The sequence below is a fragment of the Clavelina lepadiformis genome, chromosome 2 (genome assembly GCF_947623445.1).
Source record: "Clavelina lepadiformis chromosome 2, kaClaLepa1.1, whole genome shotgun sequence".
Classification (NCBI taxonomy): Eukaryota; Metazoa; Chordata; class Ascidiacea; order Aplousobranchia; family Clavelinidae; genus Clavelina; species Clavelina lepadiformis.
In genome coordinates this window covers 16,400,568-16,680,709 of record NC_135241.1, presented here as the reverse complement: position 1 = coordinate 16,680,709, position 280,142 = coordinate 16,400,568, and the positions used below count along the sequence as shown (strand labels likewise).

Sequence of the window (280,142 nt, the reverse complement as noted above, 5' to 3'; positions counted from 1 at the left end):
TTTTATTGTTTGTCTTCCAGTTTTAACTTTTTTGGATTTAGTGTTCCAATTTACCTTCATCGTTTCTGGATGATGTCAATGGCATTATTAGTCTGCACTCCTACGCCAGAACACCATAACATAACATAAAGGGGTATTTCACAGAAAGGATGTTAACAGGATTCAAAATTTATCTGTAAATACAGCTGATTCTTCATCTCACTAGTTTCTGTTCGTTTGCATTGTGCCAAAATAGATTTCGCAAAGCATCTTTGTAACCTCATGTTAACTTGAACTGTGTTATTCCAGCACAACACTTAAATATCGCAAAGATTCACCCTCAGTAATACAAAAGCAATTTTGGTGTGAGAAAATAAACCTTTTAATAAGTAAGTATAACTATATTTTCTGCATTGTGCTTACCTGGCATGGCATGTAGATATTCATAAGTTCAGGATCATTGTTACAGAAACAGAGCACCAACTTGTGCCTGGGATGTATTTCATACATTTTTCTATTTGTGTCTTGTGTGCCTAATCACTTTTTAATATATGCTTTTTTGACTACTGTCTATAGTAAACCCAATGCTGGATTTTTCTGCGCATAGCAACTGATTACACAAATGTAATTAATTTCCAAAGTAACACAAGTCTTAAAAGAACTTAAAGAGGCAAAGTACATGAAATTCAGCAGCTTTAGCCAACTGATTCCATGTTAGAATCAATTAACAAACCGTGTTAAAAGAAAATTGAATTGAAGGAACTTTGACCAATGGTGTAATACTGTGGAAAAAAGAACAGCAGTGCAACAAAAGCAGACTGAAAGGGAAGTTATTAAGGCGGGGGGGTCACAAACAAGAATTTTTCAAATCAGTCGGGTACAAGTACTTTCAAGTAAAATATGATAAATTTAATGCAATGTGACTGATAGGATAATGAAATGCATTATCGATACAAATTTTGTAAACAATTCATTCAACCAATTCGACAACGAGAAACTAGTCATACAGGAACTATTTTCGGAAAGACATAAATGTAGTGTAACAGTGGCAATCATTTTCATTTGGATTGACACTTCCGGAATCAAAGCAGGAATAAAAATGAAATATAGCTTTCTTGGAAGTATTTATAATCCATTACATCAGTTTATGCATAACAGGCAAGTTATACACAAACGATTTTGTAGTTATTGCATTTTTACACATATTACAGAGCACGCAATGTCAAGTTTAGTACAAGCAGTTACTAAATGTTGGTAGGTCTAGCAGTATAACAGCAAAACACAGTTAATGGAGTGCTTGTAACACAGCTTGTTTCTTGTAAAACAGAACAAAGCCTTAATAATTAGCACCACAAAACTGGGAGAAGCACAAAGCAATTTACTAGGGCATAAAATACAATGAAACTTGGCAACTACTCAAGTGTGATTACTTGGAAGTTTTACATGATTTTGTAAGTTGGTATCTCACACCTACCCACAAGTGCCAACAGTTAATGCTATGAAATCAATTATGGTACAACATAACCAGTGTGGCAGTATATCTGCTCTACAGTAACAAGATAGCAAACAAAAAACATAGAATAACATTAAAAATGCAAATTCTGGTTAGAAACGAGCAATCATATTTCTTCATTATCACCACCATGTCTGTCCAAACTGCTCAGGGTAAAGGTAGTACATAATCAAAAATACAGTACATACCAAAAAACATCAATGGGCCTTCACAAAATCTGCAAGGCTCTTTGGCAATAAGTCATAGTAGTTAATGGCACGTTGCTTAAGCACAGTTGCAGCAAGGCACTGCAGTGACATACGGTGTACCGGATTGATTTTTGTGGATAGTTTACTTCCAAGAAAATCCAAAACAGTACGTCCACTTTTGTCAGTGAAGTCAGGATGTGCTCCGCCATCTAACAACTGGTTTAGCACGTCAATGGCTAAAGGAGATTTACAATCTCGACTAGTTTCCGCAGCTAAATGTGCTGGAGTCTTTCCATCACAGTCTCTCGCGTTTGGGTCGTATCCACAGGTAAGCAAGACCTTGATCACGTTAGCATTTGGAAACCTCGTAACTGGATAGCGTCCCAAAGGACACGCCCTTGCGCAGGAGGCTAAGTGCAGTAAAGTATGGTCGCAGTGGTCAGTGATTGATTTTAGTCGATAAAGAAGAGTATTTCGCTTTCGGACAGCGGTTTTTGTTGCTGTTTCTGACATGGTGGTCTTGTCATGAAGAACAATTTCTGACAAAGCACTTAGATGTAAAGTGATAACCATTGCTCTATACACACGCTGGTTACTAGCTTCACAAATCGAGCAACAAGTGGATGAACTGTGGTGGTTAGACTGCGGTCTACGTGGCATGCCGCTGCCAAGCGATCGGCTGCTTGATACTGAGGGAGATGAACGAGAATATGAGGCGATATTCCTGTAAGTCATGTCTGGTCGAATGCTCCTAATTCGGGAGGATTTCTTGGTGGTACAACTTCTGTCTTCTAATAAACAAAAATCAAATAAAGGAATTCATGAGGACAAAATGAGTTAAAATGTATTCTGGATCAATATTTTTGGGCTTAAAACCAACCTTTATCATTTGGAGAAGATTTCTGAACCATTTTACAACCTCTGTCGATTTCATCAACTGCTCTTTGCAACACACTTAAGACTTGATCAGCATTTGCTTTAGGTACGGTTGAGCTCATATGAGAGCGATTCTGTATGAAAGAGACATTATATTATAATTCTTTTCATGTTATCATGCAAGGTGCCTATAACACAAATCTATTTACATGTTTACTTTGTTTAATTGTAAAGACTTTAGAGACACAATGTAATGTTAATGATGCTCTGCATTAAATGAGTAACACAAAAATTTAAATCTCCAGATGGTGTTCTCATAAACAAGCTGGTAAGATAAGCACAAATATATATATTTTGTTTAAAAGGGCCAACTCGTGGAACTCAAGTGGGTGTGATGCTGCACAAAATTACACGTTACATTAGATTATTTGTCAGTTTATAGTTTTACCAATGCGCTACATTTAAGGTATAAAAAACGCAAGCTTAAATGTTGATGATGCTCGAAAACCAGCCAGTGAGAAGAGCAGAGATATTTTCGTTTGAAGACAATTTCAACCACAAAAAAGGACATCACCATGGCATTTGGCCATGAAATACATCACGTTATTTTAAGTCATTCACCAGATCATAATATGGAACAAATGCTTAAGTAAAATCTGCCAACGCAAATTCATCACTTAATTATGACGAAAACGGTGGTTCTTACTATGTCACAATAAAACAAACAATAGGGATGACTTAGGTATTTGGATCAAGCAAGAATAGAATGTTTTCTGAGAGCTGTGACAGACAAGTAAAGAGTAATATGTATAAGTATAACTATAGCGAACTTAGTGTATAACAGGAGCATTTTGCATTGAATAAGACTAAACTAGCTTTCCGTTGGTATATTTGTACTGGTTAATGTAAATGCTAACCTACAGTATACAGTTCAGTCTTGGCTGTTGGTTCTAGCCTAGTCTGGTACCAGTAACTGCGGTAAAAAAAGAATGCTTTACAAGTTTATGTACTGTCAACTTGTGAAAATAAACATTACCTGCTACAAATCAACTACCTATGGTGACCTATTCCATCCAAAACACTTTAGCTAGCTTACCATATCTAATACAAACCCCGGTCATCAGGAATACTGTTGCTACATTGTGACATCATAATAGGTGGCCAAATTTGTGATACAACTTTGACAATAACTGCTCACTCACTACATATTTTATCAAAAATCCTTTCACCGGTATGTTTACTGATAACTACTCTTTGATTTAAGGCCAACTTGTTTTTGGGATTGCCCCTCACTTTAAACATTGAGTACAGTAGTGTTTTGAAAAAATGAAAGTTTTTCACCAAAGGCATTACAAAATGGATGTACTACCTTTGACAGGAATAATGTAAGTCATGTTTACAATTGAATAAATTTTTTACAATTTCAAAATAATTGATGGTGAAAATTACTTCTACACTTGACAAAACAACATTGACTGACCATTAATTTCTAATACAAAACAATAACATGGTTGAAAACCAGTGAGCTGAAACTGAACTAGTATATATATATATATAATATGGCAAAAGTTTCGAAAAGCGATATAAACAATAGCAAAAAAATATAGTCATCAGCTAAGTTTTCTCTGACCATAAAACTTCATACCCGACCTCATCAACATAAGTAAAGTGCAACGCAAACATGCTTAAGTCTAGTCAAACTAATGCCAAAACAATTTCAGTGAGACACAAATGTATATGATAAATGAACAAGAATTCAATCTCTCCCAAAAAGATTTATGACAATCAAAACTTGCGACAAAGCAAGATATAGGAAGCAATAAAAGTATATAGTCCTGCACCTGAGTTACTTAAAACATATAATTCTCAAAGTAGGGTATATAAATTATATGTTATATATACTGTATATCCTTTTTAAATCAAAAATCTTACAAAGTGTTGGTGTGATAGAAAAGTGATTATCTTTTACTTGTCATGTCAAAAAAATTGTTTGTTCCTTTGTGGCTTTTACAAAGTTTATCTATCAACCCATCGTTGCATGAGTCATCAAATGTCAAATACAGTTAAAACTTAAAAGAATACAAAATAGGTCATAGCAGACATGGCTTACTTTACAGTCTGAGTGACTCATGCTCTATGTTTTGCATAATAGTAGAATTCTTAAAAGGGTCTTTACTAAGTGCTCACTCTGACATGTAAGAAAACCAAGTAATAACTATGCTACCGTATTGTAAACATTTTGAAATGACGTTGGGATAAAAGACATCGACATGCAAGAAACGTTAAATTTTTGGCAGGAGAATGTCCACAAGTTATACAACGGAAGTGCTAATTACGTGACAGTCACTTGTTCATTGAGCTGTCATGCATTCATGACATCACATGTCGTAATAAGGTTAAGCAAAGCACAGACAGTCGTATGTCAGACTTAAGTACTATAAATAGCTTTAAACTAGTACAGGAGTATTCGATGCCATTTTTGGCATTAATTTCAGTGGTTTATTGTAACTTGCAGACTGTCAGTGACTATTACTGACCGACTTAACCCCTGAGTAAGTTGCAACATTTTCCTACAATTAATTTACACTGAGCCATCATACCATGAAGTCATTTGTATTATTTTTACATCCACATATGAATGGCATATTGTTTCATCAACCATTACGAAAATTTAGTCCAATCAAGTGCTATTGTATATCATATCAATAACAGGAAACATATAAACATATTTGGTAGTAATTATTCCAAAACGGTTCCATTCCTGACCAAGCCTAGCATTTCATATGACCTCAAACAACCAATTGTTATGGGCCAAAGCAGCAACGTTGTACACTTGTGCAGTTATGCAACACTAATTTTTGACGAACTTGCAGAGGTACTGAGGAATTCATGTACATTATTCGTGTACATAATAATTATTTATCATATGATATAAAACTGTATTGCCAAGAAAACATTAAAAATTATTTGTTAACTCTCACTATAAGTATGCACAATTTCAATTTTTATTTAGAGTGTTAATCAGTTATTAGCATTAAAGTAAAAACTTTACCTGTTCCATGAAGCTAAACAGCTCTGCAAATGAGAGTAAACTGCTTAATGTCATGGGATAAAGAGGCTCAAGGTTTTTCCTTTGCATATCGAGAGCATGCATCCACAATGCAACACATTTTTCAAAGTTGCCAGAGTCAGCAAAGACAGCCCCACGATACCTAAAAAGATAATAAAGGTGATTACTTGTAAGCACATTATCCATGACCAACAAAAAACAATAACACCACAACAAGTTTGCATACATACCTAATGAAGTATGATGTGTCAGGATGTTTAGGTCCTAAAACTCTTTCCCTAATTAAAAGAGCAACCATCCTTGCTTTCTCTGGGCTCGATCGAATTTCTTGTAGTTTGGATTGTGTATTTGGTTCAGCTACATAACCATATGCTGGAATAGGCTCTCGTTTAGGTATCTCAGCTTCTGGTGCTGCTTGACTGTAAAACACACTTGTTTGAAAATTGTCTTATCATCTTTTGAAAAGACAATCTAAGAAGCAGAATTACTTTCTACGCTCAACTAACCGTAGTGTTAATGCCTTTTCCCAAAACTTGAATGCATTTGACAAATCATGCCGTTTATCTAAATAAGTGGCACCAAGAAGCTCATAAGCATGAATTTGTTCAATTTTGGGTATGTCATCAAGTGACGAAAAAAATTGAGAAAGCTGTTCATGGCCAGCCACTGCTGCAGTCATAAGTGGTGTCATACCATGACTATCCTTTTGCATTCTGAAAAAAGAAAACAAAGTATGTACATAAATATGTTGAAAAATCAAGTTTTTCATACCTAACAACAAATTACCACTGAAAGCTAAAGAAAATAAAGGCAAAGTGAATACCTTGCATGGTGTAATAATAACATTTTGGCAATCGAAACACAACCATTTTCAGCACAATCATGTAATGCTGTGTTATGCTTGATGCTACATCGGTTCACGTCTGCTCCTGCTTCAAGAAGTGTTTTTACAATCTCAGTATGTCCCTTATAACAGGCGATCATCAGACAGGTATGTCCATGCCTGCGTAAGAACATGAAGTAACAGAAATATAGTGAATGAACACGGAACTTAAGAGAATAACGATGATAGACTAATGCAAACCTGTTTGCAATTTCAAAGTCTGCTTTGTGTTCAAGCAAATACTTCACTATTCCAATGTGACCATCAAAGCACGCTGCTCGGAGTGGGGTAGAATTTGTTTGAGTAGTACAATTCGGATCAGCTTTGTGTTGAATTAAGCACTTTACAATGTTAAAGTGGCCAGCTGCGGCCGCACACCACAGTGGAGGAGCATCTACAAAGTAATCAAGAGATATTTCAAAATCAGACTTATAAAACAAGATACATATCAATCCTTCATCATATTTCTCTGTCTGCAAGGCTATTTGGTTTTAAATAATGAAATAATTGCTTGCATCAGGTCAAAAGTTAAACAGGGCTACATGAGCATAGATTAAAACCTACAGCTCATCTACATCTAAACCTACCTACATCTAAACTAAATCTCTGAGAAATTGTATGATGGATTTACATACTGTAAAGCCAATCAAAAAAACAATATATAACTATATTTCAGACCTTCAATGGTTTCACCATCAAAAACAACAGAACCACGCTGTTGCAAATCAGTATGGCATTTGGTAATCAAAAACTGCACAACTTCTAAATGGCCTTCCCTTGAAGCTGTTATCAGTGGTGTTGAACCTTCTACTTTAGTAGATGTCAATGCTTTCACTTGTGAAGACGTTTTACTGGCCAAACAGCTCTGAAACACGTTATTAGAGCAACATTTAGTTAAACATGCCAGTAGTTAAGAATGTAATGTAATTACATTAGTGATGTATTTTTTAAAGCAAGTAATTATGATCACAAATAAAATGCAGAATTTTTACATTCAGTAAGAACCTACTTTTAGCTGCTTGAGCTTCCCTTCCTTTGCTGCTGTAAAAATTGTTTGCTGTAAAATCTCTAAATCTGAAGAACTCATCTCCTTCAAAGATACATACAAAGCTAATATCCTATCACAATTTATAAATCTACAGAAGTAAAATAAATCTAACATATTATGCAAGCATTCTAATTAATATTTAACAATATATACTTCCAATACTACAAAGTAAATTCTTTTTAGACTGGTTAGCATTCAAAAAAAATATCAATACAAATATAGCAAAATCATAATAATGAGGTTATATAAACAGGTTTCTAACAGTTTTAAGAAACTAAATTAGGTTTGACATCCACAGCATCATAACAATGTCATAAATTAAAAGCAGCTAATAAGCCTTCTTTAACAATTGTATTAACATTCACCAAGCCTACTTACTTAACCCAACACAAACAAACTCCAACTCATAAACCAAATCCTTGGCTAGTACTTTTTGTAAATAAAAAATAACTTAAATAAAAAATAAGAAAGGTTAGATGGCATTTGAATGGCTTATATTGAAAAATTTGGAAGAAATTACAAGTATGTTGTTACCTAATTGATAATTTTTGGAGTCTAGTGTAAGAGGTGCACGACCACATCCAGAGGTGGGTGGTAATGTGGTACTATAGTAACGAATTGCTGTATTGTGGTACTTTTCCAGTACCGAATTCCTGTATCAATTTATTTCTTTCAACAAATTTTAGTCAGCTTCAGTACCTGCTACTTCTAAAGTGATTATTTCCAAGTTCTGAAAATTTTCAAATGTTCATAAAAATTTGCTGAACAAAGTGGCAAGACATGAGGTCGCATATGTTTTGGCCTAGAGTCACCTGTAGTGGGACCATAATGAAAAGGACAAAAATTGAGCTCGCAACAGGTTCGCTATACAAAAAGCATTAGTACTTTGTACCTATAAAGTACCAACTATATACTTTTTGAAATAGTATATATATACCGAATATTAATACCGTCGTTCATCGGTTCATTTTTTGCTAAGCATAGGTACTTCCGAAGTACAGCTGCCAATCTCAAAGTGACTCCCAGCAAGTGGGCGCCCATATTAATTTCTAAGTAGTAAAATAAACAAAAAATGTTAAAAATAATGAAATAAGATCATCACCGAATTGAATAAGACCAACAGCATAATTAATTAAGATTTAGAATAAAATAGTGTTACAACAATGGCAGGTTAACTTGGCCATCTTACCCATTTCAAAGATAAATGAAATCCTGGAGTGAAAATAATGTCTAAACAATTTTAATTCATCAACCAAGTTTTAAAAATTGAGCCAGCAGAGCATAAAATTTTGGTCAAGTGCATATAACCACATTTATAATGATGTACTTTTCTTGGGGTCACCTTTACTTATTACCCTCCTATATCAGGTTGGAGTATTGAGGAACTATTACATGATAATTTCGTTTCTATTATCTCACAACTCCTTGCAAAAAATACAAGAAGCCCACTGTCTTGTTTATAATATACTCAACATTTATATTTCATCATTTACGCAGCGGGGATGAAATCATAATTAATGCCTCTTGCTAATTAGCATTACACTAATACATGAAATATCATAAAGGTGACAAAGCCAAAACAATCTTAACGCATCCATGAAAATAATAATGGCAATAACTTGCTGATAATAACTAGCACAACCACTAAAACCATTTTTTCAAATACAGGTACCATCATTTCTTAATTACAAATCATTTTTCATTTTTTCAATTAATTTTCATTTCAACTATAATTCATTTAATTTTTCAGTTACACATAAAAAATCATTTTTCAATGAACCAAAACATTTAGACATTCCAAGTGACTATTTCACCGGCGTCCGCTTATTGAAAGTCAAAAAATCGCAATATGGTAATTGGCAGATTTCTACTGATAGGTTTGTCACTCTCATTTTTACACGAAAAAAAGAGGTAATTTCATTGTGTTCCATAGTGATTTGCTCTCAGGGCTAGTTTGCTGAAGATTTAGGATTCCAATCTTGCCAATGTTTATGATTTGAGCATTTAAGCTTTAAAATTTATACGCATAATCAATCTATCAAGTGAAATATTTCTTTCAGAATATCTGGCATCTTTGATGAGCTGGTATAGCGCCAAAACCTGTCCCTCCATTTTGACGTCATAGATTTAAATCTGATCATGGTTTTGGCTCAGAAGAAAAGGATCAGGAGCCTGACCAGCAGCAGCTGTTGACCGAGTGAACTGAACATGCTGAACGCTTAGTCCTTCATTTCTTCTAAGGGCTGAGTTCTTGGCAGCTTCTAATAATACAGGCTGCAAGAGTTGTGCTGGGTACAAATATGGTTGACTGCTGAGTATAGTATAGTTGTTTGTTTGATAATGAAATAAATCAGCAAAAAAACAAGTGCTAGCGCAGTTAGAATATTATGGGGTCTAGTATACAAAGGCATCCTTTGGTTGTGCACTTGTACGTATACTAGATCCCATAATATTCTAACTGCGCTAGCACTTGTTTCTTTGCTGATTTAAATTAATAATCAGAATGAAATTAAAGACGTCACAATGAGGGTACAGGTCAGGGGGATAGGATTTGGCATAACATCGGCCCAGGCTACGTATACCACGTCCAGGTCTAAGTTAAACGATGAACACAAAACTTATAGAACATACAGACACAGCTTATACCCTGTAGCCTATACCTTTCCAAAATAAACCATAAAGTTAAAGGCTTGCAAACATCCATTTTGTCCCATTCCCGTTAGCTTAAGACAAGAGGCTTAGCAACTTACCAGTGTCAACTTCATAAAATAGCCAGCTAAAACTGGGTCTTTCAACTCATCAAAAAAGAAAGACGTCAGCTGATGAACAACAAGAATCACTCCTCAACTCAACTAATGACGTCATAAAGACCTATTACGTATAAAGACATCCACCGTGTGACGCCATTGGGCTTTCATTCACATTGTTGTGGTTCGTCAGTTGTTCAAATAAAGTGTGCGGGCAGTTGGACATGTGACACGTTTCAACGGCGTCATTTGCAATTCTACAACTCAAACTCATGCTTGAATCGTGAAACGACTTTTTTGGCAGATTTTATATTTACGGTTTTAAATGATGACTTCTCTTATCAATGTCACATAATCAATTAAGACGGTTAAATAAATGTTTTTTTTGAAAGAATTGAACTTTACAGTTAAATGTTAGGCACAGTTGAAGTTGCATCTATAGTATCTGTGATAATTATATCAATTAATATAATATAAAATTGTGTACGACATAGAATTCTCGTCTAGCGAATCAGCGAAGCATAACACTGCGTGACGTAGTCGATTGCTTCGTACTTACTGTGTGTGCATTTTGATTTATTCAGTCTTTTGGCTATTACGTTCAACGCCGCAACATGTCTTTATGCTGTTGCTGTCACAATGTTCTATCTTGATTTATTCGTTCAATGAAGCTTCAATATAATCAGATTATACAGTTGTCATTCCTGTGTTATTATTGCTGAAGTCTATCAAAGTTCACTGTTGAGATATACACAAGTAAACAGACTTTGTAAGGAAGTGGGCAAACCTTACAGGTTAAGGTACCATACACCACTTTTCATTACATATCTATCAAACTTAATGTTAGTAGTCTCGGTTTCAGCGTCGGTTTTATTCGTGTTTTTATTATTACAAAAGGATTAGTTCAAAGGTTCTCGATTTTATTGTCAATGAGCCACTATTTTGCGCGCCATCATCGTTCCATCAAAAAATATAAGTTACTAGATTGACTTGTGATAATATTGTGATTATAACCAAAACTAATATACAGATTATGTGAGATTTCAATTCTAGTACTTGTGTGTCGTTTTAGCTAAGAGTAACACGAGCCACAATCACTTCCTGTACCATTGTTGTGACGTAATATTTTCGCCTTTTTCGCATGCGTTCAGTTTGTCGAAAATAAGTTTTGTTAGCGTATGGCAGTACGAAGTAACAAGTCTGGGTATAATCAGCAATCAACAATTTAATGCAGTTGAATATAGCTAAGCCAAAATGCTATTACATTGACTGTTGAATGAAGTGCTGTTGATGTGCCAATGTTCTGTCAATTTGTAATCGTATAACGAAGAATCAATATAACCAGTTTATACAATCAACAAATTTGTGCAAACTACTGAACAGTACAATCTAAGATAAGCTCAGTGTTAAGTCAGACAACTCTGCTTGTCGGCTTCACAAGACAATCAGCTTTTAGCTGAACAATCGAGTCTAGGATTGAATAAGCAAACAACGACCTTGAGGCTCATTATATCGAGGACAATAAACATTCAGACAATCAAAGATTGTATTGGAGTGACTGGTAAAGTCAAGTTTAACAACAATAACCAATCATTCCATTACAGACTAGAAGACCTGGGCAGTTTCAGCCACTCTTTTAAAAAGATTTTGTAAAAAACACGTGTTTTTATTACTTGTTACCTTGATTTCAATTATCTTATTGGTTTTTACGTTGAATATGTATACATGCTCGTTACTTAATTGTAGATTCTTGGCGATACCTAACATATTGTTCGTTGTTTGGTTGCTTTTCTGTCGTCACATGCTTTTGATTTGATTATATTTTTGTATTGCACAAACTTTACATTGTTAGCACTCCCTGTATCACTTGGTTTAGTTTAGTTGTTTTGCTTGTGATAATATTGTAATAATAGCCAAAGGTAATATACAGATTGTGTAAGATTTACAATTCTCGTACTTTATGTGTCGTTTTAGCAAAGAGTAACACGAGTCACAATAACTTCCTGTACTATGGTTGTGACGTAATATTTGTGCCTTTCTCGCATGCGTTCAGTTTGCCAGTGTGTCAGCGTATATTCTTTCAATCAGTTTTGTTGTCTCCAGCAACCAGTAATTTAATACAGTTGAATATAGCTAAGCCAAAATGCTAAAACATTAACTGTTGGATGAAATGCTGTTGATGTGCCAATAATCTGTCAATTTGTAATCGTATAAACAAGAAACAATATAATCAGTTTATGCAATCAACATATTTGTGCAAACTACTGAACAGTACAATTTAAGAGAAGCTCAGTGTTAAGTCAGACAACTTTGCTTGTCGGCTTCACAAGACAATCAGCTTTTAGCTGAACAGTCGAGTCTAGGATTGACAAAGCTAAACAACGACCTTGAGGCTCATTATATCGAAGACAATAAACATTCAGACAATCAAAGATTGTTTTGGAGTGACTGGTACAGTCAAGTTCAACAACAATAACCAGTCATTCCATTACATGCTTTTGACCACATAGCGTAATCCTTATTGCAGTAGGAATTCTGCACCGTTTTGTTTCCGCCACTACTTTTCTTTGGCACTTTCCTTTGCCCCAAATATCGTGACACCCGACAGTTCGGTTGTGACTTCACTGACTTTTGTGTGTTCGCCAAGCAACAGCCTTAATTTGTCTAGTTGTTTTCCTCTGTGAGATTCTTTTATCAGATCTTTGTATTCGATTATATTAAAGTTGGGATGCCGCAGTGATTTCTTGTATTTTCTAACTTAAGATTTGTGACTTATTTAATCAAGTATCGTGTATTTTCTTGCTTTTATATCTTTCAATATACGTCACCGTAAGAGAGGCTAAGGACGCGGCATAATGACGGTTCACCGTAAGAGAGGCTAAGGACGCCTGCGTTTACACAACAATTTTGCAATTACAGTATTTACTATCATTTGCTTAGGAAACAAGTTACTTTGTCGGATAAAAACATACTAATTAGTACTTAGATAATAAACTTTATAGAAATTTCAGAACATCACTTTGGAGCCACACGATGATTTAATGCCTATTTCTTTAAATTCTTCAATCCAAAAATTCATCAAAACTTATGCTAATCAATAGGGCCAAGTTGCTCCATTGACGACGAGGTCTGTGACGTTAAACATCCATTGTGAGTCATCATGCAAGTCCTCTATAATGGAATTAATTATTAATGGCAGTCAAACAAAAATCATAGTTGTTTATCAATGTTCTTTAAGTCCATATATGAGTTCATGAGCCAATGACGAGTAACGTCTCTTTAAGCGCAGATAATGGATTGTTACTAATGATTGCTTTTAATTACAGTAGGCCTACAATCTATTTTTGGGTTTGGTGACACTTAATCACGCGACACTTAATCACGCGACGCTTAATCACCGACACATAATCACTAGGACATTTAATCACGCGACACTTAATCACGTGACACATAATCACTAGGACATTTAATCACGCGACACATAATCACTAGGACATTTAATCACGCGACATTTAATCACACATTTACAATGTTTATTTACATTTACAATTTACAGCAATGTTATGCATGGGAAATGTAAGCAACTGCACGAAGATAGACTAAAATCTCGCTTGACAGATAACGGTCAACAGTGTTTTGCACGCGCAGTTTCAGTGCCTTGTACCGCATTGGAATAGAAGGTTGAGTACCAGCAATTCCTTGCAGAAACGTTGCACGTTGCATTTGAATGTCTTTTTCAATTCCCTCCAAAACCGACGCTCTGACACAGTTTCAAGTAGCATTGTATTTTACGGTGTAACGTTTTGATGGTACTTTGGTCAAGAGCTTCGGTGACAATAGAATAATGTTAGATATTACATAGGTAATACGTAGCAATGCAAAATGACATGTTATTTCCTGATTGGCTAATGTGTTTGTATAAAAACTAAGGTTTGGTTAAAATCTCCCCTTCTTGTCTTTACACATAATATCAGTTTTACCTTCTGGACTGTTCATTACTGAATTGGAGTTATAGTTTAGTTTAAATGTGAAAAGATGATGAAAATGTTTCTAATGTGATACAACTTATTTCGGACAATATAACAATTAGACTTTATGAAGCCGGTGTTGATTTAAAGAAACATTATAGAGAAAGCCGGCGCAACGGAGTCAAAGACAATTGTCGGGGAGTTCTAAAAGAAAGACTAATAGCCTTTGGCTTTAGGCCAACCTTATAAGCAATCCACATCGCCATCCCCACAGAGAGATGCACACGAGCTTGAATTACTGAATTTTCCTCACGCTTTTCCGACATCCAAGTGATTATGTGTCGCGTGATTAAATGTCGCGTGATTAAGTATCCAAGTCGCGTGATTAAATGTCCTAGTGATTATGTGTCGCGTGATTAAATGTCCTAGTGTTTATGTGTCGCGTGATTAAATGTCCTAGTGATTATGTGTCGGTGATTAAGCGTCGCGTGATTAAGTGTCGGTACACCCTATTTTTGCCTGTTGAACAGCACTTGGTCTCGGTCAGCCTTCCTTACTGATTGGAATAACCTAAAGCAGAGCTAGGGTTATAGCCAGGGTTGCCATACCGTCCTTATTTCTAAGATTTGTCCTTATTTTAACGGTCTGTGTCTTAGAAAATATGTTTGTCCTTATTTTTAAGACATGTCCTTATTTTCACTTGCGTCCTTATTTTTAGGGCAGAGGTTCGTATTTTGGGCATTTTGCAACCTTTAGTACCAAAGAGATACCAAAATTAAAAACATGCAAATAGTGTCTTGTTTTTTTTTTTTTTTTTTTAGGAACATTGGTTGCTTTTTCCTGTTGTACACTGTTTAAGGTGGTATTCGTCTTTCCATTCCTAGTCGTCCTTATTTTTGAGTTGAGACCGATGGCAACCCTGGTTATAGCTTTATCTACTGGCATACAGACTGACAAATAGCAGACTCCACAAATAAAATTTCACACAAGTTCGCTTGTCAAACATTATAAAACAAGAACCTGCAGCGTGTGTATTAAGGATATGCGTGACGTCATACAACTGACGCGTTTGCTCCATAGATATCTTATATATAACAACAGTTGTTATATATACAACAACAGCATATTTATACAGTATATATATATATACAACAACAGTTGTTATATATAAGATATCTATAGTGCAAACAATCACGCACCAAGTGGCAAGTGGGTATGTTGTATAACTTAGTATAAGGTGCGTAAAGCAGTGATGCACTGACGACAGGACCAAATACAACTTTCTTCAACCCGGTCTCCCTGTTGCTTTTTGCATTTAAAGAAACGTAATTATAGCAACTGCATTGTATGAGGTGCTGGTGCTGAACGTGTTTTTGATAACCACAGCAGGAAACTAGTAATATGCTACGGTCATTGGGACGCAGTTGGACTTCATCTCAGGTAACTGAGAAGTAAATTAGTGCATTTATGTTTTTGTGTGCCAAAGGAAGAAACATCTGAAGCAATGTATTTCAATGAGAATAAGAAATATTTGTAATATAAGTTCTGGTGTAAAATCTCTGCTGAGTTTTGAGAGGAAATTAATTGCAAGTTTTAATTTCTATAACAACAACATTCTGTAATTCAATTAGGAATTCTGTAAACTAGGAATTTGGCACCATCAAGATTTCACTGGCAACAAACCTATGACTTATTAGGCTACTTCAGCATGATTGAAAATCATAACATTGCCAAATATTATGAAATGTTTGTTGAATACCGGTAATGGTAATCTGAACTGACTTGATTATTTGCTATTTATCAGCTGCTTAGAACCTGCAAAAGATTGCAAAGCACACTGGTGATTGCAGAGCAGTCAGACGATGCCTTAACTCCTATAACACTTAATGCTGTTACAGCTGCCAGTCAACTTGGAGGGGAAGTGTCATGCCTTCTAGCTGGGGCTAGTTGTTCAAAGGTAAGCTAAATAACCTGTTTTGAATGTTTTGAAATGGGTTTTCACTTGTTGAATATTTATATGTTACATAGCCTTAGCTTAACGAAAAATAAGTTAAATTTTTATGGGAGATGAGAACACCATTTTATATATATTATACTATAGTGCTGCTTTCAAATTTGTGTTCATTTTTTTTGTAGTACTTCAGATTTTCGATTTGTGCAGTTAAGAACTCTTTTTGGGGGTTCCGCACATTAAAACAACTTAAGTGGTCTTAAACTTTGTTGGTAAGGCAAAACTAGCAATCCTGGTAATAGTCTAGGTTCACACCAAGTCATTGGAATGGTAAATGGCATAGGATCGTTTGTTAGTTAGTTAACTGTTATGAAATCAATGGGTTAATTTCATGCAAATTTTATGTGGTGTCCAAGTTCTTATCTTGGTTACTTAAGAGGCAACCAAAATATCCAAAATACATCATTTTGATATCACCAGTGATACTTTTTGTTGCACTTACGAACTTTTGAAATATGTAACAATACATATGTTTTGATTGTTTACATCCTTTGTTGATAGTATGAATGCGAGCCTATTTAGAAGACTTGGACTGCCAGGCATTGCAACTTGTCTGCTTTTAAAAGTCTGCCAGATAGGAGGTATGAAGTAGCATAGAAAGGAAAAGGGCATGGCTGATAAGGACTTCACAGCAACGCTGAATAGAACCAAACGTTATAGAATGGGAACAAAACATAAACACATACTATACAGAAATGGTTGCTTTATGCCGGAAAAATTTAAAGTTTATATAAATAAATTTAATCGAATATTTTAGCATAATGTTTCGAATGGACTGCTTTATGCTAAGCTATGTCTAAACGTTTCTTTAACTAGTTAGAAATTGCTTTTGTCTTTGTTTTATGAGAAACAATTGAGAAACAATGTATTTTACTTGGAATCAGAAAAATGTAAATATCTCAAAAACCTGACGTGCTAGCAAAAACACGAAAGCGTATATCTAAAAACCTTTAGGTGTAAATAATGTTATCTATGTATAAATTTTGTTGTTGGCCGGTATTATGTCTATATATACCACTGCACTACCAGCATTGTATTCGGCAGAGTCAGCATTACTTTGCTGTTCTCATCAGCAGGAACACATCACTTGGTCGTCGTCAAAATTTTGTAGGGGATATGCTTTTGCACACACTCATCCATTTTAAATGGAAGCCAAAGTGGTGGGTGTCTTGAAACTGCCGGTATAAGACATAACTTCAGCAATCATTTGGAAACAAAAATGTCTTGCATTAAGTCTGTCTGTCTATTATCATCATTGCAGCTGATATTATCACTACAGTTTCTAGTAGTGGTTCTGTGCTGAAACACATCAAAAATGGCTCTACTGACTTTTTTCGTGTTACTTGAAAGAGATTGTCCGAATGAACAATAAATCAAAATACACTAGATATGATATCATTTTCATGACTTCAATGTTGACATTGTGCGTCATGTATAACTCGTATTTTTTCATAAAGGCTGGTTTTATTATTGGCCATTTCACTTTGCAACAGACCTCATCACCTAGCAATAGCTTTGCGCATTTTGTACAGCAGCAGTCATTTATTGTTTCAGGCCACTGAAGAACTTCAAAAAGTAAAAGGAGTATCGAAAGTTATCGTTGCAGAGGGTCCAGGTTATCAAGGTTTGATGCCAGAAGCATTGGCGCCACTGATAACTGGTCTGCAAGAACAGTCTAAGTTTAGTCACATTCTTACTGGTGCTAGCGCTTTTGGAAAGAGTCTGCTACCGAGGGTTGCTGCAAAGTTTGATATAGAACCCATCAGTGACATCATCGGCATTAAATCTGCTGATACCTTTGTTAGAACTATTTACGCAGGTAGATTAAGAAGCACTTTTTGTTATTTTAATTTGTACAGTAATAAATTTGTGTTTTAATGTGATTTAATTGTCATCAGATCGTTTGTTTAAATATTTGTTGCATTTTATTGGAGAAAAGTGTTTGTTAGGTATGGTACATATTCACTTGTATGAATATTTTTTAATACTATGTGTATTACATTCTTGCTAGGAAATGCTATTCAAACAGTGAAATCGAATGCCAATGTTAAGTTGGTAACTGTGCGTGAAACAGCATTTGAAGCTGCTGAAACAACAGGAGGAAGTGCAACTGTTGAGAAAGGTAAATCTGAAGTGAAAATGCTTCAAAGAAGGCTGACCTTTGAAACCTAGCTTTGCAGTTTGTAAGTGTTTCATGTTAATTGCAAAAACCTATATTTTATAGAGCAAAAATTCCATGTTTTTAATCACCAATAGTTGAAAATCTAATTATTCAATGAACAGAATGAGAAAATTTTGTCTACTTGTGTTGTATAATTTGTAGCTCCTGACTGTGAAGGAAGTACTTCGTCAACATGGGTGAGTCAGGAACTCAGCAAAAGTGATCGTCCAGAACTGACGGCTGCAAGAGTGGTGATATCTGGAGGTGAGGAACACTTTATCTTAGTGCAGTTAAATTCTGCTAAACAATGGTTTTAACTTTTAGGATTGTATGTACCAGTCAAGCTCGAAGCTATGTGTAGCGTGTATGTGTGCTTTCAACTTAATAAGCGTATGTAGTCAACTTAGCTTGGAAAATATGAGTTTTGATAGGGTAATGTTTTTTGTATACATCATAGAAATAAAACACAGCTAATATAACTTTATTTTAAAATGTAGGCCGGGGGATGAAGAATGGAGAAAACTTCTCTTTGCTGTATGAACTGGCAGATAAACTAAATGCTGCTGTGGGTGCTTCAAGAGCTGCGGTTGATGCAGGATTTGTACCAAATGATATGCAAGTTGGTCAAACTGGAAAGATTGTTGCCCCGGTAATTTTGCGAATTGCAGTTATAAATGCATGTTTATTTTTTATTTTTGTTTACCATAAAGTGTAAATTATAATTGTGATGTATTTTTTTGGCCCATCGTATATATTTAAAAAAAAGTGATGTCCCATTCACTCCATTTTTAGGTGATTTTCCAATAATATTGATAGATTAATACTCCATGGGGACTTCACTGTTTTTAAAAGTATTTTCAACTGCAATGCTACCAATTTATTGATTGCTAGGTATTTGACAGGCTTCCAGAACAGTTTACGTTATAGGTTTATGGTATTCCATCCAAGCTTTTCTTTTATTGAAATATTCTTGAAATTCCGTTTTAAAACATCTGCTTGTGATTACTTGATGTTTTAATAATAATAACAATTGCTAAACATTTCTATAGCACTCAATACCCTATAAAAAAAACGCTCAAAGGCGCTTCACGGAAAACATATAAAAACGACAAGTTACATACAAAATATAAAAGATAACAGTAAAATGTTACGCTAAAATCAACATTTAAAATTTCAAAAACACAAAAGCACAGCGGAAAATGTGTTTTTAACAAATTTTTAGAAGAGTTCAGATTGTCAGCATCGCGTACGTCTTGTGGTGAATCATTCCAGGCCCTGCTACAAAGAACATTTTGTTACCATATGTTTCCATCCGACGTGATGTAACTTGAAATACGTTCTCAGATTGTTTTGACAATTTTTTCAAATTTAATTCTGTATTTCTATCTCACTGCGTCCGTAGCAAATTTTCTTTAAACGGTTTCAAAAAAAGGTTCAATTTCTTTATGTAGTAAAATTATTATAAATGCAATTACTCGAAAATCGCTCAATGCAGATCCCAGAAATTTTGGATGTGAACTAGGCTTGCCTGATACTATCTCATACTGGAATACAGGAAAAATCACTTATCTCTATATCCCGTTTCATAAGCCAAAGTAAAAAGTGGATATTAGGGCCTAAAAAGACACATTTCCCACTTTCTCATGCCAAGATTTCTGCGCAGCCTGGAACTTGCCAACTGCTAAGGAAATTCCCAGGCTAGAAAACAACACCAACCATGCTGCCTTCTGATTGGTCTAAACAGGTTATCAAAGCTCTACGTAAGAGTCTAACGGAATCAGAGAAATCTTATTTTTTGACCCATTCGCCTCCTCAAAGGTTTTGCTGAAATAGTTTATTACCTAAGCAATACTTAACAATTTGCTTTAATGTCTGTATCCCTCTGATTTTGCTGTACCAAATCTGTCTGATACGTATCTATAAGTAAGACCGAACTAATACAAATAAGTACTCATTTTTATACCTATTCCTTGTTGTTTAAATACGATACATCATAATTCATATTTGATTCAAATGTCAGCACTGTTCATGTCGTATCATCATAATTACCACCACGAATGTCATTACATGATTCGTTTACTTTTCTCCCTTATGTGTCAAAGGGCAGAAATTTTTTCCCTTTTGAATTAGTGCAAAATTTTCATTTTTTGCTTCACATTTTTGGCATTAATGTCTTAACTGCTAAATTCCACAGCATACTTACTAGGGATGTGCTGCAACGAAGATTTATTATTTGAGTTTGAACGAACACAAATATCAAGTAGGTCAACGCAAACAAATCCCAAATCTATTTGTATTTGAACTAAACAATAAAATTTCATCCAAAAGTTGTCAAGTCATGCTTGTAATATGACATAATTGCAAAACAAATCACTTTGATTTAAAAAATAATGTTAAAAGTGATTGAAAAAGCAAAATGACCGTTATTTGTTAGGAAAATGACCTTCATTGTAAGTACTGCTGATGCTATTTTAGCTTTGCCGGGAAACTAGATTATCATTTTTTTACCAAAGTCAGTAAATTTATAAGTAATATTGTATTTGGGTTCGCCTATATCTTCCATAAAGATGATATTCAGTAAATCAATTTGGTTCATATCGGCCCATCCCTAATACTAACTGACAATTATCCTTGTTTAATACAATGAAATTGATTTTCTTAGGAGTTGTATGTTGCGGTTGGAATATCAGGTGCCATTCAACACTTGGCTGGAATGAAGGATAGCAAGACTATTGTTGCAATCAACAAGGACCCAGAAGCTCCCATCTTTCAAGTATCAGATTTTGGTCTGGTAGAAGATTTGTTTAAAGCTGTTCCAGAAATGACAAAAGCGCTAAGTTAAGAGTGAATATGCGTAGTTGGTCAAGTCTTCAAATGACCATTTACTTGTTGTATGTATTAGCTCATTGCAATTAAACACGTTTTCAAAAATTATAATACAATTCAAGCCATTTTGTTTGTTGAGCCTGATTTTAGCAATGATAAACAAGGTCAGTCAGTTGCTGGAGTCTAATTTGAAAAATTTCAGTCTTGAAAACAAGCATGTTTTATTGAACAATCATGTATTGCACAGCGATAATAGAAACAGTGATGCTGGTAATATATACATTTTCAACTTAAGGAATCCAATTGGTCTTGCAAGATTTCCAGCTAGAAATAGTAGAAATGAATGTGGATTCATTCTAACGTAGAAATTACACAGTATTTTCATACCTTGTTATAAAAATGTAGAAGTTCTTTGTGGGTAAGCTCTAGAGAGAGCTTTTCAGCTTTTCCTATTTCACTTTTCTTGAGGTTTAAGTGGAATATGGCATTACTTTCCTTCACTTGTGTCTTGTTATCTTGAGCAAGCTGTAAATTCAAATGCCAGCCGACACTTTCAAGCTGCAAAATCATACCAGATTTGACAGTAAGTCATTTAAAATTGCAACACTGTGAATTTAGGACTGTTCACGTTGTATCGTCATAATTACAACCATGAATGTCATTGCATGATTTGTTTACTTTTCTCCCTCATGCGTCAGAGGGCAGTAATTTTTTTCCATTTCAAATTACTGCCCAAAGTGCATTTTTTGTTACCGAATGTAATTTAATTGCTTATATTTATAACCACAGGGCTTCTGTTACCTGGCTATGGGTAAATGAGTGTTTTTTCATTTTTTCAACTGTAGCCTTGCCATACGATGCCCAAGTTTGTGAGATAATTTCAGATTTTTCAACGGATAGATTGACAGACAGCAAATGCTGGTGTAATGTGGCAGGTTTTAAACCATAATAAGCTGCCTAAAAATGTTTACAAATTAGGAACAATGAGGAATATACACCGATAAACCATGTTTTTTTAGTAAGCTGTTAGTTATTGACAGAACAACTTGTTGTAATACTACCTGCAGTAATATGAACTCAATAGTTTCCAATAAAAGGCTTCTGTCTTCGCTACCAATGCCTAATGCCAATTGTAATTTTATCTGTTCTTCTTCGGAAAAAGCATGTTCCTCTCGAAGATGGAGCTTTTCTGCGATCCGTGACAGTAACTTTGGAAACCTGTTTGACTCGAGTTCGTTGATAAGCTTTACGGCCGTTTTAAACCTTTGTGTAAAGAAGTTACATTTTTACATAACAGCATCATAATGCCAAATGATATAGTATCACACACAAAAAGTTTGAATCCAAATTTGAGAACATGTTTGTTGAGTACAAGTCGGTCAGTAGTAAACATATAATACCAATTGTTAAACAATGGTTAACAAATACCAGACAAACAATAATTTACCTTGCTGTTTCTGTAAATATCTGTTCAGCCATTTTATTAAAAATACAACACCATCACCAACCTAAATATATGGGATTAAGTTAGTACAACAGTGTATTGATCCTTAATTACATTTAACACATTAAGAAAATGGTGCACACAAGTAAATTTTCATACATTGTAAAGGATTTTTAGTTCTTTATGTCCCTTTCCATGAACCCAGTGGAAGACAAATCTTGATAAGAAAAACTGAACTATATTATAGTACACATTTATTTAGATTCCTGCTTAAAGTTAACAAGCATACCTAACATTTTGTACTGACGTTTAGAATTACGTGAATAACTAAAAGTTTCCTGTCTAAAAGAACGAGTGATATATTTGAAACATATAGATAAAAAAATAACAATAAATTCATACAAACTTTAAACAAATAATCCACAGCTGAGTAAACAATGATGAAATCACTCTAATTCACGAAATAGCAGATATTAATAGGATTTACGTCAGTACAAAAGTAATTGTAGTGAACTAATATGATTGGCTACATGCTTAATTCTTATAATACTGATATATTTCCACAAAAGCAAAGCAGCAAAAGAAAACTATTGGTACGGGTATTTAAAATCGAGAGGTATCTCTCCCAAAAAGGAAGGTCTTCATCCAGTCAATTGGAACTTGAAGTCGCAACTTCCAGTTACCAAGTCTGGTGAGATAGGCAGATCTCCACACAATCCATGAATGGAAACCTTTCATTTTAAGAGCTTGTGGCTGAAGGTCGCTGAGTGCTGTATAACCACCAACATACGCTAGCATTCCCATACTTGTAAACTGAAATACTTTATCTTCATCGCCGTTGAGGTAGTTGGCAAGCCATCTTCCCTGACGCTCAGCCACTTGGGCTGTTGCTGGAAGAGGTAGTGTTTCAATATCAGCACAGTCACCGATAGCAAATATTGTGTCTTCTGGTACACCTTTAACCTGCAGCTTTTCATTTGTAAGAATGTGCCCATATTCGTCTTTTGGGAATTGTGATTGCTTTGTAAAACTTCTCGGAAAAAGCCCTGTTGACCATACCACAAGGCCACACGGAATTACCCTGCCATCCTTTAATTTTACTGAATTTTCAGTAACTTCTGCAACTGCTGCTTGTAAAAGCTCAAATTCCTTTCTTTTTCTTATTTTCTTTTCTGCATATTCACGCAGACTTTTATCAAATGACCCCAAAATTTTATTTGCTTCAACCAATGTCACCTTGACCATGCCCTGTAGATCTTGGTATAGTCTTGAAACATCCTCACGCAAGAAATCATATAACTCTGCACCAAATTCAACACCAGTTGGCCCACCTCCAACAATAACAATATGAAGAAGTCTTCGTTGCTCATCCACAGACGAACCAGGTTGCGTTGCTCTTTCAAAATTTGATATAATTCGATCCCTAATCCTTCGAGCATCAGCCAGTTCCTTCAAGAAAAACGCGTGATTTTTCACCCCTGGAATGCCAAATGTGTTACTGAGGGCACCGACAGCGATTACTAACTTATCATATGGAATGTCATAGATATGGTCTGGAGTAACCTCACTTTTGCAGGTCAAAACCTTTCGTATGTCATCAACCTTAACTGCAGAAGACATATGAAAATCTCGAGCATGGCGAAAATACATACTTCTCACTGGTTCAATTATACTACGAAATTCTAGTGTTCCAACGGTTGTAGAGCACAGTAATGGAGTAAATAGAAAATGATTTCTTGGGCTTACAACAATTACATCATATATGTGTTTGTTAACATCTTTCAATACACTGTAACCTGCCCACCCAGTTCCAAGTATTACAAGCTTCTTTCTCTCTGTTATTTCTTGTTGCCAAACATCGTTTTCTGTGCTTTGATGCCGACTTGCAGATGTAATATTATAATACCTTTTTAATAATGCAGTTATTGATTTAATCACTCGATTTCCTGCCAGCATTATGCACTAGTTTGTCTGGAGATTCAGAATAAAACCAAACATAAGATTTTTCAATTAACATCATACATACCACCAGATAAAACAATTAGGTTTTGTAACTAATTATGGCAATTTACTATGTAACAAATGATCCTTTAAATTCTGAAGTATATTTTTAATACGTAACCACAATAACCAGCACAACCTTTTATTAAATATCAGAAATGTGCATGAAGATAACCGATTGATGTTACTAAAGGCGATAAAGTTGTATGTTCACTGAATTTGTATATCAAATTACTGAAGAAGTATCACAGCAAATACTTCACTTTTCCAAGTATAAACTTAAGCATTTTTTAAAGCAAGTACAAAGAAGTAACTAATCAACACAAATGCATTTGCAAATAATCACTCATACTAAGTTTCATACCAAACTCCATACCAAAGCATATGACATTTATAGAGCAAACAGGATAAGAAATGCCACCATAAGGCAAAAAAGTCCCATGGCTTCCGACAAAGCAAATCCAAGAATTGCATAAGAGAACAGTTGTTGTTTGAGCGATGGATTTCTGGCGTAGCCAATGATGAGACTCCCAAACACTGTTCCAATGCCAGCTCCAGAACCTGCAACACCGACTGTTGCAGCTCCAGCTCCTATGAACTTAGCAGCAGTGTCAATATCATTTTGTACTGCAGTGGTTTGAATGGAACGGATCATTGGAGATTGGTAGTTTGCTACCGTCACTGCAGGTCGAAAAGCAGAAAGACTGTTGCGAAGCAACATCTGCGATGCTGGAACTATTCTTGTCAAATACATTTTTAAATACCTTTGCTGACAAAAACTAAACTTCTGTGAAATCTTGATTGCTAAAAAACAAAATCACATCAGTTTTAATGAACATGCAATCAATAAAGAGTACAGTTCCTATACATCGCAAAGTTTCATTTGCATCATTTATTCATGTACAGTATATATATATTGATTACTTCACCAAAGTGAAGAAAACTGACCACAGTTTTGAACTAAAGTACATTTTTCTTGTTTTATTATCATGCAAGTTTAAATTTAACACCATACTTAACACTGCTGACATTGTTACAGTCAACGAGAAATATCGGTATAAACGTCTAGTACTGTATACAAAAGCATCCTGTGGTTGTGCACTTTTGCGTTAGACTCGCCTAGGCCTACGAAAGGAAAACTTCACCATAGCCATAACAGCACTTTACCTTTGCCACGATTCGATAAAAAGGATTATTTGAAAAATAGGTAAAACCGAATGCAAACTTGCAAGCATAATAGGTGCATACATTAAGCTACTGTCTATAATAATAATATTTACGATTTTGACGTTATATACTATCTAGCCTATCATATGGTCTTGACTCTTGCAGACGTATGCAAATGTCTGACATGATTGTCGATCTAGTAAATCTACGAAACCAACCCTCAACTCGTTTAATCGCTGACCTTTGGCGCATTCTATGAAAGAGAGGTCGGTTATAAAATTACACCACATTGACATCATGCTTTGACGTAACAATGATGTCATTATGACGTAACCCGTTCATTTTCTTGGAAACGCCTTCAACTGTCATTCAGCAAACCATGTTATGTAAGTTTTGCGTCACAAATTAATGGAATTTGTATAAAATCAAATAATACAATAATTATTGTAAAATATTGGCAACAAATGTAGATTTGTAGATGTCGAACTTAGCCACGGTGACCTAATTGACTTGAATGTCTAAAACAAATAACTTAATTTGATTCCTGATAATGCGGGGAAATTTACTTCAAATCTCCATTTTAGTTGTGGTTTTTAATTTAGTTAATCATCTCAAACTCTACTAAAGACCGTCTTTCCAGGAATAGCATGTAGTGTCCACCACACTGTCGGCTAGCTAGCGGCAGAACACCATTCTGTTCACATTTCGATTAAGTAGTCTTTAAGACAAGAAGGCACACGGACGCGCTTTTTGTGACGTCTCTCCGCATCAAGTTATGCCTGTGCTTCGGCACATGTTATTATCCAATAAAATAATATCAAATTAGCCGTAGTTGTGGATAAGGAACAGCCCAACCACAACATATAATCTAATATGTTCCGGATTTCACTAAAAGGCTGAAACGAAGAATATAGGCTTATAATTGGAAAACATTGTTTTCAAATTCAGCCTTTTAGTGAGACCCTGTCTTTCTTGCGCTATAACCACTCGTCCTTAAAAGCCCACTTGATGCATCATCCTTGGTAATGACGCAAAAAGGCCGGTAATAGATCGTCTATGTTATCTGACCTGCAGTGTTTTGTGTGGCAAAGTAGTAGATTGTAGAAATTTTCTGACAAGTGATGGCATTGTAACTTTTTGATATTGCTATCCCTTACTGAATGCAAATTTGCTGTTTTTGCACAAATTACGTTATTATATAACCTACTGAAGCACTCCATCCATGGCATCATATGACATGACGTAATAACCAACATGTCATAAAAACTAGCCCTCGTTTGAATAGACCTGGTTTGTTTACAATGATATGACATCATTTGGCCAGTTTAAGAAGTTAAAATTATGGCATGGTCACACTCACAACCACTTATAACTTCCTTGCCACAGTAAATTTTTCAATCACATATCGAGTATGGAAAGTATAGCGATAACATTTTTAAAGTGATGTCAAACTGTCCGAAGCCCATGTGGAATAATGTTGTTGATGTTTGTGCAAAAGTTGGTCACGCATTACCTTGTTGATAATACACATTGCAATTAAATTCGGGAAAATGCCTGTGAATAAGATCTGATTAATTATTTACAGTTACCTAGTTTACCTAAAAGAAAAACTGTTTTAATACAAAAGTTCTTTATTAGTGTAAAACATTTTTCTTGTGAAATTTGAGAGACTGCCGCTGAAAAAATTCTTTGTTTTGTGATACTCAATGTTAAGTAATTTACTTATGACATAAACCTACTTTCCCGCGAAACAACAACAATGAACCACAGTATATTACAGGATGATACAGGAGTTATAGTAACAAAAAATATGTATTTTTACGTTGGTGAGGTATGTAAATGACATAATTAAATTGCAAAACTACGGTAGCTTTATCCAAGACTCTGTTTCACATTCAGATTACCAATTCTGGTACATGTATGTGATCTGATAAGGACTAATGTACATTTGAAACAAAAGGAAGGAATGAAGTGTGGAAAAAGGACAATCATTTAGAGTTACTAGCTTTTTATATTATGGTAGTAACAATAATTCAGTACCTATATACTTTAAATTTACAAAGCTTTTGCACGACAACAGTTCATCGCTATCTAAGGATATTGAGATTGTGTTTGTCATATATACACTGAAGTAGCTGTGCACTGTTTAAGTAATTGCCTATTGTTGGAGTCATAGTTATGGATGAGGATAATGAAAAGGCATATCGATGGGAAGGAGACTACGAAAAAACATGGGAAGCACTGAGAGAGGATGACAGCGGATCCCTTCAAGCAAGTATCGATGCAGAAATCAATAAGGCAAAAAAGCGTCGCCTTTTGAAAAAGCAACGTAAAGTTCGTTTAGGAATGATGCGTCATATTTTCATAGTACTTGATATGTCACAGGCCATGACTGATCAAGATTTGAAACCTAATCGAGCACTGGTTGTTTTAAAAGTGTTACAAAAGTTTGTGGAGAACTTTTTTGATCAAAACCCAATTGGACAGTTGGGTTTTATAATTACTAGAGCTAAGCGAGCAGAAAGTCTAAGCGAGATGTCTGGAACATCTCAAAGTCACATTAAATCGTTGATGAAGCTTTCTTCTGAAATTACTGCAACAAACGCAAAGAGCTGTACCGGTGAGCCTTCCCTTCAAAATTCACTTGAGTTGGCTGAAAAAACACTGAAAAATATGCCAAGCCATACAAGCCGTGAAGTAGTAGTTATCATGGGAAGTCTTACATCTTGCGACCCAAGTCCAATATATGACACAATAGAGCACATAAAAATGCAGAAAATTCGCTGCAGTGTTATTGGATTGTCAGCAGAGGTGCACATATGCAGACATCTGGCCAATGAAACTGGTGGAACTTTTGGTGTGATTCTAGATCAAACTCATTTTGTTGATTTGCTTAATGATCATATTGATCCACCTTCTGGCATGGCAACAGAGTCATCACTAATTAAAATGGGATTCCCTCAACATATACCACCTCATGAAAATGGAAAAGTATCCATGTGCATGTCAACAAAACAATTCAGTGTTGGTGGTTACTACTGCCCCCAGTGTCAGTCAAAATATTCAGAGCTTCCAGTGCAATGTGAAGTATGTTCTCTTACACTTGTTTCTGCCCCACATTTAGCTCGTTCTTATCATCATTTATTTCCCTTGCCACAGTTTTCAGAAATACAATATGCTCGTTATGTGCATCAAGGTGGTCGGGAACAAAATTGCTTTTCATGTCTTAAAAATTTGCAAAAAGGCTCTGAATCATCTGTACACCAATGTAATAAGTGTAAAACCATATTTTGCCTTGACTGTAATGTGTTTATGCATGTAACTCTGCACTGCTGTCCTGGGTGCATCAATTCTAGGTGTGAAATATGAAATGTTTTGGTGTATTTCGAATATATGTATTGTGGTGCTTTCAGTAAATAATCTTCTTAACCATGCAACAATTACTGTAAGAGTAAAACATAGTCATTTTGACCGCGATTTTCATTTTCCATATTATTCCTTCTCAGATTGCTATCAAGTCTTTTATCATTACGCTTTTGAATGACTAAAAGTGAGGTATGACTTATGAAAACTTTTGTGATGAACTGAAGGCCAAATCAAGTGCTATTCATGAAAAATCTGATCGTCTGGTTCAACTGAAATTAGCCGTGGTTCTTACAGATACAAAGTTGTACAGCAAGGTGCTTGGTGATTTCTTTTGTATTTTCAAAGCGATTGAAGATGGAGTGCAGAATAATATTGATCACAAATATTTGACTGATTTATGGATTCCAGCATTGTTGAGAGCTGATAAGTTTGTACAAGATTTAGACTACTATAATGGTCTGGGCTGGAGAGACATGCTGAAGCCATCAGCTGCTGCACTGAAATATGTTTCTAGGATAGAAACACTTGCCAATGAAGAACCTGCATTGTTAGTTGCATATGTGCACACAATGTATCTTGGTAAGTAATGGGCTCTAAGTTTACAAAACTTACGTTCAAATATACAATTTAACTTCACCTTTATATTCATTTTTGGGTATGGCTTGTATCATGCTTAGTTTGGCTCAACACAACTGGAAATAGTTGTTGTTATATGTAAATTGTAATAAAGGCAGACTGTGTGGTGGGTATTTAAAATGAACTGAATATAATCTGTTACTGCCATTATCGTTTCAGCTATTTTCAGTGGAGGCTTTATACTGCGCCGGCTGATCAAAAACACTTTGGGCATACCTGGCCCTGATGGCTTAAATATATTTGACCTTGCTGAGGGACAAACTAGGTTTAAAATTAAAAACCATATCAAGGACACTATCAATGGCATGGATTTTGACAGGGAGCTCAAAGATCGAATAATACAAGAAAAAATTTGTATTTTTCAAAGAAATAATGAACTGGTTGCAGCTGTTCAACCCTCACTAAGCTCATATAAACGCATTTTAAAACTTGTGATTATTTTTCTTTTTGCTATTTTGTTTGCTGTTCTTTTAATTCGAATTTGGTTTTGAGTTCATTGTTGAAAAATGCTTGCCTGTTATGTTTCCATTGTAAAAATTTTTTTTTTTCTATTACTAGCAAGATATCACATAAGTGTGTTCTTTATTCGATAACCTATTTGTTGCTTGTGGTGCATACTTCTTTGTCCTCTGTAGGACATGGATAAGAGTGCTAGCCCCTTTTTTCTGCCGACTGATCAGAACTTGATGAAGAAATCAGTCCAGAATAACAGCTGGCACAATATAGTTAGTGCAATGAACTGTAGCAGTGACAATTATCAACATCAAAGTGTTTCATCAAACTCACTTAAGTCACGCTTTCATCACTCCTCACCTTACAGTGTGACAAATTTCCATTCAGCCAGACAAAGACAAGTTAAAAGACGTGGTGTTAGTCCCAAGTAAGTGTTGTGGATGTTTATGAGTGTAGTTATATTTGACTATCTCAAAGATTCTGCCAAAAAATCATTTTGTTTTGTACAAATATCAAGACAAAAGATTTATGTGCTTTCATATTACCATTTATTGCCCGGGTGCTTTAATGTAAAAACATTTTATTAAAGGATATTTCCACGTAAAATCCATGTGACAGAAGAAAAGGTAGCCACTGACATTGGAAATCTCTTTATATCCAACCGAAAACATTATCAGCCATCTTTAAAGTCATGCTCAAGGAGAAGAACTTTTTCTGAAATAGAAAACAGGTATTACTTTTATGATTATGTTTTGTTTTCTATCTGCTAATTGTTTTTTGTGTGTATATTTCAAAAAATGTTACGCGTTTATCTGTGCAGTACCAGATTGTTTAATTATATTATTGCTGATTGATTTTAGCATTCAGTTGGATTCTGACAGCGATACTGAAGACCATATTGAAATACAAGTTTCCAGTGAATTTCAAATAGAAATAGACAAGTTCAAAAGGGGCTTTTTCTGCAGTACATCTAACTCTTTGTCAATGTATGCCAGAGCTTTTCAATTCATTAAAAACGAAGTTTGTGAATTCTATTAGTCTATTGAATTTTTCCAGACCCAGTTCGTCTACAGCTTTGGTATTGTGGAAACCACCAAGTGGAGCAGTAGATGAGCTGTGGAGAACACTACACAAGACCACTGAAACTCCTTCTTCCAATAATCCCCAAAATGAAAATGGAGTTACTGCTCATGAAGTTGCCTCGAGAACAATAAATTCTGCTCTTGAAACTAACTGCTGGACTAACAAAACGGCATCAAATTCCAATATTTTGTGTGATGACGTTTTCTTTCATAATAATAATAATACTGATTATGTAGATCTTATGGAATTATGACATATTTCTGTTTTGACTGTAGTATGAAACCCAAATTTTCCTCCTGTAACTTTCCTGTTATTGCAATTTTACTTTGACTATGCGAAAGTTCTTTTCTCATTTCTCCAAAAAAAAAAATGATTGCTACAAACGTACTTTGTGCTGAGATGAATATTTTTATATATTGGTTAATATCCAATCTAGGATGCTATAAAATTGTAGTAAAATCAACAGAGATTTATACACCTGGTTAGAGCGTATGCATGTCTTCTATGCTGAAACAACATTTTTGTATCCCTATCCCTAAAAAATAAAATTATTTTGTATCCCTAAATAATTCCACCTCTAATCAACTTTCCAGGATTTGCAGTAAACTAATAACTTGCCTGCATATTTCTTTAATAAGAATATACCCTCTCAACATACCTGTTGAGTTCGCAAGATCCTCTCCTATGCATGGAGAATATGCGCAAATGAATGGTTACATTACCGTTAACTGGCGGGAGGAATGAATAATTCGGTTTGTGACAAATTAAAAGGTTCAGTTTTAATGCATGTACACGAGCCAACATGTTCCATTGTTTCAGTTGCTCAGGCGCCATAAAAATGTGAACAACTGCGTATGATACAATTGAACATTGCTTTGTTGCTTTTCCAACTACCCATGTGTGACGTAGTTGCTTTGATCATGCAGAAGCCGTGTAAATACAGTACAATACAATTTTTATGCTAAAATTGGAGCAAGTTATGACAACAGTATTATTTGTCAGTATACTAGCTAATCAAAAAACTGCCTCGGGAGTCAGGAGACTACCATCAATTTCCTGGAAAATTAGATTTATATGAAGGTCGCAGTCACAATAGATTACAGTATTTGCTTATGATCTACACAACCCTGCTAGAAACGAAACGTAACATGTCCATGACATAGATCAAATACCCCAGTTTTGCACATTCACACTCGTGGATCATGATCAGCAGCATACAACGGATGGGAGGGAATCACAAGATTACACATGAATACAGCTTTCATGTTCAAACAGAATGTATTTATATGAGCACGATCAGTTTCATCATTATGCATAAAATGGATGAAATGCTGAATCACAGCGTTTCCTTGCAAGTAAGTTTGCATGATTGACCACAATGGAGAACTAATACTAGCTTAGCAGAACAAAATTGACATGACAAGTTTTTGGGTCTGTATGAAGAAAAACTAGAAAAATTAACACTGCAATAACACATTTGGCAGTAATATACAGATATCACAAAGGCACAGTTTAAACAAAAATTTAGTCCTGAATGCAATTTTATGTAAAAAGGTCGTGTAACATTTCATTAGGCAAGTGGCAGTATTACGGTACCAAAACAATTCGTGTATACATTGCAATAGATAGTACTAAAAAGAATACTACATGAGATACAAAATATCGTCAAAGTTAACATTTAATTGATTGCATAATTACAGGTACTAATAAACTGCATTGTTTTGGCAAACATTCCAGATCACTTTATTTTCATTTTCACTGAGCACTGCTTTTTGTTTTGCAACCATCTCCAAAGCAGTAGGGTAAGTTTTGTGCTCAATCAATTTTACACGCTCTTCAAGGCTCTCAACTGTATCCCAGGGATGAACAGCAGTCGATTCTTGTGCAATGATTGCTCCTCCATCCAACTCTTTCTATGACATTATTAAAGATTTGTAAAAGACTGTGTAACAAAAAAAATTTTCTTGTTTCTCAGAAATAAAACTTCAGTTTCTGATTTACAATATTTAAAACATTGAAAAACAACTATGATTTTTTTGAAACTTTGGGTTTGTGAAATATACATCATTTTATTGATTTTTGAAATTTTAATCTCTGTTCATCTAATAATTAATCAATCTACTATTTGCATTACCTAGCTAGGTATTATACAGCTAATAAAGTCTTATTTTTAGAGTTTCAATTTAATGCAGGATGACTGCCTGTGATTGCAAATATTCAGCCGATTCCTTTTGCAATGTTTGTAGTGAACTTTTGCAAAAAAAGCCAAAAAACACTGTTTGAAGAACCGCGTTTGTGCAGAAGCCTATCTTGTTTATTTCGGAATATCAGTGGGAGACCTTGGGCAATATCAGATAAACCTTGGGCACCACATGTCATCTGTGACTACTGTCATCACACTCAAGGTTAGGTAAGGAGATAGAAAAGAACTATAGGTTTTGCTATCCCACATATCTGGAATGAACCTTCAGATCACCATACAGATTGCTACTTCTGCATGTTGGGACCAAAAAAATGAAGAAAGGCGAAAAATGCACCTCCCACCAAGTCTCCTGTCATTCCGTCATCTATTGCTTCTGTTTCATAACACTACTAACTTTCCTGTGCCACAACCACCCATAACAAACCAATCCTGTCAAGGAGAGGAAAGTTGTGATGATTCCGAAAAAGAGGAAGGTGCACCATCATCATTTCTGTGGTTGACGATTTTGTTGGAAATCACAAGGCAGATAGCTTCAGAGAAATTGTGGAGGAAATTGTGGATGCGTATAAGAAGATAGGCTGCAGGATGTCGCTAACTCACATTGATGAGTTCAAGAATAACATGAGCGATTATTTGGAAGAGCAAGGTGCAAGGTTTCGCTAAGATGTCAAATCACTTGAGGAACGTTATAAGAACGCCAACATAATTAAAGTATGATGGGGATACTATATTCAGAGCCTTGTGCTTGAAAGCGAACTGACGTACAATTGGCAGTCACGTTTTTTTAATCGAATTCTGATGTATGATGATTAAATCCAGTAAACTAATTTTGTAACTATTCAAACGTTTTGTCTAGTTTTTTTCACAATTAGGATTGGAGAATTACCATAAAATAGGCAACCGCATTTAGCAATTTTAACCCTTTCACTCTCTCAATCATTTCCTGTTAAGTTGTGTTTTTATAGACAAATTGTGAAATATGTTAACACTGTTGCTTTAAAACTTTCAAAACTGAAACAGCGTAGAATAATTGCAAACTTGCCAATCACTATTTCCAGGTATTGGGAAAAACGCTTTTAAACTGTTCAAAACATTTAGTAAAATGATATAATGAGCTCAGAACCGAAGTCTGAACTTTGTGAATGTTCATTTTTATTTATTCATGCCATAAGGTAACAGAAAAATAAGGTTTTAACTCATGGACAAATTCTGTGTTATATGGTGACAATTAATGAAACCTGTATTTGATGCGATATATTGCTTAGTTAGTTCAAAAACTGTAATATTCATTCATTCATTCATTCATTCATTAGTATTCAGCGTTTTTGTCACTATGGCACTCCTGCATTTTCAGCTCTGTAGCAAATGCAACAACCCAAATTTTTCAAGTGCAGCTATTTTTTTATATCAGCCACAGAGGTGCTGCTTCTACTTGTATGTTGTTCAGTTCTTCTAAGATAATGCAAACTTACTATGACAAAATGAATGCTACAACCAGTAACACGAACACCAGCTTGTAGTACTTGCTGGTGTGCATCCATTCCTCTGAATGACGGTAACAAGCTTGGATGAATGTTAACGATATGTCCTCTCCACTTCCTAACAAACTCACCTGAAGATAAAATTAATTGTAAAACATAAACTGCAGTAACGTCCCATTAATGCAAACGTTGTTTCAGCTTATAGCAAATCCTAAAAATCATAAAAGATCTCTATAAACCTGACAAAATCCGCATGAAGCCAGCAAGACAAATAATGTCAATTTCATTATTCTCCAGAGTCTCATCCAGAACTTTGTCAAACAACACGCGGCTTTTAAACTGCCTATGATCAATAACCTGAAACAGTTATACAGGTGGTAAAAACACATTCAATGCAAGCATCTTTCACCAAAATGAAATTTAGTTAACTTTGCACTATACCAACAGAATATACCTTTGTAACTATACCAGACTTCTGCGCTCTTTTCAAACCGAAAGCATTAACTTTGTTGGATATGACAAGACTGATTTCATAACAACAAAGTTTTTCCGCAGCAGCATGGTTAATCAAAGCTTGCAAATTTGTACCTTAAGGATATAACGAACACCTTCAATGTAATTATTCCTCTAACAATATAATAGTTCCACTAATTTGTGCTCAATAGGCTGCATAGATGAATATGATGTGATAGCAATGCATGGTGTATTAATTCTCCACAACAGATGTCACAATTACGGTCAGGATTCATGACATTTATATATTGTACCTGATCCAGAAATTAATACTGCAACTCTTGCCGTTTTAAGAGTATCCGTTGACAGTTTATTCTTTTCTGGCTTACTTTCAGTTTGTTTTTGCACAGTAGTTATTTCAGTTCCATTTGTCTTTGAATGTGTTATACCATTACCATTTATTGGAAGTGAAGGTACCTTAAACAAGTGAATGCTTTTGTTACAAATCTATTGTCATTATACATTTTCAATAATGCAACTTCAGCAGGAACTTAGTAACCTATTCATTAGAAAAGTGTTCAGTGTAAAATCCTTTTTTCACTCTCAAAGGCCAGAAAATGAAATGATAAAAATCCTTAATTAGAAATGGTACAGTAACTAGCACCCATATTCAGCAATCAGCAGTCATATATATACCTGGTATTTAACCGAGTGTAAGCCGTTATTCATATTCAGCACAGTAACTTGTTCAGTAGATGGGCCATCAGGTAAGGGAAAAATTTCCCCCACAATTGCTGCTTTAAGTTCATCATTTGAAAGTACTTCATTGCAGCTTTCTACCACTTCTCTTGCACAGGTTTTACTCACAACAAGGCACATGCCCAAACCACAATTAAATGTTCTTAGCATTTCCGCTGAAACAAAAACACAATAACATTTGCCTATAATTCATTCGACATACATTCGACAATAAACATAAACCTTAAAACCTTATGATTACAAAATTAGACTAAATGAAATGAAAGATTTAAACATATGCAAAGAGAAATTACACTTAAACAGTACTTTAAAGAAATCAATCAACAAACCTGTTTTAACATTCCCACATTGAGCAATCCAACCAAATACTGGATGCACTTGCCAATTGTCGGCATTCAGCTGAGCTGTGCAATTTTTAGGCAGAATACGAGGCAAATTTTCAACAATACCACCACCAGTAACGTGTGCAATTCCTCGTATTCCAGAATACTTGCGAAGAATGGGCATCAGTTGCTTACAGTAGATAGCAGTTGGTGTGAGAAGCGCCTCACCTGAACAAAAGTTTAGTTATTTACCCAAAGCTTGTAGCAAATTAAAGTACCAGCTACGTGTAACAAACAAAATAACACAAAAATGAAAACCCAAACCAAGAGAGAATCAATGTATTTTTATGTAGTGCTTTAGGGAGGACCATGATATTGTAACAATGCGCCAATTAAATAACCAAGTTTGCTAACCAAGGCTCTTTTCTTTCTGAAATGGAGCCAGATCATTCAAGTTGAAACCACATCGTGCAATTAATTTGCGAACTAGGCTGAATCCATTGCTGTGTAGTCCAGATGAGGAAATTCCAATAATGATATCTCCTACACAGACTTCACTGGGGCAAGGCAGTGGTCTATCTCTTCCTTTCTCATATGCACCAACAGCAAACCCACCAAGGTCATATATATCTTCCCTATACACACCTGGCATTTCTGCAGTTTCACCACCTACAAGCATATTGTTGTTTGAGGTATCTGATGTAGCAAGAATATTTTTACAAAAACGCTTAAGATTTTTCCTACAATTGGCAAAATGTCTCAGGAAAAGGTATAAAACACATGTTTAGATTTATCATTACCAATTAAAGCGCATCCCGCTGCAATACAGCCCTGACCAACACCCGCAATTACGTCCCTCGCTGTTTCAGGAGTAAGTTTGCCACAGGCATAGTAATCAAGGAAAAATAAAGGCTCTGCATTGTGTGTAAGAATGTCATTAACACACATAGCCACCAAGTCCACGCCAACGGTTATGTGATTTTTGCATGCCTGTGCAAGCTGAGAAACAAGACAAATGCAAGATTTCAATACAACAAGGATAGCCAGAACAGAACAGAAAGTTACCTTAGCATCTAACCAAACAAACGTATATTTGAAATGCAACACTTGAACACAGATTGCAAGCAACTAAAATACCAGCAACTTTGTTCCAACGCCATCAGTTCCAGACACCAAAATAGGCTGGGAGTAACCAGCTGATGAAAGATCAAAAATGCCACCAAAGCCACCAAGATCAGGATTACAACCAGATCTAACTGTTCTTTTCGCAATCGGAGCAATAGCTTTGATGAGGTCATTCCCACTATCGATGCTGACACCACTTCCTGCATACGTCAAATTTGGCCTAGAAAATAATAATTAGTGCAAAATTAAAAAAGAAACAGTGGTAGGAGTGTGTTATAGCACAAATTAGTACTACTGCATTGCCTAAAACTACCATTTCAATGTTGCCAAACAGACCTTCTTAAGAAATTTATACCACGATGAGCAATGTCTTTTCTGTAATGGCATCCTTGAAAATCAATCAAGCCAACTCCTTTCAGAGCAAGTGCCAAACTATTTTCAAGGTCACTTTCCACACCCACAACGGTTAACACACGACCACCAGAAGTAACCAATTGATCACTTGTTGATAAACAAGTTCCTGCCTGAAACACACTTATTCCTTCCATGTTGCCAACCTTCATGACACCTAAACACATTGATGAACAAATTTGCCACTTACAAGCTTGCAACATATTGTAATGAAAAATACTTATAACATTCCATAATGTTATACGTTATTCCATAATGTTATACGTAATATGTTATTCCATTCCATAATGTCTTACCTGTCATTGATTTCCCTTTCTCATATAACCCAGGATAGCCAGAACTTGCCATCACCACAGCAACGGCAGTCACATTTGACTTCCACTTAACCGCAATATCTCTCAAGGTTTGCGTAACACAGGCATGCATAATAGCATATAGGTTACTTTCCAATATTGGCAGTACAGCCTACATGACAATAAGATATTTTTATGGCTGATTAATGCCTAAAATAATTTACAATAAACTTATGTGATGCAAAATCAATACCTGGCACTCTGGATCACCAAATCTGCAATTAAATTCAAGAACCTTTGGCCCTGCTTTCGTCAGCATGAGTCCAGCATATAATACTCCTTGATACAACTTCCCTTCATCACGTAAACCATTTACAACTTTTGTTAAAATGTGTTCTTTTATATAGCGCAATGTTTCCTGAGAAACCTGTTACAAATACAGTCAGGTAGATGATTTTTTTGGTTTCAAAGATTTTAAGTCTTTATACTTCGACATTAGTATTCTTGAGGCTAAACCATTGCCAGTAGAAAACAACTCATAGTGAAGTAAGATATAATATTGACTAAAACTAGAATATCTAGCAGCATTACCTACTTAAGTTACAGTTTAACATGGCAAGCATTAACATGACAACAAACCTGTGGGCAAGGGCAATATGCTCCCATTCCACCAGTATTTGGACCAATATCTCCATCTAAAAGTCGTTTGTGATCTTGAACAGGTGGCATTACATCAACAGTGTAACCATCAGTAAAGCACAAAAGAGATATTTCTTCACCTTCCAAACATTCCTCTACTATAATTTCACTCCCAGCTTCACCAAATTTCTTCTCCTGCAGTAATATTTTTGCAGTTATTAGCTTTGATGGAATTCTCTGTGCGAACTTTTAGGTATTCCTGGATTTTTACCTTACATTTATACAAGTTCTGCAAAATAACTTTTCATTTTAATAATGAGTTTCCACAGTCTACAGGACTTACACACAACATTTCCTTCACAGCAGTACATGCTTCTTTGATAGTTTTTGCAACAGTAACACCCTTCCCAGCGGCAAGACCACTCGCTTTAATGACTAAAGCTGGGTATGAAGAACTGGCTATATGCTGGCAAGCATCATCGTAACTGGTAAATGCCTAAAACAAATTGAAAGTAAAAAAGTGTTCTCCACTGTAAAAAAAACTACAGTTCCCATTAAATTCTTGCAATACCTTATATTTAGAAGTTGGAATCTCATATTTCATCATAAATTCTTTGGCGAATTTCTTACTTGATTCAATTTGTGCAGCAGCCAAAGAAGGTCCAAAACATTGAACACCTAAAAGCTAATTTCTTATATTGGGAATAAGTAACGGGATCCAACATGCTTTGCGCAGATAATCTTACCTTGTCCCTGCAATGCATCTACAATTCCATCTGCCAAATATGCCTCAGGTCCAATAACTACCAAATCAATACAGTTCTTTTTACACCAATCTCCCAATAAATTGTAGTCAGTTAAGCTTGGAAGGACATCTGGAATTGTGATTTTACCACAACCTAAATCAACATGTAACAACCTTCAGGAAAACTAACAAACACTGCTATAGTAATACTTTAAAACCCAATTATGATCACACCATTGAATGACCTTTGTAAATGTTTAATGAACCAAGTTAGGTACAGTATTATAAGTCAAAATGTGCTGGTAAATTTCCTAGCAACATTGAACTTACGAGGCATCAGAATTTTTTATAACTTTTTGGATATCTTGCCGATAATAATCTGAGACATACCACATTCTAATGATAAAGAAAGCTTCTAGGACCGACTACTATAAAATTATTACTAAAATGCTAAGTTGCATTTAAAAAAAGCTGACCAAAATATTACTGTGCAGCCTTATATGCACCTTAGACACTTATTGTGTAATATTTTAATATATGCAACAAATCACAGATTAAGAAATATATATAACATGTAAATTTTTTATATTTGTTGCAAGAACTTGTAAGGATTTTAGAAGAGATAACAAGCTAAGAACCAAACACAATTTAAATGAATTAAAAATCAATGTATAAAGCTTATTCAATTCATTACAGTCTATATTTTGTAACATGTTGCACCAGTGCAAACGGGAGGTGTTAAGGGGTACATAACAACAGTGGTAAATGTTTTCAACCCATCTTACTTGATGTTGATATTCCAGCATTCCCTGGAACCACAAAGATGTGACCAACATCATCAGACTGAGACAGTTTCCAAGCCAAACAATGTTCTCTGGCACCTGACCCTATAAGGAAAACTTTTGCCAATTTTCTTCCCATTTGGTTGAGACAATCAGCATGGACTTTCGATCAACTGAGATAGCTTGGTGTGATTCAATGAAAAAATTACCAGTGTTACACGTTTTAACAGCAGATGAAAATAGATCTGATTTGTCTTCACTGAAAATAATTATTCAGTAGTGTCTTACAAACCTTTTGGCAGAAAACAAGAAAAAAATCACTATGCAACAAACTATGCTTGTTTCATATTCAAATCGCACCGGTTGAAATATTACTAATGAATTATTGTGACTCATCATGATAAAATACAGTTTTCAACACAGAAATTATTAAATTGATGTAAATGAGTGCATCATATACAAACTATACAGTAAACACTTATAACCAAGCAAAAAAACCACTATAGAAAGAGTTTTTAAAAACCATTTAGGATATAAGCATTATTCGAACTAATCTCACCAATGATGAAAAAAAGAGTACAATGTATGACTGAGCAACCCAAAACCTATATGAAGGCAAGTCTCTCATAAAGCTATCCATACATTTTAATGAAACATTATCACATGCTACAACAATCACAGATAAATAAAATGTTACATGCTGCAGATTTAGTATTACCTAAACCAAGGAAGTAAAAGTTATATTATGTTTAGTTTGCTTTAGTACAATAGCCTCTTCGACGCAAAGGGATTTTGCAATCATTACCAGCAATATTTGACAGTAACTGAAATGAAAAGTTTCAAGAAAACGCAGTTACAATAGTCCAGAGGTATACCATAATTTCGGATAGTTACTTTCGCCTCTGGCGATCATTAATAAACTTTTTCTTTTTACCTGCTGCTGCCCCTTTCCTAGCAGCTTTAATAAGTCCATCAAACTGTCCAGACAATTTTTTTCTCTTTCTTTTATTCAGGACTCCAGTATTAAAAGGTAAAAACGCATATGGTTCATGAGTTCCCTTTCTTTTAGCATCACCACCAGCTTTCGATTTAAATTTTTCTCCTGCTTCTTCACTGTTAAGGTTTCTATGGATACCTTTGCCTCCAGGTTGATAGGATGGCCGTTTACCTCCAAGTTCTTCATCTTTATCTTCTTCGCTGGCTGAGTTTCTTCGTTTTTTACCTTTAACACTCACAACCTTCTGACCGAAGGACTTTTGCTTTCCAACACCAAGTTCAATTAAAATCTTCTTAGTTTCTGCATCATCATCATCATCTTCGATGTCAGATTCATCACCTCCAATTATAAATCGACCATCTGGGGCAGTTTTAAATGGGGCATCCTTTTTCTCTGTTAAACATTTTGGATTTGTGCTCATAACTTTTTGCGACACAGAAGGGTCCAAAAGATTCATCGGCTCTTCTTGTTCATCCTGCAGCCAAGCACTCTTAACTTTAGGTTTCTTGTTTGTTTTGGCAATGTGTTTATCAGCGTCTTCGTCACTATCTGATGAATCAGCTAAAATTTCTTCAATGGACTCTTTCTTCTTCTTTTTGCTAAAGGTATCATCATCATCATAAACATCATTGGGCAGTTCTTTTTGTTTCTCAGAAGCACGTTTCTTTCTTTCATCAACCTTACGGATATTTTGAAGCTGTTTTCTATGTTCTTCTGGAGTCATGGAATAAATAGTGTCAAATCCAAACTTACGAACTAATCTTTGCAAGATTTTCTTCACCCGGAAACGAAAATGTCGGCGAGTTTCTGGTTTCCAATTAAGCAAGGCATCCAGTATCTGTTTTGTATACTGTGCTAAGGTAGCTCGTGGCAGTATAGTAAATAAAACCATAACAAATCCTAAAGCAGCTTTGCACACTTCACGCGTGTTGCAACCAAGTAATAAACAGATATTAGAAATGGTTGAATCCATTAAATCCGAAGAAAGCTGATCTTTAAATTCATAAATTAGCCTTGACAATGCCACTATAGTTGCCTGAATCATCATAGGGAATCCAGCAAGTCCTGTGGAAACTATTTCAAAATAATCCTTTAGAACTGCTTGCATTGATTCATTCGGATTTTGTTCGTTGAAAGCATTTATGAATTCCTGGCCAACATCTACCAAAAACCCAAAAGCAGCCAGCCGACTCTTTTTTGAACTCTTGGTGCACAGAATCACCTCGGGCACAGAAACCGTTAAAAACTCCAAACTTTCTTGAACAGTGTCAGGATTAGAGTGAAGTTGTTTGAACACCTGTAATATACATTTGATTCTTGGGCCTTTGCTGGATGCTGAAGCTGATGTGAGACCACTTAGAAGCAGCAGTTTTAGTTCAGATAGATGTGACGCTACAAACTCTTTGCAAGCACCCTCTTGAAATCCACAGATCTCTTCGAGAAGTCTGTAAGCTTTCTTCTGCATGCTGTGGTTAGGACTATTGAGCATAGGAATCATTGCTTTGTACAAGTCATTGATTTGATCTTTTTTAACATATGTCACCATCGAAATCATCAAATCAAGTAATGCTAGGCGAGTTGCATCATTTTCATTGTCTCCTTCAAAAACTCTCTGCTTGGCTTTCAGAAAGTACGTGCTTATTAGCTCACAATCTGTAACCCTTAAATAAATTTTTATAGTTTCAAGGGCTGCTAGCCTTTCAAGGGACTTGTTCTTGTTGGCATCAACAATCGTTTGTTTTACATCATCTGCATTGTTACTCAATTCAACGTTTGCGTACAAATTAAATAGGATGGGGATATAATTTTTGGCAAATCGGGCCACCACTTGACAATCCTTCTCAGATTCCCTGCATGAAATAACAATATTTCGTAAAGCTTGCATGACTATAAGGCGCAAATCCATGTGCTCATTTAAGGCGCGACCAAGAATTCGAGCAACAGCTGGAAATGCAACAGAAATATCTCTTGCATCTTTGCAGAAAACTGGACATAGATCCCAACACTGAAACTGTAAAGTCTCGTAAGTTTTTGTTTCAACTTGGTGTCCACTTGCTTTCAGTTCTTGTGCTTTAAGACGCAATTTAACAGCCAATGGAAGAAAATATTCTGAGAAAAAGCTGAGATTAGCGTGAGATATAGAATTCTTCATAACTGGCAACAACCAGCTACGACAGAAACTGTAATCATTTTCGGTTCCATCTATCTGCAGAGGAGCTGCTTCTAAAACTGATTTAGGACCCAATTTTCCAATAGCAGCACCAACAGCATTGTCCAATTCAGTTTTGTACTGAAATTGTGGAGCATTTCTTAGATCCACTATGTTAATCAATATTGGTTTTACAATGTTTGCGTGAGCTGGTTTTACAATACACTTAAAAGCAATTTCCACAATCTCAAATACCAAGTTCCAAATTGAATGAAATTTATACTTTAAACCATCATCGAATATCTGAAAAATAATAGAAACAAACTTCTTTTCTTCCGTGCAGCTTTCTTGATCAACAGCCCAAAACGTTGATGCACAATCTCTCAACAAAACTTTGACTGTATTTGATGCTACATTTGCAACTTTCATGCTTTGTGAAAGCATGAGTTTGAAACAGGTGTTCATTAGCTTTGGTATATGAGCTACTGCCAAGGTCTTTGCTTCTTTTTCACCAGCTGAACCCAAATAACTAACCGAAAGATTCTGCAGTGCTTTTTCCATGACAGAAAGCCACGCTGAACATGCTTGCGCATCAGAAGAACTTGGGTGATAATCATACAATGCGCCAATAATTTGTGCATTTAGTCCTGGTGGCAAGACAGTAAGATCAGGTTTGCTGACAAACATACTGTACAACGTTTGCAAACAAACTGATTTTACAACTGGGTCACTCAGAGTCATTAAACGTAAAACAGTTTCACATGATCGTTTTAAAGCCACTTGTGGAAAACAATGAAGAATTCGCCCCAAAAGTGATAATATATGACAAACTGCAGCATCAGCAGATATTCCACCAAACTTTTCTAACTGGGCAATACAAAATTTTGCTGTTGTTGCTGAAGCAGGGTGCACGACCAAATTGTCCTCTGAATTTATCACAAATCCACTTGCACATATTACACTACAAACAGCATTTTGTGCTGCCTTCCGAATTTTGGGTTTAGAATGAATGACAAATGAAAGCATTGTGTGAAATATGTTAGTTGCAGATGAATCTTGCCAAATGGAAATATTTTGCTGGCGTAGTATTGTGCCAAGACATGACATTACTGACCGTACCAAGGCAGTTGGAACAGATGCAGCACTTCCAGAATTTTCTTTCAGAATATCACATAACAACTTTGAAACTTCAGAAAATTTGGCACGCAATACAGGCACAGGGACATTTTTGCAGGTCATGGATAACAAATATGCAACAGCCGCAGCAGATTCAACTTGCTCAACTGATGAGAGAGCAGTCACTAAAGCAGCAAAATATGCAGTATCAGATTCTGTCCCACCTTCTCCTCTGATTACCTCTGTGATTGCCGCTAACACAGCACAAACTTCTTTGTGCTTTGCAGAGTTATTCAGCCAGTACCGCTGTATTTTGCCAAATGTGGCATTCGTACAGTCTGATAACCCACTTAAAAAGGTGCCAAATGTTCCAACACTTTCATTATCTGTACCATCCATTATTGTGGATACAGTTTTATCATTTGCCATTTCATTGTGAATTTTCAAAGCTTCGGTTGTTAAACCTTTGTTGGATTTCAATGTGGGTTGCATGTGGAAAAACCTCGTTTGTGCTTTATCACGATGAGTATGTAGCTCAGGATTGGAGGCACTTGACCCGCCTTTGGCCCACTTTTTTGTTTTAGTGTGCAGACCACTTCTTAATTTTCCTGGTTTACCCATTTTTAAGCTTCTATAGCTAAAGTTGAAAAAACTACAATTTAAAAGAAAAAGTTAATTTCTCTTTTTTGAGTAGGATGATCAAGCATTCCCTGGGGTATGCTTTTTGGCTGGATGGTCATACTCATATTCAAAAAATATTGTTGTACTAATTTTCTGAACAAAAACGAGTACAACTCACATATACTCAAAATTCTCTAAGTTTTGTTTGAAGCGTTTACACCAGGGGTGTGCAACCTTTTGTACAAGAGGGCCAGATCCCAACAACTGGTTGAAACCGCGGGCCACACCTTTAATTAACATACACGTAGTTAAAAGCACAAAATCAATAACAATTTCTTTCGTTATTGGTCTTGTGACTTTATTAGGGGTTATCTCCTTGCAGAAATATAAGTTAAGACGCAGGAATTTCTAAAGAAAACTGCAATTTAAATTTATTGTTTAGCCGTTAGGCCCTAATCGTCTGTGTGTGACGCAACAATACCCTAACGGTTAGGGTATTGTTGCGTCACAGACATTCAGCCAAGGTTTGATTCAGCACTGCAAGGGGATTGGAATTGATTGCACATAGCAGACTAAACTAAATTAAAACTCGTTTCGAGGGCCGCACACCGTTCAAAATTGTCACTTCTCCGCGGGCCGCATATTTTTCCTTTACGGGCCGCATTTGGCCCGCGGGCCGCGGGTTACACACCCCTGGTTTACACCATTCATTTATCAAATCTAAGCAAACTGTAACACTCTTACGGCTACCTTTTTCCATCATTGACTGTAACATTAGGACAAATTTGGGTAATTACTAAACTGCAAAACTTGACATGCTCTGCTTTGAGCATGTGGTAAGTTACTTTAGTGACATCACACTGGAACATGATGACATAACGTGACGTCATGCCCGAATATTTTCCTAAGATGGTGCCAATGCTTTGAGCACCACAACTGTTTCACTAATGCTGATCAAATTTTGTGAAAAATTTTATTTACACTAAAACACCGCAATATCTATAAACCATCATAGCGTGAAGACCGCATGATTAAAAATGAATTTTTGATACGAAAAAACGCATACGAGACAAAGGCACGCATTAGCAAACCGGAGCAATAGAGTGCTTTGCAATTTTAATTACATTCACACTCGTGTGTAAGTCATAGCAATAGTTTTTTACTTAAACACGACATAAAATGGTACTACTATATCTCTTAGTTGGTTACCCACCCCTTTGATTATTTCTGGTTGCGCCGCTGTATATTATATAGAGTACTTAACAATGGGAAATTTTGACTCACTTTAATTCTTTTTTATATTACAAGCGTTTCATCGCATCGGATTTTTGAGATTTCACTTACGTAAGTAGAACATGAATATCTTCACGGAATAAAGAAAATACTTCTTGTCTTTTACTGTACCGTGTTTTGACACATAAGCATTTGATTTGTTTGATATGACATCACGGCACGCGGTCAACTTAGTATGCGGTGTAAAATGCGTAACAATTTGCATGGAATAGCCTAAGGTGTGTATGACATTACATTTTGTCTTTGCAGTAACAGCAAAGTTAAAAACAACAGACCAGTGTTATGTGAACTTAAACACTATATTTATACGTGCAGCCAAAGCCACACAAACTCATACGCATTTTACGCCGCATGCTTTCACCTTAGTTAAGTCTTTACAATATAATCCCGTAATATAAGGATCGATGTGGGTTGATGTTTTTAACAAAGTGACTATTTCATCGTATGTAGGTCACAGTGCCGGTTGTATACTGTTCTGCCAGAAACTGTAAAATTAACTTTTAAGTTCAAACACACGATAGTTTCCGGTAAAGTAGTGGCAGCCTACTTTTGAAGGTTAAGTGTAGTCTACGCAATTGTAAAAGTCTTGCCATCAAAGTAAACGGCTGCCGTAACTTTGAAAGGGTCTATTTTTATTAGAACTTTAATTTCTGTGGTTTAAGCTAAGTTATGTAATCCTTGGTTTAGTCGTTGGGTTAGTTGCGTTCGCTGTTAAGCAAGTCAATGCGATCACTATTTTCATTAACGTTTTAAGTCTTTTTTACCTTTTCCTGTCCTTTAGCGCATGTGATAACTAGGGCGATTATTTTTTGACCTAAAAAACGAAAGTTTTTGACATAAAAAATTGAAAATTTTGACATTAAAAAACTTTTTTTTGACAAATTTTGACGTATGAAGAAATCTAGTAGTTAAATTACGCATTATTGTACAAAAAGTTAAAAGTTTTTTGTAGTAAAGAAGGGCAAAAATGTGAACACAGACCTAGCCTATTCTGAAAAGGGAAATGAGCTAGTTACAAATCACTGCCAAAAAAAACTGAAACTAAAACACAACAAAAACTGTTCAATACATTTGTCTAAACTAAAGATACATGAAGTATCTAAAGCAGGGGTTCTTAAAGTATGGGTCGCGACCCAAACATGGGTCGCGGAGGGTCAGAAAATGGGTCGCGACATAGTGACATAGGTGGGTCGCGACATAGGTTAATATAATATAATATAGGTCTATAGGACATTAAAATGGGTCGCGACATAGGTTTGGGTCGTGAGGTGATCATGAAACTCAGATTTGGGTCGCGCTCAAAAAAGTTTAAGAACCGCTGATCTAAAGCAAAACCGAAGCAAGAGCCGATTCACAATAAGTAGACAATGGGCCATTTACAACAGCATAAAGTAGGCTACAAGGTGTACAATGTAAAATGACAAGTTCACCTACAGTGCAACCTCTATGACACCACGACAATGCAGTTTGTAAACAATTTTGACTTGGTAAAAATTTTTGACTTTGTAAACAATTTTGACAATTTTTGACCTCACGCTGTAAATTTGACAAATTTTTGACTTTTTTTGACAAGTCAAAAAATAATCGCCCTAGTCATAACATATTCCACTGTTTTTACATCTAAACCGTGTACATGATGAATACAAAATAAAAAAGAGTGACTATTTAACTGAAAGCAGCTCATGTAGCCCACAGATAAAGAGTAAATGAATAAATTAGTATGCGTGATTTTAAGCTAGTTATTCAGGGTTTAATTGGAATTATATTTAGAAAGGAAGTGTTAGATTAGGTTTAGTTTACTATAAGATTAACATTAGGTAAACAAAAAGTTGTAAAAACGAGTTTTGAATGAATTCCGGTGAATTAGTGGCAGCCAACATAAAATCCGAATGACTAATCTATTTCACCGGTCTTCGTTTACTGAAGTTGCTGAATCACAATACAGTGACAGGTAGACTTTCGAGGATGGGTTCATCACTTTCGTTTTGGACGAGGGGAAGAAAGCAATGCGATGGCAAAGTGGATAATGATAACGGGCTTGTATGCTGGAGGTTTCGGGTTCAAATCTTGCTATTGTTTGACTTCTTTTTTGTCCAAACTTATTTTTGATGTAATTTAGTCCTGAGAGGTAAAAGTTTGGGTCGGCGGGGATTAGTTTTAGGTTAATTTGCACTTTGAAAAAATCAGTAATTTGAAAATTAGCATCCCTTTCAATTGACAGACTGCCGTTTACCTATTTTCCTACTTCGGCTGGTAAAATAAGTGTCTATTTCCCAATTGCCATTTCAAAACCGGCTTGCCGTTTACCAAAGTACCGGTAACTATTTCCAAATCCGTTAAACCGGCAGCCAACAAAATAGACGCTGCCAAATAAAATGAATTAAATTAAAATAAAATTACCCCACCAACAGGCGACCCGTAAGCATTTCAGCTTAGACTAACTTCAGTTTTCAAAGAAAACCTTTTTATTGTTAACCTTTTAATGTGGCGTACAAGGTAACAACCAAACAACTGCGTTGGTAGCACACTAGCACTGAATAACTTGCGCACACATAGCGAACTCCGCCTTTCCGTCTTTCATTCTGAGCTCCAACTGTTATACCGTTATCATCCAGCCGATTCGTCAAGGATTAGCTCATAGGAAAGGCAAAAAGAAACGCACGAATTAGCCATTTCTATGAGCTAACGCTAATAATTCCATCTTGTTTTATCCACTCAACATTTCGATGACGAAGTAATCATTGTGAGAAACCTATCATCACACCAGTACACCACACACGTGTGCCTTGTGCAAAAAAACGACATAGAAATCTTACTACAGGGCGTTTGTGAATTATGAAACCTTATCAATTAAATTATTATCATTGATGAAACCAACATCGTAAATATTGAGACATCTCCAGTATCCAAAACGAAATTAAAATTATTGAAAACTGCACTGCAGCTGCCGCGCAAGGCTCGCTGCTTTTTATTTGAATTATCTATGTTCTAGGATGGTTTACTTTGATGACTGCAAAGTCTTTTGCCGATCAAGGCTGTGAAATAATTTTTTATTTTGGTGTGCAGCCCAAATTTTCAGAAAATGTGTGTGCCTATCCATCCATGGATAATGATGTATCGGAACTTGCGAAAAGGAAGTTCGGTGACCGGTGTCATACGAAATTTTTTTCGGGGTAGTGCCAAAACCTGTTCCCCATAGTGACGTCATAAATTTCACTCTAATTATGGATTTGCATCGGCGGAAAATAAGTGCTATCCTAGTTTAGGGTTGCCATACGTCCGGATTTCCCCGGACATGTCCGGAATTTTAGTGTTCAAAGTGCGTCCGGGGGGAAATGCTAAAATATGCTTAAATGTCCGGAATTTCACCCCATTCGTCTACTTTCCGCCCATTAAAATGGTCCAGAGTACGGGAATTTCTTCCCATGGTAATGGTTGAAAGTATGCCTTTCTAACCCTAGAGTAAGATATATGCCTTTGGAATGGGGAGAAATTTACTTCGGCACAAGTATGGTTTGTGAACGCCATTAGTCTATTTTTCCGCCCATTAAAATGGACCTGCTTTCAGCAACGGGGTTTCCCACAAACGATATTTCTGCCGAAGTAAACATCTCCCCATTCCAAATGCACATTTCTTACTCTAAAGTAAGAAAGGCATACTTCCTGCCATTCGAATGGGAGAATATTACCGCATTTCCACCAATTTTAATGGGCGGAGAGCAGACGAATCGGGTGGGAATTTTTTTAAATTGTTTGTTGCGTTACGGGTAATAATTTCATTGTTACGCCATAAAGGACAATACAGCGCTCTATTTGGGATACAATCATACATGGATGAGTGGAGCTGGGCTAGTAGCTGAAGGCCTTATATCTTGGTCGATATTGCAAAATTTAGAACATGTCTGAAACGATAAGTGCGTATATTCGCTGAAGAAAATTATAAAGCAGTGAAAGCAGTAGAAAAATAGCTCAACAAGAAGTCTGTTGCAGACCAAATTAGAATACCAAGGAAATTGTCGTTTGTTTAATTCTTAATGATTTCGAAGTGGGCCGCGGGTTTTGTTCGCACCGTCAAGGTGGGGCATTGCTAGTGTGACGTCATATTGACAGACAATGTGTTCGTAACTCATTTTAAAAACCGCTAGTGGACACCAAAGAGTGTCCGGATTTTAGACCCCGAAAATATGGTAACCCTGACCTAGTTAGCATATTGCATATTCAACACTGGCATATTAAATATTTAGAATTAAAATTTAAAAGTTGGTTAACGTCTTCATTATAACCGCGTAAACGGTCAATCTACATTCAGCAGTCAAAACAAATTAACAATGAGTATAAATAAGTTACCAAACAACTCTATTTTACTCAACAATCAGCCGTATTTAAATCCATCACAACTCTTGTGTTGTTAGATAGAACTGGTGAGAATTCATCAAAACCATAATTGGATTTCAATTGATGATGTCACCATGGGGGACAAGTTTTGGGCGGAGAACAGGTAGCCTATATATTATATTGTATTATATTTTTTTCGCTATTAACTGTGCGGAACGAAAGTTAGGATGCTAACCGTTCCCAGATAGCACGTCGCTCGAGGGCCGACGTCGAGCCGTTAGCTTGCTTTTGGCGGCCCACAAACGATAATCGCTGAAGGGCCAACTTCTTTTTGTCCAGCGGGCCTAGGTTGGGTAGGGAGCAACAAAATCTTTGTCGGACCTCGGTCGGCGCGTTAGCTACGATCTCCTACGAGCCGACTTTGGGCCTACCAACAATCACTAACACACAGGGTTTTTATGCAGTTCAGCAAAAAGTTTATTTTTTCAAATTTGAAAGTTCCCTTACCAGCAAACACAATATTTTATTATAATTACTATCATCATCCGCTATCATCACTTGTAGAAGATGAGTCGAAATTCATGAAATACAATTGTCTGCTCGTGGCTTCATCTTTCCGCTCTTTATCTAAAACATTTTTGTAATGAAATATATTGCATAATGTTTGTTTACTATCTACAAAATTAAAAATGCAAAGTAAAACGTTCTGCAATACATGATATGAACATCACACACGCATGCCACACAGCTTACCCAATTTGTTCTTCATTCTTTTTAGCCGTCCCCCTTCCCTTTCACTAGCATTTTTTAACCATTTCTTGATCTCGCAGATACTCTCTGCTTCCTTAATACCCGATTTCTTGGCAGCATCTAAAGTATAATGACATAAAAACAAAATACTGGAGTAAACATCATCGACAGATAATAGTAAATAACACTCACAATACATCTTAAAACAATTAAGAAGCGGTAAGCAACCTAAAAAATCAAAACATGACTAAGCAAAACCATCAACACTCAATTTCGACTTATTCACCTATAACAGCTTTTGCGAGTTGTGATGAATGCATTCCTGTCTTATGAGTATGACCCTTTCCCATCCAATTACAATTGGTTGCCAGTTCACAGGTCAACAATTTGCTCAACATCATGCTGATAACATCTTTTGCTGTTATGCCACCTATTGTTTCTAGATAGGAAATCTAAAAAAAATCCTGATAAGAATCATTTGTTTGGCGGCATTATGTTACTGGTTACATGTCATGCTTTTACATGGAAGCATTATCAAAGTTGAAAAAATGTCAACGTAGTCCCCCATAGCAATTAGATAAAAGAGATGAAAATACTCAATATTCGTATTATTATCAGTAACTTGCATATTAACCTACATGTTGCACTTACAAAAACACGCGCTTGTGATTTCTCTGCTAGCAGTGATTCCACCCTATCAAAATCCTCAAATTAATCTATCGGCAAGTTGAAGTGTTCCACCGAAGAAGTGGACGGTATCTGCCCTTCCACAAATTGGCGATGAAGAGACTGGAGCATTACACTGTTTTGTTTTACTTGTCCCCAAATTCTTTCAAGTAAGAGAATAGTAGATGGTCTCTCACTGTTCAAATATTTGCGCAACATCACCAAGAGCTTGTGACACATGATAATTGGTAGCCCACCAAAGAGTTTTACAAAACCACTTTTACTTTACTCCTTTTTACATGCAATTATTCCGGGAAAATTTATTTAGTTCTGTACAACTTAAACTTACCGTTCTGTGGGCAATTGATGTGACGCACTTGCCTGTACATCAGTTTCTTGAGAAGTCACAGAACTGCAAAAAACATGAAGTGTGTATTGTTAGTATTAAATGCGACATTTAGTGAAATACGCATATTATAATGGTCTGATACGGGCACGACAAATAAAGATTGCAGTTAGTACAGTACTGGAAATATTGCATGTCAAATTTGTTTACCTTGCAACTAAAATGGGTGTTGTAAAAGAAGTATTTGCACTGCCAAAACAAAGAAATTGGTAGCATAGCTTATCACTTCTAAATTTTGAAGATAAAATACTTTCATTTTTTTACCTTAAACATTAATGTAAAGATTGGTAACTTTTATATGTAGCCCATAACTATTTTAAAAAATTACATATTATTTATAATAACAGCAATATCGAGAATAATGTATACCTTCTTTCCTGGGTGTTAGGCATTTCTGGAACAACAGGTGGTGGTGTTGAATGTTTCAAAAACAATTTTTTCCTTTTGGGTTTGGATTGGTCTGATTCCCAGTGGTTACTGCAGTAAATATGTTCACTAATGTGCAAATCACTACTTTAGACAGTCATAACATGTATAATAATAATTAATCAGGTAATTTATCAAGCATTTGCACTTTGTTTATTTCATCATCCAAGGTCAATTCTGTTTACTTTACCTGGCATCATTGTCAGAATTTGATTCTTCAAGTCGAGATGGAGGTCGAATTCTGATAAAAAATATGTATATGTTTTTGTTTCAACAAAATAATTGAAAAATGTGCGAGTTTGAAAACTGTAGACTTCATTACAAATAAATTATGTAATGTATTTAGTCACATATTTTTAGTTGTCAAATGCTACTCACAGAAAACCTATCTTCATTGCTTAAATTGCTAAGTGTCCAACCGCATAATTGGTTTTTTATCTGAGTTACTTCCTTTTACTTTCAACGTCGGTAGTGTCTAAATCTTCTGAGCAGATATGAGTTGCATTTACTGCTTTTTCACACTTTTTTCTAGCACTCTTATAATTATCTGGGAATAATTAAAAAACATGTTTAATTTAACACAGGCGATTGATCCATTGAAACAAAGCAAGTAGGCTTTGCTTTACAACAAATTTAAATATAACTACCCGTTTCCTTCAAGATTTTAGCAGCAAATTGATTCCAATCTCCACATGGTGGAATTCCTTTTTCTACTGCCCTGCAAACAGCTGTTCCCTTGATTGCACCTTTAGGGGGCCAGAAGCAAGTTATTCCATCCTTTGTAGCCTTTATCCATGACTTATGAACGACGGCGACACTGTCTTCTTCATAGAAGTGCACAATTGCAAACTTTTTATCACTCATTGTTAATAAATATTCCTAATTTCCTATGTTATAAAGAATCAACTTTGGTGAAAAACATGAAACATGACAAACTTGATTTGACAAGCACTTTTTTAATTCACCCACAAAAATTAAGAATGGTTAATATACATCATTTAAGTTTTACGCAGAAATCAATCTTTCAGCTGACACCATAAGCTATATTTTTGGTCGTACATGCAAAATAGTTTTAAATACTTAAACTATTATATCATCACGTGTCAAATACAAACCTAAATAGCTAATGAATATATATATAAGTTAATGAAAACATGCAAATAACATTACAAAAGCGGTATAGAAACAAATTGACTTTTGTTGGGTAGCAATACACATTTTGAACAAACTTCTTTTAGATTTATCACACACAGACGATTATTTAGATCTCGTACAGACCAGATGTTCAGTCTGCTTGAATGAACTGGATAGGAAAAAAAGTTATCCTTTACATAAAATGTTTGGCAAACAAGCTGGGTTGAGTTATTATAGAACAAAATATTTTGAATTAGATAAATGCTTTCCTGTACTTGTACACAGTTATCTGGACTTTTAGTACGTAAAACATAATCAGATACGTACAGTTCATGGTATTGCATACAATCATTAACATCTATGTCTGCAGGCAGAGGTCCTGTACAGTGTCTTTTTTTGTAATGTGTGCCCTTAGTTTTGTTTGCTTTAGTGAAAGGCCTATGCATTTTCTCTGATAACCGCCGAATGGCCTGAGGTAGTGGTGCATGGGGCTTCCTTAAAAGCCTTTTCAGTGACTGCAAATAATTTTCAAATGGAAAGCTGCAAAATGAATGAAGTGGTCCAAACTGCTCAGCATGCTTAGCTAGATGTGTAAGTGCGTGAACATTATATATTATTTGATCTGATCCATATAAATTACTCATGTGCTCAATAAATACAAGAAGAAGTTCACCAGCATAATTACAAAAATTAAAGCAAAGAGTGGGACTGCATAAAATGGTTATGCTTACATGTAACAGCATGAAATTGTCATATAACGAGCTAGGCAGCTTGTCACGAAAAACAACTGGGCCTGAATACAAAAGAATTGTACGAAACTCAGTTGCTTTCCAACGATCTAACTCTGAAAGCGATCTAACTTTTCGAAGAAATTCTCTGGGTAAAAACTGTTTTAGCATTTTTAAACTGTCAGAAATGGACGAGAGAATATTGCCGCCAAGTCTTGTTTTCAATGGACCACTTGTCCATAAACACAACAATTTTCTCATAACTCCAAGGCATACAAGATGCATATAATCAAGTGGAAATTGTGACACCATTCCTATGTTTAATAGCGTCAAACATGATTCTCCGTGTTGGTGATCTTCATATGCCATTTCTTTAAACTTTACGTCAGTTCTTGGAGCAGCGTCACAGCTTGGAAATGTCATTCGATGATTATACCAAACACCTCTCTGTTCACAGTAGTCACAACCATAATATCCCGTGTGTCCCTTTGTCTTTTTTACAAAAGCCCGTGCTGGAGTGTCACAAATCACATTTGACAATTTTATTTCATACACTTTTCCATCATCATAGATCACACCAACATCATCAATTTCATGCATTTCTTTAACAAATTTTTCAAGAAAAGCATTAGCATCTTTGGGTTTAGAAGTCCCTACCCAAAGACCAATAACAAAAGGTTCAGCATTTTTCTCTTGAGTTGTAAGACCTAATATAGGCCAAAATGATTCAGTACTGCTTTTAAATAATGGTAAACCATCGATGTTGATCTGATCGCACAGACACAGGTTCTGGTGTCTCCGTAGCCTAGATTTGATCCCTTTGGCTATGCCGAAGTGGTGATAATGTCCACCAGCAATTTCATTAACGTCATACGTGCGACAAGTGTGAAGAAGTGTACGACTGTCTTTTGGCAAGTAAGGAAAATGAGGTCTTAAAAGAGTCAGTAAAGAGTTTGTATGAGACAAAGGTGTCTGACTTTCAATTACCCAGTGTTTCAGAGTAGTAACAAAATCATTCTCATCATCACTAGGCCCATCACTTTCAGAATTACTGTCATCATAGTTACTCCAACCCTCATTTTGACTTTGAATTAAATGACCATTCCAAGATTCTACATTACTGTTTACCATATAAGTACGTTGGTCTGAATTATCATTAACATCAAAGTCAATGTTCTGCGAAACAGAACGATTACCGGTACATGTAGATATTGCAGATATACTTTCTGTAGTACTATTTGATTATAATACAGCAACCGGATCCGATCTTTCTTCATCGCTTTGCTGGAAAAATATGTTATGCCGTTCAGCTCGTGCTGCAGCATGCCGACGCAGTGTTCTATCAGAAACTATACTGGTATGCATGTTTTGTGCTGAAGCCATGGTTAACCTAAAAACATGACACTTTTATTAGTCAAACTAGAAACTATTATACATTACAAGTGCAAAATTACACACCTTAATTCTATTTTACACAAGTGCCAGAGAGACTCAAAATACACATGAGGGGGCTTTTTTATCCCCCGTCTAAAATACATGTTTCGCTCATGATAAAGTTACAAAACTTGGCAGTCTTGGACACCTAGCCTAGGTTTATTATTGGACCTCTTCAGATATTGACTTTGCTTGCATGACTTTGTACGTATTTCTTTCTTATAGGGCACATTTTATTTCGAGATTTTGCCTCATTCGAAATTTAGTGGATGTCTTTTATATGCCAAATGGTTTGAAATATAGGCTATACTTTTGTTGAATATTGATTTATAATCCTGAAATGGAAAACAACCTGCCTTAAGCAAATGACGCAGCAGTAGGCCTAGTCGAAAAACACACGTAGGCTACGTGACTAAGGCCATTAGCCTATACCAAACTCTTTACGTAGCCTAGCGTGCAGACAGAGATGCACATCAACCGATCAACGAGTCTCGTGCATGTGTATGTTTCATGATAAGATCTAATCGAACTGCAATTGGTGCATATAACATTTGGATTTGTATCAAATCTCTAACCACTTATCAGCAGCAATACTATATAATAAACCGAACTATAGTTTAAAATCCACCAAAAAACAATTTTTGCCTGCCTTCATATCTTTTAAATGTTACATCCTCAATCCAAACTATTGTATCGTATTGTATCGTAGGCCTATGTAAAAACTGTTAACTATAACCAACTATATCCTATCGCATTGTTCAAACTAGACGGCGTACTGGCTGGCGACGATCAATAGATAGCCTCAAAGCAGAAAAAAACATTAAAATGATATCGATTTGATAACTTAGAAATAAATGCAGTGTTTATTTAAGTGTTAAACAAAAACTCAGAATAAACAAAGAAGTATAATACGTGTTATATTCAAAATATCTGAATAAAAAAGCCAGGGGTGTTATTACTATAGGAATTACTATAATTATTATAATTGTTACCAACATTTAGTGATAAAACCTTTCCGACTGTTACGAACCTCATTAAATAATAACATTTATATTTTAAAAATATTAAATAAAACTAACTTATGTATGTTTAATCATTATTTTGTTCTAAACGGTTTTACGGCATCATCTAACATCACTAATGGACCTCCGTCGGCCCGACAAAGATCTTTTGGACAGCATAAAAACACCGTGTCTAGCTTGCTACCCATTAGCGGCAGAGGAGCTACAATCGCTATAGCGAGAATAGCTCGTTGTAGCTGTCGGGACGACAACTACGTGCTATCTGGGTTGTAGTTATAACACAATAAAACAAATGTTCACAAACAACTAACGAGCAGGAAAAATTGGCAAAGCCCAAGAGCTTAAAACATGCAAGATAGCAATAATAGAATTATGCTATATGATCGTAGTTTAGCATGGCCACCAAACCCGCAAAGTAATTCCTAAGTTTAACAAATTTAAAACCAAAATAACACAAACAACGAAACAACTACACTATTGGAAGATGTAGAGGACATGTTCCTTAACATTGAAAACACGGATACTAACAGTCGAAATAAATATATGAAGTGACATAATTTGATTAAAATAACAATGAATATTTTAAGTGCACAACAAACGGATGGTTAAAGAAAATCGCACAATAGAAACTATACCCTAGGGACTAGAATCCCAATTCTGTGACCAAGAGAGGGCACAATGTTGAAGACCACAAGTGCACTAAAAGATAAATAGTAGGCTACGAACCAAATAAAAACCATAATATTGACATTAGGAAATCATACCTCCATATTTCCTTCAGCACCGATATTATGTGATGAATAGTGTACTGCGATACATAATAACAGAAAAAAAGCAATGTCTCCAGTAAATTTTGCCCAAGGGATCGTTGATTCAGAATAACCACAACCAGAATGAGAAACACCCGATCATGTTACATTTTACTGATGATAGTGAAAATACTCTGCCAGATTGCGAATACAAATGATTTCATCCGAATTGAATTCTGTGCAGCCCCAACGAAGGAAATTTGACAAAAGAAAGCAAAGAAAAACTCGGCAGTCTAAGTTCAAAAGCAGTGTGATAACTTGTATATATTTGCTATATTATTTTATACAAACAGCATGAAATAGGTTAAAGAAATCAAAACAGTTTACGATTTTGTTGGTGACGTTTTAAAGCACAAACAAAATTTTGATGATCTTTTATCTCTTTCATTGGTTCAGGTAAAACATTCCAAAATTTAACAGCAAAAAAGTTTATTGTGTGCTATGTAGTGGTTTGACTGCAGTATGGTAAAAGCAGTTTATTTCAGCTTCTTGTTTTGGTTTTAGCACTACACCGGTTACCAAATTTGTTTCGGGCATTGTGACGTAGAGTTTTGGTATGATTCAACATTAGTTTTCCGTTCCAAAACCTCAAATATCCGTTTTCATTCCCAAGAAAAACTTGCAAGGTTACAGAAAAGAAAACGTACAAATTTAATTGGAATGCAAGGATTTTGATCGAAAAACCTATGTTGAGTCATGCCACATATTCTTACGTCCCAATGTCCGGAATAAAATTGGTACGACCGGGCTTAAGCGATGAGGAGTCATCAAAAACTTTCTTCAGTCCGAGATCGATGCCGAAAAATAAACGATACTTATAGACACTGTTTTGCGTCTACCATAAAATTGACGATGGTGGTTGAATCGTGTTAACCCGGCATAATCAGTAGGCTATATAGTAAAATAAAAAAGCTAGATAGCCTGCCCTATAGCATGGCACTCCAGGGTTAACTGTTTTTTCTCTACACAAGCTTGCTTCATCAGGTGTACTAAGAGATGTGTAGACTATTCTTTATCGCCTAAAAACCGTTCCTTTTCGCTTCCTTCTCAAATGTTTCAATTCAATTCCTCAAATTTTTTTGTAACTTGTAAAACCATTTCATTCTAAATTTGCTCTGATGACGGATACATGTCAACTCCGAAACTAGTCAGTAGCCTACGTCAATAATAAAAGTTCTGCTATGAACCTGTCTGCTCTTATAACGATTGCAAAAAATATATTTTCGTTTACTGCTGTCCCACGGTAGGTACTCAACGCACACAAAGACAAACAAATAGAATCCGTAGATCAGCTCTGCTCCTAGTAGTGGTCCTTTCACTGTGGCGACCAACTCCAACTGCGCCTTCGCGCTTTGTGTGCTGTCATAATTAGTCATGGAATTGCCCAGATTGCAAAGTGGCCTGACGCCAACAGCTACTACTATATAGGAATCTGCAATCAACACTGTGCAGCTTGTATTGACTTCATATGAAAATATTTGTATAAAAGATCCTTTCCGTTCCAGAATTGAAATCCTTCTTTTCATTCAACATGTCTGGAACGGATGAGTAGCGAAAACCAAGAAAAATTTGTTTCGAGCTCGAGGAACGGTAGTTTTTCTTCACCAACATTTACAAACGTTACTACATCACCGCTGAACTCAACGTCCTATTTTGAAAGTTAATTTCAGTAAGATAATTCCTAACTTTTCCAATTCCAATATTGTACACACAGTGACAATCGTGAGTAACATAGATATTTTATAATTAGTTAGTAAAGGACTTTATCGTGCAGACGTCTTGCACTCGGCTTTTTACGCTTAAAAACCCAAATTAATAACAAGACTTAAATGGTGTTGAAATAAACAGCATTCCAGGGTCATGACTACACATTTATTAGAGAGTTCAATATAAAATATTATCGTCGGTTCCTTTTTTTGCCCTCGTTGTTTTTCGCCTTGACCACCCTTTCCGGAGTTTGGCCTCCAGCTACCGGTTGCGGAGTGCTCGACTTCAAACGTGTTTGATTAACCGGTGCAGCAGAGTTCGTATCCCCTCCTGAACTGCCGGATTCAAAGGACGATGAGTTATTACCAGTCGGTGGGCGCGCTCCATTGCCGTTGACTAGTTTCGGAAATTTCGCAGCAAAACTTGTTTGTTGTGGTGTCACGACCAAACTATTATGGCGTAGCATCTTCAACAACAAAAATTTGTGAAATTGTTTTCCTTATTTAAACGTGCGTAAAAACGCCATTTAGCAATTTAACTAATAGTTCTACATTTCTCCTGCTTAAGGAGCTTATTGATGCTTTTCTATGACCTTGCATCACAGGATCAAGTACTATTATTTTTCATTGGTAAGGCGGGGTATTAACGTAAGGGGACTAGGCGGATCCTCTACCTACGTTGTTTAGCTTTCATAACCAAAAAGAACAAAGCAAGATCTACTAAATGTTTAACTCTCACCAGCAACGCCGTCACCAAACCATTTCCTCCGCCTTGAAGATTGAGATAAACGGCGAGCAGAAGTGCTTGGGGCGGTGCTTGTCTAGCTGAGACCAAAGAACTCGCTTGTCGTAACAGTCGTTGCGCCTTTTCATGTTCGCTTCTTAGACAATGGGCGTTGGCTAAGTTCAAGATCATGTAGCCGTGAGCGCAGTTGATGTTCGAAGGAAAATGCCACGGCGAGACAAATTCGGTTGCTTTCTGAGACACTACACAAGTATAATGTTCACTAAACGATCAGTTTTTTAGGCGAATTTGGCGTCCGGTTTATCTGTAAGCATTTTACCGTGGTTGTGGTTATGGGCTTTATTGTTCTGGCCAGATTTGACACTTCCGTCGTCTAAAAGTATAAAATTTATATGAATCAGTCTATAAGATTCTCGAACAAAAATATCAAAGAAATGTTGTGGTAATCATTGAGCCTATTTCATGTACCTGAACCTGGCGACTTCATTCCATTGTTATCAATTTCAAGGCTGACAGTGCTGATTTTCTCCACAGAAAGATGTTGTATTGCCTCTGAAATTCGATCTAAAGATACCAAAGCCTCAGCGGCGTACATGTTCCCCAAGTACCTGGTGAACATCAAAATATATCTCTGTTGTGTTTATGATACAAAAACTGAGCGGGTTTATGAACTGTCATGGTGATTGTGGATTTTTTTTTTGCAGCATAGTATATAATGAATTGAACTATTGTAACTTTTGAGTAAAAACTAAAACGAAAACTTATAAAATTTACTTAAAATTAAAAACCCACCTATTGCAACCAGACAGGCGAGGTAAGGAAAGAAGCTGCTGAGAATATTCAAGCGCAAGAAGTCCATTGCCCAAAGTTAGAGTCACAAAAGCATTGTTTGCCAGAACAGAGGCATACAAGTGAATGATATCGTTTCCAGACAAAGGGGCACCTGGCAGACAGGCGATAATCAGTTCTGGCGCTTGATCTTCATCCGACTTTGAACCATTGTTTTTCTTAATGTCAATCTGTTATGTATGAGCAAAAGTTTGGTCATTATGAACCTATTACATAGTCAACAAGTTAAATATTTAGTTAAACATAAAGCAAGAAGTTTAGCTGTCAGTTTGAGTGAAAACATATTTGTCCGTGAAATACTTTTTTATGTTCCATTCCCATCAGATTTCCAACAAAACTACTGCATTAACACACAATACAATACAATCTATCATGAAAGGTGTTTAATTTCCAGGTATAATCTAATCATTCCAATGTATGCACAACTGCACATACAGTTGTGCTCGAATTATAAACATTCGTTCAATATAACATAGTATTTGAAGTGCAGAGTTTCTAAATGATATTAGATATCACATCACGTGATGGAAAAACATAAAACTTTTACAAAATTGTTCAGCTTCAATGTTTTATTATATCTCAGTATGTTTAAAATACTGTCCCTAAAACATTGGGCGAATCCTATGTCTACTGTTCCATCCCGCTCCAATGGATAAGCCTGGGTTAACATTATGGTTTACAAAAGCAAAAAAACATACCACTGTGTCCCAGCTGATGCCATTCATTGCTTCCTTTAATAGAAACAATGCATTGTTCAAACAGACTGATGCAAACTCCAATGTAGGTAAAGGTGTTGTTAAATTATTACTCTTTGTCCCTGAACACAAATCTACACAGTTAAATACTGGAAACTAAAGAAAAGGATGAAATAACTAGAAAGTGGAAATAAATAGTTCACATTGAACGCAATTGCAGCACAATACTGATGGAGCAGTCAAAAATAGTACTAAGATAAGATATACTGCTAATAACGTTGCGCATAAACATCATGACTACTTGGAGTTGGAGCTTACCTAACGGCGGTAATGAAGTGTTGATGACTACTTTCCTGTTAGTGCCTGAACCGATCATTGCGAATGCAGAGTTGGATTTTTTAGTATGACTTCCACCTTTCATTTTGCCCTCTGCTACAACATCATCAGTAAGCATATAAGCATTTTGACTTAACTTGCAATTTAAAGAATGTCCTACCTGATGCACAGGTTGTACACTTATGAATACAACATTCAGCAAGTCTCAGCCACAAACGAGGGTTGGCATGAAAAGCATGAACTGCGAGTAGCAAGCTATCAAATGCTGCCGCTGGGTTTCCACTATAAAGCAGCTGCAAGCCATAATTATATGCCAGTTCAAACCTTTCATGAAAAAAAATGTTAGGTCATTACTAACAATGAAGCTGCCTTATTCATCATTACAAGTTACGCATATATATATATATAAAGTATATACATTTCATAAGTCATTTTTATAAGCCAAAATCCAACCTCCTATTTAAATTTAAGACACAAAGTGGTTTGGCCGTTGACAGTTGTTGGTGACGACTATTTCCACTGGAGTTATTTAAATGATGTTGCTTTGTAGCACTGCTCACAGCTGCATCATTTTCTTGAAGCGCCTTTTGCATGTAGAAGGACCCTATGTTGTGCTTGCCCATGCCAAAATGCAGGACCGCTTAAGTTAATGCAGAAACATGCAGTCAGAACAATGTCATTTTAATACAATGTAAATACAGGCAAACCAATCTGCCATAGCATGACAGTACTTCATTTTTCTGCATTTATTGCTTCATTACTGCTTTTAGTATAAGTTAGAACAAGACACCCAGAGGTGGCAAGAATTGTCCTCGGTTTAATCGTACGTTGGTTGAATTGACCAATCACTGGCAATTTCTACCACAAATGCAGATAAAATACTAGATTTGTTGAGATCGACCCTTGTGGGCAGTTAATTAATTATCTGTGTCATAAATTATTATTTTTCAAAATACATTTTTGACTAGTGCTAATGCACAAAAAAGTTTATCTCATATCATATTAACCAGATGAACGGGCGAAAGAGTTTCGAAAAGGTTTTCAATGGTGTGGTATTTATCCCCAAAAATATATCTTAATTTGAGAGTCATTATTGTGACACGTTCAGCAGATTTGGTGATGTCATCGATAAAAACCACCATGTGTGACTGCTGCTACAACTACTCTTTGAGTTAAGGCCAACCTGAGTTTGGATTTGCTCCTCACTCAAAGATGGTAAAATGTTTGCAAGTGTTGTGATAGTTTTATATTTGTAATAATTAGGTTAATTTCTATCTTTTATTAATGTCGCAACAACTTGAAGCATGATTACCTTGCTTGTCAAGTAATATAATAACGGTCAAAAGGAAAAAATATTTGATTCAAATAGGCAGGAATACCAAAATCAATCATTTGTATTCACACGAATCTGAATCTTTTATTTTGATCAATTACAAGTTCAGCTCACCTAAATTATTGTAATACATTGTTGAAATGCCTTCTTGCAGAGCTCCGTTGGCTACATTGGTAGCAACTGGTGGAGGGGAAGCCCCCAATAACTTATATGCTTTGTGGTAATTTGACCTCTGCAAAATCAATTAAAGCAAAATCTTGATCTAACATGGAAAACAAAGAAACAAGAATTTATATAAAAGAAATCAGCATAAACATTCGAAGGTGATTTATTGCTTTAATGTATGACTAGACTGATAAAAATAAAAATATACAAAAATATTACACTTACCACACATTCAAAGTTACTTTTCAAAAATACTGATGCAACTTGTACAATATTGGTCTGCTGACCACCACCACCACTGTTAGAGTAAACATTAGTCAAGCTTTTTATTTCCCTTTTACTTGATTTGATTGATTTTGTTTGTAGACAACATAGTGTTTTCAGATAACGGAGATGAACTTTTAAAGATTCAGCTTCAGCCATACCTAGAGTTGGTGTGCTTTTGGCTGTTAATTTACAAATTCAACACAATGGTTACTTTGTTCAGAAAAGAAACTTATCTAATATCTTATCTAATAAAGATTCACCTTTTTCATCATTGTTTCCACTTCTTTTAGTAGCATCCTCATTGGTTAAAAAGTTTTTTTCAAGAACAGAAATAAGATTTCCTGAGTAAAAAGTTCAAATAATCTAAGCTAAGTCCATAGATGGAAAGACTTGACATGTGTTTTAGTGCTTAAAATACTCGACTTGACTCGTGTTAACGTTGAAAAGTCGGTTGACTTGACTCGAGTCCCAAAGCAAATATTTCAAATCATTGTAAAATCATTTATTATATTTGTGAAAACTTCATTCAAAAATAACTTCACAATACATGCTATTGAATATGCGAAAGCCTCAGAAATGGATAAAACCAGATTTTATGCTTATATTAAAGTTACGAGTATTCAGGAAGACATTTATTATCGACCTAAAACAAAAAATAAGTCGTAAATGGTGACTTGGCATGTGTTAAGATTTGGACTTGATAAACATTACTGACTCAACTTGGAAATGTAATTAAACGACTCGACTTGTGCTGTTAGTGACTTGACTTGTGTCAGGACCATTAAGACTAGTTTCCGTCACTGGCTAACTTAAAACCTGATGCATCTTACTTAACATATTGATTTTACCTACGCTACAGTTACCTGCTTTTTCTGGATTGTAGGTAAATAGATAGGTATCAATAAGCAAAAGGCCAATTTTTAGTAGATATGTTTCTTCTGAGCCATCGAGATTCTCATAAAGATGCCCCAATATAACTTCTGTCTCACTAAAAGTAATGGGATTAACAGGATTATAATTTTTACTGTATATAAGGTATCTTATTACCTGTACTGATGAAGGTTATAAAAGAGCAATGCTTGATTATAATACAATGAGATGTAATTATTCTTTTCAGTATTCAAAACAATATCTTCTTCTTCTTTATTGGACTGTTGCAAAAGTTTCTGAATCTGCATGGAATGTAGTTGTTTGAATTCATATTCCACAATAGCATGGCATCAAATATACAAAAAAACGACAGGAACATTATTTGCGGTCGTTACCTTAACTAAGCTCTTTTTAAAGTCCAATACTTTGGTTTTGCCAGATTTACAAAATTCTGTTAAAGCTCTATTATGCATTAAGCGAGCATCATTGGAGTGAGATTTCTGAAGTTTTTTCAGTATCCCGAGAGTTGCATCAAACTGGCCAGCTCTAAAACAATTGTGGGCATTTCCAGCCACATGTTGTTCATCTTCTGTGAATGAAGTCGATGGTTTTACAGTATTTGTGTCAGTTGACATTTTGTAAATTTTATCCCAATTATTCTAGAAAGCTTTAGGACTAATTTTATTTAACACAAAAAAGAAAACAATTTTAAATATAATAATATCTTCATTCCATAAACCAAAAGTTGTATAATTTCTCATACTATTTCTACATATTGAAGCGCTTGAAAATGTAAAAAATTCTGCAGTAACCTAATTACCGACAAATCCTGTAATTTTGTCAGTCAAGGTAAACATCAGAAAATGACACTTCCATAATAATGGAAGTTTTTTAAAATACCTCTACAATAAGCACACATACATTTGTCACATGCCTTGGCAACAAATCGTTGAAATATGACAGAAATGGTGAAAGACTATGTTAGAAGCACTAAGAGCTGAAAAAGAAATTCGGGGGTATTTACATTTTCCATCCATGAAAAGCTTAATTCAAGCAATATGTTGTTTAATAGATAAATAACCATTTTTTTACAACGAACACCAGGCAAGGTACCAAGTCTATTAGAGTAAATATTTTTAAACAATGAAATTTAAAGTTTTTTTATAAAGCTTGCTGCTTTTTCATTTGATATTGTTCCATGCGCTCTTCAAGAACAGGTCTCATGTGTCGAATAAGGCCCTGAGCAGGCCAAGCAGCTCCATCTCCCAGTGCACAAATAGTGTGGCCTTCAACCTGCTTGGAAATTTCCCAAAGGGAGTCGATCTCATCAGGATCTGCATCACCTCGAGTAAATCTTGCAAGGGTGTCATTCATCCAGCTAACACCTTCCCGGCAAGGAGTGCATTGACCACATGATTCATGTTTGTAGAATTCCATTAGGCGAGCAATGGCACGAATTACATCAGTGCTCTTATCCATCACAATCAAGGCAGCTGTTCCGAGACCAGTTTGGGCTTCTACCAAGGCGTCGAAGTCCATCAAAACATCATCACAAACGCTCTTTGGAATAAGAGGTGTAGAAGATCCGCCAGGAATTACACACAGCAGATTATCCCAACCACCCCTCACACCTCCACAATGCTTCTCAATCAAGACCTTCATAGGAATGCTCATGGTTTCCTCCACAGTACATGGGTTGTTTACATGACCAGATATATTGAAGAGCTTGGTGCCGGTGTTCCGTTCACGTCCAAAGTTAGCGAACCATTGCGGAGTTCTCCTGCAAATGGTTGGTGCCACAGCGACAGTTTCTACATTAGCTACAGTTGTGGGACAACCAAAAACACCAACCTCAGCCGGAAACGGTGGCTTTAAACGTGGCTTGCCTTGTTTTCCTTCTAAGCTTTCAATCAAAGACGTCTCCTCACCACATATATATGCACCTGCTCCCCTATGTACAAATACATCAAAATCATAACCAGATCCACAAGCATCTTTGCCAAGTAATCCAGCCGCGTATGCTTCTCGGATGGCAACGTTAAGGTTGGAAGCTTCATTGTAAAATTCTCCTCTGATGTATATGTATGCTGCACGAGCACCCATTGAGCGGCCAGCTACAAGGCAACCTTCAACAAGCTTGTGGGGATCATGACGCATTATCTCTCGGTCCTTGCAGGTTCCTGGTTCACCTTCATCTGCATTCACTACTAGGTACTTTGGTCGGCCATCTGGCGGCCTGTTCATGAAGCTCCATTTCATGCCTGTAGGAAATCCTGCACCACCTCTGCCACGGAGACCAGAATCCTTGATCTGCTGCAAGATCCAGTCAGATCCTTTTAGAATAATCTCCTTCGTTTTGTACCAGTCCCCACGTTGTACAGCACCTTTAAGTTTCCAATCATGACGGCCATACAGATTTGTAAAAATGCGATCTTCATCTTTCAAAGGAAGGTTAGTATAATGGCATAACTGATTATGTGCACAAGACGCCACCCGCGCCAGTTTTGAAGTTAGTCCATGCTGAACTGACTGAACTAAAAACATCTGAGCAGACAAACCAGACCAGTTCTTCCCCACAAAATTTACACTATTATAACTTAGCAAAATCTGTTCGTATCAGTAAAAGATAAGTTTATGGTAGGCCAGTTATAATCAATTCATAACATGGCTAATGTTAAAAATATATACCGAACTCTACAAAGATACAGGTACCAACATCAATATAAAATTGCTAAAGTTGTGTACGAGTACTATGCGCTGCTACATAAATGCTATGGTAAGTACCGTAAAGGTTTTTCACAAACGAAATACAAAGTAGTTTTGAATATATATACTTTTTCATATTAATTTACTTGCGTTATGTGTCATTTCATAACCAAAGTATTTGTCGTTTTCACTTTGGTCTTGAGCACATGCTGGTGATTATTTTGTGATTAACTACTTGTATAAGATTTTTAAATTCGTTTTACATGTACACTTGTTTGTTTATCACATTAGACTAGGGTTAGTTCGGATATCGATAATATTTACTATCCGGATAATAGATATTTCTGTTTTAATTGCTTTCTTTATAAAACCGCCTAGAACTCACCTTGCAATGCATCTACTAGAGTGTTAGCCTAATGCTACTTGATGCTACATTTCAATCGATTTGTGTTCTGTTTAACATAATAGAACAAACCTTCAGCATTTAACATCTTTGTAGAGAATAAAGGACAAAGAGCTGTGAATTAAAAGAACTAAACTTTTAATTAAGTTCAACATGGAGTCAAACACCAGTTTTGTTCTGTCAGACTGCCCGTTTCTAGAGAGGAGTTCAAAATTTACTGAAAAGGCATAAAAATCAAAAAACGCACAAATAATGTCGTGCATTTGTTATCTAAGATAGCCTAAATATGCCTCGGTTAATCGTTAACTGATTTCTGGATAAACCTAACCCTACACTAGACTGGAAAACATATTAAGTTTGCTAGCATTGTATTCCATTTCAAATCCAAACTAATTAGTATTCGTTCTTGACAGCTTGCTAACAGTCATTGCTTATATCATTACCATAGGCATCGATTTTTCTAAAGAAAATGAAAAAATGGGGGGGGGGCAAATTGAAGGTGGGGATTTCCCCATTGTGAGAGCATAAGATCGGCACAACAACATTGTTATTGTGTAGTTATATAATGCATTATCACAATGTGTTTTACCAAGTGTTTTTCCAACTTGTCCCAAGAAAAATGTGATGCCTACTTTTATTTAAACTGTAAAACGAATTTCTTAGCATAGTTAAAGCAAGTACTCTTTGATAGTGTCTAAGTTAGAACTCTGCAAGCGTACTAAAGACGCTATCAGGGACGATTTGCCGACGTATTGAGAACATGACAATCGCCAAGATTCTGTGCGAAAAGCTTAAAAGCAAATTATTCTTTCGTTTCATTTTCATTGAATTAATTAGGCCTATACATAATTTTAATTATGTATGGGAAAAATTATTTGAATTTATCAAATAATTCATATCTTTAGAGCAAATTTTAAGAGCAGCTTTTTTGCATTGGTCTCATGCTAAACAGATTGCCAATTGTTAACAACAGATTGATTGAAATTACATTGGTGAAATACGACACGTCCTACCCATTTCAAGTGATACGTGGAACGAGTACCAAGAAAGAAAACAGTGGAAAACATTTTATTAATCAAAAGTTGATACTGTACTACAACCATACAAAAATTTTTATTGATGTTGTATAAAAGCTGTTGAAGAAGTTTAAAATATCGCCAAAACTATTTTCGTAATATTTTTAACATCACCAGTTATTGCGACGCTTCAGTTCTCAAAGGGTGAATGAATTTGTAGATATACGCATCGTTATTCATCGCAAATTTCAATTGGTTAAACTAGATAGTTTGAAGTTTATTTACAGAAGTAGAGGTTGCTTATATTGTAGCACGCGAGAGTTGAATCCATTCTAAGGACACACTTAAATACTTTTGCAGTTTAATACATGTAATAACTGGCTGGACACATCACTAGTGACCACATTAAATAGGAATAATGCATTATTATGTCATGCTTGAGGTGTTTTCAAAAATCCACCTCGTGTTACGCTTTCTAGTTTCTTTTATTATCTCGTTTCACACTTTGGGCTTCTTGTCTCACTTCTGGTTGTCTGTCCCATGTTGCGCTCCTTGCTTTCACAACTGTTATCTTTTTATTATGGTGCATTATCCCTTCTCTCTTGAGTGTTATCAAGATAAGCAAGTGTTACTGTCTCTCCTTTTCTTCCTCGTTTCGTTTTGCACTTTTCCTCCTTCTCTTATCATCGAGTTGCCTTTCTTTATGAGACATTACAGTTTTTGCATCGGACATCAAAATTTCATTTTAAATTTGAAAACCAAGTTTTTGTGAGGTAGCGAGGTGGGTGAGTTTGACGCGATGGAACTTGAAAAGTATTTTGCATGAATAAAGACATGAAATTTGGTAGCTTATACAGTTACAAGAATCGTGCTTACTATCTGCGAAAACTCCATGGAATTAGATCAAAAATTAATATCAAAATTAGCAATTTTGGGGTAAAAGCTAGATACTAGGCCAGACCGCAGAGTTTGGCATTGGCACACTCAATATCACTTTGTGTATAGTTCTAGTAGTGCACTTCAAGTGCGTTATTCAGGACAAACTGATGTCTCCAATAAAAAGGGAGACACTAATTTTTGCTTTCATCTGTACTGAAAAATTAGTAATTAAATGCAATATCCCTAAAACAATGAGCAACACTGATTTTTTCCCTAGGTTATGGGTCATCAGTTAAAATTTTTAATGTAAATTTACAGAAAAACACATTTCAAATGTGTTTGAGCATTTTTGCACACCGCAACTACCGTTTTTGGTTGCTTTTAGCACATCCAAGATCTTGTCGAAAACAACCCTACTCTATACAGCTTCGATGCTGGGTACTTCCGGATACTGGCTACCGGTACCCGACCCTAAGGGATGTAATCGAGCGACCTGTCGTATTGGAAAGTATGGCACTTGCATGCAAGAGACTCATTAACATCTATACCAAACTTTATATCTTTACGCCGAATTATAATTAAACAAACAAAGAAAAGCGGTTTGTTTGAACCCCAATTTATAATATCCAAACAAAAAACTGAGGCTTCAGGGCACGCCATCACGACAAAATCTGCGTCTTTGTACGCACAATTTCTCGTCGAAAACGGCTCTACTTTCCAGCCGGGGTCGACCGTGAACCGATCTCTCTGATGTCTTACACTTACAGTTTTAACCTTTTGCGTTTCGACCTGAAGGGCTAAAGGCTAAATGAGAAGGATTTATGGAGTAAAACAAAAGAAATTATAACATAAGAATTCCTCAATACTCCAGACATGGGAGTGCAAAAATAAAGGAGATCTCTGCAGGCTGCAGCATTCTTACAAGATAGGTAGGCTGTTGTACCAGACTACTTAGCCGACTGGCTGTCGAGTGTCGACTAAGCTAACCAGAAACCATCACTAAAAAAGCGAATAAGCATGTCAAATGGCTAGAGCGAAAAGATAATTCGTTATATAACTTCATATAACTTGCTGTATTAACCATATTGCATGGTGTATATCATATAATTCGGTCTACTTGACCCCATTTTTTTATAGTAAAGAAGTAGATTTAATTACTATCAAACTTTTTTAATTCGAACCCCCAGCAACCAAAATCCCCGTTATCTGACAGAAAACTGCAAAAAACGGATTTCTTCCCACATCTTTCCCCCCTTTAATCGGCAAATCCCACTGTCCGACTGCGATGTAGAAGTTTCCTTGCCGTGTCAGAAATGTTTTAGTTGTTAAAATTGACCCATCATACGTTGAGTAATTGTAAAAAGTTGACTAAATGTCAGGCTAATTTTTGTGCTGGTTTTGCAAGCATACACGTGCCCTTTTCCCGCTTCTCAAATGGATAATAACTTTTTTGTTGTATGGGCGTTTGATAGTTAGTGAGTTGTCCAGGGCAGCGCTATCAAAAAAAACCCGGGGAAACGCTGGTTTAAACAATGCAAGCACTGACCATTAGCCTGTAAGCCTTACATACAGTTTTAGCTCAAAAACCTTTGCATCCTAAAGCAGTATAAGCCTAGAATAATTAACCTATCAGGATACGTTATGGTATGGTATGGTATCATTATCATCGTAATATTTTCCCTCACACTAAGGAAAGTCTTTGCACGCATTGCTGACTCCTCATCGTTTTCAAGAGCCTCAATTACCAAGCTAGCCTTTGTGCAAGTTCTGATAGACACGCATATATTTTTTATTTGCTTTTTCGTTTTTAATATTGTATTGCCCGAATGTGGAACTGCTCATCAAGACCACTGAACAGTAGCCTATAGAAGGCCTGCTAATGCTTGTGATGCCTTTCCCATTGGCATTACAATGTTAGCACCACTGAGTATCGAACACGGGCCGCGTTATTGTAAACCCAGCACTTTAACCTCTTCGCTACCGAGCGGATTAAAGTTCAGAAATTATGTACAGAGCTATTCTGGCTATACATCGTACATCTGCTGTCAGTCTCTGTATGTTTTGGTTGACTATTACAGCATATTAATTACTTTATGAGAAGGCTGAGGCTATAAGTAATAGGATAGCTAGGCCTAGCCTAGATTCAGATACAAGGTTAGTGATTTGTTTCCGGGAGAAGTTGGTTTTCTAGTCTCGATCATGAAGAAGCTTCTACTTTTGCTATGCTGCAATATAGCCTAGTGCATCAACTAAGTAACACAGTACTGGTACTGTGTTTCTAAGAAAACATCTAAAAATCTTGTTTGCTGTTATATAGTAGCTTATCTATCTGAAATTATGGAGGCTACTAAATTGGATTTGCTTGAGCGGAGTGATGAAAACAAGTTTAACAGGTAAAAGCAAAGCAGTACATGAGGTACAGTATATTACAAGATACAATATATGAAATTACTGACTTAAGTCTGACATTTATGCTCATTACACTCACTTTTGAAATCTCCTTGCAGTCAAATTTTTTTTGGCATTAGTGTATTACCAAATAATTTAGGCTTGCAGGCCATGATTTATAAATAAGAGATAGGCTCTACATGCAGTTAGTTGATTGAATTGTTTAAATTAACGTGCAATGCATATTGCCAACAACATATCTACTATCCAGTCCTCCATGTGATTGATTGTGTGCTCATCTCTGTTTTCTTTGAGTTCTAACATAATGTTTATTCAATTGCCCCAGTAAGCATGTAAACACATTAGTTCCTAATAGAATGTTTGGAAATGCTATGCCATGTGTTATACGGTGTTTTTTTAAATTGTGTTAACTTCATTATAATTATATATGAATGTCATTTACTCACTGTGTTTGAGTTGCTTTGTTTTGAAATTTCAAGCCTTTTTCGGAGTATTTGGCAGTGTATTTTCTCTATCAGATATATAATGTGCTTTGCATTATTTTTGTTAGTAGACTTTACTGTATTTACTATCACAATGTGATGGAAGTCCTATATCCTGGTGTTTTCTATTTATCCCAATGTGTTTGTTTCCTTTGTTTGTTGTTGAAAGTAAACCTCTCTTACTGTATGGTCAAATGTCCTAATTAGGCGCACTCCGTACTTTTCATGTGATAATTTCAATTCAATTAATCTTTAGTAGGCCTACTAATTTTAGCATCTGTAAATATTTTTTAATCTAAAAATGTCAAGTAAAATTGCAGGCGATTAATGTCACAAATGTTTTGACCTGGAGTAACCTTTAGCGAGGGCATAATATCGGCAAACATTGCTGTTGCAGCAGCATCTTTTACACAAAAAGTACTGAACTGCTTTTTTTAAAATAGTACCGAATGCCGGAACCATTGAGGTACATTTTTTGCCAAGTACCGTTACGACCGGGTACTTTCGAACTACCGACTGCCCACCTCTGTTCGTAGGCCTAATGCTGTTAAGTTGCAATGCCTCTTATAGTTCAATTTAAGAATCACTACTTTTTGTTAATAATATGTATTATGTTTGGTGAAGGTCAAATGTAAATATCGCAATTAGTATTGTATGCCAACACTAGTATGGCATGCTGTTAATATCAAAGTCAATTATTGGCCTCTTTGAATTTCTTGGTGTGTGGCCTTTTTGAACTTATTCTGTATCGAATGACCTTATTCATGAGCCCAAACCATATCACATTGCATTGCCTAACCTAATTAAATGGATGAGTACAGCAATAGACTAAGACAATGTTTTTTTGACAGCAAAAACACGTGAGCCACAACACGTTTCGAGAAAATAGTAAAATCGTCAATATTAAATAGCATTAAGAATAGTCGATTGTTGCAAAATGTTGCAAAGAAAACATATAAACAACAACACAAGAGCAATAGGAGTAATTCTCGTTGAAACCTACGTTGCCAACTCTCATCTGTTTATAGACTCGATGTCACTGAACACATATTTCATTGTAGCGAACTTTGGAATGCGCCACTTGCCCCCTTTCACCAATTCTACTCACCAATACAAAAGACCACTCATAATGTTGTAGATAGGAAAGAAATAAATATCTTTTGACATATGGTTAGGGACACATTCTAAAACGTTTACTTGTCCAATGTGTGTCATTCTGTTTCCTTGTTTAGTTAGTCCACTTTATTAGGTTTATGCACTGGACATGGGTGCGAATAAACTGCTTTATGAAACATATTTTTACATATAAAACGAAGGTTTACATCTTAAGACACCAAAGAAAAAAATACTTTAGTCAAGTGAAGAACTGAAATTCAAGTGCAAAAAGTTGTCTCAAGACCACTCCTCTGACCTATGTTTTTTTTAGTACAAACTGCAGCTCAGGTTATTGCTTCTAACTTTGCTGAAGATTTAAAAATGTTTTACATGTGGCCGAAGACTAAATTTTTCCATTATTAAATGACATAAAAACTTGATCGAGTTTACCTGCGTGGAACGTGCCACAACAAAGTTCAGACAGCCAATGCGAAAAATGTTATTGGACTAAAATCAATAGCCTGACAAATACATTCAGATAAGAATTTCAAACCACATGCAATGAGCTTATCTTTAGCGTGTGATTAGATGAAAGATGGGTCAACAAAAGAACATGAAAAGCAATAAATTTTTTTTGTTAGTTTTTATAAGGGCCGGTGCGCATTTTTTTGGGGACAAATCTGTGTGTACCCAATTTGGGATGTTTGACCATATATAGAAAGTCTCCTAGTCCTACCTTCTATTTGGAAATAGGTTTTCCTCATAGGCAATTGGACTTATGATTTTATAGCAAGACTCAGGACTAATCTGTGCCTATGCAGTTTCTTTTTCTCAGGATATAAGGTTTAAATGTAAAGTTGACTTGCAAAATGTCATCTTACAATCGGAATAAGTTGGATGAACTTAACCAACAGTCAACTTTGCTGGCTAAAAAGATGAAAGAAATTGAGAAGAAGCAAACTAAAACGGTCCCATCCAAAGCTGAACAAGATGAGCCGACTCATCATGAAGAAACCAAGGTGGCATTGATAAATAATGATGGAAGCTTTATGGAAAACTTTCTAAAATTTGAAAACAAGACCGACAATGAAACAGTTGGTAAAGGCAAGCCTAAGCCAACCACAGGCCCACTTGCTAAGAAATCAAGGTTTTCGAGTATGTTTCAGCAAATGAAAAAAACAAAACAACCTGTCAATCAAAGTACTGCAGATGCCGCTATTACTCATACTACAGCCACTTGTTTTCATGCAGAGGATAGTAGTAGCAGCAGCAGTGACGATGAGAAACCAGTTAAAAAGGCTTCAAAATCAATATCCAAGTCTGTGGCCACTGTACAGCAAAAATTCACCCAAAGTGCTCTCCAGAGGGCACAGACTCACGCTGCATTGATCAGTAAAGTTGCTGCTTCAATTCCTGCCACTCCAGTCCCTGTAGCTTCATCCAGTTTGTCAAATACAAAAACAATCCCAAAGCAATCGAGACAAAGAAAGAATAGGTGGGGTGATAAAGTGGATTTAAATGACATTGCTCCTCCTGGGTTAGCTGACATGCCAGGTGTTGCCGCACCTCCTCTTATTCAAGTTGCACAACCTGCAAGCCTTGGATTGCCACAAAACTACAGGCCTGTTGGTCTTGTTGGTGTAACTGAGCTGAGCAGTGCACAAAAGAAACAGCTCGAAGAACAACAAGAAATGCAGGCAATGTACAATTTAATAATGGCCAGCCGTAATGCTGCACAAGCTCAAGCACCTCCTGTGGTTGCGAAAAAACCTAAATATGAATATGATAGTGATGAAGACATAAGTGAACAGCATGGCACGTGGGAACATCAGAAACGTAGAGCAGAAATGGAGAAGACTCAAGCATTAGCTGAAAAATTAACAGATGAAGCTGATGGAAAGCATTTTATTGGTGATTTTTTGCCACCAGCAGAATTAGAAAAATTTATGGAAACTTTCAAAGCATTAAAAGAAGGACGTACTCCTGATTATTCGGATTACAAGGAGTTTAAAATTCAATGTGACAATATTGGTTTTAAAATGTTAGAAAGAATGGGCTGGTCTGAAGGGGAAGGCTTGGGCAGTGAAAGTCAGGGTATCAAGCTACCAGTTAATCAAGGTAACAAGTCAATCGACGGGCGAGGTCTTGGTGTTGAGCGTCCTGATAATTTATCAAAGGATGATGATGACTATTCAGCATACAGAAAACGCATGATGCTTGCCTATAGATTTCGTCCCAATCCCCTAAATAATCCAAGACGACCATATTACTGAATGTATTGCAAAACAAGGTTTGCACTTGCAGTACTCGTAAAGTTGATTGTATTTCCCCAGAGACATAAAAGAAGAGTAACGTTGAGACAATGAGACATGCTAACAAAAGAATTTAGTTTTGCTCTTTTTGTTTGAAGTTGGAAGATTTGTAATATTTAGTATACATACACGTATTACAATATTTAATTAGCACATACAAATTATTACTGAAGATTGCTATTTATGATCAGTGACACGTGTCATGATAACTAGCAAACAGTCTTTTTAATTATAAAAATGTTTTGCTGCTTGTCTTCGGCTTTTTACTCAGCTTCCTCTTCTAATTTGCTAAAGAGTTGTGAAAAGTATTCTTATCACAATCTGGTTCATAATACTTTGCAATTTTATAGGGCTATTATTCGTTAAAAACACAAATGTTATATTACCAATTCGAATTCATGTCAAACGAAATCAGTGCTAATGGGAAGCTTTGATGATAATTATTATAATCTTTATTTACAAATTAGAGTGCTGTTAAAAAGAAAAAAAAATTTTGTAGGCTACAATATTTTGAAAGTGACATTTTATACAGCAAATCTTTGATGACTCCATGTCACATAATGCAAACACATTCAACTAAATTATAAAAAGTTAGTAAAACAAATCTTCCATGCGGTGAATGTTGTTGTCTTTATGAAATGAGGGTTTATCCTTCATGCTAACATTTCAGAATCATCCTAAACCACAACATACCGGTTGGTCCCCAAACTTTTTCATAGCATAGCATGGTTTTGTGCAGGATAATTCAAATTGTTTCACGGACATGCAGGGATGATTCATGTGAATAGCCTAACTAACCTTATTGAATACTGTTATCTATACACGTTGTTTCATCTCGCTATTAAATGTTTAAATTGTATGGTGATGCAGCTGCTTATTACTGTGCTGTATTCAATGCAAAAGTACCATGAAGTAGAAAGCGAGATGAATGTGTAGAAATAAAAATGGTTTACTGTGTTACATGCTTTAATTTAATTTACCAAGTTTGCTTATGACTGGGTAATCACAAAAATGCAATGAGAGTTTTGGGCAACTCTCGGATATTTTTCTATGCCCTTGTAGAGAAAAGATGAAAAGGTCTGAATCAGCACAAAATTTTTGCTCCTAACGCAACCTCCAGGATTTCCAAAATTAATTAGTTATAACAAAATCAACACAATTTAATTAGTTCTTCTTTGAGTGAGTATCAGTGCTGAGCTACCAGAAAATTTAATCAACTTAATGGTAGGTGTGTCCGCAAGCTACTTATGAATGGATATAAATAAAATTTTTATCAAAACTTGGAAAAGGCATCACTAATTATATTGTTGATTAACCATTAGGGCAGCCATAGGGATGAAAATATTGGTTTCATCTCCTTAACCTTCTCTAAGCACACGCAAGCGTTTGTTTCTATTGATTTGTCTTTGCATTAAACGCAGCAATAAGTGAAAAATACAAGGTTTGTTAGCATTTTTTAACTATAATTCCCCTTTTTTTCTAATTTTTGAAATCTTCAACAATACTTTAGTAAACCACTTACAGCCTGGCAGTGAATTGCCCAGTGGTTGGAGACCAGGACTGTGAACTCGACAGAACTCGGTTATTTTTCAGAACTCGCGAGATAAAATTTTCTGAGTTCAAACTCGAAAAAAAAATCAATCGAGTCCGAGTTCATTATCTGACTATTATCACTACTATCTTTTAATCAATTTTGATGAAATGTGACTTCATAGGCGAAACGATATTATAAGTGAATATATTCAAAGTCGTTCTAAATCAGTGCTTCTCAAACCGGGCCACTTGGCTCACTAAAGGAGGAATTTTTAGTTCCAGGGAGGAATTGGGGAGGAAAAACTGAAGATGAAAAAAACCTTAATTTTTTAACTCACATGTTTTTCTCCTCGATTTTCTTTATTAACTTCTAAACATGAGGCTCACGGTTCTCACTAACAATGAACAACGATTTGTTTGGTTAGGCCTATTTTGTAAGAGCGTTCTTTTGCAGTTTTTAATTTTATTCCTGAGATAAATCCTCAAAAGACATCATCCAGGGACAATATTCAGGTAGTGTAACATTTTTGGCAATCATGTTTTGTGTTTTTTGTGGGGGGAGGAAATGACGGTGTTTGGGTTGGTAAAGGAGGAATGGGAAAAAAACTTTGAGAACCACTGTTCTAAATAAAATCTATTTATCTTGATTTTTTAGATAACAACGCCATTTAGTTTGTGAATAATCCCCAACTTAACTGTATTGAGTATGATTTTATTTCTACTTTTAAGTTTAATATGGCATGCATCCATGCTTTGGTGGTTTGTTATACACATTACAATAAAAACTTCATTAAGTTTTGCAGCTTGAAATTATAATAAATTCCTAAAATCGATCAGATAAACTTGAAGTCGAACTTAATAATACTACTGAACTCGAATAATTGAAATGCAGAACTCAAACTCGAACTTTAAAAACCTATCAAAACCTTTCAAAACTCAAACTTGAATCCACTTGGAAATTGATCGAGTTCGCAGCCCTGTTGGGGACTCCTGTTGTTTACTATTTATGTTATTTTAGAAATACTTGAGGTTTTCTTGCTTCTACTCCCTATCTGTTCTTGCTAAACATCAACTCTTGATTTTTAAACATACTCAGCTTTGTAGCATTATCAACAGAAGCATGGTGCTACAGCAGTTTTTGTATATGTTGGGTTTGTTGCTTTTGTAATGTTTATGTATAACCACTTATGTAATGCTTCTGTTAAGTCATGGAATAATAGTTGCACAATGAGTGTATGAATGGAATATTACACGCTCTATTTTGAATGTGATTGGAAATGCCATTAATTTTTACATTTCAGTAGATGATCAGTAATTTGTTGTAATTGACAAGACAGATCAGCTGTTCATTCGATTTTTGTGTCATTAAATGTCTCCATTTACAAAATATTAATTAAACATATACTTAAAAAATGTTACAATTGATACATTGCATATAGTGCTGGGTAGTAGGGCAGCCATCATTAAAGCTTACATCTGACTTTGCAAGCAGACATAGGAAATAAAATACACAACAAAATGGATGAAACCTGATTTTATCACAAACTGTTTATTCTGTTGTTTTTTTCATTTCTTCAATATGTAATTTAAACTCATGTGATTTTCTTATAGATTGAAGAATCTGGCCATAAAATTCCAAGAAAAGTATGGCAAGAGTGCCGACTTCATCTGTCGAGCTCCAGGCAGAGTAGGTTATGCTGTCCTCAGTCCTTTTTGTAATTGTGTTATCAATGAGTAGTTGGGATTTTTATTAAGTACATTTAAACATGTTTTTTGCTTTATAGGTTAACTTAATTGGAGAGCACATTGATTACTGTGGCTATTCTGTTCTACCAATGGCTGTAGATCAAGATGTAAGCATGGCTGTGGCAGTGAATAAAGATGGATGTATATGTTTTTCAAATGTGGAAAAGTCCTTCAGGTTTTGCTATTAGCCTAGTGTTTCCAAAACCGTATGTTGCAGCAAGGGGCCAAGAGAGCCACAAAGCTTGTTTTTTAGCTACATTTTCTTCTGTAAAAAACCTAAATTAGTGGCAGGCTTTGATGAAATCAATTTCCACCATTGTTTTATCACACAATGCAATCTAGGGATGTGCCGCGAGGAAGATTATTCGGGTTCGTGCAAACCCGAATATCATGAAGGTCAACACGAACAAATCCCGAATCTATTCGTATTAGAACCAAACAATAAAATTTCCTCCAAAAGTTGTCCAGTCTTGCTTCTAAAATGATGTAATCGATAAACGAATCACTTTCTTTCGAAAAGTAGTGTTTAAAAGACAATCGAAAAAGCAAAATCGTTAAGAAAACGACCTTCATTGTAAATACTGCATACTCTAGTTTAGCATTGTCGGGAAACTAGATCATCATTTTTTACGAAAGTCAGTAAATTTATAAGTAATATTGTATTCGGGTTCGCCATTGTGGGTATTTTTGTTCGCCCGAATCTTCCATAAAGGCGATATTCGGCGAATCTATTCGTGTTTGGGTTCGTATCGGCCCATCCCTAATGCAATTGTATATTACTGAGTGATTGTTGTGCATAGAGGTGAAATGGCAACCACATTCACTGTAAAACAAAGTTTCTCCTTAATTCCTTTTCGTTGTGATGTTACTTTTGGGGTGCAATATATATGTGTCCGTCACACTTTGCTGTATGCCGTGATGCGAGACCTTACAATTGATTAAACACCACATAAAAACAATAGGAAGCTCTTTGTTACACTAGCTAGTAGATTTTGTTAGAAAGCTAGCTATTGTAGCTCTAGAAGGCTGACTATAGTTTGTCAAATGGAATGAAATGATACGGTTCATTGGTCAATAAATACTATATATATAGTATCAACCAACCAATATAGGTTAGTTATGGTTAGAGTGAAAAATTTTTTAACTGCTTCTCATAATAGGTTAAATATGCCATTAACGTGTTTCAGTTTTGGTGTGGTGGTCACTAGCAAGTTAATTTAAGCCTTCTAGGCTTGTAACTTTTTCCGCTCTTGATATTGTCAAACAGCATTCTTTTTTGTTGTCCACATTACACTAATGATGAAAAATGATGGATGATATCTAACAGAAATATATCAGAAAAACAATTGCAGAAAATTTCAACTTGCCCAGCCATTTTATAGATGATTGTCAGGTTATGTTCAGGCTACAAGACTGGCCTAGCTTCAGTCAACCACAACAAGCGACAAGCAAACAATAAATTATCACCAATGCCTGTTGTGATAACAGATTTCTGACTTCACACTCACTTCTGACTTTCAGATTTCACACTGTAAGCTTTATATAACTTGATGATTAGACATATCAGATATTAGTCATGTCTTTGATTATTTTACCATGTCAGCACCTTATCGTTTTTCCACATAGCTATTTCAGCTCTAGGCGTACCTTTCTGTTTCACCATTTATTGCTTTATATTCGGTATGATTTTATTCTATCTGATGAAGTAGACGACTTCTATAGCTAGAAAAGCACATGCTATAATAAACTGTACCAGCTAGTCTAAGAAGGCACTTCCTATAGTTATAGATGCTTGCGAACTGGCTCGCACGGTGGCACCGCAGTTTTGATTAACACTCATTATTTTTTACCAAAAGGGTTTGTATAGTGACTAGTGAGGGAGATTGGAACCAATGTTCCCTCTAAGCTGCGAAAATGCGCACTGCTGACACGGTCTCCGCGCACAAGAAAAAAATCCAACCTGAATTTAAAATAGAATAAACGCATAATAATGACCACAGTGCGCACGTCTGATGTTGCTCACAGTGGTCCAAGAGACCGCTCAGTTTTGTTTGTCAGTGTTTGCTCAGACTCGTGAAAAATTAGAGGGAACATTGATTGGAACTGTTTTTTGTTTGTTTTTAGAGATTACCAAGGCACAGTGTTTGATTATGTGATAGACAGCTCTAACCCAGAATGGCATCAGTACATACTGTGTGGATTGAAAGGTGTTACCGAGTATCAAAAACTGGAAAAACCATGTGGTAATGTCCAAATATTTTTTATTTTGTCCATGAAATCTGATAGAAAATCATTTTGCTGAATTTTCTTTAAAAGGAATGGATATCTTGGTGCATGGGACAGTCCCAAAAGCAGCTGGCATGTCCAGTTCAAGTGCTTTGGTATGCACAGCGGGCCTTGCTACAGCATATGCCAATGAATGCAAGATTGATGCAGTAAGTTGTTTTCCATTTGTTCCATTTTATTGTAACTGCTGCCCTAACCTGTTATTCACTTCTTTCATTTTTTACAGCATGGTCTTGCTGATGAATGTGCAAAGTGTGAAAGATATATCGGGACACAAGGAGGTGGAATGGACCAGTCAATTTCATTTTTAGCAGAGAGAGGGATGGTATGTATCAAAGCTATACTTCACTGAAAATCTGCATTTTGCTAAAACATTATTCAAACCTTTTATGTTGCAATTTTGATGCTATATGTCATGACAATACACTTTAGTTCTGAAAGTTTCATATAGTTTGCAAAAAGATATAAGGCCTTCCTTTTTTGAAGGCCAAGTTTATATCATTCAATCCACTGACTGCTGTAAATGTTCAAATACCATGTGGAGCTGTATTCGTGATCAGTAATAGCTGTGTTAAGATGCAAAAGGCTGCCACAGCCCACTTTAATGTGCGGGTTGCTGAATGCAAGATTGCTGCACGGGTTGGTTAACAGTAAGATTATTTATTTATGTTGAGATATGTAAAGAATATTTGATTAGAACGACAATCTACAAGACAGTTTGGTTTACTTTTAGTTAAGCTTAAATTGTTGTGTTTACCATGTAATCAAAACTGTATGCTTTGATGTTACTAGATCTTAGCAAAACATGAAGGATTAAGTTCACCTGAACTCAAAAAGTTTGTGGATCTACAAAACGCCATGGGAGCGAGCTTTGGGGAAATGTTAAATCTAGTTGACAAAGTCCTGCATGAGCAGCCATATCACAGAGAGGAAATCTGCAAACTTCTCGAAATAACTGATGAAAAGTTGATAGAAACTCTGTTAAGCAAAAACACCAAACATGGTATTTGAATTTTGACAATGTGCCTTTTCTAGCTAATAACATCTCAAGTTTTATAATAGGTTGTGTGGACTTGATGATCATAATTTTCTTTCAGTTACCACTTTCAAGTTGTATCAGCGAGCAAAACACGTATTCAGTGAAGCTCAAAGAGTACATCAGTTTAAAGCTATTTGCGAGGAAGGTTCTGACGATGAAGCTATGAAAAAGCTTGGTAAACTCATGAATGAGAGCCATGAAAGCTGCAGCAAATTATATGAGTGTAGCTGCCCTGAACTGGATAAACTGACAGCACTATGCAGGTATGAAAAATGATATTTTTTTCCCAGCCTTCACTTTGAAATCAATACTTAAGCAGTCAGGTTTGCATGGATAACTTTTAAAATGCTAATGCAATACTGTATCTGGAATATATGCTAAACATTTATCTAATCTAACATTATGAGGGATTATAGTTTTATAATTCCAATGCAATGTATGTTGTAGAAAAGCAGGGGCCCTTGGATCAAGATTAACAGGAGCTGGTTGGGCCGGATGTGCTGTGTCCTTGGTGCCAGTCAACAATATGGATTCGTTCATGGTACTTGTCAAAAAAGGTTTTTATAGCGATATGGATGAAAATACTCTGCAGAATGTCTTGTTTCCAACTGAACCAGGAAGTGGTGCTGCTGTATATTCCCTGTAAAACTGATTGATATGTGTGGCATAAATACGGATAATGATAATACTGTGTAATGTTATTTTTATCATTCGTTTTGTTCATAATCATAATATCATTGATTGTAGTAAACAATTTGAACTTGTCACCGCAGTACCGATCTAATGTTCACTTAAAGAAAAATGCATTTAGTTTTTGTGTGATTTTCCCACAACCTATTTGCAAAGCCTAATGCAAATTTTTTTGATATGACTGAACGGCTGTACAACATGCAAAATTATTGATTTGTTTAGTAAATTCTAGATGCATTGAATTTGGTAAACACTGTTCCTCATTTCATATCATTGCGTGGTTTCTTTTGATTAGATGTTTATTTATCGTTTGCAAAAGCATGTGCCATTTTATAACTGCTATGTGCAATAATGAAGTCTAAATTTATATTTTTGTGATTTTTACGAATTAATCTTACGTAACACGACATAAACCAATGATATATAAAGTTTTGCAATAGCGTTTGTGAAAGCAAGCAATGTTTGTGGCGTATTTCTGAAAGAATGGCTTGTAGTTGACCAGTTTGATGATAATGATTGATTAGTTAAAAACGAATTCGTGGCCTTAGTTTTTTGCCACAGTGCAGCAAATGATCTTTAAATTTTGTAGCACTTTTTATTTGGTATGCCTTGAGGCCATTTCTTATATGAAATCAGGATGTAGTATCGTGCACATCCAAAATCGACACAAGTTTTTGTTTATGCATAACACATGTGCACATGAGAATATAAATTTTAAAGTTATTTAATGCTATAACATAACTAGGTGAAGGTTTGAATTGTTTAAGGGAAAAAATGTTTTAAACATATGAAGTAAGAGTTAACAATCGGACTACGCAAGAAGACCAAAGCATGCCAGTTTTCGGAAAGTTGACATGAATGCATCCGTTCTTTTTATGATATTTGCAGCAAGTATATTTTTATATAAGCTCCATCTTATCGTGCAACCTGTCTGTTAACATTAAGCTGCATTTACCCTGATTTGGTTCATCACCGTCAGTTGAATTTTTGAGTGTTGAACTTTAATTGTAAACGGTGTTGGGTTTGCACTGCTTACCACTACAACTCTAATTTGGGCCACGAACCTAAGGGCTACGCAATCCAACCATAAACAGCAACATTCAGAGCACCAGTTACACACAACTCTTTGGAGTTGTGTATTACTAGCGAATAGCAAACGAGCTTGTGATAAATATATCAATTAATGTAATATAAAATTGTGTACGACATAGAATTCTCGTCTATCGAATCAGCGAAGCATAACACTTTGTGACGTAATCGATGCTTCCCCTGTGCGTGCATTTTGATTTATTCAGTCCTTTTGGTTTCTACGTTCAACGCCGCAACATGTCTTTGTGCTGTTGCTGTCACAATGTTCTATCTTGATTTATTCGTTCAATGAAACTTCAATATAACCAGTTTATACAGTTGTCGAGGTGTACAATTAATTCTAAGATTAAGAGAAGCGAAACAACGACCTGAGACTCATTTATCATCGAGGACAGACAACAATTCTACAGACAAACTTTGTAATTGAAGTGGTCGTCCTTACAGGCTAAGGAACGATAAACCATCATTTCATTACAAGCTCAATTAATTAACCAGATTGCAATGGCTGTCAGACTATTAAGCCCACGGACGATTTAACCCCAGTACAATTGCAATCCAACCTGTGGACGATTCACGAAGCGAACAATTCAATCAATAAACGATTCAACCCACATGTGTGCCTAGGGTTCTACATGTAGGACACCTAATTAAACGCATTCATATTTTTATTTTCGTAAGAAATATTGACATAAAACCAATTAGTGAAAGACGATAAATATGTTTCAGTCGATCGAGTTTGAAATAGTTTTATTGACATTAACTTTTTTGTTGTGGAATTAAGCCTATACTATTCTCAAAATGTCCGATTTCATGCTCTAAACCAAAACAATTTTTTTTTCTGTTAGCAGGAACAGATATGAAATGACGCCGGTTTCAAATTTACTGTTCGATTCCGGTTTTAAACTGCTTCGGAGGATAGCCTACCTGTTTCAAAACCTCAAGCTTGTTTAATGTTTTTGTAATTCGTGTCACGCACAAATTGAGAGTCAATAATTCCGCTCACTCAACAAGAAAAAGTGAGACCTACGATTATTGTGCATTAGAGTTAGGTCTCACTTTTCCTTCTTGAATCGAAAATTTACTTGCAGAAGTAAAATTTTCGATTGTAAACTTGTATAGTTTAATAATACAGTATAATAAAATTTCCATGAATTTGCTCGGAATTCGTCACATTACGGTATTTTGTTTTAATATGTCCACAGAGAGTTTCTTAGCATTCCTTTCAAGAGGAATTTGTTCAAATTGTATTTAAATACACATTCTTTAAAATAATTATCTACAGCACAGTTTGCTATGCAACTTTTTTGTGGCCCACAAGCAAACTTGCAAAAATTAAGTCACGTGACAAAATCTACACGTCGTGATTGGCCTTTGATGGAGCCTCAAGTTAGGTTTAGGCTGAAGAAGTGTTAAGAAAGACCGACTCAATACATTCGCGGCTTTGAGTTTGGCGAAGGGATAATTAAACATAATAAAGCTAGGCAAACGCTGCAGTTATTGCACCGTGAAGACCTGACATGGCGAATCCACGAAAATTTTCCGAAAAAATAGCGCTACACAATCAGAAGCAAGCCGAAGAAACTGCAGCTTTTGAAAGAATAATGCAAGAAGTTTCCGTTACACGGGTCATCGTAAGTATTTTGATAATTAGCCTAACTTTTAAATCGTCCGCAATACTTTTACATATGTGCTAGGTAACCTTAATATGATGCAATTTTTGAACGATAATCAAGTTACTTCACACTGTTTGGTTGCCCTAATTCAATGTGTAGGACAACCAATGTGTAGGATACAGTAGTGCACAACCACATGACGTCACAATTTGAGAAAATGGGGTCTAGTATACAAATGCATAATGTGGTTGCGCACTTTTGCACTAGACCCGGAATATCTGCATATGTACACAGAAAGTATGCAATGGTCCAGAACATTGAACAGATTCTAATTCAAGGATTTAGGTAAGTATCAACAGAAAGAAATAGAAAATGTGTACCCGTAAAATTAAAACTTGCACATAGACAAACTTTTTAACTGGGCTAGAGTGATTCCCAGAGTGGAATTGGGAAACTTTGTCCGCCGAAGATTTACGCCAACAAGAATATTACATCAAAAGAGTTTTTTTTCAAATCTGTCCGCTTTAAAATATGTGTATACGTCAAAAACTTACATACACGAAAATCTACCGGCGTAAAAATTGCACTTGGTTATCCACCGTACATGAACCTAGATTCCAGTCTGAAGCGATTTTCATTGCCAAGTTTAAGTCCTGCAAATACTATCTGCTGCAAAAGAGGCACAATTTCAAGAAAAATTGCTCAATCCACGTCCACTTGCACATTTTGGAGACTAAAAGTTATTTAGGTGATGCTACAGTAAAATGTACAAAAACACTAAAATTCCAAGTTTACATAAATAGGCTACTGTTGAAAAAAGTGATAGGCTACACGATTTGTGTAGTCCAAGACATTTGGAAAACCATAGTAATTGACCAATTTAATCATGTTTTTAACTGATATTTTTGGCACTTGCTAAAAAACCCACAGATTACTATTAACTAATTTTCGCAAAAAAGTCACTCAGAAAAGTTATTCAAAAATAACCAAAGTAAGACAATCAAATTGTATATCAGATTTCAGTGCAGGCCCAACTGGTGCTTTAAAAGTTACTTTGGAAAACTTATCTTATTCTCATTGTTTAAGTACATGTAAGTTAGTCAGTTTATTGAACAACTAGGTTAAGAGCAAAGATTGTCCTAAAAAAGAATTCGAACCGCTCAAAACAACATATTAGTAAAGCAACTTTGTTTGGATTTGTATGCCGCTCTGTGCTTTGGCTCCCGCGACTCAGAGCCAACGAGCTCATTTAGGAAAACTTAATGTGAATAAATAATGGTGTTTATTAGTGTCACAATGTAATAAATTAATGCCTTTGTCTGATTATAATTCGGAATGTTTTATTCGGACGTGGAAAATCTTATATAAATACTACCCAATGATTTTCACGGGCATAGTACGCATGACTGCTTGCCACTCACGTGATGTTAAGTTTGGTTTTGTTCGAGGTTGCTTGTCTTGGATATTGGTCTTTGTTTGGTGACTATGCGGATTGTCATCGTTTTAGTGAGAATTTTGTGAGGGTAACTACTAAAGTTTTTATGTGTAACTGTAAAGCATTAGTTCGAATTATAGGCTATATGTAATGTTAGGTTTTTTGTTTTAAGTATTCAGTTAGGTGTTGTAGCTCAGAGTAGGTTTTAGTTTGGCAGAAACGAGAACAAATGACTCTTTCAATGCTTAAAGTTGCCAACCCGTGGCCTTGTAGAGTGATATATGCAATTTTTGGTGTATGCCCTAAATTTTTCGTTAACTTAACATTTTTTATTTATACCAGAATTCATTTAACTGTACACACTTCAGATACATGAAAAAATGAAATTGACTACATTCACTTTTTATAAGAAATATTAGAGGCCTCTTTCCAACAAGCTAAGAAACTTTAGTACCAGTCCAACTAATCATTAGAAAAGTTTTTCCTTTGTTTTTTACACAAATGGTTGTTTGCTTTGCATGCTTTGAATGGAAGCAGGTAACATAATACATAAATTTGCAAGACTAAGTTCAAAAGTTTGCAGTGAACGCCAATCTGTATGTTATTTTTAACTGAGAACGTCAAAGCAGTCTTTGCTCAATTAACTAAATTGTTTAGTCTAAAACACGGCATTTTGTCATTTATGAAGTGCTATAGAATGAATTATATTGTGACTGGTTATTCTTTGGTATTATTCATAAAAACTACCACTTTTGCTTGATTTCATTACCTTCCTTGTATAAGATAACTGTGTTATAGAGTATAGACAATTCGTCTATGAGAATGTGAAAAAGTGTTTTTCCATTTAGTGTTAAAATGAGTTTAGCATGTATAGATAAGTGATCACATTATTGATATACGTCTAACTTGTTGAAGCTTAGTTTTGAGTTAAACATATTTCTTGCATATATGCGTTTGTTATGGAATTTGTTGTGTTTTGATGTTTTGCCCAACTCGTTTTGTTGCAAGAATTTTTACAAATTGCAGTTAGGATTGGCGACAAAAATCTTTCACAACTTTTGTTTATTCAGGCTGAAACATAAGTGATTTTGGTAGCCTATGGCAGGGCTTCCCAAACTGGGGGTCGCGACCCCGCAAGGGGTCGCGTAACGAACTTCAGGGGTCGCAGAGCGTATACCAATTTTACACGAAGTACAAAATACAATCAAAACAAAATATCGTTCCAGCCTAATCAACATTGAAACCGCCTTGAGACCAGCATTAACATATATTGAGCCACGGCTGGACTTGCTTTGTAGCAGAAAGCAGTCGCACCAATCACACAGAATAAATGTGTGTGCTTTTTTGTTTCCAGTAGCCTACATATGTGTAAAGTAGTAAGTATATAGGCTTTGAGTACTGGTTGCTTGAATTCAGTCTTTGCATCTCAATAAATGTCACTAATGACTAATGTATATTTCGCGCTGCTAATCAAATTAAACGTGAAGGGTCGCGGAAAACTTCAGAAGTTTGAAAGGGGTCGCGAGCAAAAAAGTTTGGGAAGCCCTGGCCTATGGTATCGGTAAATAAGAGTTTATCCCTGCATTCCAAAAGAATTTTTTGATGCATTTGTGAAATTACAATTTTTCTTATAAAGCACAGATAGTCTTGTTTGTCTTCAGTATTATTTTTGTACATGAGGAGTTGATAAAAGGTTTTTGTAAGTTTGCTGTATACTGTCTATTATATTGATCCATGACAATACTAGGAACATTTTTATACTTGATATGCTTTGGTTATTTGTAGCTATGTAACCTATATATTGGTATATACATATTTATGTAATTATGTTGGGTTGTATTGTGTCATACTCATATCAGTTGTTGTGGAAAAAAGACATTAAACCTGTTCCTTTGCCATGGAGTTGAAATAATAAGCAGTAATCTGTAGATTACAATGATTTTTTTCTTCAGCAGGGTATGCAACCACCTCGTTCCGCAGTTCATTTAACACCACATCCTCAAGCTTACCCGAGGCCATATCTTGGTGGTTCTTTACCAAATGTAAACCAAATTGCTGCTAATCCTCAGATGGAGCTGCATGTGAGTTAAGAAGTTATTAGTCAATAAGTAGTTTTTTTGTAGGCTATAAAATTGCTTTTGTCAGTGTGTTGGCGTGATCTATATATTCACGATTCATCTGTTGTATTTTTCAGCATCAGACTGGATTTGATGAAAGCAAACATCCAATGCGTCATCCTGCACGGTTTGACTCACGAATGAGGCCGTATGGCTATGTGCACAGAAGAGCAGTTGAGCTTACCAACAGGAACAGAATGGGACATTTTGATGGACCTCCTGGACAGTATTCAGGCCATTATTTATCTCCCCCTTCTGAGTCAAGTTGGCGAAGGTAACTGTTGCTAATTTATCAATTGCATGCTTAAATAATTCTTGCTGGAGAAAAATGCCATTGTAATAGTAACATGCAAGTGACCAGTCTTTCTTAGATACCAATGTTTTTTCACCAACCTATTATTTAAAGATTTTAAAGGTTTTTATGCCTTTTTTTGTTTCTTGCAATTAATAGAAGCGAAATGTTGAATACGCTAAACAGTATATATAGATTTCAGAAGTTTACACATCAAACATATAGACCTATATATCATAATTTATTTGTTAATAAGACAGACTCAATTGAAAAAAGAACTAGATATTTCTGAACTGATTTCACTCATTGATGACTGATTAGCAGCAGAGATATGAAGTCCAAAAACGTCTATATACTCCTGTTAAACTTTGATACATTTTACAGTTAATTAAAGACTTCTATTTCAAACTTTTAAATCCAAATTTTAAGCTTTAGGCAAAGATTCAGTGAATTTTAGCAAAAAATAGGAAAGACAGTGGTTTAAAAAAATTACTATTATTTTCATATTTATTTAAAATTTGCCCTGGAAATAAAGCAAGTTTTTAGCTTGAAAAGTTGCACAAATTGTCCATTTTTAGTTCCAAAAATCCCCTGACTAAGTAGTATGCTATAGACTACATTGTAATGTGCTGCGCCGCAGAAATCCCTACAAAATCTTGCAAATATAATGCAATATAGGTTCACTTCTCCATTCATAATTTATTGAGTATAAGCATAAACAGTTTTTGTTATGCTTCATTGACTCTTGGGCTCAAATAAATTGCTTAAGTGTTTACTTTTTCTCTATGTATTTGTTTTATGATAATAACTTGGGTTGAAGAAAGTAAAACATTTGTAAAGCAAAAGTTGAATTTTTCGTTAAGCTAGAATCTATTCACATACATGTGTGTGTGCTTACTAGTTTTAAAATATTAAATTCGTTAAAAAATTGTAAGTTCTTGCATCATTATTGAAAATGTAGTACTGTCTGTTAAATGTCACCTTTTTCTTGTAAGGTTATATGCAGAACAGTGTGCAATATTAACAGTACAGTGTTCCAACACCCGGTTACTTATTTTAACATGACTACTTTAGAACCTAAAATAAACTTTCTATTTTAAACCTATGCATGCACACTGCATTAGATAGTATTCTAGATGTCTTGTATAATAAAATCAATACGAACATCAACTATTGTAATTTTTGTGTGACTTAAGCAACAAATACGACAGTTAAGACAAGGTAGCTATATAAACTGCTATATTCAACTGTTTTAAACCATTAATAACGTCTGCTAAAAATTAATAAGGTATAATTACTTTGGTATGGTGTACGAAAACATTTACCTAGCTGCAGTCCTGCAATAGCACTACATATTGGTGATTCATCAAAAATGATACTGTCATTTGTTTAATTGATTACATCACCAGTTTCCGCACATGACCACATGTTGTACTTCTTGTAGTACTTGTTAGTGTGTCCTCTCTTGTAGCTGCGCAACAGTTCACACGATTTTCAAGCATATTTCCCATGCTGTTTCCAGTCATTAGTAGATAAATAAAAAGAATATCAATGTTCCAAGTACATAATATATAACTGTTTCAATATTCTTAAATAAAGTTCTTCACTGTTTCATTTACATCACTTTTTGAAGTTGTTACAATTTATCATACAAAGAATTTGTTGCTGTTATGTTGTTGTCTCAAACACATATTTGTTCCGGGCATTAGCATTATGGCCAATTGGTTATTGGCAATTTATTAAGTGACTTTTCCTAATCTAACTAATACTAAACTAATAATTTGTATCCTCCCTAGGCATAGGCATTAGTCAAGATCAATAAAAGAAGGCATGCAGTTTTTATAGACAAAAAGTGTTTTAACTTTTTAGATTTTTGTATGAATACTATTATTAAAATATGTTTTGTTAGTGGCAATATTCTAATGCCAAAAAGTTATGAAAAAGCAAATATGATTGGCAGTTTTTAAAACTGTATTAGTTCATGAATAACAATCGATATAAATTTGGAAATTCTAAATATTATATGACTCTAAAATGTATAACGTAGCATAATTACCATATGTATGCAAATCTACCAAATCATTAATATTTTGAGGTGAATTGAAAAATTAATTTCTTTTACATCTTGTTGCATGTTAGTGTGCTTCACTGTTACAAGCTTGCATTTCTTGTTGGACAAGAAGCATTTAGATTAGAGTTTATGTAGTCTATAAGATATCATACCATATTAGTTAACTACATATTGCTGTGGCTTGTTCGTAGAATATATTTGTGTTTTGCTAAATACTTTTGGTGGATGCAAATGTATAGTTTGTTTTTTCAGTGCTTCATGAAAAAACTTTAGTAATATGTGAGCTGGATTAGTGGGTCCGATGTTAAAGCAATGTAATGCTCACCTGTAAATGCTTGTACTTAGGCTAACAGTGTTTTATTATTTGAAGCCATGGATCAGTGAATCACATGTAAAACTGGAATAAGTGATTGACTATTTTCTTTTAACATTTTATCTGATATGACTGCATTGTCATAGTAGATTTCATGAAAAGCCTATTCTGGTTGTCAGTACTTGTCACCTATAAATTAAGGATTGATATAACTCTTGTATCAATCCGGGAAGTATCAATCCATTCATAAGCTGTGTTTGTTTGCATCCACCTGTGATTAAAATGCTGTAGTTTATTGTTGATCCTTTCTGAATGAAATCATTTGTTATGTTTTTGCTTGCTGTGTTTGCTTGCGGTGATTGTGGCCTGCTGCCTGCCTGCTACTGACATCCGATGGATCTTGAATCACATTAGCAGTTTTGCTCTGTCCAGGACCAATTCCGATTCAGCTTTACACCAGAGCGTGATGAACCCAAATCCACAAGATCCTTTCAATCCACAAAACAATCAAATGCATCATCAAGTCAGAAGAGGTAATTTTGCCATATTTACACACTTACCTATCTTTTCTGTTCATGATATTAAGAGCAATTGCTCATAATCTGCTAGAATCTTTTATAACATGTGCATCAAGCCTCCTTTTTCTATAGGGGCATTTATTTTTAAATTGTTTAAAGCGTTTTACTAAATTTTGATTTTGTTGCCCATTTGTGCTGTATTGATATCATAAATTATACTTGTACTGTTTTGTTTCCGACTTTGATATCTTTTATAATAATAAGTCATACACATTGTTATGGGTAGTCAAATTTATAACTTGCTTTTGTTAAAGTCTCTTAAATGTTATAACTACTTCGTGTAAGGACATACCTTTTATTTCTGTTATTTTTCACTTATAGCAAGTTGTCAAAAGTCAGAAAGTCTGTGGTAAATGAACTTCTTTTGATTTTTAAACTATGTCTGCAGTTAGAATAGATAAGAAATTCATCCAATGTGTTTAGTGTCATTTTTGTACAGTATTACAAAAGGTTTGTAGATTTAGCTAAATGTATGCATACTTCAACAAATATTCTAGAAGACTGGATGTAAATTTTTAAGCAGCACATTTGTTTCAGTTATTTGGTTTAGGTCTCTTGTTAGAATTCTGAAACGTAGTATTTATCCGATTAAATACCAACCTAAAGTAATTCTATTTGCAAATAAGTGGATCTAGTTTTGCACTTTTTTGCTAGAAGTTTTCCAAAGCAAACTGTTGTTAATTGCTCGGATTGGTGTTTTGCACAGTTTTTGTCTTTAAATCATATCAGTTTTTGTTGCAAGTATTGAACGAGTTTATATCATTCATATGAAAGTTAATGCATGTAGAAATTAATGTTGTTTAGCTGTTCATGTTGAATGTGGTTGGGATCAGTTTTAAATACAGGTTTATACCTGTCAGTGAAGCTCTATAAACTGCACAGTAATTTTTATCACTGTGATAGTATGACTGATATTATACAGTAGGGTTCTGTAAAGAATTTAAACGGTTAAGGCAGTCTGCTGAGTTTTTTACTGAGTATATATATAATTGTAATAAAAAATACCTGTACATAATGGCTATGTATATCATGTATATATTATATATATAGAAGTATATATTATACTACATGCTTTATACATTATTGTTGATTAGTTTGTATGCTTAGCCTTGTCAGATTGATGTTTTGTCAATTTATGTATTAGCACACAAAAAATATTGTTACTAGTTTATTATATTTTGTCTTTTCCATGTTGCAGATGAGAACAATTTTAACAATATGCCACCCTCTTACAAAGCAATGTTAGAGAGTAAAAAGTTTGACCAAAACCTTGCAAACCGACCTAAGTCTTGTGAGGCACCAAACATAAGGTATATCATGGTTGCAAAGCTCCTATAGGTACTTTAAATTCAGTTGAAAACAGGAATTAATCAAAATAGAGAGAGAGATACCATCCTTGATTTTTTTTAAATTGCATGATCAAGTAAAAGTTTGAAATGTTTAATTGGGAGTTTTTCTACTTCTAGTCTCCTTCCGTCTGGTGGTGAGCCACCATCAGTTCTCAGAACCGGTCCTGATGGGTCTCCGTTGTCCGTGAGCAGCAATGGAACTTTGCCACCAGGCATACCAGTTTCAGTTAGTCCCAGTCTGTCACATGTTGCCCAGATTGGAAACAATACTGGCTCATTGCCAGGTAAGATTTCATAAACTCACAATGTAAATGTATATCTTCTGTTTACCACTAAAGTCCTATATTATCTTGTTTTTAAAGATTTAACCAACCTCCATATTCCACCTCCGTTATCAAATCCAATAATTGATTACGATGAGTCCCAAACACCATCCCGTCAGCAACCTGGTCAGAATACCTCATTGTATAATCGCAGTGCAGGAAACATTCCCACTGCATCTGCAATCTCACATTTAGGAGGTAATGTATTAATGAGCTATTAATTTTGATAACTTATGGTGAAAGGTTTTAGTTCTGCTAGGTCTTCCACCTGTGCAGCCCAATCGAGTTAAACAATGATTTTGAGGTGAAGGATGTGCTGTAAGGGTGAAATGCTGTTAGACTGCTAACATTACTGTACAAAAAGGTTTTAAAGGATTCCAAGAGGCAACATTTTTCTTTGAGTTATAACATTCAATGATTTTTTGGGATTATTGCTTCGTAATTATATGAATTGTATTTTGTAAAATCATTTTGTACAGGCAGAAAATGCATGAGCAGTGAACCAGAATCAGGACGCAATCGTCAATTGAAACCCACAAATTCTGGGCTTGAATTAAGCAAACTTCTCCATGAGTTGTATGAGATCATACTGATGATTAAATTCAGACAATTAGAAACATTGTATTCTGCTCAGAACAAGAATGTACAAGCATTATTAACCAGACGCTTGCGCTTTACCCAAAACGAGATGAGTAACACACATAGCCAGGAGGACATTAATGGAATAGCTTTAAGCTTTTTGGATAAAAGTTTGAAACAGGAATTTTATAAAATGCATGAGAGCATGGCGAGTGTTAGCAAGAATATTTTCAGCTCTAAGAATGTACTCACTGAGATACTACAAAGTTTCCAGAAGAAAATTAGCTTAAAAGAAGGCAAGTATTGCCACCACTTTTCGAAAAAAATAAAAGCTAGTTTGAAATAGTAAAAATAAAGGGTTTTAGTTTGTTTGTGTTTGACATTTCTTGCTAGTCAATAAACATTTGTGACTTAAAACTGTTAGTGGTTCTTGGTCGATTTGATAATCCTGGTTAACAAGTTCGGGATAACATGCGTGAAGCGGAATTACATTGTGTATGAAACAAGATTTATTACATAGGACTCCCACGTGGTCCAGCCAGCCCAAATCGTTCACGAAGACACACCCATAATGGACCAAGTCCTTTAAGCCTGAGCTCTCCAGAACATGCAAGAAGGATGAAGTATCCAAATGTCACCTCACCAAATGTTGCAGGTGGCAAATCTGAGTTAAAAAGTCCTTCACTAGGTGGAACATACTCCTACCCTTATCCCCCACCTCCGCCTGGTCCGCAAGCTGGAGTAAGTGATTTCATTCATTGAAGTATTTTGATTACCATAGCACCATTTTTGAAGCTATGCCAAGCAGTGTAGCTTAGCAATATTGTAAATCATCAGTCCTAATTTTGTACTTTGAAACTTAGCTTTTTGAAAGTCTTTTGTAGTTGTGATAAGTTCAGTCTATGCCATTCGGAAATTTGTGCCCTTTTTACCTGAGTAAATACGGTAAACTTCAACAAAATTAAGAATTTTATAACAAGTCATAAAATATAGCTGAATGAGTATTTATGGGTAATGTTGCAAACACAGGGTTGGTCTGATCATCCTGGGAGTCCATCACATGGTGCACAAAGGGGGATTCCCAACCAGGTACTACTGTGAATAATATCTCAAATTTTTTTGCTACCTTATACAATTGTAAATAAAGATAGTAAACAATGAGCAAAGTGTTTGTAATGCCAAACACTATTATGTTGCTTTGTAGTTGTAAGTGTTATATTAATGCAATATGTGTTGTTTTAACTTTCCGTTTCAATCACTCAGGGCCCAGGTGTCCACCCACATCATATGTCATCACAACATCACACCGCAGGTTGGCAAACATTTGTTTATCTGTTAAATGTCAATTGCATCTTTGTAGAAATGTGCTAAATGAAAAATGTGTGGGTTCCTAACAATAGCTTTAGTATTAAGATTGGATGCAAATCGATTGGCAATGTAGGGGTTCGGTTATATGCTCCCTCTCCTAACTTAGGTGCAAGAATATCCTTAACTTGTTAAAATTATTTTTTGGGATAATGGAAATTAAACCATGCCATGCATAATTACAAAATTACTAGTTTTTTTTTGGTCAAGTCAATTCCATGTACTGATAACAACATTTTTCGTCTGTTTTGTCAAATTTTCTGAATCTGTTTGCAAGATGGGTCATTGTGAGAATAACACTAATTAATTATTAATTAAATTATCACTGTTCATATGCAATACGTTGATTGAATACATACTTTTCTGTCTTGTCAATTGTAGTAGATTGTTATTAACAATCATGTGAAAAAGTTTGGTTAGTGTAAACCATGTTAAATCTGTAACTAATGCAACAACTTGGCCTTTGTTGTGGCACTTGAGCACTAACTCCCTCAATTGCACATACAAGCTTTTGAACATAGAGTACTGCATTCATTTCTCCTTGGTTCTAGTTGTTGCTGGTTAGTTTTTGCTTAGATGTCAATTAAAGTTCGATAAAACAGGCTGTGGTTGTAGATTTATAGAAAAGTCTCATTCAAATTATCTGGTGTTTGGTTAATAATGTACAGTACATTGTACTGTGTATTAACAATGTATATGAGTTAATTTTACATTCTTTTTTGCATTGTGCTGTAGATCTATGTCTTTCGGTCAGGTTTTGGATTTTTGCTAACATCTATCTCTAGTTGTAAATGAATGATCAATGCCAATAAATTATTATTTTGTTTATTTTATCATTTTACATTCTGCTTTGTGTGTTGGCTGTGTCAAACTGCTATTTGCGTGCTGTATATTCACTTAGCGTTTTGATAAACTAAAGATGACAGCTTCACAGCATAGGAAACTGTTAAAGCGGGTAATTATTCTTTCATGCTCACAAACTAATTACCTACCGTTTATTTAATTACCTTGCAATAACATTTTTTGTAACACTATGTTCTTGAGTATGTATATATAAATATGTACTTAAAATATTCTCGCATATTTATAGAAAAAAACAGCGATCTTGAACTGACTAACAAATACAATATTTGAGCATATTTGTGTTACTTAATTGGCCTGTCAGTAATCTGCAGTATACATTGTTGTGAGTGATTAAAATTTTAATTACATTAGTTTAATGGCGTTGTCAGAGTTGATTCTTGTGTAATTTTCTGATAAAAATTAAACTTTTGTAATTTTCTTTTGGTTGCAGGTTCACACCCACTTCATGTGGATGTGAGTGCAGCATCGAAGATCCAGCAGTCTCCATTTTGTAGAGGAGGCCAGGGTGCATCAATGACCAGTCCTCTGACTTCACCAACCTCCCCTACTTCCCAGTGCAGTCAACCTAATTTTTCACCAGTCACATCACCCCACGTGAGTATCATACCTTATAAAGGGAGCATACATAGTAATGGGTTATGTTAATGGATTTACTATACTTTTTCTGATACCTTCCATATGTAGACATATTTGTATTTTTCCTTTTAAAGAATCTTCATGTTTTATTAGCATGAGTTTACCACTGGAGGGAATCCGATTCTTTCGGAGTCTTATTACACCCATGAAGCGCAATCGCTACAGCCTCTGCAACATCAGGTCTTTCAGTCAACTATTGTTTTTTAAATATAAAAGTTTTTAAAGCAACATGGATTAAACATTAAAACGATATTTTAAGAATAAGATTCTAATGTTCAATCAATTTTATAGTTTGAACAAATTCGTTTCGCCAATGAAGATGTGAGCTCCCATCGATCATCTGGTGCACCCCCGATGTACAGCACACTGGCAGCTCTTGCTGAACATTCGAATGATGAATGCAATGAAGTCATGCATGGTAGGACATTGCATTTGGCCGCTGTTATCAATAAAGTACTATTTGGATTCTAACAATTTTATCCTTAATGCTTTTATCTCAAATCGTTCAAAGTGTTACTTTTGCTTCAGGCAACACTGGAACTATACCTCACATAATGCATGGTATCCACAACATGCAAGGAAAACATGGACATTTTCCTAACAACTTGAGCAGGATACCCGACATTGTATTTACGGGTAATTTACATTGACATTCTATATCTTGTATTAAGCATATAGCTCATGTTATTGTCCTGTGCTGCCTTATACACTGTCAGTTTATTTTAAGGTGCAGATGACCCACACATGTCCAAGGGAAGCACAGATATTAACATATTGGGACATGATCTCGGAGCTGAGTATTTTCCTGGTGATGAATTGAAAGCAAATTTAGGCCTGGAAGAGTTGCAGATGTTGGAAGATTCCAACATCATTACTGATCCAGACATGGAAGATTCACTGCGTCTTGACTCCTTGTGATTAAATGGACTAAAGAAGAAAGAAGCAATGGCAGATGCTGCATTTTCCTCACTTCAGCCGTGCTGAAGGCGATCAGTGTTCCATGAAGCTGACAAACTATGACCTCAAAGATCATCTTCCAAACAAAGTGAAGTGGTATCTGTTGACATTAACTTGCTTGCTCCAACATGGTTGTTTGCTGCTAACGTTCCAAACCTTGGCAAGTTTTTTTTACAACAATGGCCATTTGCTCTTTGTCTTTTCATTCTTTGTTTGTTGGAGGCAGCATAATAAACTTTTATCTATTATTATTTTCTCTTGTTGAGATGGTTATATATAGTGTTTGTTATATTGTTGCGTTATTTACTTTTTGCTTTAATGCCCGCTGAGCCTTACTGGTCAGAAGTTTTTATTTTGTAAGATGTATGCTCGTTTTTCTGAACACTACCATTTCTTAGATTTGATTGGTAAGTTTTTTCTATAAATTGACGCTTTTTAACGCAGCGTTTTGTGCACTATCTAAATCCATTGTCTTGTTACTAATCGTTGCCTTTGCTTGCTCTCCGTTGATTTGGTGGCTTGTTGGTTCAGTTCGATATTTTTGTCTGCAAACGGGTGTCGTTACTTTTAATTTGTAGATAACTTTTGTTTGCAATTTTGATTCCCGGTTTAGGTTCAAACCCAATTAATACAACCTGATAAAATTCTATAGTACAATCCCTGTCAGTAGCATTGAATGGGTCATAGGTGTCTTATTTGTGACGGTGTCCTTACTTTGTAGAGCTGAATACTTTTCTGTGCCATTTTGAGCGTTTTCAGTGCAAGTCTTTTAATTCTCAGTTCGACTAGCTACGCTAGGACTCGCCCAACACATGACATAAACTTGCGTTAATGTAGCCGGTTCACTGTAACTGTGATAGATTTGTGTACACCAGTTTTGGGAAATAGAAGTATTTGTTTGTAGTCAATTACACCATCTTAATAGAACTTCCAGGAAAAGTTAAAGCTGTAAAATTAAACTAAATGGACGCCTTAAACTTACCGCTTACAGTTTGTTAATTTGTGTTTAAAATGGCTTTTCTACTGATGCATTTCATATTGGCGATTTAGTTTTTTTATGCTTAATTTTTTCAGGTTTTTTTATGGACTAACGTTTATAATTGGTTTGGAAAGTCTTTAACATTGTCTCCTGGTAGATGGTTACGACAATTACAACGTTTCTTTTTGGCGGTTAAGAGTGGGTTGATTTCAGTTAACAGTTATTTGCACCCTTCAGCCTGCCCGGTTACTTTCCTGCCTTTAACCTCCAGCAAACTCGATTTGATGATTCTGCTTTATATTATCACGTCACTGCCATGTCAGTTATGTAGAAAATCGCGTGTAAATATGTTTTTACGTCATCGACGGATTTTCGTCTTTGTTGTCTTCTGTTAACAGCGTAAAGTTGCAATCGCTTCACAGTCTTGTCTTGTCACACTTTGAGTCGTTGTTAAGAAAGTTTCTGTCTTTGTTTCATATGTATCACGCGAACTATTTCGTATGAGATGTTTGTGGAGGCACATTGGTGTCGTTTTGTTTTTAATAGTTTGCCCTTGCAGTAGATTTGATTTAATTTGGAAAATTATTACATCTCGTAATTACTTTTCAGTGCTTGCACAACATCAGTTTTTGAGATTACAACCTTACCACAAATACCAACAGTATTGATGTGCATTGAGGCAATCTTTCGCATAGAAAAGTCGAAATTAAAACATTGTTACGTTGTTTCTTAAGAGTGATATAACAGCTAAATCTTTATACTATTCTCTATCCTAACATTTTTTTTCCGATTCTGAACGCTTTTTTAGCGTGAGTCGTGCGACATTGCACTGAAACGGTGCAAACTGCATCGTACAGGGAGAAACCAAAACAGCTGGTAGTTCCATTGTCCAGTTAGTTCAACTTCCCGTTAATTTAACCATAACCACATTTCATTAATGCTTTTATTGTGTGTTCCATACGTGTTCTAAGTCGCACTGAAATGTGAAGCAACGCTGTATATTTGTGTTTTTGCTTCAGCCGTCGTTTTATCTTTTGTCATAATAAAAATACTGTGTAACATAGCACCGTATTTCATCTAAGTAACTGCACGTAACGTCTCTCAGAAAGTGCTGTCTTTTTGCAATAATAATATGGCAGCGTTGTGTACTTCCATCGTTCACACATCTGTGCAATTCGGTTGTTTGAGCTACTAGGATTCAGGTCAAGACTACTCCTTGGCGCCTCTTAGTTTTAGCAAGATATGTCTTGCCGGTGGTGAAAATTCAAAAGTACGTTATCAGATTGACAGACAGCAATATTGCGGGATAATTTTGCAAATTACAGTACTATGCAGTTCGAGTAATTGCATAGTTAATAACACTTTAACGTTGCTGCATGGGATTATTCAATAAGTATTAACCTTGCAAAAACGAATCAGAAAAGTCCAAAAATAAATTCATTATTCTTATTGATTTGTATTTTTTACTGGCTTAGTAAACTACTTAAAAAATAAAAAATAATAGCCTATTATAATTTAGTCTTTTACCTTTATCGTAAAAGGCTTGGTAGCCGATTGGTAACAGGGCGCTGGACTCGCGATAACGCGGCCCTGTTCGATACCCAATGGCGCTACCGTTGTGGTGCCATTGGGCAAAGCATTAAGGACACTGGCTCTTTTACAGTGGATTGGCGAACAATTATAAATTTGGGCAAAACGAATAAAAAATTGTGACAAACGAAACTTGCTGGGGTGTCACGTGGCGTATGGTGCCACCTTTGATTTGTTATCACTAACAGTGTTTGCGGTACACGTGTCTGTCGCGTTCGTGGATCAAGTCTCGCATCGCCAAATAAACAATGAATGGCTTTTAGTTTACCGGCATGTGATGCTGGGGACAGAGCCTCTTCTGAGGAGTCAGATAACCACGGAGCTCTACAGCTCAACTGAGCTCTATCAACGGCAGTTGTTGTTTGTGTTTTATAGGATATCTATGGTCAACACACACGGATATGTTTCCTGGTGATACAAGCAAACCCACGCGAGTCAGCATAAATGACCTGCCATGATCTGATTGTGCCGGCATGACAAGCGAAGCAATGCGATCTTCAATTCTGAACCTCACCGGCACCGGCTCTTCAGTCATTCAAGTTTTGCAGGAGTTAGTCCCATAGCTGCAGGTGTATATGGAACCCAACGCTGCATTTGCTCGGAGCACGAAGCGTCGCGCAATCAACGCCTTGCCAATCAGGGATGCCGCAGGATACGCAAACAACGTCGTAGTCAGCCGTCTATGATAAACTCGTCTCATTCCTTTGTACAGCCAAGGGGTCAGAGGAATGAAGGAGCATGTGAAATTAACGTGATTTCACAATACAACTCTCCTACCATCTACAAGCATCAACGTCTCTCGAATCTATGCTATTGACAACGAACGTTTGGAAAGCCGGCTAGGAAATGCAGCAAGTACTACAAACCAACACGCAATCGTCAATCAACATGATCTCATCAGCATCAGCCCGACGTGAAACCCTTGCAAAAGGTCAACCTCATCAGTAACCAACGTCAACACCGACACGAACATGCACTACAAACGACGACAACGTTCACGCAGACGCTTTCCAGCCATGCAGTACATACGAGATCTACGCATATTGAAGACGCGCCTGTGCCACCAGCGATATAAAAAAGACGCGGGAGAAACAAAACTCTCTCTTCTCATAAAAAAGAAACAAACGAGGAGGAGGTAGTTTCCCATCATGTTCTTGATATTGTTGGTGCCACCAACACCGATCAGAGCTTGTGACTTTTATGTTACCACTTGTTTTGGCACAGCGCGTAATTTTTTTTGATAGGGATAAAGGCCCTACGCAAATTGGTCATTCGCTAGTATAACTTTTTTATGCTTGAAATGCTTCGGTCATGCTTTTTTGCAGGGTTTAATGTTGGTTATTTTAACGATTTCAGGCTTCGCTTCGGTTGCTCTTCTCAGCTTTCATTTGGCCGGGTAGTCACGTGGTGTACGGACTACGGTGCCACCTTTGATTTGTTATCAATAACTTAACAGTATTTGCGGTACACGCGTCTGTCGTGTTCGCGGTCTCGCGGATCAAGTCTCGCATCGCCAAATAAACAACGAATGGCTTTTAGTTTGTAATGAAATGATTGTTTATCGTTCCTTAGCCTGTAAGGACGACCACTTCAATTACAATGTTTGTCTGTTGAATTGTAGTCCTCGATAATAAATGAGTCTCAGGTCGTTGTTTCGCTTTTCTTAATCTTAGAATTGATTGTACACCTCGACAACTGTATAATCTGATTATATTGAAGTTTCATTGAACGAATAAATCAAGATAGAACATTGTGACAGCAACAGCACAAAGACATGTTGCGGCGTTGAACGTAAAAGCCAAAAAAGACTGAATAAATCAAAATGCACGCACAGGGGAAGCAGTCGATTACGTCACGCAGTGTTATGCTTCGCTGATTCGATAGACGAGAATTCTATGTCGTACACAATTTTATATTACATTAATTGATATATTTATCACAAGTTTACCGGCATGTGATGCTGGGGAACAGCCTCTTCTGAGGAGTCAGATAACCACGGAGCTCTACCGCTCAACCAAGCTCTATCAACGGCAGTTTATCACGTAGGCTATCAACCTTCACGGATACGTTACAAAGTAAACCTTATTTTTAACATTGATACCACCGTATATAGGAAAAGGGCTCAGTGTATATAGAAAAAGTGCAGAAGTGCACAGGATGCCTTTGCATACTAGACTCCAGCTACTCAAATTGTGACTTCGTCTGGCTGTGCACTCCTTCACTGGACCCAGAAAGTTTGTTTTCAGTGCACCGGATAAGTGAGCCAAGAAATTTGCTGTCATAATTTGCCCTACGTCAACATAATAAACCTACTTACAACATAGAGCAAAATGGCATTTTTGCACCATAAAATAGGTGCAGAAGCCAACTTTCTGCGCCGGGTTTTTCAGTGCATCATACAAACTTTTCAAGTAGGTTTTGTTTGTCGTTTTCATTATTTTTTTCAACTTGTTTAGTGTATATTGCATTCAGTGGCCGGGTCTAGTATACAACTGCACAACCACAGGATGCCTTTGTATACTAGACCCCGGTGGCCGTGCTAGCCATTATTTGTGCTAACATTTACTTCCAACATTGCAGTCTATATATGAATTATTCAAGTCATTTTGACGATTGCAGTAATAAAGTAAGGTACTTCATAGTACCTCACTTTTCCTCATTCAATAAATTAGTGTTGCCAAAGTCATACCAAGTATAGTGTAGCTTCGCTGAGTATCATATACTGAAATATGAATTGTATAAATGTTTATGTGAGTTACCAACCAGATGCTTCGTTACTAAAATAGGCTATGTGATTAGGTTAATAGACCCTTTTCAAGTTACTCTCTGGGTTGCAAGGTTTTTTCGATCGCCTATACTTAACAATGGAAAATGTCGACCAACTTTGACACATCCCACATTTCTCAGTTAGTCTGAGGATAGACATTATCATAACGTACCAGTGTGTGATTTATAGGCAGAATTCCAGACATTGCACGCTCTCGTCGCACTGCCTGCACTTTAGTCAATGATGCCTCGGGTAGGCTAGCCCAGGGATCGGCAAACCCTGGCACGCGAGATGATTTGACGGGCACGTTATATCACATTAAGAAAATGTAAAAAAGGCCTTACAAAAATGTTTGGCACGCGAGTTGTTGATATTTTGACATACTGCATATACACACTGCATACGAAAGGTTGCCGAGTGCCGACCCCTGGGCTAGTCTATTTGTAAAAAACTTCATATAACGCAAAGTAAAGCGTAAATAAAATAGGTTCTACTGATCACACAGCCATGGTTTTTACATCATTAGAAGCGTAATTTTATTCTCTATATTATTCTCTATATTATTATATATTATTCTCTATATTACCGTAAATTTTTAATCAACATCTTTCAGGTGGTAGCAAAAGTTGCACAACAATTTTTGCGCCAATGTGCGAATGCAAAAAATTTCACACTTATTCGAGCTAGTTTTTCTGTTTTATGATTGGGTAATTTTACTTAAATAGACATCAAATATTCATAAGCCCTGCCGAACTTTTGTCATAAAAAAGGCATTTTTCGAAAATAAGCAAACGTATAGTACGTTATACGTCTCGAATAGAAACCATAACCTTAATTCTTTTGTAAGTATTTTATACTCATTTTAAGCAAAAGCGCCTTCTAATCGTATCGTTAATTTTTGCCATTGACTGTAGGGAGCGAAAAGTAAAATGCTATTCTTGTTAAGAGCGTTCTCAAACATGATACGATAAATACTTTTTCTAGTCATAATACATATATTTGACATATAGGCCTATACCGTATACCGCATTCACCAAAATATTAAGACCAGGTTAAAAGAAAACGAGCCAAATACCAAGAAATCGGAGAAATCAGAAGTAGCAAATCTTTTTATTTACTGCTAAAGAACATCGGAAACTTATGATAAAAGAACATCCAAATCCACAACCGTCAATCAATGTTCAACATCGACGTGCAATCAGAGGCATTGTACTTATATAAATTGAAACAGTCGACACTTTTCCGTTGCTACAACCTTATCACACGGCTCTATCTTTTATTGTTTCAAATTAGTTTTACTTGCGCATTGTTATCATGTCCCTTTATTAGTAGCAAATAATCGCACTGTCTAAGATTAATTTAAATAGAACTAAGAAGGAGTAAAGATTGAATCTCAGTCTACTTTTTGGCTTCAAATTGCAATTATTTTCTATAACGCATATTTGCGTTTCGTGATACACTTCGTCAAATTTTTAGACAATAAACTTCTGTATATTTTCTGTTTTCTTTTTTGAAGAACTCAACGAAAATAGCAAAATCGTTCGCAACAAACGTGTTAAATATCACGCCTGACAGCAATTACAATACGGAACGCAAACAACTTGAAAATAACAACAGAAAGAATGGTAACTAGCGCAAAAATTCAAATTGCCATCGGTAAAGTAGCTTTCAGATATGCGTTCACTCACAATAATGACAGAGGTAAGTAAGCTTTTCGACTTCATGTTGGGTGAGACTGGGATCCAAGTAGGTGTATTTAACGTGATACCAGCGGTCGCAATCATCGCATTCTACCCACAACGTGTGACTCAAAGGATTTTACAGTACAGTACTGTGAAACTATTACGACAAACATTAATTCGCTTGTGTATTACTTGTGTTAAGTATTACACAACAAACATATTCGCCATAAAGACCGCGTACACTGGCGGCTATTGTTAAAATATGAGCAAGGACGATTGATGATTGATAACTTGTTTTACTTCTGCTTCGATGGTATGAGTTCTCATGGCGTGACAATGCTGTTACAATGGCGTGACAATGACAAACGGCGTGACAATGCTGTTAGTTGCTTAATTCTGTCTATATGTATTACTAAATGATAACGTTCCCATTTTTATTTATTATCGGACACAAAGGCTTCCACCTTCGGGCAAAGCTTACTGAATGCTATATTGCGCAGTAGTAAACAGTGAAATCAATCACGTAAAAAGGAAGGATTGCAAACATTACAACGATATATATGGCACATCAGTTCAAGCGAGGTAATTTATCTGAACCTCATTATGGAGAATTCAAGTCCAGTCAAGAACTGAATTGCAAGATCCCAAAATAAAATTTCATCATTTCCAAACAACTCATGAGTCATGACTCGTGACGTAACCGTCACACTATCTTCGCATATTGGCTACCTCACCAAAGTTGGACCGTTGTAGAAAAAGTAATTAAAAAAGAAACTTAAAGATGAAAGAGCTCCACGAAAATTTAAAGATACTTAGAGAAGGAACTGTTGTGATGGTGTGCAAAAAAAGAGCTCTCTAGCTCCTATTATTCGCGAAAAATTAAAAGATTTGTACAGGGACCAATTTCTCGCCTCAGTAAGAAATTTAGCTTTTTTTGAGTACGGTGTGTTTGTCTTGATGAAAAAGAAGGATAATTTGTTGGTAGAAACTTCAAAATTGAAATGTTAACAGAGAAGGGCTTTAAAATGTTGCACACGAAATTTCATTTAAAAATATACAAAACTAAAAATTTGATTAGCGATTTTTGACAAAATTTCGCTTACTGGTTATTTTTACATATTGCCTAGCCTACCCTATGTTCGCTACCAACCTGTGAGATGACATTATGTTCCATTTTCTGTTTTCATTTCAGATATTGTTGGCAATAAAATTGTTTAGATTGATTTATTTTTTAGTAAAACTTTGGACATGCCATTATAGTCACACCTTTTTTGTCAGCTCATTTATACCAAACCAAACGGTTTAAAGAAGGTTTAATTAGTGACTTAGACTAGAAGTCTGGTAGGAATACATGACCCAACAGATTTCACTATCATTTGTTGTTTGTAGCTATGGACATACTGCCATTCTTTAAAAAAATAGTGAAAGGTATGGTTATTTTTTCATCGTGAATTAATTTATCCAATTAAGCCGTTTTTTTATTAACTGGCTGGTATTTGTTGTAGAACATCAACGGGATTTGGTCGCCAATGATTCTGTTTACAATGCGAAGTTTAACTATGCTGTAAGTGGATTTGATAAGCTTATTATTTTATTTGAGCCAAACATGATATCAAATTAGTTTGCTTTATTGTGAAATCTCAGATAATCTTATTGTCATGCCAATAACTGAAATAATATTGGAACTTAAAAGTGATTACTGTTTTTGAACTTTTCATAGGCTAGAGTACAGTGTTGTTTATAAATGATTAGCATACAATGAAAACTTGTTAATTTAACTTCACTTAATATAGAATTTTAGGCAATTCAAGGTATATAATATAATTGCTTGTGGCAAAATGTTTGCATTGCATATTAGTTATAAATAGGTATATACATCAGACAACCTGGGATAAATGGAAACAATTTAATGAAGTTGTTTAGCTTAAACTTAACAAGTTTTCACTGTATATTACTTACAAGAATAATGCAATGGATATGATAGTTAAAGCTGCTTAATGTGACAACCTTTGGGCCATTGGTCACAATATCTGAATGGTTGTGATAACCAAAGTGGCCATAACCAGGCCTGGATCATGTAATTAACCACAAATTACCTAAAACTCACCTTTTTGTTACTTACCACTCATTGGCATGTTTATGCCAAAAAGCTAAACATGATCAAGAATTATCCCAAAAGAAAAGTAACAACTGACTTAATAGTCACATGTCACACTTGCAGAAAACAGGCATCATGCAGGTAGAAAGCATGTATGGAAAGTAAGATTAGACAGGTGACATACGTATGAAAATAAGCTATAATATCCAAATATAACAACCTGGTGGGTAGCGAAAAGAAACAAATGTGAGGAAGGAGGTAAAAATTCATCAAAATGTCCGAAGTTGGGTTATTCGTGGTTGCATTAAGCAGTTTTTCATGTATGATGTATAATGAACTTTTCTTTGAAATGAGACTTAACGTATGATAAAAGTGAGACATAAACCTAACAGCAGTATGATTTTAATCAAAACTTATTAATATTTTTCACAACAGATCAACGAAATTAAAACATCAAGATACACTTGGTACAACTTCATCGTGCTTAATCTTTTCGAGCAATTTCATCGAGTTGTGAATATTTATTTTGTTGTACTACTTATTTTACAGGTATTACATGTTAGGAACAAGAAATACAATAGTCTGTATTTCCTATTTCTTGTTAGTGTTATGAATACATCAGTCATTTATTTTTGCTGGCTTGCAATAACAATACTCAATAAATACTAGTGTTTGTATTTATTTGTTTGCATTTTCGACTGTAAACAAATACTTTTCATTTTTTTAATTTTATTTCTAAAGTTTATTTTTTGTTTACTTCTATGTTCTTTTGTGCTAAAGTATATTAATTTTGTAAGGGTTTGATGTGTTTGTTTTCTCTGTTATTTGTTGTGTGGTAACCAAAATACCAAATAAATTTGACCTTTTTTGATAGTTAAGTTAATATAGTAATTTCGATGGTATAGAATGATTAATAAAAGCTTGGTGTGTTTAAGTGTTTGTTAGTGTGTACATGTTGTTCAAGCATACATAGTTCATTTAGCTGAAATTTTTATAGGCATTAATTACTTACATATCATACACATATACTGAATATTTTTGGTGAATGAAACAAATTACAAAGGATAGGAAATAAAAAGCACTACTAAAACTTTCAAGTTAGACTGAAATAATTACACTTGGTTTAATATATATATGCTGTATTTTTATATTCATTGGATGATGAGATATATATAACATTTGTGCTTAACTACTTATACATACTTCATATGTTGAAAAATTGTCTTGCTGTAAATTTTAGAGAACTGAAATCGCTGTTGGCAAACTAATCCCATATAAATTCATATAATAGTGACTGAGTGTGGCTGAAGTCAAAGAATGTTATCTGAGCCTAATCTTCAAAAATACCTATATTGTTGTCTTACCATGATAAGATTTTGTAGTACTGCATTTCTATGTTATGTTTGCATATCCAATTCATCACATACAATCATAGTATATATCTTTTTAGTACATACCTCAAATTTCATCGTTGAATCCAACCACCACTCTTATTCCAATTGTTTTCGTGTTGGCTATCACAGCAATCAAGGACGCGGTTGATGACTTTGCAAGTTGTTGTTATTTTGCATTACATTATAAAAAACTGAAATTTTCAAATTTTTATGTTAATGACAATAGTTAGTGGTGCTGTACATCTTATTTTATGCTTTGTTTTTAGAGAAGACACAGAAGTGATCACTCAGTTAACAACAGAATATCTCACATATTAAGAAATGGCCAGTAAGCTACTCATGCGTTGCTAACCCACCCTGCTCTGATAATATAGGATACAAGTTTTCCTTGAAGTTTTCAGTCTTTTCACAGTATCCTGTTGTTAGCCAATTTGTGTACCTTTATCTTGTAACTTCATTTGTGTACCTTTAGGCTAGTTGAAGAAAAATGGATGAACATAAAAGTGGGAGATATAATCAAATTAGAAAATAACAACCATGTAACTGTAAGTTTTTCAATTGCAACATCTTGTCACAGTTTTATGATAATGCTTTAGTGCAATCACTTAATTAGTGGTAAAATATACAATTTATCCATAGCATATACCAAATTTGTTTAATATTCATAATCTTTCAATGCTGTAGGTTAATTGCAAAACTATTTAATATCATAATAAGAGTGCAGTGTTTGACATCAAAACGGGGTACGACTGACTGTGTTAACATTGGCCACATTCCTTTTAAAATGAGTTAATGTGTTGATTTGCCGCAATGCACTGGAACATGTTAAAAACATTTGCAATTTTTATATTGATGTTATTTTTGTCCACGTTTTACATTTGCAATTTCCTTTCACTGTGCAACCAAATACCTCTCAAGGCGCACCAGTGCAGCACAGTGCATAATTTGTTTTCTAATCATAACTTTACTGCTGATTTTGTAAGTACATATTTTGATCTAATTTTAATATTATTGTAGGCTGATATACTACTTTTGTCAAGTAGTGAGGAGCACAACCTGGTCTACATAGAAACGGCAGAATTGGATGGGTTAGTATGGTTGAACTATCAGCAATATCTGCTACCATTCTTTTATGCAACTACCAGCTCTGTTGGTGAATGCATAAAGATGCTTAAATTACTTTTTGCATATTTATTTGTTGAAACTTGTAATTTGCCAAATCAAGACGAACACGAAACTTCTCCAAATTGCATTCTCACACACTTAGTCGTAGAACAAATTGTTGTGAGTAGTCAGTAAGACAGTAATATTTTACGCATGGGGTATTGTCATGCGATTAAGCATGCTGAGGTTCAGATTATTGGCGTGGCCATAATTCTAATCTCTGGGCCAGTCAGTAGGTTTGCTAACTTATAAAATTAAAAAGATTTTTTACATTGAAAAGTTGCAAAAAAAAACAGTGATTATTCAGACAAACACAAGTAAGATATTTATACAGTATATTTAATTAGAAAATATTTATACTGATTGATAGATTATTTTGAATTGAAATTTAACTTGTAAATGAGTTTTCACATTTACGGTATTCATTAATCTTGTTGTGTGCAGCGAAACCAATCTCAAAGTTAGACAGGCCCTCCCAAATACAGGAGATATGAATGATGATTTACGAAAATTGTCAAATTTCAAGGGTAATTTTTTTGTGATAGTGCTTTGATGCTTTTTGTAATTGTTTTTGATGTTGGTTGATTATGATTATTGTAATATATTCTGACTACAATGGTTTGTGCTTTACCTATTCTAGCCAATACCTGTTCTTAATATGCTTGAAAAATTGCTTTTGTTTTGGGTTAGTGTTTTATATTATAATTTCCTTCTGTATGATTAGATGCTGCAAATGACTTAGTGCATTGTATTCAATGCTCATGCACTTATAATTTGTATCCTGTTAGCTAATTAAGCATTTGAACTGTGCAACAGAAAACTCTTGAATTGTTTATTGTAAAACTGTGATAATCTTAACATGTACAATTGATGCAATTAAAGCCCACCCTTTACTTCTTTGGCTAGTAGCCATGATGTCTTTTTTCTGGAAAATTAAATCAAGATAATTATAACACAACAACATAGATATTAATGTCGAATAAATGTGTTAGTTTTAGTGGAAATAATTAATTTTGATGGAGCAAATATTCTTCTAGAATTATTGGTTAAACTGTGTTTATCTTGATATTTTAGCTTGTTGCCAACTCCAAGAAACTAAATTGCATCGGTGTGAAATGATAATGCTTTTTTGTGCAATAGGAGCTGTGAAATGTGAGACTCCTAATAACCATCTTCACAAATTTACTGGTAATTTGTATTGGGGAGAAGAAGCTTTTCCACTTGACAATGAAAAAATTTTATTACGAGGCTGCACACTGCGCAATACGGAATGGTGTTTTGGTTTAGTTTTATTCGCTGGACCCGACACCAAATTAATGCAAAATACTGGTAAACAATTTTTGTGATAAGTATTGCTTTGTGAAGAAAGATTTACTGTAATACCAGTACAGCAGTTTTTTCCTTCCGTAATGCGTATGACTTTCATTTATTATGACATGCTTATCATATTGCATTTTTGAAGGAAAGTCTATTATGAAAAAGACAAGCATGGAAAAACTGATGAATAAGCTAGTGTGGCTGGTAAGAATTATAATATGCTGCTAACTGATGTTGTTAATTAATTATTCAAACACATGATATTTTTTGTTGCTATATTGTGAAACTTTTCATAAAACAGTAGTCTATTATACCATATTATAACTAGTCTTCACATATATATATATATCTATTAATTGCTGCTGCTAATTTGTCTATGGCTTTAAAACTAACTAACTTCAAGCACATCTTGACATTGTGCTACATTGTGAACGTTAATATAATAAATCAGTGGTTACTACAATTTGCATGACAGACAGACAAAGTTAGTTATATCATGGTTCAGCAAATATTTTTTTGGCTCAACCCCCAAAAAATAGTTCTAGAGCCCTGTGCATCAACATTTTGTGAGGGTGATTAGTATGGTTAACTGAATTGAAACTAATGCTAGATTTAAATAGTGTAAAATTGCTAACTAATTGGATTATAAAGAAAGCTTGTGATGAACAGAACAGGGCTTTATTACTTCTGAAGGGCTGTAGATGAATGGGCAAAAAAATTGTAATGCTATGATAGTAGATTAAGGTTTGCAATGTGATAATTGATAACGCTGTATAAATTATAAACTTTATGATGACCTAAAGCAGAAGGTCCTGTGACTTATGTTTAGTCGTGGCTATTTGCAGACCATTGACTTTTTCTTAAGCAAAAATGACTTCTTTGGGTAAATGTTTGAATGTTGTCAACAGATTTTTGCTTTTCTACTTTTATTGGCGATTATTACAGCCATTGGCAACAGCATATGGGAATCAAGCACAGGAGAGGTAAAAAACCATCTAATATGTCAAAACGGTTCTGCTTTGAAAGATATATTAGTGTATTTACATGTGTATTTCTTATCTATACTCATCTGTCATCAACTCCAAGCACATTTAGTTAATAGGTACATGTATAATACCACTCCCCTCTACACAGAACCACTCCAGACTTAACCAAATTCAAATATGTATTATATAATGCGAATTACATAATGTATAATATGCACACAGTTATTATTTACTATTAGAGAAGTGTTATGTATATCTTACATGTAGCCTAATGTATATCTATATATACATAAACTTGCAATCTTTAAGTCTAACCAAAGTCAAAATCTAACTGTATCACCATTACACAGTAGTAATAAAATTAAAGCTTTTGTTACTGGTATGAAACGAATATTTAAAAGATATTAACAGTTATTCAATGAATTTACATGTATTGACAGAGCTTTCAAGTATATTTACCATGGGAAGGTTTTGCCAGCAGTGCTGCCATGTCAGGCTTTCTTAGTTTTTGGTCATATATTATAATTTTGAACACTGTTGTGCCTATTTCTCTTTATGTCAGGTAAATGGTTTAATGCTTATGTATTATGAAAATCAAAATTTCTTGTTGTCAGGATTTTGTTTATTCACACTTTGCCTGGTGATGCTTCACTAAGGCTAAAGTGTATGTTGAATGGGTAGAATGTTTGTTTAGTTGTTTGGTCTAATTTGCTTTGTTCAAATTTTACACTAGGCTACTGAAAAAGGAGTTATTATACTCATGATTCAGCTGTTATGCTGTTAATCATCTTTGTGAAATTTCCTGACTGTAGTTGTGTAAGGAAAGTAGAATATTTTTGGAAATACATTAATTATCTTAATGTTTAGCAAAATATCATAAAACTATATAAGTGTTACTGGAAATGTTGTTAATAATTTTGATACTGTAATATTTTTTCTTGCAATTACATTTGGTAAACTTCATCATGAAAGTTTTTATTATCTTTTTCATTAATGCTTATTGCATTCAGCTCCATATCATATTTGTCATATTTTAGTGTGGAGTTTATTCGCCTTGGTCAGAGCCTCTTTATCAATTGGGATCAGAAGATGTACTATGAGAAAAAGGATCTCCCAGCAGTTTACCGAACAACTGCTTTAAACGAAGTAAATACCTGTTGCATATTTTGATTACTGAATTGTTTTGCTATTCGAAACAAAATATGTTTCTTGTGCTTAATGAAAATTTTATGTTCTTAGGAACTAGGTCAGATTGAGTATGTGTTCTCGGACAAAACTGGAACACTTACACAAAATGTTATGGAATTTAATAAGTGTACAGTTGCTGGGAAGCGATATGGTGATGTGTTTGATGAAGACGGCAATGCGGTATATCCTGATGAGGTGCATGGTTTTGTTGCCCTTTTATTTTTTTCCCCATGTAGTATTTACTCTTTATAGCTAATTTCATAAAAATATTAGCTTAATTTTTCTTCACTTATATAGAGAAAGCGAATGTTAAAATAAGCTACCAGCCTCATTGTCAAAGTTTTAAATTCAATTTATTAGCATGTTGACTGAAGAACAAAGTTTCTAGAACTAGTAAATGTTTTATAAGTTACTACAATTTCAATATCCTGATGTTGAAATTCTCATGTTACATTTAAAAATTAAATTTTCATTTTTTCATAGATTTTTACATTTCATTTAATTTCAATATTTATGACATTTGTTAAACTGTTAATTTACATCTTATCCAATTGTTTATTTCTGAGGAAAGTATATTGATGTCCTGTACTTATAAGAGGAAGTTACACATTATGTTTTGTTGGAAATATTCTGTCAGGATTTTATTTCTTTATCTCCGCTTGCGATAATTTTCTTCTATGAGCTTCTATGTTGTCTTAAGCTGAATGTATTGGACTTGTATGAGAACATATATCTACGTTATGTTAATTCATGTTATTTTATGTTTGGTGTATCAGGTTCTAGTTTTATATTTTGTTGTTGTATCAAATTGTTTGAATAATGCCAAATACTTTGCTTTTTGTAGTACACCTCAAAAGTTGATTTGTCATACAATATGTATGCACAAGAAGGCTTTCAATTTTACGACTCTCGCTTAGTGAATGCTATAAAAAATCATGATGAAAATTGTGAAGAATTTTTTCGATTGATCTCAATTTGCCATACAGTGATGCCCGATGAAACATCAGATGGTATAAAAAGCTATGTTTTTAATATTTGCAATGAAGTTTAAATTGTAAATTCTATCATTTGTGTCTGTTTAAAAACATTTTTCTTTCGCTTTCAATACATTTTATCATGCAAGATGCAACTCAAAAGTTGAAAGTAATGATTTTTGTATGGCATGCATTGTTAGTAGGTCAAAATGAAGAATTCTCGAAATGTACATTTATTTTATCTCAATTCTGATGGCATTACAATCATACACAATATTTGCTGACCTTTTCAGTTTTTGATTGTGCTATAAATTTAGTCTTTAATTAAATTGAATTTTCTTGTTGTGAACCAGGAAATTTGGTTTACCAAGCACAGTCCCCGGATGAAGGTGCGTTAGTTGCCGCGGCACGAAACTTCGGTTTTGTCTTTAAATCCAGAACTTTTGACACAATCACCATAGTAGAGATGGGTGAGCTGAAAATGAGAAATAAAGTTTAAATTGTAACACCTAACATCACATTTGATCAGTTTGTCGACAGCTATTTGCGTAAACTGATAGAAACAGTGAAAGCCTTCAATATTACCTTATCTTCAATTATTCATGACTTATCTTCATTCAGGAGAGGCAGTTGAATACAAAGTACTGGCTATTCTTGACTTTGACAACGTTCGTAAAAGAATGTCAGTGATTGTCCAGGATCCTAAAGGTGCTTTTTAAATATTGCATCTTGGAGAGACTGTTCATTACATGTTTTGTGTTAAGACGGAGGTGCTAATATCATAAGGCTGCAATTTCTTTACGAAGAAATTACACTTTAGTTTGAATTTACATCTCATTCTGTATGAATTGTTCATGACTTACAAGGAAACTAACTGTGGACTGCTGTGTTAATGGTGTTGTGTATGTTTGCAGGGAAAATTACACTTTACTGTAAGGGAGCCGATACTGTTATTTATGAGCGGTTAGATGCTCATTCAGATGAAGACATGAAGAAAATCACAGAAGAACATTTAGAGGTAACATAATTTCATACAAAACATTTTACCGTCATCACCTATTTCTTTAACTCAAAATACATCTATCTCTCAAATCATCCTAATCCTAATTGAATTTGCAATAGTCTCATGCATAGTTTAGTAATAATTTTGTTCTACTCAAACATGTTAGTGGTGATATTATAATTGAACTCAATTATTCAAAAAGGCTTTTGCATGTGATGGCCTGAGAACACTTTGCTTGGCAAAAAAACATTTGGATGAAGATGCATATAACGGTTAGTACTATGTTTTGTGGTTGCTGATAGATTTAGGTTGCAGAAAGTGTCTGTCATCTTTTTCATCCTATTGTCAAATGTTAATCAGTCTGGAAAGAAGCTCATGATGAAGCAAACACAGCATTAGAAGATCGCGATGATCGGCTCTCAGCTGTGTATGAAGAAATTGAGAGAGATATGATTTTGCTTGGAGCGACCGCTGTTGAAGACAAACTTCAAGTACAGTGAATACCTTAGCCAAGTTTATTTTTGTGTTCTGATTAATTTTTATTATTAAATAACTGTATTCTGCGTTAACTTGTATTCTATTTGCCCAATTACATGGAATATTGTATTTAACGATGAAAGGAAATTATGTTTGATGTACGTTCTTAAGTGCATCCTATCTGTGTTGATTTTCAGGACGGCGTGCCTGAAACCATAGCTAACTTGGCAAAGGCAAACATCAAAATTTGGGTTTTAACGGGCGATAAACAAGAAACTGCAGTAAACATTGGTTATTCATGTAATATGCTTACTGATGAAATGAAAAACGTTTTTATTATCTCTGGATTCAGTTCAGAAGAGGTAAGAAATCTTATCAATGTTTTTTTTAATTTTTATTATTGTGAATAATCAATTAATCATATTTCATAACCCTGATCAGTTATATCTTTTCAAATAGCACTTAATTGAAAATTTTCAACATTAAGTTACGGCTTAGATTGCTGGTATCTGTTATACTATCAATTGTTGTTAAATTATTATATTGTCATCAATGCAGGTTGAAGCCAAGATATCAGCAGCCATGCATGAAATCCATGCAAGTGAGCGATCTAACTTTTCAACCAATTTGCACGATGATGATGTACAGGTTTGAAAAACAGCTGCTATAACTTCCTTCCATCAGTGGAGTTCTAGCATTACACTGATTGTAATACATCGACAACATTTTTGCCTGAATGTTACACTATGGCACTTGTGGTTTGAAGCTGTTGACGTATGTATTAATCACCAAAAAATGAGGATTTTTATTCTTCTTTGTTTAGTTTATAAATCACACGTCTTCTGAGGAAAATGGCCAATCTGTTTCGATCTTGTCTGGCAGCACTGATCAATATGGGCTGGTTATTAATGGCCAGAGTTTGGTAAGCTGTTTCTAATGCTTTCATGATTGTTTAGTAACCAATTTTTTAATTTTTCTAGTTTCTAGTTTCCATTTTTCCTTGATAATAAACAATTCAAAATACCTTAAATATTGACTTCATACGCCCATAAATGAAACTACCAAAGCAATGTATTTTATTTAAAATTTATTACACATGACCTTTATGACTGTATTCCGGAAGCATTTTCTTTAACGAGATGACTGCAGAGTAAAGTTTAGCTAAAATTTAACAATTAGGCATTTTTTGTGTCACTCATAATGTGAGTTCATGTGATAAATCTGATACTTGTAATATCTCCATAGATATATATTCGACCAGTGTTTAACTGATCGGAATTTTTTGTTTTCAGAAGGAAACTCAAATCAACAATACCATTTTGTCCCTATAGTTGCACTATAATCAATAGGCCTATAGATTTTTAATAAGGTATTTTTTCAGGTGTACGCTTTAGCCAATGACTTAGAGCTGAAATTTCTTGAACTTGCATCACTGTGCAAGGCAGTGATATGCTGCCGTGTCACGCCATTGCAAAAAGCCAAAGTTGTACAATTGGTGAAATGCAACAAAAAGGCCGTCACTCTCGCCATTGGTGATGGAGCAAATGATGTGAGCATGATCAAAGGTGGGTTTTATTTTGTAGTTTAATTTGGTATCTTTAAAAGAAATTGCTGCTTACACTGCAACAACTTTCTTCTCAAGTACCAGATGATTACTGCTTATTGTTTTAGCTGCACACATTGGAGTTGGCATAAGCGGAGAGGAAGGCACGCAAGCTGTTCTTTCATCTGATTTTGCTCTTGGCCAATTTAGGTAAAGTATGATAGCTTTTTAGGTATATTTCGATATGTTTAGCATTGTCAAACATATATTTTTAGAAATTGCATAACTATGGCTGTCTTTTATAGATTTTTAGAGCGCTTGCTGTTAGTCCATGGCCGCTGGTCATATGTCAGAATGAGCAAGTTTTTTGGATATTTTTTTTACAAGAATTTTGCATTTACACTTGTCCATTTTTGGTATGGATTTTTCAATGGCCTTACTGCTCAGGTAAAGCTCAGAGTATTGTAGTTGCAATTTTTATTGCTAAAATAAAAAATGTACGTTGTCAATATGAGTTATTCATACCTTTATACTGTTTTAGAAAAGTTTGTCAGCATTTGTCATCCACAGGCTTCCTGAGTGTATTAGGCTTTTAAAAATTCTAACAACAATATTTTTCGTACAACAGGGCATATACGAACCCTGGTTTGTTGCTTTATACAACGTTGCGTATTCATCATTTCATGTTTTATGCTTAGCTGTGTTCGATCAGGTAGAATCCATTTTGTGTGAACTATAAATAACCAATCTTGTCACAACACATTACATCTGCACTTCCATTGTCATGTGTGTTTTTATCACGGCAATGAAAATAGTTGTTTGGCCTATGTACCATTTATCTGTGGTAAAACCAACATGGCTCTGTTCATCGTAATAACTTTAACATGCCATGGCAAATGGTTGGAGTGTTCATAGAAGTGTTAAATTTCAGAAAAAATTTAGATGTAGTAAATCTTACTATCTTGTCGCATGAATTGCACCAGTGAAAGATGAGGAAGTCTATTGTGGCTACTAAGCCACGCATTTTCATCTTTGTTAGATCTGTTCTAATTTTCCGTATTCTGTTTTTTCCGTTGTAACAGTCAGCATACGACGATTGGTTTGTTACGCTGTACAACATCGCTTATACGTCCACACCTATCTTTGTTCTAGCCATTCTGGATCAGGTAATTGGCTACAGGCCTGGCTTGGTGGTAGCTTGGGTAAATTTGGTGATAGAGAATGGAATGTAACTCGGGATTTTTACATAAATGTTTGCTGATGGTTTTCTTGTCTGAATCTTTTCTTTTAATTTTAGAGTTAATATGCATCGCTGATTATAATTATTATTTAATTTTAACTCACTGTGAAACGTTATGTTTCTTGAGCTGTGGCCACTTGAAAGATTAGTTTGGCTGGTCAAATGTATAACTGCAGGTGCATGCTTTTGAGAAGTATCAATTACTGTGCTGAATCTGAATTAATTTTAAGCATAACAAATTATCTGGTTATGATGGCTTATCTTTGTTGATTTTTCTTGCCATATTAAAATTTGCCTATTTCTTTTTGAGCATGTCTTGTAGGTTTTGACCAGGAATGTGCTGAATTAAATACAATTCCAACTATTACGCACTAATGCTGTCTAATTTTCTAATTCTCACAAATTCCAATTGAACAGCAGATTCTGGACGAAGCCTTGATTATGCAAAAATAAGAAAAATTGGAAAGTTTCTACTTGTTTGGTTAACATTAATGATGGTGAAATATTTAGTATTTTTTTAATTTCAAATCAAATACGCAAGAAACAATTTGATTTCTATTTTGCCTCAACGAAATGAAAACTTTGAGCATGATTTCTTTGCTCGTCAGAAATTTTGCAATGATCAAAGTTGGCAGATTCGGGTTCATACAAATATAAAAGTTTGTTATTCGTATTTTCTCGAACCAGATCTCCTATGATTTGGCACATTCCTTGTTCAGGCAGATTCTTGTGCAGTTTTACTGCACTTTCATACCTCAGCATGCATTGATACTTGCATGTCCCAAATAACAATTACTAGTATGGTTAATTTGTATTGTGTGCATACTGCCAGTACTACTACTACATTTTGTTATGTTTTTTCACTCATTTAATAAAGACAATTTTGAAACAATAGTACAAATCAATATGTTCTTGTAACTAATGAAACGATATTAACAGCTGTACGCCCCAAAAAAGAAAGCAACTGAACCAAAATGCTATTTTTTCTAATGTAAACAGGACTTGGATGATGATTTCAGTGTACGTTTTCCAAAATTGTATCTCCCAGGGCAGAAGAATGAATTGTTTAATGTTAAAATATTTTTTGTGAGGTTTGTGCTTTAAATACAAAAATAACAATGAAATGATGATGTGCTTTACTCTTTGTTATACATATCAGTTGTAGTTCCTAACCAGTGCTTTGTACTTTTAAATTATTGCAGTTTTTTAAACATCAGACTCGTATACACCTATTTACAATCTACAAAGCTTCTTTGCAGTGGCATATAACCATGATGTTTTCATCTATTGTTATTTGTGGTTTAGCCTTTTTAGAGGCATTCTTACAAGTTTGGTCTTGTTCTTCATACCGTATGGTGCCTTCAGTACCGGAATGGCCAGCAATGGAATGGACATGACTGACTACCATACTGTCTCCATGGTGATATCGACGTGCCTTATCATTGTTGTTTCACTTCAGGTATCAACCACACCACGTAATGTAAGGTTGAAGCAAACTACAGTTTGTAACTGACAACCATATTTATGATGCGTGCCAAATTTTAAGAAAGCTGAAATCAATTATTCTTCTTTATCTTCTTATATTTTAGGCTGCACTAGACACATCTTTTTGGACACCAATAAATCACTTTTTTATCTGGGGTAGTATTGGTATTTACTTTGTTTTTACATTTGCTATGCACAGCGATGGCCTTTTCCAATTAGTGCCTTCACAGTTTCCATTTGTTGGTCAGTATATAACACTTGTTTTACACTGTATTTTTGCTTGGTACTAGAAATTAGTACTGTTTATTGAATGAATAATTTATTCGGTTGTTGGTTATTTATTATAATCCAATGTGTATTTTACAGGTGTTTCAAGAAATGCATTTACACATGCTGCTTTGTGGCTTACCCTTCTCTTAGTAGTGATGATATGCATTTTACCTGTTGTTGCTATAAGATTTGCATACGCTGTATGCTGGCCGACGTATGCTCAGAAGGTATATGATTTTCTACAAAACTGTTTAAAAAAAGAATTTTATCAGAAACAATAGGTTATGAGCGTTAATTAGCATCCTATATGCTAATTATAACAGTTTTAAATATGATAAGCTATTTACAGCAGCAGTTTAATGCAGATGCCATCTAAGGGCTTACGAAGGAAAATAAGAGGAGTTAAAGCATGTATAAGATTAAAACAAAAAATGAAATTGGCACAAGTAGTCACCAGAAAACCAAGGTTGCAATAAACTGAATGTAGAAATTATACCGGGTCAATCAAGAAGTGAACAAACTGTCAAATAGTTTCACCCTAGCATAGAAGTTTGAGCCTTATAGGGCATTGATATGCTGCTTTCACTATGGTGTACACTTTTATTTTGATAAAAATCTTATATTGTATTTACTTAATAGTAAGTCGCATATGGTGGTACAGTAAACGGCACTGAAACATAGTATGCACATTGCACAAACACTGTATGCATCTGCAATATATTCTGTATTTTCTATGACAGTATCACAAACAGATAAAGTTTCAGATTGGTAAGAGAATTTAAACTGCCCTCGATTGCAAGCTGCTCGTAAATGTAAACCCCAAAAATGATGATAAAAAACTTTATTAAGCCGCAGCTTACAATCGAATAAACCTGGTATATGCTCCTGCTTCTTTTTATGATGACGTCTTTCAAGACATACCTAAGTGCGTTTTTATATAGATATTACAGATTCAGCTGAGGGAGAGAAAGAAAGAAAAGAAAATGAGAATCAAATCTCCCGATAACTTTGCCAATAATCTGAAGCAACGTTTTCAAACTAAATTTAAAATCAAGAGAAGAACATCTCGTCCAAAGTCCGGTTATGCGTTTTCACATCAGCATGGATTTGGCGACCTAATCACCTCTGGTCGTATGAGCATGAGAAGGAAAAATCAACCGCCAGGGTCCGATAACAGAACTTCTGAAATTGCCACAGTTTCCGGATCACCAGCTATTGAATCAACCGACCAACCTGTGATGACTGAAACATACAAAAAAATAAATATTGACTAAAATGGCAGTCTGTTATGGACTTATTCCTTTCCATACATTTTCACTCTTGCCTTTTTGTGCTGATCCTTGGTGGGTAAATGTTAGTTGAAATGTATTTTTTGAATAATTAAAGTCTTCTAAGTTTGGCGGGTTTGTTGGATTTGTTGGAGAAAAATGTAATTCAATACAATAAAAGAAACCGGGTTTCTTGGGAGAACCATGATGTAATTTCTTCAGTGATATACCTCGGTGCTCCAAAGCTTGGTGTCTGAGCTTGTGTTCCCTTAATTTGTGTTCAATCAATTTTTATTTGATTAATTATTATTAGTATTATTTATTATGTTTCTCGTCACTACTAGAGCTTGGGCATTGTAATTATTCAGGTACAAGTCAGATTTGAATATTGTGGTTTGTCATTCTAGAGTTGAATAACCAAATTATGTGTTGAAACTTTTTGGACCATTTAAAGCTTGATCATTTCGACATTTTACCAACTACTGACAAGTTGTTTGTTTTCTATAAATAGCATACTAGTTCGTCATGTCATCTGATTAGTTAATCATTAATTTTTTCAGCGATGTTGAGATAAAGCATCAGTATATTGAAAGGTTTTAAGACCAAGACAGTGAATATTATGTTGTGGTATTCAGTATTGCTTAAAATTTAAAAAAGCTTTTAACTTTTGTACTTAGACAACACTGTAAAGTGGTAGAGATTTTATGTTAAACGATCCACTTAGTCAATTTATAGCACTACACAAAAGGTTGAATTATTGTTGTAGTATTTCATCAGTTTCAGTAATATATTTTTTAAATGTATGCTTGTTGTTTATATTTGTTCTGATGTATTCTTGCAATCAGTAACTGCACATGCTTTGCTACTTTGCACTTGCTAGATTTTAACCTATTGTTATACTTTCGCAATTGTGAATAAACGCTAATTCTGTTATAGTAGCTGGTATGTATATGGCATATAGATTTGCTGAATCCTTAGTATGGGCTTCATTAAAAGAATAATAAACAATTGACTGTTTTGACTTTCACACCAAATGGCATCTACTTCAGATTTTAGTGTTTATGTAAGGTTTCCATTCTAAACACCTGTCAAAGACATAAAACCCTTTATTAGTTTGTAAACCTCTAGTTAAAGGCATTGAAAGCTTAAATTAAAAAAAGTTTGTGATTATGTTAATATTGTGCATATAAACATACTTCAGGAAGTGAACAGGCAAACATATATATTTTATGCAATGGGAATATTTTCTTGTTTTAGGAACACTACATCAGGTATGTGGCTACTTTTGTAAACAACTTTGATCAAAATTGCTTCTTTTTCTACCATTTTTATGTTTCTTGTTTGTTTTTAACAACATTTTGTCACTTGCTGAATAATTTATATTTACTTAAATATTATGCATTTTTTCTGCTTTACGTGAATTGGTGAAATTTTGTAAAATCATAACAATTTCAAAACATTAGAGTGTAAAGTTTATTTTCATGTAATAATGGTAACTTCGTAAATGCAAAAAAAGTTTTAATAAACACTCTATGTGTTACGTTAAGATACTGATGCTACCATTACTTTTCAGAGGAGCAAAGGGACCTTACTGCCAATAACTTCCAATACAACGAAGAATTTAAATATTGTGTAAGTTGCTGTTATATGTAATACATTGGAAATCCATACAGTGGTTTTAGCAAATTGAGATCAAGACTTTGACTTGGTGGTTGTGCCAGTTGTCATCAGGGAGTTAATACCACCACCATTTTCATGCACATTTTAAGTCTTCTTGGCTTTGCCACTTTGTTCGTGCTTGCTCTTATCAACTAGCACTATTTCATTTGTCCCCACTGAACCTATGATGAAAAGTCAAATAAATGAGAAGAATATTACTACCTAATAGACCCAACAGTTTTTATAAATAATATTTTCGATAAATATTCCATAGACAGCTACTATATTTAGGCTTATGAAATTACAATACAGTATATGCTAATTCTGATGGAACTATAAATGAATTTCTCTCAAAACTAAAAAGTTTACTTTTTCAGAACAATGAAATAAAAACGTCCCATTATACCTGGTACAACTTCATATTCCTCAATCTTTTTGAACAGTTCCATCGTGTGGTTAATATATATTTTATATTTCTGTTAGCTTTGCAGGTAAGGTATGTAAATATCCATTTGAATTAACACATGAAGTTAATTTACCCAAGAAGTTTTCAATAGCTTAGGCGTGTTTTAAATGATGACTTGCTATTTTTTTGTGGTTTCACTTACCATGCCAGTGGCATTGCCAAATAAAAGTGTGTCCTACGTTATGAAATCCTTTTTTTCACAGTTTATTCCTGAGATCTCTTCACTGAATCCTATAACCACCTTGTTTCCCATAATAATTGTTTTGGCAATTACAGCAATAAAGGATGCTGTTGATGATGTTGTGAGTGCTTAAGATGTGCAAAATAATTTTGATGTTATTGTTTTCGTCATGTTCATTTTTCGCAACGGCGTATTGCAGTATATGAGAAAGTTTGTATGCATGGTAATGTATTGCTGAGTGTTAATTGTGTTTTTAGTACAGACACAAAAGTGATCAAGCATTAAATACCAGGAAAGTGGATTTACTGAGAAATGAAAGGTGATTATTATACTAATAACAGTGGAACCTTGGTTAATGACCATTCCAATGCAACCACTCCGGTATCCAGCATGGTATACGCCTCCATGCATGGCATACGCCTACTGCAAATGAATCTGCAGCGACATTTCAATGTTTTTTAACACTTTCTAAATGGTTTTAGAACATGTAAAAGATAAGAACGATTTCAGAAAGAAAAAGTTACTGCCCATCTAGGTTCTGGGTATGAGATTTAAAACAATGACCACATGAAATTTCAACAGTTGCAACAAAACAAGCGTCTATCAAAAAATTCTTGAAGCACAGTAGAAAGTGGTTAATCCCTTATCGTATTTATTAAATGTGTGGCGCAACAACGCCTACTATTATGTATTAGGTATTGAATGCATATTCTGCATGTCTCATATACAACAGGGTCACAACAACCCGCTTTATACTCTAGCTTTTGTAAGCAAGATGGTCGGGTGGACAATTGTGTCATAGTTCAATATGAAATCCACTAACACGACTACTTCACTATGGTTGCGCTGATGGTCGACATACCGGGGGGTTCTGGTGTAATAAGTTTGCTAAGTTACTGTAGTATGCCTTATGAATAGCTCTAAGTATTCAAGAAAAATGTGTTATATACTTATATAAAGTTTCTTAGAAATTTGAAAACATTTTGTGTGTAGATTGGATAAAGAAGAGTGGAAGAACTTAAAAGTTGGGGAAATAATAAAAATTCACAATAATGAGCATATACCTGTAAGGCTTGTAAAGTATTCAATTTTCTTTTCTCTCATTTCTTAAATTGGTGCTTGAAAAGTGTTATTGCTAATTTTAGGCTGACTTGTTACTCTTATCAAGCAGTGAGGACCAAAACCTAGTCTTCATAGAAACTGCAGAGCTAGATGGGTATGCAAACTACAATAAATTTTGTGTTTAATTTAACAGTTAAGATTTACGTTACCTATCAACAGACTATTCATTGCAGCTATGTCCAATCAAGATGTTGTGTATTAAATAACCAATTATACTTCATTAAATTTAATACAATGTACAAGTGAAAAATCATCGCTCTTAATTGAAGCAATCTAAAATAAATTATGCTATATTTGAACACATTTTAGTGGCCTGTTTGCAGCTACATTTTTCAAAAGTACCACAAACGCAAATTCTACCTTCCTCACTCATATACAGCACAACATTCGAAGGCTGTTAATATCTGTACAGGTGTGAGTTGGCAACATACTGTTGGGTGGTAGTAATGACTAGCAGACAGGCCCAATCACTAAGTTGTTCTAGGGCTAGGCGAAGATAGTTTGTTTCAATCTATTTTCACTGGTTACAGTGTTCTTGGCAACTGTTTGCTTCCTATTAAATTAAAGTATAGTTGTCATTGCTGAGCATATATAACAAAGAACACCTCTAATTGGTCTGCACAAATCCTTCAACTGGGTCTCAGGTCGTACATAGCTGAATTATTCTGTAGAAGTTTAACATTAATTATATATTAAATTAGCTAAAAATCTTTTCACAAATGTTTGAAGATTTTGAGCTAAATCTTTTCAGAAGCAAAATATCTGACTATTAACTTGCAATTATACGCAGTGAAACAAATCTTAAAGTACGGCAGGCAATTCCTGAAACTGGTGATTTAGCTGAAAAATTAGACCGGATTTGGAAATTTGATGGTGAGGTCGACACACGATTCTTTATTTAGACACAACAAAATGTCTTCTCATAATTCAAAATCTGTTTAATTTTAGGTGCAGTGAAATGTGAAGCTCCAAATAATAACCTTCATAAATTTACTGGTAACCTCTATTGGAAGGATGATGTCTATGCTTTAGACAATGAAAAAATATTGCTCAGAGGATGTACATTGCGAAACACGACTTGGTGTTATGGTCTTATTATATTTGCTGGAGCTGACACCAAACTTATGCAAAATAGCGGTATGACTAATATCTACTTAACAAGTGATATGCAAATGAAGTAAACATGCAAGAATGCTTTGTTTACTACACAGTTGTGTGCAAATTGAACGCCATGATTTGGTTATTTATTGCCGTTTTGGCAATATTTTAAGACAATGCTTTAATTGTCAACATAATTTGTGAAACAACAACAATTTTTAGTAGTTTTACTTACCTGCTAAACGTTTTTTGACTCATTATAAGTGTGTTTTTGATATTTCCATTTTACATAAACTAACCAAAACTTACATAAACAAAACACTCATGTGCTCTTAGGAAAACGTAAGATGAAGAGGACAAATATTGAAAGATTTATGAATAAGCTGGTTTGGTGGGTACGTAAAAATGGTGTCACTGTTTCAGTTTCATACCCAAAAGAATTTTTATGTGTTTTCTGCTTATGATCCATTTGTTTGTCAACAATTAAAATTATTTTATGCTGCTTTCTATGGTTTTGTTTTTGAAAAAGTCATTGTTTTATTTTAGATATTTTTGCTTTTGTTTGTGCTGTCCATGATCGCTGCTATTCTCAATAGTGTATGGGAAGCAGACCTAGGAGACGTGAGTGTTTTCACCTTTGATAAACTAAATGGATAACATATAGCACAAATAGATAAGCAGTACTTCTATTATATCAAGACAACGTTTTTAGTGAAATAATTAGGGAAGAAATCTTTAAAAATACAAGCTTTATTTTCCAGAAATTTCAAGTATATTTGCCTTGGGACTCTTCTGTTCCAAACCCAAGCATGTCTGGTTTTCTCATGTTTTGGTCCAATCTCATTCTATTGAATACATTGGTGCCAATATCTCTTTACGTGAGGTAGGATAGAATATATTGCTGTTTGCAATAAAATTGCATTAATTAACTTCTTGATGTAAAATTTAGTGTTTTGTATTTGACAAAGTTTTAGTTTATAAAGTATGCCATGTTCCTTTAGTATTGAATTTATTCGTCTTGGGCAAAGTTTCTTCATCAACTGGGATCAGCTTCTGTATTATGAAAAAAAAAATCTTCCTGCAGAGGCCAGGACAACTACATTAAATGAGGTCGGTTTTTAACAATTTGTTGTAAGTTAATAAAAGTTATGTAGTTGATAGTAGTGTAGTTTGTAATTGTAATTGCAATTCAAATGTTCCTGCAGGAACTTGGCCAAGTAGAATATATTTTTTCGGACAAAACTGGAACTCTTACTCAAAATGTCATGAAGTTTAATAAATGCTCAATTGCTGGAAAACGTTATGGAGATTTGCATGACAAAGATGGCAAACGAATTGCTGATGGTGAAGTATGTGCATAGAATGCAAAAACTAGAAAATCAGTATGTCTTAGAAATGGAGTTTTTCTTAATGCTCTTACAAGCGATACTTGTGATTATGTTTTTTACTATTTTCTAAACCTTTTGTTTAGATTGATAAAGCTGTACCTGTGGATTTATCATATAACCAGTATGCTGAGTCAACATTTAAATTTTATGACCCACATTTGATCAAAAAGATTTGTGATGAAAACAATAAAACTTTTGATGGAGAAAAAAGTTGTGAATATTTTTTTCGTTTGATTACTCTTTGTCATACGGCTATGATAGAAGAAAGTAATGATGGTAAGAAAAATTAAACATTTTATTGTGAGTACACTTTGATAAACTCTAAATTGCATGATATTTGAATTCCATCAATTACCTGCACGTCTCGCTTGCAAAGCAACTTGCAGTGCAGTAAAAACTGCAGTTGGGTTTTGTGGCCATACTAGTTGTTATCAGCAAGTTATTAATGTTATTATTTTAATACTCACTTTAAACTTTTTTTGCTTTGTCACTTTTTTCCCATGCATTAGTGCATGCTAATAGTAACTGGTATCGTTTTTACATCCACACTGCATTAATAACAAAAAATAACAAATAATAAATTGCCATAACAACAACCCTGTGTTGGAAATGAAATATAGTGTAAAGATTATTTTGGGCGCATCGAATTTTTTCAACATTCCTTCACAACTCATGCTTCAAGGTAAAGCTTTGAATTACCTTTTATCGATCAGGTATTTTTAAATATCGTGCCCAATCTCCTGACGAAGATGCTCTTGTGTCAGCTGCTAGAAATTTTGGCTTTGTGTTGAAATCCAGAACTTTTGACACAATAACAGTGATTGAAATGGGTAAGTATGTAAAAAGTAAGTTTTTAAAATTTCCATTATAATTATACCATACATAAATTTGTCTGTGTTTGTTTGCATATATTTCCTATGTTCCATATACCTTCTTGTTTTCAGGCAATTCAATAATTTACAAAGTGCTAGCTGTGTTAGAATTCAATAATGTTCGCAAGCGAATGTCAGTGATTGTAAAGGATGAGTCAGGTGAGTATTTCTCTTAAACTATTATTAATTGTAATTATCAATGTCTCAAGAAAGATATATCAGTTTCTACAGGACATACAGTATTATTACAAATATTTTAAGATATATCTGAAAGTAAATTGTTACCTTATCTTGAATTTCAGACAAGATTTTTCTCTTCTGCAAGGGTGCAGATTCGGTGGTCTTAGAAAGACTTGGAACTAATTCCAACAGTCTCATTAAATCAAAAACAGAAAAACATTTGCATGTAAGTCTTGTCTCATGTCACAGTGTTGTCTTGGTCACGTCTGCTCAATATTATCATAAAGAACAATTAATTCCTTCATCCCTGCATGAAATCACCAAGGCAGTAAGTTTCACTTCGAAGGGATAAACGTGTTCATAAACTGATGCATTGGACGTTGATACATTTGAAAGTTGATGTAGTACAAGCTTTCATCAATTTTGGGCCTATCGCACAAGTAATATGCCATTATATTTTATGCAGAGTTTTTCAAGCAGTGGTTTAAGGACTCTATGTTTAGCGATGAAAGAATTGAAAAAGGAAGAATTTCAAAGTAAGTAAATCACTATATGGGACAATTAGGAACACTCACTGCACCAAAAATGTCAAGCCTTGGTGTTGTGTAATCATTAACTCTCGTTAAACATCATTGTGAAGCCATTAACTCATATTCCAGCTTGGTATGCTGCATATCAACAAGCAAACACAGCATTAGAAGATAGAGAAGATCGTTTATCAGCAGTGTATGAAGAGATCGAAAGAGACATGATTTTGCTGGGAGCAACTGCGATTGAGGACAAACTGCAGGTTTGTTTGACTTTGGAAACGCAATTAAACTCTTATGTTTATGATGTTTGAGCAACTACTTATTTCTGTGAGTACTGGTTGTAATTATTCAGGATGGTGTACCAGAAACGATAGCGAACCTCTCAAAAGCAAATATGAAAATATGGGTACTAACCGGGGATAAACAGGAAACTGCCGTTAACATCGGTTATTCGTGCCACATGTTGACTGACGACATGAAAAAAGTGTTTGTAATTAAAGGATATTCTTCCGAAAAGGTATATAGAACATACCTCTTATAAATTGCTTTTATAAATTTTTACTTTTTTAAAAACCAAACAATTCTTAATCAGGTCGAAAATGAAATAGAAAAAGCAACAAAAGAAATTCTAAGCTCCGGTACCAAAAGTCATAACAATCCATCATTTGAAACCGACAATAGTCAAGAAACTATTGGTGAAGTCACAGAAAATAATGAATCGATGCAAGCTGCAAAATATAGTCTCGTCATTAATGGTCACTCTTTGGTATGTATTGTTATGTGCGAGCAGGTTCAGCGTAATTGTGTCTGTGTGATAAGAATAAAAAATGTTATAAATCTAACGCAAGCTTTTTGAGGTTGAAGGACTCTGCACACATATAGCTGTATAAAGCTTTTGTTTAACGTAATAATCCTACATGTAAACTTATCTAGGTTTTCTTATAATACATTCTTACAATCGCGTTATGTTGGCTATCTAGAAACATAATTAAGTTCTTGAGTTTGACATAATTAAAACTTTTACCAGTTGTAAAATTTTCTTACATTTTCCCTAGTTCGACATTTCTCTTTCACTAGGTATATGCTCTTGACGAGGAATTGAACACGAAGTTCTTGGAACTGGCATCGGCGTGTTCCGCAGTCATCTGCTGTCGTGTAACTCCTTTACAGAAAGCGAAAGTTGTCGAACTTGTTAAAAAACATAAAAAGGCCATCACCCTTGCAATCGGAGATGGTGCGAATGATGTTAGCATGATCAAAGGTGGGATTATTGTCTCTGACAGTTAACTAACTGACATTTTTTAAATTCACTGGGAGTTGATTACTTTCGTACAGAAGTAGGATATTTTTTCTTTATTGTTTGTTTGTCTAATTTTTATGTACCTTTGCCTGTTTGTTTTTCTAATGAGTCAAACTCCCATTTTATTTAATTTAATTAGTTTTTATTGTCTGTAGCTGCCCATATTGGAGTAGGAATAAGCGGAGAAGAAGGCACACAAGCTGTTTTAGCTTCAGACTTCGCTTTCGGACAATTTAGATTTTTAGAAAGGCTCCTGCTGGTCCACGGTCGCTGGTCTTACATAAGGATATGCAAATTTTTGAATTATTTCTTTTATAAGAATTTCGCTTTTACACTGGTCCACTTCTGGTTTGGTTTCTTCAACGGCTTTACGGCGCAGGTTTTAAACAACATTCATTTTTATTTTGTTCAAACTTTTGCCTACCTGAAGGCCATTTTGTAATGATTTTAATATGGTTTACAGTCAATCTATGATGATTGGTTTATCACATTATACAACACGGTTTACACCGCCACTCCGGTACTTATTCTGGCAATCCTTGAACAGGTAAATATCGCTGTATCAGTAGGAAAGTACAAAGTCTTAGTAGCTTACTGCACTTGAAAAAGAGTTAAATTTGTTCTGAGGTTGCTGCTTATTTCAGGATGTAGACGAGTCTAGTTGCATTCAGTTTCCCCGGCTCTACCTTCCCGGTCAACGAAACGAATACTTCAATATGAAGTTGTTTGGACAGAGGTATTCAAATTATAACAGCTGAGAAATTAATTATGGTACCCATGTAACATAAGCCGTGTTTGCTTGCAGCATTCTTCGTGGCATACTTACAAGCCTGACTGTATTCTTTTTCACGTACGGTGCTTTCCTCATGAATGTAAATTTCAACGGACAAGATAACAGCAACCAGCAAACCGTGGCACTGGCGATTGGAACTACTATGTTGATTGTTGTCACTTTGCAGGTATATTTTACTGTTAATTTTTGGTACCGTACATGGATATATTTTTACATCGAAAATGAACAAAAGACTTCATTAAATAACTATTTAATTAAATTAATTGCTAAATTAAACTAATCACTAATGATAAATTAATGAATGTTAATCGATTAATATTAAACTAATTAATTAGTAAACTATACTTAAATAAACTAATTAACTAAATTTAACAAACCTTGATTGTTGGCATTGTTTGTGTTATCACTTGGTATGTTACAGCTACTGTATATAGCGTTAATACTTTTATTGTACTTTTTCTACTTCCAGGTGGCTGTTGACACCACATACTGGACCGGTCTCAACCACTTCTTTGTTTGGGGCAGTATATTGATATACTTCCCGTTCACGTTTGCCTTGAGTAGCGATGGAGTATTCAATCTCTTTCCATCTTCGTTTCCCTACATTGGTAGGCTTGTGTGACAAGTGAAAACTTTGATAGGATCCTTAGGTATTTCATTTATTTTATGCGTGTAACACTCAGGTGTGTCGAGAACTGCATACCAGTTTCCTACACTGTGGTTTACTTTGCTGCTTATCATTGCTACCTGCATCCTGCCGGTCGTAGGTATACGCTATGCACGCATTCTGCTGTGGCCAACTGATATTGACAAAGTAAGTTAAATCGGATAAAACGCGTCACATGTTTTTTTTTCGAATGTGGACAACACTTATCACTTTTACCACAGGTACTACAAAAAGCGGTCGTTTCCAATGCAGTGAATGAAAATAAAAACAACGTTGCCCAAGAAGCAAAAGAAAATGGTACGCTGGTTCAACCATACAAGAATTCTGTATTATTATAAAAAGTGGCATGGTACAAGTTCTTTTATCGTGTGTTCACCTGAGAACCCCAATGTAATTTGTTGTTTCTAAATTTGTATAGTGAGACTACTGCACTTTTATTACGTTTTGCTCTTCAGTAAAATTTGCGTTATCGCCTTTTGCTATGCATGTTGTGAAATTCTGCGTAATTGGAAAAAATTTAAATATTTACACACGCGTGAAATTATGTTCGTAGTAAACGCTATGTGAACTGTGAAACGATTTGATGAGCCAATGGTGTTCTTTGTGTTCCAATACTGCATATGGGGGGGGGGGGGGGGGATTTTAACTTAAGTAGGCGACAGCCTAACTTCAATTTGGATGCAAATTTTGCGTTGACGTTCATGTTACATAATACCTCCTTCGTCCGGTTCATGTAAATTTTGATACAATATTTCAAAACACACCCTTCCCAAATCTATTCATTGGAAGACATCTATATATGTGTGTCTAAATAGTAAATACAAAATGCTGACGGCGTTACTGCTACAAAACCATTGCTTCAACTCTGGTTAGCTCAGCGAAAGCACCCTAAACACTGTGTTAACTCTCTGACGTCTGTGCTACTATATTTAGAGACACCTGGCATTCACATTTGCCACGTTACTTATTTTTCGTTTTTGGAAAGTTTCTAAAACACACTATACAGACGAGAGTGAGACGACGTTCGTTCTTGGGATTTCTACTGTGACCTTCTTTCGCAGCCGAGATTGAATCAAGGGTGCTTTGATGCACTTCGAAGCCATTTTTAGAAACCACATCTCACATACATAGACAACCTGAGGCTGGAGCATTGAATTAGTTTGTTTCCTGTTAGACAAATCATTTGCATTTTTCAAATGTTCCAGTCATCCATTTTTACATGGGACATCGTTGTAGGTGGATTTACATAATTGCCGACATTTTCGGGGTAGGCTGCTTCGCAAGCATAAATTTTGCACGGCAACGGCGGTAAGTTTTGCGACTACGTTTAGACCAGTGGGCTTCAACCTTTTTTATACCGTGACCCATTTTAACAACCCAATGTAACTAGCGACCCCCTTCCAAAAATTTTGATTCCGGCACATGTAATACATTTGTGTATGCGCTATAGCACAAAAAATATAATTAAAAATAACATAAAATATGAACATAACACTCTGTTGAAAAAAATATTCATTTATTGAATTGGCATTCTCGTAATAGTGATTGGTATTTAAATTTCGTCTTCGCGACCCCCAAAGAAAAGGAAAACGACCCCCAGGTTGAAAACCACTGGTTTAGACCTTACTTTTTACTTTAATGATTTGTATGAAAAATTTGGCCGTGTTTTTACCATTCTTAAAAAAACATCAAATATTGGACTTACCAGAATGACACCAAGCCGAGGAATTTGTACCTCTGCTGTACTTTTAATGCATCTCACGAAATAATCGATTCACATAACAAATTCCGATAACATAAACAAATAATAAACAATCATGTTACTCTGACAATAGGAAAAATCGTATGAGCTGAAAAGTCGAAATCTGGCTTAGTTGTTGACGACTGCTTGTGTCCACCAGCCAATAACTTTGTGACAACGAGGTTAGTTTTTGCAACACGTAGTAGATGCTGAGTCTTTGAAAAAGAAAAATCTGTTTACCTGACTTGAATATTGAGTATAACATTAATAATGTTACGGTTACGCTAACGAAATAGCAATTTTTACACAGCAACAGCACCTTTTAAGTAATATTGATTTAGGACAAGATATGATGCACTATGCAAGGATTAATGTGCTTACTTCACTGGTCGGTTCTATCATTGTCTCGTACATTTGCTTAGCTTGCGCGAAGTGCTTAGATGAGGAGAGATACAAGTCCTGCGCAGTCGGCGGTGGATAATATTGACTTACATCGGTCATTTCCTTTAAAAAACACATGCTTTGATTTCCCAATCGCCATGTTTCAACGATGTTGTTATTTGTGTGTTAATTAATATCTACATCTAAGATCTAGTAGACTTTTATTTTTGTTGAATTTAACCAAATACATGAATACCTGGAACTGCTTGTATGGCATCAGAGGTGGTGTGGCCACGCTGATGAAAGCCGCAAAACGATGTTCGTACCTGGTCGCTTCATTATCGAAAACAAAATCCGGACTTTTCATCTTTCCATCCATGAAAAATCCGAGAAGAACTTTAAAACATCCCGCAGCCATCATCTGCATGGCCTGCATATGTTCGAGAAATGTCACCAAATAATGTATAGAAATCGGCAAAAAATATTCACAATATATTTACTTGACATAGCACTAGTTCTCTGTTTTGTAATCGAGGTCTCTTTTTGTTCTTTTTCGCCTTTTTGTTACTGCGAGATTTCGATGATTGTTGTTGTTGTTCAGCTAATGCTTCGTCGCGCTGCAGCTGGTTTTCAGCTCTATTCAGTGTGGTGATCTGCCAGCTTAGCAAAACTTCGGCAAGATACCTACAGTCCATTGACAAATATCACCAGTTTCAGTGCAATTTCGAAAATCTTGGATCTATGCATTGCATCAAGATAAACATTTAGTTACGTTCAATCAAATTTCTTACCAATAAATATAATGGAACTCGTGCTCACTGTAGAGCTGAAGTTGAAAGCCGCTTAAAATATATTGTATCATCGCCTGAATATATGAATTAAGTTGTAAGCTCAAAATCAAAGTAAATATTGATACCAGGGATAACACAAACCAAATACCCTCAAAGTGTGGTAAAGCGTCCAACTGCCGATGCTCGTCAAATGCGACCTGTTTGCACTTGCACCTAAATCTAGAGCTTGCATGAGCGTATGGAGATCGGTATCACAACGATCTGCGTCATCCTGTCCAAAGCAATATTTTAGGTACGAAAATTAAACTGAACCAGAACAACTACTTTGAAGAGAAATTTATTACTTGTAGAATAGCAAGATCTTCCAACAACGAAGCGAGTTTTTCTCTTTGTCGAGCGTAGTTATGACCATAAACCTGCACCAGCTTCATCATAGTCTGATCATCCAAGCACAATGGTACGATTAAAAACACTAGCGCTTGGTTCAGGTAGTATTACATGCAACATCTTTAATTAGAGTGCTTACCCTTGAAGCTCTAGTTAAGAAAACGTCGATGCATTCTTTAGCTTTTGCGTTATTTAAAAGATTTGGAAAACGTGGTGAAAGCGCCGGTGGACAATTGAATGCGCGAATGGAGTCTTTCAACACTTCTGTGAAAAGCTGACTGCCAAATACGCGTCGATTTTCGGGAATGAATGTAATCTGCGCCAATGAACGTGTTAACACGCATGGCCCAGAGTGCGCAAAAGTGACCATAAATTCCTTGAAAAAAAAAACAGCATGACGGTGAAAAGTATATTCAGCCCAGTAAGTATTTTTTGTATATGCATTTTAACTATTATTATATTTAACTATTATACTAAATGACTGACAATTCAATAACCAAATCGGGACTGCACTAATAGATCAATAACTTACAAGCACAGACTGAAAAGTTGTTAGTGTTGTCATTTCAATGATTGAAAGCATCCTTTTGACTATATCTCCATACGCTGAAGCCAGTTCATCCCTACTCCGCAACTTTGTGTACCTAAGACAAAAACACCCACTACCTTCTGCTTTGGTCTGCTTTTATGTGATTTCCAGATGCTTTAAATCCTGAGTTTGTCACTGTCACCCTCAAAAACTTACTGACTGATAAAAAGGGATGGATAGAAACGTACCTGGGGAATGTTGGAGGTAACAACCTTTGGTTAACAAGAGGTTCAAAACCAACAACAATTTCATGGCCATCCAAGGTAACAGCAGGTTTTGTGCCAAAATGCTTTGTTCTATAAATATAATTATTAATATTGATTGCAGAAATAACTAGGAACAAAGCACATATATGAAGTGAGGAGCAAGTCCAAAAACAAGTTGGCCTTAAATCAAAGAGTAGTTGTCAGTAAATACAAAGGGGAAAGGATTTTTACTAATATGTAGTGGGTAAACAGTTATTGCCATAAATAAATGGCAAAACGCAAATTTATCGCCTCATTATGACGAATATGGCGGTTCTTATTACATCATAATAAAATAAATAATAGAGATGATTCAGGTATTTGGATCTTACCTGTGACAGACAGGTAAACAATAATAGGTATAATTGTAACGTACTTAAGTGTATAACAAAAATATTTTGCGTTAAATAAGCCCAAACTAGCTTACCGTTGGTGTATTTGTACTGGTTAATATAAAAGCTAACCTACAGTACAGTTCAATCTGGGCTGTTGGCTCTAGCTAAATCCAATACCGGTAACTACGGTTGAAACAAGAATGCTTTTCTAGTTTATGTACTGTCATCTGTGACACTCCTATGCTGAAAATGAATATTACCTGCTACTAATCAGTAATCACCTACCTATGGATATCAATTCCATACAAAATGCCTTAACTAGCCTACCACACCTAACACAAATTATCACAGTCATCAGGCATGGTGTTTTCATATTGTGACCGCATTATGACAAGTAGGAGGGCAAATTTGTGATACAATTTTGGCAGTACTGCTTAGTACTACTTCTGCTAGTTTGTTAGTTACTTAACTACTTAACCACTATATATTATTAAAAATCCTTTCACCAGTACGTTTACTGACAACTAATCCTTGATTTAAAGCCTACTTGTTTTAGGACAAGTCCATTCATGTTAATATTCAATGTTTATAATGAGAAGTTTGTAATTTCGAAAAACGGAAAAGTGTTTCAATTACTTTTCAATAACTTTCAGTTGCTCAGCTAGCTGCACAACAAACTTTTTTGAACTCTGCACAACGTCCACCTAAAAGCCATTTAAATCAAGAAAATGGATCAGTGCAAATTTCTCAAACCACAACTATCAGAATTTAAGAATAACAATATGCAAGTTAGTTAAGTAGAAATATAAACAATCAAGCTTAAAGATATCATGATATCTGTTTGTCATTACTCTAAACTTAGTAGCATTTTAAGTAGGACTGAGAAGACATCTTACCTTCTTTTTTCCGAAAGAAATCATAATCTGCAATAACAGTCTCAAAAATTTTAAGCGAGCATGAACACCTTGTAACTGCGCAAGCTCATCATTTAAAGATTCCAAATTTTGATGATCCCGAAACTTGGATTTGCAATTCTAAAAGATCATATCCTGGATTTTTAAGAGACATTGGATATAAAAATTACCTGTGGCTAAAAATATCTCATCAGACCATATATGGCACAGGAAAAGGGCTAAACTTACACTTAATGTTAACTAATTAATAATTATTATTAATAATAATAATTAATTAATTAACTAATGTTAATAAAAGTGAACTTGAAAAGTTTTAAAGTTAACTACAAATAAATAATTACTGCATATGGCTGTCATAAATATATGATTATTGGAAGTTAAATTTAATCTGCAATAACCATGACATACTCTAATAGCTCTGCTAACTTCATCTTCTACTTCTTTTAACATGCCTATCACCCTCAATTCTGTAACATTGCCCGCAAATTTAAACCCATATGTCAAAGTCTGAAAATCTTCTTCCTCAAACACGTTGGCCTGAATATATTAAAATAAGGGCTGTGAGAACTGTGACTAATTAAAAATATACCCACATTTAGTATATAACCTACACTATACAACATTGATATTTTAAAATTATATTTTTTAAATTTTGTTCTGACAACAAATGCTTGAAACAAGACATTATCATATGTACTTTATAAATCTTGTCTTTAATTGAGTCGCATAATTTCAGAACACCAAGGCAAAATGCTCGCAACTGCCGATCCTCTATGACATCAGGATTGTGCAGGTAGAGGCAGGTGAACACAGTCTGTGCTAAAGACTGACCATCAAGCCAGGATAACTAAAATAGGAAAGAGATTGGTATCATGTCTATCACAAACCATTTCGATGGATCACAACTACTGGTTTATAAAATTAATAATATTGAAGCAACTTTCTTCAGATTGGTATAAATTTAAATAAAATGTACGGCTTGCCTGCAAAAGGCAACGAAGATAAGTTATTTTTGTAATAATTATTAATTTACTTTGTGAAAGTCAACAAAGATAGCATAAATCCCATAGGATGAATTTCTTAGTCATGTACTCATGTTACATTATAATTTTTGTCGCTGATAAGTAATACCAGAGAAATTTAACTTAGATACTCCTTCTGGGCCATACATGTAATGTGCTCTTGTATGAATTAGTCATTAATTGTAACCCTGAAACATCAAAACTTGCAAAGCTTACTATGCAGGCTTGGCAAGCATCCATGATAATAATGAGATCACAAGGATCCAAATTGTTTAGTTGAATGCAATTTAGTTCCATGCTTTCTTGAAATGATAGAACCTTAAATGCAAAGGGCAAACTACAAAAGCAAATCATTACAAGGGTAAAGATGTTTGCACACTGGATGTGATTGTGTCACCGCAGTCGCAAAATAAAATCGCAGGGAAATGAATGTGATGGTCAGCCTTCATCAAATGCACATGCAATTGCACTTCTCCATTCACTGAATGCATATCTAAAAGCCCTATAAAATTGACTGTAGAGTAAAGAGAAAAACTGCATGAAATCATCCTCAATCATCGCTAGAAGACAGTATTTATACCCAAAATATTTGAAAACTTTTCCAATTTTTATCTCGAAAGACACTTAAATCTTTTTTACTGATATTTTACATACTCATTTGGCTCATTGACATAAACAGTTTGTGAAAAAAGTCCAAGAGGTATGTTTCAAAATGATTTTAACCTAAGTGAGCTGATGTGGGATAACCTCACTGCAAATAACATTTTTCATGCGATCCCCATCCAATGTGTGCGCACATAAAAATTCTACACTAGTAGTTGTGATACTGATACACCAACCTTTCTGCTAGTTTGTTTTCCAACCATCCCAGCATCCATTTTGGGATCCATCATCTCAATAGCACTCATTGCTTCAAATAGTCCAAAACTGGGAAAATATAAGAGCTTTTTTATAATTGAAAGGTTCTATTTGCTAGTATAGCGACTTCCATATCGAAATATACAAAGTTAACTTCCCTTCTAAGGAGTTATTTTTGGTTAATACAAAAACTTACTTTGGTTCATGAACTAATTCTCCTAGATCCAATCCTTTAAGAAATAAAATTGAACACTGTGTAAAAAACTAACAATGTTTATTGAAAATCCAAATAAAATGAGATAATGAAAATTAGGCTAAGGGTAAACATTTTAATGTGGCAATAGGATTGTTTAAAAACACAGATACATACAGAAATCTTTAAAATATGGTGTTTATAGGTTCACAAAAGTATTGATTAAAATAGATCTACTGGTATCAAATACCTTCACAAGCTTTCATGAATTTTCCTGTTATGTCTACCCAGTTGTACGTAATTTCTGGTGGATCAGGTGGCTGTTCCCAATGTGGAACTGGACTAGGTGAAGGAGTCTCTTTTGGCATACTTCTATCATCATCAAAAGAATTGGAAACAAATTCCATTAGATATGAATACACTGCCAGTGCAGTGGCATGCAGCATAAACAAACTAGGGGAAACCCTTTCTTGTTATTGAGGTACTGCAACCAACAAGGTTGGAAAATTATTTAGACATGTGAACACAGAAAGATAAACTCACAACTAAAACCATTATAACATTAAACCAAAGCAAGCTAAACTGAGCACCATAAACGCCTGCTATACCATTAACAGCAAATGAAAATATAACAGACTAAAAAGAAAAAACAATTTGCTTTCGATTCTTGGTAAACGTATATATGATCAAACCAGTCCAACTAGTCTTCTCCTTCATTTTGCTGTGAGTCAGCATTTTGCACCATCAGCGGCTCTATAATCTTCTTATAGTTCTCATTATACATGCTGCCCCTCATTTCAGATAATCTTATCTCTTCCTCTGTAGGTCTCTGATGTATTCTCCTGTGTACTTCTCTGATATCATCTACTCGCTTTCTGTGCTCATCAGTGGGCTCAAAGACTTGGATAGCAACCTCTCGATCTGTGTCTGACCACTTTCCATTCGTTTCTACATTATATGGATGAAGGTTCCACTGCCACTTTTTAATAGGATACATCCAGTCTTTTCCGTATTTTGCTTCAATATATTTTGCAGGCTCACAGGGAACTCTAATTTTGATTTCTAAAAATTCTGTCCAACAAAGCTTAAACCAGGAATATGAGAACTTGTATTTCCTTCGATCATGTTCCTGAGTGCCCCCGTGCCAAACATTGCCATAATCATCATAGAAAAATGAAAGTTCAAGCTTTATCTTTTCTGGGCCAATAAAAAACATCTGCAGACTGTCTCCTATCTTACCATACTTATGTGTCATGGTTAAACCAGCATCATGCAAGCCTTCCATGATCTTCATGTTATAGTGCTTGGCATTTATGCCAAAAACCACAGCCTTACTGTGGGGAATTATATCACACTGCCGATACCATCCTAAGCAGGTGGCACCACTCAAAAAAAATGGAACCTCCAGTTGATCTAGAACTTCTTTAGCTTGAAGGAGAACCTTTCTTGCATCCTCCTTAAACTTTGACTCTTCTTGAGTAAGTTCAGTCCTATGCTCAAGCTTGTATTGTCTGGCACGTTCGTGGTCACACTCAATGAAATGGGAATTTTTATATTCTTCTAAGAATGCACGAATGTGGTATGGAACATTTAATTTATGGCCATCAATTTCCAAAGGAAGCCCAAGGAAGCGCTGAGATTTATCCATTGCTTGAGCATACATCGGAAACTTAGCTCCTATAATATCCATACTATGCCAGCCATCACTTAGAGTAGGAGCAAGAGTATCTACTGTTTCTTTCCAATCACTATCAGTCACTGGGCCCACCCAAACGTAACTTTGAATGCGCTCATACAAAATGGCTACATGAATAACATGATCGTTTTTGGCCAACCATAAATAAGTTGGAACAGTTGTATAAACATCACCATGCACCAAGGGTCTAGGATCAACAGCTCTAGTTATATGCACAACAAAACCAACTTCTTTCAAATCATGAATCACATCACGTTTCTTGTTGTCAAATTTGGTGGACTGGATGGCAAAAGTGATGACATTTTTGTTTTCTGGATGATACTTGCAGAGGGTTTTGCATTCATGATCAGATTTGTGCCAAGACCGCGGACGAGCTTGAAATAATTCCGGTAAAATATCTACATCAAAGAGTATGAGTGGAACTCTATTTTTCCTGAAAATCTCAAAGAACTGACCTAGACACTCCTTCTGTATATCAACACTACGTTTGGAAAGTTTATGGAAAGTATATGTGTCAGCAAAGGCGTAGGTGTAAAGTACAGACAAGAACCAGACTCCACATGCTACAGCAATTAACGTTTTAACTTTAATACTAAATACTTGTTTTGTAAGGTCTTTCATTTTGATTACCCTAAGGCAGCAAACAAGGATTGAGATAAACATTACAACATTATTATATACTTCATAGGCTTATTTACGCAACAGGTTATTTCATGCAAAAAGAGGGGCAAATGCTAAAACAAGTTAACCTTAAATCACAGAATTGTCAGGAAATTTACTAGGAAAATTTTCTTCAAAAATATTTAACACTGTAGTTGAGCAATTATAAGTTCAAGTGGATAACAGAAATACCCTGTCTTAGTTAGGTCTAACCTTACCAAATTAGTTTGTTCATGCTGATGAAGATGTATAGATGCTAGGCTACAACTCTCTGGCTGAGATCAGTCTTGGATGTTGGCAATAACTTGGCATGGACATGAATGCTTTTTTGGTACACGTCGTATGCCATCACCTATGGCAAACATATCCAAACACACTGCGCTATCAGCTGGCCTATATTTACAATTATATACTTGATTCAAATACCAGCCGTTGCAGGTGTTCATTTTACATTGTGAGGGCTTCATCACTGCCAACCGCCCAACTCTGTCACAATTACTGGGAGATTTGCAATTTGGGCAATAATAATAGTTTTACCAATAAATATTGTGGAAATATTCGGCCTGACTGGTTTACTTGTCTTAGCACTTGTCCCTCGCTTTAGAAGTAAAAATACAGTTTTACTGCCAAAAAGGTAAAACTGCAAAAATAAAAAGATATTATATCTCACTAAAAGCATTTGCTACATTGTTTCTGATCGTCAGTTGATTAAAATCAATGCAAACACAAAGGTCTGCTTCCTTTTCCTGGATATTTTTTGAAACAATACATAACTATTAATATCACAAACTATAAGTTTTAATTTTTATTTGGCAGTTTGTATTGCTTGAGATAAGCAAGTAGGCTAGAAAAAACTCTGTGTGCATTTAACAGTTGGATAAAGGACAAAGGTTTCAATTAGCTTAAGTGATGGATTATATAATTAAATTGAGGTTAGTATGATAGTACTACGTTACCTGTTTTTTCAAAATAAATTTTACTACGACTCCCTTTATAAAAGTTTAAAACCTTTGCAGTGCTCTTTTTAAAGAAAAACGTAAAGCAGTAACATCAAAACAAAAACGTATTTAATTGAAGTTTTAAAATGAATCTGGATGTGGTTTTACCAATGCACAATTGTCACTTAATAATGATTATCAAGTGAATCAATGGATTGTGAAATAAAACAACTTGGTGGATACAGATTTTACTAAAGTCCGTCACGAATTTGCATTTTTTTCAGAAAAAAAGTTCAAAGACAAGCACTGTGGCCTGTAGGCTTGCAGTGTTGCACCATTTGAGAACCACTGCATTAACACTTAAACAGAAAAACTACTCTAAATGTGCAGTTTATGCTGGTGATAAGTGCTGCCATTCGTTCTTAACATTTCACTATTGTGTGTTTTGTGCAGCGACAACAGCATACGTGCAAGTGTGACCACATCCCTTAAGCACTTATTAGTTTTTATAGCAATGTTTCATGTTTCATACGTTTCCAAACCCACTTCTTCCTCTCAGAAAGGTTGTAGGGGCAGCAGCTCCAGAAGATCCTAAAACAGTTCATGACCTTTCTGTCAGTTCTGCAAAGAGAAGGCCAGTGATGTAATTGACACCTGGTTCTTGGTCAACCCGTTGGTCTTTTAAAGTGTAGGTATGGTATAGTGTAGGTATGTATCTTTCTTGAGGCATTCTGGTGACATGGCCAAACCTTCATAGTGGGGACTTGTCAATTCAAAGAAGTTGGGGCTCAATATTTAGAGATTTATGGATTTCTGTGCTACGCGTTTGATCTAGTAGCGCTACACTATAAACTCTTCTTAAAAATCTTATTTCTGAAGCGTGCACCATGAGCACACTCCGGTTGTTAGCCAAGATTCATCACCATAGGCAAGAACTGGATAAAAACTGACTTAAAAATTGAGAATTTTGTGGTCTTAGAAAGCTGCTTCATAACAACTGAACAATGAAGATCACGCCTGGCTCCACTTGCTTTACCAATTTGGGTGTCTAATTCACTGTTCTGCTTTCTATCACTCGTGAATTGCACTCTCATATATACTTGAATTCTATAACTGTTTCAGTGTATCTAAACACATGCAGTGAGAACTGATAGGGTTTTTAGTGAAGACAGAAGAATTGGTCATCTGCAAACAGCAAATGACTGATCCTAATGCTTCCAGCCATGACACACTCTTCACCGAGGCTGGCTCTATCCAGTTCATGTAAACTATGAAAGAGAGAGGTACACATTTGGCGGAGTATAACATCCACAGTGAAAGCTTTTGACATAGCACTGTTCAAATGAACACAAACTTTAGGGCAATTGTACATTGATTTAATGACTACTACTACCATCAATACTGCTACCATCAATACTGTACTCGTGCAGTACCCTACAGAGCTTTAAGAAGGGTTGCACTTCCACATTAACTGTGCCATACAAAATGCACGCAGGGAGCTGTGATCATCCTGCTGGATACATCATTCATGCATTGCGACGCAAAAGCTTTGGGTGGTGGTGGATGAATTTGTTCGTCTTTTGTGAAAATGGAAAAAATACACTTACAAATTACAATGTATGCAAACTGATGAAGCTAAGTAAACAAGTTATGCATGTACAAATCGGATCAAGTATTGAGGAAATCGTAACTCATTGAAATTTAGTATAAATAATAACATATCAAGAAAAAATATACCTTACAAACCAATTAAAAGGACTGCTAGACAGCCATAGACAGGGTTACCATCAGCATAAACCAAAAATAAGCCTGCTGTTGGGCGATGACATAGTACGTTACCACTCATAAAAAATTCTTTATCGCAAGATTTCACGTAATGCTTGTGGAAAAATTCTTTGGTTTTAAAGTTTGCAACTGTCACATTTTTGAGTGAAACCCTCATGATAACCAAATTTTGTTTTGGGCATCCATAATTCACCTGAATGCCCACAGGGCACCTATTGACTCTTAGTGATCGGCCTTCACCCAACCAAGAGGTTGCTCATGCAAGTTGAAACTCATGTCTGGATAATGCCATTGTTTAAAGTTTGCTCTGCGCCAGACCATGCTATGCACACAGCATAAAGAGATTGTATTAAGAGTTGTATTTACAGGAAATGATTCCAGCAATTGTCACCATACAATTGGAGATAAGAAAGTAAAGCTTTTATGAAACCTTAGGCCAGTGATGGGATTTAAATATTTTAACATAGCAGCGTGCCATATTGACTCGGGGCCGATATATATAGATACGTGGTATACATGATCGATATACGTGTATATCACAAGTGATCAAATAGAGTATGAAGAATAATTAATGCACACTTTCTTCTGTGACAATAGCAATTGTACTGTTAACAATCGATTTCTTTGCAATAATGAATGCATCCGTTTTATACGAGGTTATATGCGAGTTCTACTGTATTGTCATTGCACAATGCGTTGTAAACACGCGTGTTTGCAAGATGTAACGGTATTATAATTATTACGGCTTTAATAGCATAATATTAGCAACTGGAATACAGTGCTCGAAGTGAAACATAAACCTATACATATACGCTTGTTATTAACCGGTTCGTGGAGGTCATTAAAATTCCAACAACTGGTTCGCACAAACCGGTTGATTCCCACCACTACCTTAGGCCTAAAAACGCTGCATTAATTGTGTCTGTTGGTAGATTAAGCTTAGTTTACCAGAGTTGCGCATCCAACTTTTTTGAGGGGCACCCATTTTTACAGAGCCAGGATGCCCAAAGGAATTCACCCAAAAAAATAAAGAGTATTTACTGCCAAAGTGCTGTACTACCGTCTACCAGTGTGTACTTTTCGAATACTGTATTGATTATTACAAAATTTCATTGTTTTCATAATGAAATGCATTGTTTCAATCTGGTCTAAAACCTCAGAAAAATGCGCGAAATGCATATGTCATTCATTTATGTTAAATGATGCAATGCTGACGCAATCAAGTACAGAGTTTGAAAGCAACTTGGCAGCTTTTTACTTCAATAACCATACAATTCTAACCCCGGGTATTAAGCACACATCAATGAGTTAACCTGTAGAGCCTAACAAGACACCCTAGATGGATTTGCTGGAGCAAACCCACTTATAGGTTAAGGTGGCAAAAACTCAAAATGAGAATAAATACCGCATAATATGGTATATTAAGACAACAAATTCAACACTATCACTTAATCAGCATACTTTATTACAGCCATGTGCTAAGCGATGGTAAAAAGTGAGGCTACGGCAAGCACAAAAGTTACAAAACTCATCAACGTGCACAGAAAACTTTTCATATCCAAGTTGGTTTCAACCTACAGCCTACCCTTATAAAAAAACATGATTAAAACGTGATTATTTAAATGCCAATTTTTAATTAATAAACAAAAAATTGGACACTATTTCTCGTCGAAAATTGCCATACTTTCCAGTTGGGCATGCAAAGACACAATTTTTGGCGTGATGGCGTGCACTGAAGCCTTATTTCTTTGTTTATTTAATATAAATTGGCATTCAAACAATCAGCTTTTCTTTGTTTAATGTAAATCGGGGTGAAGTAACAAAAAATTGTCTTTAACAACAGGCTGCATGACCTTCATACGATGAAATAGTCACTTCAAAAAAGTTTGTGGGCCCTGATGATGATACCTCATGTGTGCAGGTGCCAGACTTTCCACTTTGGAATGAAAATTGCTAGCAACCAGTTTAATAATTTGCAAACTCTAAAACTGCAGGGGATTGCAAGGTGCTGGTAATGAAGCGTTCTCAACTCTGGTTTAGTTAGTCGTAAGTCCTAGTCCTTACACTATCAGCTAATCCGTAAGCAACTTTTTGCAGTTGGGCCAATTTTTTTCAAAATTACTTGCAACTACTGCGATTAACCATTAAGTCAGTTTCGGGAATTGATAAAAGTCTTTATAATCTTAGAGCAAACTAAGCATAATGCATGAAGCACAGACACCAGTATGTTGGCGAAGCAAAGATATCGTCAAATAGGCTATTTTAAGGGGTCTGTGAGACAGTGATCATAAAACAGACCTGTAAAAAGGTTACAAACCAATGGTTTATATTATAAAAAAATTCAAAAGAACCACTGATTACTGCCATTTTCTAATGTTCCTGTAATTATGTGCTCAACCCAGATGACGCTGAATACAGCAATACAGCATCCACAGCTAAAGTAATAAGCTGCATTTTGCATTCACTTCACTTCAGTATCAAGTCTTTACATAGAAAACGAGTCAGTTAATAAATGTAAACTATCCGCTTTTAGAAATTAATGTGATGAAATTATATTCCCGGCCCTTCTGCTAACACACAATTAACTTTATTCTTATCATCATTTAAAAAAACGTTTCGATTGTGGACAAATAATAAGCAATTATAAATTTAAAACGTCCGCATGGAAAGTGTCATGTTTCTTGTCTTACGTACTGATCTTATTAGTAGGGTAAGTTTTTGCAACATTTTTTTACAGCTTCCGGCAGCTTCCTAAATACTCAGAATTTATGTAGTATGATGTTTTAAGCTGTTTGTATGAATTTTATATTGCAACTTTTTTCTATTTTTCATGCAACTTTTATCAAGTATTGCGCAAAATGTAAAGGAGTGATTTAAAAAACATGCTATAAAACTATTTCTAGTATGGTTCTATTCTCTTTGATTTGCATAACAAAGAGCTATGTGATGGATTAGCTGCATCTCAATGTTATCTATGACGCAACACTTGGCTTGCAAGCTAGAAGTTCAACAACCCCAGCCAAGTACCACAGTGCGATGCGAGACCGCCGAAAATTACATTTTCACTGGTCACCTTTTTCAAGCTATTGATTTTGATAAAGTCGCCAACACTGAGTTTTGCTGCAATGCCTTGGATCAAGTTTGCAACATAGGGGGTTTGGGGTGTGGTATTTGACTTGTTTTGGTGGGAGGGGAGGAGTGGGTTATCGCTTTGCTGTTTAGCTTTTTGCGGAAAATTATTTCCGCATTGCGTTATTTTCTTGCTGCGTACCGGCAAAAAATGTAATTTTCGGCGGTCTCGCCAGACCGTCCGTGAAATGGGAAAGTACCAAATTTGACAGCTCTGCAGGAGCTGACAGCGAAATGCTGTCATGTAGGTTTCATACCTAAAGAACATAAAAATATATGCATGATCGATTGAATAGCGAAAAAAGAAACGGAACAAGCAGACACCCTGCAAATATTAAACTGTTGGGTTATACAACGGAACCTTTCGAGTATCTCATACCCTATAATTTTAAAAAACTTGTGCATAAATGCAACTTTTTACTGCAACTTTTGTTAAAATTAAGTGCAACTTTCTCACGATTTTAGTGCAACAAAAACTTGCCCTACTTATTAGTTATCACCGCTCGGGCCCCGGTTACTGAGCTACCAGTAGTTTTTGTGGTTTTTGTGCAACTTTCCATTGCAACAAACACAATTTTTTGTTTTTTGTTACATTTTTGTATTTGCCTGGATTTGGAACTTTTGACCAGGTTATTTATGCTATGTTCTTCTTGCAAAGGCCGACGATTCTTGTTCGGGATCGTACGAAGGCTCCCGACCAAGAACAAGAAAATTCGGCAGTGCTATTCTATGCGGCGTTTTTGGCTGCATGCAATTCTAACCTAAATACAACATTTACATTCATTATAGGCCTAATATTTTATAAAACTAATAAATTGTACCGTATTAATGTTTTAATACCTGTAAAATTTCCCACCGGTTAAGAACCGCTGGAATAAGTGGAAACGCTTGTTACCTAGGGTTGCTGGATCACTTGAAATCTTTTCAAGGACATTTTGACATCGAGAGAATACTGGTTTTTTACAACTTGCACACTATAAATACTATTGGATTATAGTGGTGTGGTAAATACTGTACCATCAAATAAAAAAATGTATAACAAGAGGTAATTGTATTGTATTATGTTTTTTATTTTTCGCCATTAACTGTGCGGAGCGAAAGTTAGGATGCTAACCGTTGTAGTTATAACACAATAAAACACATGCTCACGAACAATTAACGAGCAGGAAAAACTGGCAAAGCCCAAGAGCCTTAAACACGCAAGATAGCAATAATAGAATTGTGCTACAAGATGGTAGGTTAGCATGGCCACCAAACCCACAAAATAATTCCTAATTTTAACAAATTAACGTACACGTAGCATGATGTAAATAGCGATGTCTTTCGCTGATTGGCTGATATAGCGATACCAAAACTGATGCTTGGTTCAAATCTCTCTCTTTACCCTTCTCTCTGATTCATCATTCAATTCAAGTGATTAGCTCTATTCGGATTTAAAATGGATATAAAATTGTTTCTGATGTGATTACGACTATATTTTTGGAAATTATAAGAATTTAGACTTTATAAACGTTGTGCTGACTTAAAGAAACAATCAGAGCTAGCATAAACAACGGAGTCAAAAATAAAATAGTCGAGGAGTTCTAAAAGAAAGACTAAAACCTTTGGCTTTAGGCCTACCTAAAACAATCAACATCGCCATCCCCATACCGCGTTGCGAAGACAAGCTTCTAATTTTTATATTAAACCTAGGCTATAATGTGGCTATAATATGAGAATGTTTTTTTGCAGAACTAATGAAAATGCTTTTCCCTTTCAGCAGAGTAGCCTACTTTTATTGCTGATAGGCTATAGCCTAGCGTACCGATTTCGGCATGTTTTAAAAAGCAAATATTTTTGTTGCCATGTCCTTGCGGTGTTATTAATTCAAAATACTCAATTGAATTGTAATAAACATAGTCTTTACAAAGTTGGTTAACTAACATCTTACAAGTTTGGGGTATCGTTTCTTTTATAGATATGATTTGACTACAAAAAGACGCTTTGGTTCATGCTTTACCAAAATTTATTAAGCTGGCATTTTATTACCTCCTCTACAACGTAGTTAATAATTAATTAACAGCGCGAGTCACGAGAACATTTACAAACAGGCTACTTTGTTTTCACATTATATTGTATAGCCTACTCATGGTTGAGAAATTGCATGTGATGATACAGAAACAAGAAAATTTAATACACCAGCAATGATAACGAATTTACCAAAAGTTTTTGTTTGGATTTTGTTTAGTTCGTTTTAAATACTTCAGAGCAGTATTGTTCAAAAGGTGCGTGACTATATTTTTGCCGGTACCAGGAAATACGGTCTGCAAGTTGCCTGCCTTTGACAGGATGTTGTTGGTGTAGTTCTTTCCATTTCAATTAACTGCAAGATTGTTTTTTTTTCCAAAAAGCACTCAGCTGGTATACTTTATGGGTTGTCAATTGTCTAACGGTATTCCAGGGTAGAGATAACTTTTAGATATATAACGACTTGCTAATAATTTCTTCATAATAAGCTGTAAGCTCAGCTTACAAAGAACGAGAAAAGTAAGGAGTGCCAAAGTAGCCAGAATTATCAGTGCCTTAAAGTTTTAAAAGCATTATTTTTAGGCCTATACTTCTTACTACATTTATTCAAAGTTAATTTTCAAACTAAGAAACGTGCCTTGTGAATGCTCTTGATAATAATCTACTACAATTTTTTCATTTTACTAAGCTAGCCATACAACTGAGATACTATGCTCTAATATGAAACTGCTTGAAATAAATTTAACGAAAATTGTTGACGGTCTCCCTGGATCAGAGGGTCCAGTATTTGACACTAAAGGTCAGTTTTATGCTGTGGCGCCTATGGACGAAGCATCGGAAAATCGGTGAGATTAACCCTATTCTAACTAGGCTTGGCCTCCCCCGCACACAGTCACAGCAAAACGTGGCGTACAGTTGCATTGTTTGCTGTAGAAACTTGAAATTTGGTGACTTTTCCTAAAAAATGTTCAGCTATCTGTCCATCTTTGTTTGATAAAGTTGGATTTTGTAATTTTTGAGATATTGTGATATTTTCATAATTTTGCTCTCTCTCCGCATTGAAGCGTATTACTCATTTACGCACCAATAACTCGACTAACTATTCTCTTGCGTTCTCTTCTCGCGGTCAGCTGGTTTTCCGCACAGCGGGGGCGCGACGTAACAAGAAAAATTTCTAGAAATGTGTCACTTTTAGAAATACTTAATTTACACTAAATTCACTTTCTTTAGTTTTACAATTATGGTGTATACAGGAAGCCAGATGATTTTTCTACTAACCTGTAAAAATCCGATCAGTTTACGACGTATAGTTTTCTAGTAATTAACGATTGAAAATGTGTGTGCGGGGTCGGCCACACCTAGTTAAAATAGTAAAGTCGCGAGCCTGGTTAGGATACCTTTTGTTGTGATGTCAACATAACGAAAAGCAGTAAAATACGAAATTGAGGTTTTGCGGAAATGATGTAATTATAGGCTTTACAAGTCATTTATTTTCAACTCAGCAAAAAAGACGAATTTATCGACGGAATTGGTGGAAAGCTTTTTAAAATTGATTTAGAATCTGGACAAAAAGAAATGGTTTGCATGCCACATTTTGACGGCTATGGCGGAAGGCCAGCTGGGTGCCAAAGTGACAAAAACAATACGATATGGATAGCGGATATGCGACTCGGCTTGCTAAAATGGAATGAAAAAGGTTGTGTACAGGTGATTCCAAGCTTGAAAAAAAAAACAAGAAAAGTAAATTAAGAGGACGCATGAGTGATTGTTTTATGTAGTTGTGATTTCTACGTAGATGAGCAAAGTAGACACAGACGGTAACCCGCTTCGCGGAGGAAACGACCTTGTATTCGATGATGATGGTAATTTATGGTTTACTGGACCTGGCAGCGACATTGCACCGGCCCCTGAAGAAAGAGATACGATATTTAAGGTGATGCGTTTTTATGGTTCTACCAGAAGTATAAAAAATTTCCACGTTAGTAATTATGGTTTTTGATGCAGGAGCCAGTAGGTTGCATATACTGTCTACCGCAAGGCGAAAGCATTCCGATAAAAGTAGACGGAAATTTCATCTTCTGTAACGGAATTGCAGTTCGTAACAAACTTCTGCTGGTAGCCGAAACAGTAAAGCACAGAATAATTGCATACGACATTACTGGCCCAGGAAAAGTTGCAAATCGCAGAACATGGGCGCAAGTTCCGCCACGTAAGATATGTGTTTATTCAAATATCGAAACATTTATGATTGTTTAGTAATACTTCTTTATTACTTCACAGTAAAGCTAAGCGACATCACTATTATAGGACTGAAAAACGTGTATGTATGTACTGTATGTGTGTATATATGATTAAAACTATTTTGTAAAAATTTAAATGACTTATAACTTACTTCTTGCGTTTAACGAAAATTTGTATAGTGCTTCGTGAAATAGTTTTCATAAAGCTATCGTTTGTTGCAGCCGTTTCACAGGGAGGTCCAGACGGAATGGATTTTGACATAAAAGGTCAGCTTTTGGTTGCTAATCACGGTTCTTCCCACATTGAGGTTTATTCGCAAGGTGGCGGTGCAGAACCTGTGGCAAGAATCAAATGTCCTTTCGCCACTCCAAGCAATGTTCACTTTAAACCCGGGACAAAGACCTGTTACGTTACTGAACACGAGTTTAATGGAGTATGGTCCTTCGAATGGGAATGCGAAGGAATGCCAATGTACTGCGACAAGTAGATCAGCAAATTTTCTTAAAAATTTCATACATATAGCCTACACGATTAACTTTTAAATGTTGATTTCCATGTTGTTTTAACCTTCGTTAAAATTTGTTCCACGTTTTTGAACATGGCGTATGATTTCTCGCAATGATTTTGAATGACTGCAAAGTCTCGAGCGTGAATATTTCTTTCGGCCGTCAGTTGGTACAGTTTTCTTTCATGCACGACTGCACGCGCTGAATGGTTACTGCGGATATAATGCAAGGAAGTGCACCAAATAGATAGCGAAACATTTCTGTGAGAAAGCAACAGAAATAAAGCGAACTTGCATGAACACTAGACACGATGATGGTGAGCGGTAAATCCCTTTTGCTTGGAAGATGGATAAGCTTCTGGGGTCGTATGATGATGATAGCAATAGTTTTTATATTATTATTTGAATTTGAATTTATATATGAAAGGTAAGCGTAAGGAGAAAAAGATCTTTGACTTAATTTATTTAGTACTACATCACAAAAGCTATAGCACAACTACATTTGACAGGTTTTTGCCACCACGTAGAGAAACTGGAAACTTAACCAGAGATACCTCTACAGACAAGGTTAAGCGTTCGGGTGAGTGTCAAAAAATGGGGGTATAAAGAAAACAGTATCACCGGAAAAGAAAATAGAAACTTTCTACAAATGGAAAATGCACGTCTAGATACGTAGCTGATCATTTAAAAAAAATGGAACGCACACCTATATATGACGAAACAGCAATATTTTACGTAATTTATGTTTCAGCACCCCCGGTAAATTTTTTTAAATTGGTCGATCAGAAGGTTGCAGAAAATTTTTATGCAGTTGACACAGAACTAACTGCTGTTCGACGAATTGTCGATGAAGAATCTCGCATCAGAATATCAGTACATGAACGAAGCTCCTTGTTATCACGTTTGAAGTATTCTTTGTTGAAATAGTTTGCGCACCTATATAATTGACACATAAATTATATCTACGTATTTAACGGTGGCAAAGGTTTGCTAAAAACAAGAGGCTCAATGTTTTGTATAGCTTTATAGCAAACAAAATCCAAGTTTTACGAGAACAAACCAGTGCCTCCTCATCATCAAAATTGAAATTGCTTGGTACCACCATTCAAGCAGAAATAGAAAAATTGCAGGTATAAGAATGAAGCTGTCATTTGGCAGTAAACACAAGACTAACACAAAAAATATAATATTATAATATTTTTTCAGAATCCTAACAACTGTTCATTTGCAAAAAAATTAATTTGCCAGTCACGTATTTCTTGTGGTTTTGGTTGCGTTTTGCACCATCTTTCAGTCTGTTTACTTCTTGGTCTTGCCACCAACAGAACGGTTGTCACGGATGTGAGAACACAGTATAATGCTGAATTGTTTGATTTTATACAACTTCCAAGTAAAACTTGTAAAACAATTAACGTTTCTGACGCACTACAGTGGAATGGTGTAGCAGCGGGTAATGTATAATGAGTGTATATGTTGGAATAAGTGGGTACTTGCTTTGTTGATCGATTGTGTGAGAATCAGGTAATCAATTGCAGTATTTAAAAAGTGTACTTTTTTCCAATTTAATTTTATTCAGATCCAAACTTAATGCAGGCGCGAACTTTACTTTTGCGCGTCCCTTTGTACTTTGACGACAATCTGCTCTTTCAACCTCATTGGCTTTTCCAAGACATTTATGCCCAAATAAGGTTGGTTCATGGACAACCCGACTTGTGGTTTCATGGACAACTAATAAGTTATTTAATCAGGCCTTTGCCGTGGCTAGAAAGGGAAATGCAGGAAACTAAAAGCAAACTTGGTCTCATACATCCGATTGTTGGGTAAGATATTTATACTTGCGTTTTTTTTATCTACAGTATGTTTGGTTACAATGCCAGTATGTTGAAAAAATTGGTGAAATATATTGAGTACACGCAAAACCGTAGCAATACCGGTAACTTAAGTTTGTGTGCAGCAAGGGAATACAAGCAAAATCACTTTTTTTCAGAGTTCACATTCGGCGTTCTGATCACAAACAAATACGATTTGCAAACAACGAGCAGTACATGAAACCAGTTAAAAGGTGGTTTGAGCAGTATCAACAGAATCGGCAATTAAACGGATTCAGAAAACTTGATCAAAAACTTGTTTACATAGCAACCGATGACCAACGCGTGATTTCTGATTTACAAAAACAGTTAAGTTTATGACAGCTACGTATACGTGTATATGAAAGTAACCTATTAGCGAAATAATATCGAAGTGGAATGTTAAAACAGACATTAATTTTCGCTTTGATCTGTTTCTGCTGAAAACACTGTCAAAGTTAACCTTTTTTTTTAAATAAATGGTTTTATTACAACATTCAAATCAATGCAGTAACTTTCTACTGATATGGTAAAATTTCTACATTCGCCCAATTCTTTATTTGATCCTGTCTAATTAATACGTCTGTCCAAAAATCCTTACTCTTTATTCCAACAGTGTCTCTGCTTGCCCAGATATGGGCGGTGTGCCATAGTAATGCTGTGCAGTTATGTGTGTGGCTATGAGTAAGCTCTACACAGATATGTGCAACAGTTCTTTGCAGATATGTCATTGTCCATGTGCAGCTTCAATATCTGCACATAGCTGTGCATAACCGCACATATCACCACACGCGTGACACAAGTCATGCATAAAACAGGACCGAGGATCCTTATACTGTATTACTATATTCGCACAGGTACAAGCAATATACATTCATTACTAATTATGAAAGTACCGAAACCGCTGCGATGAAAGAAGCACGTAATTCAAACGAAGGCTTACTGGGAATAATATCGGACATAACGTTGCTTTCAAATTGCACCTATATTGTTGGCAGCTTTTCAAGTAACGTAAGTGCAATTTAGGAAATCACTTTTGCAACGATGCTTTAAAAAAAGCCTGGCAAGCTTCACTGCTCACTACCAATGATTGTGAATTAATAACGCTATTTATTTCAAAATAAATCAAAAAAGCAAACACTCACCATGTCGTAGAGGTTATGGCCGCTGCAGTACAGTGACCATGGCTTTCGCGTGTATACGTTTCCGGGAATGAGTTTCGTACGGTGTTTGGTTCGTACACTGGTGTTAACAAAATGTCAAAATGCCGGTAGTGCTGTTTGGTTTTATTCTAAAACGGTGCTAACTGTCAATACGCTAGGCCTGATTTAACATGTTATTATTTATGTCACACAGGTATTTCGTATTGCTGCTGAACTAATGCAAACAAGATACGAAGACGCTTCCAACCTAGCTTTTTCGATTGACTACCCTTATTGTCTGTCGTTCAAACAGGGCAGAAATGGGCAAGATTTTAAAGCTGTTCAAGATCATAAACCTGAACTGTTTTTGAACAAAGAGCTTCGACTTCGTTCTGGTGACTTAATTAAAAGACAATTTTCTGAAGAAATTGGTGAAAAGTCAGTAAAGGCAGGTTACTGGTATGGTACCAATTTAAACACCAGTGAAACTGGTCTATACCCATCGTACAAAGTGAAACAGATACATTTGGTCAAACCAATACATTTACTGAGTAAAACTTGAGTTCTAGTAATACTGTCTATTCTCTACTGTATATTACAGGTATTCTCAGTACAAGTGCCACTAAAAGTAGTCTCAAGCCTATGATGTTGTGTTTTCTTATTAGGCAACTACAAATGTTCTAAACAGATCCAAAAGTGATGTTTATTAGCCTGTATGGTTTTTCTGTCGGTCCTTACTGATAAATTGTAGCGTAATAGTGTTATAGTAAAATCCGACATTCGTAATAAAAGAAATACAGCAAAATCTAAACAAAAAACAAAGTGCAAACGAAAAAACAAACTTGGAGAAAAAGACAATCTTTATCAAAGCAGAAACAGCGTTGTAGAGTGACGACATAGCTGTTACTCTGTTGATGCGTTTTGAAGCCACACTGATAAAAAGCGTCATTTTGCACGATTGCCGTTTTTTACAAAACAATTAGGTGCAGTAATTGTTAGTTCATAAATTTTTTTGTATAGGAAGATTTTCAGTTTGTTATCTTCATGTTATAAATTTCAGAAATTAATTAAAGCAAATTAGAGCAATTTCCATTTCACTGATGTTTTTGTAACCAAATGCCGCCAATTTTATTTATTTGGGTAAACGGCATGAAATTTGTTGTTTATATTGAGCAATTATATTGCTACATTTTTACAATTCCACTTATACCCAAATCTTGTTATATGCTTCTTGTAATTTCTTATAATTCTTATTATAAAAACGCCGAACTGCGCCAGTGGTAGAAGGGACGGGAATCGAACCCGCAACGATCACATTAGAACGTTGTTGAACCATCGAGCAATGAACAATTTGCGAAGTAACCACTCGGCTAAGTCGACGCAATTTTTCCATGATGGTCAACAGCTTTATATAGCCACGCGCTAAGCGTTAGATGAAATAATGGTTGAACCCCAATGAAGGTATGCCATTGCGGCTTACGTTGACGTAAATAAATACAAAAATTTACGCTAATTTGGGGTCTATTTTTCACTCAGACATTATAATTATCAATATTTATTTGAAAATAAAAATTTTCCATTATATGCAATATTGGCAAAGTTGTACAACAAAAGGCTAGTTGTTGTATGCTTGTCGCATATACAGTAAGTAGTCATCTATGAGAGCAGTGAGAGAAAATTATTATGTTTTACATAAATAGCGATTGTCTGTTAGCACGGAAAGTTTATTGTTTGCAAACAACTCGGCAGCCTATCGCAACGTAATCGAGTAAGAATGACTACCGGTATGCAGTTCGTTCTACAAAATAACATTTGCAACACGTGTAGCTACTGTTTATATACTGTATAGTTTTGGACATAATAATGCGATGTTTATAGTTGAAAATACTTTCTAAGCTCGTATGCCATCTATGCCCATTGCCAAATCTAACTTAAATTTTTGTGTTACTCACACCCAATCAATTATTATTATCGTTAAGATTACTCATGCAAACTAGAAACTTGCGAAATACATGGTAAATATAGAATTGCTGGTCCAACATAAAATGACAGTTATGGATTGAATTTTTTAACTATGGGTAAACCCAAACTTGCTGTAACTATGAAATTGCTCGCTTTGGCAATGCTCTGTTAGATACTGATTTGTTCGTGAAGCAAGCTATAAGTAAGTAAGTTGCCGTAAGCAAGTTACTTAAGTTCGCCTAAATTAATTTTTTTGTGTTTCGCAAAATAGCCCGTAGTTACTGCATTAAAAACATATCAATGCCCTTAACTACTATTTATCTATCTATTTTTCAATCAAAACTTAAACACATGTTTACAATCGAATAATATTCTTTAACTGTTTGCGAAGTAGATGTAATATCGTTATATACAAAAAGATACAAAAGTGAAAAGTCTGTGTAAACTTATACCCTTCACGTGGAGAAAAGAACGTAACAAGCTGACGTGTGCGTGCAAACAAGCTACATACGTTCAAAACAAAACGTTAAAAACGAAAACATAATAAAAGTACAAGAACACAAAACATATATTTTGTCGCATAAACATTGTCCCTTTAACGGCATTTCTTGAGTTTTACACAGTTTCAGAGTCTCCTAGTTTACAGAAAAACGTGCTGTAAAGCTTAATTGTTAAGTGGGTGAGTGGCGTGAAAAACCAGACACGCATGAAAAAAATTACGCTTACAAGTCATAAGTGCGGGGTTTTTTGGACCTTAAGCTGTTGTGAGCATATTGGCTACGGTAGGGCTTTTTGACACATTGCGCGTTTTTTTGTAAAACAGCAAAAATGCTTTTTATGAAAGGTAGGAGGTTTATGCCTGCAATGTTTAATGTAGATGCCATTTGTTAGCAATTTGAGTTGACGCTACATCAGAATTACTGTTTAGTGAAACCGGAAGGAAATAGCACAACTCTAGTTATAGACTACCAAGCTAAAACAGAAATGCCTAACATATATGTTCATATGGCCAGATGAAATAAATCTTCATTAGGTTTTACTGGTAGTATTACAGTTCATTTTAGAGAGGACTGGGCTACTTTAATTTACTTCTTGAAGCTCTACAGCCGATAGCAAACATGTAGGAAGTGCGCTTGAAGGCTTGCAGGTTGTACACCTGTCGTTAACACGCGTTTGGTACGTCACTCTGAACTGTTTTTTAAGATGAACATGAGGCAGAAAAGTAGTAGCCCACAGCAATAGAGGCTACACCGTAAATCTTAGTACACTTTTTTACCGATAATACGTAACCGTAAGAAAATTAGCAGTAGTGTATAGCTACACGATACCTGTGCACTCTGAGCAGAATGGCTAGCAAGCAACCCCACAATACAAAGCTGATGAAAATGGTATTTATAATAACAAGGCATGGACGTCGTACGCCGTGCTTTCCTGAGTCTTTCTTTTACATGAAGTATCAGCCGTTTCAGCTGGAACACCCGCCGAACACGTATATTCCAGTTGAATGCGTGTGCAATGAAGCAAAGAAAAACAGAGCTATCAGTGTCAACGAGGAAGGAATACTCGGCCAACTCACAAAACAAGGAGCAGAGGACCAATTCGAGTTAGGCGAGACACTTCGGCAGCGTTATATAATTGAAAAGAAACTGTTAACTGACGAATTTGACAAAAATGACGTTATGGTTCGCTCCAGCAGAAGAAAACGAACATTTGAGTCAGCAAGATGCGTACTTGCAGGTTTGTGGTGTTTTCTCAAATACACTTTAAATCGCTTTTTACACAGAAAGTAACTATACATAGCTTAATTGTTTATTCTTTTTAAAGGCATGTATCCGAATTATAACGACAACAAGAAAATTTCTATTAACTTGGACGAATCCAAATACAAAGACATACTATGCCCACCTAATCCATATCCTATAATGGTGTCTGAAGAACTGAAGAAGAACCCGCTTCTACTCCCTGGTTTAAGTGAAGCGGTCAGTTCTGTAACTGTTTGTTATTATAGTTGATGTAAAAGATTACTTCGTTAAATACTAATTCACAGCTTAGATACGTCCACTTTTCCAACAGTACTTTTCCCGCACCTAATCTCGAAAGATGTTCGGCCGACCAACTTTTATTTAGTTTGAACTAAAACTGTTTCATGTAGACCTGCCTACCTAGCCTATAATTACTTGAACGTTGAAAGGTCTCAGTTTCGAAGCCTGCACTTAAAACAAATATACCCCACAAGAACACCATTTGCAAGAATCATAATTTTTACCAAATAATATACAGTACTTCACGTGACATTACTAAAAATGAGCAGAATTGCTTGTTGCGTTTTGTAATATTAATGTCAATTATGGAAAATGATATTTCGCAAAAGCTTTTCAATTTCACGCGGAAAAACCAGACGCCAGGCTTATTTGCATGCCAGAATCAGACTATAGTAAAATACATGGTCAGCACAATAATACTAGTCTATAGTATTTTCAAAAGCGTGTTAGAACGAGTGCTGTATTTTTGACAACATCACAACTTTGCTCTAAGTCTAATTTACCTTATTTTGTCGCAGATAAGAAAAGTGAAAGAACAACTACCCGTTAAAGAGGACTTTGATTTGTTCCAACTATATGACAACATCGAAACACTAAAAGCGTCTGATATGTGTTTTCCTATTTCAAAAGAAATGGAGTCAACCATTTCGAAATATGGTTACGATTGGTTTGAGAGAACAACTATAGGCACTGAAAGAAACCGGTATGTAGAAATAGTACTTGTTCACTGAAAAGTTTTTAATTGCCATTTTAATCGATGTCAGGCTATACTTCATGTAATTTTATGGTTGAATAGAAGACAATTAGGCGTAATCTTGCACACATGTCACAGTTACGGCGTCATGATTTGACCTTCGAATCCATTATAGATTACATGAAACGCAGATAGGCCAAGTTTAAAAGTAATTTCATGCTTAAGGTTAATTTTTATAATTACTTTCACGTTGCTTAGGTTCAACGTAGTGCAAGCCGCTATAGGTCTGCTGGTAAACTTTATCCTAAACAACGTGGAAAATCTCCTGCACCAGAAACTTGCTCAGAAATTTTTCCTCCTTTCTGGACACGACTATACACTTTATTGCATTTTAAATGCTGTCGGGTTTGAATTCACGGGCGTTCCACCTACAAGCTCCTTTATGTCCATTGAGATATACGAAGACTCCCAAAACGGCGAATGGTCAGCAAATTGTGCTTATAACATGGTTAAAGACCAAGCGCAGACTTTTATGTTGGAACACTTCGTTAAAGTTCTTGGCAAGTTTCGTCTTACACCAGAGACGTACAAAAAGAAGTTTTTATAACTGAACTGTCACTTGTACTATAAGACTCCCTTCATGAGACGGAAAATGTGGAATCGTACAGAACAACGGGCTCAAGTGAAGTTAAAAAAAATATATATTAATAACACGCGTTAACCCCACCACAAGGCTTTATGACGTATAAAGGTATGAAGAATTGCAAACCAACAGTGAAACAAATATCAATTAAAATTATGTGACTTTAGTCACTATGTCTCTATTACTCGCAAGATACAATTTTCCCGGAAAATTTGTCATAACCCTTCAGCGACCTGCAAACAATTTCCTATCGAACGTTTTTAAATGCGGCGGCTCTGCTCGCTCGTATGTGTGTTTCGTTTGATGTGTTTTTGTGCTAATTGGTGTATCCCTATATTGCTATGGTTGAGAACCAATGTATTCATTATATTAATATTGTTATTCTGCAAAGACCAAAGTCGAGAAGACGTTGATATTTTGGTTGTCTCGAGTCTCGACACAATCATACGTTTTACCATGTTTAACCAATGAAGAAACAATATAACCAAGATAAATTGAAGTGAACACTCGTGCTTATTGATGTCATCACAGTTAGACAGCAACTATAGCGACAGTTGTGTAGGATTCAACACTAAACTGATCGTGTAAGTAAGAGGTCTAGCTTACATAGGCAGTCAGATTACAAAAAATTTAAACTGAAGCGTCTGCTAAGAAAATGTCTGTATTCAAACAAGAATAAATCAGCGTGAACAATCGAACTTTCTGGTTGAAAAAAATGTGCACGACTTTGGAGACTCATAATCGATAGACTAAAAATCACAATCAACCACGTGCTGCAACTTTTTAACTTGATGTTGTGTTCGACTACTTCAGCTACAAGTTATAACTACAACACCATCAACCATCATAGCGTTGTATAGTGGAGACTCATAACGTATGAAAACAACTTAATTCCAACCTTACAGTAATTTTTGCCGTAGCACTACGCTAACAAAGCTGCTTTTAGAATAATAATCTATATGGTGTAGTATTATTATAGTATTTTTATAACTAAAGCAAGTTTTTAGAATAGACTCGACCTAACAAAATATTGACTAAATGCGCCAAACACGCCCACTACATTCACCACAGAAACTTTCCTTTGATCTGATATGCGCTTGAGCCATGCTCGAACACTAACAACCCTGGTGACGTAACATCTGCTTCCCGCATAGTTTATTTTGAAAACGGTTTTGCCAATAACTCGTTAACGACAAAAGATAGAGAAGTTTTGTTTATACCTTCGGAATCAGCCTATTTTTATCCTTTTTTAAAGAGTGTTGAAAAGTACTTCGGTTACCCATTAAGTGCTCCCAATTAAAAAAAAAACAGTAAAAATATTAACCATTTTGGAACAAGAATAAAAAACGTCTTAGCGTTTTTTGTTTTATTTTACATGGACAATAATAACGGAAGCTGCAACCCCTATTTACCAACCGCACCCTGGCAAATACTGTGCATTACTTATCCCGTTGTTAAAAATGGATTGTATCATCGTAAAAACGATATCTGTTAGGTTATTAGAAGAAATGATGCCTATTGCCTTACCGGTGCATTGGTAAAAGTTGACTTCTGCTATTTTAGGTTAGCCTAAATTGAAGCAGGATTGACGTTAGAATTAGACTGGGCTCCTAATTCTGCCTAAAAGTAAACAGTAGAAGGCAAATTTAGGTTTGGTTTATGCTGTTAATATGTTATATGTTAGCTTTACAAAAGAAGTGCAGAAATAAGAAACATGAGTGGAAATCGTTTTAGAGATGTTCTTGTTTAATCTGTGGCGGCCACGTTGCCACCACGTGGTGATTCTGCAGTCTTTGTTTGGACATATCACTTTAAATGGTTTCTGCGTTGATTTTAATGGTATCTTCTCGTTATATATATGGTGCCTACTTGTTATTCAGACAAGACTATTTGAACAATATCGAATCCATCGCTGGTTCTTTGAATAACTCCAAGCCAGCAAAGCGACTATGCTATTAACTTTTGGTAAACGTGCCATTAACTGCAAAAAAGGTTGTGAATCCTGGTACCGACATTCTCCCGCTTGACGAAAACGACGACGTCGTTGTTCAAATGGTATACTTAAGGTTTCAAACGAGGTGGTGGCAAGTCCCGAAGTTGTATGGGAAAGTCGTTCTTGTTGCCGCTGTCGTCACCGTATCCTCAGGATGAATGCAACAGCTACATAACCATATTTCCGGGAGAAGTTTTGACACATTTGTCTCAAAGGTTTGTTACACCATCGGTCTGGAAAGATCCTTTAAGTACACTTCCACGAGAGCATACTTTTCAAGACATCGGACGCCGTATTGCAGGCATCGAGTCTGGATTTCATGCATCAGGCGCGACCAGCGCAGAGACAGGAAAGACGAGTTTCATCACTGTTGAAGTTGAACAATCTCGACTTCGTCTTGCTCTACTCTCCTTAGCGCTCATCTGGCGGAAGAATGTTGTGGCGGCCAAGGTGCCACCATGTGGTGATTCTGCAGTCTTCGTTTGGATATTTCACTTTAAATGGTATCTGCGTTGATTTTAGTGGTATCTGTGGTGTTTGCTTGTTACATAATGCATGTTGGGTACTCAGCAAACGGAGTCTGGAATGTTGAAGTATTCTACGCTCGGGTCAGCTACTCAGCTCATGCTCATTGGGAAGAAACGCAACCTTCCTTACTCGTTATCACGTAGTTATAAACATCCGAGGGCCGCAAATCCTTCTCCACTGTTTGCAGGACAACGATATTCTGCGAAAGTAACAAAACTGCATAAATTGCCGAAGTTAGAAACGGTTCACACGAAATAGTTCAAAGAAAGTTATCAAATATATTAATCAATTCAAACTGACATAACAAGAAATACCAACCAAGCCGCTGCGAGAGTATACGACTAACTGAAACATATGCCAATTTTCCGCTTGAAATGCGATAATATTTTTGCAAAACCTAAAACTAAGTTGAACAAAAATTAATCTCTACGGGCCCAAACTCGCATCAGCAGTTTTAACCGACCACATGATAAAGTTTGCTGGTGACGTCACTAATTCTAGCCTGCTGAAAGACAGGTCTGGTATTGTTTATTTTTCGTCATTATCGGTGGGGAAACTAAAAATAAAATGCTCACAAGTAAATCGCGATAAAATAACAGTTAGCAAAGCGGAAGGGTTTAAACGTGCAAGAATAATAATGTAACCAAATGATAAAGATGAATAATAGTTAGCATGGCAGCTATTACTATAGCACCCAACATACAACCACCAATAAGGTAAAAAAAATACAAGGGCAAAACGATGCTCACAAACATATATAATACAACTAATAAGTTTTATAAAGTTGGATGCTGTGGCAGTGCAGTAACTAGGAAATAAATAAGCTGATAAAACAAACTTACGAAACTATCCTTAGTGGCATGGTAATCAGAAGAACGACTATTAACTTTATATAGTAGCCTGCTGTTTTTAAATAGCGCCCTGTTATTGTTTACTTCTCAGTTATTGACAGGCTCCTGTTGATAATGTGCAACGCTAAGCTGCTGCTATCAGGCTGCAGACTATACTTGTTATGAACACCAGCCTATCAGTTTCTGAGCAGTAAACAACGACAGGGAGCTATTTTAAAATAGTAGGCTGCTATTATACACCAGTAGCAATACAAATTTTGGAAATTAGAAACCCTAATCTTCGGAAGTGAGGAAGTTTTTTGGGTAATTTGATCATGAAAAGTGAGAATTGAGATCGGTGTGGACTAGGCCTAGTTTTAGATTAATTTACTTTTGTGATTTTCACACTTTTGTAGATAAATGTTGTTGGCTTCCTTGGAGGCTAATATTTTATTGTGCTTTTGTAGCATTATCAAAGGTATATGATCCACTAATTGGTACACGAATTTAAGTTGTTGCTAAAAGTGTATAAGTTGGCATCAAAACGTTAGTTGCAATATGCCAAAAATTAGTTTCTTCAGGCACGCCCTTCTTTTCGGAATCGGATCATCTGCGGCAATGATTGTTAATGAGTTATACAAACTAAAAGAGTCTAAAGAAGACAATGAAAATACAATTGAACCTGAAAACTTGAAACTCAAACTAGTGCAAGTTGTTTTTCGACATGGTGCTAGGACTCCTTTGAGTTCCCCAGATTACTTGCCACATGTCCATTATGATGAAAAATTGTTAAAGCATGCCAGCCATACTTTTGTCCCTTACAAAATCGTAGGTTTGCAAGGTGACCCAGTGGATATTGCTAATGATTCAAGGGCAGCTAGTTCAACATTTCCTCATGGTCAGTTGACTGCACTTGGTGCTGAACAAATGTTTGGGCTAGGAACATCCCTTAGGAAGCGTTATATAGCTACGCTGAAGTTTCTACCAGAAGATTTTTCCAATGAAGTGTTTGTTAGGTCCACAAGGGTTCGTCGGGCTGTTGAATCTGCACGCTGCACATTGGCTGGTAGGCAATAAATTTATCTAGTGATTCAGATCTAAAGCGCATTTAGCTATTGAGTGGTCATTGGTTTTAGGTTTGTATCCTGATGAAGAAATAGCAATTCCAATTCATCTCTCAGCTTTTGAAAATGAAGTGTTGTATCCCAATTTTTTGAAATGTAAGTACCTGAAATCTCTCACCAGATGGTCTTGGATTGTGCCAGATCTTATTGAAGGCATGAAAAATAAAGTAAGCACTAAGCATATAATGTTAGAGAACTACAATATATATCATATACATATATTTACAGACTGATAACCAGGCTGGGGCATTGGTATATTGTGCATCATCTTTTGTTCTCTTATGATCGAATTGTGTTAAACTCTTTTTGTATGGGATAGCTTTTGCAAACATTCATTTATTCTACAATCAAATCAATTTTGTGTTAGTTTTTGTTTTGCATGTGAATTATAACTGTCCAAGCTTTTTTAGTATACAAGAAAATAATATTGCTTGCATAATTTAACCATATGCAAGCTTCCGTTTTCATTATTTAAAACTCAGTTCATCGTAAGGTTGCTAGTAGTGCCTTTTTAGGCTATGACTTTTAAATTGTAAAATGCTCATCTTTTTTTTTCCATGAACAAAATTCAAAGTGTAAAGCTTATGCTCTAGGCATATGAAGTACGACAAAACCTTCTTTGTTACATAACAATAAGTTGTTAGGAATTTTTTTTGCAGCAGACCATATAATTATGCAATCAGATAACTATGTTTGGACAAAGTTAGACTGCGGTGTCTTTAACTATATGTGAAGTTTATTTTCATATGAAGAAGTGTAGGGATAAACTATTTTCATATCACTTTGCACAAGTTTATTTGATGGCTAACGTTTATGTAAAGTTAAAGTTAATTTCGTGTCCCTTCCCAAATTTCTTTTGCCCTCTCCTGAGACAAAAGCCAGCTATGGCTCTGTATTAGCTTAACTACAGTATGTAACATACAAATACACCTTATAGTATTACAGTTATAATGTCTTTGCAAGTACATTTAACCAAGTCTTCATCCTTCATCTAAGTTTGTGAAGTTGTTAACTTAATACTTTTTAAAATATTTTTGCTATAAAATGATATATTTAGAGGGAAGAAATTCAAGTTGCTTTGGGTATCCCACCTGAAACAAATGTTCATATTGTAACATTGAGAGACTGTTTATGCTCCCATAAATTCCATGGTGTCTTACCAGCTCATTTAAATTTGCCAGAAGTTTTAGAACAAGCTGAGGAAGCTGCCAAACATGTCATGGATCATGTATTTGCTGGTTATGAAGTGACAAGGTATATATAGCATACATACCAGGGGTGGGCAAACTTGTTCAACGAAAGAGTCACTTGTGGAAAACTACAAACACCAGTGAGCCGAAAAATCAGTAAAGTCAATACAAATACAGCAAACAATGCAAGTTTTACATAAAATAACTTCAGCTAGAAGAGCCACAAAAAACATGTCGGCGACCCGCAGTTTGCCCCCCTTTGGCATGTACAATTCACTGGCACTAACCATTTTTGATTTATCAATTTGAGTACTGTACATACTGTTTGTAGAGAAATGGCTTTGAAACTGGGCATTGGGCCACTCCTTGGGTTATTTTTGAAAAGCATGGAGTCTTCTATTGAGGATACATCTGCAGTGAAATTATGCATGTATTCTGGCCATGATACTACTTTGATGCCTCTTCTTCATGCTTTGGGCATTGATAATTCTGCTTGGGTTCCATTTGGAGCAAATATTACTTTAGAGCTATATGAGAGGGCAATGGAAAACGGTGCAAAAGATCACTATGTGCGTGTTTTGTATGAGCATCAGGGCACTGTGATTCCTGGTTGCAGTGGTGAATTTTGTCCTCTAAACGAGTTCAGAGACGTTGTGTCACAATATTTAATAACTGAACAGGAATTTGACACTCAATGCAATGTTAAAATGGATACGCTCTTGGAAAGTGTTCCTAAAGTTGCTGAAATTCACGGCCAACATTCTTGATATGTGATGAACATTGAAATTCTATAATTTAAACATGTATCTACATCATATTACATCGTATGCAAAAATAATCAAAATATCGAAAAATTTGCTGTAATTACTGTACTGTGATTAATTTAACACTTTGCATGATTTGTCCAAGTTGCTAAGCACTTAACAAGTTATCCGCTAACATGTTAAAATATTCAACAACAAAAGATGCTTTTCTAGCGCTTGAATTCGTTTTGATGATCCAACGTTTCGCAAAGTCATCGAAGATATGTTAAGGTATTTTTGACGCAGGTTGGGGAAAGAAAGATGGTGGGGTATTGTTGCCAATCAGGTTTTCAGTACACAGATGATGAGGCTTTATCTAACTCGAAGCAAAATTGATCATGGAAAACAGTGTTTAGTTTGACCAGGATCACAGACAAATTAAAAAACACTGATTGACTAGGTGTGGTTGCTCTTTTCCTATTACGCTGTTATTTAGTGAACAAATTTCAATGCCGTCATTTGTTTTCCATAACCTTCAAAATCTGGATAGAATTTAGCAATACCGATTATCACAAGGGAATACAATTTTTGTTGACTTCGGTCTAACAATTGTTTTTGACTAACGTTTGGGCGCTGATTCTAAAAATGACATCAGTTTTTCTCTATCACGTCAAGTTTTTGAGCTAGCCACCCACCGCTTTGTCTCATAACCCACAAAAAAGTACAACATTTAAGACATTTGCGTTCATTGTATAAATAATTTTAAGAACTACAAGCAACTGAAAGTAACTCAATGGTTTTCAAATAAACATTTGCAAAGCTCTATTCTGTTCCTTAAAACGGATATTGCTTCTGCAGGACAAATAAAGTGCGAGTTTTAGGGCAAAAATTTACGCTTGTAGCTTTTCCTGGCATGTTCAAGCTGTGGGCATTCTCGCTTAAAACTCCAGCAATAGTCAGCCAGCATTTGCAAGTCCCATCTTCCCTGATATCTTTCCTCCATCACCTTCAGATCTTGATGGAATCTTTCTCCTTGCTTATCGCTAACCGCAGCAGGGTTTTCCAGGGAATTAGCAAAATGGCTATGCAAAAACTGCATCTTGATGCTCATGTTGCAGCCGAGTTCTCTGTAGCTTTCCAATAGCTTCAGAACAATTTCGATATAATTCTCTGCCCGTGCATTCCCGAGAAATTCCTTGACAAGGTTTTTATATGATAACCACGCATTTTCTTCCAATTCTGACATTGAACCACTGAAACGTTCATCTTTGTTGAGTTGCCGAATTTGTGGACCATCAAATACACCAGCTTTAATTTTTTGTATTGACAGGCCAAGAAAAGCCCAAACGAGGTAATTAAAACAGTTGCTTTCAGTTGTCAATGCTTTAAAGAATTGCCTCATTAGTAGGCTTACCATAATTTTGTGGCTTAAAAGCGGGACGCTTTCGACATATGACGTCACAATAACATTTTTATCGAATACAATGAAATAAATAACAAAAAAGATCACGAATTCTTCTTCAAGAAGTACCGGTGCGCTACACAGCAAAAACAATAATAAGAATATGCTAATGTTCGTGTATGGCTTCTATGCGGTATGCCTATGCTGGCTGACTGAATGCCAAACCGGGACGTTTGACCGACCGATCGGGACGCCGGGACAAGACGTTAAAAAGGGGGACTGTCCCGGCTAAAACGGGACGTATGGTAAGCCTACTCATTAGGCCGAGCTTTATATGCAGATGTGGGAAAATAATTTTCTCTCTGTCAACAAGTGTTTCATGTAGAATATTGGGATCACCAGGTTTAAGGTCAGATCTCGGAGGCCAGTTCCTCTCCACCCAGTGCTGATCTCGAGCTCTGCTGTCCCACATACACAAATAGCAGGGGTACTTTCTTTGTGTATCCGTGTTGCTGACCAAGAAGAAAACATAACATTTTAAGGTCAACACATATGATCCAATTGTGCTTGTGATATTGCAACAATTCAATGACTCTTTTTATGTTTCCGTATTCTTCACGAAGACTAACTGAATGTGCAATTGGTACTGCACCGTATAAATTGCTATTATAGAGAAGGACGCACTTTAAGATCCTCTTTGAGCTGTCAATGAACATTCGCCATTCAATTGAGTTGTAGATCGGAATTCCCAACTCCTGTATATTATGGCAATACACAAAGCTACTGTCACTTCGAAAGTATGGTAAAAACGCACTTTCTCTCGAACGAAAGTACGATACCTTCGCTCCTTTTCCAAAAAACATTCCACGCTTTTATGAAACTACAACTTCAAAGCGAGGCAACACGTGTTTTGAGCGCAGTTGACAAGCTTTTTAAACGTGTGGTGTAACCGAGTCGTCATTTTTTTAAAGGCATTTGACAGTTACTGATGCAAAATTGCACAATAGTGTGAAATGTTATGAACCTGGAACCACCAATCATCACTATGCAGGGATAGGAACAGATATTATTTTCTTGCTTGTCTGTTTTCCTGGAAAGTACGCGTACATACATGGTTGAAAGCAACTAACTTCAATTTTACCATTCTTATCTAGTTTCGTTGGATGATTGCATCCTCCAACCAAAAATGGGGGAAAAGCATCGACCTAAATCGAGGCCTGTGCCTTTTTTGCTTAATAATTCAGTTGATTCTTCTTGTATATAACTTACAATATGATTAGCCTGTGCATTCCTATTACAAATGGAAAAACAATACAGCTAAAGTCGTGAAAATTTGCATATTTTGGATGTATGCTGTAGAGCAAAAACTTGACGTGATAGAAGAAAACTGGCGGCATTTTTGAATTCAGCACACCGGAATTAGCCTAAATCAAGTGCAAAATCAAAGTCAACAAATTTTTTGTTCAAAATTGTTCCCCAGTGTTATATATAGAATTTAACAATACAAACCAATTAAATCTGCTCACCAGGTGAAACACTTGTAATGAAATGATGACGTTGTGTTATGACTTGTAATTGAAAAGATCACACCATCAAGTTACCAAGTTGCAGCACGTTGTTGGTTGTGATTTCTGGTCTACTAATTATGAGTCTCCAAGGTCGTGTAAAATTCTGACAACCAGAAAGATGAGAAAGTTCGATTATTCGCGCTGATTTGTTATTGTCTGATTGTAGACAATTCTTAACAGTTAGTTCATTTTAAATTGTTTGTGATTTGACTGCCTTCGTAAGCTCAACCTCTTTCACAATTAGTTTGATGTAGAATCTTATTCAAAGAATCTTGTCACCAGTTGCAGTCTAAATGGCTTGACAACAATAAACACAAATGTCGACGTTGATTTAACGTAATTATATTGATTTTTCATAGGTTAAGAATGATGAAACATAGCATTGAGTCGAGACAGCAAGGTAACAACTTTTTTTTTGACAGGGTTATAGTAGAATTATAATATTGGGGTTAACCAAAAAGCAATATATGGCTGCGCCAATTAGCACAGGAAAACACGTCATAAAAAATACACAAAAGAGCGACACGAATCCAAGCTACAAACATCCGACAGGAAATCGTTTGGAAACGGGATATTATGGCATGTTCTGGGAAGATCATATCTTGTGAGTAATGCAGACCAAGTTACTGAGGTCACATAATTTCTATGTTTGTTTCACTGTCGATTTGTAATAACTCTGTACGTCATATGCTGTACCAATGACCGCAACAGGTGAGTTGATACAGTCAACCACGAAATCGCTTTAACGTCACTGAATGAAAATCAACATAGCTTGTGAGGTGCAACCGCCATAAGGACAAAGTTAGAACAACTAAGCGAGAAAACAACTCAAGTAGCCTAACCCTTTCATAAAGGTCTTGCGACTATTCAAACCCGACAGTTCTAAACCTCCGTTCTAACAATTCAAACCCTTAACTTTTAAAATTGTCAGGTTTGAATTGTCCCGATACCACCCTAAGTACTCCATAAATATTTTTCTGGACAGCACGTTGCTTTTGTGTTGTGCAAACCAGAGGTTTTAACCAAGACTACGACAGTTTGGAGCCTCAAACCCTGTAGTCATAGTGGTATGGTATCTGTTTCCTCTTTCCATGTTTTTTTTTTGTTTTAATGGCTTTTTATTTTTTTAAGTTGTGGCGGTTAATGCCACACAGTTTGGGCACTTCCCTTTAAAAACTCCGCATTGCACACATTTTTTTTATACCGATAATTGCCTAATTTAGTGTGCAACTGTGCATTGTGCAGCGATCTCTGGTTAGTGAGATCACGTGTCGACGTCAAACAACTCCGCTTCACCTGACTAACATAAAGGTTGCGCATCCTTCTCTGCCAGCACTAATTGCAGATAAACAGTAAGATAAAACTCAAAGTAAAATGTCCATTCGAACTCGTGAAACATAAGACATTCTGTGTCATCTTGCCAGCACAAGCATTTATATAACACGCCCTATGATATAATTATTATATGTGAGAAATGCGCCGAGAAGTCCGAAAAGTCGGTTTACTTGCTATGCTTGTCGAGAAGAGCACCGAACTGTTACTGGAGAAGGTCATCTCAGAGTAAGGAGCTATCTCTTTCTCTCCTGCGGCGATGCCTGTTAAGCGTCCTCCAGCTTCAAAGTCGCTTCACAGTTAATCACCCTACGCTTTCAGGAGTGTATCCAGACTCCAGAGGATGCCTCGTAACATTTATATCCGTCGTTCGCCACAAGGCTAAAATTGTAAATTATTTGAACTGAATAATTGAATACTTTCCTCTATGTCTCTGCTTAACTTTACCTACTAAAAAGAAAAGTATAACTAAAGTTATTAATGCCATCTAACTGCCCTGAAAATATCAATGACATTGCCTAGTTAGCATCGTAACTAAAGTTTTCTTTTACAGTATATTCTGTGCTCCGCTCACATAGGCTTGCCGCCTATGCCCTTCGATCTGGCATTGTTGATAACTTTCTGTAGTCACTCAAGTATCTGCATTAGACAGTCTTTATTTTTAGTGTGTATAAACTAAATTGCTTCAACTATGTATGCACATTCTAGATTCTAGAATAATTAGATAGTCTAGGATTTTTCTACAATTGTTAAATCGAATCTAGAATTTCAAATTGTAGGCCTATTCTAGAATAGCTTTTGAATACCGTATTTTATTGAATAGAAACCGCCCTCGAATAGAAACCGCACGATTTGATGAAAAATAAACAATAGAAGCCGCCCTCGCATAGAAGCAGCAGAAGACAATGATGAAATCGTTTCGGTGTAATATAAAGGCTGTCATTGAGAGCTTGCACTTGCGAAAAACAGCAGTTGTCACATTACAGTAGTGATCGGATAGTAATAGAATAAAACTTTTTTGTCAAAAGAGAGCGCAGAATTTTATTGTCACCTAATCAACACTACCGGTACTTCATGTAATAAAAATAGAAGCCGCCTTCGAATAGAAGCCGCACAAAACGTTCAAAAATAAAAAATAGTTGCCGCGGTTTCTATTCAAGAAAATACGGTATGTTGAAAACATGAAGTGATAGCATGCTTTTTATATTTATTTAATAAAACTGTGCCGTATTATGTGGAAATTCATAACTTCCAAGCATCTTAACTGCTTTCCTGACTTAGACTTACATCGCAGTACATGTCCTTGCGGAGTTGTGGTATTTCCTTATACTTCGCGAAAGAAACCACCGATCACACACGTAGGGGGCGATCACAGTGCATATGATAGAGTGAATAGACGAAATATTATAGAGGATTATAGGAATCGTGTCTACGTTATGCTCGACTACTCGCGCAATCTCGAATAGAATAGAAAAACAATTCAGCGCCGACGCGTATCGCACAAGTTTAATAGTAACCCTGTGGAAAGTGGTAACTGCAAAAGAAATTGATGTGGCTTTCTTTATTTTTGTTTCGGTATATTGGTGATTGCAATCATTTCGGTTCCAACTATTCAAAATAAATTGACATTTTAGATTCGAATCTTTCGAATTTGAAAGATTTGAAATTCTAGAACGCCCATCACCAGCTTCAACTAGCCTAAATCAAATTGCACATTTTTGTAAGTGTTTTTTTTAAAACTGTTTTGCTTAGAATATAACATCGTTTTATGTTTATGTAACCATTATTGCTTAAAATAACGATCTACCATCTGCGCATCAAAAGAAATGTGTGTCGTACCAAGTGAGAGTTGTATTGATGGACATGTGTACCAGGTTAAGAGTGGTATCATGTTACGACCATTAACTATAGAAGATGCAAGTGAATCGTTGGAAGTTGTAAATAAAAATAGAGACAGACTTGCAAAGTGGTTACCTTGGGTCGAAGGCACTAACAACGTTAAAGATGAAGTACAATACATTCGTGAAGCCAGAAACAGTATTATGCATGGTAAAAAACTAGAAATGGGAATATTTTATAAAAGTAACTCTGAGAAGAATGAAGCAAAACTTATTGGAGCATGTGGTTTTGTTAAAATACAAGGAAAAACTGGCCAATTAGGTTACTGGCTTGATGAAGATTATATGGGACAAGGTATTGTTACAGATTCTTGCAAAACTTTGATTGACGTTGGAGTAAATTTTCTGGGCCTCAAAACAATTGAAATTGTAGTACAACCCAACAATGTCCAAAGTATCCATGTTGCTAAAAGGCTTGGGTTTGAGACCAACAGTGAACTTTGTACTACTGACTGTTATGGTAAGAAAACAAAAGCTATTACTTTTAAGATTGAGAAGTAATTTTAAGCAAAAATGGAAGAAATGAAAAGCCATTGTAGAATGTAATAAAGCTATGCAATTAGTTCTTTCACTTGAGTATTTTTATCACTCGTAAATAATTCATTTGTCCTATTATTCTAATATTTTTTAGTAATTTTTCATGTATAAATCTAAGTGGAAGCTCTACCTGGAAGTTACAAGGAGCCCATGAGTTTGGTTTGTTTGTTGTCCAAACTTGATGAAGTTGGTAGAAAATATCCATATAATGTTGCACTTCTTATCTTTCGCTTGCATCTATTCTTCATCAAAAAAAGTTAACTGACTTTCTATCATGGCATTTTTTATCTTGAAGTAATCTTCTTTCTAAAGATGTGTTTTTAAAATCAATCAATGAATTAAAAACAAATAATAAGATAAAGATTGTTAAAATCTTTCAATAAGTAAGCAAATGCTTTGCGTTTTAAATTTCTTGTAATATGAAAATAAGAAGTATACCACTCAAGGGTAGCTCAGGTAAGTGTTAATCATTTCTAAAACAAAGAAGACAATGTAAGAAAAGCATTGTAGAATTTAAAAAGCAATAACCAACATTTCAAATCTGCCAACTGTCTTAAAACGCAACTTTGCAACCATATGCATAAGGTGGATGATGGCCAGTTACTAAACATTTTAATGTTCATTCGCGGCACATATATGTCTCGTTGTTTGTTATACTGGATTTTAACCTGCATAAATTTTAGTATCATGTGAAATGAAGTCAATGAAATGATATTATTAAACCTTCATCTTTTTATCATAATCTTGGATGAACTTCAAAAACATACTGCTGGATTTTGCAAGTTCAGTTCAGACCTTCTTTCTGAAATTATATAAAATTGTCAACATTTAAATGTTGCTCCAGTCTTACTAATTTTGAGATAGCAAATACGCTGAGGCCCTGAATACCAAGGCATTTTGAGTTTTAAAAACTTAAACTTCAAATTGTACATAAACATTTTGCCAGTTAAGTTGCTTTGAGTTACCTGAAATTTTAGTTAGCCAAGTTGTGTTAACGAGCTTCCACAGCAGTTCAAGTTTTTACGATATATATCTTGTGAGATTAAAATTTATGCTGAATGTCATTGTGTGTTAGTATTTCATTTGATTTTATATCAACCAAATGCTGAAAACCAGGGTTACTATTAATTATATAGCCTACCATGTAAACCAAATATTGTGAATTTAAGACCAAGCAAAATGACATGGAAATAGTACCAAATGTATTGATATTACAATCAAAGCGATGTAGCTTTGAAGCTATCCCAGAAATGCACGACTTTATACCATTACTTTGGCTGTGTTTTCTTCCTTGCTCTCTGGTATGGCGTTCCTTTAAATCAGTGTTTCCCAAGTATTTTTGTTCGTGGAACCCTGCAGGGTTGGTTGATACACCTGAAATGTCAAATAAACATTAACGTTTTTTCACCTAAATTGACGTTATTTAGGTCTAGTATTTTTAGTATTCTAGTAGTACTTTCTAGTAATTTTTGCCATCTTTCCATCATATTTATGCAATACAGTTTTGTGGACAGTGCCCACAGCAAAAATCTTCCCTCCGCCGAGAAATATTAGCGCTCTTTAATAATTTGAGTAGCCTATTACACAATGTTTCTGTACTAAATTGCCATTTTAACCGTCTTTTATGGAACCCACTTTAGGAAATTCTGCTTTAAATGATCAATCATAGTTACGTTTGCCACTCACCAGTATGGTCACTTGACTTATGAGGTTCCAAATTAAAGCATTTCAATACAAAAACTGAACTGATATCTTTTTGCTAACTGACTAAAACAAATTAATATACAATATGGAGAAGCAAGAGGGCAATGTTAGGGATTTGCTAGTAATGTACTGAAATTGTACGGTGTATGATTTAAACATATCCAAAAAGTAACTTTGTCTGCTAATTTGATATTGGTAGCATTCAGTTTCTAAAATTTTGTATTGTGATGATACCAATTTTTGCATCTAGCTGTGTTGCTGACATTTAATGATTGATGCTTTCGTAACATATTTTAAATATTATTTTATGATATAATTTATATCTGATACATACTTAATTAAAATGATACATGGTTTTTGTGCAGATATGTTGCTCTTATGATGAGCATTTAAATTTATATCTTATTGACATACTGGTAACATGGATATTTTGTCATCTGACTTGCTGTTTAGTTTGTTTAACTCAGCTTTAAAAAGTTACAAACACGACAGTTTAGTTCGCCCATTTCCACCAGGATTTTTAACTCCTGAAAAGGACAAAAGTTTTTTACAACTTGTAAGTGTATTGCAGAATTCTACTCTATACATCTAATGTTTATAGGTGATTGACCTACGATAGTTATGATGACTATTTCAATTAATATATGGTATTCGTTTCATGTGTAAAATATAGAAGTTACACAGTGTTTTTAACCAGTGAACCACAAAGAAATTACTTTTACAATGCTGACGTGCATGTGCTATAGTTTATACCATATGTTTATTTCTGCCAATTGTTTTGCTAGCAAGAAGCTGCAAACACTGTTCCACACTTGGCAGAAATAGATTGGAAAGACACAAGCGCTGTCGATAAGAGATCTATTGACCTTCTAAAATGGGTTATAACTCCCAAAAAATTTCAACTGAAACTTACCTCCAAGAACACTGTAAGGCTAATGTTGGTTATCACAATAATCTCATAAATATCTATAGAAATTTTATAAACCATATGTGAAAAATGTTGTTCATGAATAAGATCTTGTAATTTCCATTTTTTCTCATTTGTAGTTAAAACATATTTCTTTTCTTGTTGGTGAAGAGGAAAAGATTTTTGCTAAAGAGCCAGACTTTGTGTTTGAGGTAGTGTATAGCAAACCTGAAGAAGTAAGATTTGAACAAATTCGCAACGATCGCGACTTGCTCTATGCATACCATGGAAGCAAAACAGAAAATTTCCATTCCATTTTAAGAACTGGACTGAGAAACAATTTAAATAAGGTACCACTACAAACTTTTTGTTGAAATATTCAGGACTTCAAATTCTTAGCAGCTAGATTAAAAGACAAGTTTTTTGAAATCCAGGTTTCTTTATTTGGAGAAGGCATCTATCTTTCTCGGGATATGCGTGTATGTATGAATTATAGTCCGATTTCAGCTGGTTGGCAAAACAGCTTGCTCGGAACTTCTTTAAGTTGCATCGCTGTGTGCGAAATAATTGATCATCCAGACGTTAAATGCTCAGTGAAACGCTCGCTTCAAAATTTGCACTCTGAAGAACTACGTCAACGAAGGAGATCGACTAATTTGGCAACTGAAGCACAAGGTGCTGACGATGATACACATGAAGTAAAGACCTTAAAAACTGAAAAAAGACGATCTTATATAAAGGGAAGTGAAGGCGGTCAAATACCGGAAAAGTATTATGTCGTTCGAAATGATGATCATGTCAGAGTGAAGTACCTCATAGTGCATGCACCTTACGCTGATAAAACTTTCATTCGAGAATTAATATCCGGTACGTTTAAACATCAAACTTGCCAAAAACCAAGCGGATTCCGTACTTTCGTGTCAAGACATAAATTCTTTTTTGTTATGCTATTTTATGTCGTTTTACTGCTAATTATCAGTATAGTCAACTCAAAAGCATTTTCAAAGTGGTGGCGAGAGTTTTCGTTAAAAGGCAAAAAAGAGTCAGTATTTTTTCCATAGTATTATTTATTGCGGGTTGTAGCCACTAGCCAAAAGTATTTTATGTCTGTGTTCATTTTTGCACTTGTAAAATTGCTTGCTTTTATAATTCGTTTTACTAAGCCAGTATTGTACGTACGGCAACCGTAATTCGTATTATAACTGTTACAATTTTGCTAGTGGGTAGTTTTGTAAGAGTATTTTAATCATCATAAAATAAAAAATTTTTTATGGGTGTATACTATCCGCCTATTACCTATATAATTGACAGTTCAATACCTCATTTGTTGATTGTCCTGCCACCACGTTTTGTAACCAAGAAGTCTCTGAAAAGAAAATACTGTAATAACATATTTTGAGGAAGTTGTACTGGATGTGGTAAATGGGAACTGTTTTATGAAATTGCTATCCAGTTTTTCTATGGCTGGTTCATGATACTGTAGTAGTGTAGTACAATAATTTTTCATTCTACATTTACACGAGAATTAATCATTTTTGTATGAAAAGATGTAAAGTGTAAACGCTTTAAATATTTAAAAATTATGGGCCTACTACATTTATGCTAAACACACGGAACAGAGATTTCGTTATGCCAGGGAGGTGCTAAAGTCGGCTTTGACGTATTGTGTTATGGCGACTTGCTTGTCGTTAAAAGGATTAGGCACCGCCTATCCGTACAGCTTAAATCCAAGCATCAATTGCGCATCTTGATTACAAGTGCACTACCTGACTTATCAAGCAACATATGAACATCCAAGTATACGAAAACAAATTGTGTTAATTTATCACAGAAAATACTGGAATAAATGTGCCTTGGAGTACTTGTAAGTTGTAAAAAGTAGGTAACCGAGCATACCCGGATAATTTGATATTCGACTAATGCAATTCTGATACCACTCTTTCGGTAGGATCATACTCAACACATAGCCGAATACGCAAATTCTGACTTAGGCTACATTTCTGGCAAAGATTGATTCTTTTTTTTGTGTATTCTGTAGGCAAAATCAAACTTTTCTGATTGCAATAAATTTAGAATGTAACCGTAAGTTACAGCTTTACAAGTAACCGGGGTAGAATGACAGTGAATTTCATTATGTTGGCAAAGTACGGTTTGACATAACGAGCTATAATATCCTTTTTTGATTGTGGTAACGTCTATTACGTATGATTGTTTCGATTCTTTGATGATAATTTCAACTTTGTTCGATGCAAAACGATTTACTTGTTGAAACGTTTGTGATATTGAAACAGGAATATTTTCTTTTGGGAATTTTTTTGTCGCCTTACAGTACACAAACTCCGCAAAAGGTGGAGTTGTCTTTTAATTAATATGTCTTCCAAAAGGAAGGTGGGCGCCACATCCACAGGCGATGATGCTGAGAATGTATTTAACAATCCTGCTATAGTTTTGGTTTCTGAGAGCAGTACCGAAGCAGGAAATTGTACGGTCGACGTTGAAGAGTGCACGTCGACAGACCAGATAAATAGTTATTTGAAAAATGGTGCAAAAGACGAATCGACCGTAAATTACTTGGCTATGAACATGGATCCAATACTAGTTCGAAGAAAAAGTCAGCAAATCGACCTTATCATAAAGGCCGAGGAAGAAGCGGAAATACAGGAAGCTCTAAAGAAGGAAAGGAAAGAAATAGAAAGACTTGTATCAACACGATCACTGGTACCCAATGATCAAAATAGCATCACAAGCGCACTTTTGCATCCAGAAAAATCCATTCGTGGGGGAGTAACAGGCTCAATGTCGATCCCCATAAACAAAATGTCGCTTAAACTGTACGGAAGTGAAAAAGCTGTTATTGAAGAACAGGAGCGGTTGAAGCAAGCAGGGAAATGGATTATTCATCCTTACAGTAATTTTAGATTAATATGGGATTCTACTACTTTGATTTTACTTCTGATCAATATTATTCTCATTCCAGTAGCTATTTCATTTTGGAAAGACGATGAAACAGCATGGTTGCCTTTCAAAGTAAGTTTTAAGTTCTAGTAACGCACTTGACATCGAGTATTAAGTGATGAACGCGATACAATCATTGTATTGACATTTCAATCTTATTTTTTAGGCCGTTTCCGACATTTGGTTTCTGACTGATATAATTTTTAATTTTCGAACTGGTATAGTAATGGATGGACCAGATAGCGATGTCGTACTTGAACCTGCGCAAATTAGAAGTATTTATTTGAAGAGCTGGTTTGCGATTGACTTCATTTCCACTTTTCCGTTTGATCTCGTTTTTACGCTGATTGTAAGTTCTTTGCACTGAAAATGCCAATATTGTATAGAGCGATAATCTACTGTTATCTAATAAAAAAAATCTTAACAGAAATAGTTAGGCTGTAAAGGTCTGAAAATTTGTTCAGCTTGGCTAAAACGTAGCCTGCCCTAAACTTGATATCAGCTTTATATAAGCTACTGCTTACTAAGTATAAGAATATAAGAATTGAACTATATCAGGAAGGTGCATCAGGAATGGCGGAGTCCGGGCTGAAAGCTCTGAGCCTTCTTCGTCTGGCAAAAATTCTTGCGCTTCTGCGTCTTCTACGTTTATCTCGATTTATTCGCTACATGAAGCAATGGGAAGAGGTATATGGGCGTTTATCGACATATTTATATAGTCTACATAGGCCTATCTTGCTTCAGATTTATTTTTTTCAATATCTTATCATTAGCTGGTAGTTTATTGATTTTTAGCCAACTACTATATTTAATAGATCTTCAACTTTCAATACGAGATGGCACTCGCTTTTGCTCGCATATTCAATCTCATTATGCTTATGTTATTCATTTGTCATTTCAATGGATGTTTGCAATACATGGTGCCAATGTTCCTGGATTTTCCAGAAAAAACGTGGGTTCGAGATCGCAATTTACACGTCAGTATAATTTTACTTTACGGTAGAAATGAAACCAAAATATAGCCTAATACTTTCAATTTGGTATGCATTGTAATCTTCAAGCCTGCCTTTGTAGCTAAGCAACGTAACTGTTTGGGAGCGCTATTCCTGGTCCGTTTTTAAATCGACCAGTCATATGTTATGCATTGGATACGGGCAATTTCCTCCTCACGGGCTTGTTGATGTCTGGGTCACGTACGTGAGCATGTGCTCAGGAGCGATGTGCTTTGCTATGTTCATTGGCAACGCCACATCTCTCATTCAATCCATGGACGCGTCAAAGCGTGCATACAAGGAAAAGGTATAACTCACGCGCAAGCAGCTAAACACGGTTGTATTTTCTTTCAATCAATATCTTTTATTTTCTATTTTTCTATAGTACATGCAGGTAAAAGAATACATGCAATTTCGAAAATTACCGACTAACTTACGCCATCGCATCTCGGATTACTATGAAAATAGGTTTCAAGGAAAAATGTTCAACGAGGAAATGATTCTGAAAGAACTCAATCATAATTTAAGAGAAGAGGTAAGGCTGGGTTAAAACCAAGGTTATTTTGTTTGGAATAACCTGTAACAGCTTCAAGACTGTGTCACCAAGTCGTGTATGTTGGACAGATAATTAATTTTAACTGCAAGGAATTAGTGGACCAAGTGCCATTCTTTCACGAGGCAGATCCCAACTTTGTAAACTCGGTCTTGGGAAAATTGGAGTTTGAAGTTTTTCTCGTGAATGAAGCAATCGTGAGGGTAAGTTATCATAACCTAGCCTACTTTGTTGTTTATAATCAATAGTTCCTGTTCGATAAAAAATCACCAAGCAATGCTGTATTTTGTACTCTAAAACACAGGAGGGATCTGTCGGTAGTAAAATGTATTTTATTAACCGTGGAACTGTCACGATACGTTCTGCTAAACATAACATTGAACAGAGTTTGTCCGATGGTGGCTATTTTGGGGAGATAGCTTTACTTCAGGTACAACCCACTTTTACAACCTAAAGCTATCGTTAAAACGAATTGTTTCAAGAATTTGGAAAATCAATGTTACATATTTATCAATCTGGCAGCAAAATCTTCGGCGGGTTGCAAGTGTTACAGCAGACACATATTGCTATCTTTATTCATTATCCGTTGATCACTTCAATGAGGTTTTAAAAGAATTTCCTCGACAGCGAACGAAACTAGCTCACGTTGCAAAAGTTAGAATGAAAGGTATGACAGACTACTTACTAAAGAACTAAAGTTTAACTGAAAAAAAAATCGAACTAAAACTTTATCCAGAAAAAAAAAAACACATTTGCGAATGTTCCATGGTAATGTGAAAACTAAAACCAGAACTCACTTTTCTGTAGATTACAACGTTCAAGATTCTTTGTCGTCTACTTGCTCCCTTGTAGCGTTAGATGACCCAAAAGATAAAGCACTGCCTGTTGGAAACCCACTTACTGAAATTCAAGAAGAATCAGATGACATGCTTGAGGAATACAATAAAGGAGAAAAGTCCTAACGCTACTGTACTTGCAAAAACTTTTTTATTATACATTCTGTATGATTATAAAAAAGTTTTCATTTTATGGTTCCAAAATTTAAGAAAAGACCAAGTTTAGTTGCTAAGCTTAGGCAAAGGTCGTGCTTTCTAATAATATGCAACGAAAATTCACAATATACACTTTATTGAAATAGAGAAGCAACAACTTAATTTCAAACAAACAATTCCTGTAAACCAATTCTTGGAATCTACAATAGTTGGCTACCTGTACTGGATTAATTGCATGCGATATATATTCCAAAATATTTTATGACATCAAGAGTTGGACAGCTGGATGATTGAATAAATTGTCTAACGATCAAAGAATTGATAACAAAAAATCTTATATGTATTTATCAAGCTCGTTGAAAGTATTACTATACAGCCAGCATTGTCTGGTATATAAACAAAAGCCTAAGCCATGTCCAAAAATATGGCTTAGGCTATAATTAAATGCGGTGTAGCAGATTCGACGCAACTTCCGTCTTAATCAACTTTCCCTAACAAGAAATCACAAAAGCAAGATCCCACAGGAATTCCATCAAAAATGAGATCATTTTCCGAACAATAGTAATAAGCATCACCAAATGAAACAAATTAGCTAACAGTTTATTGAGTATAACTAGAATTAAAAAAGAAACTGTTCGTGAAGTTAGATTTTTAATAAAATCCTGCAGACATTTATACTAAAGACAAGAACAATAGTATAATTTTATGCCAAAGTTATACTACACATGAACTAAATTATGTTACATTAACTTTACGTCTTTATCTAACACACAATAGGTCTTAGAAAATCTTTGGGGTAGGCTACATTATGTCATTGGAACATATTTTGTCGTAATTCTGCGTGCATGTGTTGTATATCATAGCAAAAGTTTTACTAAACGTCGATATGACATACATAGAATATAAAGTTGAAAAGAAACACTAAACACTGAAACACAATTTAGCGATTTTTCTGGTGATATAGAAAATAGGGGCTAAAATATGTCAAGCACGTCCGTAATTTGAGATATAAAATATTCTGTATTTCTCTTTCTCTCGTGACAATGAAAGTCTTTGGAAAGCAGAACGGCTAACTTCGTTTAATCGACGTACTTTACTGTAGAGCCTACCGCTAGAGGACGCAGAAGAAAAAATGACTAACAACTGCTTATCGAACATAAGGTGGTGTGATATGTGCTAAGATTATTATCAAAAAATAAAACTTTTCAACTTGCTTAAACGCAAAGATATATTATTTTTCAATGAAATTTTTAGTTCCATAGTCGACTGCTAATTCAAAAAAATAAAATAAACAAATAGTTTAGCCCTATTTTCTTTTTACTTTCGAAAGCATTAATACTGCAATACAGATGTAAAAATAACCCACTGTCGTATGATGTTATTATGTGTATTAGAAATACAAACAAATAAAGAAACGACAGGTCATCTTGAGCAAAGATATAAAGAACACTCTCAAGAACTTTTTCCTGGACATCGATAGTCTTATCAGGTAGCATTGTTTATTTATGATAACGCACTGCTAAAAATTTTCAGTCAAACACTCGTCAGCCTTGTAATCGAACAGTTGTGAGCTTTACAGTCTAACAGTGAATCCGAAAAATGATAAAAAAAACATCATTAACTTAGATAAAATGGCGTTTTGCTCGTTATTTGTCAAGCAATATGCTTCAAACCAAAATTTCACTGAAACAAACTGAATAAAACGTGTAAATATTTGGCTTTTACGACAAACATGGCGGTCGAGTTTTGATTAACCTTGGGAAGTTCTTGTAACTGTCATTTTACCAAAAATAGAAAAATTGTACACGTTACACAATTTGAATGACTTTAGGCTTTTGGGTAGTGGGGATACAATAGGCTCAAGTATTTGGTTTTACATTAATACCAATATTTGTGTGTGCACTTGTAGTCCAAAGTTACGCAATAAAATAAATAAAAACGACTGATAAGTGTCGATAATAATTAATAAGTTCACTCGCCCAGAAACGATGTTTGCTAAAGGTTTTTTTCCGTAGCACTTAGCTTATGTTGAAAGGGGATACAGTATTATGAGAAGGACGACAGGTTTAAGTTTGCTAATCATTCATCTCAGAGCAAACCAACCTCTATAACAGGGCAGGCATATTGCGGTTAGACCATCATGGTAATTTAATTCTCATTTATCAAAATCGTGCACAGGTGCGAGATGTACTAATTTTCTCAATTAAAGCGCTGAAACAAGTCTTTGATATGCTTGGGCAGTGACGGTAGCAGTTAAGAGTAAGCATACGTGACCCTGGAAAAGATTTTTGTTGTTTATTTCAGAGTTTTTTAACTTTCTAACAACTAATGAATAAAGTTTTGATATTTCTTTTTCAAGGCAAAACTTGGCAAAGCAGTATTTTTGTAAATTATTAACTAATTTTGCCTAATGGCCCGCAATAGCGTTATAAGTGTTATGTTTGCGTTAGCATTTTCTTGCATTGTGGTAACAACGATATCCGAAAACGTGGTGGAACATTGTACTTCACCAAACATGAGCACTACCAGTGATGTGAAATACCTTTTCAACGTTTGGGTGCTGGTACCTTTTGTGAACAAGTTTAAATTCTCAAAGACAAAAGCGAAATTGGCGGTAGAAACAGCGCTTTCAGATGTTATTGAAGAAGTTTCAGCTTTTCCAAATGGAAATCGGACAAGTTTATTAAGAGTAAATCTAAGTAAAATATACATAACAATAGTTACTTTTAACTTTAAACGGGTTGAAACCGGAATTAGATTTTTAATTGGTCGTAATTTAGAACACTGAAATCCATGTTACCTACGATGATACAAAGTGCAATGCATCTTGGGCTCCTATCATTACATCTGATATTCATGACCAAAGTGTTGTGGAAAGCTGCAGTCAATTCAACACAACTATAAGCCATGTATCTGACGTAATAATTGGAATAACTTGTGACTATCCAGCTGGTCGGGTTTCAACGCTTGGGGTCCATTGGAGCTGGCCCCTCATCTTCCCCGGTTCAAGGTTATTAGAGTTTGTTATATTTGTGCTCAAGGTTAAGATTCTGCTTCGAAATTTGTTTCTAACAGGACAACAAATTTTGATGAGAAGCCGAACAACCCAAGTTGTTCGACAATGGTTAGACCAGGCATAACAGCAAGGGACGTAGGGAGCTTCATGGTAGCATTCTTTAAACGATACGACTGGAATACGTCTATGTACATCTATTCCAAGTATGTCGTAATTACCAACAGTTATTGACAATAGCAGCAAACATTTTATCAACGATATAAAACTCTCATTGGACATATTTTTATTTATGTTTCAGTTACAATTCGCATGGTGCTTACATACACTATGATATCGGTGATTGCGGTACTTGGGTGCAAGGTATAAGAAAAGAATTTGCATACGAAAATTGGACTGCAAATTTCTCGTACTACTTAGCCAACACAGATGATTACATAGAGAACAATGCAGCTGAGATTTTACAAAACTTTCGAACCCAAGCAAGAGGTTTTAAGCATATAAACAACTTTTTTGTCCTTTAGTAATTTAGGCTACTGCTTTTAAAGATACCGTATTACTTTTACTTAATTCGTTAGGTATGTAATGTTACACTTGATAAGTTAATTACTTAGTTTAAATAACCAAACTTGAAACTTATCTAATACACAGTACAGTCAAACCTCGTTTATCCGGACCATAGAAAAAAAGTCGATTTAGCGAGGCATCCAGATAATCGAAATCGACAGAGTATTACACCGAAACCAATTTTTTAAACATAGCATGCATTTAGGACTACACTACATTAAAACTCCAACAAGGAGCTGTATTAAAGACCTAATTGCGTATAAAAAGAATAATTCAAGTAATCCTAAAGGAATTTAGCAAATTGACCAATGACTAAAACAATTAATAACTTATAGGTTATCAAATATAAAAACTAACCGTAATACGGTATTTAACAATTGCAAAATTCGGATTAGCGGGTGTTTTTATCTGTTGTTTTGACATATTCGTTTCTAAATTGCCGTTTTAGAGTCAGGTAGCAAGGTTTCCAGATTAAAGAGGTGAAATGCATTGGAAAAATCGTTTCTACAATAATTTCGCGACGCGTTTCGGAATTCGAATAAACAATTCGTTCGGCTGTATCAGCTTACAAAAAGGCAAAAAATTGTGGTCCCTATACCCTAATTCTACTATACCAGGGTAATCCAAACTTCATAAAAGACATGCTAACTTAACATTTTTGGAAATTTCTTCAACTTCATTCAATATCACATGCCCAAACTAAGCCAAATTCTCAAAGTCGTACTAAAATTTTAGAAAGTCTTTTTTCAATATGCCTTCTTTTTGTGTGGTGAGATTATCCCGGTGGAGGTATATAACTGTGCTCTCGAAAATTCATCAATTGAAAACTGATTCAATTTCAGTTTCAATTTGGTGTGTTGGAAGGAAAACCATGCGCCATGTCATAGAAACGGCTTACCAAATGGGCATGACAGGCGGAGATTTTGTCTTTATATACTTGGACTTTTACAACACCAATACAAGTTATACGTGGTCAGACACAGACGACCATCCAGCCGAAGACACTAGCAACCCGGACAACTCAAGTAAGAACACTCGGATAAGAAAAAAATGATCAAAGATCTTAATAAATCATAAAGCAAAACCGTATCCTTGCTCGTATCACTTTTCTGCGAATTTCAGCTGTACACAATAACCTATTCATGCTATACAGTATATACATAAGCAAGAAAAAATTGTTTGTCTTTATTAAATATCTATCTTGCTGTTGCTGCTTGCTGTTACAATTAGTAATGTTATTCCTGTTTTTGCCATTTATTACAGATGGTTTTGATAACACCGTCACAACAGAGGCTATGAGAGCGTTAACAGTCGTCACGCTTACTACTCCCAACACAACTGAATACAAAAACTTTTCAAATTTCGTTAAAGAACGTTTAAGTGAAATGGATCTCTCGACGCAGGAGGAGTATGTAAATCCTTTTATCGGTTACTATTATGACGCCACCAGGATGTTCATGATAGGGGTTATAAGGCGAGTCTCTTTCTCACAGCAGAACGTTCTAGTCGTACTGATGTACAGTATATTAGGCTACATTTATACTTGCCTCAGTATTAGTTCCTAAAATGTTTTCCGGGTAGTGTGAAAGCAATTAAAAGTCATAAACAATAACAAGGCGATAATTAGATTTATTCCTCCTATCGTTATACTAACAAACTTATTTATGTTTTTGTAGGAGTATTTGCAATGACTCCTATGAACTTAACAATGGCGAGCAATTTGCAGAGAGCCTGTGGGGAACCCAGTTTGAAAGTCTCGGACGAACTATCTCAATATCGAGAAACGGTGATCAAATAATGAATTACAGTATTCTGGACATGAACCCAAACACGGGAGAGTTTGAGGTCTACACCGATTTTTCTCTTTTTAATAAGTCAAGAAGAACTAAGATGTTAATGGAAACAATTAGTAGCTCTATCACACACCACACATGGCTGAGACTTGTTAAAGCATATTCCGCAATTAAATGTTGCATATAATCGATACTTAATAATAAATGATAATACGATATTCGATACCGTCCAGCAGCGGCGTTCAGTTCATAAAAAATAACTAGAAATTTTTTTGCAATATCGTTTTGAGATGTATATATGGGCCATCTCATTGTGAGGTTAAAAAACTGCTAAATTCCAAAAGCGGTAAAAACAAAATAAAATTGATAATTGGGAAGGTTCACTCAGTGCTAGCAAGCCATGTTGGATGGCTTTTGAATGGATGACGGCCGTTTATAAAATAACAGCAGATCATTATCTTTTATACTTTTTGGGCCATATGAACTCTAAATGAATGTGGTCGTATAGTCTCAGCCACATTTAATAGGATTAACGTTAACAATTTGCATAAGTAAGATAAAAGTAAAGAATGAAAGAAACTTTGCTGTTTAGCCCTCGTTGTACTACACCGGTACTACGAAAACTTTTCAAAAAGTTCGAACAATTGATTGGCCGGGGAATACGGCTCCTATCAATTTCCCCACTTGTGGTTTCAGCGGTGAATTATGCAGCAGTTATCAATTTTCTCTAAATGGTAAGAATTAAATACACATTCAAGGTAATTATGTATCAACCATATGCGTAGCCAGGGGGCGGCAAAAGGGGCCATGCCCCCCCCTCCAAATTTTCAAAGTTTGGATTCCGAAGTTGAGCCTTTTGCTGAAAATAAAATAAAATTTGTATATGTATTGTATAGTTCCCTTGAACTCATCAAATATTTGCCTCACTCCAATTTTTTTTTTCTGGTTACGCCAATGGTTTCAATCATGTGTATAAGTGTTTATTTTTATTTGCCTAAATGTTGCGCGGTACATTTTTGTAGAGATATACTACCTCATTGCAGCATGCACGATTGTCATCATCGTTGTGTGTGCCGTGGTGGTCTACAGATGCAGGTTATTACCAGAATGTTGATATGCTTAGCCAACTAGTAACTTACTCTATGTTAGGGCCAATTTTTATACTTTCACGTGTAACAACATAACAGTACTATATAGTCAAAAAGAATAAATGTGTTTATAGAAAAATACAAATGGAAAAACGACTTCAAAAGAAAATTTGGAAAATCAAGTGGGAAGATATTGAGTGGGTACCGAAACGAGAGCTCTATGGATCAAGGGTGAAATAAATTAGCTCGTATCTTTGCAAATTAAAAAATAGTTAAATTATAAGAATGCTAAACAACAAATCCGCATTTTCTCGTGGCTTCACAATCAACCTTATTAGAAAGACTTTTATTGAAATCTTAGTCATGCTGTAAATATCAACTCGCTATGTGCTGTAACTTTTAAAACTCTTTCATTAAAAAAAGTTTACCAAACTCTTGCGATTAGTAAGCTTATAACGAGTTGAGATATGTTCATGATGTATTTACAAAACTAACATATTTTGGCCGTTTATATACAATAATCTTCCGTGAGAGCAGCGTACATAAGTTTAGGACTAGGTATTCACAGAATTTAAACAACGACGTCGACAAAAATCTGTTTTAACTTTATAATCTAAAAGATAAAGGTTTTTATAATCTAATAAGAAGTCACATTTTTTCTTCATGCTTTAAAGATTATGATAATAATTCAGGGATCACATCAGGGATCTGTTCATTCCATGACCAGTGGAAGTGAAGCTGGTTATGGTTATGCTGAAAGACAATCGTATATTAAAAATGGAGAGTATAAAGGTCGCAGAGTTGCAGTCAAAGAATTTGGAGAACAACATATTGATTTGGATCGATCCACCCTTCTTGAACTTGAGGAGGTGATTTTCAAATTACAAAAGCTTTTTTACGACTTCCTTTGCTTACAAGTCCGGAAAATGAAAAAGCAAGTTTTCTTTCTTCTCAGATGTTCCTTATCAATCACCGACATATTTGTAAGTTTGTTGGAGCTAGTGACGAAGCCCCTCATCCTTGCATTCTAATGGAATATTGTTCAAGAGGATCACTTCAGGACTTATTGGAAGGAGAAACTGATTTTGAACTAGAGGATGATTTTAAGTGAGCATTATCTGATATCACACGAACAAGCAAGCAATCTCAATTTTTTAACAACTGTACAATGTACACATGTCTACAATCTACATACAACGGCTAAAGAAAGAGTTAACTACAAACTATATCTATCTCAGAAATTATTTGATAAAAGATATTGTGAAAGGAATGGTTTACCTTCACAAGCATTTTATTCACCATCACGGCAACTTAAAGTCAACAAACTGTTTGATTACCACTCGTTTCGCCGTTAAAATTTCTGATTTTGGTTTGAGGGTGTTTCGCGAACAATCACCTAAAGAGTTTGAATCTGAATTTGCTCGCAGCAGAAGTAAGTTTGAATTAACAGCTTTTGAGTGACTAATTTCTGTGTTCATATACCCTCAACTATATATGTAGACAAACTATGGACAGCTCCTGAACTACTACGTCATCCAGAGAGATACAGTCAGGAGAAAGAAGAAATTAATAAATTGCATCACGCACCAAAATCCAGAGACGTATACAGTTTTGCTATTATTGTGCAAGAAATTATTTACCGAAAAGGAGTTTTCCACACCTTGGAATCTATTTCTCCCAGCGGTAAGCTTACTAACTCTTGTAGATTTTTTAAATCGAACGGATTTCAGACATGCCACAGCGACTACTCAAACAATTTTTCAGAAAAAGTATCAAAGGTGCTTTCCATACCTGAAAATGCTTTCGGGGCATTTCGGCCAACTTTAGCTGATGACGACGACACTGTAGTAAAGCCGGAGTTAAGAAAACTGGTTAAGCAGTGCTGGACGGAAGACCCAAGCGAAAGGCCAACTTTTGTAAAAATTCAACGAGATATTGGCACCTTCCAAAAGTAATTGATTTTGCGACTTTAAAGTGTTTGTAACTGGCTAGTAATTTATGTTTTGGCTTTGAACACTTTTGCCAGGGAAAAAAACCTGTTTGACAACTTACTGCTGCGATTGGAGCAATACTCGAAGCGATTGGAAGCGAACGTAATAGAACAAACTGAGCTATACAAACAGGAAAAAGAAAAGGCCGATGATTGGCTTTACCAAATGTTGCCGAAGTCGGTGACGGATCGGCTTAAAGCGGGAAGAGTAAGCACTAACAAATGGGTTATAAAATATGCTCATTGAATTATATTTGAGTATCACTATATAAACATAATGTCGTGGTCGGCTTTTCTATCTCATTGCTCAATGCGTTATCTTTGAGAAAAGTTATAAAAACTGCAAACTGATTACTTTTGTAGGAAGTGTCACCGCAAGCTTTCGAAAGTGTTACAGTTTTCTTCAGTGACATAGTTGGCTTTACTGCATTAAGCCATGCCAGCCAACCTTTGGAAGTGGTTGCTATGCTAAACGATCTTTATGCAGCGTTTGATTCCATTATCGATTTGTTTGATGTGTTTAAGGTAATAAGACGTTACGGTGCGAAGCACATAGTAAGATTTTGTTAAATCTATTACATAACATTTTGTCCAAAATAACTTCATTTTTTGTTAGAAAAAAGATTTGATTTTACGAGATTCAATATCCCTGACTGATACTTTTAACATCTGAAAGTTTTAGTAGCATTTATAAAATAGATTTCGTTAATCAGCTATAGACGATAGTAACTGGTAATATAGTTTTATATTGGTTTACATAGTTTGCCAATAGCGAAACCAGGTGGGTTTTCTGGGGCATGCTTAAAATACATAAACGCTGTAAAACCATAAGGAGATGTACTGTAAAATTTATGGCATTAACCTGTACACTTCATCATTACAAGGTCGAAACCATCGGTGATGCTTACATGGTAGTATCTGGTCTTCCTCACGAGAATGGTAACACGCATGCAAGGGAAATCGCCAGGATGGCTTTATCTTTCCGGGGCTTTGTGAAGAATACCTTTAAAATACCGTAAATTTTATGTAGTTAATGACAATTTAAATGTAATAAGAATAAATATAATATGATAACATTGTAAATATATTATAATAAGAAACCTAATAGGTCAACTAATGTATATTAATTTTCATAATAAACTTATTTTTAGGAATTGTGTTTTGTAATTGTTAATTAATAAATAGCTTGTTACTCTTAACTGCAATAAAAGAAATACCACAACACAATAAAGGTTTAACAGATGCTATGCAATAATTATGTAGTCACCTGCCAGACACTCCGCTTCGACTGCGCATTGGCATTCACACAGGTTCTGTAGTGGCTGGAATAGTTGGTATTAAAATGCCCAGATATTGTCTATTTGGAGACACCGTCAACATCGCTTCCAGCATAGAATCAAACGGAAAAGGTATGGAAGCAAATGCTTTTATTCTATGGAATGCATGTTTGATCAAGAAGAAAACGATAACCTGTATTTAGACTCGTTGAATTATTATGTGGTTAACACTGCGAACAAAAAAACGTCCTTGTTGTTTTGCCCACCTTCTAAATATTTTGGCGCAACGTTACAATCAAGTTATTTCTCTACAAACTCGAGCCAAATGCCTGTTTGATTTGAGTTACTTTTGTGTCACGACTCAAATCGCATCAAGTCAATGCAGCTTACATTACTTCATAAACTTTGCTGACGTCACACTATGTGTTGTGTAAAGAAGGTGTGCCTATGCTATTTCTCAGAGTCGTCCCAAATATAATGATGCTTAATATATGCTATCTTCCAGAGAAATGCAATTCATCATTAAAAATTAAATTTTAAAAACGAGAACGTATAGCTCATACAACTTACGTAGTTAATGTAAATATATCATGTAGCGAAATACCAATATGTACCCATTGCAATTGTGTAGTAATGTAAGTATGTAGGCTAGTGTAGTTAATATTAATGCATTTAGTGTACTGTAGTTAAGTAGGGAACTAAAATTATGCAACGGTGGTTCTCCACAATATTTACATTAATCACACTAGCTACAATTTGGTATTTAGTACGGTTCTCATTTCTCAATAGCCGTTTTTGCCACCTAAATCTCGAAGTCAGAAAAAGGAAAAGTGAAAACTTTAGTGCACATGCGTCCTTTTTAAGGAGTTTGTTCCGCCTTTTGAATATTTCCTCGCTTACAAATAGGTCACATTTCTTATTTGCTTGCGAGTTTTTACCAATTTTTGACAAAGTTCGACAACAATTATAATAAGTAGCTTTAGTTTGTTGTTTTATTCTCACTTAATACATTCATAAAAATTTTTGCAACATATTGTTTATGTGTAAAATTTATGTTGTGGACTAATTGATTTCCAATACACTGAAATACGGTTGCGGACTGCGAAAACTTTCCCCACCTTTGCTATAACTTTTTTCTGTTACAATTGCCATAACATCAATTCATTTCGACACGGGCTCAAACAGACAAATGAACTTTTTATCATTACTTATTACATCGTTTACTTTTCTGTGCAGATTCAGAAATTCATTTATCTTCATATACAAAAACCCTGTTGGATCAATTCGAGACCTTTATCACTGTCCAACGAAAAGACACGGTCTATATAGAGGTACATTCCCAAACATGACTTCGATTTATAGTCGTAGGACTATTGCCAGGTTTGCCGGTGCCGGTTTTTTGAGTTGTCAATCACTGATGATCGAAACCAATATATTTTTTAGGGATTGGAAGATACCAAGACATGGTGGCTGAAGGGAGAAAGAGGAATTGACGATAATGATGAAGAGGCTGCAATGCGGGTACACCATCAACGGAGTACTCACCGTGTCAGCATTTCTAGCTTAAAAAATCTGTATGCTGGCAAAGAAGTAACGCCCAAATATTCCTTTATGCATGGAGCTTTACCCAACAGTAGAAAGTCGTCATTAGCTGGAACATCTGGCAATGATAAGGGTCGCCGATCAGGGTTGATGGCCGCTCCAAAGCTCGAAGAATTACCCCAATTACTGGAAAATTCGCCTCAACCAAAACATCGCGAAAGCGCGCAGAGATCTGAGAAAGATGTCGAGGAGAATATTTCATCAGCAAGCCGTCCTCAAACGACAAAGATCAACCAAAGGTACGATCAGGCGAAAAGAAGATTTTCCGTTCGTGACAGTGGGGTTGAATTAAGCTTCGAAAATACATTATTTGAAATGCAAACGGATGATTCTGATTCCGATCACGCAGATAAACTTTAACTGTACATAATTAAGCATTGTGTTTTTGAGTGGTTGCTTTAGGTTGCTTGTTAGGTTGGTTGCTATAACATTTAGGGCCAGACGTATAGCTTTGATATAGTTTTACGCAAACATATTCAAGCCACTATAGAATTTCATTACGAATAACAGCTGTGTTTGAACTATTAAGAAAAACCACTACACAATAAACACCAGGCGTTTATCCTGCTGGTCAATATACTGTTGCGCAAAGCGATAAAAAGTCGTTATTCATGGCCATTGCACTTAGTATCAAGCATAGAGTCAACGTGTAGAAAATGATAACGAAACTCAACCTCCCTTAATGCTTACAACATACAAAGATAACAATTTTAGAAAGCGCTATCTGCTTACTCACACCAACAACACATAGTTTACTGTTCCAGTGCTGTAAATGTACCCATAACCTACTACTTTGTATTTGCATCTTATTTTAGTAGTGTCAATGTTGTTTTCGTTTACAAGTTATCAGCAAAGATCAATAAAAAGGTTGAAAGTAAAGTTATTGTGTTTCGAACGAGTCAAAACGCCTTAACTTACAACACTTGTGAATTTGTGATATGTTTTTCAATAATGTATGGCTTTGTCTATATATCAATATTGTACAACAATACAAGAAACTAAAAGCAATGAGGAAATCATGATTCTCAAAGATTCTGGAAGCCCTCTTGTATCCCCGAGTACATTTAAATAAAGTTTACTTTGAATGTAATGAAACTGAAAGTTAAATAACTGACAAACCTCAAAGTTCATCAGTTTGATTTATCTAAAACTTTCGCCTAGAATTGATAGAAATCGTTTCCTAAGTTATGGCTTATATACATGCAGTCAGGAGAGTTGGAGAATAGCCGAAATATACGTAGTTTATAGTTGAGTCTAGAAAACAGCTAAACAGTAATTACGTCATAATTACAATAGAATTTCAGAATTGAAAAGCCTTTGTAAAAAGTCACAAAAAACAATTTAACTACCTAAAATATAAGATGTCAATTGTCAATTACTACATCGACATTACAAAATATGGAAATTTCGTATGCGGGAAAAATCACTTGATGGATACAGAGTTCTGCACAGACGTGATTAAGATTATGGCTTAATACATGGTTTTTATTCAAGCAAAACTCTTGATCAACTACCGGCCAACACTTGCTATATGTTTGAGATTGTGATATAACTTCTGCATTTAAACTATATGGCTATAAGAAGTGATAACTATAACAGTATTTTTAGTTACAACAGCCATGTGCACAATAAATCCAATCAATATTTCTAAATTTTGTTAAATCAATACTGTCCATGTCTATTCTGTCCATTCCATCAGGAAAAAATAAAATAAACTCAAACCATAGTTGTAAACGGTTTAACTCTGTTTCAAGTTTTACAAAATTTCATTTGACCACTTTTACTTCGATCCATGCATTGATTGCAAACTTTTACTCTATTCCGGTTCAAGTTCAGCAAACAGCTAACAAACTGTTTGCTCAGGGTTTAACCGACATATTGCAGTTAATTATTTTTTTAATTCAATAAACTGCACTGCGCAAGTAGCACACTTCGTTAGCTCAAAGAATTTCATTAGGAGTGGACATTTTTCAGTTTATAGGAATTTAGTATTTTTAAATGGTTAGTGCTAATTGAAAACACATTTTCAACAATATTTCGATAAAGTCATTGCACTTAAAAATGTATATGGGAACCAAACATAGGCTCAAGATGAACTACATCAGTGCTTTTCAAACTGTGAGACTTTACGCAAATAGTGCGTATATAAAAAATGTCTATCGGATGAAATTCGACTTTCTGATTTTCGGTTGTTCTTAAGCAACACTGATTGGTTGTGTAAGTTTGGCGTTTTCACGCTTACCCTTGTGTCGGGTCATGGTGGAGATAAGCTCATCCGAAATGAACGTAGCGCAGTTATCACAAAGCAAGTCCAGTTTTGTCAATACAGCTTCTACGAAAAAGACTTCCGTTAAAAATAGCGTGACAGAATTTTGAAGTGGCAAAGATTAAACAACAACCAAGTAACAGAGCATGTTGATATCACATCATAAAACGACGATAGTTTATCTCCTTGCTATATATTTTGTTGAAAATACTCGGCTGCAGTTATGGTCAAAAGAATGTGCGCTTTTCTTGTATCGATATAAAAGTGGAAATTATAAGTGAGTGAATTAGGGGTAATGATTTAAATAAAATTTGTTGAAATACTTTTTTATTGGTTTTGCGCGATCCGACCCTTAACTTTGTATCGTCTTGAAAATGATTTGCTCTAAGATGATTTTTTCATATTTGTTAGTGAAATTACTACAGTAGAATTCACCTATATCGACACCTCAACAAAAAGTGTCGATATAGGTGAAGTGTCGATATTAGACGAATCAGTATAAATTGTTTCTAAATTCAGGTTTTAGTTCAATGTAAGGGCCTGGAAAGTCCAAGTCGATATAGGCGAATTCTACTGTATATAGCTTATTTAAATTAACTTAACTGCCATCTTCCAGCTTTCGATATTTCCCTTTCATGCACACATCGCTAATGAAATCTTAGGGAGCGATATTACTGGTTGGATCGTTTGACTTGGAGTAATCTGTTGGATAAACATTTGCGTACTCGCACTATTGTGACGTGGATAAGATTGAAAAATAACAATTTTTTTGTTAATATTTATAAGTGTATTGGCTATAAACCTTGCAAAAACCCATAAAATCGGCAAGGAAGACTTTAGCTAAGCTAGGCCTATAACTACGGTAACGTGAATGGCATAAAAATTTGCCTGACAAACTAGTTTGGTATCACAACCTTTATTCTCGGACTCACGAAAGGATTTTCACAACTTAAACTCCCTGATGAATCATCATCTCTCGAACCTCGGCTACCGATCTTTTCTTTCTGCAAATTCCGACAGATATAAACATTTTTATTATTTTATTAATTTTTTTGTATTACCCTACTTTGGAACTGTTCATGAAGAACACTGAACAAAAGTAACCGTCGTTTACACCATTCTCAAAGAAATCACAATAGTAGCGCAGCTGAAAATCGAATACGATTGTCGTTGTTGATTCGAGTCCAATCCATCTGGTCTTTGGTAACTTAGTAACCTTGACGTAATATGCGCTCAACGCAAAGCAAAACTCTCATGTAATGTTTCAAGACTATGTTAAGTGTGCTGTAATTTTTTTCCGTACGTGTAGAATTGGAGTTACAAATACTGATACATATACGTATTCTGGTATGGATTATTTTATAAAATATTTCTTTGCAATAAGTAGTAACCTACCAAAAAAATGAACGATTTTGAATTTAGACGAAGTCGCCAGCCTGCCAAATGTTTTACAGCTTGGACTGTAAAACGAGATTTTCACGACACTAGAAAGTGCAAACCGTCATCAAAAAAGTTGAAAAGCACTAAACTACGTTGTAAAACTTTAAGACCTTTTTGTAAGGTTGAGTATAACGGATTTGGAATGCCTGACGCCTGGCCTATAAGGGAAACCCGATGCAAAATAAAGTCGAGGTCGGACAAATAACTTAAAGTAAAATAAATGCCAATAGGAGAAGGGGCGTTTCTCAAAAGCAAGTAAATTGGGACATATTGTAATAAAAAAAGATTGTAAAACAGATGAGTCTTGGCTAGCTTTACCGAATTCATTGGAAACCATGGGTATGGCGTGATATATGCAACTGGGCAAGTCAGAAGTAAGCTGACTTTAAACTAAAGAATAGTTGTCAGTTGTCAAATGTCAACTACTATGCCGGACAAGGAGTTATCAATAACATGTTGTTGTTAAAGCAAGGGGCAATTCCAAAAACAAGTTGATCTTGTATGAAAGAACACTATTAACTGAACATTCTGGTAAACTATTTTTGAAAAATAGTTCGTGGTTAAGTAGTTGTCGGTAAAATAAAATCGCAGAAAGTCTCAGTTTTTGATTATCATTGTGACGAAGGTCAAGGTTCTTGCTATGTTGTAGATTAGTCAAGTTGCTTGACAACAAGCTGCTGCTGTTGCTTTCCTTGCTCAGTAATCAACTGAAGTCAGAAGTGTAGGTCATGTGAAGAAATTAGCAACGTAAAGCATTGTAACTGAATAAATAACGATTTTTAAACATAAAAAATCCGGTAGCCCAATCATTTGCTTCCGTAAAGTTACGGTATCCTTTGGACCGCATAGGCAAGAATTATTTTTCAAAACTATTTTACCAGAATATTCAGTGAGTAGTGCTTGAAGATTAGCATTTAAACAGGCAATTAAGGTAAGGGTGGTAGAAAGGTGGATAGATGATCAGTCATTTGGATGGAAAACGACTCCGCTTACAGGTAGGCGATTAGATGCAGCTGATGTTTGTTTTTTTAGCATAGGAAATTATGTGAAATATCACAGGTGACAGGACATGTGCCCACTAGTGAAGCATTCTTGTTTATAAGGTTGTAACAGGGCACCGGCACCGCACAAGCTTAGCACCAACAGACAAGACAGAGTTTAACGAGTTGTAGTTTCGCATTTTGCTTTTCCAGTTCAATGCACCAACTTAGGTTAGGCTCAACTTAAGATATTTCTGTTACGTACTTGAATAAGCTCTTTGACTGTGTCATACTTATGTCTTCTCGCCGTTACACTTTCTATTCGCACTTGATCCGAAGAACAGAATTTTACTCCTTGTTTATTCATTGTGACGTCAAAATCGTTCACCGCGAAAGGCGTAGTTAGCAACATATTTGCGTTTTTTGCGACATGTTATTAGGCAATTATTGCTTAATTACTATGTATAAATGAAAACGTTTTGGTTCCATATGCTTACTGACAACTCTTCTTTGGTTGAAAGTCAATTTGTTGTCGCATTTGCCTTGGTAGTGTTAAAACGTAGGGAAAATCCACTTTAAAGTTTTTTAACGACTATTGATGACGTCGTTTGTTTTGCGCTTGTATTTGCACCACTTTGCAAACATTGCTTGATGATTTATGACAAACACAAACGTTATTAAAAATCGTCAATACAACTTTTAGTTTTTTGTTGAAATATCGTTTAGATATTGAACATTGACTTGTCACAAAAAGTAACCATGCATACATGGAAGTGTAATAAAATCTGCTAATACTGTTTCAGCGTTAACAATATGCTACTTTCTGACCGAAATATCGTTCTACTGACAATAATCTTAACTGCAAGCTCAGCATGCAGTGGCGTCAAAAACCTCTTTGAAAACTGCACCTTAAATGTAACCGAAGATGTTCAGTATAAGTTTAATGTCTGGGTGATGGTGCCCTATGGAACAGAGTATAAGTTTTCATTGGACAGGATAAAGCCAGCCATTGATAGAGCGTTGAGCGATTCTAAGTCAATTCTAAATAATTTGAATGACAAATCTCTAGGAGCTGTCTTACAGGTAAGTTTTAGTAACAGAGGTAAGATGCTGCATGAGCCAACACCTGGGTGAGGTTTTGTTTTTGATTAAGTAGATTTAATTCATTTGCAGGTCCAGTTAAATCATGTAGTTAAATTTGTTATGCTTGTTTCAGAAGTCTGACTTTAATGTCAGCTTTGAGGACACAAATTGCGACGCTGATTGGGCTCCAAACGCAGCTTCCGATATCCATGACGTCAGTTTGGTAGAGCAAAACTGCAGTGAATCAAACACTACAGCACGAGATATTGATGTGGTTATCGGCATGAGTTGTGACTACGCGGCTGGGCGTGTTGCTACTCTTGCGAATCACTGGAAGTGGCCTGTCATTTATCCCGGGTCAAGGTAGAAAGCTACAATCAGTTAAAAAAAACATAAGTTCATAATTGGTCTAGTTAAAAAATTATCTAATTATTTTTTACAGGTCGCCTAGTTTTGACTTCAAAAAGAACAATCCAAGTTGTTCCACCATGGTAAGGCCAGGAGTAACGTCATCAGATTTGGGAAGGTTTATTGTCAAGCTCTTTGACCAATACCACTGGAACCGGTCAATGTCAATTTATAGCACGTAAGCATAGATTGTTAGTGAAAGTTTATTCTACGGTATAAAACACCGAGTATTGAACATCAACCTGGTTTTTCAGATCAAATTCCCATGGAGCATACATTCATTACGACCTAAGCACAGACTGTGGCACTTTAATTAATGGAGTAACGACCCAATTTAGAGAAGTGGGATGGAACAGAGGCGATTTCTATGACTTTGATGACAGTCGATCAACCGACGCTTTAATAGAAGCGGATCTTGAAAAAATACTTGAAAACTTTAAGAATTATGCGAGAGGTACGTTTTGCTCTTTTTTGATGAAACGGACCATAGCTTCAAGTTTAATAGCTCGTTAACCCATTGTTTGTTCATTGATAGAACAAATAAGTTTATGGACTGGTTATAGCAACACTATTGCGTTTTCATTTTAAAAATATTAACTTCTAGTCACATGTTGTACTGTAACTAAAGTAATAAGGGAAAACACAGAATTCATAAAACATGCACCTAGTCTTTATAGCCTAAGTAAAATTGATTTTCTTAAAACAGGGCAATTCTTAATTCGTTTCACAAACCATCTAAAATCTTCAATGCTGAAAGTTGAACTTTGCATTCCTTACAACATAGCTCAGTATCTTTTATTATTCCAGCATAAACGCTGATAGCACAGAAGTTCAGAAATACCAAAGAGATTGGCCCCGAGGCGCTTAATTCAAGATATTGAAACAAAATGATAATACCAAATCATGCACCGCCCATTGACAACGGCTCCTTTAAAATGTGTGAGCGTTTGTGTACATATCGCGCATTTATATTACATAGCAACAGGACATGCGCAACATAATTTAAACACTGTACATCGTACTAATAAAAATATATAAAACTTGATTGTATTAACAACAACATAAGTATGTGTTTATGTGTTCAGTATTTTTTCTTGGATACTTTCAACAAAAGATATCCACTCTTGAGTCTTGACACCAAAGTGGCAATCATAACATTTTTTTCTACCTGACACTTTACAGTACTTAATGCCTAGGCCTTAGGTACTAGTCTTGCTAACGCGCTAGTTACGTCCAATTCTTACTCCTGGGGTCATTATACTCTTTAGGGCGTAGGCAAACAGTTAAGTTTGGTTTATTACCTCAGTCCCAATGCTTCGCAGCGTTATACATTTACTCTTGTATTGATTTAAAAATGTTACAAAAAGTTTCAAGCAATTATCTTTTAATGGTGGCATTTTAGAGGAACCAATCATTAACAGTATCACATTGATGTAACCATATCAAGGCTTCATTCGAATATCACAAATCACAAAACGCGCAAATTTATTTTGTTTGTTCAAATATTCAAGCAGTGGTTACCGTTGAAAACATCCTTTAAACCTCATCTTAGCCTACTAATCATCTTTCGTTTTTATAGGGGTTTGTCTGCATACGAAAAAAGTCTGCCTTTGCAGCCCACCCTTGCCCTACCGTTTGTGAAATACTGTTTTATTTTTTGTTAAATAGTTGGTTTGGGGCTCACTGAGCGCAGTGGTATGAGGACCTTTGCGCCATGGCACTGTGATGATTGCAATTTTTGAATACCAAGTGCGTGTGAAATTTTCTGTTCAATATTAGGCAATAAACTACACTTAGACATTCGATCATCTCAAATAAAGTGGTTTGACGCTTGGCAAGAGTCAAAGCGCTGTGGATGGAGAATCGGATGTACATAAGGCCAAATAGCCTACCGAAAGCTTTTAAAAGCCATTGGCTATACGGTAACAAAAACAAAAATGTCGATGTCAGGGGCACAGCACAATAGGGCCATATAAAAATGGCTTAAAAATACTTTTTATAAACTGAAAAAATCGATTTTAAAGAAATGAATCGATTTAACAACCTCTTAACTTTGCTATTAAAAAACCAGCCTATTCAAAATCGCTCATGAAAAACGTCGAACTGCTTGCTGTTTAGCACTCAGTGGAATTGCAAATCACCATTATATGCTACTTCAGTCTGCCTAAATAACATTGTGAAGGCTTGTACAATTAAAAAAACCTAAATACCAGAATTTATGGCAAACAAAAATGATTGTTGATTCTTGCAGAAATGACCTTTTTGTATGTAGGCTACACTTTTCTTACAGTAGCGTATATTGTCATACTTTGCGGTTTAGTGTCAATTTGGTGTGTCGGAAGGAAAACCATGCGCCATGTTATGGAGAAAGCATTTGAAATGGGCATGACAGGCGGAGATTTCGCTTTCATATATTTGGACTTGTACAACACGAATGTAAGTTACACGTGGTCAGATGCAGACGATCACCCAGATAAAGATACCAGCGACATGAATTACCCAAGTGAGTTAGTGTGAAAGTTTCAAGTAGATACAGTTATCCAACAGATTGGCTATGAATTTGGTATTTAATTTATAAGTATAACTTAATAGCAGAGTCGTAATGAATCGAGTCACAAATTCGACCCGAGTTTGATTCGACTCAATTTTTTCAAAGACTTGACTTAGTCCCTTTCAAGGAAACTATACCTGAAAAGCTAGACTTAACTCAAAGCATTGTTTCAGATGACTCGACTTGATTCGAGTCGGTTTATTTTAATTACGTTCAGCATCTTGGTAAAACGAATATCGTACACTTTTTCCGAAAACGCTAAAGTGTGAGTTAAAATGAATCTATTTTCCTATATATACGAACGAGTGCCGCGCAGCATAATTACGCGAGGTTCTAAAATCCTTAAATTTTCCTTGCTGACAGAAGTGTATTACTGTTGCTTTCAGTATAGCTTGGTTTTATCAGAAACCGATTGATTTGACTTGGCACGGGTCTTATTTACCAAACGACTGACAACATTCGAGTCACAAAGCCTACTACCAAACTCGACATAAGTCGTAAAATGTAAATAACTTGATGTGCGACTCGAGTTTGATGACTTCTTTACGGCTCTGTCAAACACTATCTTACAACAATTAAGACTCATTTTGTCTTTTTCCATTTTTCAGCTAAAGTCACTAAGGAGGAGACAATACAAGCGCTTAGAGCCCTGACAGTGGTAAGTTTAGCAGTTCCAAGCACCGATTCATACAAAAATTTTTCGGCATCTATCAAAGAAGAGCTGGCTCAAAAAGATGGTGGCAGTGCGCAAGAAGAAAACGACTTTATTAATCCGTACATAAGCTACTACTACGACGCGATGCAGATGTTTGTTTATGGCGTTGTAAAGTAAGTGCATGAAGTAACGACTAAAACAATGTCGCTGAAGTACAGCTTTGTGCTGAAGTTTGCGAGCGATGTTAAAACTGGAATGGTGCTATGTTGATCTCGTCGATTCATTTTCTGCTGGTCATCACCTTTAATAAGAGGTTAGATTTTAATTGAATTTTGTTATAGCTTCTTGTATTGTCAACAGAACTTTCTGCTCCGGATCAAACAATTTTCATAACGCTGAGGCATTTGCCGAAAGGTTATGGGGAATACAGTTTGAAAGTCTTGGAAGGAATATTACATTTTCAGACGCTGGAGATCAAACAATGGACTACGCTGTTCTGGACATGAACAGTGACACTAACATATTTGAGGTTGGTGGCCGATGTATACGTTGCTAACGCAAAGTCAAATGTTAATACATACAATTTCTGGTTTGTAACAAAATGAAAGTAAGATTTGTTGCAACGGTTGCCTTTATTGCAATACGGTTAACTTTAACTCGGTAAGTTTATTTCACAGCCAGTTCTATTCTACGATGGGAGTACTACAAGTTTCACAGCATATGGAGATATTGACTGGCCAGGAACAAATGCGCCCATAAACGAGCCTGACTGCTACTACGATAACAGCAAGTGTGCAATTAACAATGAAGACTACAGTGAGCATCATGCAACAAAATAATTTCCATTTTAATGTCGAGTTTGCTAAATTGTTGTAAGGTATAACCGTAACTTTTTCATATGCATTTCAAAGCAATTTATTACGTTCTTGGTGGGTGTGCAGCTGCGCTTCTGGTTGCATGTGGTGTGCTGATGACCGTGCTGTTTAGGTATACTAATTATTATTTGTTTACCATCTTTTTGCTACACCGTTAATGAGTTTATGATTGTAGCCTACTTGTTTTATGGATTAGGCTAAACTGCTAGACTGTCAACAAATTGCAGACGGAAACTAGTTATTTTATTTAGTATTAAGAAAGTAAACATTGCTGACAAATTTTTGGTTGCGTTTTTATAGGAATATGCGAAAAGAAAAGAGACTACGAAAGATGATCTGGAAAGTAAAATGGGAAGACATATTGTGGGGAAACGAAAAAAAGAACCCATTCACTGAGCCAAAGGTAAAGCAAGTACCGTACCTGTAGGTAAATTAGCATTATTGAAATATATACTTTTATGTTGTTTATTGCTACTATAGACACGTGATATTGATATTATCGTATCACTATAAGTTAATGTTGTAATGACTAAAGTCACCGACATGACTCGTTTGCATTTTCTGTTGATTTGACACGACTTGACTCGAGTCGACTTCAGTCACATTTTCTGTTGATTTGACATGACTTGACTCGAGTCAGAGTTCAAAACGACATGAGTCACGTTGTGACAATGGTGGCGGCAAAAAATGAAGTTTTCGGTAACAAAATCGGATATTTTTCTAAAAAATTACGCTTTTCTGAAAAAAGCATCAACCAGATTAACACGAAGACAGCCATGACTTGACTTGATACGAGTAAAAGTGTAAATTGACTGGACTTGACCGGACACACAATAAAATGATTTGGTTACAACATTGCCAAAAGCTTTTAAACAACAATATTGGATATTAGTTTTACATATTTTTCCCCGTTTCCCCGTCTGACGTATTAAACTGCCGCAGTTATTATTATACTCGTTATTAATTTTCAGTTCAGCAGTTGCCTATACTATTTTGTTAATATTATTTCTAACTTACTGCTGTCAAGTAATAGTAATACATATACATGATTAACGAACTTTTCTTAGTTGTAAAGCACGCTTACATTTGCCAGCACAGTCGTATACTACAGAAGGGCAAATCAATTTTTACAAGGTTCATGTTTGTTTTTTTTCTACACTTAAACTATTAATCATTAATTGTTAAGTATCGGCCTTTCAACAATGCCGTATCAAATAGTTGAACCATGGCAACAACCATTTTATACAATTGTGTATTCTGGGAGGCAGAAGAATTATAGAATAGGCCTATTTCTGATAAATACTTTACATTACACAACAATAACTCATCCTAAACTGTTATACACGATTAGCAGTAGCTTAATGATTTGCTTTGTATTTAACTAGCACATTTAACTAGCATTTAATAGCATAACCCGTTGCAGGACTTATCACACTCCATAGCCAGTAGCAACGGACTCGGACATCATTTTGAACGACAAGTGTTTACAAAAACTGGAATGTATAAAGGAACCGTTGTGGCTGTTAAAGAATTGAAGATAAGAAGAATTACTTTAGATCGCAATATGTTGATTGAACTCGAAGAGGTTTTATTGTAACCATATACAAGCATGATATCATATATAAAGTGTGATATTTTTGGAATCTGGCACTCAACTCTCTAGCAGAGTCTAGTCTATAAACTGCTTGGAAATGTTGAGTTGCGATACTATTTTTTTAGTTTGAGTATCGTGTATATACCTTCTGTAAAATTTTAACAAAAAAGTTTGTTTATGACATCCGTCGTTTTAGAGTTAAAAAAATTCCACACGTTATAATGTTTAACTGTTTAGATGTACTCTTTGGATCATGACCATATTTGCAAATTTGTCGGAGCCAACGATGAGCCACCACACATCAGCATTCTAACAGAATACTGCCCAAGAGGATCGCTTCAAGATTTACTGGAAAACGATTCAGAATATGAAATGGACGAAGTCTTCCAGTAAAACTTCAATATTAGTTTCTTCAAGTTTTTACGATTTGTAGCAACTAACTCAACAACCGTAAAAAAGCATCGTAAAACGAATTGAATTAATAGCTGTCTAAATCTTTCGCAGAAATTCGTTGATTAGTGATATCGTAAACGGAATGATGTTCATACACCGAAGCTTCTTTCAAATACACGGAAATCTAAAATCATCCAACTGCGTAATTGACAACAGATTTGTTGTAAAGCTTACCGATTTTGGCTTGCAGAAGTTTCGGGAAGGGTCACCGCGAACAGACAGTGAAAGCGGATATGAATGTTTCAAAAGTACACCGCAAAGCCCCACCGCTATCCATATTGCTATTTTGTACTACAAAATATTTAGACTTACAAACATCATCTATTTTCAGAAAAGCTATGGACTGCACCAGAATTGCTTAGAAAACCTCTATTACAACCAACACCAGAAGGAGATGTATATAGTTTTGCGATAATTGTACAAGAAATAATCTTTCGGAAAGGGGTTTTCTACACGCATCAGGAGCTAACACCCCAAGGTCAAGCGACCAGTCATGTGTTATTCGTGTGTATATAAGTTTCATGTTTTTGTTTTACATAAGGTGTCAAGTAAAAGGAAGTTGGAGTTGCCGAAAGCAAGCAGTCTAACCTAGTTTACATTCCTTAGAAATTTTACTGAATGTTGCTACACCAATCGAGGAAGGTCCTTACTTTCGACCTACCCTTCAAGACAACGGTGATGTGGTTGTGGTTGAACCCTTGACGAGATTGATATCCCGATGTTGGGCGGAAGATCAGAATGAAAGACCGAGCTTCAAAGAAATACATCGGGAGATAAGAAAGTTTTATCAGTAAAAAAGTTAACTATTACAATATATGCACGTACTTTGTAAACGCAATAAGGGAACGTTGTACCCCTTAAAATCTAATATCATTACCTTATAGTTGGGAAACAATATGACCGGAATTGCAAAATATGTTTATAAGTTAAAAAGATGTTTTTATGAAAATGTTCGTTCGGTAATTTCAACAACTGATTGGTTTGCTTGCTTGCTTAGCGAAAAAAATTTAGTGGACAGTTTACTGGAACGACTTGAGCAGTATTCACACCATTTGGAAGATAAAGTGGAGGAAAGAACTGAGTTGTACAGGAGGGAAAAAGAAAGAGCGGACAGTTTACTTTACCAAATGCTGCCTAAACCTGTTGCCGAAAGACTAAAGAAAGGCAATGTAAGGAACTATGTTAACTTTATAGATTACTCCAGGCAATACCACATTACAGTAATCTCTGGCCATGTTCATGACTGCTGCTATATTTGATATTTTCATTTTAAATTCAATCTCTTTGTAAACATAATTTATATATAAAGCTTGCTATACTTTGTTTCAGACTGTAATTCCAGAATCTTTTGAAAGCGTCACAATTTTCTTTAGTGACATCGTTGGCTTCACCGCTATCAGTCACGGCAGTGAACCGCTGCAAGTAGTGAATATGCTCAATGACCTTTACACAGAGTTTGACAACATCATTGGCCAGTTTGATGTTTACAAAGTTAGCAAGTTGATGATGCACTAAGCTTGCTTTACCAGTGAACCATTAGAGATGGTAATACTGATTTAACACTATTTACATAGGTTGAAACGATAGGAGATGCGTACATGGTGGTATCTGGTCTTCCACGTAAAAATGGTAACTTACATGCAAGAGAAATCGCCCGAATGTCGCTTGTGCTTCTGGATGTCGTGGCAAATTTTCGAATCGAGTAAGACTTTTTTTATGCGTAACCTAGTCGTTCAACTCTATACAATATGTTACCATTCTATTCATTTTGTTTACTCATCACTAGGGCCATTTTTATTTTGACCTAAAAAAATTTTTTTTTGACTTTATTTTTATCAAATTTTGACTTTATTTTGACCTAACGAAATTGCTTATTTGTAGAGGCCACAGTTCTTCCTCCAGTTACCCAAATATAATATTTTGTCGATTTCAGACCCAAACGTAATATTTTGTCGAAAAGTCAAGGTGTTTTATGGATTATAAAAAGTGTGTCGTGTTTTTTGGCGATAGATTTAGGTAGCTTGTGTTATTTTGTCCTTGTGAAAAGGGCACTTTGCCTCGATTTTCTCCGCATGGTAAATTCTAATAAACAGCAAATTAAACAGAGAATGCTTGTTGTTGCTCCAATCCAGCTTGATGGCGTTTACTTTTCCTGTGGCTTTCAACAAAATACTTTTTATCGCACTTCACTATAACCTCGCAAAAATTGCACCTTAAATCACCCCCGGGAGTTGCATTAAATTCATCAGAAAAATCTCGACAAATCTGTCTAACTTTTGCTGAAGACGATTTAGCTTGCTTAGGCATTTTTGTATTACAGAATGCCAGTAGGCTATTCCTAAAATCCAAACTGTTGATCTTCGAAAATACCACGTTTATGAAGAGGAAGTGTTTTATAAGAATTATTTAAATACGTAACAATGTATAAACAATGGACAATTTGCGATAAAAGTTACTGGTGATCCAAGTGGGCATTGTGACTTATTTCCTGCTTTTATGGATTAATATGGTTTAATTGTGTCGCAGTTCCTGATTTACAATGCTTCCACGAGGATTTTTACAAGAATTACTCTCAAGAAACACAAAAACTTTGTAAAAAGCCATATTTTGACAAATTTTGACTTTATTGAAAATTTTGACTTTATTGTAAATTTTGACTTTATTTTGACCTATAAACTTCTTAGAAACAATCCCCTAGGTGCTGAAAACAACTTTATTCTTTGATTCGTGGTCAGACGAGGTCCTTAAAAAATTTTGACTTTATTGACTTTTGCGGGCCCTACTCATCACACAACATTGTTAACCTAATCCAATAATAAAAATTTTAACAAAATATATGTTTTAGTCATATGCCAGATACACGTTTGAAGTTGCGAGTTGGAATGCACACCGGTCCAGTCGTTGCTGGTGTTGTTGGTTTGAAAATGCCAAGATACTGTTTATTTGGTGATACTGTAAACACAGCATCCCGGATGGAATCAAATGGAAAAGGTATAACAACCTTGGGCTTGCTTTCCATATAAGTTCTCTTTAAAGCTATGACCTTGAAAAACCACCGGACCCTATAAGCCAGCGGTTCCCAAACTTTTTTGAGCGCGACCCAAATCCGAGTTTAGTGAACATCTCGCGGCCCAAGCTTCAAACAAAACAGTATTTTAACACGAAAAAATAACGATTGTATGGATGATTTTTTTGCAGTAGCTAGGTTCAATGTCAGCAATCTACTCTTTTCTCAATTACCCATGGGCCTACGCGACACATACTTTGGGAACCACTGCTTTAAGCAGTAGTGGTCAGTAACGAAATAATTTTACAAAAGTGATCTACAAAAAATAGATCTCTTCTACTTTGGCTACTTAAGTAGTTTTGTTCATGGGTACTTCTACTTTCTCTTAAGTAGTTGTTAGTCCGAAGTAACGTTCTTAAGTATGTTAGCAAATGCTGAAGTAGAAAGTAATCAGTATTTTAGTTCGTAGATAAAATTTGCAGTAATTTTCATTAGCAATCACATCTGCACAAAGCTTTTACACACCGCCTACAACTTGATTTTGACGTATTCCACGTAACAATACTCTGACGAAGAAAACAAGTATGAATGAAACTATTTATCTTCATAAAATTACGCATTTCCTTGCAGTTGTATTGATTTTAGCAAGCTCGTGGTAATTTGTGCGTGCACAACCTCATACTTTGGAGTTAGAGCGACAACTACTTCTTACTTGAGTAGTTTAAAAAATGCTAGTTTTTACTCCATACTTTTTCTTTTACTCGTATTTTAGTAGTTTTGAACGACAAGTATTTACTTGTAGTGGAGTAGATTTTTTCGAGAATTATTTAATAAGTTATTTTCCATATGTTCGTTAAATCCCTTGATTTGCTGCCCATTGATAACTCCAGAATTTATTTGACAATTGTGAAAGGTAATAGGGAATTGAACAAAACACCAAAATCAGCTTATCGGAAGGAAATCAACCAACAATTTTTTTTAAAAACATAATTTTGTGACAATGTAACTTCTGTTCTTATTTTTCGGAAACGATTTTTTTCGGTTGAATCAGAAAGGTGAACTTTTCACTTTGGCTTTTTTGTCATGTTTCACTACGCTGCACCTTTAAAACCTACTTTCGAGTTACGACGTGTAGTCTGGACTCTGGAGTGGGTATATTAGTGATTTAGCGAAACTAAAAACTGCTTTATTTTGACGACTAATTAGCCTATAAGGAAACTATACCCAAAATCTATTGCCAATTTTATGTAACCCAGAAAACCTTTAATCGAACCCATCAGGTTAAGAACCACTGTGTTCCGCAAACGTGTAAAGCAAAAAGGGTGTTCTCAATACATATTTACTGGTATGCAATTAATTACTATTACCCCGATTATTACACATTATTATCTGATTTCTGAACGTTCTTAAAGCCCAAAAGTATTAGGTAAATACAAAAATTAGCACGGTTCTTTGGAATGTAATCGGTCTTATTTATCATTATTCAGTAAAATACCGATATCACCTATTTACTTCATTTTGGAATTTGATTAATTAAGTAAGTTTATAATTTTGCAATCAGTCACATAGCGTCATTTTGTCCACGGTTCGACGTAAAAGATTGTTGCGCAGACCTTGGCAAAGAAACTTTCGTGAGGCACTGTTAATGGTTTGATAGCTAGTCTAAACAAACGTCGATCCATAAAACGCCATCTAATAAAAACTGTGACATTGTAATTTAAACGGCGCGTCAAAGTGTTATCAAGTGCCTTTTTGTAGCATCAGCAATTCATGTGTCACCACATACCAAAAAAGTTCTGGATGAGTTTGGGACTTTTTTGTTAGAAGAAAGAGAGGAAGAGGTGTTTTTGAAGGTAAAAATGCTATAAATACCCGCCGAATTTCAAACAATATGTATAATCATGCAATAACCTATGTTTGATTATGTTAGGGTTTAGGCACCTGGAAAACTTGGTGGCTTCGTGGTGAACAACTTCTTGTAGAAACGGATCTGCCACAGACTGAGCTCATTACAGATGATGCAAACAGCTTAGATGAAGTCGTGAACCACCATATGAAATCATCTGCTACGATCAATACAGAGGAAATGAATTACAACAGCTATGCAAGATCCGTCATAATTCCTTCTCCTCGTGCAACGAAAAGAAACGATGAGGAATTCGCTATTCTTTCAGAAACGTTGCCAAAAGTACAGTTCAAGCTTGAAGATACTCAGCCATTCCACCGCACATCCGAGCTCAGTGTAACGGAAGAGAGAAAAAGTGGAAGGGACAGTGGAATCGGTTTAGGCTTTGACAATTCTGCATTTTTCTCTGATATAAACGTGATGAATGATATTGTAGAAACAGATAACTTATGAGCACGTTTGTTTGGGATTGATAAATTAAGCATGGAATGATGACGTTAGAAAATCTCGAAAGTGTGTTTTCTTACACATGCAGTGCATGCACTTAAGTTCATGGAAGTAAATAATCGAGTATAGAAGAATTTTTGTTTTTTAAGGCGGCTTACACAAGTGATATTGATTGGTATAGTATATATAATCTATATATAAGTTATACCTTCGTTATAAATTTGCAACTTCTTTAATTAGCGCGGGTGTTTACCGGGTGTTAACAAAACATCTACAAGGTGTTAACAAAAATATCTTATGAAAGAAATGTAGGCTACTGTTTTTAACAAGTAGTACAGGGTCTGACAAGAGCGTTTATGTACATAAAAGTTTTTCTGTACATCAAATGTGATAAAAATTTTTATTGTATTCTATCTTTATGTGAAACCCTAATAAACGAATTATATCCAGAAGAGTTAATTTCATACATTGTGTATTTAACTGACAAGTTTAGATTGTTTTTAAACCGGACACGCAGCCTCTCTAAAACCATTAAATAGTATATGAGTATATTGAAGCCAGATTGGATGAAATCAAACTTAACAGAATATATCAACATTCGTACTACAATTAAATATTTCATACTAATGATAGATACGCAAACACACCGATGATATTACCAATAAGTTAGCATAGCAAACATGCTTTTATATTTGTTTTGTCTAGAATCAAGCAGGTGTGAACAAGTCCCCGCCCAAAAAATCCAGAATCTTTCTTAGGCAGCGATGATGAAAGGTTTTAGGTCTTCGTTCAAGACGAGCATAAAGGGTGCATGCCTCAATGTTTCACTAATGTAGAACAGAATGCTCAATACACAGGTACGATGCACCTGTGTCTTCGTATTGATTGCATAGATAAAGTTGTTCTACATTTTCTTCTGCAAGCAGTCATGCTACTGTTTTACCTTTGCCTCTGTTCAGTTCACTGTCCAGGAAAAGGTTGCTGGAGATGGGAGAACTTAGGATTATTCCTATGACGTATAATATGAAAACCTCATAGGCAAGATTTCGAAAATTCTCATGAAGATGAGAGTTCTATATAAACACGTAACATATTACTCCGCCAGACTTAATTAGATCATAGTTTTCATTGAAGCAAAACTCTTGACCAACTGGGCAAAATGAGTTCTAAATTCTTCTCAACCTTACGAGGCGTACATGAGTACATGAGTCAGCAGTTACGAGTATGTGGCGTGTTCAAACAACAGATGGTTAGCAATTGCTTTAGCTCTGTACATTTCTAAAAATGTACATCACGTTTTACCATTTTGTAATCTTATGCAAGTATTAACGTTATTTTTTGTTAATGATTAATTTTATGGCAGTTTTAGGAGAAGCTACACTGTTTTCAATGTAAAGTATCTTATCTCTCAATCTTGTTTCCCCTGAAAGGTATTAGGGTAAACAAACGTTTCAGTAGCATCAATCGCTACTGTTTGTGACCTTTATTGATCTCCGTTAACGTGATCTTCGCAATTTCTTCTCACTCTCATTTCCCACCATTTCCTCGCGATTATCAAACGATTTCTTCTGTTTTGTTACTCTCGACCAGACAAATCCGGCTTCCCGCAATCTAACTGATAGTAGTGCGGCGACTCGCTTGCCGCTTCAACTTTGAAATTACCACAGAAGCAAAGTCTTTGCAGCTCAACAATATATAATAGGCAAAGCTACACACATTTCTGGAGGTGTGAGGGCAGGCATTGTCGGATAAACCAAGAGCATGGCGCGATCAACTGCGTTCCTTCAAAAAACTTGATTTTTAATTAGTCAGTTTAAGCTGTTTTATAGCTACAGGTTTAAAAAATAAAAGACATTACAGTTTAACCGTGTGCTTATGCAAATCTTTTCAAAAATTGCCGAAATTTTGTAGGCAGCTTATACGGTAGATAAGGGAATAAATATTGCAAAAGGAAAAGTTTCTCAGCTCACTAACATGAAAATTACTTGGGGAGACCCTCCAACGAAAGGGGTTTGCAGCAACTACCAATATACGATAATCTGGTCCCCGGTGTGAGTCGGCGATTTCTCTTTGCGTGTAACTAACAAACAGTTGGTGATCCCAATTGCTACACGCGACAAAATTTACCGATAAGAAATGCATGGTTTGGTGATCAGCAAAACGTTTAACTTTATTTCAAAGCATACGAAAAGCAGTGCAGCAAGGGGCGTATTTCAAAAACGTAACATTAACATAGGACACTAAAAATTTCTCATTAGGAAAGCGAGTGGAAAAATATCTAATAATATTGCTAGAGGCTAATTGCATTAATATTCTTGTTTTGTAACGTTACTTTGTTGTTAAAATAGATTTATGGCCAGTTGAGTACACTAAAAAAAGGACAAACTTTTCAAAATTAGTAGTCCAAATAGTTAACATAGTACAGAAAATTATGCAAGGTTAAAACGAGCTGTAATTATCTTGACTATACCATTATCTGAATACGTTAAACTTTACCAGACATTTAATTGTTGCTGTTTTGTGTAGACATTGACCCGTCACGATAAATAATCAAACACGGAATGATAAAAAATAAAATTATTGTTTAGTCTTAACAATATGCTACTTTCTGGCCGAAATATCTTTCTGTTGACAATAATTTTAGCTGCAAGCTCAGCATGCAGTGGCGTCAAAAACCTCTTTGAAAACTGCACCTTAAATGTAACCGAAGATGTTCAGTATAAGTTTAATGTCTGGGTGATGGTGCCCTATGGAACACAATATAAGTTTTCACTGGACAGGATAAAGCCAGCCATTGATAGAGCGTTGGGTGATTCTAACTTGACTCTAAATGGTTTGAATGACAAATCTCTAGGAGCTGTCTTACAGGTAAGTTTTAGTAACACAGGTAAGATGCTAACGTCAACACCACTGTAAAGTTTTGGATTGATCGATTTTATTTGATTCGCTTATTTCCAGATTTTGGCTAATATAGTGCAATAAGCAGCTGCACAAATATTTTAAACACATGATACAAGCGTCGCGGTTGGATCCATTCACGCTGGTAAAATTTGTTCTTACTTGTTCCAGAATTTGGACTTTAACGTCAGCTTTGAGGACACAAAATGCGACGCAGACTGGGCTCCAAACGCAGCTTCCGATATCCATGACGTCAGTTTGGTAGAGCAAAACTGCAGTGAATCAAACACTACAGCACGAGATATTGATGTAGTTATCGGCATGAGTTGTGACTACGCGGCTGGGCGGGTTGCTACTCTTGCGAATCACTGGAAGTGGCCTGTCATTTATCCCGGGTCAAGGTAGAAAGCTACAATTAGCTAGATAAAGTTGGAGATTTACACGTCCAAATTCATTTACTTAAACTGAATTCTCTGCTATTTTCAAGATCGCCCAGTTTTGACTCTAAAAAAAACCATCCGAGCTACTCCACCATGGTAAGGCCAGGAGTAACGTCATCAGATTTGGGAAGATTTATTGTCGAGCTTTTTGATCGATACCACTGGAACCGATCAATGTCAATCTGTAGCACGTAAGTGGAGTTCGATAGTGAAACGTTATCTTCTGAAGCAAACTTCGGCTTAGAGCTAATGAGTAGTGAACATCAATCTGGTTTTTCAGATCGAACTCTCATGGAGCATACATACACTACGACGTAAGCTCGGATTGCTTCACATTAATTAATGGCATAACTAATCAATTTAGAGAAGTGGGATGGAATAAGGGCGATTTCTATGACTTTACCAGTCGACCAACCGACGCCTTAGTAGAAGCAGATCTTGAAAAAATACTCGAAAACTTCAGAAATTATGCGAGAGGTACGTTTTGTTTTGCTTTTGATGAAACGGATAGTCTCTATAGCTTGTTGACGCAATGTTTGTTCATTGTTTAAGTGGTTGCTTTTGTTTCACTTAAGTGTATGTTTTTTGTAAAGATAATACATATATCGTCAGTCAAAAAATAGTTTAGCAGATTGATTAGAAGATACTGAAGTGAAAATTAAGTGCACAAAAACAGCATAGTCTAAACAGTAACTTAGGGAAATTATAACATAAAACAAAGTAATACACAGAAAAGAGCACACAGATGGTGGCTAAATACAGACTTTTCACACACCTGGACACCAAGATCTGGGCAGTAGTAGTTTGACAAACATATAAGCAAACATAACAGTCACATGAAATATTTTTTAGCCCATTTAACTTACACTAGCTCAACGGCTCTCAACTATTCCAAAAACTTTTGCCCGATGGAACCCTTACATTTTTTAATCATTTGCCGTCTCCTACCGCAAAAAAATCAACAAAGAATTACCTGCAAGCTAATGTATACTATTAACTGCGACAAATGGATTTTATTATGGCATAATCAATCAAATTGGTGCATGGATAGTTTAAAAATAAAGTGAAAAGATTTTATTGCATGCATAAATGCATAAACTTTATGCTATATAGTCTATTTTTTACATAGCTCAGAGTTGTCAGTCGGGCCGGGCCTTTCGGGTTAAAGTTTGAAACAAATTTGGTCCAAATTTGGCTTCGTGTTTGGATTCCCAGGTTCTGGTCCTAATTCATGCTCACACTCTGCCACGTTTGCTAATTGCACTTCCTTCATACGAATATGCATGAGGACCGGGTGCTAAAAACATCCGGCAGACACCAATGCACATCTTAGAAAAGGATGATATTTAAAGATGACTTTGATTCATCAGGTAAATTTGCCTTTTTGGCATTATTCGAGCTTCTAATAAAGATTCGGGTTGAAAATGGAAAGCCCGATTCCAACTCTGATATATTTTATCTTTTATTTACCATCGATTGGAAAATACTTAAGAAGTTTTCTTTCGCCGACCTCCTCAAACTGCTTCACTGACACCACTTTGGAAACCGCTGCACTATCCTATGTTTAAATATTTTATGATTCAGTGTCAATTTGGTGTGTCGGAAAAAAAACCATGCGCCATGTTATGGAGAAAGCATTTGAAATGGGCATGACAGGCGGAGATTTCGCTTTCATATATTTGGACTTGTACAACACGAATGTAAGTTACACGTGGTCAGATGCAGATGATCACCCAGATAAAGATACCAGCGATGTAAATTACACAAGTGAGTTAGTGTGAAAGCTTAAATAAGATGTATTCTGATTGACAATTATAATTGTATAGCCGCAAAGCGTTGAGAGTTACGACTCACGTACAAAAAATACAAAATCCAATCTTGAATAATAAAATGTTTTGGTTCTACGTATATACCTTTAAAAATATCCACCAAATTGAATATATGAACTTTGTATTTAGTTTATAATTTAAATTTAACCGTCACTATTTTAAAACAACTAAAACTTACTTTGTCTTTTTCCATTTTTCAGCTAAAGTCACTAAGGAGGAGACAATACAAGCGCTTAGAGCCCTGACGGTGGTAAGTTTAGCAGTTCCAAGCACCGATTCATACAAAAATTTTTCAGCATCTATCAAAGAAGAGCTGGCTCAAAAAGATGGTGGCAGTGCGCAAGAAGAAAACGACTTTATTAATCCGTACATAAGCTACTACTACGACGCGATGCAGATATTTGTTTATGGTGTTGTAAAGTAAGTGCATGAAGTAACGACTAAAGCATTGTCGTTGAGGAATTAAATTGAAATATGCGTGTGGTGTTAAATCATGTATCGTGCTTATCTCTCATTGTTTCATTTCCTGCCATCAGAACTTTCTGCACCGGATCAAATTTTGATAACGCTGAGGCATTTGCTGAGAGGTTATGGGGAATACAGTTCGAAAGCCTTGGAAGGAATATTACGATTTCAGATGCTGGAGATCAAATAATGGACTACGCTGTTCTGGACATGAACAATGAAACTAACGCATTTGAGGTTGGTAGCTGATGAAAGTTACTAATGGTAACGCCAAGTAGCCTAACATAAAAAATAAAACTCGGTTACCTGTGTTGCAAGCGTTTGTTATATGGCAAATAGGTTAATTTTAACTCGGTAAAATTTTTTGCAGCCAGTTCTATTCTACGATGGGAGTACTACAAGTTTCACAGCATATGGAGATATTGACTGGCCAGGAACGAAGGCGCCCATAAACGAACCTGGCTACGACAACAGCAACCGTGGACCTAATGACGGTAACGACCAGGATAACAAAGAATATGCAACAAATTAATTTGTGGATTAATTATACACTACCAATTTAATTAATTGCTGTAGCACAAACGCTAACTTTTTTAACATGCATTTTACAGTAATTTATTACGTTCTTGGAGGATGTGCAGCTGTGCTTCTGTTAACGTTTGGAGTGATGACCGTGATATTTCGGTAGGTTATTTGTTTACCACTTTACTTGGTGTACCGTTAATGGGTTTGTGGTTACTTACGTAATAGATTAAGCTTGACTACAAAAATAACTGCAAACAGGTCAAAGATCTTCAAGTTAGTAAAAAATTAAATGTTGTTGTGTTCACAAATATTCCGTCGCCGTCCTTGTAGGTATATGCAAAAAGAAAGGCGACTGCGAAAGATGATCTGGAAAGTTAATTGGGAGGAAATATTGTGGTCTGATATACAAATAAACTCGCTGATTGGATCAACGGTAAAGCAAGTAACATTACTTGAATCCACATTACTGAATAAGAATATTCTATACTATATTTGATGTTATACTACATTTCTGGTATGCACTTCCGCGTTCAAATAGCCTATTTTTCTAGATATTAAACTTTGGACCGCAACAAGTTGTATTACTAGTTAGCAATTAAGCAATACAAACATTGTTTCACATGTTGTGGCAACGGCTGCAAAAAAGCAGGTCAAAATAATTTACGTCCCACATAAAAAACAAACTTTTTTAAAAAATGTTGAGCAATATAAAACTCATTCACATCCGTAAGCACGGTCGTATGCTGCATATGAGCAAGTGGTATTTCTACATGGTTAGGGCATACAGTTTTCAACATGAAAAATATGTATCAGTAAATGTTGCATACTGGCCTTTTGACAATGATACAGTATGTCAGAGAGTTGATCAATAATCACTGTTCAAGTTTTTACAATCGCGTAACCATAAATTTATATATAGGCTTATTGTAAGGACGTTTCTGATAAATATGGCCAACAGCACAATATACGTAAGCCCATACAGTAACTTAACTTAGGCTATTATACACAATTAATAGTAGCCTGAAGATTTGATTTGTTTTGAATTTGGTTAACACAGAACCAGTTGCCCGGCTCATCTCACTCACTAGCTGGTAGCAACGGATTCGAACATCATTTTGAAAGACAAGTGTTCACAAGAACTGGAATGTACAAAGGAACCGTTGTGGCAGTTAAGGAATTAAAAAAAAGAAGAACTGCTCTAGATCGCACCACGCTGATTGAACTCGAAGAGGTTACAATAATAATATAATTAGTACATGGTAAAATAAAAAGCTTATATAAAATAAAAGCCAAAAGTTGGCTTATAACACGACTTTACGCTGGACATAAACAAACTCCGATAGCACAAGTTATAAAGTTTAAATGTCAGTGTCATAACTCAAGAATAACATTGTTAGGAATTTTCTGGATATGTTTTTCCCATAGACGCAGTTAATTTCCGAACAAAGCATGCCGTCAGGTGTGGTTGAAATTAGGTCCAACTAATAAATCAAGCAAGAATTGAAAATCAATAAGAAATCTTGTAATCAAAAATGATCAACAACAGTTGCATATAGTGGACTCTCTACATAGAATGGAACGGTTCACGATTTTTCAGAATTTGGCAAGCAACAGTTGAGCTAAGAGAGTCTGTGCTGACTGGGCATATTGTTGGGGTTGTAAGTTGTTGTTAATTATTGCTTGATCGATTGTTCGCTCATCTGAATCCATTGATAGCACGTTCAATAACCCATGATAGCCTAGTTAAGCATCACAGTCGGTTCCATGACATATGACCGCGAACAAACTCACCGGGGACAACTGAACGTGACGTAAATTGACCGCGAACAAACTGACCGTGATGTAAATTGACCGCGAACAAACTAACCGGGAACAGACTTAACGGAATGAAAATTGACCGGGAGGTAAATTGACCGTGCAAGTGCTGAATTATTGTGTTTAAGTTGATCTCCAACTCTTTTTGCAATTTACAATTATTAGTATAACCATAACCAAGACTTAAAACTAGGGGAGTCCTGACGTACAGCTTCAATCTGACAATTTACTTAACTAAAGTGTCCATTGTTATTGCAATGAGTCCATTGTTACTACATGAGATAGGCTACAACGCATTGTTTCATAATCTCATCAAACAACTCGTCTATACCAGGAAAATGCATGTAACAATAGGAAATCTATGAATAAAGGTGAAAAACCCGTAGGGTCACCCTACACCCTACAAGGGGCCAAAAAACTCTACGAGTGGTAACCTTGACTGCAATACACATACTAAATTGGATAGTGACTAGATAGCGACTAGATAGTGAATTAGAATTTTGACCTTTTGACGGCCAATTTGTCGCCGGTTAATTTGATCGCCGGCCAATTTATCGACGGTTAATTTCATCGCCGGCCAATTTACGTCACGGTTAATTTGATCGCCGGCCAATTTGTTGCCGGTCAGTTGTCCACTACCAGTTGTCGCCGGTGAATTTGTTCACGGTCACTTCACGTGATCCCATCACAGTCAATGTCAATGGTCAATGGTCAATGTCTTGAATATTGATATGTTATCGATTCTCAACGAAACGGTTACCGTTATCAGAGCACAGAATAGAGCTGCGTTCAGTAGACTGTTAAAAATCGGCTGTCCATATCAGACTTAACGCGTAGACCTTTGTAGTACGAATGATGTAATTCGGAAGTAATCAAAACCAGGTCGTGTATATATCGTGTATGGTCGTGTATACAGCGCTTGTTGTTAAACACACGAAATAGAACACAAATAAGATTGTAATATCATCAGATCTGCACGAGAATGAAATAGGAATAAGGGCTAATTACGACAATTAGCACAAGACTTACCCTACAACTGCTTGGAAATTTTCAATTATTACCTACTTTTGATATCAACGAAGTCATGCTGTCGTTCTGTAAAGCTTGATAATAAAAAACGTACTTCTGGAACTTCTGTTTTGCTTCTTAAAGTTCTATATGTTATAAATTGGCCAATATTTATATATATATATATATATATCATTTCCTATAATTGTTTAGATGTACACTATAGATCATGACCATATTTGCAAATTTATCGGAGCCAACGATGAAGAACGACACATCAGCATACTGACAGAATACTGCCCAAGAGGATCACTTCAAGATTTACTGAAGGATGATTTAGAATGTGAAATGGATGAAGTCTTCCAGTAAATTAAAAAATTAGATTCTACGAGTTCTTACAATATGCAAGGGTGGATAGTGCTGCGGTATAATAGCAACACATTCCTGCAGCTACCGCGGTTCTTATTCACTATACTGATACCAGTTTAAGGTACCATCAGTACTTTTTAAAAATATACCGAATCCATTTTTTTTGAAGAAATTTTGGTCGGTCTCGGTATTTTTAAAGGTAATATTTCAAAATTTTGTGAAGTTTGTTCTTCAAATAATCTTTTGAAACAAACCTTAATTCCGGTTTTAGCGTTTGCTGATCTGATTTAGTCAAAGTTACAAATATTGAATATAGTCGCAGGTGAGGTTGAACTTGGTTTGACTTGAAATAACCTGTAATGTTGGGGGAATCAATTGTAATTGTTGTGGCCCTTGTGAGCTACTGTAGCAGCGGGACTACAATAGGGGCAAAAATTGCATCCGTTTTACAAAGAATACCGTTGCAGGGTATATAGCATACCGAAAAAGTATTGAACTACTTTATGTTGGGTTTATAATGTATAATCTATTTATAGTTATACTGTATGATTTATATAAACAGTTTTGTCACTTTTACAGAAATTCTTTAATTGGTGATATCGTGAATGGAATGATGTTCATACACCGAAGCTTCTTTCAAATACACGGAAATTTAAAATCATCCAATTGTGTAATTGACAGCAGATTTGTTGTAAAGCTTACCGATTTTGGCTTGCAGAAGTTTCGGACAGGGTCGCCAACAAACACCAAAAGTGGATATGAATGCTATGAAAGTAAGCTTTGGTTTTTCATCGCTATGTTGGCCTATATATTGCCGTTTTATATGCTGGAGTTTTCAGACCCATTAACATCACCTACTTTTCAGAAAAGCTATGGACTGCGCCTGAACTGCTTAGGAAATCTCTATTGAAACCAACACCAGAAGGAGATGTGTATAGTTTTGCAATAATTGTACAAGAAATAATATTTAAGAAAGGAGTCTTCTTCACACTTCAAGAACTAACACCCCAAGGTTAAATCACTGGTTACGTTGACCTGGTTATTTGCCTGCAAACAATTAAAGCTTTAGCTTCACAAAATGTGTAGAGTGCAAAAAGATTGGAGTTACCCAAATAGAACATTTTACTTTCTTTCACATTCATCAGAAATCTTGCAAAACATTATCACACCACAAGAAAAAGATCATTACTTTCGACCTACCCTTCAAGACAACGGTGATGTGGTTGTGGCTGAACCCTTGAGAAAATTGATTTCCCAATGTTGGGCTGAAAATCCGAATGAAAGGCCAAATTTTGAAGAAATACATCAGGAAATTAGAACGTTTTATCGGTACAACGTTAAGTATCATACACTTTAGTAACCAAGTTTAAAGAATAAGAAGCGTTTTGAAAAAGTTAGTATAATGAATTCACTGAATTGCATCGTTTGCTTGCTTGCTTTAGCGAAAAAAATTTAGTGGACAGTTTACTGGAACGACTTGAGCAGTATTCACACCATTTGGAAGATAAAGTGGAGGAAAGAACTGAGTTGTACAGGAGTGAAAAAGAAAGAGCGGACAGTTTGCTTTACCAAATGCTGCCTAAACCTGTTGCTGTAAAATTAAAGAAAGGCAAAGTAAGGAACTAGGCCAACTAAATGGTAACAACATACTAATTGCCGCCCATGTTTCATATCTCTGCTATATTTGAACTGTCATTCTAAATTTAACCTGTTTGTGAAAATACGGTTGATGTCACAAGTTTTTAGTACTAGGTTGTAAAACACCTCGTTATGTTGTGTTTCAGAATGTGCTTCCAGAATCTTTTGGAAGCGTCACAATTTTCTTTAGTGACATCGTTGGCTTCACCGCTATCAGTCACGGCAGTGAACCGCTGCAAGTAGTGAATATGCTCAATGACCTTTACACAGAGTTTGACAACATCATTGACCAGTTTGATGTTTACAAAGTTAGCAAAATAATTTAGTATTTGTAAGGTTTCTTACCGGTCAACCATAACAAAAGCTAATATTTATTTATTTAACACTATATACTAGGTTGAGACGATAGGAGATGCGTACATGGTGGTATCTGGTCTACCACGTAAAAATGGTAACTTGCATGCAAGAGAAATCGCCCTAATGTCGCTTGCACTTCTGGATGCCGTAGAAAAATTTCCAATCAGGTAAAAATATTTCTTTGCGGTACCTGCTAGCAATGCCTTGCAGTAGAAACTTATCCCAAACCACTAGCATACATTTTAACAAACTGTTTGTTTTAGACATATGCCAGATACGCGTTTGAAGTTGCGAGTTGGAATGCACACCGGTCCAGTCGTTGCTGGTGTTGTTGGTTTGAAAATGCCAAGATACTGTTTATTTGGTGATACCGTAAACACAGCATCTCGGATGAAATCAAATGGAAAAGGTATATCAACCTTGGGATAAGTTTTCGGGGCAGTTCTCAATAATGCCGAGTGAGATGAAACAAAAAGCGACATTCCAAACGTCGTCACGAGAATGTGGTAATTAGTGACATGATTATCAGACATGTTTCGATTTCTGAACACGTCGATAGCATTATAATAGCTAAATACCTCCACTATCAAGCGCAAAATCCTTCGGTATACTAACTGGCAACTATTCTTTGCTTTAAGACCAACTTGCTTTTGAATTCGCCCTTCACTATAAAGTATCAACATTAGTCAGTCGTTTTATATTTTTGTATTGGTGTTTAACTTTTTATAAACATTTTAATATCATTTTACAATCAGCTAAAAAAAAGTAAAACCAGTAAAAACTGTGGCGGTAGTTTGACATAAAGAACTGTTGCATAGGTCCAAAAGAAAGTAACTTTGGTAAGGAGCGGTTTACTGCTTTATTTATCCAGATCACTTATAGTTTGATTTATAGTCGTGTATTTTTTATAGCAATGTATTTTTGAAGTTGTACTTTTAAACAACAAGTGCAAATGTCAACAAGACCTTTTTATAGCATTAGCAATTCATGTGTCGCCACATACCAAAAAAGTGTTGGATGAGTTTGGGACTTTTCTGTTAGAAGAAAGAGAGGAAGAGGTGTTTTTGAAGGTAAATATATTTAAAAACTATTGATTAATTATTAAACAATTATTTAATAATAATTATAATCAATAAACACCCGCTTTGAGCAAGTTATGGAATGATATATGTTTGGTGGAACTTAAAGGGTTTAGGCAATTGGAGAACTTGGTGGCTATTTGGTGTAAAACTTCCTGTAGAAACGTATCCTTCTCCCGGTGTTTATACAAAAAGTCCTAGAGATGTTTACAAGCAGCGAGCAATCAAGGAACAAAATAACAATGAAGATTCTGTTGTCTCCCCTGAAACGTTGCGAAAAGCACTGGAAATGCTCCGCCATCCTACCATACATCCAACGAAAATGTAACGGAAGTAAAAAGGCTTGAAGAGATAGCGGAATCGGTTTGATATTCGAAAAATCTGCATTTTGTTGATTCGAATGTGTTGAATCATCTTTTATGAGCACCATCATTTGGGAATGTTGATTAACTACGCTTGTGATGGTGAGAACAGAAAATCTTGAAATTATATTTTCTTGCACGCGACATGAACGAGCTAATCTCAATGCAAGATGTCAATAGCATATATGAAGCATTCACATATATTAAAATAAGACATGCATTAACACCAGCTTTCCATTAAAATTAGCTACAAAAAAGAAAGTTAAACCGTGGTTTTCAAAAAATCTTCCGGACCTACTGAAAAAGAAACAACTGGATTAAAGGAAAATGTTTCGTAAGCCTACTACTACAAATAAACAAGCATTTAAAATACTTCGTAACAATTTCGCTTATGTAATTCGACACGAAAAGCAAAACCACTATAAAACTCTTCTAACAACATGAAGGTAATGTAAAAGCTACTTAGAAAATAATTAATAAGTTACTTGGCGAAAGGAATCTAAAAAAGGAATACTTAATTGAAGTCAATTTCAAGCTTGAGTCCAATAAAGCATCTAGTGCCAACCGCTTTAAGAATCTCCTCTGTTGCAGATGACTTGGTAAATAAGATACCTCACCCAAATGACAGCTTTAAAACCTTCCTTAAGATACCTGCAAAACATACTGTAGCATGTTTTTAAATCCAACTACCCCACAATAAATCAAACATATAATTAATAAAATGGCTCCAAAACTAAGCTGCGGGATTGATGGAATACCAACAAAAGTACTTAAAAACACTCCGGAAAATATTTTGTTTATATTATCTCATATGTTTAATATGTCCTTGTCCAAGGGAAAATTGAGTTCCTCAAAACAGCCAAAATAAATTTTGTACATAAAAAGGGGATCCACAGTAACGCAGTAATTGTAGGTCAATTAGGTCTCTTATGCTCATTTTCAAAAATTCTGGAGAGCTGTAATGAATACAAAAGTATTTACTGTAGTTTTCTAAACAGAAGCAATTTTTCTTTGAAAACCAATTTGGTTTCCGCAAAAGCCATACCACTTGCCATGCAGCCTCTTTATACGGAAACCACAGATGCTTTTAAAAAAAAGACAACTCAGCGGCGGGAGTGTTCTTGGACCTTTCCAAAGCATTTGACACAATTACCTATGGTATTCTGCATGCGAAATTATATCACTGCGGCAATAGAGGAACCGCAAATATAATTGGTTTAAAAGTTATCTTTCTGATCGTAACCAAGTAGTTTTAACGGAACCTTATCAAGTTCAACTTGCAAAATGCAACATGGAGTTCCACAAGAATCGATTCTTGGACCTTTACTTTTCCTCATTTACGTAAATGACTTTAAAAATTGTCTAAAAAAATGGATGCAATTATGTTTGATGATGGCATTAATCTAGTTAAACAAGGCAAAAATAACAATGAGTTAGCAAAAGAAGTTAAAGAGGAATTGATTACTACCCAAACATGGTTTATTAGCAATAGGCTAACTGTGAATTTGACTAACTCTAAATTTCATGACCTTTGAAATCAAACCCAGCCGTAAATCTATCACTACATTAAACACCACTTGGAAGGAAAACCCATATGAGCGCGAAAAAAGCAACAAAGTTTTAGGTCTGCATTTGCAAGAAAATCTTTCTTGGAAAATCCACATGAATACCTTCCTGCAAAAACTATGAATGAATTTCAGCATAGTTAGAAAGATAAAACCTTATTTAAACAAAGCTCACCTAACCACCCTTTGCCACTCTTTAATGAAGAGTTACATTCGATACAGCATACCTATGTGGAAGCATGGTCACAAATCTTTAATGAACAAATTACAAAAAGTCTGTAATAAGTTTGAAGAAATGATAACAGGAAGAACAATATACTGTTGTTAAGTGAGAGTCTGTCTAGACCAAACACATGTACTTTGATCCATAAATTTATACAACAAAATTTACCCTATTGTTATAACGACTTTTTTAATGAAAGACCATACGTAAATACTAGAAATAGTTCTAAATCTTACACTTTACCTTTTTCAGCAAGCAGGTCACTCAATAGTCTTTAAAATGTTGTGGACCAAAACAATGGAAAAATTTACCAGGCTCTACATAAGGGAACTTACATCAACTACTCTTTTTACTAACAAATTAAAAGCATATTTACTAGAGACACAGTTTAAGGACATGGACTCTGACTGGCAGCTACTTGACTAACTCGCATTTATCTTCATGTTTATGCACTTTTCAATTTACCTTTATTTTTAAATCACTGTAATCAATTTTACTTATGAGCACTTTTATACCTTTTAAATTTTACGGCTTTTTGTAATCGTTGTAGTCAGATCTTACTTATAAACACTTCTTTACGTTCACATTCTCAGAAGTTTATTAATTTGCACTTTCCTCTCCCTTTTGTTCACACTGCTCTTAGTGTGCTTTTTGCTGTCTATTGCACTTTGCGTATCTATGACATAATTGATATGTCATATAATATATCTATGACACACTTTACGCACCAAAACTACCTCATTTGCAGATTCTTTTAAAATTAGAATTATCGCTCTCTCTCTTGCATCATATGCCACTTTACATCTATTTTTTCTTTTTTGTCGATTATTTTCGAAATAACCGCTGTTTTGAAATCAAAGTCCTGCGTTGTAAATATTGTTTTGTAGAAAACAAACAGAAAGATTTTGGATTGAAAAAGTGACTAATCCACACCCTGGCAAAAAGACCCAACCGTGAAAAATCGATTTTCTAGATAACTTGCTCCAAGATCCAACTGGGCATCAGATATGTTCATCTCTTCCTGGCACTTACAACACTGTCGATGTATGCATATTCACACAAACTGATCAAACCATCTGGCTGGACATGAGTGACGTAGCTGACCATGTTCTACTTCCTTCTCACAACCGACCTGTGTAAAAGATTCTTACCGTGTACACAGGACATCTGAACGGGACTCCGGTCGCATGGGTGGAGTTTATTTTAGTGGGATTTTCTTCTTCCATCCAGATACACAGGTCGGTTCCATCTTGACAATGAAACCACGCTTATGTCCTGCCAAACTATCAGCGTAACTTTTGTTTTATATTAAACGTGTTTAAATTATGTGTTTTGTAATTTGGGTTTTGTGGTCATGCTGACGCTAATAACTTTATACATTCTCTTATTGGTTCGTAATGCACGTTTCTGCCCTCGAGGCCTTGTTACATTTACCCGTCAAATTAGTGGAAATTATTGTCATTAACTACTAATATGTTTGCAACCACCTGCGTCAGCACAATGTTTCGTTTCCCACATAGAAGACGAAAAATATAATGATTGAATTAAATGAATGAAATGCATGGTGGTAAAACATATCGATTTTTATGTCTTTTTTAAGCAGCATATACAGCTGATATTTATTGATGCAGGTTGTGCAATAACATATATAGTCTATATGTACACATGTTTGAATGACATTGCATATAAACTGTTATGAACCACAATTATGTATGAATACTTTTAACTTTCATTGTAGCTTAGTAACGATGAACAGAGTTTGCATCAGCATCATGTGGTGATCTTACGCCTAATTCCTTCAACTAGCGCGGTACGAACAATGTCCTCATTAATTAAAGCAAAAGAGATAATAGAAGCTTATCATCAGCTCAAAACCAGCATGTTAACCATCATATACCTTTTTCTAACCTTAGGCTACTTAAAACAATTTGTAAAGCCATTTTGTAAAGCTTAAAATGGTAGATCATATGTGATTCACCGACTGAAAAGAAAAGATTAAGTTAGATAGATAAAGGAAAAGAAAAGTTAAAAGACAAAGGAAAATATAAATATGAGTGGCAACCCAAATTTTCTGCCGTATATGATTATATTTATCACTTGACAACATCCTGGTTCTGGTTAACTTAACTTTCCAAGTTATAAGTCAGCCTGAACATCATCAACTTGAACATCATTTTCTTTATGCATGGAGCTTTACCCGACTGCGGAAATTGGTGTTAAGCTGAGGTGTCATGGCAATGATAAGGCAGATCAGGTAGGATCGCCGATGATGAAGAAATTCCTTAATTATTGATGAAAACGCCTGAAGATCTGAAAACGATGTCACGGAAAATATCTCATTGGTAAACCGCTTCCAAAAGGCAAAAATCAGCCAGACCTTCCATCGATCTCAAACATTTTCGGCGGGTGATGACCGGTGACGTCGAACCGAGCTTAAAAATACGTTATTTTATTCATAAGTATGATTCTGATCACAGACAAAGTTTGAAAACTTGTTGTTGTTTTTGACACTATTTATTAAGAGACTATTAAAAATAATACAATTTCACTAACATAAATATAGCCACAATGTATAACATATGCCATTTTATTGCAAAGCATCACTACAAACACCAGTTATTTGCGCGAAGGTCATTACACTGTCCCGAAATTGCCATAAAAATTATTTGTAGTCATTCCATTTAATATGACGCATAGTGTCAACATAGAATAGGATATAAGCGTGGATTAACCTTTCTAGATATTGACAAAGCAAGGAAGCGCTGGTACTAACATGTGTAAGACAAAGACAATAGTTACTGTCTCGGTGTTTTATATTTTGAGTTACTGCTTTAGATTTGCATGTACTTTTAGCATAGAGTCATACATAATTTACAATTTTAGTAAGCAGTTTTAATTTATGACTTATCAGCAGATATTAGCAAAAAATATTGGTAAAAAGTGCCTAAAGAAGTGTTTTCCAAAACGACAGTATATAGTCGTTTAGTTGTGAATTGACATACATTTGTCAAAGCTTCTTTCTGGCGACCTTTCTTTCACGACGTGCTTTATTTTCCGTCATAATCAGGTTAATTCAAGACACCTCAAAGTCATTTGAAACACCTGAATAAACGCTAACTAGCGTAACATATTTCGGTTTCAAATAAGAGTCCTCTATTTACTGACGTTATGGCTACGTTATTTAAAAAGTTTCTAGCGTGTACGTATTTTCCAGAACATTTATGCACAATAATCCCAAGCAATGCTATAGAATAAGGAAGAATCAATACTGTACGCGTTGCAATCAATACTATATGGAGAACAAAAATTTAAAAACTTTATCTTTATCTTCCTAACAGCAAAAACATACTGTTTACAAATAAACAAGGCTGGAAGTTTGATTAAAATTGAAAATGTTTACATGAGATCGCTTCAATTTTGTTTTGTAAATAGATTAAACAAAGCCCGCACAACAGCATTAAAACCATCATATTTTTTAAAATGTATATGCTTTTGGTTGGTGAATATCTGATCTTCGTATCCCGTTAAAATGCTAGGTTATTATATAGATTTGCCTTATCAGTTTTAGAAGAAGCCGTAATATAGCAAAACCTGTATTGGTGTTAGGCGGCTGGCGTATCAATTTTAAGTTTCGTATTAACTATTAATAACGCAGTTTACTTTTTGGCTTATACTTGTGTCACTTTGCAAACATCGCCTGATGATTTAAGTCAAAGACAAACGTTTAGTTACAGTAACGTTTAGAGAGTATTGACATAAATTTATCAGCTTTCGCTCTGTGCTGTCAAGTCTATTTACGACTCTCAGAGCATTGGCGCTTTATGTCTATAAGGAAAGCATAGAACAGAAGAGAAAAAAACAAAAATTTAATTTGGGTAATCGGGAAAAAGACCAATGTAGTATTCGAAAGCATAACGCAGTCAGTACAACAAGAGCCATATCTCAACAAGGTAACATGAGCAAAAGTTTAAAGTTAAATGTAGATTTGTTTTCATTAGGAGAGCGAATAATTAATATTCCCTCGATAATAATTAATCAAACTTGGGCAGATTGACGTCAAAAGTCAATAGAGACGTTAGTTTGCGTCCCGCGTGGGTCGTTGCGACAGAAGTAATGATGTAACAAGGATATTTAGTGATGACGCAAAATCATAAACGCTGCCTGACAAAAGACGGTTAATGTGAGAGGTGACATGTTTACAGAAAAAACTTGGTAACAGCAACCTTACATGCGAATGAGTTTTTAAAATAAAATTAACTGCTTGTTGTACCGTCTTGTTTTTATTTTCTTGTTAAAATGACTTTATGGCCAGTTGGGTTGACTTGCAGAACAGGGTTAAGCTTTTCGATGCTAATGTCTACGATGAAATATAGGCTAAGAATAAAAATATTTATACAAGAACAAAAATATTCAATAGAACATGTACTGAATCTAAAACTGGCTTAATCTGAATGTACTGGACTTTAATTAACAATTCAATACGTTGCTGAAATTTCCCAGATGCTGACCTGACATAAAAAGTGAACATACATAGAAATGTAACAAAATAGGCTAATATCCTTTCAACGATAATAACATGCTGCTTTCTGACCGAAAAATCGTCCTACTGACAATAATCTTAACTGCAAGCTCAGCATGCAGTGGCGTAAAAAGCCTCTTTGAAAACTGCACCTTAAATGTAACCGAAGATGTTCAGTATAAGTTTAATGTCTGGGTGATGGTGCCCTATGGAACACAGTATAAGTTTTCACTGGACAGGATAAAGCCAGCCATTGATAGAGCGTTGAGTGATTCTAAGTCAATTCTAAATAATTTGAATGACAAATCTCTAGCAGCTGTCTTACAGGTAAGTTTTAGTAACACAGGTAAGATGCTGTATGAGCCAACGCAACTGTAAAATTTCGTTTTAATTGGTTCTACTTCATTTGCTGGTCTAGACCAAGCAGTTAAATTTGTTCTTACTTGTTCCAGAAGTCAGACTTTAACGTCAGCTTTGAGGACACAAAATGCGACGCTGATTGGGCTCCAAACGCAGCTTCCGATATCCATGACGTCAGTTTAATAGCCCAAAACTGCAGTGAATCAAACACTACAGCACGCGATATTGATGTGGTTGTCGGCATGAGTTGTGATTACGCGGCTGGGCGGGTTGCTACTCTTGCAAATCACTGGAACTGGCCTGTCATTTATCCCGGATCAAGGTAGAAAGCTACAATCAGTTAAAAAAAACATAAGTTCATAATAGGTCTGGTTAAAAAATCATCTGATTATTTTTTACAGGGCGCCTAGTTTTGACTTCAAAAAGAACAATCCAAGTTGTTCCACCATGGTAAGGCCAGGAGTAACGTCATCAGATTTGGGAAGGTTTATTGTCAAGCTCTTTGACCAATACCACTGGAACCGATCAATGTCAATTTATAGCACGTAAGCATAGATTGTTAGTGAAAGTTTATTCTACGGTATAAAACACCAAGTATTGAACATCAACCTGGTTTTTCAGATCAAATTCCCATGGAGCATACATTCATTACGACCTAAGCACAGACTGTGGCACTTTAATTAATGGAGTAACGACCCAATTTAGAGAAGTGGGATGGAACAGAGGCGATTTCTATGACTTTGACAGTCGATCAACCGACGCTTTAATAGAAGCGGATGTTGAAGAAATACTTGAAAATTTTAAGAATTATGCGAGAGGTACGTTTTGTTTAATGAAACGGATGACGTCAATAGTCTATTGATTCCATGTTTCTTTTTAAATTAAACAACTGATACAGCAGACCCAACGGGCTTGCATTTTTATACATATACAACCACGAAATACCTAAAGATTGCAGAATTATTTGGAAATATACTCTGATTACTGCAATTCCTAATTCACCTGCGTAACTATTGGAACTCCATGTTTGTTAATCCAAAGAATAGTTTATAGATTGGCTAAAAGGTTTGCATTCTTTTCAGCAAATATATTTTGCACTTACAACAATGTCACGTTATAATCCTACAAAGTATTCTAATTAAATTAGTGACTGAACGCAAAGATCTTAGAAAACACGTTGTCAGCGCTTGTCGTTATAGCCCAAGGAAAATCGATTTGCTTTAAGGGGTGGGCCTTGCTTTGTATGTATTGACATGCCATATGTTACCTGGAACTAATGTTGACAATGACGATCTGACGTTAGTATCTCGAGTACAGCATTATGGTAATGAATCGAACATGTCTACCGGACAACTGAAACACAAGCGTTATGTATACATTGATAAAATTGGTTGTTGTTACTGCAGTAGAATTAAATTTATTGACATTCAGGATATTTATCTTAGATATTTTTTAATTAAAAAAATGCATTCTAGATCATCCCACAGAGTTAAAAACCAGAGTATTTTTCCAAACATAATTGTAGCGGTTAATTTGCTTAGGACCACTCAAGGCCGTTCTCTCACTCCTAAAGTCATTCAACTTTATTAGCAAACAGTGCAAGTTTGGATTATTACCACGGCTCTAATATTTCGCAATATTACTTTTGATTACTTTTGTGTCACGAATTGTGTGACATAAGAAAAATAAACAAAACGTCAACAAGCAATTTCCATTCATTGCTAATGATCATAATTAATGTGACCGAACAATAACGATATGATATTGAAGTATACTATGCTATACAGAATAACCGGTTTCTATTGGGATAGTCCAAACCATAAAACATGCTTATTCGAAAACTGTTTGCTAGTAGAATGGACATTGCTTACCATTGACAGCATTTTCTTAACTTTAAGATGTCTATTAATATATTTGAGTAAAATGTTTTTAAAGGTTTGTGCAAATACCTTGTTCGTTTATTGAACTAAAGACCTACTAACTTTCATTGTTTCTTGTCTGATAACAATTGTTCAACTTCCATTTGATATGCTAAAACGAGGAAAAATGGTTTGAAATCTTTGAAATAAATCTTAATTCGCTGACTATAATATCACCATAGTACTCTCACAAAGCTTAATAGAAATAAATGGCATCTCTTTGGACACTTGGGTATAATGCTAGCTGGCATATCTTTGCATAATACACCCTAACTAATGTTTGAAGTGGTCTATCTTTTTGCTATATAGTTATCTTAGTAGTTCTTTTATTAAAATAATCACAATGTTAGGTCAAGGTCAGAGAAGCAATACAGGCCTATATAGCCGCAATCAGCTAGATCACTTTGATTTGATTTTAATTGGATTCACAATTATTGAGTTTCATTGCGATAGACGAAAATCTAATTAATGCAAAATAGTCGTTGTTTTAAAATGCATCACTTAGTAACAAATCAAGCGTAAGCAGCCACGACCATATATTCTTTTGTGCGGTTCAGTGGAATGCAACCGAAACGTTTTTGGGTTTCAGTCCATTCAACTTGAACAGGGTTGTGCACTTTTCGTTATACGTACATGCACAGGCCTGTTACAAAAAGTTCGTAAATCTGATCGGGGACTTTCCTAATGATAACTGTTTCGTGAATTGAGCCCCAGTCAAGGTGTAAAAAACGAAAAGCAAGTGCCACAGCTCTATAACTAATATAGTTGATTGTTAACGTCGGTGATGGTGAAATCAATATAAATTCCGTTCTCTAATATATAACAACAAAAAAAATTCACTACTTGTCCCTTTTATGTGGTGGAATGAATTATATATAACTTAGTGCTTTACCAACGTTTAGATCTTTCATAAGACCGCGCCGCTAATATGAGCGGTATTCATTTTCCCTGTCGATTGGCCAAACATAAGTAATTAGATTGCGATAAACGTTATTTACTTATGCAACAGGAATAATTTTTGTTTTTACGTTTAACCAAACACACAGTCGGCGCGCAGATGTTTATCGTATTGTGGTATCTGGAACAGGAAACTTACGTTCTCGCTATTAATCACAATTTAGGAAAATATAAAACAGGTTTAAAGGACATTTTTTTTAGTAGAAAGACATGTGATAAACATCAAAGAGCTAACGTTTGTTTATTGACTTCTATATTTGATAAGTGTTGTCGTATTATTATATATATCGGTAAAAAGGTCGATAAAACATCGGACTCGTCGGAGGTTTCAATAATTCCATCCAAAGTAATAACGGTTGACATTTGCTGATTACAAAATCGTTATAAGTCGGCTTTATTCATCAAATGCGGCTGTAAGATCAAAGTGAAAGATCATAACCTGATTGTATGCTGTGTCATGTTAACAAGCACGGAAATATGATGGACCGAGACGAATATTTACCGGAATAAAATTTATAACGAACAAGACAATGTTTTTATAATTAGGAAGCAAATGAACAAGTAAATCACATCTCAGACAATATTTGACGATGCTTTATGACAACACTAACACAGAACTTTTGGCAAACGCGTCGGTATTGACAAAGCGTTGGTTGTAGAAATCTCTTTGAAGGCTACAGAATTTTTTTAAATTTTATTGAAAGTAATGCAACGATTTACCAAATTAATTTAACTCCAAATGTTTTTGTTGAAGACCAAAACAAGTCGACATTGAAAGGGTTTTTAATGTTCTGAAAAAAAGCGTCGAACTACTGTTCACCGGGTAATAGAATTGCAAATCACCATACATCAATCTGCCTATATAGAATTGTAAAAGGTTTTACATTTAAATAACTTAAACACAAGAGCGTACGGAAAACAGAAACTGCAACTGACTACTCATTCATAATTGTTCATTTTAGTTGCCATATTATTAATCGCATAGTTTATGATTCAGTGTCAATTTGGTGTGTCGAAAGGAAAACCATGCGCCATGTTATGGAGAAGGCATCTCAAATGGGCATGACAGGCGGAGATTTCGCTTTCATATATTTGGACTTGTACAACACGAATGTAAGTTACACGTGGTCAGATGCAGATGATCACCCAGATAAAGATACCAGCGACGTAAATTACACAAGTGAGTAGGCTATAGACTGAAAGTTTAGTAAAGTAAAATCGTCTGACAGAATAATTGGCTATAAGTTATGTACTCAAATCATAGTAAATCATAGTCATAACTGCCAGTCACATTTTGATAAAAATTAGACTACCTTTTGTATATTTAAGCTGGTGTCAATACAAATGAAACACTAGGGCTTAGAGCCCTGACAGTGGTAAGTTTAGCAGTTCCAAGCACCGATTCATACAAAAATTTTTCGGCATCCATCAAAGAAGAGCTGGCTCAAAAAGATGGTGGCAGTGCGCAAGAAGAAAACGACTTTATTAATCCGTACATAAGCTACTACTACGACGCGATGCAGATGTTTGTGTATGGCGTTGTTAAGTAAGTATAGACCTTCACCAATCTACGACCAATGCATTATAATCGCTGAAACGTTGAATTAAAGCATTTGTTTTATTCTCTGCCATCATCACAGCATCATGCATTTGCCAAGACATTTCAAAACTTCCATTAGCTACTTATTCTGTCAACAGAACTTTTTGCACCGGATCAAATAATTTCGATAACGGTGTGGCGTTTGCTGAGAGGTTATGGGGAATACAGTTTGAAAGTCTCGGAAGGAATATTACAATTTCAGATACTGGAGATCAAATAATGGACTACGCTGTTCTGGACATGAACAGTGACACTAACATATTTGAGGTTGGTAGTTTACGTAATGTTACTAACGTGAAGTCCCATATTGGGAACCACTGCCTGGTATATAGTATCACAATCTTTATCCTAGAACTGAAGGTAGTCTTTGCACGGCTTAAATCGTCCGAAACAATTTGGTTGAAAATCAAAGAGTAGTTGTCAGTGAATATACTGGTAAAATGATTTTTAATAATATGAAGTGATCAACCAGTTATTGGTATAAATAAGTCACACACAAACGCAAATTCAACACTTAATTATGACAAGTTTGGCGGTTGGTGTTACGTCACAATAAAAAAAAAACGTTATTGACGAATTAGGTATTTGGATCAAGCATGAATAGAATGTTTCCTGTGACAGATTACTAGAATAAGACTAATAGATATAATTATAGCGTACTTAGTGTATAACAGGAACATTTTGCGTTGAATAAGCCTAAACTAGGTTACCGTAGATGTTTTTGTACTGGTTAATGTAGATGCTAACCTACAGTATAGTGCGGTCTTGGCTGTTGGCTCTAGCCTATTCCGGTACCATTAATTGCGTTAAAACAAGAATGCTTTGTAAGTGTATCTACTGCCATCTGTGACATTCTTATTCTAAAAATAAACATTACCTGCTGCTAATCACCTTCCGATGAAGAAATAATATTCTACCCAAACTGCGTTAGCTAGCCTACCTTATCTAATACAAACTCCAGTTGTCGGGCATATTGTTTTTACATGGTGACGTCAAGATGACCCCTGGTCATAATTGGACGCCAAATTTCTGTTACAGTATTGGCAATAACTGCTTAGCCACTATACATATTATTACAAATCATTTCACCAGAATGTTTACTGACACCTACTCTATGATTTAAGGCCAACTTGTTTCTGGACTTGCCTCTCGCTTAAACTCAGCGATGATTTCTCAGCGCTCAAACCCCGGTTACTGAGCTTATGTCGGTATTCAAGTTTCGATTGATAGAGTCAGTTCTTATTTGTTTTTTTTGTACTTTAATGTTGTATCGTCCTTTTTGGGACTTCTCATCAGGACCATTGCACAAGAGTTGGCGTTTTTAATTCCGTGCTCAATGACATTGATAAGTGGTGACAGCGGTAACTGACGCGGGCTACATTATTGGAAGCCCAGCGTTCCAACTATTTTGCAACACCGAGCACACAATTTGCCCTTTAGCGCCACCATTAACTATAGGCTAAAACCATGTCACTTAACGTGGCAAAAATGGGAAATCAATGGACTGCTTGCTTAAAGAATTTTCGATCTGTCTACTAATCTTACTGATGTAAAAAAGACAGCCAAAAATTATTATTATTTATTATTTATGTTTGTTTGTAACAAACCAAAAATACAATCAAAGTCAAAGTGTTGTAGATAATACAAATTAACCTAAATTGTTCTGCAACGGACGGTTATTATTCACTGTAACATGGTCCAAAAACCAAATTAACTTTTTACAGCCAGTTCTATTCTACGATGGGAGTACTACAAGTTTCACAGCATATGGAGATATTGACTGGCCAGGAACGAAGGCGCCTATAAATAAACCTGACTGCGACTACGATAACAGCAAGTGTAACGTGATCAAACAAGACAACAGTGAGCAGAAAACAAAATAATTTCTTTTAATTTCCTGCGGGATTTATTAATATTTATTCATTATAAAAAACACGAGTTCTATTTAAATTTCCCGATTTCGCCAATTGCTCTAAAAAAACACTAACTTGTTTTTTAACACCCACCTTACAGCAATTTATTACGTTTTGGGAGGATGTGCGGCTGTGCTTCTTGTGGCATGTGGGGCGATGACCGTGCTGTTCCGGTATGTTAATTATTTATTTACAATTCTACTCCCTGCACCATTAATGGATTTAAGTCTAGAGATTTAATTAGGCTAGAGTCTAGAGTCTAGACTGTCTATACAAATTTACCAAAATTAGGCAACAAAAAGAGCTTCGCAAATGAGATGAACTTAATCAAGTAACGTTTTAGAAATTAAATGTTTTTTGTTTACAAATCTTATGTCGCATGCCTCGTAGAAATATGCAAAGAGAAAAGCGACTGCGCAAGATGATATGGAAAGTGAAATGGGAGGATATATCGTGGAGTGACAAACGAAAAAATTCGCTCATCGGATCAAAGGTAAAAGTATGAGTTGAATCAACCATACTTGGATCAAAATTTCTGAAGAAGAACAAAACATTACGTTATTATTGATACATAGACAATTGCTTTTGATATTAATTTGAGCGGTTAAAAAACAACATTGACTATATTTAAGTACTTTTACCCGTTCAAAAACCAGACGCATTTAACATTCTAAGTAATGGTTACTGGTTAATAATTAATTAAACAATTCAATATTTGCCTTATTTGCTGTTGCTATGATTACTGATGCCAACGAAAGGATAACAGGTCGCGAAAGTATTAGATAAATTGCTTTTTAAATGTTGTAAATCACACATCGCTCTCATTATCGCATAGCTTGCTGCACATCGACAACACGTACTTCTATAAGGTTAGCTTGTATACGGTTTTTAATTCTCAAAATAAGAGACAGTTTATGTAAAAGTTCTTGCTATCCTTTGGCAGTGCTATATCAAAACGCTGAAGATCAAATACTTCTGTTAGAATATAGATATACACGTTTCTGATGAATAAAATACTAAATATTAAAGTAGGCTACAATATTTCTAAGATAAACTATTTAACGCAATTAATGGTAGAAATCTACTTTGTATTTAACTAGCACATAACCCCTTTGCAGGACTCATCACACTCAATAGCCAGTAGCAACGGAATTGGACATCATTTTGAAAGACAAGTGTTTACAAAAACTGGAATGTATAAAGGAACCGTTGTGGCAGTTAAAGAATTAAAAAGAAGAAGAGTTACTTTAGATCGCGACATGTTGGTTGAACTTGAAGAGGTTAGTATTCATGCAATGTCATGTTTTCAGAATTTGGCATGCAATCCTCCACAAACCTAAAAGTCCTAAAACTGTTTCATATACCGAGTTTTACGTCTTATACCCCGGGTAACGTCTATTTACCATAAAACTAAACCTGACCCATAGAGCTGCCAACCAGGTCGTTCGACTGCAGGCGGCAAGGGAACTACCCATATCAGGACAAACAACAAGAACCTTTAAGTGGTTCGACCAACAATACTGCGAACGACCGTCGAGGGCATGACTTCAAACAAGCTCACTGTCACCAAGTACCTCATCAACAAACGTCTGGCCTTTGTCATCTGTCTCCAAGTAACACACTGCACTTTGGTAGACATGTTACCTAGTCCTAAAACTCCTAGCTTCTCGCTAGCGGCAATCTACATTAAGCAAGAGACATGATTTTATCACATGATTTCATGAGAGCATCACAACATGATCTCTCGTAAATAAATCTCGGCCAGTAACAGATATTAAGTGGGTGAGGTGCGTGCGTACAAGTAGAGACAATTATAACACCATCAACGTCAACAAGAACCCAGACTGGCTGATTTCATCCCCTTTGCTACCCCTGTTCCCATCCACGATTCTATAAGCAGGCAATTTTAACTGGTGTCATCACGTTAACTGGGGGTACAACTACAGCGATGGAAATATCTGCCTTCCTTGGCAGTCAATAAAAACTTGGGGGACAAAGTGATGAAAGTGATAACAGAAGACAAAGTCACTTTCTTCTCCGGACGCTACGAAAAATGGAGTAAATCAAAATTTGACATTTGTTAGCACTGATGATCAACAACTTAACGGATGTGTGCTTGAGAAGGACCCACCTTCCAACGTTGAACCTCTGGAGTAACTGGATGTCCAACATGCAGGAATTCACCGCCTTAAAGTCACTGTTTTCTTCGCTTGTTGAGCAACGGGCCACTTCACCTGCTGAACTAGAACTGATTTTTTCATAAATAAGCAAGCCAGAAGATTATAATCAAGACACCCATTTGTTCTGGTTGCACTACAATTCAATAGACAAACAAATCGAGAACTCAGCCATCAGTGATACTAGAAAGTACGGTGAATTCCACCAACGCCAACTTTCACTTTTCACCCAACCAGTCTTTCGCATCCCAAGATGGTCTATGGATACGGCTTGTAATAATGGCTCGGAAGAATAAACCGCATTTCATGTTATGTCCGACTGTTCTATCTACCACGTTAATCCAACGAGACACATGGTCTGCTTCGTTTGGACGAAAACACAACTCGTTAGCTGCTCGAATAGGGCTCCAACATCTTGTCTGTGTGGCCGAATAACTTGGATCATACGAAAAAGTCAAATTGTAATAAGAAAAACATCACGCACTCATTTCAATGTTTAATGCAAAAAAGTATTTTCAATATTGATGTCAACATGAAAATCTTTAACTGTTTAGATGTACTCTTTGGATCATGACCATATTTGCAAATTTATCGGAGCCAACGATGAGCCACCACACATCAGCATACTGACAGAATACTGCCCAAGAGGATCACTTCAAGATTTACTAGAAAACGATTCAGAATATGAAATGGATGATGTTTTCAAGTAACTTTTGAACAGCATTTTCTATATCATTTCATTCGATTTGTAAAAATCATAACAACAGTAAAAAAGCATCAAAACGCACTTATCTACTCCGAATGAATAAATCTAGCATAAGAATTGAATAAACAATTTTTTACCAATTTTGCAGAAATTCGCTGATTAATGATATCGTGAAAGGAATGATGTTCATACACCGAAGCTTCTTTCAACTACACGGAAATCTAAAATCATCCAACTGTGTAATTGACAGCAGATTTGTTGTAAAGCTTACCGATTTTGGCTTGCAGAAGTTTCGGGAAGGGTCCCGAACAGACAGCAAAAGTGGATATGAATACTTTAAAAGTAAAATGCAATTTTCTTCCTCAATCCAGCTTTCTTCTTTGTACAGTCGAGTTTATAAAACTTCATCTACTTCTCAGACAAGCTTTGGACTGCACCCGAATTGCTTAGGGATCCCTTATCTCAACCAACACCAGAAGGAGATGTATACAGTTTTGCAATAATTGCGCAAGAAATAATCTTTAGAAAAGGTGTTTTCTTCGCGCATGAGGAACTAACACCCCAAGGTTAGGTGACTGTCGGTGTCGACCCAGCAATTAGTGTGTTTATGATTTTGTTAATGTTTTTTTCACATAACATATTGAGTGCAAGAAGATAGGAGTTATCAAAAGCAAAGATTCAATTTTATTTTTTCATTTATCAGATATCTTGCATAACTTAACTACACCACCTGTGCAAGGTCACTGCTTTCGACCTAGCCTTCAAGACAACGGTGATGTGGTTGTGGTTGAACCCTTGAGGAGACTGATATGCCGATGTTGGGCGGAACATCAGAATGAAAGGCCGAGCTTCAAAGAAATACATCGGGAAATAAGAAAGTTTTATCGGTAAAACATCTTAAGCGAAGGATGCCTTTACAAGTTTAAAGAACATATTTTCAAAACAGTAAGCACGGTAAATTTATCAATCGGTTTGCTTGCTTGCTTTAGCGAAAAAAATTTAGTGGATAGTTTACTGGAACGACTTGAGCAGTATTCACACCATTTGGAAGATAAAGTGGAGGAAAGAACTGAGCTGTACAGGAGTGAAAAAGAAAGAGCGGACAGTTTGCTTTACCAAATGCTGCCTAAACCTGTTGCGGAAAGACTAAAGAAAGGCAATGTAAGCAATTATGACAACCCAAGATTATTTCAACATTTTATCTATAAAATCCGTGCAAGTTTCTTGATTGCTTCTGTACGTCAAACAGATCATTCTAAAATCATTTTGTTTGGCAAGTTACTTGAATTGTTTATGACTAAACCATAACTTTTTAACATAAACAACCTCGTTATATTTTGTTTCAGAATGTGTTTCCAGAATCTTTTGAAAGCGTCACAATTTTCTTTAGTGATATCGTTGGCTTCACCGCTATCAGTCACGGCAGTGAACCACTGCAAGTAGTGAATATGCTCAATGACCTTTACACAGAGTTTGACAACGTCATAGACCAGTTTGATGTTTACAAAGTTAGCAAGATACTAATTCATTATTAAGTTTTCTCACCAGTAAAGCCTAATAAGTTAATTTCTATTTAACACTATTTACATAGGTTGAAACGATAGGAGATGCGTACATGGTGGTATCTGGTCTTCCACGTAAAAATGGTAACTTACATGCAAGAGAAATCGCCCGAATGTCGCTTGTGCTTCTGGATGTCGTGGAAAAGTTTAAAATAAAGTAAAAGGTTTTCTTTGCACATTACGTGGCCATTATAGTTTCTTAGAATGAAAAGAATTTTGAAAGTTGAGCTTTCATACAGTTTTCTTAAGCTGTTGTTCAAAAAACAACTTTCTGTAAAAACGTTGTGTAAAAATCTTATATCTTTGAATTGCTAATCGAGTCTATAGGTTAACTTTAAAGCAAAACAAAACGGTAATTCTTCTGAACATATTACAAACATTCACTTCATTTTTACCAAACAACAAAGTTTTACCTATTGCTGTAGTTTCTTTCATGAATCACAATAAAATTTCTTGCTGGCAAATGACATAAACTCACAGATCCGAATATAAACAAACCAATAAATTATAAAGTTGAAAAAATGTTGGCATATCTAAATTCTATGTAATAATTCTAAAAATCTTTGCATTAAAAGCTGTACAATTGTTTTTTTTATATTGGCTAATACCTGGTAACGATTTAAAGACTTCCCGCTAGTTAGCTTTTAATTCGATCCAAAACTGTAAATGCGAGGGATTTAGGGCATATTGCAAAAATTAAACTTTAAAAATTGTTGACAAAACCTTTATTGGACCAAGGAGGAGGAAAAACTGTATGACCGTGCACCTTCCAAAAGTTTCGAAATTGTGAACAACTCTGCTTGCTATATGTGTTTTCTTTCTAGGCTACTAGTAGCTGCGTGAATTATTTTGTATAGGCCTAATCGTCACACAGAAATAAATAGTCTAACCAAAATTATTTACAAAAATTTTTACAAATCAAATGTTTTAGACATATGCCAGATACACGTTTGAAGTTGCGAGTTGGAATGCACACCGGTCCAGTCGTTGCTGGTGTCGTTGGTTTGAAAATGCCAAGATACTGTTTATTTGGTGATACCGTAAACACAGCATCCCGGATGGAATCAAATGGAAATGGTATGTAAATCCTAATTAGAATGATAAATTACTAATATCAGTAGCTTCGAATAGAATCAAACTCTGTGAAACCAGTTTGTCTTTTTCAATCAACTAAATAGCTCCTTTTGGCGATTGTTCCGCAAGCGACCGTTTTTACATAACACGTGGTAAAACAAATTTAAAGAAGTACGGTTAAGCGGCATGGTTTTCTACAAAATAGTAATAGTAGTAAATCCTTACAAAGTAGGTCCTTAATTTTTCGTCTAGCAATATTCGTAAAGCTTTCATTTAAACTAAAAGTGGAAGTGTTAATAACAAATGCTTCTTCTAGCGCTAGCAATTCATGTGTCGCCATATACAAAAAAAGTACTGGATGAATTTGGGACTTTTTTATTAGAAGAAAGGGAGGAAGAGGTGTTTTTGAAGGTAATAGTGATCAAAAGAAAAAACTAAAAAGACCTGCTAAATTACTAGCAATTCATGCAATGTTGTATATATTTGGTGATTCAACAGGGTTTAGGGAACTGGAAAACTTGGTGGCTTCGTGGTGAAAGACCTCCTGAAGAAACAGATGTGCCACAGATTGATCCGTCAGAATACGACATGACCAGTTTAGGTGAAGACGTTGCCCACCATGTCAAACCCTCTGTTACGATTATAACGGAGGAAATGAATCACAACAGGAATGCAAAACCGGTCATAACATCTTCTCCTCATACAACAAAGAAGAATGGTCCATCATATCCAGGTTCGATTCTCAAGCAAAATGCGGCTGCTACTGCTAAAGATTCACCTTTGCATTCGGTGACTGACACAATGAAAGAGCGGCGAACAGGTATCATGACAGTTCCTGAAGCAACTGCGTTTGCAAGTTCTAATCCCAAAAATGTTCGCAAGCAGCAAGTAGTGCAAACACTTAAAGAACAAAACGATGAAAAACTTGCTGTCTCTCCTGAAACGTTACGGAAAGTACAGTTCAAGCCTGAAGATACTCAGCCATTCCACCGCACATCCGAGCTCAGCGTAACGGAAGAGAGAAAAAGCGGAAGGGACAGTGGAATCGGATTAGGCTTTGACAATTCTGCATTTTTCTCTGATATAAACGTGATGAATGATATTGTAGAAACAGATAACTTATGAGCACGTTTGTTTGGGATTGATGAATTATGCTCACGACGGTGACGTTAGAAAATCTTGAAATTGTTTATAAACATCTAATTTCATGGTAGTACAAATTTCAATTAGTATCAGAATTTTTGTCATTTTTAAGATGGTGTTCAAGGGATATTTCGTAGCAGATAGCCATGTCATAGCATATATATGTATGTTTGTGTGTTAAGTTTGTAAATAAAGTGTTAAGTCAATAAACATACACCATCATGTATGGATGGTGTTGGATGAATGCATTGATTGCAAGTACCAGTTACAGTGACACCTTGCGGCGAGCTCGTTTGGTCACCAGTGAGATTCCTGTCATTAGTATTTCAAGTCAAACCAAGATGGAAGCCTTTAAGTGACCACTTATCGTCAGCTCAAAATTATAACACAGTGATTTACATCCAAATACCCATAGTATTTAACCCTAGTTGTTCCTTAATCAACCTAAAACAATTTAATTTTGTAAAGATTAAATAAAGCCACAATGAAACAAGAACTATTTTAAAACCAGCTTTTCCACAGCATATAATTACATTTATCATTGACGTTATTCTGATAAACTTAACCTGCTATTATTTTACGTAAACATCATCGTGCGAACTCGAAAGGTCATATTTAAAAAATGCAACCCGCAAATCTTACATCGGTTGACAGAACAAGTTTAACATATTACATATTGCTCAAATGATTATACGCCTACATACGTACAAAACGGGTTCGTGGTTTCAAAAGGCAATATATAGTAACCACAGATTAACACTTAAGTTGTTCGATTTTGCGTATATGTTCAAGTAAACGCTTCATGTGCCAACTATACAGCCAAAACCAACATTCCTATATGCTCGCTTCTATACCTTCTTACAAAATACCAACAAAATCTACGCAGACAAGCAAGTTTAAATGCGGTTTAGGTGTGGAGTGCGAATGAGAATTCTTGTTTGCCACCAGCATAAGAATCTATTTTCACTTGGAAGAATGCCGAGACAGTCCAATTCTCAATCGTTGCTTAGTGGCCGGCAAATGATAGACTGAGACGCAGCAGGTGGGATGATTGGCAGGTCTATTTATGGGAGTGACTGCCAACAACGCCCGTATTGATAACAAATATTTAACGGCAACCACGGGTAACTAATTTTCGGAAAAGAAAACTTAAAAAAACAAGAGGTGTTAAATTGTTCTCAGAAAAGTACATATTATAACATATTGATATAGATTCTGTAAATGAATAGATCGTTCTTCATGTTATAGCCCTCCAGGCCCGGGCAAGTTAACTTGGCCAGGAGCAATAAAGTGATTTCAATGCAAATAAAAGCGCCAAGTATCAGGTTGAATCAACAACAAAATAATATTTTTCTTGTTAGTAGTGGCAGAATTAAGAGTTAATTGCCATAGAATACTCATAACAACATTATAAAAAGTTATTAGTGTTCCATAGAATAATTGCATAGTGTGCATATACTTATTGCTTAAAACCTTATAGCGTAAGAAAAGAAAATATCGTAAGCAGCGGTAGTTTAGTTTTGCATTGATATAACCAGCAAGCAAAAGGAGCTGCAAGCTTTGGTAGATTGGATACGTGTTTAGGTCAAATATGTCTGATCGAGTACATTTATGTTAGGTTCAAGTAAAGAAAGAGAATCGGTATAATTATAGCAGATAACGTTTACGAAGGTTCTCACGAAACTACGACTTTTAAGCCTTCCCTCTAACGATAACATACCGCTAATTACAATTCTTTAAATGCAGATAAAGTTGTGGAAACACTTCTGCACTAAGACATGGTCATAAAGCATATTTTTCTCTATGATTTGCAGATAGAGTTTTTTCATGAAATCCTAGGTTTTCGTTGTAATACCGAAATTTCATTATCTAACAATTGAGAAAGTTTGCTTCTAGTTTTAAACACTGCTGTATATGCCATATCACTGTTTTCTATTGCACTGTAGCAGCCTTAGTTAGCTTAGTCTCACTAACGGTTAAAGCTCATTTCGGTAGCTAAAAGTAAACGCAGGTATATCCACATGAAAATCATGGAAAAGCCTCCCATTGAACTGAATGCAGTTTTTTCGATGTTCAATCTTATAAGAGCTTATAAAACAACAAAATACTCAGACCCAAACACAAACACTAAGAATGGAGCTTTCTCAATTTGCGGAAAATAACTGGCGTTCTCTTGTGAAGGTTAAACAGCTACGTCGAAAGGTTATCGAATAATTCGAGTGAACGATTCTCACCATATCATTAGAGGTTAATCGGAAAAAAGCGTTGGCAAAAATTACCTTTTCGCTTTGCCGTTTAAATATCTTTCAAATCAGTTTTGAATTGTTACGCAACATCGTTTCTAGATACTGTATCAGCCAATGTACAGAAATGACATGGTGATGGCATCCGCATGAAACGCATTGAAACAAAACATAACTTGCCTATTTTCTGAAAAATGGGAATAAAGTTATGAGCCAGGTATAAGCGTCGTAGATCAAACTAGAACCTTTACCAGTTCGTAAGAGTAGTAAAGTTATATGGACTGAGGAAATGACAGTGTATATACGTCGTCAAAAGCTTCTGCAATTGTTATGAAAAAGATGGGCGTGTCTCGTTTCGAAGGCATTTTGTTAAGTTGGCAGACAACAGGATTAAGCATCGCATAATATTATACTATGCACGAAGTCCAGAATTATCGTCGTTACTAAAAATCGTAATAATAGCTCTGCAGCAGGCGTGGCAGACGGTGGTTTTAAAACCCGTTTCATTACAATTTCACAGGTGACTACAGTTGACAGTTTATAAGCGCTGCGAAGTGGTCGTGCCAACTATATACCAAAAAGTAATTTTTTTTATTTCTATTTTCTCGCAATCCGCCAGTAAGAATCAGGAAATTATCAACAAAAGGACTAAATTTTTGACATTTTGTCGATGTTGATGCGTGCTGACTAAAACAGATTACCTACCTGTACCGGGTCTGTACAAGTTGTTGACCATGACGGTTGAGACTGTATAACATATGCCGGAAGTATAGGCTGTATTTTGTTATGATACTTATAAAATCGTAGCCATGTTGCATATGCTCACTTTGTTGAAAAAAACGTGTGAAGTAAGTTTAATATATTTCAAGTTTTAAGCGATTTAATACAAATAACTATTTAAGGTTTTGAGTAAGTCGATTTGTTGGAATGCGCTGATTAACAACCTTTTGTCGCATGACATGGAAGTTGATTTTCAGTCTGCGGTTGGACACAGACCAGTTGTCCAGTTCACTTAAACTCACGTACTTAACACAATTATTTGAAGAATTTAATATTTAAATGACAAGAAAATAATACGCTACGTCACTCAGGTTTTCCTTGGCGGTTTCCACGAACCTCTAATTGCCATCATTTAGCGAAAGAGCAGCGACTCATACAACAGCATAAAGTGATTTTTTATGTGTATACTAGGGAGCCTTTTCAATTATTCGTAAGTACATTTTAAGTATTTCAATTAATAGATTCCATAACATTAAAGCCGTTTAACAAAGTTTCTTGAAACAAATAGATCGCATTTATACATCGATCTATTGATATAGTAATATCATGCTTGAAAATTCTACTTAACTTGAATGGTCGTGGAAACGACCTTCATTATATTAATATCTATCTATTATTTTCGTTTAAGTGTCGCAATTATAAAAGCTTTCATCACAGCAAACCAGTTTTGACGGCAAAAGCATATCAAAGCTTCCACATCAAACGTCTTCTATGATAATCATTGAGATCAGGAGGATTGGTTATTTAACAACATCTATATTAGGATAAATGCTTGAAAAAAAAGAGGTACAAATTAGGTGAAATGCTTATTGTCGCAGAAAAGTGGTTGATGAACAATCCATTTCCATACATATACACTTCTCCAATTAACCCATCTTAAGATCACGTGATTTTGCTACCTGACAACTTGCCTGTCTGATTAAACACCTTTGGCAAACACTTTATTTCATACTTGATGGGGAACATTGACGCATTTCATTTGGCATCAAAGACTCACAGTGTTTATTGACTAGAAAATGATGGTTTCTTCAAATAGAGTTAGCATTAATGAAAAAGGTTAGGTCAACTATTTCAGCCGGACAGGATCCCAGACATGAAACCGTCATCATCACAGTGGTTTTACATTTTAACTGAGCTGAACAAGAAGTTTCTCATTTACAGTTTCGTACATAGTTAAACCTTATAGTTGCAAATGTCGTTAATTAATGCACTGCAACGGGGATGTTACCGAATAGAGGAAATTGGCGTTAACAAATGAGAATCGACTGAAGTTATGCAGGCAAGTACTGTTTTTTCTGCACTTCGAATTACTACCAGATGGAGTACTTAAATACCGTAGCAAGCGATGCTGCTTTGTCGGCTGAATCTGACACACGAGAGGTGTGCGACTGCCGCAAAACAGGTTAGTTTAAGTGGATGTTGTACAACAGTTTTAATCAGACTTACAGCTAGTTGAAGTGATACACGTTAGAGCTGTGGTACATTAAGTACATTCAAGTTACTGAAATGTTTGTTTCAGAACTTTACTACATCATTGGATCTTTAAGTCTTATGGTTCTTGCATTGGCCATTTTGTCTGCAATTTTGTACAGGTTAGTTCAAGCAAAAGTTTATGATAGCCCTATTTAAAATGGTGCAATATGCATTGACTTACCGTTAGCGATAAAATGCTATAACCTAAATGTAATTGTCCTTATTTTTATATGTGGCTTTCCGTAAAACGAATCTTAAAAATGTATTAAGTCTTAGTTCAAAATAAACCAAACTGGTTGAAAATTTTATCACTTGCTGACACCGTAGGTTTACACCATTGTACAAAGCACAAATAATTTAGCTCAATTTTTTAAATCAAGGAAATATAAAAGCGAGGAAAGCCTTCGGTTAACCATGTGGAAAGTGAAATGGAAAGATTTTACTTGGGATAAAAACGAAGCGAATTCAGCACATGCCCCTCCAAAGGTAAGATAGTGAATAAATACCTTATCACTTACCGACTTCCGTGGTTCTGCTTTCTCCATTCTCGGTGCATGCTTTCCACAGCCTTCTCTGCTGGGTACAGCCTTAAACAAATATTCATACATGTCTCTTAACCGGTATCAGTTTGTAGTTTCGAATCAAATGCTTTTATCGCCAGTGTAACAAGCGTTAAAGACCTAAAGTTAGTATTTAAGTGCTATCAGGCAAAGTACTCGTTGTGCAAATATTATTACCATTAAGTTATCATTTTATAAATTAAAACAGAAATATACCTGAAAATAATGTTTTCGGATATATTTTTATTACTTTTATACTAATGAAAAAAATTCAAAATTCAAAACATTAATACTCAATAATTTCAGCCAAAAAGCAATACACTGGAATCGGTAGAAAACGGAATGTACACTACGAATAAGCGCTCCAAGCACTATTATACGACAGTTGGCTACTACAAAGGTAGAATCGTTGCAGTAAAACAACTTGGAACAAGAAGAATGTCTTTAGATCGACCTCGTTTAAGTAATCTTGATCAGGTATAGTTTTATTCAGATGGCTTGTTTCATGTCGGCCATTTTTGCTTTATACAAACAAAGTTAAATTTATGCTTGTTTATTTATTTTACAAAAAAATGTTTGATTTTGAAACAAACTTTAGTACAATTCATTTAATTTGATTCAAATCTCCTAGGTGTTCATGTTGAATCATGAACATTTGTGCAAGTTTTACGGGGCAAACTACGAAGGGGTTCATGCTACTGTGCTTACTGAATACTGCACACGGGGGTCTCTGCAAGATTTACTAGAAGACGAATCGGAGTGGGACGATTTTTTCAAGTAAGGCTATTATTAGTGTGTAGTGCTAGTACATTTTTTTTACCTTTTTATAAAGCACGACAACATCAGACTAAATTCGTAAGCATCTGGATACGGTTGTAAAATATTTGGCAAACTACATATTTAATAAAACTAATAGCTTCCTAAATCGCAAAATCTAATTATGATTGTATGTTGAATTTACGTAATATGACGTAGTTTTTAAATTAGTTACGCACTAAGTTACATAGGTGCTAAACAAACATACGAAAATTGTCTCATTTACGTAAGTGCTAAGCTGAAGAGATAATTCAATCACCAAAATTTTCTTACATAATAACCACATGCAAATGGCTTCATAAATCTCAGACTTCTGCAGTACGATAAAATTTTATCAAATCTTCAAACAAGTGCAGGATATCTAGTTTGGTGAATACGATTTTGTCCTTACTGGAACATTGTTTTTTCAAAATCCTTCACAGGAACTCCCTGATATTCGACATCGTTAAGGGCATGTTGTACTTGCATCGAAGTATCATCGGTTCTCACGGTAATTTAAAGCCTTCAAATTGCCTCATCGACAGCCGATTTGTGGTTAAAATTACAGACTTCGGCATGTTCAGTCAAAAACGCAAGGTGAAGAAAAAGAATGGAAAAGTCGACCCTTTTCAAAGTATGTCCAAAGTCACAAGTTATTCTGGTCGTTGATAAGCACATAACTGCGATTACTATAGCATATCTTATAAATACGTATATAGTGCGTGACATTTTATGTTAAATGGTAGTATTGCATGACCGTCAAAACGAGTCGAAATTACAGAAGCGCTTCAGGTATATGGCCGATGGCCAAGATCTAAGCGTACGACGTCATTTGGCAATTGTATCCGCTGGAAAGCAACAATCAATCATGCTTAAATATTTAATCTCCACAGTTTTAGATGTAGACTTGTATTTGACAACCTATAATTGAAAGGCGGTTTTAGGTTAGTATTAGAAAGCTTATCCTCGCTAATCTCCCTGTTAACTGAAGTGTCTATTACAGGAAAGCTTTGGACGGCCCCAGAGATACATCGCGCCATACTACCTCCTCAAGAAGGCACGCAGAAAGGTGACGTTTATAGCTTCGCCATCATTGCCCAAGAAATCTTGTACCAGCGTGGCGTTTTTTACAGAAGAGAAGATAACTTTTCTGCCGAAGGTAGCAATTTTTGCCTTACAGATCTCTCCTTTTATGATTATCGCTTCCTTCACTCTGTGCTTTTCAAAATTAAAATTTCGGCGGTTACATTATATAGCATTGGTAAAGCTTAAAACTGAATCATCCTCGCTAAACACGTGTTTAAGACGAATATGCGCTGCAAGTACTGCAATTAAATCGAGGAAATGTTGCAATATTTAAAATCCTTTAATTGCCGGCTATTGGAAGTGTATCATAAATAAATCACGGGTAAATTTGAGCATTTTTCCGGTCAATTGCTCTTGAGCTTGTTAGCTGACACGAGCGAACAACTCAAAAAATTCTGACAATGTCACTTATCATTTAATAATTACTATTGTTATGGTAAAAATTTAAAATTTCAATTTTTTGTACTCAATTTCAAATGACGCATGGGTAGAGATTATACACCGTGTTACGTCACCCAAATCCGAGGACGAAATCTTCAGACCTTCCATTGACGACGATGACTACATAGTTATTAATGAGCTTTGGAGAGAGGCCTTGCAAAAATGTTGGGAGGAAAAGCCAAAAAAGCGAATCGGATTTCATGAGATTCATGAAATTGCATCCAGTCTTCAAAAGTAAGAGTAATATCAACTGGAATTTAAAAGTACTTAAAACGTTTTTTTGCACCTTGCATTAGTTGTACATGCAAGAACGTGTGTCTAATATTGCAGATATATAATGAATCACTGTTTTCACAACAATTTGGCTTATTTTAACAAAAGAATTAAAAACTTTAAAACAATTTTACAACTTGAAGTTATATTTTTCACTAAACAAGAGATTTTATCCATAGAGAAAATACTCTGATTGACAGTCTGCTTCAAAGACTACAGATATATTCCAACCGGTTAGAAGAAAAAGTAGAAGAAAAAACCGAACAATATCGGGCAGAAAAAGAGAGATCGGATAATCTCCTATATCAGATGTTACCCAAGAGCGTTGCTGATGGACTAAAAATGAATATGGTAATACACAAGCAGTATTTTATGCAACGTGATGGCTATTTTTTTCCATTGCATGAAGAAAAGCTTCCAAAAAATGTTACCAAACAAACTGAAACTATAACAATAAGAACACAAAAAATACAGTAGGATACGTGTTAACTTGTCTATGTAAATAGATGCCAAATTCAAAAATTGGTGCTGAAACTTTGAAAGGATCTTTGAAGTCGTGAAACATCGAACCGATGTAAAACCGTGGATAATAATAATAATAATAAAACTGATAAATGGGTGTAACACTTATTTTATGGTCAAAATCCTCTCGTCGCGCTCTTTGAAATTAAAAGTCATTAACTACCCGTATCTACTTAACTATTTTTTGTCAACATTCTAAACGTGGGAACGACACAACCAAGCAAACAATCTTTACGTGTAAATAAATATGTTATAAGCTGTGTATTTCGTATCTATGTGCTTTCATCGTATTCAAACACAAAGTGGTATAAGTTTAACGTAAAAATATTTCATATATCTATATTGACAGTATTTCTGCTATTGCTTCAGAGCGTTTTACCCGAGTCATACGAAAGTGTGACGGTTTACTTCAGTGACATTGTGGGATTTTCAGCGATTTGTCATGAGAGTAAACCCTTAGAAGTGGTTCAAATGCTTAACGACCTTTACACAATGTTTGATCAAATCATCGACGAATTTGATGTTTATAAAGTAAGTTTTTTTTTCTGAACATGCTCTTACACGATTAACTTGTTTCCAAATATATCTCTAAAACCACCGTATTAGCCTGCGGTACTCGCTGTGGAATCAAATCTAATTCGCATTGACGCATTAAACCAACGAATAAATCTCGATAATGGGTAAGGCTTGTAAAATATTTTTGGCATATATTTTTAATAGGTCGAAACCATTGGCGACGCGTACATGGTGGTATCTGGTTTGCCAATTAGAAATGACGACAATCACGCGTGTGAAATCGCCCGAATGGCACTCCGACTGAGGGATAGTGTGTCCAACGAGTTCGTTATCAAGTAAGATAACTGATTCTCTCTTTGTTTATAAAATAGCAGTTATTCAAAATCAACCTGGCATAACTTTATCAGACACATGCCGGATGAAAAGTTAAAACTGAGGGTTGGAATACACTCCGGTCCTGTGGTGGCGGGAGTGGTAGGTTTGAAAATGCCCCGGTATTGCTTATTTGGGGATACCGTAAATACGGCAGCAAGAATGGAGCAAAGTGGCAAAGGTAAATTTTAAAAATTAACAACTATACAGATATTTTATAATAACTTGTATAACTGAGTTGCACGTTACATTATGGAAATTGTTTTGTAACTAGAACTGAAGATACACATTTCCCCGCACACAAAAAGCATATTAGACAAGTTTGACGACGAATTTGAATTAGAAAAGCGAAAAAACAGTGTATTTCTCAAGGTAAACAATGGGTTCCCAGTACATTTTTTTGTTTGCACTTTCTGTACTGCCCTGTTTTTCTATACCTGTACATCTTAGCACATTTGATGTTTATCGTAACTGATACTCGACAAAGCTAAAACAAGCATTTTACATCAAACTGTTTTCTGAATAGTGATTACTTCCATTGCAGCGCATAAATAAGAACTTATACAGTAAAAACAAATCATACAGTATGAAAACAGTTTAATTGCTAAAATTGCTACCTGTACTTAAAAATGACAGGGTATTGGAGAATGGGATACGTGGTGGTTAACTTGCGAAAAAAAGCGCAAATCGGTCAAGAACAATAAACCAGATTGGTTAGAAGTACAAAATGAGCGTCGTCGTATTTCCTCAACCTCAAGCAACTTTTCATCTTCAAGTAAAACTTTGCTCACTGGTGACATCACACCGGAATATGATGGGCCGGATCCTTTCACATTTTCAAAAGAGAACACCAACCCAAACTGTGGACAACCGCCTCCAGATCAAAGGCCTAACTGTCAAGATTACGCCAGGAATCCCAATTATAACAGTTGGGGTAAGAACTCTAACCCGAATAAAAAACGGCGGTCGGGTGTTTCAAAACCACCGAAATTGCTCTTTACGGAGATAAATTTACATTACATGAACAACAGGCCAACTCATTATGACATCTTGAGAACTCCATCTTTTGAGAAGTTTGCCAACGGGCTGCACCTGGATACCGTGGAAGAAAATGCCACGACTTTAGGTGCCATGTTTTCGACAGCACCCTCAAAGAAGCGAAAAAAGCGAACTGGCCTAGAAAATTATGAACAAAGTCCGCGAGACAGTGGAGTGTCAATGGCATTTGACAACATAGCATGTGACGAAACCATACAAGTCAACAAAGCCTAAACTCAATATAGCGATTAACATTTTGTTTACATTTTAACGTTTATCTTTTTGTACTGAATTTGTGATACATTCAATGCACTGTGCTGTGTAGTTATACACCAGAAAACTAAAAGTGGTTTATGCAAAAGCTAAGAGATAGAATGACTATAGACAGTGATTAGGGATGACGACGTCAAAAAATGTTTTTAGAAGCAAGAATATTTATTGAACCATAACTCGGTTGAATCACGAGAAAAATTTTTTTTCAAGTTCTCACAAAATAACCCGTAATCAAATAATTTCTACAACAATAACTACCCATTTATTAAAAAGGCCATATCAAAGAGCGTTTGGTTCAGTAAGCGCCCAGCGGTGTCATTAAATAAGGTGTTGGTAAATTTACCGTAAAACTATATTTATAGCAATGATAAGTTTTCTTGATTGTTTTTACTAAAAACTCATCAAAGACTAAACTAATGAGGCTACATTATCATAGTGTAACCAGAAGGGCCAGCATGCATTTTTATATACGCCATACCACATTTAATAAGGTTATATGTCTAACCAGCAGATTTATTAACGGTAACGGTTCAAATGCAGATGACACCTTTTGCCGATTGATTTGATCATCAGCTCCTGTACCTTTTACAGACTTATAATTTATAAACATCGTCATAAATATCATCTTCGAATGAATTTAAAATTAAGGACTGAGTACAGCGTTATGTATCAGAAAAATATATTATTTGGCATTAAGCTTAAAATACGCTGCATATAAAATTTTTAAAATAGCCTATGTGACTGATTGGTGGCAGTTAATCACTGAATTTAAGCAGCTGGATTATAAGATTATAAACGGTTTTAACAAAAAGAAGCTTTTGTGGCGTTGCTGAAGCTGACCATCTTTAATTTTTTGTAAAAATATAGGCCTATATGCCGTCACCTACTCTGATAAGTACCTTGAATTAATTGACATATCCTGCCTGGACTATAAGGTAACTTTATCCACAAGGATCGTTATCATATATAGTTCTATTGTCCAACTCGCAGGATATACTTTGGGTACAACTTAACTTGTCGGCATGCCAAATATTTTTCACTACAGGAAATACATATAAAAAAGAATTGATAACATTATGAACTTCATACTCAGTCATTGGCACTTCTAAACGCAATTACCCGTCATGAAAAGACTCCCTTGCGCTGGCGATTTAAATATAGCACATTTTCTGAAGAAAACGCTTCGGTGGAACCTTCATCATTGATAAGACGACCGATATTGCCGACACTCCAAGCCAGACACAAAGTAAAAAAAACTTTACTCACGTTTCTAACATTGGCAAACATTGAATATACGGGTTTACCGGAAAAAAATCATTTAGCCACATTTTAACTACAAACTACATGTGACGATACACATTTTTATTATAACTTGCGTATTCAGAGTTAATTATAATTTTCATGCTATGTGCAGTATAGACTATCTATACTCGGATGAACCGAGATTAACCCGCAACATCATGTGGAGTAAGATGCCTTAATCTACTGCCGTAAGTTACTTGTGGGGAGAGCATTGGACCATGGCCCTCCTCACGAACCCACGTTTTTGGGTCATGTGCGTTTTTTCAACTTTTTTTATGTACATCGCATTTTCTTGTTTGCGACCACTTATCGGCTATAACCCAGAATTATAGTCTTATAGAACAAAAACACACAATAGGTGAGTATACGGCGTTACAAAATCGTTTTGTATGGTTATCAAAATTTTGCATCAATTATTGCCCGCTATATTGTCTGCAAAAAATAAAATGAAAATAAGATTCCTTTCGTAGCATTTAAAGCGATTTTGAGTCATAAAAAAACGAATTTTTGCTCTCCGCGTGTTTTGGACGAGGTGGATAAATGCGAGATTTTAGACCTACCTTTTAAACCTTTTGCCCCACATCTTCAAGGCAATCCTAAATATAACACGGCTCATTTTATATCATTCCAGACCTCTTTCCCGGAAAATGATCAAACTGGTGACTCGAAAAAGCTTGTTTCTTCTTTCCATGAAACATTGCTGGAGGAGCACAAGTAAATACCGTGATCCGACATGGAATGCCGTTTGCTTTGCCGGTATCAATGCGGTCCGACATCCACCTGTGTTCTACTTTGCCAGTAACCATGCCGTCTCATATCCATGCGGTTTCTGATGTCTTTGCAGAAAAACCTCCGGACGTCTTACCAACTTCTTTCGCAGTCTCCTGAATGTGACCACTGCGGCACTGGCATCACAACGACACCTTCATTCTATCAGACTGAACGTTTGTGTTTTTCCAGTTGCAGCTTTAATTCTTAATTCCCATACCTTTTCTATGGGAAGGAGAAGAGGTGTAAAGTTTTTTTTTTCTGTAATTTTTATCTGTTGGTCGTTCCGCTTGACTATGTTTGTTACCTCTTTATCGCATACAATACGTCTCAAAATCAGACGGTCAAATAAGTATCATAATTAGGTCTAACTGCTCTCGGTATGTAGGCTACAGTATCATAGTAAGTTTTGATTTTTTGGATTTCTTCAAATTTCGGTATAATAAGTGTGTCAATCATTAGCCTACGTGTTATAACCAAATCAATCTTAACCCCTGCACGTTTTAAACCCAAAAGGGTTTTCCGCTCTATTTTGGTCGTGGCGAGCTCCTTAGTACGAAAATAGGTCTATTTAATGACAGGGGCCTACCACTGTTTCTGTAAGCACTAAGTTAGAAACATTAAAAACACTGCATATGTGCTGTATACTTGAACACTCTGAAAACTGGGAGCGGAGCGAGTGTAGTGCTGCAGTCGACTAAGGCCGGAATTTGCATATTTTACCGAAGCCGGAGCTGGAGCTGGAGTTGAAAATATAAACGTGTGTAGGCTACTAGGTAGTTGGTAGATAGGTTGGCAAACACTCAGCCAGAAAGACTTCGTAGTTTATAGTAAGCTTATCCTACGCTTTCATTTTAATTGTAAAAAAATTATTTGATGGGCACCTAATTTAGGGTATTTAGTGAAAGTGGGAATAGATACTTTTATAAACTTCCGGAGTAGGAGCGGAAGTTGGAACAGAAATCTAAAAACCATGACTTGGATCACTTAAATTGTGAGTTTGTTGGCTACGCTAACATACCATGTTATAGCACGATTGTGTTTTTGCCATCCTGCATGTTCTTTGAGGTTCACCGCTTCTTTCAGTTCATTTATGGTCTTGAGCATTTTGATTAAATTTTTTGTTGTGCTACAACTATAACAGTAATTCATCATAATTTTCGTTCCGCACAGTTAGTGGCGAAAACAATACGATACCAATTCAGCAACACCAAATATTTAGAAGCAAAGGTGAATGTTTGTTCAAAAATTTACTATTTTATCTTGCTATAGTTGTTATAAAGTTTTATTTTTCGATCCTCATATAGCATTAAAGAAAAATCAATGATATGATATGATACATTACTCAATTTTTATTTACATGTAAGATTTCTTTGATTTATTTAAAATCCCCTAATATGACACTACTTAGCAAAGTGGTGGTGTTTGCAGCTTATCAAACGAAAAGAAAATAAGGAAAAAGGAAAACTTGTTTGAGCAGTATAGGATAGGGCGATAGGCTATACCTATTAGGAGTCTAGTGCAAAAGTGCACAACCAAATGACGTCACAATTTGAGCAACTGAAATCTAGTAATTAATTGCACTAGACCCAGTATTAAACTGTGTGTCCTATCTAGTTTCTGCTAGCCTAGACGAGACATTCCAATAACCAAGATAAGCGCGGAAAAGTAGAGTGAGCATTGTGAGGTAAGGCTCAAGTAAACAAAGCTGAACTGCTATTAATGTTAAGCATGCTGTCACTGATATTACTGTACTAAGACATGATATGGTATGACAATATTTATTGTCTGACTGAGGAAAGTCTTTGGGCGACTAAAACCCGGCGATGATTTCTCAAAGCACGGACTTCTGTTACTGAGCTAGCCTTTGCGCAAGTTTCGATTGTCGTTTTTCACAAATTTTTTTGTTTTTGATTTTTTATATAGTATTCCTATTGCCCGAATTTAGAACTGTCCACCAGGACCACTAAACAGAAGCAAGTCCAAGAGCATTACAATGAAATACAGTACACGTCTGCAGATATAGTACCACTGGATAAGCTTATCAACATGGAACACGAGCCACATTTATTGCAGGGCCAGATTTTAACGAATGCAATATTTTGATGTTAGTGAGTATTTTTTAAGTTGGCAAATTTTTGAAATAAACTTTTTCATCTAAGATTGATGTTGGCGTAAACTATTTTGGTGACTGGCGTAAATCTTCAATGGAAAAAATTTGCTAATTCCACTATAGGGGTGAGGGATACATCTCAATAAATACTGTAATCGCATTATTTGTAATCAGGAATAATTAAAACCATATGGTCGAAAATGCTGCTCTACTTGTGTTTGTAGAGAAAACGTAACTGTCATTATGTGTGAAAATGAGGCTTAACTTTTCTTTGTGATATTGTTACATGCATTCACTGCAAGCTCATCAATCTCACGCTCAGTGCAAACCATCGTCCAAGAGTTCAAAAAATTGTTAATGACTCTTTGATACAATGAAAATCATTGTGTTTGTTTTTACAGTTAAAAGGAACAAATTTTGAAATAAATTGTTGGTTTGAATTTGAAATTTGAGCTAGCATCAACATTGCCATCATAATTGAACACCGAAAAAAAATACTAACTACTGCTTTTTTAGAAAGATGTTATATTTGGTTTGCTTTCATGATAAAAAGTTATATATATTGTGTATATATAATTACAACTTCATTATTTTCAGTTTGACCTGCTGATTTCAATGGTACATAGACTGTTAGAATTGGAAAAATAGGTCTTTTGTAGTCCCAAGTGTTTCAAAAAAGACTAAAAAACAAAAAGTCATAGCAAACAAAATCATTAAAAAGTTGTGTTGAACTTACTTTGATTTCTGGATACGTGTGTGTTTTATTTAATTAACGGTACCAAAAAGTTAAAATATATATTTGATTTATTGTGGAACTCCAAAACATTTTATATAATTCTTCAAATATGATAAATATTTCTGCATTCATTGTCTACTGGGCACCCATTTTTTTATTGATGAGTCTTCACCGTACAATGAGGTTGCTCATGCAACTGATGTCTGAATAATGCCATTGTTAAGGCCTGGTCTGTGCCAGACCATGCTATGCTTACAACATGAAAAGGTTATGATAAGTTATGTTATATTTGTTAGTAGTAACAGCAAACGGCTCAGGAAAATTGTGGCAGTTGGAAAAAAAAAGTAGCGTTTTTATGAAATCTAAGGCCTACACAACACTGCATTGTCTGATTGCTTCTGTTGGCAGATTAAGCTTCGTTTGTCAGAGCTGGGCATCTAACTTTTTTCAGGGACACCATTTTGACAGAGCCAGGATGCCCAGAGGAATTTACTCAGAAAAATAAAGTATATTCACTGTAATTACTATATACTTACGTATTGGGCTTTAGCAAACATGTACATTCATATTTCACTACCTAAACACTAACAGAGTGGACCTAATGGTAGAATAAAATGATGATACATTGTGTTCAACTGCTCAATACTTCCCAAGTAGACAAGGTTGCAAGATTTCTTGCTTTCTATTGGAAAGTAATTATACATTACTAGCAAAGAAATAAACAGGCAGGTCATCTACATAATTATGAACAAATATTTTAACTGCTGTCCAGTAAAAAGTTAATTGAGTATGTACGCGAGACAATTAAGCAAAACTAAACTTTTCTTGATATATTATTTAGTTCAATCATAATAACAAATTACACCATGTAACACAAAATTTGTCCATGGGTTAAAACTATTATTCTCTGATTTAGTATGGTCTAAATCAGTGGTTCTCACACTGTGGTACGCGAGAGCTTTTTAAGTGGTACCGCGTACCGCTGAACATGATTTTCGATGTGCTGTGAGTAATGTGTTGCCCCGGATAGACAAGCTTGTGCAGAAGAAACAGTTGCTTCTATCAAATTAAATTGTGTTTTCTTGCTATTCATTGGTGTTATGGTATAGTAATAACGGTAATAACTAATAAATACCGGTACATTTGAGTAAAATAAGTCATTCAGGAGCCAGGTGGTACGCAGTGTAGCAAAAAAAACGAATGAGTGGTACGCGATCGCAAAAAGTTTGAGAAACACTGGTCTAAATCAATAAAAATGAGCATTCAAAAAGTTCAAACTTTGGTTCTGACTTTATGAGATTAATTTATTGGAATTTTTTGACTAGTTTTGCTTTTTTAATGCCTTTGCTCCCACTGTATTTTTTTGAATCAATAGAATGGAGTTAAATCTAATTTTAGTTGTTGTTGTTGGCTTTGTCATAATTAAATAATAACGGAAAATGTTGTTTCCAGAATCTATTTCTAAAAAATTACATAAAGAAGAAAAACACATGTATGCAAGGCGATTTTGCTACACAAACACGAGACAAAAGCCTTAAGGCCTGGTGCTATAGGTATTTATTCAAAACTGTTACAGAGCAAACCTACGCTGTCACTTAAAACACTCAAAACTTATAACTTAATCACAAAGAAACATTTTTTCGAGATTGGCGACGATATGTGAGTTCACTTTCAAGTGTATCAACTTGTTTTTCGGTGCCGTTAATGTCGTATGCATGTAACCTTTTGCCGTTTCCCCTTTGTAGTTGTCGGCCGACATTTTTAGTGTATATATCGCGTAGTGCATGCCTAATAATTCATAACCTTTTCTTTGCTACGTCGCTTTGTCTTGTGCTTGTATCGTTACCGATTTTCCGTCGTTTTGAATGCTCCTTGTTGTAATCAGGATGTTACTTTTTAATTGTCAATTTTTTCCCTTCCGTAGCGGGGGAGGAATGTAGTGGCTTGGGAGCCACATCCAATACCATTATATCAATTGTGGAAACGTATGCGCCATTTAATTATTGAAACATTGTTCATTGATAAAACTGCAACTAGCATTTCTGCAAGCTGCAATTTGGCTGCAGTTGCAACTTTATAAAACTGCAATCGTGATGCAACATTTGGAAACTTGCTCTAAATAACTTTATGTGAAAACGCCGTTTAGTACGTTACCAGGCGATTTCATAGCAACCCTGGTTGTAACTGAATGTAATTCCCATGGCAAACGCTTTGTGTTCATCGTTCGCGCGTTTTGAAATGTTCGTGTATTTTGTGTTGAATATTTCCGTTCACATCGCTCCGCTTTATAAACTCGAACTGATACGCGAGTAACACCGCAGACAGAGAGATACCGAATCGTACGAACGTATTACGTTAGTCGTGTTAAAATGTAATTCGTTAGACTTGTTTTAATTGGTGAATGCTAAGTTTGTGATTGTGTAATATTAATCGGAACCTGTACAGTTCCTACAATAAAGGATTGCTTCTGATAAACTGTATCTGTTAATCGTAAGAACTTGCGGTTAGTAGACGTAAGGTTAGAGAATTCTAACCGCACGCAACCACGGAGTCAGATCATTAATTCGGCAGGTAAATTAAGTCCGAATAACATAAGACAAACAAGCAGCAACCTCCGCACAAGTAAAAGGTTCCATATATAGTCCCCCATCATATTTTCGTTGTACTGTCCTTGATAGCGTTCCTCAAAATACCTGATATCTTGATGAAATCTTTCACCTTGTTCTTCTGAGTAGTCCCCCATGTTATCCTTAAATTCATCAAGATGAGCATGTAGTACGTGTAGTTTCAGCGACATCCTGCATCCCATCTTCCAATACGCATCCACAAGTTCATCGACAAGTTCCCTGTAATTCTCTGCCTTGTGATTGCCCAGGAACCCGTTAACTACAGAAACGAAAGAAGTCCAAGCTCTCCGTTCAACCTCAGACAGCATCTCTGGAAAATTGATGGAATTTATCAGTCGCTTCACTTCATCTTCTTCATCCAGTAAGTCCCATTGCTTTAGTCTGGAAATGAGTAGCTCAGCATTCGACTTTGTCAATGACAGTTCCCTGACAAGATCGTTCATGTCTTCTTGGTTGGGGTAGTAGGGACACCTTTCACCGCCAACTCGGTGTTAAAGATAAGCAACTGATGCATCCGTTTCTGAATCTGTAGAGAGTGCATCTGCTACGAAATGTTCATCTCTCAAGGGTGGTTGTGGCACAGGCATGTCAGTCGTGTTATGGGGTACAGGTGCAATAGATGATGGAATGTCAGGGTAATTGATGGAAGGTGCATTCTTTCCCTTCCTTCGTTTGCTTGGATCCACCATACAGAAGTAACAATCTGTGAGATGGTTTGTGGGCTCACGCCAGACACGGGGGATAGCAAAACGCATTGCCCTCTTCTCTCCCCTAAACCAACCTTCTAGAGTACGACGGCAGTATTCGCATATGACGTGTGGTGCCCAATGTTTATCTTGGTCACCGACTGGCATGCGAAAGTATGCATGATAGGCTTCTTTCGCACGCCTGCAACTCTCCAGACAGTGCTTTTTTGCTTTTTTTGCAAAGAACTCACCACACACATAGCAGAAGGAATCTGCTGAGTACTTGCAACCACGGCGAGCCATACCACACTTTTAATAATGGCGATAGAATTAAAAAATATGTAAAGATTCAACAACCGAAGTTATGGTGGTATAACTAAGATTTTTCATGTTTTTTCGGCATAAGCAAACAGAATATAGCAATTATTTCCCAAGGACAAAGAATTTTTTTTTTTGTTACATAGTGAATTATCTGCTGATAACTGTGAATGGATAAAATCAAAAATGTCAAATAAAAAAGGTCTTCTGAAAGGTCAGCCGGTATCAATGCCGCCTGGTGTGGGCTCCCATTACAAGCTTCTAGAAACTATTGGAACTGGTGCTTATGGTGTTGTTTACTCTGCAATAGATACAAAGCAAAGTAAGCAAAATGTCTTATTTTTGTATATTGGCGTATTCTTTTGCTAGTGGCCCATTTTATATATACTTCTTGTCATCTATGTACATTGTACAATATTTCCTACCTCGATATGTCAACTATTTTATTTGTTAAATGTCCAGATATTTTTATGCTTTAAATTTGAGTAGTGTGCAAAGTTTGTTTTTTTCTTTTGCAGGTCAGCATGTGGCTATCAAGAAAATTGTTAACCCTTTTGATGTTTTGATGACCGCCAAGAGAACTCTTCGTGAACTAAAACTGCTTCTTCATTTCAAACATGACAATGTCGTTGCTATCAAAGACATTATTCAAACAACTCAGAACATAAAAGATGTTTATGTGGTGATGGATCTCATGGAATCAGACTTGCATAACATCATTAGGTGATCTACTGCAATACTCTTAATATTAATATATGTAAAAATTACTTAAAAGTTTATTTGTTTATAAGGTGTAAGAGTTAAATGTTTATGCTCAGTTGGGTATGTGCATTTTAAAATATCGAATCCTTAGAGCCGAATCCAAAACTATTCGATTCTTATTTTTGTATCTGATATTATTCTGATTACAATCATGACCTACAAAGGTTTTGATTAACTTCGTATAATCTTTTTGAAGATGATTATTATACACGGTTTCACTCAGTGTGATGGTTACTACTCTACACTAATCCTTAAATTATTATAAAAGTGAAAGCATTAAATGTGACGGTGATTAATGCAACAATTTGCAGCGAAACCAAAAAGGCGGTGAGTGTACTGTATGTGCGACGGCTTGTGCATTTGAATAAGTTTGTCATAAGAAGAATAAACGCAAACACAATGGTCATTGTTGAAAAGGCAATCAAGGAAGATGTGAACACCTGTGAATGATTTTTTTTTGAAAACTCCCTTGTGTGGAATGGTGGGAAAATCTGTTTTCAATTACACCTTGCTTTCATGAATTTGCTATTGCGTTAAGTTTATTCACGTTTGCGCGGTAATGCATGATTTATTGCAATGTTACGATAAGAAAAAAATTGAAAGTCTGTGTAGCTCGGCTTTCAGTTACTTCAATTAATATCACAAACTTGTAATAAGTTCCGCCTTGGCAGAGAAAACAAAACCACTCGACAATACTACGAAGTCTTCTTTGTATCACATCGGGCTACAATGGAATACAGTTACAATATTAGAACCCGACCTTTCTGGAAGTGGCTTAATAAGATTGTGGAAAAAGACACACAAGATTTAAAAATAAAGTATACAATGTTGACCAGACGTTGCAAATATAGATTAAGTCTACAATATTTATGCTTATGATTTCTTGCACTTAATATAATTAGTTTATTATCGCTGTTAAACATTGGGGTTAGTTTTGAAAGATTCGGTGTAATATAAGGTCAAAGGTTGACGTCGTTTATTGCAAACAAAACCATTAACAGTAACTGCAGTCAAGCTATACGTGATAATGAGAATGATTATACGCATAGGAGAATATGAAGTAAAAAAAATGAGCATTCAAACGGCGACTTTGTACTGTTGGTTCCCACAGTGATTTTCCTTGGGCACTTGTTTCGTTTGCTCATCTTAATTATGCAGGTGAGCAGGGAGGTTAAACAAATGTAAAATTCTTCAGTCAAAAATCTCTGTGTAAATTCATCCTTAAATGCTTTATTTAGATAATTTACTCTGATCATAAAATCTGTAAAATTCTTAAAAATGCCCAAATTAACTATACTCAGTCAAAAAATGGACATCTAACAAGAATTTCATAAAAGAACCTTTCATACCAGATATTTTTTTTAAATAAATTTAAATGTTATTGGTTTAGAATTATTTGAAAATAGAATTCGAAATTTTAGTTTTGAAAAAAAACTATCCTAGAATAGTAAATTTCTACTTTGCACATCCCTATACTCAGTACACATATAACCCAAGCATTGTATCTTACCATATTTGCAAAAACTTATTCAGCAATTTGCCATGGTCAAGATTTTACTCCTGTGTTCTTTGCTTTTAGATCTGATCAGTTATTAACCGCGGAACACATCTGCTATTTTCTGTACCAGCTTTTGAGAGGATTGAAGTATATACATTCAGCCAATGTCATACATAGGTAAAACTAGCTGTGATGTAAAATGCTCAGTCTGCTCTGGATAAAAGAATAAAATTTGATTATACATCATCAGAGCTATTTTTGTGTATCGTGTGGGCAAAGTGCTAAAACAAGTTCACCTTACCGGTATATCAAAAAAGAGTTGTCAGTACTGTAAGTGTACTGGGTGAAGAATTCAATCTTTAAATGATATTTGGTGAGAATTAGTGCCAAAAATGACTCGAAAAAAAAGTTCAGTGATACTAATGACAAACATCACAATGACATGACAATTAGCATTAACATGTTAACCATCATGTCTCTGCTACCTGTACCATCCATACCTGATTAAAATACCAGCCATGAAGCATATTAATTTGTCACTTTGATGTTGCAATTGCCACCAACTTCATTATAATTAGCTGCAAATTCATGACATATTTTTGATAATAACTGCTTAATGACTACTTATTACTGAAAAACAATTTTCCTCACTGTATTTAATGACAACTCTTTTTCAAATTGGGTCAATTTGTTTTAGTACTTGCAAACTCACTTTAAACAGATTGGTTGTACGTGTTCAGTTTGGTTGCAGAGATTTGAAACCAAGCAACCTGCTCGTTAATGAAAATTGTGAGCTGAAGATCGGGGATTTTGGTATGGCAAAGGGTGTATCAAGGAAACCTGAAGACCATAAAATGTTCATGACAGAATATGTAGCAACAAGGTTTAGATATATATACTATCTATAGACTAGTTATATATACCAAATGTTTTTCTTCTCTGAATTTCTAAAAATAATGCCTGGATTGTCATGTGATTAAGTTCTTGATCTAGTTTTATTGTGTTGCTTCATTTATGTGAGAATAATATCTAAGGTAGAACCTTTTACTTACCAATCAGAAGGCAAAAGAGAAAATGGTTATGCTCGAGTGGCTATAGACCGGCCAGCTTGGTGGAGCCTTTTTCCACCATTCGGAAGAAAGCTTTAACTCCTTTTTGCCATTTGAATAGTAAGTAAAAGGTACTACTGATATCTAAAGATGATATAAATTGAAGCTTTGAGAAGGCCAAGCTCGCTCATTATTGCATTGGCATTGTTACAGTTGCAGCAGTTGTTTTTTGTCTTAATCTGTTAATTATTACCTTGGTTTATTGTTTCCCTCATTTTATGGTGTATAAATATTCAATAATAGTTCATTCCATCGTAACAAACATGAAATTATAGCCTCAAACTTTCTGATTTTTTTAAAATTAAACTTGTGAATGTGTTTCACATTAGTTGTGCAATCTATGATAAACAAGTGCCCAACTTGAACTGAAATTTTCTGAAATGAATTTTGGTGAGCAAGGAATAATGGCAAAATAGCGTTAGTATTAACAACAATGGTGTAAAAGCATGCATTCTGAAATTTCTTTATATCGGTCACATAACATTATATCAATAAATCCAACACAATCGCCTTAAGTGCTTAAAAACTAGTTTCTAATATAACTTTCAAGACGATATGTGGTGTTTGATGTATGACTGTGGTAGAGCCCTTAACACTACGGTTAGAGTCCAAAACTCTTCATACTATAGGTATATAATCAGGGGTGCCATCGGTCTGGACCAAAAATAAGGAAGACTAGGAAACGAAAGAAGAATACTACCTTAAACATTGCACAACAGGAGAAGGCAATCAATGTTCCTAAAAAAATTAACGAGACACTATTTGCATGTTCTTGGTATCTCTTTGGTACAAAATAGTATACTACAGGTGTCGAAATGCCCAAAATAGGAAGCTCTGCCCTGAAAATAAGACAAAAATAAAGAAATTTCTTAGAAATAAAGACAAAAATATTTTCTAAGACACAGACCTTCAAAATAAGGACAAATCTTAGAAAAAAGGACTGTATGGCAACCCTGTATATAATAGATACAAGCACCTTTACATCTTGCTGGTACTCATCATTTGTTATTTTAGTTTGTGCATTTTATTTGAGGTGTGTTTAATTTTTTTTAAGATGGTATCGAGCACCAGAACTGATGTTATCGATAGGAGAATACAGTCAGTCAATCGATATGTGGTCAGTTGGATGCATATTCGCTGAGATGATTGGAAGAAAACAAATTTTTCCAGGTTCTCTCATACTACTGTATTCTTTGGTTGCTGTATTTTGCGATGTCTATAGTAGAATTCACCTATAACATCTTTGCTTGTAATGGTGCTTTGCTCATATCGGCACATATTTGTTTGGTCCAAAAAAAAAATTTTATGTTTCACATTCATAGCAGCATTTTAGATTTTCATTGCCAATTATATTTATAAGCAAACGATTTGTCTTGCTTCCTATTATAACCGAAATAAGGCAACATAGTGATGAAATTTTATTGTTTACAGATTGCAGCTGATGTGAACCAATTCAAAATATATACGTTTCTGTTAACCTGCTTTATATTTGTTTTTGCACAAACCCAAAAACTTTTGTTGTGGCTCATCATTATAGTGTAGAGCAAACTAAGCTTTTTTAATAGTTGTGTCAAGCACGTCAAGAAATCTTCTATTTTTTTTTTTTGTAAGTTCTGTTGCACTTCCCATTGTGTTCAAATGTTTTTAGAATATTTTTACATGTCTTGCAGTCTAACGTTCTATGATCATGCTTTTTGCCATAATCTACTCTATAGTGACTTGTTTGCAGTGATAATTCACGTATGTTGGTAATTTTCCAATTTCCCTCAAGTGCCAAAGTAGGCTAAATCTACTATATCGGTGGATATATATTAGCACTGTTCAAGTCCATTTTTATGATAAACACATTAATTTTAAACTGTTCCGTTTATCTATGTAGGACGTCACTATGTTCATCAATTGCACTTAGTAATATCCATACTCGGATCACCAGCTCAGGATCTCGTCAAAAATATAAAATCTGACAGGGTTCGTAATTATGTTCAGAGCTTGCCACGCAAAGATCCTGTGCAACTAAAGACACTTTATCCAAAAGCCACAGAAAGAATGGTGAGTTTGTATTACCAACATCTTACCTTATTATTGACATATTTTGTTAGGTTGTAGTTGTTTTAATTTCATTGTGAAACTTTCTCTTTATTAAGCTTGAACTTCTGTATTCCTTTCTTCAATTTGATCCTGATAAACGACCAACAGCAGAGCATAGTTTGTCGCATTCTTTCTTTGGAGGCTACCATGACAATGATGATGAGCCTATTTGCCATGTCCCTTTTGATTTTCGCTTTGAGGATAGTGTAACTAAAGATGAAGTGCGAAATCAAGTGAAGGAGACAGTTGAGAGGTATCATGAGCGCAAAAACAGGTAAATTTGTTTTTTTCTGGAATTTACATTGTTTTGAGTGACATTTTCTGATTGACATTTCATACAAGAAAAAACTCATAATGTTTAACTTTTCTTGCTTTTGAAATTGTTGATTTCTGATGAATTTTGGCTTTTCAGACTTTCAAAACAATTGACTATTGTCACTCAAGTACCTGCTTCAAAAGAGCCAACATCAACCCAAGCAACTGAAGTCCAGAAAAATCTACCAACTAACATAATTTCAAACATATCAATATCTGACACATCTATTCCAGCAGATATTTTTAAAAAACCATTAATGCCTAGTAATTTGCCTAGAGGCTCACTGATAAAACCTGTTTCTACATCTCAATCCAACAATAAGAGTTCATCTGATAATGTTAACATGAAAAGCGCAACTTCCATTTCTTCCATGGATATGAGTGTTGAGTTGGAACAGGATGTGGTTAGAAAGAGCTTGGTACAAAGTGGAACTTCTAAACAGAAGGATAATAATAGATCCAGAACCGTGGAGTCTGTTCCTATTGTCACCGATCAACAGCCTATGAAACCAATGATAACTGTCCAAGTAGTACAAGATGATCCGGATTCTCTTTCAGAAGATTCTTCTGAGAAAGACGAATCTTCAACTAAACAAGTTCCAAAACCAAAAAGGGAAGACAAACGTGGTTCCAAGAATTCTCAAAACCAAACAAAAAAGACAACAATCTCGGAAAACACAAAAATGAAAATCAGAGATACAATATTTGCTTCCATGTTTGCCAAACAGAATGGTAAATTTTTCTCAGATCTTTATTTCCAGTAAAACAAACTTGCAAACCATCTTCATTTTTATGTTGTTTTTAGGTCTTGGAAAATCGTTGGATAAGGTTCGAAAATCTGTTACTGCTGCTGAGAGGCAAAAGGAACGTGAAGAAAAACGGAAAAAGAGGCAAGAGCGCGCTGCGGAAAAAGAGAAAAAGAAGCGAGAAGAAGAAGCTGGGAAGAAAAATGAACTCAGTGATGCGGATCGTATTCTCCTGCAAAGATGGACCAAAATGCAGGTGACAGACACTGGTGGTAGAAGTAATGTACTTAGATTTATGAACTGATTTTGTTAAAATGAAAGTTCATCATATCAGTATAATATTGTGTTAAATATGTTTTTATGGGCATACCAGATGCTTGTAACATAGCATTAATAACACTGGTCTGCATGAAAATTTTATTCTGTATGATGCCAACGTTTTCTAGCTAATTTTGATGCGCTGATTTCAAAAATGCCATCCGTTTTTGCCTGTCACATCAGGTTTTAAAGTTACGGTCGAAAAACCGCATAATTTTTCGCTTTTACGTTTAACTACCCACTTTTTTGTCAAAAGGATATAATTTATCAAGATAAATTTTGTTATCACAACGAGCTACGTATGTGCATCAAAGCTACGTATGTGGTACCAGAAAAAACTCAAGAGCCTTCCCTTTGGCGTCCCTACGGTATGTAGGGAGCAAAAAAACCATCGCAATGACTGTTATTTTTGTATGGTGTGTTAAGGGGTTTAACAGAAGAAACAAATCCAATATCAAGTACCCTAATTTAAAGTCAGCATTGAGGCCTGTACCACATTGTGATGAAATTCCTGTGCCGAATCCTCTAACAGAGATGCAAAGCGCCTCAGAATCTGAAAGAAGTGCAGTTGATGAAGCGCACTATCAGGAAGAAATAAACGATGACTCTCCAAAGCTGTTTTCACAAACTCAGCTGAATGATTTCACAAGAGAGTTATATCTTTCAAAAGAATATGCACAACTTCTAGCATCAAGATTAAAGGAAAAGAATCTTCTAGAAAAGAGCACAAGTTTTGCGCGGTACCGCCACAGAGAGAAAGAATTTGCGGAATTTTTTAGTAAAGAAAATACTCTTGTTTATTGTAGGAATGTTCAGGGTTTGATTGAAACATTTAGGATATCATATTCAGCAGAATATTGGAGACTGTTCATAGATTCTTGAAAGACGAGCATGAAAGCTGTGTTGTGGTACAATGGGAAAACTGTGCCATCAGTACCTGTTGCACATTCTACTGAGATGTCAGAAACGTATGAAAACAGTAGTTCTGTTGCAAATGATAAAGTACCAAGAGCATAACTGGTTGATATGTGCTGATTTAAAAGTTGTAGCTCTCATACTATACTACACTAAATTTCCCTGTTTTCTTTATCTCTGGGACAGTAGGGCAGATACTTCCCACTTTACTCGGAAATTTTGGCCAGCAAGAGATGAGTTTCTGCCTGGATCTAAGAATGTGAAGGCACATCCTCTTGTTGCTCCAGCAAAAGTTTTTTTACCGCCCTTGCACATCAAGTTTGAGTGCATGAAAAACTTTGTGAAAGGTATGGACAAATACGAAGAAGGATTTAGGTACTTGCAAGAAAAGTTTTCGTCTTTATCCGAAGCTAAGCTGCAAGCAGGTATTTTCACTGGACCTCAAATCAGAGAACTGTTAAAGGATGAAGATTTCGAAAAAAAAGTCTATAACGGAATTGCAAGCCTGGAAGGGGTTAAAAGCTGTTATCCAGCAGTTCCATGGAAATAACGGAGCCTCCAATTACAAACAGCTTATTACAGATATGCTCGATGCCTTACAAAAACTTGGGGGTAGGATGAGCGTCAAAATGCACTTTTTACCCTCCCACCTAGACTACTTTCCAGATAACTGTGGGACGTTTAGTGAGGAACAAGGTGAACGTTTTCACCGGGAGATAATGGTGATGGAGGAACACTATCACAGGGTAAGTGGAATGTCAGCATGATTGCTGACTACTGCTGGTGTCTTAAAAGAGAATACTCTACTATATATGAGAGAAAATCAGGTAGACGCGCATTTTCAATAAAATAGATACCGAGGTAGTGAACCGCTGTGCTTTCAATAATAATCATTTTACTGGATTATATCGTTATTGCTGTCATATTTCAAAAATCTTTATTGTTTTATCATAAGAAGACAAAGATGTGTAACAATTCTGTGCAAACTGTGAATTTTTTCGAGTCAAGCTTGTTGTACACCTTACATTATTTGCGATTATTCACCAAAAACGCTATATCACGTGTAACAGTTATCTCAAAAACCTGATGTGCTAGAATAAAACGGACCACAGATTCGGAATCAGCGCCCCAAAATTAGCTATATTTGCATGTTTTTAGTGAAAAAAAAATTTTGAAATTGAAAAATGCAGGCCAGTGCATAATTATCCACGTAACAAAAGTTAAAAAAAGTCTGTTTGGCTACATTTATTAAAATTTGTCTGTATCATTTTCAATTGCTGATTCCAAAAATGCTATCAGTTTTTTTCTATCATCGATCGTTATCAAGATGCAAGGAATTTCGTTTTTTGTGATTTTTCGTTAACTGTAGGTTTTTTATGCGGTTATGATTGATATGATCTGTGTCTATCAGCAGTATCATGTTGTAAATAGGCATCCTATTTACTTGAGGAAGTGAATGTGCATGTGGTAGTGATGACTTTAAGAGTACTGCCAACAGAAATAGGCACTTGGAGTTTGCTGTCTACTTTGACGTTATTGAAGATCTTTGCTATTGCAAAGATGTGGAAGGTCTGCTTAATGTTGTTGGAACGGATCATGATCCTACTCAGTGGCGGCTTTTCATTGACAGTTCTACCAAAAGTCTTAAAGCAGTGTTACTTCACAATGGCAACATATATCCATCAATTCCACTTGCTTATTCATTACAGCTGAAAGAAGAATTTAAAAACGTCAAGCAACTGCTCATTAAAATCAGTTACGCGCAGTTTAAGTGGTATGTTTGGTGGTGACTTTATAAATTTTAAAATTTTGGGATTTTTGCTTGGTCTGCAGGGTGGTTACACAAAATACTCTTGCTTTTTGTACTTGTGGAATAGTAGATGGTGAGCACCATGAGAAAATTCATTGGCCTACAGGGGAAAAACTAACCCCAGGAATGTACAACGTTATTAGGGAGCCTTTTATAAGCTGGAAAAAAGTATTACTGCCACCACTTCATATCGAATTAGGTCTGGTAAAACAGTTTGTCAAAGCTTTGGATTTTCAAGGACAAGTTTTTCAAGAAATCCGTTCAATGTTTCCCAGACTATCAGTTACCAAAATAATAGGAGGAATGTTTGTTGGTCCCCAGGTAAACACAATGTTAAAGTGTAAAGGCTTGGAAGAAAAAGTGAATAAAACAGGAAAAGAAGCGCGGCAAGCATTTCGAGGTGTGGTTGATCGATTTTTGAGAAATAAAAGGACTGAAATTACAGAGTTGGTGGGAAACTTATCAAAAGTTAACAAAACATGGGTTGTCGCATGTCTGTCAAACTTCATTTTTTATGTTTCCATCTGGATTTTTTTCAATAAAATCTTGGTGACTTCAGTGAGGAGCATGGTGAGAGATTTGATCAGGATAATGATCCAATGGAAAAACGATATAAAGGCTGCTGGGACAATGCAATGATGGGAGACTACATTTGGTCTTTGGTAAGGCAAGACAGGAGTGGTCAGAAAAGAAAGGCTCGCTCAAAAGTACATTTTTGAAAGACTCTTACTGTTTGAAAAAACAATGTTACATTTGTCTTCAAGACTCTCTTGTGGTAAAGTTTTTAAACTGGCTTTTGCGTTTAATAAACTGAACAGAACCTTGATGTGGAGTTAAAATCTACTGCAAGAGTAGAACACAATTTGCTACTTCCGCTCCATCAGATGAAACAAAAAGTTTGAATATCTCAAAAAGTAACAATCGTATGAAAAAACTAACTGGACTTTTGAACTCAGCACCCAAAAAAACATAAAGGAGCATTAAAAAAAGTAGCCAAACAAAAATTGTGTTACGTAGTGTTAATTATTGTCCTTAATTTTTACCACCAGGTAAAAAGTGATCAAGGAAACAAGAAAGCAGTGAGATCTGATGAAAAGTCAGATGAACAACAATCTGTAAAAAAAAATGAAAGTACGTTTATCAAAATATTTTTTTCATCATATATGCAAGCATTTTTTAATTTTTTTAAGTATTCTAGTATCAAGATGAAGGAATAATTTTTAACAGCTTTCTTAAAAACGAACTGTCCAAAGCCAATGTATATCAAATTATCGAGAATTCTTTTCATAGAAAGTGTTGTGTCCAAAACAAGCATTGGTCGTCATAAGAGCTTACCTGCGTCTACAACTAACCCATACAGGCAACATGGGAAGTAAGTAATTGGCATAAGCTTGCTTCTTCAGGTGTACTGCGAAATGTAGCAAACTGAAAGCAACACACCAGCTACAGCCATTAAAGCTTAGTCGCAACCTAGACTCTATGTAATTGTACCCTGCATGTAAAATTGCAGGTTCAATGAAGAAGAGAATAGAAGAAATAGTGTACACCTGGAGAAAACTTTACCTAACAACATTTCGACTCAACAATTACTGAGTAATCAATTAATAACTGTTGTATTGGATGGAAAGAAAACCCAGCTTGTAACAAATGCCAAATCTGCTCCCTTAACTTCAAAATTCACCGAGAAAGGAACAATTCCGCTGTCGAATTTTACTGGAAACCACGAGATTAAATTAGGCAATCACCCATTGGTCACTGCCTCGTTCACACAAGTCCAACCACATATTAGGACGTTGGCAGCTAGTTCACAAGATATGCCCAAAATTGTACCAGTTCAGTATCATGCATCATTAGCAAGCATTGATAGCGAAGTTCAGCAGGGATACATTGCTGAATCATACAGAAATACTGTTTTACAACCATCTGGGAGCAACTTGCATCTCACATCTAATCAAGCGCCCCAAGTGTCAAACAGTGGTGGCACAGGCAGGTTTATCACAGTAGAAGAAGGGGGTGTGTTTATCCCTGAGAGTGAAGCAACATCTCAGAGCACCTTTGTTAGTCAAAACAAAAATTCCACTAGCGCTTTGCAAAATAATCATCCAAATGCAAATCGTCCGACTACACTATTTCCTTTAGACAGCAATCCAAAGGTTTTAATAGACAATCAACTGATGACTCCAGGAACGGCTTCTCAGCAAAGTGGCTTGATTGCTACAACTTCCGGCAAAAATCTTGCCACTTTAAGTCCAGATACAATCGACTATGTATTGAATGAAAATTTCCAGAAACATTCCACTGCTGCTGTAAATCATAATATTGCCAAGCAACGTTTTACTCAAAATAATGCTTCTTCATTACCCTCCCATGATAGAAATATTGCCCAACACATGGTGCCAACCATTTCCACTCTAGGTTGCGATGTTGATGTATCACACACTAAACCTTACGTTACACAACCTGGTATAGCGGGAAATCCTTCTCATTCTTCTGAAGGAACACCATTTTCATTTAAACACCTTTCAAATTCACAAAGCCAGGATGTTTCATCCAATTCTTTGAATGTAGTCGTACCTAACGAAAGGGATGAAAGTATGGGAACAAGCAGTTCATCAAGTAGTTCCTTTTTCAAACAAGTGCAGCAACTGCTTAGTGAGAAAAAACAAACTGATGATTCTTCTCTTGAGTTTTCACCTGGATCGTTTTTGAAATCCCTTGATGGAAATACATCCAATTCATTCTCAAAAAGTGACAATAAGCCAGATAATATAGGATCAATATCAACTGCTGCGAATGGGGGAATCTTCTTACCACATATTGAAATTTTCAACAATGAACAAAATCCTATGGTAAATGGGCAAACATTTGATTATGTTAGTTTGTATCGTGTCATAACTCGAATCATGTCACATTTAGCACAATTCAGTACAAAATCATGTTGATGTCAATTTTGTTCTTCCCTGTAGGTGGAGATGAGCGAAAACCTTCCTTCAGCCGGTGCTGCTAGTACCACTGGGTGTGGTTATGGGCTTGGAGTAGACATTACAGATATAATTCCTCAGTCAGCAGGAGACCAAGGCTTAAACTCTAATATGGACTGTGTTGGATCTGCTGAGCAACCAGATTCGTCACTTCTTGCTGACTGGCTCGATGTGCATTGCTTGCAACCTCAAGATATGGAAGCACTCCAGCGAGAACTTGAACTCGGGTCACCAATGAGTGTGGACGGGTCATAATGCTGTCGGTAACATTTCTTTTCTCGTGTGCAAATGCTTCTTATATATTTTTTGACTTTAACAGATGTTTATTTTGTATGTTTTATGAAACGTGCTGGGGTCAAAGAGTCTTTCAGTGCACTCTTTGGTACTTAATATGGTCCGTAAATCGGTGACATATTTAGCACCTTTGTGAAAATTATTTTCACATTCAATTAATCGTGGTGTTTTGTATTACAAAAAAATGCAATTTCAGTTCGTGAAAAAAACCAGAAATTTTGTAAAAAAATGTTTAACAGATAAGAATATATGACAGAAAGCCAATTGTCATATAACTTTATATTTTCTCCAAAAAAATAATGTAGATGTGGTCTAACTGCAGTTGATTCAATTACACTGGCGTGAATATACGAAGCCACTGTTTTGTACTTCCAATAGCCTATGTTAAATAAATTTTCTTTGGAATAATCTCACTGTATGCACTTCCACAAATGTAATTTGTAATTGCCTTATAGTACGCATGCGCATTGTTTCATGCTATACTTTTTGTTACTGTCTGGTGCCACTACAAGTGACAAAATGTCTTTACCGTTCGAGATGAATGCTACATCTATTTGTTTTGTTTTACATACCATGAAATCTTGGTTCAATGCCTTAACCGTTACTCACATGTTGAAATGTCATTTTTAGCCATTCAAATGAGCAATTTGTTTTGCAGTAAGTTATAGTGAACAACTGTCATCACTGTCTCTTCGCGAGTTTTGTAGGCATGTGTTGAAGTAGTAAATCTACAAACTGTGTAATTGGGTATACTATTCATAATTGATTTACGTGTGACATTGCGTTTTTTAGTCACATGCCGAATTAACGAAAATGTTAAAAATTTTGCGTTCCTTTACTAAGCTTTAGGGGATAATTATTTAGATAATTAAGTATCAACCAACTACTAGCCATAATCTGTCAATCAACTGACCGTTATAAGTGACGGTCTTTGAAATGCTGTGCAGTTATGGGCAAAGTGTGATTATTAGCGTTTTATGCATAAAGTTTTCATGTGCAACTATCAAGTTTCATACGTTTTATTCCATAGCTTACTGTGCTATTATACAAAAATTACTAAACAAATGCAAGAATTGCATACTACATACTACTTTTTGCACTTGTACTACGAATTGCAATTGAAAATATAGCTTTGAAATATACAAACTCGTATCTTTAGCGTTTATCACGTGTCCATTGGGTATGTGCTGTGCATTTAATGTGATATGCACTGGTGTATGCCTAAAAATAGTGGTTGTTCTCTGTCAAGCAGATATGGTATTGTATCCAAATATATATAAAAATGGAGTCGAAATGAAATAATGCAAGAAAAAGTAAGGGATTGCGATCTCCCGTCAAAAAAAGTGTTGTGACGGCGATTCCCCTTCAATAGATCACTGGTTATATGCCCGACCACGAGAGAACATCCGAAAACTGCTTTGGATGTGATTTGCGGTTCTACACCTTGTAGTTTTGCGGTAGAAATAATATTCGATCATTTGACGAAACGAGATCAATTTTGAATTAACCGCACAATTCATTTTAGCTCTTAACCGACTTGCGAACAAACCAGAAACTAAGAAATTTTTTCTCCATGCAAGATTATCTTGAGGCTGGTTAAAAGTAATTCATTCAAATGCCATTGACGACAACATATAAGCACGAATACTAATTGCGTAACTAACGCTTCATAATTAAGGCATGTTATATGTGAGCAGGTGCTGTAAATTGGTTGAAAGCAGTTATTTTAACAACCTCGTTAGTTAAAAGCATATGGAAACATATAGCGTGAAGACGAACACAAACAGATATTCTTCTTGACTCATCAACTTCGCACAATTAGTTTTCGCTTGCGTCCATACCACTTCAAATTTTATTGATAATATTCTAGTACTACTGGTGTCTAAAGATCGTTCAGTACAAACTGTTTTCGGATGGATTTTGCAAACGAAGACACGACCAATTAAGCACCGTTTGAATCCGACATGTTGCTGATGAATTTGCATCTTTTGGAACTTATGTTTACAAAATCTCTGGAACTCGCTTAAATGAAAGAGGTTTTTGTCAGTAGCTGACCACACATGTCGTATCAATGTCTCTCCTACCCATCCGTGACATAATTGCATGTTCGTTGACAAGTTTTGTCGTTGATAAACGGCTTATTGCAGACGTGGGCAAACTGCGGCTCGCGAGCCGCATGCGGCTCTCCGGCATGTTTTTTGTGGCTCTTCTAGTCGAGTCGTAAAATTCCAAAAAATGTAAAGGCTGCCAAGAGTACCGTTTATGAAAGTTTCTGTGTAGTTTTTCTTTATTTAGGCCAGCATTTTGTTTATGACATAACACTAGACATCGATTCCGACATTGTTTTCAGGTGTAGATTCTATACTCTATGGCAAAGGTTGTCAAAATGCACCTCACCAACATGTTTTTATGGGTCTTTTAGTTAAAAAGTAATATCCCAAAATGACTACTAATAGTATAATAACCAAATTGACAATCATTAGCCTACTGATTTTGCGGCTCGCTGGTGTTTATATTTTTCCGCAAGTGACTTTTTCATTGAACAAATTTGCCCACCCCTGGCTTATTGCATAAATCTTTCTTCCGTCAATATAACAATCACCGAGATATTTTAAGAGATGACCTAGCAATAATTACGAAAATGGGAGAAATGTACTTGCTTTATCGTAACTTCCGCTACAAAGATTAGCATGGCAAAGTAGACACTAGACACGATTTGTATATAAAGGTTGTCAGTTGTATATGCATCAACTCCACATCGAGTGCACGATAAAAAAGATTTCAAATTGGAACATTAATTAAGTTATCACGGAAACTTTGAGGTGAAGGATGAAAGTCAATATCATAAAATTCATAACGCATGATCACGGTGGCAACGAAATATTAATATAAGGACCGCTGTTTGCAGTTTTATGCTATACTGATACAAGTGTTATTAAAATACCGTAAAAGGACAACTTATCCAAAATTCGATTTTGTTCTTCAGGGTCATCAAAGAGATATGTCGACTGCATTGAGAATAATGCATTTGACTCTTATCCCAACAATGATAATATTTATAATATTTTTTCGTTTGAAAATATCTGTCAAAGTTGAAAAAGCTTTTACAACTAAAGTATATTAAAGCGTACGTTATAAATATACATTGCACCAATAAAGCAGTAAAGAAGTAATTCCACTGCAAACATCGACACTACAATGCATTCGCATGCTTGTCCGTACTCTATACGGAACTGTCTGCCAATTAGTGCCAAACCTTTTTCCTCCGCATCTCGCTTTAAATTTCAAAAATATTTCCCAACCAACCTTACAAAGTGTTTATAACATTAACTCTTCTGTAGGTAGAAGCAAGATTAGAACGTCGAACGTTGTTGCACTTCATTTAGAATGATGTTTCTATTTTTGCTTTCCTTTTAAAACAATGGTTCTCAACCGGTGGTCCGCGGACCCCTGGGGGTCCGCGAAACGTTTTCAGTTGGTCCGTGAGAACTTCGAAATTTGCAACATAAAGTACGAGTTTTTAAAAATTTTTTGCTGTTTATCATTG

At 35.5% G+C, this 280,142-nt stretch overlaps 33 protein-coding genes and 1 long non-coding RNA gene across 57 annotated transcripts; 22 read left to right on the top strand and 12 right to left on the bottom strand.

The window, feature by feature from the left end:
• Positions 1–587: 587 nt before the first annotated feature.
• On the bottom strand, positions 588–10,434 carry LOC143445541 (protein fem-1 homolog C-like). Of its 3 annotated transcripts, none has more exons than XM_076944705.1 (10): positions 10,308–10,434; positions 7,519–9,818; positions 7,188–7,374; positions 6,711–6,903; positions 6,450–6,629; positions 6,133–6,339; positions 5,857–6,045; positions 5,609–5,768; positions 2,561–2,690; positions 588–2,471 (listed from the first exon to the last, which is right to left on the bottom strand). In XM_076944705.1, the coding sequence occupies exons 2-10, from the start codon at positions 7,669–7,671 to the stop codon at positions 1,690–1,692; spliced, it is 2,181 nt and encodes a 726-aa protein (XP_076800820.1). In that variant the 5' UTR covers positions 7,672–9,818; positions 10,308–10,434; the 3' UTR covers positions 588–1,689. The 3 variants fall into 3 exon arrangements, with proteins under 3 accessions (XP_076800820.1, XP_076800819.1, XP_076800821.1); XM_076944704.1 differs by having other exon boundaries at positions 7,519–9,845; positions 10,308–10,379; XM_076944706.1 differs by having other exon boundaries at positions 7,519–7,599; positions 8,092–10,368.
• Positions 10,435–15,504: 5,070 nt separating this feature from the next.
• On the top strand, positions 15,505–21,400 carry LOC143445235 (electron transfer flavoprotein subunit alpha, mitochondrial-like). Its single transcript, XM_076944182.1, has 7 exons — positions 15,505–15,712; positions 16,077–16,229; positions 17,838–18,102; positions 18,295–18,405; positions 18,607–18,708; positions 18,942–19,093; positions 21,107–21,400. The coding sequence occupies exons 1-7, from the start codon at positions 15,674–15,676 to the stop codon at positions 21,284–21,286; spliced, it is 1,002 nt and encodes a 333-aa protein (XP_076800297.1). The 5' UTR covers positions 15,505–15,673; the 3' UTR covers positions 21,287–21,400.
• Positions 21,401–21,472: 72 nt separating this feature from the next.
• Positions 21,473–23,014, bottom strand: LOC143445238 (COMM domain-containing protein 10-like). The gene is made up of 6 exons (XM_076944186.1): positions 22,874–23,014; positions 22,718–22,778; positions 22,332–22,533; positions 22,072–22,227; positions 21,658–21,828; positions 21,473–21,594 (listed from the first exon to the last, which is right to left on the bottom strand). Exons 2-6 carry the CDS (start codon positions 22,747–22,749, stop codon positions 21,556–21,558), a joined length of 600 nt encoding a protein of 199 aa, XP_076800301.1. The 5' UTR covers positions 22,750–22,778; positions 22,874–23,014; the 3' UTR covers positions 21,473–21,555.
• LOC143445233 (putative NADH dehydrogenase) lies at positions 22,779–24,687 on the bottom strand. The gene has a single exon (XM_076944180.1). The coding sequence runs from the start codon at positions 24,668–24,670 to the stop codon at positions 23,318–23,320; it is 1,353 nt and encodes a 450-aa protein (XP_076800295.1). The 5' UTR covers positions 24,671–24,687; the 3' UTR covers positions 22,779–23,317.
• Positions 24,688–24,841: 154 nt separating this feature from the next.
• LOC143445239 (uncharacterized) lies at positions 24,842–25,546 on the bottom strand. Its single transcript, XM_076944187.1, has one exon. The coding sequence runs from the start codon at positions 25,467–25,469 to the stop codon at positions 25,107–25,109; it is 363 nt and encodes a 120-aa protein (XP_076800302.1). The 5' UTR covers positions 25,470–25,546; the 3' UTR covers positions 24,842–25,106.
• A 1,138-nt stretch (positions 25,547–26,684) lies between these two features.
• LOC143445234 (general transcription factor IIH subunit 2-like) lies at positions 26,685–29,389 on the top strand. Its single transcript, XM_076944181.1, has one exon. The coding sequence runs from the start codon at positions 28,061–28,063 to the stop codon at positions 29,249–29,251; it is 1,191 nt and encodes a 396-aa protein (XP_076800296.1). The 5' UTR covers positions 26,685–28,060; the 3' UTR covers positions 29,252–29,389.
• A 41-nt stretch (positions 29,390–29,430) lies between these two features.
• LOC143445237 (heme oxygenase 2-like) lies at positions 29,431–30,387 on the top strand. Its single transcript, XM_076944185.1, has 2 exons — positions 29,431–29,827; positions 30,044–30,387. Exons 1-2 carry the CDS (start codon positions 29,440–29,442, stop codon positions 30,373–30,375), a joined length of 720 nt encoding a protein of 239 aa, XP_076800300.1. The 5' UTR covers positions 29,431–29,439; the 3' UTR covers positions 30,376–30,387.
• A 128-nt stretch (positions 30,388–30,515) lies between these two features.
• LOC143445236 (uncharacterized) lies at positions 30,516–32,356 on the top strand. Its single transcript, XM_076944184.1, has 4 exons — positions 30,516–30,764; positions 30,927–31,067; positions 31,198–31,323; positions 31,394–32,356. The coding sequence occupies exons 1-4, from the start codon at positions 30,523–30,525 to the stop codon at positions 31,671–31,673; spliced, it is 789 nt and encodes a 262-aa protein (XP_076800299.1). The 5' UTR covers positions 30,516–30,522; the 3' UTR covers positions 31,674–32,356.
• A 323-nt stretch (positions 32,357–32,679) lies between these two features.
• LOC143445232 (trifunctional purine biosynthetic protein adenosine-3-like) lies at positions 32,680–40,942 on the bottom strand. Its single transcript, XM_076944179.1, has 18 exons — positions 40,638–40,942; positions 39,854–40,006; positions 39,679–39,785; positions 39,451–39,603; positions 39,108–39,302; positions 38,722–38,895; positions 38,472–38,640; positions 38,101–38,332; positions 37,777–37,984; positions 37,440–37,638; positions 37,054–37,308; positions 36,646–36,867; positions 36,254–36,471; positions 35,872–36,034; positions 35,559–35,692; positions 35,344–35,461; positions 35,096–35,235; positions 32,680–33,333 (listed from the first exon to the last, which is right to left on the bottom strand). Exons 1-18 carry the CDS (start codon positions 40,771–40,773, stop codon positions 33,124–33,126), a joined length of 3,186 nt encoding a protein of 1,061 aa, XP_076800294.1. The 5' UTR covers positions 40,774–40,942; the 3' UTR covers positions 32,680–33,123.
• LOC143445231 (RRP12-like protein) lies at positions 40,927–45,972 on the bottom strand. The gene has a single exon (XM_076944178.1). The coding sequence runs from the start codon at positions 45,515–45,517 to the stop codon at positions 41,525–41,527; it is 3,993 nt and encodes a 1,330-aa protein (XP_076800293.1). The 5' UTR covers positions 45,518–45,972; the 3' UTR covers positions 40,927–41,524.
• Positions 45,973–52,206: 6,234 nt separating this feature from the next.
• LOC143445736 (uncharacterized) lies at positions 52,207–54,283 on the bottom strand. The gene is made up of 8 exons (XM_076945035.1): positions 54,041–54,283; positions 53,841–53,940; positions 53,584–53,634; positions 53,337–53,444; positions 53,118–53,156; positions 52,911–52,973; positions 52,547–52,757; positions 52,207–52,347 (listed from the first exon to the last, which is right to left on the bottom strand). The coding sequence occupies exons 1-7, from the start codon at positions 54,255–54,257 to the stop codon at positions 52,607–52,609; spliced, it is 729 nt and encodes a 242-aa protein (XP_076801150.1). The 5' UTR covers positions 54,258–54,283; the 3' UTR covers positions 52,207–52,347; positions 52,547–52,606.
• A 5,957-nt stretch (positions 54,284–60,240) lies between these two features.
• Positions 60,241–66,548, bottom strand: LOC143445734 (CCR4-NOT transcription complex subunit 10-like). Of its 3 annotated transcripts, XM_076945033.1 has the most exons (16): positions 66,408–66,548; positions 65,882–66,075; positions 65,664–65,788; positions 65,480–65,604; positions 64,877–64,957; positions 64,575–64,795; positions 64,299–64,416; positions 63,305–63,491; positions 63,012–63,175; positions 62,834–62,947; positions 62,519–62,637; positions 61,764–61,990; positions 61,440–61,579; positions 61,291–61,344; positions 60,966–61,213; positions 60,241–60,693 (listed from the first exon to the last, which is right to left on the bottom strand). In XM_076945033.1, exons 2-16 carry the CDS (start codon positions 65,957–65,959, stop codon positions 60,418–60,420), a joined length of 2,277 nt encoding a protein of 758 aa, XP_076801148.1. In that variant the 5' UTR covers positions 65,960–66,075; positions 66,408–66,548; the 3' UTR covers positions 60,241–60,417. The 3 variants fall into 3 exon arrangements, with proteins under 3 accessions (XP_076801148.1, XP_076801146.1, XP_076801147.1); XM_076945031.1 differs by lacking the exon at positions 66,408–66,548 and having other exon boundaries at positions 65,882–66,121; XM_076945032.1 differs by lacking the exon at positions 66,408–66,548 and having other exon boundaries at positions 62,834–62,944; positions 65,882–66,121.
• Positions 66,162–68,121, bottom strand: LOC143445735 (NADH dehydrogenase [ubiquinone] flavoprotein 1, mitochondrial-like). Its single transcript, XM_076945034.1, has one exon. It carries the CDS (start codon positions 68,028–68,030, stop codon positions 66,648–66,650), a length of 1,383 nt encoding a protein of 460 aa, XP_076801149.1. The 5' UTR covers positions 68,031–68,121; the 3' UTR covers positions 66,162–66,647.
• Positions 68,122–72,050: 3,929 nt separating this feature from the next.
• Positions 72,051–85,491, top strand: LOC143445733 (N-acetylgalactosamine kinase-like). Of its 2 annotated transcripts, none has more exons than XM_076945029.1 (10): positions 72,051–72,883; positions 79,933–80,008; positions 80,106–80,242; positions 82,192–82,310; positions 82,384–82,502; positions 82,580–82,678; positions 82,840–82,992; positions 83,146–83,356; positions 83,451–83,655; positions 83,840–85,491. In XM_076945029.1, the coding sequence occupies exons 1-10, from the start codon at positions 72,828–72,830 to the stop codon at positions 84,036–84,038; spliced, it is 1,374 nt and encodes a 457-aa protein (XP_076801144.1). In that variant the 5' UTR covers positions 72,051–72,827; the 3' UTR covers positions 84,039–85,491. The 2 variants fall into 2 exon arrangements, with proteins under 2 accessions (XP_076801144.1, XP_076801145.1); XM_076945030.1 differs by lacking the exon at positions 72,051–72,883 and adding an exon at positions 76,797–78,834.
• LOC143445732 (SURP and G-patch domain-containing protein 1-like) lies at positions 75,283–77,745 on the top strand. The gene has a single exon (XM_076945027.1). The coding sequence runs from the start codon at positions 75,346–75,348 to the stop codon at positions 76,747–76,749; it is 1,404 nt and encodes a 467-aa protein (XP_076801142.1). The 5' UTR covers positions 75,283–75,345; the 3' UTR covers positions 76,750–77,745.
• Positions 85,492–86,555: 1,064 nt separating the features above from the next.
• On the top strand, positions 86,556–101,705 carry LOC143445421 (CREB-regulated transcription coactivator 1-like). 8 transcript variants are annotated; one of them, XM_076944517.1, is made up of 15 exons: positions 86,556–86,802; positions 90,172–90,300; positions 90,414–90,610; positions 93,427–93,545; positions 94,789–94,900; positions 95,057–95,223; positions 95,302–95,460; positions 96,362–96,582; positions 96,871–96,930; positions 97,105–97,153; positions 98,501–98,664; positions 98,800–98,886; positions 98,998–99,124; positions 99,235–99,342; positions 99,440–101,705. In XM_076944517.1, the coding sequence occupies exons 1-15, from the start codon at positions 86,689–86,691 to the stop codon at positions 99,622–99,624; spliced, it is 1,998 nt and encodes a 665-aa protein (XP_076800632.1). In that variant the 5' UTR covers positions 86,556–86,688; the 3' UTR covers positions 99,625–101,705. The 8 variants fall into 8 exon arrangements, with proteins under 8 accessions (XP_076800632.1, XP_076800631.1, XP_076800630.1 ...); XM_076944516.1 differs by having other exon boundaries at positions 86,557–86,802; positions 90,175–90,300; positions 93,430–93,545; positions 99,434–101,705; XM_076944515.1 differs by having other exon boundaries at positions 86,557–86,802; positions 90,175–90,300; positions 99,434–101,705.
• Positions 101,706–107,851: 6,146 nt separating this feature from the next.
• Positions 107,852–124,021, top strand: LOC143447259 (phospholipid-transporting ATPase ID-like). 3 transcript variants are annotated; one of them, XM_076947273.1, is made up of 32 exons: positions 107,852–108,109; positions 108,187–108,245; positions 109,215–109,328; positions 110,230–110,328; positions 110,440–110,501; positions 110,646–110,718; positions 111,191–111,261; positions 111,782–111,864; positions 112,478–112,666; positions 112,800–112,858; positions 113,563–113,637; positions 114,081–114,202; positions 114,678–114,786; positions 114,880–115,008; positions 115,673–115,838; positions 116,156–116,272; positions 116,424–116,510; positions 116,717–116,820; positions 117,008–117,077; positions 117,166–117,296; positions 117,480–117,644; positions 117,841–117,930; positions 118,106–118,204; positions 118,664–118,847; positions 118,954–119,035; positions 119,131–119,272; positions 119,908–119,991; positions 121,065–121,156; positions 121,371–121,524; positions 121,655–121,793; positions 121,917–122,047; positions 122,762–124,021. In XM_076947273.1, the coding sequence occupies exons 1-32, from the start codon at positions 108,073–108,075 to the stop codon at positions 123,092–123,094; spliced, it is 3,651 nt and encodes a 1,216-aa protein (XP_076803388.1). In that variant the 5' UTR covers positions 107,852–108,072; the 3' UTR covers positions 123,095–124,021. The 3 variants fall into 3 exon arrangements, with proteins under 3 accessions (XP_076803388.1, XP_076803387.1, XP_076803389.1); XM_076947272.1 differs by having other exon boundaries at positions 114,880–115,023; XM_076947274.1 differs by lacking the exon at positions 119,908–119,991 and having other exon boundaries at positions 114,880–115,023.
• Positions 124,022–124,217: 196 nt separating this feature from the next.
• LOC143447260 (phospholipid-transporting ATPase ID-like) lies at positions 124,218–133,941 on the top strand. The gene is made up of 30 exons (XM_076947275.1): positions 124,218–124,359; positions 124,662–124,720; positions 125,125–125,238; positions 125,417–125,515; positions 125,652–125,713; positions 126,388–126,460; positions 126,540–126,610; positions 127,307–127,389; positions 127,465–127,653; positions 127,951–128,009; positions 128,161–128,235; positions 128,376–128,497; positions 128,616–128,724; positions 128,820–128,963; positions 129,086–129,278; positions 129,716–129,832; positions 129,947–130,033; positions 130,177–130,280; positions 130,521–130,590; positions 130,714–130,844; positions 130,937–131,101; positions 131,177–131,350; positions 131,662–131,845; positions 132,040–132,263; positions 132,348–132,431; positions 132,529–132,620; positions 132,690–132,843; positions 133,147–133,285; positions 133,361–133,491; positions 133,566–133,941. The coding sequence occupies exons 1-30, from the start codon at positions 124,323–124,325 to the stop codon at positions 133,680–133,682; spliced, it is 3,462 nt and encodes a 1,153-aa protein (XP_076803390.1). The 5' UTR covers positions 124,218–124,322; the 3' UTR covers positions 133,683–133,941.
• Positions 133,942–135,054: 1,113 nt separating this feature from the next.
• On the bottom strand, positions 135,055–141,471 carry LOC143445656 (N-alpha-acetyltransferase 35, NatC auxiliary subunit-like). The gene is made up of 18 exons (XM_076944913.1): positions 141,051–141,471; positions 140,804–140,837; positions 140,589–140,676; positions 139,966–140,067; positions 139,425–139,574; positions 139,136–139,264; positions 138,710–138,847; positions 138,450–138,517; positions 137,422–137,529; positions 137,177–137,288; positions 136,784–137,020; positions 136,602–136,694; positions 136,406–136,528; positions 136,258–136,331; positions 135,967–136,150; positions 135,723–135,896; positions 135,467–135,589; positions 135,055–135,300 (listed from the first exon to the last, which is right to left on the bottom strand). The coding sequence occupies exons 1-18, from the start codon at positions 141,244–141,246 to the stop codon at positions 135,160–135,162; spliced, it is 2,274 nt and encodes a 757-aa protein (XP_076801028.1). The 5' UTR covers positions 141,247–141,471; the 3' UTR covers positions 135,055–135,159.
• On the bottom strand, positions 141,285–148,312 carry LOC143445658 (ribitol-5-phosphate transferase FKTN-like). Its single transcript, XM_076944914.1, has one exon. The coding sequence runs from the start codon at positions 143,157–143,159 to the stop codon at positions 141,501–141,503; it is 1,659 nt and encodes a 552-aa protein (XP_076801029.1). The 5' UTR covers positions 143,160–148,312; the 3' UTR covers positions 141,285–141,500.
• A 3,396-nt stretch (positions 148,313–151,708) lies between these two features.
• Positions 151,709–153,895, top strand: LOC143447272 (diisopropyl-fluorophosphatase-like). Its single transcript, XM_076947292.1, has 5 exons — positions 151,709–151,860; positions 152,518–152,722; positions 152,811–152,948; positions 153,020–153,224; positions 153,478–153,895. The coding sequence occupies exons 1-5, from the start codon at positions 151,736–151,738 to the stop codon at positions 153,741–153,743; spliced, it is 939 nt and encodes a 312-aa protein (XP_076803407.1). The 5' UTR covers positions 151,709–151,735; the 3' UTR covers positions 153,744–153,895.
• Positions 153,896–154,020: 125 nt separating this feature from the next.
• LOC143447271 (alpha-(1,6)-fucosyltransferase-like) lies at positions 154,021–157,533 on the top strand. Of its 2 annotated transcripts, XM_076947291.1 has the most exons (10): positions 154,021–154,188; positions 154,271–154,341; positions 154,513–154,669; positions 154,783–154,891; positions 154,968–155,211; positions 155,338–155,449; positions 155,510–155,581; positions 155,749–155,937; positions 156,466–156,619; positions 156,965–157,533. In XM_076947291.1, the coding sequence occupies exons 1-10, from the start codon at positions 154,073–154,075 to the stop codon at positions 157,310–157,312; spliced, it is 1,572 nt and encodes a 523-aa protein (XP_076803406.1). In that variant the 5' UTR covers positions 154,021–154,072; the 3' UTR covers positions 157,313–157,533. The 2 variants fall into 2 exon arrangements, with proteins under 2 accessions (XP_076803406.1, XP_076803405.1); XM_076947290.1 differs by having other exon boundaries at positions 155,338–155,581.
• Positions 157,534–159,511: 1,978 nt separating this feature from the next.
• LOC143447070 (lysophosphatidic acid phosphatase type 6-like) lies at positions 159,512–162,590 on the top strand. Its single transcript, XM_076947001.1, has 4 exons — positions 159,512–160,449; positions 160,537–160,691; positions 161,273–161,457; positions 161,707–162,590. Exons 1-4 carry the CDS (start codon positions 160,059–160,061, stop codon positions 162,053–162,055), a joined length of 1,080 nt encoding a protein of 359 aa, XP_076803116.1. The 5' UTR covers positions 159,512–160,058; the 3' UTR covers positions 162,056–162,590.
• A 3,299-nt stretch (positions 162,591–165,889) lies between these two features.
• On the top strand, positions 165,890–168,741 carry LOC143445675 (lysophosphatidic acid phosphatase type 6-like). Its single transcript, XM_076944942.1, has 4 exons — positions 165,890–166,508; positions 166,579–166,733; positions 167,624–167,820; positions 168,088–168,741. Exons 1-4 carry the CDS (start codon positions 166,001–166,003, stop codon positions 168,521–168,523), a joined length of 1,296 nt encoding a protein of 431 aa, XP_076801057.1. The 5' UTR covers positions 165,890–166,000; the 3' UTR covers positions 168,524–168,741.
• Positions 168,742–174,213: 5,472 nt separating this feature from the next.
• Positions 174,214–175,569, top strand: LOC143445677 (putative N-acetyltransferase YjcK). The gene has a single exon (XM_076944945.1). The coding sequence runs from the start codon at positions 174,628–174,630 to the stop codon at positions 175,198–175,200; it is 573 nt and encodes a 190-aa protein (XP_076801060.1). The 5' UTR covers positions 174,214–174,627; the 3' UTR covers positions 175,201–175,569.
• A 1,588-nt stretch (positions 175,570–177,157) lies between these two features.
• On the top strand, positions 177,158–179,065 carry LOC143445676 (protein mono-ADP-ribosyltransferase PARP16-like). Its single transcript, XM_076944943.1, has 4 exons — positions 177,158–177,496; positions 177,726–177,866; positions 177,988–178,197; positions 178,282–179,065. Exons 1-4 carry the CDS (start codon positions 177,362–177,364, stop codon positions 178,906–178,908), a joined length of 1,113 nt encoding a protein of 370 aa, XP_076801058.1. The 5' UTR covers positions 177,158–177,361; the 3' UTR covers positions 178,909–179,065.
• A 997-nt stretch (positions 179,066–180,062) lies between these two features.
• On the top strand, positions 180,063–183,589 carry LOC143445674 (potassium/sodium hyperpolarization-activated cyclic nucleotide-gated channel 2-like). Of its 3 annotated transcripts, none has more exons than XM_076944940.1 (11): positions 180,063–180,874; positions 180,969–181,151; positions 181,361–181,489; positions 181,618–181,779; positions 181,877–182,101; positions 182,180–182,329; positions 182,419–182,550; positions 182,652–182,777; positions 182,870–183,014; positions 183,155–183,316; positions 183,486–183,589. In XM_076944940.1, exons 1-10 carry the CDS (start codon positions 180,218–180,220, stop codon positions 183,307–183,309), a joined length of 2,064 nt encoding a protein of 687 aa, XP_076801055.1. In that variant the 5' UTR covers positions 180,063–180,217; the 3' UTR covers positions 183,310–183,316; positions 183,486–183,589. The 3 variants fall into 3 exon arrangements, with proteins under 3 accessions (XP_076801055.1, XP_076801056.1, XP_076801054.1); XM_076944941.1 differs by lacking the exon at positions 183,486–183,589 and having other exon boundaries at positions 180,063–180,755; positions 180,825–180,874; positions 183,155–183,376; XM_076944939.1 differs by lacking the exon at positions 183,486–183,589 and having other exon boundaries at positions 183,155–183,376.
• A 2,116-nt stretch (positions 183,590–185,705) lies between these two features.
• Positions 185,706–195,669, top strand: LOC143447159 (atrial natriuretic peptide receptor 1-like). Its single transcript, XM_076947107.1, has 21 exons — positions 185,706–186,028; positions 186,120–186,349; positions 186,415–186,558; positions 186,654–186,841; positions 187,762–187,944; positions 188,183–188,393; positions 188,596–188,764; positions 189,305–189,446; positions 189,735–189,807; positions 189,935–190,031; positions 190,493–190,669; positions 190,756–190,907; positions 191,039–191,232; positions 191,301–191,483; positions 191,565–191,751; positions 191,827–191,998; positions 192,154–192,315; positions 192,675–192,805; positions 193,054–193,199; positions 194,304–194,398; positions 194,511–195,669. The coding sequence occupies exons 1-21, from the start codon at positions 185,750–185,752 to the stop codon at positions 195,027–195,029; spliced, it is 3,834 nt and encodes a 1,277-aa protein (XP_076803222.1). The 5' UTR covers positions 185,706–185,749; the 3' UTR covers positions 195,030–195,669.
• Positions 195,670–198,714: 3,045 nt separating this feature from the next.
• Positions 198,715–212,798, top strand: LOC143445953 (atrial natriuretic peptide receptor 1-like). 3 transcript variants are annotated; one of them, XM_076945373.1, is made up of 21 exons: positions 198,715–199,370; positions 200,572–200,801; positions 200,881–201,024; positions 201,101–201,300; positions 203,167–203,349; positions 204,006–204,225; positions 204,413–204,581; positions 204,730–204,868; positions 204,964–205,039; positions 205,228–205,330; positions 206,351–206,512; positions 206,759–206,910; positions 207,026–207,222; positions 207,306–207,452; positions 207,581–207,764; positions 207,972–208,143; positions 208,304–208,465; positions 208,549–208,676; positions 209,820–209,965; positions 211,740–211,834; positions 211,912–212,798. In XM_076945373.1, exons 1-21 carry the CDS (start codon positions 199,332–199,334, stop codon positions 212,338–212,340), a joined length of 3,477 nt encoding a protein of 1,158 aa, XP_076801488.1. In that variant the 5' UTR covers positions 198,715–199,331; the 3' UTR covers positions 212,341–212,798. The 3 variants fall into 3 exon arrangements, with proteins under 3 accessions (XP_076801488.1, XP_076801487.1, XP_076801486.1); XM_076945372.1 differs by lacking the exon at positions 198,715–199,370 and adding an exon at positions 199,394–200,438 and having other exon boundaries at positions 200,575–200,801; XM_076945371.1 differs by lacking the exon at positions 198,715–199,370 and adding an exon at positions 199,394–200,438.
• A 2,066-nt stretch (positions 212,799–214,864) lies between these two features.
• Positions 214,865–225,263, top strand: LOC143445954 (atrial natriuretic peptide receptor 1-like). 2 transcript variants are annotated; one of them, XM_076945375.1, is made up of 21 exons: positions 214,865–215,202; positions 215,404–215,633; positions 215,720–215,863; positions 216,037–216,149; positions 217,257–217,439; positions 217,702–217,921; positions 218,038–218,203; positions 218,337–218,460; positions 218,578–218,650; positions 218,822–218,924; positions 219,549–219,722; positions 221,528–221,679; positions 222,263–222,456; positions 222,549–222,695; positions 222,829–223,012; positions 223,126–223,297; positions 223,468–223,629; positions 223,718–223,845; positions 223,942–224,087; positions 224,654–224,748; positions 224,867–225,263. In XM_076945375.1, the coding sequence occupies exons 1-21, from the start codon at positions 214,933–214,935 to the stop codon at positions 225,083–225,085; spliced, it is 3,399 nt and encodes a 1,132-aa protein (XP_076801490.1). In that variant the 5' UTR covers positions 214,865–214,932; the 3' UTR covers positions 225,086–225,263. The 2 variants fall into 2 exon arrangements, with proteins under 2 accessions (XP_076801490.1, XP_076801489.1); XM_076945374.1 differs by having other exon boundaries at positions 215,953–216,149.
• A 6,091-nt stretch (positions 225,264–231,354) lies between these two features.
• LOC143445699 (atrial natriuretic peptide receptor 1-like) lies at positions 231,355–245,085 on the top strand. 2 transcript variants are annotated; one of them, XM_076944980.1, is made up of 21 exons: positions 231,355–231,753; positions 231,882–232,108; positions 232,188–232,331; positions 232,408–232,604; positions 235,660–235,842; positions 235,992–236,208; positions 236,361–236,529; positions 237,987–238,125; positions 238,276–238,348; positions 238,566–238,668; positions 239,294–239,455; positions 240,907–241,058; positions 241,207–241,400; positions 241,478–241,624; positions 241,762–241,945; positions 242,048–242,219; positions 242,405–242,566; positions 242,650–242,777; positions 243,552–243,697; positions 244,011–244,105; positions 244,193–245,085. In XM_076944980.1, the coding sequence occupies exons 1-21, from the start codon at positions 231,484–231,486 to the stop codon at positions 244,817–244,819; spliced, it is 3,891 nt and encodes a 1,296-aa protein (XP_076801095.1). In that variant the 5' UTR covers positions 231,355–231,483; the 3' UTR covers positions 244,820–245,085. The 2 variants fall into 2 exon arrangements, with proteins under 2 accessions (XP_076801095.1, XP_076801094.1); XM_076944979.1 differs by having other exon boundaries at positions 231,357–231,753; positions 231,879–232,108.
• A 348-nt stretch (positions 245,086–245,433) lies between these two features.
• Positions 245,434–257,534, bottom strand: LOC143445701 (uncharacterized). The gene is made up of 2 exons (XR_013113858.1): positions 257,072–257,534; positions 245,434–249,920 (listed from the first exon to the last, which is right to left on the bottom strand). It is a non-coding gene; the product is annotated as an uncharacterized LOC143445701 (long non-coding RNA).
• LOC143445700 (atrial natriuretic peptide receptor 1-like) lies at positions 249,130–255,570 on the top strand. 2 transcript variants are annotated; one of them, XM_076944982.1, is made up of 15 exons: positions 249,130–249,262; positions 249,380–249,452; positions 249,714–249,819; positions 250,200–250,370; positions 250,525–250,670; positions 251,132–251,322; positions 251,692–251,847; positions 252,266–252,449; positions 252,668–252,839; positions 253,380–253,541; positions 253,731–253,861; positions 253,934–254,079; positions 254,173–254,270; positions 254,535–254,832; positions 254,930–255,085. In XM_076944982.1, the coding sequence occupies exons 1-15, from the start codon at positions 249,178–249,180 to the stop codon at positions 254,950–254,952; spliced, it is 2,142 nt and encodes a 713-aa protein (XP_076801097.1). In that variant the 5' UTR covers positions 249,130–249,177; the 3' UTR covers positions 254,953–255,085. The 2 variants fall into 2 exon arrangements, with proteins under 2 accessions (XP_076801097.1, XP_076801096.1); XM_076944981.1 differs by having other exon boundaries at positions 254,535–255,570.
• A 1,475-nt stretch (positions 257,535–259,009) lies between the features above and the next one.
• Positions 259,010–277,758, top strand: LOC143445628 (uncharacterized). Of its 2 annotated transcripts, XM_076944865.1 has the most exons (15): positions 259,010–259,130; positions 259,206–259,386; positions 263,906–264,081; positions 264,278–264,482; positions 266,101–266,196; positions 266,771–266,902; positions 268,183–268,298; positions 269,008–269,177; positions 269,273–269,490; positions 269,629–270,263; positions 270,337–270,533; positions 274,370–274,451; positions 274,611–274,692; positions 274,831–276,169; positions 276,287–277,758. In XM_076944865.1, exons 3-15 carry the CDS (start codon positions 263,946–263,948, stop codon positions 276,554–276,556), a joined length of 3,678 nt encoding a protein of 1,225 aa, XP_076800980.1. In that variant the 5' UTR covers positions 259,010–259,130; positions 259,206–259,386; positions 263,906–263,945; the 3' UTR covers positions 276,557–277,758. The 2 variants fall into 2 exon arrangements, with proteins under 2 accessions (XP_076800980.1, XP_076800979.1); XM_076944864.1 differs by lacking the exons at positions 259,010–259,130; positions 259,206–259,386 and adding an exon at positions 260,867–260,990 and having other exon boundaries at positions 263,913–264,081.
• The last annotated feature ends 2,384 nt before the right edge of the window (positions 277,759–280,142 follow it).

Excerpts from the sequence above, each read along its gene's own strand:
- LOC143445658 (XM_076944914.1), bottom strand. The coding sequence starts at position 143,159 with ATGTTTATCTCAATCCTTGTTTGCTGCCTTAGGGTAATCAAAATGAAA.
- LOC143445700 (XM_076944981.1), top strand. The coding sequence starts at position 249,178 with ATGGAGTACTTAAATACCGTAGCAAGCGATGCTGCTTTGTCGGCTGAA. Across the intron at positions 253,862-253,933 it reads TCCAACGAGTTCGTTATCAA|ACACATGCCGGATGAAAAGT; the intron begins GTAAGATAACTG and ends TAACTTTATCAG. Across the intron at positions 254,271-254,534 it reads AAAACAGTGTATTTCTCAAG|GGTATTGGAGAATGGGATAC; the intron begins GTAAACAATGGG and ends TAAAAATGACAG.
- LOC143445237 (XM_076944185.1), top strand. The coding sequence starts at position 29,440 with ATGACTTATGAAAACTTTTGTGATGAACTGAAGGCCAAATCAAGTGCT. Across the intron at positions 29,828-30,043 it reads TGTGCACACAATGTATCTTG|CTATTTTCAGTGGAGGCTTT; the intron begins GTAAGTAATGGG and ends TTATCGTTTCAG.
- LOC143447272 (XM_076947292.1), top strand. The coding sequence starts at position 151,736 with ATGAAACTGCTTGAAATAAATTTAACGAAAATTGTTGACGGTCTCCCT. Across the intron at positions 152,949-153,019 it reads AAAGAGATACGATATTTAAG|GAGCCAGTAGGTTGCATATA; the intron begins GTGATGCGTTTT and ends TTTTTGATGCAG. Across the intron at positions 153,225-153,477 it reads ATGGGCGCAAGTTCCGCCAC|CCGTTTCACAGGGAGGTCCA; the intron begins GTAAGATATGTG and ends CGTTTGTTGCAG.
- LOC143445235 (XM_076944182.1), top strand. The coding sequence starts at position 15,674 with ATGCTACGGTCATTGGGACGCAGTTGGACTTCATCTCAG. Across the intron at positions 18,709-18,941 it reads AAGAGTGGTGATATCTGGAG|GCCGGGGGATGAAGAATGGA; the intron begins GTGAGGAACACT and ends TTTAAAATGTAG. Across the intron at positions 19,094-21,106 it reads CTGGAAAGATTGTTGCCCCG|GAGTTGTATGTTGCGGTTGG; the intron begins GTAATTTTGCGA and ends TGATTTTCTTAG.
- LOC143445232 (XM_076944179.1), bottom strand. The coding sequence starts at position 40,773 with ATGGGAAGAAAATTGGCAAAAGTTTTCCTTATAGGGTCAGGTGCCAGA. Across the intron at positions 39,786-39,853 it reads AGATGCATTGCAGGGACAAG|GTGTTCAATGTTTTGGACCT; the intron begins GTAAGATTATCT and ends ATTAGCTTTTAG. Across the intron at positions 38,641-38,721 it reads TTGGTGATCCAGAGTGCCAG|GCTGTACTGCCAATATTGGA; the intron begins GTATTGATTTTG and ends ATTGTCATGTAG.
- LOC143445953 (XM_076945371.1), top strand. The coding sequence starts at position 200,169 with ATGCTACTTTCTGACCGAAATATCGTTCTACTGACAATAATCTTAACT. Across the intron at positions 207,453-207,580 it reads TCAGGAGCTAACACCCCAAG|AAATTTTACTGAATGTTGCT; the intron begins GTCAAGCGACCA and ends TACATTCCTTAG. Across the intron at positions 208,466-208,548 it reads GCCAGTTTGATGTTTACAAA|GTTGAAACGATAGGAGATGC; the intron begins GTTAGCAAGTTG and ends CTATTTACATAG.
- LOC143445541 (XM_076944705.1), bottom strand. The coding sequence starts at position 7,671 with ATGTTAGATTTATTTTACTTCTGTAGATTTATAAATTGTGATAGGATA. Across the intron at positions 6,904-7,187 it reads TGATGGTGAAACCATTGAAG|ATGCTCCTCCACTGTGGTGT; the intron begins GTCTGAAATATA and ends ATTACTTTGTAG. Across the intron at positions 5,769-5,856 it reads GACACATCATACTTCATTAG|GTATCGTGGGGCTGTCTTTG; the intron begins GTATGTATGCAA and ends TTATCTTTTTAG.
- LOC143445233 (XM_076944180.1), bottom strand. The coding sequence starts at position 24,670 with ATGCTGGCAGGAAATCGAGTGATTAAATCAATAACTGCATTATTAAAA.
- LOC143445734 (XM_076945031.1), bottom strand. The coding sequence starts at position 66,121 with ATGTCAACTGACACAAATACTGTAAAACCATCGACTTCATTCACAGAA. Across the intron at positions 65,605-65,663 it reads TATAACCTTCATCAGTACAG|TGAGACAGAAGTTATATTGG; the intron begins GTAATAAGATAC and ends CATTACTTTTAG. Across the intron at positions 64,417-64,574 it reads AAAGTAACTTTGAATGTGTG|AGGTCAAATTACCACAAAGC; the intron begins GTAAGTGTAATA and ends TTGATTTTGCAG.
- LOC143445674 (XM_076944940.1), top strand. The coding sequence starts at position 180,218 with ATGTCTTCCAAAAGGAAGGTGGGCGCCACATCCACAGGCGATGATGCT. Across the intron at positions 181,152-181,360 it reads ATCTCGTTTTTACGCTGATT|GAAGGTGCATCAGGAATGGC; the intron begins GTAAGTTCTTTG and ends GAACTATATCAG. Across the intron at positions 182,102-182,179 it reads AGCGTGCATACAAGGAAAAG|TACATGCAGGTAAAAGAATA; the intron begins GTATAACTCACG and ends ATTTTTCTATAG.
- LOC143445239 (XM_076944187.1), bottom strand. The coding sequence starts at position 25,469 with ATGTATTTGACAAGAATAGTTCCAGCATCGCAGATGTTGCTTCGCAAC.
- LOC143447159 (XM_076947107.1), top strand. The coding sequence starts at position 185,750 with ATGGCCCGCAATAGCGTTATAAGTGTTATGTTTGCGTTAGCATTTTCT. Across the intron at positions 188,765-189,304 it reads CAAACACGGGAGAGTTTGAG|CCCTCGTTGTACTACACCGG; the intron begins GTCTACACCGAT and ends TTTGCTGTTTAG. Across the intron at positions 192,316-192,674 it reads ATTTGTTTGATGTGTTTAAG|GTCGAAACCATCGGTGATGC; the intron begins GTAATAAGACGT and ends CATCATTACAAG.
- LOC143445628 (XM_076944865.1), top strand. The coding sequence starts at position 263,946 with ATGTCAAATAAAAAAGGTCTTCTGAAAGGTCAGCCGGTATCAATGCCG. Across the intron at positions 266,903-268,182 it reads ACAGAATATGTAGCAACAAG|ATGGTATCGAGCACCAGAAC; the intron begins GTTTAGATATAT and ends ATTTTTTTTAAG. Across the intron at positions 274,693-274,830 it reads CCATACAGGCAACATGGGAA|GTTCAATGAAGAAGAGAATA; the intron begins GTAAGTAATTGG and ends GTAAAATTGCAG.
- LOC143445675 (XM_076944942.1), top strand. The coding sequence starts at position 166,001 with ATGCCAAAAATTAGTTTCTTCAGGCACGCCCTTCTTTTCGGAATCGGA. Across the intron at positions 166,509-166,578 it reads TGCACGCTGCACATTGGCTG|GTTTGTATCCTGATGAAGAA; the intron begins GTAGGCAATAAA and ends CATTGGTTTTAG. Across the intron at positions 166,734-167,623 it reads TTGAAGGCATGAAAAATAAA|AGGGAAGAAATTCAAGTTGC; the intron begins GTAAGCACTAAG and ends TGATATATTTAG.
- LOC143445238 (XM_076944186.1), bottom strand. The coding sequence starts at position 22,749 with ATGGCTGAACAGATATTTACAGAAACAGCAAG. Across the intron at positions 22,534-22,717 it reads ATATTTACAGAAACAGCAAG|GTTTAAAACGGCCGTAAAGC; the intron begins GTAAATTATTGT and ends CTTTACACAAAG. Across the intron at positions 21,595-21,657 it reads TTCTACATTTTTATAACAAG|CTGGAAATCTTGCAAGACCA; the intron begins GTATGAAAATAC and ends TACTATTTCTAG.
- LOC143445677 (XM_076944945.1), top strand. The coding sequence starts at position 174,628 with ATGTGTGTCGTACCAAGTGAGAGTTGTATTGATGGACATGTGTACCAG.
- LOC143445421 (XM_076944513.1), top strand. The coding sequence starts at position 86,689 with ATGGCGAATCCACGAAAATTTTCCGAAAAAATAGCGCTACACAATCAG. Across the intron at positions 94,901-95,056 it reads TGTGAGGCACCAAACATAAG|TCTCCTTCCGTCTGGTGGTG; the intron begins GTATATCATGGT and ends TTCTACTTCTAG. Across the intron at positions 97,154-98,500 it reads ATCACAACATCACACCGCAG|GTTCACACCCACTTCATGTG; the intron begins GTTGGCAAACAT and ends TTTTGGTTGCAG.
- LOC143445676 (XM_076944943.1), top strand. The coding sequence starts at position 177,362 with ATGGATATTTTGTCATCTGACTTGCTGTTTAGTTTGTTTAACTCAGCT. Across the intron at positions 177,867-177,987 it reads AACTTACCTCCAAGAACACT|TTAAAACATATTTCTTTTCT; the intron begins GTAAGGCTAATG and ends TCTCATTTGTAG. Across the intron at positions 178,198-178,281 it reads TGAGAAACAATTTAAATAAG|GTTTCTTTATTTGGAGAAGG; the intron begins GTACCACTACAA and ends TTTGAAATCCAG.
- LOC143445699 (XM_076944979.1), top strand. The coding sequence starts at position 231,484 with ATGCTGCTTTCTGACCGAAAAATCGTCCTACTGACAATAATCTTAACT. Across the intron at positions 232,109-232,187 it reads GTCATTTATCCCGGATCAAG|GGCGCCTAGTTTTGACTTCA; the intron begins GTAGAAAGCTAC and ends TATTTTTTACAG. Across the intron at positions 236,209-236,360 it reads TTTGTGTATGGCGTTGTTAA|AACTTTTTGCACCGGATCAA; the intron begins GTAAGTATAGAC and ends TTCTGTCAACAG.
- LOC143447271 (XM_076947290.1), top strand. The coding sequence starts at position 154,073 with ATGATGGTGAGCGGTAAATCCCTTTTGCTTGGAAGATGGATAAGCTTC. Across the intron at positions 154,670-154,782 it reads TCCTTGTTATCACGTTTGAA|CTTTATAGCAAACAAAATCC; the intron begins GTATTCTTTGTT and ends TGTTTTGTATAG. Across the intron at positions 155,582-155,748 it reads CTCATACATCCGATTGTTGG|AGTTCACATTCGGCGTTCTG; the intron begins GTAAGATATTTA and ends ACTTTTTTTCAG.
- LOC143445231 (XM_076944178.1), bottom strand. The coding sequence starts at position 45,517 with ATGGGTAAACCAGGAAAATTAAGAAGTGGTCTGCACACTAAAACAAAA.
- LOC143447260 (XM_076947275.1), top strand. The coding sequence starts at position 124,323 with ATGGGAATATTTTCTTGTTTTAGGAACACTACATCAG. Across the intron at positions 130,034-130,176 it reads GATTGTAAAGGATGAGTCAG|ACAAGATTTTTCTCTTCTGC; the intron begins GTGAGTATTTCT and ends CTTGAATTTCAG. Across the intron at positions 133,492-133,565 it reads GGCCAACTGATATTGACAAA|GTACTACAAAAAGCGGTCGT; the intron begins GTAAGTTAAATC and ends CTTTTACCACAG.
- LOC143445735 (XM_076945034.1), bottom strand. The coding sequence starts at position 68,030 with ATGTTTTTAGTTCAGTCAGTTCAGCATGGACTAACTTCAAAACTGGCG.
- LOC143445656 (XM_076944913.1), bottom strand. The coding sequence starts at position 141,246 with ATGCTGCATGCCACTGCACTGGCAGTGTATTCATATCTAATGGAATTT. Across the intron at positions 140,068-140,588 it reads GAAAACAAACTAGCAGAAAG|GTTCTATCATTTCAAGAAAG; the intron begins GTTGGTGTATCA and ends TTTGCATTTAAG. Across the intron at positions 135,897-135,966 it reads GAGAACTAGTGCTATGTCAA|GCCATGCAGATGATGGCTGC; the intron begins GTAAATATATTG and ends GAACATATGCAG.
- LOC143445236 (XM_076944184.1), top strand. The coding sequence starts at position 30,523 with ATGGATAAGAGTGCTAGCCCCTTTTTTCTGCCGACTGATCAGAACTTG. Across the intron at positions 31,068-31,197 it reads TTTTCTGAAATAGAAAACAG|CATTCAGTTGGATTCTGACA; the intron begins GTATTACTTTTA and ends GATTGATTTTAG. Across the intron at positions 31,324-31,393 it reads ACATCTAACTCTTTGTCAAT|ACCCAGTTCGTCTACAGCTT; the intron begins GTATGCCAGAGC and ends GAATTTTTCCAG.
- LOC143445736 (XM_076945035.1), bottom strand. The coding sequence starts at position 54,257 with ATGAGTGATAAAAAGTTTGCAATTGTGCACTTCTATGAAGAAGACAGT. Across the intron at positions 53,635-53,840 it reads GACGTTGAAAGTAAAAGGAA|AATTCGACCTCCATCTCGAC; the intron begins GTAACTCAGATA and ends ATTTTTTATCAG. Across the intron at positions 52,974-53,117 it reads ACACCCATTTTAGTTGCAAG|TTCTGTGACTTCTCAAGAAA; the intron begins GTAAACAAATTT and ends TGTTTTTTGCAG.
- LOC143447070 (XM_076947001.1), top strand. The coding sequence starts at position 160,059 with ATGGCTAGCAAGCAACCCCACAATACAAAGCTGATGAAAATGGTATTT. Across the intron at positions 160,450-160,536 it reads AGCAAGATGCGTACTTGCAG|GCATGTATCCGAATTATAAC; the intron begins GTTTGTGGTGTT and ends TTCTTTTTAAAG. Across the intron at positions 160,692-161,272 it reads TCCCTGGTTTAAGTGAAGCG|ATAAGAAAAGTGAAAGAACA; the intron begins GTCAGTTCTGTA and ends ATTTTGTCGCAG.
- LOC143445732 (XM_076945027.1), top strand. The coding sequence starts at position 75,346 with ATGTCATCTTACAATCGGAATAAGTTGGATGAACTTAACCAACAGTCA.
- LOC143445234 (XM_076944181.1), top strand. The coding sequence starts at position 28,061 with ATGGATGAGGATAATGAAAAGGCATATCGATGGGAAGGAGACTACGAA.
- LOC143445954 (XM_076945374.1), top strand. The coding sequence starts at position 214,933 with ATGCTACTTTCTGGCCGAAATATCTTTCTGTTGACAATAATTTTAGCT. Across the intron at positions 216,150-217,256 it reads CTTCAGAAATTATGCGAGAG|TGTCAATTTGGTGTGTCGGA; the intron begins GTACGTTTTGTT and ends TTTATGATTCAG. Across the intron at positions 218,204-218,336 it reads ATGAAACTAACGCATTTGAG|CCAGTTCTATTCTACGATGG; the intron begins GTTGGTAGCTGA and ends AATTTTTTGCAG.
- LOC143447259 (XM_076947272.1), top strand. The coding sequence starts at position 108,073 with ATGGACATACTGCCATTCTTTAAAAAAATAGTGAAAG. Across the intron at positions 116,511-116,716 it reads GATTGTCCAGGATCCTAAAG|GGAAAATTACACTTTACTGT; the intron begins GTGCTTTTTAAA and ends GTATGTTTGCAG. Across the intron at positions 116,821-117,007 it reads TCACAGAAGAACATTTAGAG|GCTTTTGCATGTGATGGCCT; the intron begins GTAACATAATTT and ends TTATTCAAAAAG.
- LOC143445733 (XM_076945029.1), top strand. The coding sequence starts at position 72,828 with ATGGAGGCTACTAAATTGGATTTGCTTGAGCGGAGTGATGAAAACAAG. Across the intron at positions 80,243-82,191 it reads AATGTGGAAAAGTCCTTCAG|AGATTACCAAGGCACAGTGT; the intron begins GTTTTGCTATTA and ends GTTTGTTTTTAG. Across the intron at positions 82,503-82,579 it reads ATGAATGCAAGATTGATGCA|CATGGTCTTGCTGATGAATG; the intron begins GTAAGTTGTTTT and ends CATTTTTTACAG.